The sequence below is a fragment of the Plectropomus leopardus genome, chromosome 20, assembly GCF_008729295.1.
Source record: "Plectropomus leopardus isolate mb chromosome 20, YSFRI_Pleo_2.0, whole genome shotgun sequence".
Lineage (NCBI taxonomy): Eukaryota > Metazoa > Chordata > Actinopteri > Perciformes > Serranidae > Plectropomus > Plectropomus leopardus.
Window position 1 is genome coordinate 10,517,812 of NC_056482.1, and position 288,358 is coordinate 10,806,169.

The 288,358-nt window shown below is 39.6% G+C and overlaps 7 protein-coding genes across 21 annotated transcripts; 4 read left to right on the top strand and 3 right to left on the bottom strand.

The window, feature by feature from the left end:
• The first annotated feature begins 25,187 nt into the window (after positions 1–25,187).
• LOC121960285 (zinc finger and BTB domain-containing protein 7C) lies at positions 25,188–46,332 on the top strand. 2 transcript variants are annotated; one of them, XM_042509941.1, is made up of 4 exons: positions 25,188–25,267; positions 42,489–43,238; positions 43,318–43,991; positions 44,463–46,332. In XM_042509941.1, exons 2-4 carry the CDS (start codon positions 42,516–42,518, stop codon positions 45,076–45,078), a joined length of 2,013 nt encoding a protein of 670 aa, XP_042365875.1. In that variant the 5' UTR covers positions 25,188–25,267; positions 42,489–42,515; the 3' UTR covers positions 45,079–46,332. The 2 variants fall into 2 exon arrangements, with proteins under 2 accessions (XP_042365875.1, XP_042365874.1); XM_042509940.1 differs by lacking the exon at positions 25,188–25,267 and adding an exon at positions 36,013–36,395.
• Positions 46,333–63,058: 16,726 nt separating this feature from the next.
• Positions 63,059–65,347, top strand: LOC121959878 (sphingosine 1-phosphate receptor 3). The gene is made up of 2 exons (XM_042509403.1): positions 63,059–63,203; positions 63,660–65,347. Exon 2 carries the CDS (start codon positions 63,737–63,739, stop codon positions 64,880–64,882), a length of 1,146 nt encoding a protein of 381 aa, XP_042365337.1. The 5' UTR covers positions 63,059–63,203; positions 63,660–63,736; the 3' UTR covers positions 64,883–65,347.
• Positions 65,348–71,017: 5,670 nt separating this feature from the next.
• Positions 71,018–98,634, bottom strand: shc3 (SHC (Src homology 2 domain containing) transforming protein 3). Of its 2 annotated transcripts, none has more exons than XM_042509772.1 (14): positions 98,557–98,634; positions 94,104–94,292; positions 88,860–89,927; positions 83,621–83,691; positions 80,760–80,823; positions 78,330–78,449; positions 76,789–76,842; positions 75,759–75,810; positions 75,545–75,674; positions 75,277–75,430; positions 75,059–75,152; positions 74,764–74,955; positions 72,060–72,385; positions 71,018–71,931 (listed from the first exon to the last, which is right to left on the bottom strand). In XM_042509772.1, exons 3-14 carry the CDS (start codon positions 89,496–89,498, stop codon positions 71,803–71,805), a joined length of 2,025 nt encoding a protein of 674 aa, XP_042365706.1. In that variant the 5' UTR covers positions 89,499–89,927; positions 94,104–94,292; positions 98,557–98,634; the 3' UTR covers positions 71,018–71,802. The 2 variants fall into 2 exon arrangements, with proteins under 2 accessions (XP_042365706.1, XP_042365707.1); XM_042509773.1 differs by having other exon boundaries at positions 94,104–94,314.
• Positions 98,635–100,598: 1,964 nt separating this feature from the next.
• On the bottom strand, positions 100,599–152,147 carry sema4d (sema domain, immunoglobulin domain (Ig), transmembrane domain (TM) and short cytoplasmic domain, (semaphorin) 4D). 4 transcript variants are annotated; one of them, XM_042509033.1, is made up of 21 exons: positions 151,973–152,147; positions 140,711–140,826; positions 131,869–131,927; positions 117,962–118,095; positions 115,120–115,265; positions 114,962–115,024; positions 114,759–114,857; positions 114,574–114,667; positions 114,287–114,403; positions 112,413–112,564; positions 111,509–111,684; positions 111,205–111,361; positions 110,262–110,484; positions 109,101–109,213; positions 108,496–108,668; positions 108,280–108,326; positions 107,245–107,619; positions 104,726–104,944; positions 102,753–102,965; positions 102,502–102,593; positions 100,599–100,995 (listed from the first exon to the last, which is right to left on the bottom strand). In XM_042509033.1, the coding sequence occupies exons 4-21, from the start codon at positions 118,056–118,058 to the stop codon at positions 100,975–100,977; spliced, it is 2,577 nt and encodes an 858-aa protein (XP_042364967.1). In that variant the 5' UTR covers positions 118,059–118,095; positions 131,869–131,927; positions 140,711–140,826; positions 151,973–152,147; the 3' UTR covers positions 100,599–100,974. The 4 variants fall into 4 exon arrangements, with proteins under 4 accessions (XP_042364967.1, XP_042364963.1, XP_042364964.1 ...); XM_042509029.1 differs by lacking the exons at positions 100,599–100,995; positions 102,502–102,593; positions 102,753–102,965; positions 104,726–104,944 and having other exon boundaries at positions 106,058–107,619; XM_042509030.1 differs by lacking the exons at positions 100,599–100,995; positions 102,502–102,593; positions 102,753–102,965; positions 104,726–104,944; positions 151,973–152,147 and adding an exon at positions 145,233–145,401 and having other exon boundaries at positions 106,058–107,619.
• Positions 152,148–157,521: 5,374 nt separating this feature from the next.
• add1 (adducin 1 (alpha)) lies at positions 157,522–194,795 on the top strand. Of its 10 annotated transcripts, none has more exons than XM_042509528.1 (18): positions 157,522–157,643; positions 170,307–170,515; positions 171,875–172,037; positions 172,348–172,499; positions 173,560–173,640; positions 173,860–174,009; positions 174,115–174,258; positions 174,385–174,483; positions 174,790–174,963; positions 175,982–176,332; positions 180,473–180,568; positions 180,699–180,791; positions 184,719–184,875; positions 186,045–186,410; positions 187,284–187,376; positions 190,246–190,261; positions 191,973–192,026; positions 192,592–192,676. In XM_042509528.1, the coding sequence occupies exons 2-17, from the start codon at positions 170,321–170,323 to the stop codon at positions 192,022–192,024; spliced, it is 2,382 nt and encodes a 793-aa protein (XP_042365462.1). In that variant the 5' UTR covers positions 157,522–157,643; positions 170,307–170,320; the 3' UTR covers positions 192,025–192,026; positions 192,592–192,676. The 10 variants fall into 10 exon arrangements, with proteins under 10 accessions (XP_042365462.1, XP_042365465.1, XP_042365466.1 ...); XM_042509531.1 differs by lacking the exon at positions 191,973–192,026 and adding an exon at positions 188,880–188,913 and having other exon boundaries at positions 192,592–192,666; XM_042509532.1 differs by lacking the exon at positions 191,973–192,026 and adding an exon at positions 188,880–188,917 and having other exon boundaries at positions 192,592–192,659.
• Positions 194,796–200,105: 5,310 nt separating this feature from the next.
• On the top strand, positions 200,106–212,619 carry nop14 (NOP14 nucleolar protein homolog (yeast)). The gene is made up of 19 exons (XM_042509135.1): positions 200,106–200,257; positions 200,679–200,861; positions 202,396–202,530; positions 202,764–202,905; positions 203,167–203,312; positions 204,619–204,750; positions 204,853–204,975; positions 205,100–205,231; positions 205,329–205,683; positions 206,531–206,661; positions 206,770–206,855; positions 206,960–207,095; positions 208,178–208,279; positions 208,698–208,851; positions 208,956–209,115; positions 210,842–210,989; positions 211,436–211,554; positions 211,690–211,845; positions 211,934–212,619. Exons 2-19 carry the CDS (start codon positions 200,679–200,681, stop codon positions 212,028–212,030), a joined length of 2,637 nt encoding a protein of 878 aa, XP_042365069.1. The 5' UTR covers positions 200,106–200,257; the 3' UTR covers positions 212,031–212,619.
• Positions 212,620–214,881: 2,262 nt separating this feature from the next.
• LOC121960058 (alpha-synuclein-like) lies at positions 214,882–223,284 on the bottom strand. Its single transcript, XM_042509655.1, has 6 exons — positions 223,011–223,284; positions 222,452–222,611; positions 222,269–222,298; positions 220,720–220,850; positions 215,381–215,452; positions 214,882–215,039 (listed from the first exon to the last, which is right to left on the bottom strand). Exons 2-6 carry the CDS (start codon positions 222,570–222,572, stop codon positions 215,019–215,021), a joined length of 375 nt encoding a protein of 124 aa, XP_042365589.1. The 5' UTR covers positions 222,573–222,611; positions 223,011–223,284; the 3' UTR covers positions 214,882–215,018.
• Positions 223,285–288,358: the final 65,074 nt, after the last annotated feature.

A 288,358-nucleotide genomic window follows, 5' to 3' on the forward strand; every position in this document is an offset into this window, starting at 1 on the left:
ACTGCTAATAGGCAGGGGAAGTGAGGGTGAGATGCTATTTTAGTCCGAGCAGGGATAACTGGCTTGACTGTGAGACAGCCGGAAGCGCAGTAATGGTCAGTGTCTCCTGGGGGTCTGAGGGTGAGGTCAACGCCACAGGGCCGTGCCTCTGCTTCTCAGGCGGGCAGGAAAGGCAGCGGAAGGGGAGGGGAGGAGGGATGAGGACATGGAAAGAGTAAAGGGAAACTAGTGAGTACGTGTAAGAGCTGCTGCTGCTTGAACACACCTGCATGAGGACACTCACAAACAAATCGGTTTCCCCGCTGTAAGGTTTCATCCTACATGACACAGAGGGGAAGCGCTTATGCATCACCATGGCGATAACACCAATCAGATCTTAGTTTCATGTGCACCATGGCAACTGGTGACTGCCAAATCATACAGTCTTAATCAATTACTCCAAATGGGCCTGTGTGTAATGTTATTCAGAGTGGTGGACAGTGGGCAGGACATGCTGTGTGTGTAGCAGATACTGCATCAGACAAAATCAAAGTGCAGTACAGAAAACGTGCCTCGTGCAAGATGCAATATACAAGTCTACAATTTGTTGTCTCTCTTGAGAAAACATAAGTTTTAAATTTGATGAACATAAAAAATGCATTAAACATATTGAGATTATTATGTTCCAGTTACTGTGCGCCCCTCTGCTGACCAGTGGTGGAATGTAACTAAGTACATTTACTCAAGTGCTGTACAGTACTAAGATGAGGTACTGTACATGAGTGTTTTAATCTCTAGCTACTTTTTACTTTAACTCCACTTTTCGGACAATTATATGATAAGATTTGCACACACACCAAATATGGTGAATTGATTTTAAAATTATTGGGCAACTTTTGATAATCTTTAAAGCCATTTACATACCAAGAACAGATTCTATGATTCTATTTTTTTTCAAATTTGAGGATTTGCTGCTTCTCCTTTTAATTATTCTAATGATTTTGATTTATTAAAAAAAATTGCACAGAGCACTTACATATATTTTCTTGATTGTGTTACTTTAAATTCCACTACTGCTGATCATTATTATTATTATTTTTTTAACCATTTTTGGTAATTCCAATTTTCACAAAAATACACAGTCAAAAACAAACACAAAGGAAATTTCTCTGCAGAAATGAATAGCCGGTTTGACTTTTAACACGAGGAATCAACAACGGACTCACAATGCACGCTACATCCCTTCTAATCTAAAGGGGTCATCATGAACATGTTCCCTCTCATCTTTGCTATCAGTATGTGACTCAGACACAAAATGGAAAGGCCCACCTCATGATGGCCTGACACGATCAATCCACAGCACTGACCCAGAAACTTCAGCCCTTTCACATCTATCTACAAAAACGCAACAGATAACAAAACTCGCGCTGGGTACTCTCTTTGTCTCAGATACAGAAGAAACACTTATCTCAGCTTTATGAAAACATTCAAATCTGCAGATGGTTGTTGGACTTCCTTACAAAAGATTTAGCAGCTAATGCATGATAGATAGTACGATACCGTCAGATTTTTTCCTCCTTGTGTTCTCTATTGTTTGAACAACAACAATTATCTATTGCTGTGATACTCAGCTCACAGCCCTTGGGCCAAGTCGGATAGGATGCCGGATGGCCCGCCGACTATTTGCTTATTTACAATGAAAATAAAGTGATTCATAATGGGAATTTTTTTGTACTTTGAATGTAAATAAGGTGCCAGAGTGAAAAGCTGAAAAGCAGAGCCTGGTTATCATATATATTGGAAAATATTTGCCACAAATACTTGAAAATTAAATATAGAAATAAAATATACAAATACCTTTTAAACAAATACAGATACCTTTAAAGTAAATAACCTGAAATATTAGTCAACTTCAAGTAAAAAACTAAAGGAAAAAAGACTTAATTAAGGAGCTTGAAAATAAATGAGCCTGTTAATGTAAACAAAATAACACAAATGAAGTTGTCATTTATTTTATCAAATGATTGGAAGTAATAAGCTAAAGGTAAGATATAAAGCTCTACATTTCGTCATACCCTCCATTTTAAGTATTTAACAAACAGTATGATTTGACATGATTTAGTTTTACGCTATTCCAAAATGGTTGTGTGTGTGTATGAAGGTCTTAGTATGGGTATGTGCGAGCATGCAGTCATGTGTGTCTGCTGATGTGTTTGTGGTATTTAATGGCCAAGGAACAAGTCTGGTGGTCCCAGTGTGGCCTTTTGTGCCGTCGGCCACAGGCTGATGCCCAAGGAAGGGAGCTGATTAGAGCTTGTTTGCACCACACAACACAGCAGCTGTGACCAGAGCAGGCACAGAGGAGACGTGTGTACCAGTAAGACATATGGACTAACTGGTACACAGTCATGTAAATCACACCTAAGAACTTTTTACCAAATAAAGCTGTCACCATTCTCTGATTGATTACAAGATACCCGAAGTCTTCATCCTGTCACTCATATATCTAAATGGGTAGAGGAGGGACACAATATATAATATTGTATTTGTCAGAGAAATCAGTCAAATGTATCAGTAACATATGCACAGTATGGCTGGGTGACATGGCTTTAAACTAATATCACAATTTTTTTTAAGGCTATATCGTGATACACAATATATATCTTGATATTTTTTAATCTTGTTTAAACTACTGTAAACTACTAAAATACAAAATTATTAAATTAACTACAATAACAAATAAAGTAGCTACTACCATAAAATAACGTTACATAACGTACTGTTTTAATAAAGTTTAATAATATAAAATACTGTTAGAATGTTAAATCAAGTAAAGTATAAAGTTATATAAAGTTCTGTTATAGCTCTGCAAAAGCCCTGCTTTTTGTGTGTGTGTCTGTTGGAGGCAGAGAGCCCTGGGAGAGAAAGGGAAAAATGTATACTTGATGTTCGAAATAAATTCACTTTATACATCGTTTGTGGAACAAGCCATCGTCCCTTAGTTCTGTGTCTGACTTTTCATACCTAAACCATGTCCAAACGACAGAAGCGGCCCCTCTTTTGGGTAGGGGCTCCTCCTTGTTTTGAGTAGGCTTTTCTGTGTCAGTGTTTTGTGCTGAATCTCCACATTCAGTATCGCTTTCCAGCTCCTCCATGTTTGTTTGTTTTGGTGCTGTGCCTTGTGCAGACGCCCCCTCAGATGACTTAAACGAGATAAATGATATAGCATAATATGAAATGATAAATTCATTTTTTATCTTCAGATAATATATTTCATCACATCGCATAGCCCTACTCTCTGGTGAAAATTCAAGTACCTCAAAGTTATACCTTACTACAGTACCTCCTGTGTCATTAAGCCCTCCCCGCAACTCAGTCTCCAGGCTCCATCTCTCCCATTACTATGCTGTCAAACATGGACACTGTCCTTTGGGTGCCTCTTCTTGTAGCCGATTTCAGCTCATTGTTTCAAATCACAAAACTTTCCCAACATTCATACTGCTGTAGTAACAGTAAATAAACCAAGTTGTCCTCTTCAATATTGCAATTTTTTTTTTTTGACTTCATTATGACAGAGTTGCACATGCCAGCTTCAGTTTTCCCATGTACTTGTTTTCTTTGTCTCCAGTTCATTTTTCACCTCTGGCTTTAGCCCATCAGCTGTATACACTGGCCACAGCTCTTTCCCATGATGCCCCTTCCTTCCTGCCTTCCTTCGTACTTTCCTTTGTCCTGAGTTTTTTCCTCTCCTTCTTTCTCCTCATACAAGCACACACATACAAAGATCCAATCCAAACTCCTCCATATGCAGTATACCACCGCTTTTCTCACATTACACTTCAATCATCATCCCTGTCCGTTACAGGTGATTTCATTTTCAAATGACACTCAGGGTGCAATCACACCTATTGATGTTATGTAACCTGCTAATTTTTGTTCCTTGCATTTCCGCTTTTGTCTCCTATTTTTCACTCACCAAAACATTGGAAGGATTTAATGGGATTTTCATGTTCACTTCTAGTATTATTTGACTGTTTTCATGAAATTACATTACATGCACTGCTACAAGTAGCTACATGCTAACAGCAGGAAAACATGTAATCTTTGTTCAGTATTGTTAAATTTGCCATGATTTCAAATCATATTCCTGCTTAAACATGTTCAGTTGTGAAGATGGTTGGTTTAGGAGCTTTTATTGGTGATTTTTCCCGGTATCAGCTGCCACTATACTCCCTTAGAGGCCAGTCAAATTGAGATGTGTCACTAACAATGTGTTGTCAGCAAAGCCATTGTTTCCCTATAGTATAGCACACCTGTCGGACGCTCCTCCCTTGCTGCTGTGCAATGCGTTTTTATGGCGTTTTTTGGCCGTGAATAAAAGTTGAAATATTTTCAACTTTTCCACACAAGGCACAAAGGTGCACCACTCGTCAATGTCACTTTTGGTCATGCGCACATAATATGTTCACGCAGCCCGTCTCCAAGCTGTTTTTCCAGATGCGTTTCCAAGGCATTTTTGGAGCGGTTGCGCTTGGTGCATTGTGTCTCGGTGTAAAGGATGTAAACATGTTCTTGTAGAAACCCAAAATACAAGTATGAACCTGAAAATGACCATACCAGGTCCCTATTAACGGTATCCTGTACATTGTTGAAGCTTTTTTACCCTGTTCCTACAATCAAAGGTCAGGCTCAATTACAAAACATGGAGAGCTCCTGAACTCTGTTTCTCTGTTTGAAGAATCATCTCTGTAAACACTGAGCCTGCCTGCTGAGTGCGAGTTTTGTGATTAGCAAGAGTACCATCTGTCGAACTGCCAAGCTACCTTACTCTCAGCAGATGACGTCTGTGATCGAGGGCTGACATCTTCAGGCACCTCAGTCAATGATTGAACGCTTGTTTGAGACCTATGATGGATCTGTCCAGAGCATGCTGGAGAAGATCTGCCTCCCTGTGACCTTGAACAGTGAAAGATGATCATTTTGGTAACCTCTAACCCTGATGCGTAGTTGAGGTTTCACTTCACTCTGCTTTATCGGAGCATAAGCATTACTTTTTCCGTAACCCTTTAGATGCTATTTCAACTAATTTTACTACGGCCCCCTGTGAAATCTACACCTACACTTCTTGTAATAAGCTGCTGAATGCTAAAACTGAATTCCTACTTAATAAAGTTTAAAAAAAAAAATACTGCATGATTTAATTGTGCTTTTCAAACACCATCAATCACGTAAACCTCAAGGTTAAATATGATCTACTCTAACGAACTGTAATCACATGTCCTCTCTCTCATAAAATCATCATGTAAAACTGATAACAAGCCCAGAAGGTGAGTAAACTGTTGAGTGTTCAAGAAACACAACAACCACCTGCGATGCAGTTTCCTTTCCACCTCCCCCAGTTCACACACGTCTTGCAACTTCCTTCTGTATATGTGAAAACGAGGGCGATCGATCGAGCTGGAGCTGAGTGCAGGGAGATGTTGATGGTGTGCAGCTGGGCCCTGAGCGAGTTGTTGATAGGTCGTCAGGTCACACACCCACCCACTCCTCATTTCCCATACTGCACTGCTGACATGGTAAAGCTCAAACCAGTGGTAGGCGTTGCTTTTTAAGGTGAGGTTTGGGGTTAAGACTTATCTTCATTATCTGCAACTTACTGGTTTCACTTTTGTATTTATATGTATGTGTTTTTGCTGTTGCTGGGCTTCACATTTGCACATTTGTCAGCACCACCTGGGTCCTGAGAAAGTGGGGTAGGAATACAAATCTTATATGGCTGTGTGTGTTTGTGGGCATACATTTAAAAATAAATCTGCTTTGCATATTTTGCATACAACTTTGCAGTTCCTGTAATGTCTTCACTGTGTAATAGAAACATGCTATGTGCTGAAAAGTCGGGTCTACCAGTTATTTAAAGCATATATGCTATACAGTGTATGAGCCATGAGTTTATCATCACCTGAACATGTTCTTTGATGAATAAAGAATTTAAACAGTCATGAGAAAAAGTTTGAAATTGTGCCTTTCTTTTACTTGTTTTGCCCCCCTCTCTTAACGTGTAGGGTGATGTACCACTGGTTGTAAGTCAAAGTACATTTTATGCTACTTCAGTATTTGCATTTTATGCTACTTCATACTTCTATCCCACTACATTTCAAAGGAAGTGTTGCATTTTTTACTCCGTTACATATATAGAGCAGCTATTGTTACTTTTAAGATTTACTTCTAAAAAAAAAAGTGACATTTTTTTAAGCAACATTTCGATTCAGTTCATCATTTTAATCTTTGTGTTAACTTCTGTGTTTCTTTTCGCATTGGAAGCTTAAAAAAAGACAGTTTTTTGCCTCTCCCTGCACTGTATATCACTATTTTCTTTGTCATTTTGTATATTTTAAATTCTGCAAAAAATTAAAAAATATAAATATAATTTGTTAATTATTAAAATGCTGGTTCCCAAACTCCTTGTTTGTTTGTTTTTAGTTTGTTACAAAAGCAGAATCAAGTTGTGGCCCTTTTTTTATGATTTAGTTGCCTTTGAGTTGTTAGCAAAAGAGACATTTCACCCCAAATCTCTCACATTGTTTCATTTAAATAACTGTTTGAGGCCCAAACAGGTGAAACTGTTTATATTGAACAAAAAAGCAACATGGATTTGCGTAGGACTTTGTTTTTTTCTTCTTTCCAACCACATTAATCATCTCACATCGCCTCAGATTCAGCTTTTGATTCTTTACAGGGCCCGAACCACGAGGCTGGAAGCCACTGAACTAAAAAAATGATGCTCAGCAAAAGTTCAGTCAGACTCTCTTTAAGTTCTCATTCTTTAAAAAATCTCTCTGCCTCACTCTCTGGCTTCTACACTATCAGCTGACTGAATTAAGCCAAGCAGATTTTGCCACGAATTCAATCATATTGTGCTGTCGAACTTTTAAACTGTTCTCTCTGCTGCTGTCATATGAGGCTGATATTTGGAATGAACAGACCGGACCCTCCTCCATCCCATTCACCTCCACGTGCAGCATATCCAGAGCCCAGTCCTGCAGCATATCATCTTCATCAACTCTTCTAACCTTAACCACCAGTTTTTGGCCTTCATTGGGAGGAATATTTCTGATCTAACCATGTCACCTTAAACCCCTAAATAAAATGGGGTCTCATTACCAAAGACTTTTCACGATTCATCTTCATTGCGTGCCATGTAATAAATTTCAGTTTGTTCACGCGTAAATGAAGTCTCTCTCAACAATATAATAATATATATGAGTACTTTACTACTTACACTTTAACTACATTTGGCTGCAAATACATCTGGAATTTTACTTTTGAATGCAGTACTTTAACTTGTAATGGACTACTTTTATTTAAAGTACTTCCTCTACAAATACACATTCTGTACTTAAATCAGTGATGCAGGACAGGGGAGTATGCAAAACAAAATGAAGATATAAAACTGCTTCCTTGCTTTGAACAAAGTCTGCTTATTAATATTAACATTTATTCTGCATTTTGAAGCATATCCTACATATTTTTTAAAAAACAGCACACACTCTTTAATACAGTTCTGTAGTTGTGCCAAAACCTTCTGCACTTTGGTAGTGGGACAACATTTTCCAGTTCACTAACTGCAAAGCACAAAACCATTAGACACCATTTAAACCTTTAATCGGCCTCAGTGTGTGCACGTGTGTGTAAATGTGAGAGTGTGTGTGTGTGTGTGCAGGTAGAAGGGTAGCGAAGCCTATTTTTAAATGACGAAAATTGCTTTAAGGGCACACAACAAAATTGGCACCCACCGCTATACCCACAATTGTTCTTGCCATATCTAAAAAAGAGCCAATTTTGTCAATTTTGTTTGGCAGCTTCAGGAGGACGAGCTGCGACTTCACGGACATTTATTATAAAGCTGATGGGATGTGTTGAAGCTGCGTCAGCAGATCGAGTTCGGGGAGTCTCAGAGAAAATGTTTGCAACTCTTAAGCTCCTCTTTTCGTCAATGAAAGGCTGATCGTGATAATACCGTGTGACTTCTGGTTAACTAATCCCTGATAAACAGAGCACAAACACTGAGTTGCTTTTGAGTATGAGCTGTTGTTGTGTGAGTCAACTCCTCTGTTCTTGTGGATGACTTTTTCTTTTTCATCGCTGAGTCATCTTTTTTCGTACAAATGGCTGATGGATTATTTATACAGTAATTGAATGAACACAAGAAACGGGAGCGGATGCTAAATGTAAATTTTATGGAGTTTGTGTCTTGAAAATACTTTGTACACCAAATAAGAAGATAGATCCTGTAACGGCGACTGTACGTCTGCAGACACATGCACTTGCCAAACCTTTACCCCGTCCATTTCTATTGTCTGACCCCCCCTCTCACATCATCTCAGTAAAAGCGAGCATGTTTATGTTGACATGAGTAGACCCTTAAATGGATGCTTCATCTATATGTGAAAATAATTCTTCCTACGCTGAGAGAGACCATGTACAGGGACAGGCTGTGTCAAAAGTGCAAAAGTTTGAAATAGTAAGCAAAAGACTTGCCAACGGTGAGAGATTGCATAAAAATGAACACACTGAAAGAGGTGGGTAGAGGGTAGCAACTGAGAAAAATAGAGACAGATGGAGGGAAGGAGAAGGAAAGATGTAGAGATGGGAGTAAATTTAAAAAGAGATAGATGGATGGATGGATGGATGGATGGATGGATGGATGGGGGAGGGAGGGAGGGAGAGAGCAGTAGAGAGAAGCACAAAGAGAAAAAGAGAGAGGGATGAGGATGAAGTGTGAGTTTGGCTCAGTGAGAGCAGCTGTATAGAGGACACTGTGGGTGGAAGTGGTAGAGTCGTGGGTGAGCTCAGAGTTTAACTGCCAACCCTCCCTGGTTTCACAAACTGTCCGTCACACACACACACACACACTTGCGTGCACACACACACGCACACACACACACACGCACACACACAGCCATTCACATACATACATGATTGCTTGCACATACATACACACTTGCATGAAGAGTTTTAGCTTGGCAACCTGGAAAACTTTCCATCTCGCTTAGTGTATGCTAGACACGAGAGGAATCTATCCCTGTAATGAGTAGTATGCTTTCTGTGTCACCCCGCTCGTACTGGCTGTTACATCGGTGGAGACAAGTGCGTTATAACTACAGCTATGGCGATGTTGGCGCATGAAAATGAGAGAAAGGCTGCTTGTTTTGTTTGATGTTTTTGAGCAGTTTGTAGACAGTACATGACTCCGGCGGGAGGGCGTGGGTGAGTTGGGGGTTAGCTCAGCTTCTGCCCATTTGCGCCGATGTGAGCAGTCAATTGTAGGTTGCATTTTCTTGCAGAGACTTCCACTATGATAAATAATGAGAGCAGCCGATCCTGAAATAGAGTACCCCCCCTCCCTTGTCCCTGTGGTCCGCTCTTGTGAAGCTCCCGTCCAGCCGTGACTTTTCCAAGCGATCCCCTCCCTGCTGCCTCCTCCGTTTTGGTTAGCATGCCGGCTAAATCTGTAGCCATGCGTCTGTAATTAGGCTTCGCCTTTGCTGGATTGAGTGCTACACACTGGCAGCTGGCAGGCCAGGGCAACTGCACACACACATGCATACACACGCACAGTGACACGCATGAACACATACACACAGTTTATCTCATGTAAAATAAGTGGATAGAGGGTACGCCAGGACAGCGCTGTCTGACAGTTGGTGCAGGTTGGAGTGCTGTTGTTAAAGTGCAAAAGGAGCTAATCATCATCTATCCTCCTCTTCATCATCACAATACATCTTAATGCAGCAATTGCCTCCTCTTTTGATCCCTTTCCTCTTTCAACCTTTTATTTCTCCTCTTACCTCATCCCCACCTCCTCATCCTCCCTCTCCCTGTGACCACCTGCCTGCCATCATTTTTCCCTCCCCAAATTCTTTCTCTCATTCCCACTTCTCCTCTACTCACCTCTTCCCCTGCTCAACCCATCCCATCCCAGTGCTGTTGAGTGTAGAGTGGGCAGGTTGACCTGGCAACACTAAAAACCACAGTAGTTATGAGAGCTTTTTACTTCCAGCTATATATATATTTTATCAAAAAAAAAAAAAAAAAGAAAGAAAGAACGAAGCGTGTGATGTTACCTCAGCCCTGTTGCCGCCCAGTGAGGGGGCTCCAGCAAAAGGCAGCACGCACATGCAAAAGCACATGCTCATACACAGCAACACAAACACCTGCAGGTGTGCAAGTCAAACAACGTTCCCATGTTGCACACAAACTATTGCTTGTTTATCAACTGTTAGTCCCGCTTAATGCAGCACTTAAACCAGTCATACAATAAACACAGGCTTCCACAGAAAATGATAGTGACCACACACTGTCAGAGGAAAGTCTAAATGGGGATTTTTAAGATACAATAAAAAATACATTATACTTTTGGCATGAGGTCATTTTATTTTTGATGCTTTAACCCTTTGAAACCTGGATTGACATCAGTTTTCTTGTACTGTTTCAGATGCCTTTTACAAGTTATTTAACCCTTTGAAACCTGAGCAAATTGGTATGATTTCTTTGGGGGAAAAAAAGGGAAAAAAGGCAATGACCAACTTGGCAGGAAATAGCCCACAAATTTCTTGTAATCAGAAAAAGATGACAAGAAAGTTGCAACAAATGTAATGGATACAAAAAGAGTGGGGTGAGGAAGGATATCAAAAACTAAGGAAATATGTCCTGAAACTATATTTACAATTACTATAATTTTATACTTAAATTACGTTATAGAAAAAAAGTATACATTTAAAAAATAATGGTCATTTTAAGCACTTTTTTTTCTTTATCTTTGTTTTTTACTTTTCTCTTTTTGCTCATTTTTTTGCTGAGGGATTTTTTTTTAACTTCATAAATCATTTCTTGCTAATTTTTGAGCCACGTCTTGTCACTGATCAAAGAACCAAAATGTTTTCAGATGAAGGTCCAGGAAGTAAAATGGGGGGCTGTGGTCAAATGTGTATCGATTTAGTGGTCCTTGACACGGACAAGATTGAGAATCATTGCTTTAAGCAACCTTGTTTTAGGAGAAAAATCAATCTTCTGTTGCCACAGCAAGAAAACAAATAAGGTCCCTTTTCCACTGCACAAAAAACCCCACTAACACCTGCTTACATCTGAGTTTTCACTCTAGAATCAAATGATTCTCCAGTGGTCACTGGTTTTATCAGCTCCAGCTCTGATTGACTTCTGCAGTCAGTGATGAAAATATAACACCCAGGTTAATGTGTTTATTTTAGTCCCTTTGTTGGTGTGATGCAATGATGGGCCACCAGAAGTTTGAAAGAGAGGCTAAATAAGAAAGAGATATAAAAAAAAGAAGTAACCATGTAACATTTTCACTGGCCTCCGTGCTGCTTTACTGTTTACTTACCTGCTCTCCTGTCTGTCCGTGGTGTCAAACATGACACAAGTAAAAAAATAAAAAATAAAACTTGAACATGAATCCTATAGTGTAGATAGCTCTAGTCTACTGGCAAGGGGAAAAGAGCCTATTTTCTATTTTTAGCAGGTGTTCCTGGGATACCACAAAATACCGTCCGTCTCCACCCAAGCAGCGCTCAAACATCGTTTAAAATGCAGTCTGCTCCAAGTTTAAAAGAGAGACTGAATAAGCAAGCAAAAAAAACCAGGAGTCACCACTGTATCATTTTCACTGCATCCACTGTTTATCAATCAGCAGAGCTGTGTACATGGCTCTAGTCTATGGGAAACGAGTCTATTGGCTATTTATAGTGGTTTAAAAACTCCAATACAATGCTCTTATTTTAGTGGAAAGACTAGAGTGACTATTGTGACAACAGGTCTCACTTTGGCAGTGGTTGTCTTCTCAACTGTATTTGAAAACTATAGAATTTTGATCTTAATCATTATTAACAAGCAAAATCTTTTTAAATTAAATATAAATAAAAAAGTGAAATCTAATAAAATGGGGGTCAGTGATCATCTATTCAGACGTCCTTGCCACCAAAAAAGGTTGAGAACTGCAGCATTAGGCAACCTAATATTTAGAGACAAAACAATCTTTTGATCTAACTCTCAGCAAGAAAATAAATAAATAGTCTCAAATGTTGAACTATTTCTTTTACTACCAGCCTTCACTCTCAGCGTAACTAATTCATATAATCCAAATGTTGAAAGTAGAACGAATTGTTTTCATGTGTGGATTCCCACATTTGACGATCTGATGACAAACCGAAGCACTGTATCACCCTATAAAAGTCAAGTATCTTTCTCAATCAAACTACCATGAAGATGTTTAAATAAAACATTTCCTGTCCTTTCAGCAGTGTGTGTTTTTCCTTCTCACTAGCATGGCTTGACACCCGTAACTTGTGCTTTTGCGGCCTGTAACTGCCTGCTTGTTTCTGACCAGGGCCTCTGATTCCCTGTTGAGATGAAAGCCATCGAGGCCAGTCATTTGTGTCAGCGTGTGGTTTTATCAACCCTGCCAGGACGCTTCCCGAGCTCCTCTGGTCCCTGTAGTCACATGCCCCACCAGTGGCATGGCTATTTTAGCTGCTCTGAACTGCAAAACCCACAATCCTCTACTGACCAGCACCCTCTCCTCTCTGCTGGCCATAATGATTATGTGGATATTGATAGACCAGGGGGATTATTATCATTCACTGAATATACTTTTATATGGTCCCGCATGTGTCTGGCTCAATCTGGAAAACAGTAAACAAGCAATCACGAAGAAGCGCTGTATCCCACTCTGTCTGACTTTCTCCATTTTTTTTGTTTATGTTCCCCTGGGACCTGAGGTTGCCCTACAGTATGTACATTCACTGTATTTTAGCTGAAGAATGTGAGGCTGCACTGTAACACCCTATCATATTCACCAAAAACGTGCAAAACAATAATCCAAATAAACAATATGAGGGACAGTTCTGGGAAAAGCAGAACATTTATAGTAAAAAATGGTAAGATACATTTATGCAGAAACAAAAAAAAATAACGAGTTTTGTTTTCTGTTTGTCATCCTCTCAGTTTAGAATAATAAGTTAATAAAATCAGCCACCCAAACTGGCTGTTGCATGGATCTGAGGTCAACAACATGCACTTTTGTTTGGAGAGCAAAACATCACTTTTTTTAGTCTAAAAAAACATTTTTAATACAGCCACTCTTGGCTGTAGTTGTTTGGCCAGTGGTTAATTAGACAGCTATGAGTTGGGATCTGACCTCTGATGAACCAGTAGTGTATGCTGCATAATTTGAAAATATCCTTCTATATCCTTTCAATTCCATGTGATCTGGTATGTTACAACTCCATGTTGAAACTGGACCAAATGTGTCAGTTGGATTTGCGCCATCTCAATGAAAAAATAGTTTTATTTTACTGGGAATTACACTATTTAAAAAAAAAAAAAAAAAAAAAAATATTTACTTAGTGTAAAGAGTTTTTGAGCGGTATGGAAAAGTCTCAAGCACTCGTTACACCAAGTAAATTGTCTGTTTGGTGAAGATTGAAATATCTATAGTATTAATGTCTATCAGTATTGGATGGCCTGCCATTATCTCAGAAAATGCAAAAAAAAAAAAAAAAAAAAAGCAAAACAAAGATAAAGCAGGCAGATTTTAGTGACATTATGCTATAGGGATGTTACATACAGTATACAGGATGACAGGCAGGCAGACGGGCGCAGATGTAATAGAGGCTAAAAATCAAAAAGCAACATTTCAACTTTGACAAACTGGCAGGCAATGAGTGGATATGGGTGGGTTATATACGGCAGGGCTTACAGTGGAAAGTAAAACAGGTGAGCATGTAGAGGAGTCAGGTGACTGGAGCAGGTAGAAAAGACTCAGGGTATCTGGTGGACAGGTAGAGAATGCCAAGAAACTGGTTTGGGGACAAGGGACAGTGGTTGGAGGGACAGAGAAGCAGAATATGAAGCCATAAAATTGTAACAGATATTTAGAGTTCCCAGATGATGTATCCTAATGACTTTGGTGATCCCCTGATGGTGTGTCTAGAAGCATCATAAGGTTCACATTTGGGGTTTTAAGTGAATGGATAAATGGATAGTCATGAAGGGCAAATTGTAAAAACTGTGGTGATCGCTTAAGTTCCCGTTCTGGCATTGATTAAAGCCATAAAACTCATCTTTGTTCATCAAATTACTTATCATGTAGAAGTTTTTCCATCAAATCCTGCTTTAAAAAGACTTAGATGTAACTCTACACCTTTGCCTCATTTCTATGCCCAAATCTATGAATATGCAAATTACTCCCTGCCTCTGTCTTCACCAGCTGCTTGCCAACAGCTCAAGCATCCATGCTCACCTTCGACTCTGCTCGTTGCTCCCTACAACTTTAGAAACAAAACAATATTAGAAAACATAAGTCTTCGGCTTGACTTTTTTTTATCAAACAGCTACTGTAATGATGTGTTGCTAATGTTAGATAAACTTGTTTCCGATCGCCAGTTCTGACAAGTGAAAGAGAAACTTTGCATGCAGAAAAGCCAATACACAATCACACCTGGCTTCTCCTCTGCTACACCTTGTTTCACAAGTTAACGGGATTGGTTCCTACGGGCTGCGACGTAACAAACCCTTGCTGTCTAAATCTGTGTTTTTGAGACCGTCATTGGTACACTGCAGTTCCACAGCAGAAATGTCCAGCCATGGCGCTTATGTCACTCATGATATGTCTTGTAGCATAAAAAAACCACCATATAGGCATGTTAACAAGGTAAATATGTGTTTTCATTGGTGAGGTCTTTAAAGTTTAATATGGGACCATCAACAAAATTTCACTTTGTCCAATGTTTTGCTTTAATATCGGCAAATTGGCTTTATATTTAGTTTTAATTAGCAAATATTAAAATGCTAACATTTTAACCCAAGATGGTATATGTTATGCCTGCAAAAGATTTGCACATTAACAGTGCAAACAAGACTGCTAATTTAAGCATTTAGTTCAAAGCCCTGCTGCACTTAAAGTACAGCTTCAAAGAGCTGCTAGCATGGCTGTAGACTCTTATACTGCCTCCTCATTAGACACAGCAACAGACTACGAGTCATTTTCAACAGAAGCCGATAACAAAAAGACACAAACTGATGCTGGACACTTGTCACTGCTATTGGGCAGTAAGAGCTATAAAGCAAAGTAAATTTTGGTTTCTGGCTGTGGTATTGTTGTATTTAGCTTAGTTAGCTGACGCTTTGCTAGCTTTCTGTGTACTGCATACTTTTTTTGTTTCTCTGTTTTTTTTAAGATGATGTTTAGTCAAGGTGCTTTGTGAAAAGTAGCAGACACACACACAAGGCCATGACAACGTAACTACATTAACAAGTGCTTGAGCAAAACTTCAGCAGTCACTCAGCAATCATGTAGCTAGTCACGTTGCTGCGTTCTTAGTGGCAGTGTGAACACAGCAAAAGTCGAGTTTTAAAAAAAATGGATGATGCATAAAAGCTGAGCTTGTAGTTCACACATAAAATATTCAATTGCACTGCTTTTTTTTTCTTTTTTCTGCTATCAATTTCTTTCAAGTCTGACACTTAAGCACTGGACTGATATGAGACAATTGGAAGAAGGCAGAGTTGTTGCAATTAGCTTTCCCTTTCATTTTCAAAAGTTGTTGTCTCATCTACAGTACACCAGGGGGTGTATCTGCTGAGACTCACAGATGGATGCTGTTTCTGTTTAAGGGCCCTACTGAGAAAACCACAACAGACGAATGGCGGGTACCAAGACCTGCTGTAAACAGACACCTTAACCTTTAAAGCCGTCTCTTTCTCTGTGGAGAGGAATGAATCCTACACCACATCCTGTCAACCCCGTATCATCACGGCCTTGATGAGACTGCTGCAAAAACACCTCGCAATAAGCAGAGCAGAAATGTGAGCCAGCAAGTGGATCGAAACCTGGAAAAGATGCTACATGAAACCCCACTTTCTCTTTTTTCATTCATTGAAAGCAAAGTGGACGAGCGTGGAGTCATGTTCACATTTCCTGCTGATTAAAAGTCTTTTCAGCGAAACAGCCACACGCTGCCTGTCCCTCAGTGATGGCGTTATTGCCCACCCAAAGCTCTCCCACCTCCTCTCTCAGTGGGTCATCTGGGCCCAGGGTGTGTGGGATGTTGCTGTATGTTGAGGGAGAGGGAAACTGTGTGAAAACTGTGTAGGAGAGGCTAAGAAAAACATTACGGCCTGGCAGCAATGTTGTAGGGAGTGGAGGACGAGAAGGAGATCAGGGGGAAGCAAGGGAAGGGAAGGGGAGGAGAAGGGGAGTGGAGTGCATGGGTATGGGTTTATATGGGTATGACAGAGGAGAAGGTAGGAGTGTATGTTTGTGTGTGGCATGTGTGTGTAGGGGGGTGGCGGCTGAGGTAATATCGCTGGGAGTGTGGTTAGATCATATTCCTTTCCCTGTCTTCTCATGCTGTGGGTGGGGCTTTGTGGTGGGGCCGGCTGGAAGAGAGGGAGGGGATGGAGAAAGGGAGAGGAAGAGAGGTGGGGGAAGTAGGAATGGATATGGTGAAAGACGGGTGGAGGGGGCTGAGAGACAGGCAGTGCCAACGGTTCTCACAAAAGCAGCACCAGCGTTACGCCCCTGAAGTGGCAAGACTGGTTCACACAAGCTCTTCACCACCTTCCCCTCTGCCATTCACTTTCTTTTTCCCATTTGTTCTCTAATTGGATGTTACAGTTTAACACAAGCTGAATAATGTAGACTGACAGAAAAATCGGACAATTATATGAAACAGAATGAAGCTAGTTTCAAGTCGGCAGAAATCACTCCTATTACTCTGTCTCTCAAACTGTGGCAACACTTAATTCAATATACCGTATTCTAGTACAGGTACTTCAGTACATGCTTTGAACTTGGAAGATGATTTTAGCCAAGCTACTGTAGTAACGCGGTGAGTCGGTCCATCACTTTGATCCAGATAGAAATATCTCAGCAACTATTAGATGGACGCTGTGATATTAGGTAAAAATGTTCATGGTTCCACAGTAATGAATTCAAAACACTCCGGTGATCATCTAACTTTTCGTCGAGTGTCACCTTGAGGTGCACATTGGTCATTTTAGGTGAAATGTTATGACGACTGTTGTATGGATTATCACAACAATTGAGAAAGCTGTTTATCTTTCCCTAAGATTGAATTGTGAAGCAAAGTCCCTGCCCTTAGGGTGGACCAGCATTGGACCTTGTTTAGGAAAAAATATGTCCAGTAGATTATGGAGACAGACAAATAATTTCTGATCTCGTTTTAACTGTGCCATGAAAGTGCATACTGTTAGCATTTAGCTTACAGCATCACAGAGCTGCTAGCATCACTGTAGACTCTTAAGCTCCATTTACACATGCACTGCAACAATTATCTGGACATGCGGAGGAGCTCTTTGTTAGAACACAAATGTTCAAATCAGCTGGATTGGACTAACACTGCTGTTACCGTGCCAGCTCCCTGGTACAATCCTGTGTAATGTCCAATTGATCCCTTTTGTGAATTGAACTGAATCCCAGCCAGAACCATCAGACAAACTCAAGCAGCCGCAGTTTATGTTGACATGACAAACTGGCTACATGACCTAGGTGTAGTCTGCGTCATGTTCTGCCTCCAGCACGCTACATTTGTGAGAAATTAACTCTGAAAAATCTCCAGACCTGATTCTATGGACATTATCCAGAGTTCATATGAGAAAACTGCTTTGTTGTGTGTATACTCTGCTAATATTGATTAAAGGGGCAAGGCATCTCATAAATAAGATCATTTAATGCAAATTCTTCCATATCTAAATGTCTAAGCTTCTATGTTGAAGTGAGCCTGCAGTAAATACTGCTGTATTCTCTTGTGAAATATATCTGCATTTGATACATTTGGTGTGCTTGGCAGGATATATGCAATCATTGTGTGGAGGGTTGCCAGTCTAGTGTCAGATTTTATTTGAAGGCTTTGGTACAGCAAATGGTAATCCGCAATAAATATAGACCTAAAGGAATTCTGTGACTCTCGGTCCATGAGCTGAAAGACAAAGAAGCCACAAATCCAGCATTTCACTGCCGTTAATTTTGTTAATTTATTGTAGACTTAGTCTTTGTTCTTGGGGCTCTTTGATTTAGACCCTGTCAGAAATTAAACAAATAGAAATGTTACGGGAGCTGATACAGTCCTTGTAAATTGCACATGAACAGCGTCTGTGGCCAGGGTTGTGATAAGAATATAATCTAAAGGAAGGAACTGCCCCAATTTTCCACAAATAGTTCTACAATGATGCAGAGACAGAAAAACTACTACCTGGCTCACACCTTGTGGTCTGTTAGTCAATGGTTGGCCAATGACTTAGTCAGACCAAATTTTCATTGGTCAGACAATTGTTGGTTTTACTTTACCACATTTTTTCCAAGCCAAAAAACCCTGGCCCAGTTTTGAAAGCACCCAGATGTAAGCACTTGAGAGTGTCTGGGGGGTGCAGAGTTTCTGTTAGAGCAGAGATGCTTTGGGTGCATCTAATGGCTATAAAGAATATCTGCAGAGGTTAAAATGCCGGCACAAGGTAGAGTACTTGTTCTCGCCCTAGGTGTATTTTTTATTTTATTTAACCTTTTACCCAGGTTTGTCCCATTGAGATCCACAATCTCTTTTACAAGGGAGGCCTGGCCAAGAATAGCAGCAACACAAGAGTTTCAACAACAAAAAAATTTCACATAAAAGCACACAGAGATGAGTAACATAAAAATCATTAGATAAAACAATTGCTCACAGACAACCTGGACTCAGTAGATTTCAGCATGGGTTTAAATCCATTCAAGGTCACTAAGCTTGAAACTTAAAATCATTTTACAGATTATTCAATACTGTGGACACGACAGGCACAACAAGACAGGCAAGTCGAGATTATAATTTTCATATCTCATATTCAAAAGGGAATTTTACCAAGATTTGCTTTGTAAATAAAAACATACCAGCAACTAAGGTGTCGAGTTTGCATTCTGGAATAAATAAATAAATAATTCTCTTCCTGAAAAGGAATCCCTAATTAGTGTCATCATACAGTGAATAATTTCTAACGTTTGCAGTAACAGCAAAGAGTAATCTTTGTTAACAGATTAACTTTCTACTAACTGCTGACAGCTAACTGAGCAGAAGCAAGTTCACAGCAAAAACATCAACTTCAAAATAAAAACACCAGTGGTTCCACTTTGATTTATTAAGTTATAAAAAAGACTTCATTTAAATTTATTATAACAGTACTTTATTTGACTTTATTATAATTGTAGTTTATTTTTGTATTTTAGCAGTCCAGAGTACTTTCAAGGAGATTTCAAATATCCCTATACATATTTATAGTGTGTCGCGACTAACCTCAAAATATTGGAATATCATTTTTAAGCCATATTGCCCAGTGAGTTTGAGTTATGCCTGAATATTGTGTGGAGGGTAGCAGGTAGTAAATATTGCCATAGAAAACAAAGCAGAGTTTGAGGAGTGTCTGTAGTGCTCTAGAAACACAATGTTCACTTGTGTTTTTTCTTTTGTTTGTGTTGCCACATTTAGTGCCATGAACCTTTTCTCCCAAAATATTCTTGTTTCCTTTGGCAAAACATAAGGTGAAGAATCTGTGCAACTTGCTGCAACTTTCTGCTGGTCAAAGAAGGTCAGTCCAACATAGACTGTGTTTGGACAAAGTTCTCTAGTTGAGCTTTTCAACTCTGTCTTTCATCTTTACCTTTCTCTTTCTCTGTCTTCACCTCTTTCTTTCAAGTAATCTTGGCTTCTTCCCCACTTCTGTTTCGGTAAGGCATGTTAAACTGGTTCTATGATTACTACAGTGGCTCATTTATTACATCTATGGGAAGGTTTCTTGATGACATGTTTTGAATAGCTGAATAATGGTTTGCTCGCCCCCAAACTAACACATACCTTTTTTAACCAGTCGTCACGAACACTCACACCCTTGGGTGTGCGCTCAGGTCTGTCTGTGTGTGTGTCCACCATCTGCTGATACCACAAACAATTAAGACTTGAAAATGTGTTTGCTGATCTAGTTTGAAATTTTAGCACAGTCTCAAGACAATGGAAGCCTACTATAGTATCATATATCAAAATAAAGTAAATCCAGGTAAGCTGATTACCATGTAAAAAAACCCAACAATTTCTGCTCATCTCCCAGAGGGTTAGGGGGACAAACTGTAATGTCAAGAGGGACTTGAGTGTCCAAAATCTGGCAGGAAAAAGCCTGAAAATTGGATGACTACTGAGGATTATTTATTTTGTACACTCCCCCAGGGGCGTGGTAGTGCAGGGAAAAGTGGGACTGATTACCCAGGGCCCCAATGAGAGAGAAGTCCTCAAAAAGCCTGGCATTAAAAGTCTGTTTTTAGTTTGCAGTTTTTTTTATTTCTAAGTAATTACTGCCATAACAAAATTAAAATAGTCTGAATAAACCAGTACAAAGACAAGTACCAGAATGTGGTACTACACCCCTGTACCCCCCTCACTCAGACAGTGAGTGAAAAAAGACAAGAATTTGGTAGATGTTTGTGGCACCAGGCCACATATATTTGAACCTTTGGAAGCAAAAAGTGATACGGATAATGTTGGAGATGTTGCAAACTGACACCTCCCACACACACCTACACACCTCTGACCCATGGTGCTGCCTCTAGTCGTAGTTAGCTTGATGGACCAAATTTTTACTCTTTACAGGGAGAGAGAAAGGTTGACATATGCTGCATGTAGAAGAGCGATAGAAGAAAAATGGGAAATATCTTTTTAATTCCATGGGACCTTTCAAATAACTACAGAAGTTAGATTTGGTCATGGTTTGTGGTAGTGGTGCCCTGCATGTCTCTGTTGAGCTGTTGCTTTGTGCATTTTTGTATTCTTTTGAATCTGAATTATAATTATGCCGCCATCAATCAGTTGTGTGAATTAAAGATGTGTGCTGTTTGCAACTTCATAGCAATTACTATACATTAATTAAAAAAAGTAACACTATTGCCAAATGGTGCATCGTTCTTTTTAAAATGTACTTAATATTTCAGTTCACCCTCATTATCAATAAAGTTACACAGTTTTAGTATCATATGTGTCCGTTTGTTTTTTGACCAGTTTCGGTCCTGTCTGTTTACATATTTAGCACATTATTTATATTTTTCGTTATGGCATTTATAGTAACAAACTGTGAATTATGCTATTTAACACAATAACCCTTTGGATGGATGCCAGAAGAAATTCTGACATTTCTGACCCAAGACAAGAACTTCACCAATTTTCTTAAACAACACAAATATAAAAACATTTTTTTTTACTGCTTTTAATCTAGAAGCCTCTTTAGCTTACCTTTAACATGTCTCTGTCAAAGCACAGCACTGACTGACCACCACGTTATGATTGTTCATGTCACTACATCTACTGTTTTTTTAAGACTGTGTGGGGAGATGAGCCTACACTACAGCATAACACATTTCACAACACAACAAAAACTATTCATAAAACAGATTTCATCACCCAAAACATGGCCCGTATGCAGAAACAGGTCTATCTGACAGATTTTCTGGATGGGATGGTCACACCCACTCCACAGGTGGCAGAATGAAAGCGACAGAAGCCTGTGGGTGTAACTTAGAGTTGCTGCTTTGTGTACTGTCAGCCGTTTTCTTTGTTGAATTCAAAGGGGGTTGTCTTGTACACTGGACCCCAGATTCATGTACAAAAAAAAAAATGGTTAGCAGACAAACTCAGACACAAAGTTAAAAACACTGGTTCTGGTTGGTTTTTAGGTAATATTTATGCGAGCCGTTGAGAAAACCTGTTTATACAAAAACTAAATTTGCACAAGATTATTCCCTTTTAATTTAGCAAGGAATTCAAGAATCTTAAAGTCTGCCTTTGCTCTGCTGCACTGCCCTTGATGTGTCTCCTCTCGCTTAAATTTCTGAGAAGTCCCAGTAATTAACAGGGTGGTAAACCTTGCCAACGGATTTATTCTAATGACTACGAACCACCCCATCATGTTGTACTAAGCAGGTACAGTATGGGAGGGAGTTCAGGACGATCTTAAAGATTCATTGTTGAACTTTGTGTGAACTTTATTGTGATATAAACCTCAAGTGCAAAGGCCTTGTATAATCTTATAGATTTTTCCTTCTGGGGTACTCCTATGAAAATAATGTAGTTTATTTAAAAATGTATTATTTCATAGAATATAAAAACAGAATACTAACCGTACAGCTGCCATTTTTAGACAAAACAAAAAAACTTCAACATCTTGTATCTGTAAGTTTAATTTGAAGCTTCAGCCAGCTGCCGGTTATCTTAGCTCAGCATAAAGACTAGAAACAGAGGGAAACATTAAAATTAAACAAAAAAAGGTAATAATAGTACGTTTTAGAGGTGCTTATAAGCAGACACCCCCCCCCCCCCCCTCTCCCCCCTGTTTTTATCGCTCTTTAACTATACAGTTTCTACACTTTCTGCACTCCCCAGAATGTCAAACTCTTCCTTTTAGTCTTGAGTCTTTTTGAGTATTCATGTACTTTCATTAACTGATACATTTTCTTCCAGTAATACCTTGTGTGTTACAATTAAATTGCTTTGGTCTGGCTTTACACTGTAGAATGTCAACGATCCTTTTCTAACCCTAACAACGTATTTTGTCGCCTAAACCTAACCATCGGCACCTTCTTCACACATAAGCTGACTCTCACAATCTAATGCAGAACCCTTCAGCATTAAGATACACCAAACTTTTCTGCGTCAAAATACAATGCAAAAGGCTGTTCCCAGCATCAGCGTTATAATAACTGCTCAAGTGTCAAAATATGACGAATAGGAGTGAGAATGAGTTGCAGTTTGAGAATCTGTGCAACAATGTGATTTCTCGCAGGTGAGAACTGTACATTTGGTTTACCAATGCACAATCTCAAGTTACTTTTCCTGAATTAAATTGACTTTGCCGTCAGATATTCAGATTTCAGACCCCCTGACAAAAAACTAGCTGCACAGACAGAAAAGCACAATGTTGAGTGAGGAGACACTGCATGGGATAGTACATGAATTTAGATACTGCAAAAGACAAATCTAGAAAAGAGGGCAGGGCTATTGTAATCTTAATTTACATTGGTATGTGCCAAGGTCTAAATATAGCTGGTTCAAACCCTGATCTATCTGCTCATGGCTTGGGACACTTGTAATTACCTATCCTGAGACTCAAAGCTAAGGGTTAAGTTGAGGTTTGTAGTACAAACCCATCAAATGAATTCTTGTATTGTGTCCTGTATTTTACGAGAAAGCTCTGTGTGATTCCTCAATGGCAAAGAGGCACTTATATTTTCCCTCCTCCTCTAAAGCCAAATCACAACCTACAAACAACATAAAACTGACAGTACCACCAGCCTCAGATGTAGGTACTACTAATAGCGCTAATTAAATAATACTGAATCAAACAAACATATGTCAAGTGAGGTTGCATGACATTAATAACAACCATACTATCGAATTAAGCCAAAATGTTTTTTCCTAACCAAACCACGGACTTTTGGGCCTAAACCTAAAAATGAAGGCTTTAAGTCCATTTTGCATATATTTATTTTTTGAAAAGAGACTGTATGCATGTAATGAGCAGAAACTATATTGACCATGGGAAAACAGAAGTGTAATTTGAAAAGACAATGCATGTAACGAGCGTAAATTGGCACACTGTCCCTGAACGTCCAAAACTGACGCGGCAGGGGACCTTGCAAGCCACATTTTGATGTGTAGATCTACGGACAAAGCGGCAGTATTTGATGAGTTGGGATGAGAACACATTGGTATTTAGCAGTGTATTCACTGTACATTTGGCCTCTTGTCTACACGGAAACAGAGTTTCTGGTCACTAAAGCTGAGATTTCTCAAAATTATTTTTAAGTTACAGATTTTTCAAATCTCTGGTTTCTTTGTAGCCTATACATGTAAAGCTTTCAAGATTTGAGCATGACTTGAATCTCTGAGTGAGCTACTTCAACCGTATACCAGAAGGGAACCAACAGAAATGACATCTCAAGTCGCTGTTTTGAAAAGGTATCGTTAACCTGCAGACTTTACTACCTGTGTGACGAAGGGAGACTGTGAAAGACAGCAAACGCCAGTGAGCTATTGGAGTCATTTTTGCATTATAGTGTGTACAGAAATATTTGGTAAAGCAATGGTTGTGTGGACAGAATACACCAACACTTAATGTACTAACATTGCTAAAGAATAGAATAGATATTTTCACCATTATGTATTGCACTATTGGCAAAATTTCACAAATCCCAGCCTCTTCTCAGAGAATCACTAGACCCTACGGTGTCTGCTGCTCTTGTTTCACCTGACACTTTCAGCAGGATTTACATCACTGATTACACCCGCTTATTATATTCCCATTACGCTGCATTATAGGCTTCAGATCAGCACAATGGGTCTTACGTTTTGCCAGGTACGAGCTGGTACAGTGAAGCACACACCCAAATACACTCAGATACTGTCACCAACTCTCTATCACACAAACCTTTCTCTCTACTCTTTTCATTTCTCCCCTGATATGTCTTTTGTTCGATACCTGATATGAACCCCTCTAGCTCCTGTTTGGCACAGGCAAAGACCCACCCACTGGTACAATACTGCATTATACTACAACAACCTCTTCCCCAATTTTTTTCCAGCACTATGTTTGAAATCTCAGCTGCACATCAGTTTGGCTGTTTTATTACCACTCTCAGTGCTTCCAGATCTTGCTACTGGCTTGGCCTCTACTCGAGCTCTGCAGCCTCATCTCTGGCTCCAGACCTTCAGGCCCTGGTCAGGCCTACCAGCAACCCTCCACCCTCTCTGTCCTCCAGCCCTAGCACCATAGCTCAGCTCTGCCTATCCCCAGCCATAACCATACTGTGCAGTCCAAGCTTGCAAGCACGTTTTTAGGCTTGGCCCAGTGAGTGTGAGTGCGTGTCACTCCCCTCCCCTAAGCACAGGTGGACTTGTAGGGAACGCTGCCAAATACTTTTGGTTTAGGGGGAGGGAGGGGTGTTGGCTGAGGCTGGTGGGTGTAGCAGTTTTTTGTTTTGTTGCGTTTCTTAGATAACCGTTTCGTGGAACGGTACCTTTTCACTCCCCCAAATCACAGACACACCTTCAGAGCAAATTTGAGTCTCTATCTTGCCCGCTCTCACTTTCTTTCACAAGTCTGCCTGGCTCTGAGACAGTGTTGAGCTTCCTGACAGGGACTGAGTGCGCGAGAGAGGAACTGAAATCAAAACTTCTTCTCTTACAAGGTCAGTAACATCTTGCTGTCTCTTTCCCCCTCTTCTTCTTTATGCTTCCTCATACAGAACTACTAGTTCATATGCTGGTATCCTAAAAAAGTCATAATGAAAGGTGCACATTGTCTATATGTTGTGGCAAAATTTCAAAGCATGCAAGAGCTGTCTGCTACCCACTGAGCACCAGAATCAGACTGAAGGATGGCTGACCTTTTGTAGAATCAGGTTCCCCCGTGTTCCCATTTTAAGTTGCAAACAGCTCCACACCTCAAACTTTCTATAATAGGACATACGGTAAGAAAAGGGATGTCCAGCTTTTCTCAGCGCTGTACACAAAATTTCCTGCGTGTGTGGCTTGCAACAGATGTGCTCACAATGAAATCCTCCCCCTTCACATAACAGCCAGACACTGAGGAGGAAGCAAGTGAAAGCATGACAAAGCTGGAACAGATTGAAAGACTGATATCATTTTTTAGTTTTACTTGCAATTACAGCAGCAGCTGGTAAAACAACATGATTTACCGTGCATGATTTAGATCTGTATATGATAATTTGTCTCGTCACCGTTGCAATTCTGTCATCAAGAAGCTGCCTGAGTACTTGAAAGATATGTAATACATGTCACATCTCTTAACTGACACAGCAGTGATAACAGGATGACATCTCTCTGGGAAGCTAAATTCACTTTAACTTCATTCATCAGTTAGCGACTAATTTTCACATCAGATTCGGCTTCTCTCTGTGACACATGAGGGGGCAGAGGTGTGACATACAAGATTATTACCCTCCCCCATCAAATAGCATTAGTACCTGTTAACCTTTAAGAGTGATATTAAAGGAAAATTGTTCCAAGGGCGTAGTTTTGTTTCAGCATCGGAAGAGGACACATATGAAACTGGGGGTTTGGGGTCCTTCTCCAGGACATTTTGTGCGCCAAACACTTAAATTCCTTCATTCTGGTGAATCTTTATGCATCAAGTTATGGAGGAAATGTCCTTAACTTTGTAAATAAAAATAAAATACCTCTGCTATTTTCATGCTTTTATTGGGGGGACAAAAGCACATGTTCTAAATATTAAGGGGGGTATGTCCCCTGTGCCCCCCGTTGAAATCTACCCATATGCATTGTTCCATCTTTGAATCTATGATCTATAATAAATGATTATCAGAATTATCAGAATTTGCTCTATGACCAATATTTTTTCCTGTTATTGAGAATGACACTGCCTTGGGGGTTTAGTGGTTAATTTCAGAGAAACTGGTGATGACTACACATTTGAAATTTTATGTTAAGCAACTGCAGCTATTCACCTACCATTTCATTTAGCGGTTATGGTCTAAAACAGGCAAAAATTGAATTAACACAACTTTAGGGCAAGTGAATCACATTACTGATGAGCTGTTCATATGGGTACTTCAAACAAGTAATGGCTAAATCATGAAAAACTAGAAGAGAAAATGTGGTTTACTTGAAGCAAATTCTACATATTCTACACATTCTGTATAGTGGTGAGGTAATTTTTTAAAAAAGTAAGCGGCACTTTCATTTAAAAAATATTTAAAAGCAGATAAACTTTTATACTAAAAGCAGATAAACAGACATGCTTCAGTCTGAAACCTTTATCAGCACTGATCATTAATGAAAAAAAAACACAAGCATAACCTACAGAGCTCTCTTCCTGTCACAGTGGCAGTTAGATGGGGATAAAGTTTAGTAGACACTACCACACCTACTCTTGTCACACACCCTGACTGCAGCCCTCCAATGCCTCTATCTCTCTCAAGGATTAACTCAATTGAACCTGATCCTTGCAACAGGGCCTCTCTTACATCTGTGTGTTTAACAAACATTACCCAAGGCACATTTCATTCATGTTTGTACAGTCTCGTACTGCACACGTAAGCTTATATTCAATAAAAAGGATCTGAGCTTGTATTAGTACAAAAACACATCCCATAGTGTGTAAATATGTGTGTGAGAGTGCACAAGTACTTGATTGATAAACTTCAGTGTCCTGGATGAACGTCTTAAGTGAATGAGGACGCGGCTTTGTGATTGCAAAGCAATGCAATGTGTTCATTATGAGACTGACAGAGTGAGTGAGTCCACACGCCTTCTTTCCACCTGACAGCATGTGGGCATGCCTGTGTAAATGCTGTTACACGGGGGACACACAATCTGATTTTAACCTCCCATGACACAGATGTCATCCCGTCACAGTTGTCTTTTAAATCAAACTCTGACAGCTAAGACAGAATACAATCAAAGCCAACAACATCCAATTAGCTCACCTCCAAGGACCCCTTAAGTTCAGGTTAATGTACGCATGTGAGTTTGTATGTACACAATGGCCGAGGAGCTGTTTGTGTGTGCATGTGTGCGTGTCCGCCCTCCTCCGTAGGATCGAGGTCCAGGTTTTGTTGTGTGTGGAGTTGGGCTGGGTGAGTAAGCCGCCCCTCACAGATGAATAGAGGATGGGAGGAGGCTTGAAGAGGCTGCCGTGGGTGGGAGGCCCGAGCCCTGCCAAAAAAGCTCCTTCTGTGGGATTTGTGTACTTTTGCGTTCCTCACGAAACACAGCGCCTGGCTCAAACGACAAAGCAGCCAGGGAGGCAGGCACTCGCACTCCCAGAGGTCGGCTCGATCGCACCCTCTCCGCTTTTCAAGCTATATTCTTTCTTTCCGTTTACAATTTCTCCATTTCCACGATTCTCTTATTATTTTCTCCTTCTGCCACCGCTGCTGCTTTCAATTACTTTTCAGTAGTTTTCTTTAATACAATGATGGATTACATTCACATACTTTAACAGCAACGTCACCTGGAGCACCACCGTGCCCCAGAGTAACTCTTTGGCAACTTAGGAGAAACTGCAGCATGAAATTTGTTCATATTAATCTTGATTTGCATACAAATCCCTAGCTGGCCCTTTAGAATGAAGCAGTAGAGGCAGTTGCTTATAAGGCCCCCTGGCCTCTAAGGATCCCCTAGGAAATATATATATATTTTAAATGAACAGGACATAATAATGAAATAAAACTTCATCTTCCTAAACAAAAACTGCCATTTTGGCCTAAAAAAAGATATAATAATGGGCTCAAAATCAAGGCGAAATCAACAATTTAGAAAGGCTAATTAAATTTAATCAAATAATTAATTAAATTCATGTCCCCTACGAAATGACCACTGCCATGATTTTGGGGTAAAAAAATAAGATAATAATTATAATAAAAACAACATTTTGCTGTAGTATTAAAAAGTTACAACTGGAATAAATATCTTGACTTATAACTTAACTTATAATTTAAAAAATGAAATATCGATGTGCTTATCTGTTTAATTGCAACACACCGGCAGCTGTTGAGCCACAATAACTTTTAATTTTTCATTTAGATTTTGTCTCATGAATTCTTTATAATACTATAGTACCTGTAGTAGTAATAACTATTAGCATTATCTGCAGTAAATCATATTGGAAATGTCTCTTGCAGGGTTGTTGTATTCCCCAGTAGGGTCAAAGTCATCAGAGAAATGTTTGTCATACTTTTCTTCATCTGAAATGTCAGTGGCTGCCACAGTTTGTATTGTGCTTGTGCAATGAGGCATTTTACATACAAATTGTGGGTGTTTCCTGAATGTTACCTAGATAATAGAAAGTAGGCCCCTGTAACCACTGGCAACCCACCTAGCCTCAGCAGAGTGACAAGTGCAAAGAGACATCATTTTCAGCATGACAAAATTATAACTTGTTAAATTAGAAAATTAAAGCTGTACTTTGTAGAAATAGATCTGCAGGAAATAGAGTTGAATGTCATTCAGCATCGGGGTGTTGGATGAAGAAAAGAAGAAAGGATAAAAAAAAAAGAGCACGATTTCATAATGTCTAAAAGAAAGATCTGGGTTGAATAAGTGGGTCCACCCACCTGTGTGTGAGAGGCAGCGAGAGAGAAAGCGGGGCTGGATGGCAGTTTTAGAGACATGAGTGTGTGGGTTAGGCTAGCTGGCCTGCTTATGCTATCTAATCACTGGGAGAGAAAGGAGAGCAGCATGGCTTGATCCACCCACCCACCCCAGACAAACAGCAGTTAGCCTGCTAAGTACTATATGTGGTCGCCTGCAGCTCTGGGCCGTACATGGGGGAACAGAGATAAAATGTGACAGACTCTGCAGGTAACAGACATTCACCACAATTATGTCTCATTCTGTGCCGGGGAGAAAGAGAGATGTGTCAATCTGGAAGCTACTATGGATCACGACTGCATGTGAGAGTGTGTGTGAGTGTGTCGCTGTTGAACAAGTTGGCCATACTCCAGCGGGTAAAACTAATGAGAGTTCATTGGCTGATTTTTTTAAACCAAATTAGCCAAATTTGTTTTAACCTAAGGCTGAAAATAAGTAATGGATTCACTCGTGAAACTCCAGTCAGGTAACAAAAACATTCATGTATGTCCAAATATTCTTTGTCTTGGATTATTAGCAGCCCTATTAGCATGAATTACGCTCGGGTGATTTCTCCTCTTTTGTCGGTTTTGTCAGATACAGATTAGTTACCTGTGTGATACCTGAGTGGGTGGGACGGGTCCAAAAATAGCTGACCTACGCATCACGCCTGTGGTTGAATGTAGTCCACACACCTCGTACATGTGTGTGCGAGTGTATGTATGTGTGTCATGACAGGCATCTGTCTCCCCTGCCCTGCAGCCTGACTGGTTTTAATTAGGAGGTGCCAGAGTGCCCGAGGGCTCTCCTGCTGACACACACACACATACACATACGCGCACACACACAAACACGCATACACACACACACACTACCTGAGGGCAGACAGAGGCTGTCCCGCCAAGGCTGGCCTCCTTCTCGTTATCACCATAAGGAGTTGTCCTCATTCACCCCACGACCCTCCCAACACGCACACAAATATTCACACCAAGCAGATCAAATGAACACAACACAATACTGAAATGCATTCAGAGGCAGCGTGTTGGGAGCTTTGACTCCTTGTACGTTTAGGTGGAAGCTTTCAGATCCAGAATACATTCCCATATAATAAAAGTGGCCTCAGACGTAAAGAGTAATCATATTTGCCTTCGACAAACATCGCCGCAGACACTCAAGTTATCCTCGCACACAGCAGTGAGTTCATACAACGCCACCTGTGAAACACTGTGACTCTGCCTACTTCAGCACTCACAGCCCTAAATATGCAGCTTGTGTACTTTGCCTCCCTTCTGGCAAAGCTTCCGACACTGATTAGGATGTTTGAAAAGAAGACAAAACAAGAGAAAGTTAAAGAACGAACAGACAGGTCAGCAGAAAGGAAACGCCCTCACCTCACTCACCCGAATGGCATGCTCCGAGGTGAGTTCTAATGACCTGACAGATAGGTGTGTGTCTCAGTGACTGAGCAGGGCAGAGCGTACAGTAGGTTTGCACACACGCCTGCCTCCCTTTGTGTTGAAGCAACATTGCGTCTGTGCGTCTGACTCCGTCCTTGGACTGGAGACAGGGGGTGTAGAACTGTGAGGTTGCTGTGATGCTCTATCTCTGGACTGTGGGGGGATGACTGCCTCCCTTTCCTGCTTCTCTCCCACACCAGGCCACACCTGGCCTCTGACACACCAGGGTAAAGGGCAAGAGTCAGGTTTTCTGCAGTTATTAATCCAGGGAAGGTCTGATAAGTACTTCTCTGAAATCTTTTTCCACGTTTTTTGCTGTGTACACATTGGCACATAATTTTGAGCATGTTTTGAACCGCTCTCTCACGTTCTTTTTAAATTCTGAACACAACTACTTCTGCCATTTTTGATGTGTACAAATGACTGGAACAATATGAATTCCTTCCAAGAGAGACTGTGTGAAAATGTGGGCTGTTATCCCAACAAGTCCTCCAAATTAAACAACAAAATACTCGATTTGTCCACCAAAACACTGCTGAAAAATACATCAGTTTATGAAGTGACAATGCCATCGTTAAGGTTTGGTTAGTTTTAATTGCAAAACCGACATAGTTAGGGTTAACCCTTTGAAAGCTGGATCAACATCACTTTTCTCGTGCTGCGTTCCCTTTTCTCAAGTATTAAAACATTTAAACTCTGAGCATATTGGTACGATTTTTTTACAGAACATGGGAAAAATGGCAATGAGCAACTTGGTAAGAAATGTCCCTCAAATTGCAAGAAATAAGTAGATTTAGAAAACTATTTAAAAAAGAAAAAAAAAGCTTGGGAAAAAAGTCTGCAGAACTTTAATATTAACAATTATCATATTGTATCATCATTATGTATTTTAAATTATTTTACATAATTAATATTATTTTCAAGCATCTTGTTAGGGTTGTTTCTTTCTGTTTTTACTTTACATTTTTGTTGTTTGTTTGGAGGGGTGTTTTGTGTGTGTGTGTGATTTATTTTGTACTTTTTACAAATGGTCGTTTCTTTTCGACTTGCACCTTGTTTTCCCATTGTTTTGAAAGAAGTCAAGCCAATTTGCCCAGGTTTTAAAGAGTTAAAGGATAATCATGTTCATGTTTTTGAAAAAACAACACTTACTGTCACTTAAAAACAGGAAACAAACAGCTATCTACCATGTTCAAGTCTATGTGTTGTTACTCCATCTACCAACTCCGACCTCCAACCTATGCAGACTTTCTCACTTTATAGCAAGTCACCTGGCTTCCTCCTTTGCTCCTGACAGACAAGAGCCATAATTACTACAGCCGCTAAAGGGCTTTGTCACCTGAACGTAAATATATGTCTCTTGGAGCACTTCCTAAAACCACTGTTTTTCCTTTTGTGTGGAAACTCTGCAATATATTTGGAACATACAGTATTGTTCATTAAGTAAAAGAAGTTGTGTAGGCGATGCTGTGACAGTTACGTACAAAAACAGCATTAGGGGTGAATGCTGTGGAGCTAACAAGCCCCCTTAATTCACATGATTAAACCTTGGGTAGGCAGTGCAATTTTGGCATCATTGGGCAAAAACCACATAATAAACTTTGAGCATATTGTGATTCAAGTGGTTTCAAAGAACACTAAACTTCTGCACCTCCGCTCAGCTCTGTTTTTAAAAATCTAGCCCCAGACAAGAGACTTTGGCCAATTGCAAGTCATTTTCACAGAGAGCAGCTGTGAATCAAGTCAATCACTGCTTGTGAACTGAGGTCAAACTGTCAAACCAAGCAGCGCTGATCAAATACGAATCAAAATTCTCTCACTGCATTGTTTTTTTGTCTACAAATGTTTTCAGAAACATATTTTACTGTACTGTTTAGCTGTAAAATGGGAAAATGTGTGCGTGCCTCGACCGCCTTGTAAAAAATAGTTCCAAGAGACCAAGCACTGCATACCATTTTTTACAAACATCTATGGCGAGAAACAGGCAACACAAGTAGCAGAATCTTGATTCATATTTGATCAGTGCTGCCTACTTGATTGACAGCTGTGTTACAGATTTCCTCGGCTCTGATTGGTTGTTTTTGTGATTCTTGTAAATGCCATTATCGTCACTATGAGACAGAGGACCATTATCTGCTTGTTGTACTACACTGAGGATATAGCGACAATTTTTTAAAAAAAATGTTTGTCAAATTTCCTTAAAAAGTTGCATACTGTAGCTTAAACTAACTATGTCATCCACAGTTTTTAGCTAGAGACTATCTTGTGATGGGATCACTTCAGCTCGCGGTACAGTGAACCACAAATTAAAACAAATGTGGGCCAGAGGCGTAAGGTGGGGGGGCCAGTGGCCCATTCCTTAATTCATACACCCTACTTCAAGCCGCCTTGCTCAGACCAAACCCACCGTCAAACTCAACTTTCAGTGTGATCTTAACTACAAACCTGTAAAGTTCTGTGGTTGCATCCTGCACAGTTATAAAGCTATCACACTTAAAATATCTGTCCACAGATAGACAGCTGCAATGGACTTTTGGTGTGAAAACAATACCAGCCATCTGGGTGTTGTCGCTGCTGGTTATGAACGTTTTTTGGTTCTCTCAACTTTAAGCTACTAACTGTCTTCGGATCCGACACTGAAGCTTTCTAGACTAAGTAATGAAGAGGAAACCTTTTTTTTTTGTTTTTTTGTTTTAATAGATCAGTATTCAGGGCTATTAGGGCTTCACCTACCCGGACCTGAATTCATAATAATGACAAGCCTGTAGTGAATTTTGCTGCTACAATACAGTGGGAGGTATTCTGGTGAGCTCTTGGTTTAATTAGAGAAATCTTGCCGCCTGTGATATTGTACAGCATCAAAGTCCATGATATCGACTTTATATAATGACGCTTCACACCCCATCCTCCCTCCAAAGTGCCAATCTGGTGCCCTGGTACGTGTATCCTGCTGGGCGCAGCAGGTGGCAGTAAACAGGTACGTGAAGACGCCAGACAGAAAGACAGACAGAAAAAACAGATGACTCTTACTCAGCCCCTTGAGTCCTCATGTTTTGTGAGTGTTAGCACTCAGACTGAGCGACAAGACTCACCACGTCTTGGTGTAGCCCAACAGTCACAAAGAACAGAAGGGGGGGAATTAATATTTGGCCTGATGGTTATACTACAGAAACATAAGACACAGAAGCACCAAGATCAGTCTTATCCCTAATTAGACAATAATATAATTGGTTTCATTCTGGTATTATATAACTGTTGCAATTATTACACATCACATCTGCCTTTTAGCCATGCTATACTGTGTGCACATTGCACTAGGTCAGAAAACTTTTATGAGCACCCCCCACCTGGAAAAATAAGATGCAGAGCACATCAGTGTATTTTACACACTGCATGTCTGCACCATAAGCCCATGGCCTATCGTAGCTTGCAGCACCACATCCTGCAGTTTTACAGAGTTCAGAACAAAGCAGTTCACACAGGTACCACTTACAGAGCGCTGCTATGACGGCAGCGGAGTATTTAGAATAGATAGCCGATCTCATGAGATGGCAAATGTTGTTTTTCTGGCCGTCTGGCTGGCCTGCTAGCAGTTAGTGGCTAACCCCGTTTATATATACTAGATGCCAATGTGAGTTGGCCTCCGCTCTCACCCTGTACAAAACAGTGTAAACCACCAGGGCATGGGCTGTGGTTTGCTTTAGTCCATGTTTTCCCCAAAGGGGAAGTGGGCATAGCAGTCTGATGTACACTCTGATGTCTACTTGTTTGTGGAGGTTAACTGGACACAATTTGACTGCTTTCACGGTCTGATTGTCGGTTTTGATTTATGGATGGTAAGAAAGATTTTGGTAGGTTTGAAGGTCCAGTAACCACTGAGATAACAATGGTTGACTGCATGTACTACCTTTATAAACAACATAACAAAACCTGCTTGGATTTGTTCTAAATTGTATGTTAGGCTATTAAATTTAGTTTTATTATCTGTACAACTGTTTGTTTTTAGGTTCGCAGCAGTCATCTTTAAGTGCAAAATATATCACTGAGGAGCTGCAGCCTTCCTGCAGCAAGCAAACTTCATTTAAAAAAAAACCCCATAACAATTAAGTATTCAGAGGGTGTGGTTTAATGATGTCACACAGGAAAGCTCGATGGTTGTTTCGGATCCTGTGAATGTGCTATGTCATAACATTTGGCCTGCCTGTGAAAGCAAAGGAAACACTCTTTCTCCCTTTTTCTTTCTCTCTTTCTGTTTCTCCCTGTGTCACACCCACACATATACTTTGACACAACCTGAGGAAGTTTGTGCATTTACATTTTGTTGCCATGAACTCATCACAGCAAACTCTCTTCACATTTTCAGGATGTTTAATACGTCCCCAAACTCCTGCTAAACAGGTGTCTTCGTCTATACTAAAGTCTACACAGAGTGGCTTATTTCTACACCTCTTCTGCATAAACTTCCTCCTCCTCCAGATAGAGGTGGTGCTGGTGTGCTCACCAACTGTTACCCTGCTTCAGCAGCTTTCTGACTCAAAACAAGACTAACGTTGGCCTTCTGCTCTCCTCAACCTGGTTTTTGAAACCTTGGCTTAGAAAAAAAACAAAAAAGGATATGGTCTGCACACTGCTTGTGGTATTTTTCAGCGTCTGTGGTTCAGTTCTGTCTCAGATATTGTCAGCTTTTAAGTAATATTTCTTTTCATATTACCACCCATTGAATGAATCGTTCAGTTTTATGGCGCTCTGAGGCTGTTAAGTGTCTTACGTGTGTTTTCAGTAATTAGTCTGTTGTGATTGTACGTTTATGGTTATAGTTGCCCGTCTTTAACCCTACAAAAACTGAACGCATGTACGGAGGTCTCAAAAAGCTTGTTAAATGTTTGTTTCATGATAGAGTTTTAAAAAAATGAGTAGCATGACTCCATTTTAAATAGGTGTAAAACTGAAACTAACCGGCTTAAAGTTGTGTTTCTGCTTCTGTTTGACTACTTTAAGTCCTGTCCATCTCCTCATCTCAGCTTCAGACTAACCAACGGAGGTGCACAAAATAGTTCTCCAACTTTTCCCTCCCTTTCTCCTTTCCTTTTTTTACCCTCCCTCTGTCTCCCCAAACAACCCCTTCAAGTTCCTTTGCCCCGGTCCCTTTATACCAAAAATCCACTCTAACACAACTAAAAATTCATTTTGTCTGACCTAAATCAGAGGGTGTCTGCGCCATGGGCTTATTACACAGTGCGCTTAAACTTGTGTTGTGGAGGAGGATGGGGTATTATTATCTTCCAGCTACCCACCCTGCTATAAAAACTAGTGGTGCGACATCTCCACAGCGCAGTGCTGCTGCCCTCCCTCCCTTCCTCTCACTCTCTCGCTCGTCCTACATGAGCCACACACAACAGTGCGCCTGACTCTTAACTCCACACTAGCCACTCTGCTACACAGACAGACCCAAGAATCACACTCTGCTCTCCTCTGTTGCACTGCTTTTGCTTCTCTCCATTGGATATTCCTCCTCGGGTGTTTTTTTATTTATTTATTTTTGTGAATGGGCATCCGTGGCCGGTGTGAGGAGCTTGTGAATGGACTGACTTTGCGCGGCTGACTGATTGACAGACTGGCAAAGAGAGAGGCAGCTGTGTTTCAATTAGAGAGGGCAATGCTGAGAGGTCAAGCGAGGAGCAACAGAGCCTCTTAGTAGTCTGGAAATACAAAGACACGTGAGGGGAATCAAGAAACTGAAGGCACGGTAGGTGACGGGCGCTGAAAGCTGTGGAATGCTGGGGAACGTATCAAGACATGTGTGAACTGATGTGGAAGCCAGAGTTTTGGAGCATGCACATGGGTGTGTGTCTGTGCGCATATGTCCATGATAATTTGTCACATTGTTTCAGTGTGTGCGTGCGTGTGTGTGTGTGTGTGTGTGTGTGTGTGTGTGTGTGAACAAGCTCGCACTTGTCATGTTACACTGAGCCCATGTGCAGCACTTATTTCCCTATTTAAAGAGTGTTTATTTGAGTGTTGTAGCCCTGCTGCACTAGATCATAAAGGCCTGACAAGGTGCAAACAGGTCAATAAAGTCACTTAATGATTCATGTAATTATTTAGGCTGTAGTGTAAATATTGTTGCCGTAAAATTCTGGAAATAGCATGTGCGTTTATAGCATAACAGCACGTCTTGGAAATGTCAAACATAGTAGTTTAAGTGGGCTTAAGTATGTGTTTTGTCTCCAGCAGTAATTACAGATTGCACTGTTAGATATTCCATATCTATGCGACATTCTCCGTTAAATCCAAAATAAACACTCAGGTAATTCATAAAGATAAAGGGGATGTTTGTGAGTGGGGACAAAATAAAAACATGTTATGGATTTGAGGCTGAGCTGAAAATGACTGTTTACGACAGGCTTGTTGTCAGCCAGCTTATAGACCTCTTACCTCATGTAGTTACAAAATGCCATGACCAGTATAGCCTTTAAATTGTTTATCAGTTGTTGCTTTTAATTCACGGTTTTAGTTCGTTTGTACTCACCAAATACTCGCAGAAACATAAAAACGATTGCATTGTACAATTAGGTATAAGTGGGGGATAAAATAGAGAAAATTAGTCTGCATATCAAAATGTAAATTCAGGGTATACTTTATTTATTGTGTCAGATAATGAAGCATTTATTAAGTCGCTCTAGAAGAGAAACTGTAGTTAGACACCTGCTCAACAAGCTCACTAACTGTGACAGGAAACTCATTACAGATCAATGTCATACCAATTATAGGCTTGCTTAATCACATACTGTTACTCTGGTTATATCTAATTAGCTGCAATCTGTTTTTCACCTGCACCTGTCATAGAGTAATAAAGGCTTTGAATTCTTATGAATCTTCTTTTGTTTTTTAATTTTCAACATGTTATAATGGGATCCATGGATACATTTTTGAATATAAAAAAAAAACAAATAAAGGGCACATTTTTAACCAAGGCTAAATTATAAAAAGATACTATTCTGGCTTTAAAAAGTAGATGTTTTTTATATCGCACCGTCTCACTTGCAGTAGTGGAGTATAAGCTCCTTCTGTTCATTTAGGGGTCTTTATTCAGACCAAACAGAGACGTAGAAACGCATAAGGTCATTTAAATTTTAAAAATAATCTGTCCGTTAGATGGCAAATAGTCTAATAACAACATTCTTTATCACTGAACTGATATTCAGCAGCGAACAATAAACTTTTGTTTACTTTGGGAGTGAGAGAGATAATGGTGTGTAGCTGTGGGCCCCCCTGAAGGCTCAAGAGATGACACTTAGTGCGAACTGGCTCTTTCAGGAGCCGAGCAAGTTAAATTGGCCTCCACAAAAACCAGATTCAGAGTTGCCTTCAAATATGTAATTATTTTAGACTTCAAATAAAAACAAATTAATAGTAATCAAAGGCATAAGACTGATGATTATTTGTTTGAGTAATTGGCATGAAAAGTAAATCATAATAAGGAATTTAATGATACATTCATTGAAACATTTTAAAATGAATTTCTGTTGTTTTTAGTGAGGTTTATGCTGCTGAAATTGGGGAAATATGCTGAACTGGAAGGCCTATTTTCTACCAAAATGTTAATATTATTTAATATAAATCAGCCTATACTTACATTAATAATGTGTTTGGCGGCACTCAATTTCCCAACACTATTTGTTTTTAAAACTGTGTAAGTGTGAAATGAATGTGCCCCAAACTTCACATAAAAAAAAGTTTCAAGCCTCAACTTTAAGCAAAACTTGTGCGGTTAAATGCTCGACTATGGCCCTGACATTTCATCATTATTGCAAAGGTAAATACCCAACCCATTTAGTATAACTGGCATTATATACTGTTCACCTCCTCAAGCTGACAGCAATTAATTTAAAAACTCCCCCTATGCGACCTATAGGCTCCAGACGATTGTCATTTAAAACGCCAACCAAGGAAGAGTCTCCTCTAGGAACAGGTACACTGGTGTTTTACTGGTGATAATGGACTAGCCTACACAGTAGGTCAAATGAATGCCTTCTCCTAATAAGGGAGTGAATTTTGGCTGTCAATATTATAAATTATTGGCTGTGCAATTGTCCATCTGTGACAGTTGTTTAGCAGGTGTTTGCTATGGGCAGTTGGTGACAGGGGTAAACTTTGGCTGCCGGTGATTTAGCATGTGGGTCAGGTGGATGCACTGGCCTGACAGGGATAAACTAGGCTTTGGGTGTTGTAGCTTACAGGCCAAATGAGTGTCTGCCTGTGACAAGGGTTGAGATAGACATTAGCTGCTGATTTGTGGCCTGAGCGGTCAGGGCTGGGGACAAGTTAGCCGCTCTACTCAGGGCATAATGATGATACAGCTGCAACAGGGGCAGCAAGAGGAGGAGGAGGAGGAGGAGGAAGAGGAGAATTATTAGGAGGAGGAGGTGGTGGTGGTCAGAGCCCGGAAAGCAGATGAAGTTCTTGGGAGAAAGACGACGCTGAATGGAGGTGACACATAATTTGGGGTGGGAGTGCTGAGTTGAAAGTGTTAGTGACTAAGTGAGGCATGAGAGGAGACGTGGCCGATACAGGCGGGCAGGAAAGAGAGACAGACAGAAAGCCAAGACCGTCCATTAGAGGTCAGTTTAATAATTTAGCCAATACTGAGTATGAATAGTTTTCACGCATGGAGCTGAAATTCCTGTTAAGTAAATTAATTCAGTGATGTATGTGTGATAAACAGAAATAGGGGAGGATTGCTACAAAACGTTCACTATTTATTTATTCCAAAATTTGTGTCACCTCATAATGGCAGGTTGCTGTAACGAGTCAGTTTTATCAATAAAGAAAAAGTTGTCCTTCCATGACTTTGCTGGATGATGGATGAAGAGCCAAATGACTTAAACAGTAATTATCAGAGCCCTTTCACGAGGCGTCCCCACCCTGGCTGCCCTGATGGGTGGAGGGGGGTGTGGGCGTGAGTGGGGGTGTAAAGGGTTAAGGCTGTTTGGCTGATGAAATGTCGCTCCAGGACCTTGTGGTGGGAAAGCTGTGCCCTCCTCCCCTCCCTGTCTATGTGGCACATCCTCCTTAGATCCTCTCAACATTGTAATTAGGGGCCGGCCGCTAAGAGCTAGCGCTAGCTGGTGGCAGGCAAACAGTGGGAACGGAGGGGAGTGGTGCTCGCCGGGGCACCAGGCGAACAAACAGCAACAGCAGCACGTGTCTCATAGTTCCAGGAGTGGGTGGGATGGATCGAGAGCAAACGAATGACAGTGGATTCGCCAAGCCCTCCCAGTCTGACTCTTTCTCTCCCTCTTATCCACTCGGTGTTGTTCCAAGCTCTGCACTATTGTTTGCCTTGGCAGGCTGTTACAGGGAGGGGCCCCTCCGCTGGTGTTTGTGCAACCTGTTAGGGAACTTTTAGGGCCATCTGATCTCTCCCTTAACTCTCTCACTGGAGATTCTCTCACCTTCTTCTCATTACTTTTATGGATGTTGTACACATGGTGCAAAATATAATAGAAAAGGGATATCGCTCTGTCTTTGTAGAGGCAACACAACAGAATGAGTTTAAGAAGTTTTAACGGGGTGTGTGTTACCTGAGTTTACAGTACGTGCACTACACTGTAGTGTTTGCATGAAATGTAATATAGATCTCTTTCCCTTTCTATTAAATATATCAATTCATTCGCTGGCAACTTTCTCCGTCTCTCTTTTGTTCCAGCTTTCCCATTGGGGTGGTTCGAGGTAGCTCTGTGTTATAGGTCTATCCTATACCATCACTCCCTCTATAGACATTTTAATTATGACCACACTGTATCAATGGCATGAACATAGCTACAGTTACCTAGCAACAAGATCGACAAGAATAAACTACATGTAAGATTGGTATCCAAGTTGTATACCTGCAGGTGAACTAAGGGATTTTCTTTTTTTTTCTTCTCTCTTTTTTTTTTTTTTTTACTCCTCCTCTGGTGTGATCCCCTGCAGCACAAAAGTAAGACACTCTGTTTTTGCGTGTGTGTGTGTGTGTGTGTGTGTGTTTAAATCGTGTGGCTTCCGTGCTGGCCCATTTAGAGCCAGTCAACAATGCAGCTGTGGTGAGCGGGCCCGCTTCAAAGTATTTATCTACACATGCCTCCGGTGACCACCAAGTGTGGACAGCTAAGTTTAAGCTCTATTCATAGATGCGAATGAATGAGCAGTCTGCCAGAGGAAGTTTTATCACTGTGACTGTAAACAACAGCACAGTGAATCAACAGGTAGGAACTCAGGCGGCAGTGGGATGGAGGTTTTAAGAAAAGTGAGGAGAGATCTGTGTGTGCATTGAGATCTTAGTCAGCATGCAGCAAATCAAATGAGCGTGTAGGGGATAGAGTGCGCAAGTAAGCATTTTGACAGGATACAGTATCTAGAGTACAATCTGACCTCTTTTGTCGTTCTCTTCATTTCTCACCACATCCAAAACACACTGGTATTGTTCGAATGAAGGTATCAGCTCGCCTCATGCTCGTATCTGGTAGAGACAGACAAGAAGGATGGACACATTATCACACAAATTCTCACGCACTCAACACTAAGTGTCAAAAAAAAATTATTTAGAGAAATGTCAACCCTGTTGTTGAGAGTCTTATCAAGATGATGGGCTTCCCTAACTCACTCAACACATGAAATCGTGATAGCACGTTCAAGAATAAATATTATCCGATGTGATGTTTGCTCGAAATGAGACATGCTGTATTTACCACTTGTTGCTTTTGCTGCACAGATGGCACACAAACAAGCATGCCTACGGTGTATTTTAATAAAGCTAGACTGTCACTCATTGTTGTTAACAATATCAGCTTCAGTTAGGAGCCTGAATATATATATCAGCGCTCTGTGAAAATCTTTCATCTCATGAATAGAGCCTGTGTGTGTGCGCTCGCTGCTATTGCGCTCTCTAAATTAATGTTTTAAAATAATGAACCCTTTCGTTATTTGCTTTTACATGCCCTTATCACCTTCCTGTTTGCACTTCCTTCTCAGCAGAATCCCTGCTGCTTCGCCCTTGTGATAACTCAAATGTTTATGATATTGAAGGAGAACTGTCATTCACTGCTTGGTCCCATTATGAAAATTATTGCGACTAATCCTCAAACACCAACAGGAAATCATGTTGAAATAAATCATTGTATTTTCAGATTTTTTAAAAAAGTCTTTCATTCACATGGAACAAAAAATATTCAATTTGTGGCACATTAAGAAATATTTTTTGCTCGTTTCCCAAGTCGTGTCTCTACTATGTAATCTTAACCCACATGTTGCCCTTGTGGAATATCTCCTTGTAAATTAGCCAGTCAAGCTTTATTTATTCAGCAGGTCTCATTGAGGTCAAAGTCTCTTTTACAAAAGAGACCTGACACTTACTTGTTAGACATGAACAAATCTTTAGAAGCTTTACTGTCAAGTATTACGTATATTATTATTATTTCATGTCTTCTTTCATAATAGCATTGCCATATCTTTTTGTGTGATGCACCAAATTGCTTCTATGGATTAGAAAATAGAGTTTCAACTCTGTAAACATGTTAAAAGTCTTCTTTATCGTGTGGCAGACTGAATTATTTTTTCTATCCAGACGGACCACAGAATCTCGAAAATTCTTAAAATATCTTCAAAACTGTTAGAACTGTTAAATGACCTTGCAGATTTTTGAAAGATATCCAGGAGCTTATGACATTTCAGAAAAATTGAGAGAATTACTGAAGGCTTTTGGAAGCAAAATGTTGGTCCGACATCATTATGTGTTTTTCACTTTGACTTTCTTGAGCAAGTATCACTAAACAGTTCGCTGTTATTGCTTCCTCTATAGACAAGCAGCAACGACAGAGAGAGGAGAATGGTTCATCACAGACAAGAGGATCTGATCGGGATCCCCTTCCCGAATCACAGCAGTGATGTCCTCTGCAGCCTCAACGAGCAGCGTCGTGACGGCCTGCTCTGCGATGTCATCCTCATCGTCCGCGACCAGGAGTACCGCACCCACCGCTCCGTCCTGGCCGCCTGCAGCCAGTACTTCAAGAAGCTCTTCACAGTGGCCACAGGTAACGGTGGGGATCATCATCACACAGCGGCCGTGTACGAAATCGACTTTGTGGCTCCAGAGTCACTCACGGCGATACTTGAGTTCGCCTACACTTCAACTCTGACTGTGACGGCGTCCAACGTTAAAGAGATCCTGAACGCAGCTCAGATGCTGGAGATTCCCTGCATCATAAATGTTTGCCTGGAGATAATGGACAGCGGGGGCGGAGGCGGCGGAGGTGGAGGAGAGAGAGGGGAGGAGGGAGAAGAGGAAGAGGAGGATGCGGAGGAAGACGAGGAGGAGGAGGAGGAAGAGGAAGATGAAGAGGAGGACGAGGGGTCACGGAAGGACGAGCAGGAGGACGAGGAGGACAATGTCAGCGAGAGGTCGCTGCAGTCGTCGGAGAGCAGGGGGGAGCAGACACCTCCGGGGACGGAGGACTCGCCGCCTCCTAGCACCTCCACGTACCACCAGCAGTTTGACCTGCACAGAGAGTCGTCGCAGTCACAGTCTCCGGACACCATGAGAGGAAAACAGGTAGCTTACTGGATCTTGTGTTTTCATTGCGATAATATAATAAAGTTCAAAACGCTGATGATGCTGTCTTGTGTTGCAGGAGAGTATGGAGAGTCGGGTTTTGAAGGATTTCTCCATCGAGTCTCTCCTCCAGGAGGGGCTGTACCCCCGCATGTCAACACTGGACAGGAGGACCAACTTCTCTCCTCTCCTCCCCGGCTTCTACCCCTCCATGTGGGCCACCGAGTTCCCGTCCTTCCCCAAGCAGCTCCTGGACCCCAGCCACCACCAGCATCCCCACGCCGGAGCCTCGCCGCAAACCAGGCTCCCCCACTCCTTCCCTGCCTCTGCACCGCTCGAGGCCTCCAGGCCCCTCGATCTAGCTGTGAAAAGAGAGATCATAAAGGAGGAGATGAAAGAGGAAATCCCGCTCAGTCTGCTCCACGGCAACTTCCTCAAGGAGTTTGTCAACTCGGGGTTGAGCAGCACTATGAACGCTGGGTCGGTTCCATCAGAAGGTCACGCTCTAGCTCCAATAAAGGATGAAGCTGACTTCCGGTCGTACCTGAGCTTTCTAAGCTCTGCATCCCACTTGGGGTCGCTGTTCCCTCCCTGGCAGCTGGAGGAGGAGAGGAAGATGAAGCCCAAAGCATCGCAGCAGTGTCCGATCTGCAACAAGGTCATCCAAGGAGCAGGGAAATTGCCACGACACATGAGGACACACACGGGAGAGAAACCGTACATGTGCACAATCTGTGAAGTCCGATTCACCAGGTATGTTGAGCAGCACCTCTTAACACCTCATCATCGCTTCAGTTCGAGTGTTTTCTTACTAATAAGCCACATAGAGAACTTGAGATCTTCCTTTTCCTGTGACTTCAAAGCACCAGGTTACGTAAAACAGTTGGGTTAACGGAAAAGTACCCCATGCTCTTTTGTCTGAGGTTAATCTGTTTTCACCAAATCTGAATATCAAACAGCTTTTAGTGGAAAGCCCCCTCCACTGGTTTCTTTGCATCAGTGATAGCTCACTCACCAACATCCTCCTGTTTTGGCATACATGTATTTTCCAACTGTGTTTTACTGAGCTTTACTGTTGTCAGTGAAGGCAAATCATCTTTACTGGCTTTTAAACACACTTGTAACAAGATCTAAAAGGGCAGAGAAATGCAGTGTGGTAATTTATGTTAACCTTTCCACCCACGACACACTGTATGAAAACATGTGGTTTTGCTTTTTTCTCAGACAAGATAAACTCAAGATCCACATGAGGAAGCACACAGGTGAGCGCCCCTACATCTGCCTCCACTGCAACTCAAAGTTTGTCCACAACTACGACCTGAAGAACCACCTGCGTATCCACACGGGAGTCCGTCCATACCAGTGCGAGCACTGCTACAAAAGCTTCACACGGTCCGACCACCTACATCGACACATCAAGAGGCAGAGCTGCCGCATCTCCCGCCCCCGGCGAGGACGGAAACCAGCTGCTTGGCGGTCCACAACCACCAGCAACTTCCTGTGCCCCCCCACTGCTGCCACCAACCGGTTTGAGGAGAACGGGTTAAGCCCTGCGTACCAGGGAGTCAAGAGTCACGGACTAGGGGAGATGCTCAGCAACAGGGGTCTGGGATTTAAGAGCGGGGATGGTGTGGGAAGGGAGAGCAGGGAGGAACGGCAAGCAGAGGGGAAGCACGTCGCAGAGGAGGAGAAGGCAGGAGCAGGGAGGCAGAGGGGAGTGTTTGCTTTTGCTCTGGCTGGAGAAGAAGTGCTTACCCACTCTCCATTTTATGCTGCGACCTCTGACCCCTGGACCATGAGACTGGAGCGTGCTCCACCCATCCCTGAGCCGGCCAAATGAGCCGCGGTCTGTAGAAGTAAAAAGGACAAGAAAGAAAGTCTCTTTAATCTCTGTGTCTGTTCTGCTCCAGGAATCTAAAGCACCTTTTTAAAAAAAATGAAAGTGAGATCAATGAACCGTTTGAAGCCTGCTGATGTGGCAGTGGGAGTCTAATTAAATAATTTCACAGATGTCATGTTGAATAATTGTTTACAAATATTTTGATAGCATTTAAAAAGAGGCAAACAGTTTGACACTGCTAAAGAGGAAAACAAATCTGAATGCTGTTATATATATTATTTGCATTATTTATCTGCAAGGTTGTCAAAAATGCTATCAATTCAAAAACTACATAATTCCTCTGAAGCAAGATGGGATGAGGCTTTTATACTGACAAGTATTTATATGCAAGAAAATATAAATCTATGAACTGACACCTTTTGTTACAATGTTGAATTAGTGACTATGATGAATGTAAAACAAATGATAAAGGAAAATGGTTTTTAAAACATTTCAGTCTCACAAGGAGAAATGGAGTTGAAAATAAGTAGTAAAATTGAAATAATTTCATAAACAAGCCTTTATCCAAACAAGGGCCATTTTTATTTTGCATCGTTGAGTTTAAGTGTTTCAGAGGACCAGTGCTTTCAAATCTAACATTACAAATTGTTTATTATAGCAGGGCATAGTCTGGCACACGTCCTGTAAGTATGTCCAATCCTTACGTGGTTATCTAATGATATCCCAAAACAAAGGGAACCCACTTGAAGTTAAACAAATCAGGACATTTGATAATGTGTTATTATCCTTTCACTGCCTTGTTCTGATTTAAGCTCCTCGTCTGCACTATTGTACATAGACTTTTTGGCCATGGTGGTGTTAATTACGGTTGCATTGCTGTAAAAAAAAATAAAAATAAATATATATTGATCTTAAAAGGCATCCATCCAAAGATGTGTACTTTGATATTTCACAGACTTGAATAAGACTTTGTTTTAATGTTTATGAATATGTGTCTTCAGAGGATGTATATTTCTGACTAATCAAACTGCCGCTTCAGCAAAACAGTATGCTTGTGTTTTCTCTGCTGCAACAAATCAAGAGGGTTTCAGCCCCACTTTTCATATAATGTTCATCTCTGATTTGTGTATAAAGAAGTTCGAAAATGATTTGAATTGAAATGGGAAAGTATTTTCTTGCTATTTATGCATATTTAAATGAATGAGCCTTGGCTATATTTTGCAAATCTGTTTTATAAAGACACTAAATGTTGAACTTTGCTCTTCTTTGGGAGTTTTACTTTCAGAAAATTACCAAGTTATGTGTGTCAGTGTGTGTGCGCGTGTGTTTGTGTGTTTAGTGTTATCTTCATATCTTCGCAAAGACCAATTTGAGATTTGAAATTGACAATGAGGACATTTTTTTGGAAATTGAGGACATTTTGGTCAGACTTAAGGTTGAGGGTTGGTGTCAAGTATGTAATTGTGATGATTCGGGTTAGAGAAAGGAAAGACGATGTCAGTAAGGATCGTGACAATGGGATAAAATAGATTAGATTTATATAATAGAATTATATTATAATCAATTGTAACAGTTTTCTTATTTTTCTCTATTTCAGTTTGGGTAAATAACCCTATAGTAATATAAATAACACCAAAACCATGACAAAAAACCCAGAAGAACCCCAAAGATCTTTTTCACAACAGACATTTTGATGTGACATAGAAGAGAAAAACACAGGTGAAACTGATTTTGTTAATGATGACTCAGTTTCATAAAGTTGGATAGCGACAGTGAGCCAGCATGCACAACACCTGCAACCTGGAAAAAACTAATCTAAATGGAATGCAGTAAGTCATCGGTTACGCCTGTCCTTTTTCTACTATGACGAGTCAAAATGTCTGCCTACAAAAAGCTCTCCTGTCTCCGATTTAACCGGTGGCCCAACTGTTTTCTACTCGTGAGTACTGAGTAAAGTTTACACAGTCGAATCTATATTTAAACTAAATTAGATCAAATTTAACCCATTCATTTTTGGTGTTCAAACTTTTTTTTTTACACTTTATAATATAATAATATTTGACTGTCGTCCTCTCCTGATTTTAAAGGCTGCATTACAGTAAATGGATGTAATTTTCTGAACTTATACAAGCCGGTTTCAGCTCTTTTATTTGCCTTTATCCACTTAGTCATTATATCCACATGATGATTGATTATCAAAAATCTTGTTGTGTAAATATATTTTGAAAGCAACAACAGCCAACCCTGCAATATCTTCACAATATTGATATCAAGGTATTTGATCAAAAATATTGTGATAGATAACTTTCTCCATATAGTCCAGCACAATGGTCAATGGTTGCCGGACCTAGCATATTCAGCAAGCCCCCGAGGCAAGCTTCCCTTGGCCCCAATCTACACCCCACAAAATATTATTATTATTATTAATTATTAACCTTAATGAGAGATCAACACATATAAACTTAGCTAACAATCAATGATAATAAATAACAAACAATATGAGAACACAATATGCGAAAATTTGCAAATTTTGTCCTCTTGTTTTTGCACGCCGCCCGGAAGGCTTTTTTTCTTTTTCCTTTTTTTATACTGTAATGCTCTCTACATACACTCCAAATCACCGTTTCCAATATGTTCAATTTCTTGGTAACAAAAAAATAGAAAAAAAATAAAATTATATATTTTCGCTGCCTATGTCGCCTGTAAGAAGATCCACCACTGCCCTTGATAAATTAACCAGAACATCATACTATTTGCTTTTCTTTTTTTTCTAGGGACATATTTTTTGTCTTGGCTCACATAAACCTGACAGTTGTTAATATGTATTTATTTATTTCAATGTTTACTTTTATAGGAACAACTATATAGTATTGACCGATGCCACACACCACAGTGTTTCTATCACTGCGTGGGTCTTTAAATACGCACATCTGTGTGGAAAATACACACAAAACATCACTACAGTAAATTATTATAAAACCCAGCACTACTGACTGTAGTGCTGGGTTTTATTCATGATTACATGACTGATCCTTCTTTAAACAGTGTCAAAGTGTGTAGAAAATGATCTAATTGGAATTATGGTGCCTGCCTTAGGACTACGGATGAAATATGCCGCTTATTCTGGCATATTTACATTGATGCCTACTGCTGATATGCTGATTAATATGCACTGTTCTGTCTCAATAAACGGAATAAATCAAATTAAACTAAAATTCTTGGTCCATTTTAATCTGCGGGTGAAGACTTCCACATATTTATCCCTTGAGCAGACAAAAGTGTCCGAAAAGGACACCTTACAGCTCCCCATGAACGCCAGAAACCCTGAGAAGTAAGTCTATGATCAGCCTAGAATTAGCAGATGTAGCAGAATTAACATATCTAATTTTTAATGACCGTGGAAATGGTAGGATCTTATTGGCTTCCTATCCTGCATTTTAATTGCATGAAAGTATATCGTCTTAAGAGACGTGACTGTAAAGGAAGTAACACAACAATTTAATAATGGGTTAGAAATAACTTTTATGTTACTATAAACAGGGAAATAAAATTAGTTCATGGCTTTGCTTAAGTGGGTACACTACCCGCCATGCTGTTCACACCCACACAAATAAAAGAAGTAATCTCCTCAGCTGGAGGCTAATAGGTAGGTATTACAGTATTTACAGTGCTGTTCGGCCCCACGACAGCTGCTGAGGTCAACTCTGCTGTTGTGTCGTAAAAAGTACGTATGGAATGCATACTTGTCATTAATACCGAATAAGACATAGTGTCACAGTATTTTTTTGGTGAGGAGGGACATACAGAAGGATAGACAGACAGGACGCTAAATGTGTCACACACATTATATAAAATACAACTAGGATAGGAAGGATATTAGAACTAGGGTAAAAAAAAATCAATAGTGCATCATATGTATATAATATTTCAATAATACAGTGGGGTGGTTTTTAAGAGGTTGTATTAATGGACCAATACATAATTTAAGAATACTGATGTTGACACTGCTGAGGCTCATTCAGTCTCCTCTGATCAAACTGACCTTGTGGCTGTGACATTTTATAGCCGTATCTATCAAATCTTTATAGTCAGACTCTTCGCTGTGCTGCAGCTTTGTTATTGTCTAAATGTATTTGTCCTCTAAGCGAACGATCACCCCAAAGCGGGTTGAAGAGCTTTTTTTCCCCACCGTTTGATTACAACTCTCGACTTGTTTTCATGACTTAAAGTGATAATTTCACTGGCTCTTCTTCACACAGTGCTCGTCTGTTTCTTTACCCTGACCTCTAGTGGTAAATAAGTGGTACTGCAACCAACCCTGTAACTATTTCTAATAATCAAACAATATCCAAACCTTTATGTTTGTTTCAATATTCATTGTGACATTCAAAATTAGATTAAATATCTTAGATTGATTTTGAAGTGACACAAATATCTGACTATGAGATTAACAGCACATTAAAAAAAAAACTCCTGTGGGGACTTTTTCACCATTTTAAATGTTTTTTTCCACCCAGTGGCTCATTAAAATGATTAAATTTCACAAGCTGTTTGTAATGTTCTTTCCACCCTGATATGACTTTTCCCCTCCGGAGGGCGCTAAAGATTTAAGTTTGACTCCCACACAGTGGAAAGAATGAAGTTGACTTCAGACCCTGACAGTGAAAAAGTCTGAGTGTGGAAATAATGTCAAGGGTAATTAATCCTTCAAAAGTAGCATCATAATGAGTTATAAAAATATGTTTTTCAGTGAGATATGTATTTCTTTCTTTTCTCAAAATTCTGGAAAAAATAGTACAAAGATAATTGAGGTCCTAAAATAAATCACTGTTGCTAGAGGCTTTTTGTAGGACATTTATATATACAGGGCAAACCACAGCCTCTGATGTGGGGCAGAGATGGTCTGCAGCAGCTGCCTCTTGATGGTTTCACTTGTTTCTCGGCACAGAGTTTATTGATGTGATGAGTGGTTGCTGTGATAAACTTTTGCACCTGCAGTAATGGAGTGAGCAGTGACTCATGAAATATTACAGGAAGCAATAGTTTAGCAGACAACTTGTGGACCGCGGGCCAGACAGGCTGCTGGGTGGCTCACTGACCTTTTTCTAATTCGCAGTGAAAATAAACTGATTCACAATAGGTAATATTAGTGGGTAATAATCTAAATAAGGTGTTAAAGTGCATTTTTAAAAAGTATCAAAATAGAGCTTGTTCATAGACAAAAAAAGAAAAAGGGCCCAACCCTCCGACAGAGGTCTGGGCTAATTATTACATATTATTTATTTTAAATTGTTTTTCTTATTAACTGGTCCCTGGCCTCCTGTCGTTCTACAAAATCCAGTCCTGGGCAAAGCAAGATGAGTATCCCTGGCTTGAAAGAAAAGTTCCACTATGTTTTAAAAGAAACAGAATTTCTTTACGTGACATTTTGTTGCCGGCCATCGTTTACATTTAACTTTGAAAAGTGTTGTTTTAAATAGGTCTGAATGTATATTTGTGAGGACTTTTTGCAGTGTGATGTTATTTGGTTAGTGTTACTTCACTTAAACTTGTATAACTAACACAAGGTACAGTAAACGCTTCAATAAACTACTGACTTAAATGCCTAAATTGTAAGTTTCGGTTCCTCTCTGGCTGCCTAGGACTTTTATTTTTGTCAGCTTCTAAGTAAGACCGCAAACATTTTAATATACAGTTCACAAAAAACTTAACATTTAGTTACTCACCAAAGTGCACTGTGTGCATCCTCGAAACGTGTTAAACGTGTCAAATGCATTTTCTCCTACGTAAAATTTGCAAAGCTGATTTTCTGAACACTTTGATTATTTGAAATCTTTCACTGTTTGCATTCATGTTGCCTGGCTTGCAGTCTTCCTCTTCACTGCCTTTGCTGGCACATTCATGTTTCTTATTAAGGCGGTGCGTTACTGCCACCTGTAGATTAGGTGTCCTTGTGCATGTGTGCAAGACAAAGTGGGGAGCCACTCGTAGAAAAACTGCATTAGTAGGGGTTTAAATCACAGGTTTCATCACAATACGATTTGAGAAAGATTCTTGGAACAACGATACGATATTTTCTATCACAAAGTCACAATATGATTTTGATTTGATTCAATAAGGAGACTGTGATCAATATGAGACAATATTAGTAAATAACCTCATTTTCTTTTTCTAAGCTGCTTGCAAATGTTTGCCTGGCTGATACAAAAGGCCACTGGGTCACTAGCACAGTTTAAATATTTAGGAAGGAGGAGTGCTTGGACAGAAATGGTGTCACAAATATGACAATTTAAAGTGTTATATTAAAGATGATAATAGGTATCAATGTTTTTACTGTGCATTGATGATATCGCAGTGTTTAATTTATATATTGAAACAGATCAATGTGCCACTACATCCCTACTCAACAGTGTTACTGTGTCTGTGTGTTACCTTTCATAATTAATGCTAAAAATGCAAAAAGAAGTCTACTGAAATCCTAATTCTTGTGTACTTGATCCATTAAGGTTTTAGAATAATTCTCATTCAGTTCCATAAAAGTTATCTCATAAAATATCTCCCATTACTGTAAAAATGGTTCTTTTCCCATTATAACATGTCAAAATCAACGTCTAAATCTCATTACATATTTCTGTCTCTCCTCCACTGCACTAAAAAAATAAATAAATATGAAACTACCAAATGATCATTACATAACTGCTGTGGAATAATAAAGTCTTATTTGACCTAATTTATGAACTCAGCCACTACACCTTGCTGTAATTAAACATGCAATTCACTCAGCTAAACTGTTGTTATCGGACCAAAAAAAAAAAAAAAAAAAAAAGGCCTTTCATTGAACTGTGTCTGGTGGTCCCAGTTAGCCCGCACAGTAACTGTGAGTCAAGGACAGACAGTTAGCTGTGGAAAATCTACACCCAGAAGACAAAGTATAAAATGCGTGTGCACACATGACTTCCTGAACCCCAGCCCTCCTGAGGTGTGACTTCCTGACCCATTTACCTTCAGTCCTGCCTGGGTTCCTCTCTCTGTTTCTACGATGTCACCACCCTGATGATCCTCTAATTTTGATACACACCACAGTCTTTGCTTTGTCTGGTTGTGTGTGTTTGTGTGTGTGTGTGTGTGTGTGTGTGTGTCTGTATATGCATTATACTTGTACACACAAAGCACTTCTAATGGGACATCCTCTGAGGAAGCCATCTGACAATGTGGCAACACAATGCAGCTACAAGTTAGACCAGGGGGACTGTTTGCGGTAACACGGTCTGATGTTCTCGGTGGGGTTTCTGAGTGGCCGATGAGGAAACACCTTCAAAACAAAGGGCCTTGGAAAAGCAACAGTCCGTCTGTGACAAGATCTCAAACACCGCGAACAATGTGAATGACATAACATATGACATAGAAAGCAGCTTACAGTCATCTACATCAGCAGCTCCAAATTTACTGAGAGCTTTTACATATTTAATAAATGTTAAATTAGTGAATTAGTTTAAAAAATAATTCATGCAAGTGTTATATAGAATGCTTTGGCGGAAGTAACAGATCAGGTTCTCTTGAGGGCACAAGTATATTTAAACTTCCTGTCTCTAGTTGCTTTTTGACCTGCACAGCAAGCTTCACGCTTCATGACATCAGAGCCATTTCTCTGTAAGACCTTTCTTATCACATTTCGAGAAGTTAACTGCAGGTAGGCTACTGCATCTTCCTCAGCTGGAGACAGTCTGTCAGCTGCTCGCTCAGTCTTTTTGTTCGTCGGCACCAGACAATCACTCTGACTCCCAGACAATCCCTCTACAGTCATCAATGGCAGACTGAAGTAGAGAGTGTGTGAGAGTGTGTGTGTGTGTGTGTGTGTGTGTTTTTTGTGAGGGCTAGAGTCAGGAAGGCACCAGTCATATGGCCTCTAATGAAATATGTATACAGTTTGGGGGGAGGGATACACAGTTGGTAGGTTAAGTCTCAAGTGAACATGTCAAAATCGTTACAAATCATTCAGCACGAACGACACAATACAGAGACATCTGCAAGGAAATATAACAGTAAAGTGAATGTCTCCATGAGGAATCTGCTTTCGTAGTTTATTCATATCTATTTTTAAAAATGAAGGGACGGAGCCGTAATAACTGACAGTATGGCATGAGGTATTGTTCTCTTCCAGGGAACAAGGCTTAATTTTACAGCATGGCTAAAATTGGATTTTTCAGTGTAAACAATTGGACACTAAGATCCTCCTCAAGATTAACTTCTTGCTGGAAAGAACACTTTTATATTTTTTATTCATGCTAATTTATAAATTTACTCCACTACATTTCAGAGGCGATATTGTACTTTTTACACTACATTTATCTGACAGCTATAGGTACTTTACAAATTAAGATTTTTGTTTGATAAACATAAAGAGTTTATAAAATATGACATTTTGTTATAAATTAGTTTATACAAATGCAGCTGCAACAATTAGGTGATTAATCAGTCGATTCACGGAAAGTGAATTACCAACTGTTGTGGTAAACATTTTACTTTCTATTTTTTCAAGGATTTTGAGTTTTGGGTGGCGTTTTTTTTTTTTTTATTTAGTTTATAATTTTGAGGGGTTTTTACTGTCTCGTTTTTCCTTCTATTTTAAAAAAAAATTTGAGTTATGGGGTGTTTTTTCTAGTTTTTTTTTTTAATTAAGTTTGAGTTTTGAGTGTTTTTTTTCCTGTTTCTCTTTAATTTTGAATTTTGGGGAGTTCATTTAATTCTTCATAATTTTTTTTTGTTTTGGGGTGTTTTTTCCTATTAATTTCTAATAATTCTGATTCTTCTGCATTGAGTACTTTTACTTTTATTATTTTTAAGTACATTTTCCTGGTTTTACTTACTTTTACTTAAGTGCCATTTTCAATGCAGGACTTTCGGGTGGTATTAGTACTTAAGTTAAGGACCTGCATACTTCCTCCACCACTGCCTACCAGTTGGACTAACTTTGGAAAATACTGTAATCACTAAATTGTACTTTTTTATTTATTTGTGATGTCTAAGTTAGTTGTGTGATGTGTTTAAAAAGATAAAAGAAAGCATTTTGTAATGTGGATTGGCACATATTTCTCTCTTCACGTTAGTGCAGCACCTGTGGCTAGAAAAACCAACCAAACTGACAGTTTTTGTGCATACCTACTATCCCATTTTCTCTACAAGAGGGAATTCATTTTCCCCAAATATTAAGGTTCCAGTAATCTTAAGTACAAAAGTTAAAAAATCCTTTCATGAGGTGACTTCTAGCTCACCTAGTAGGCTGGATCCTTTGCAGCGGCCCAGATTCGATTCCATCCCATCATCCTTTGCCTCAACACTTCAAGTCTCTCCAACATTTCCTGCCATTCTCCAGCGGACCTGTCAAAAAAGGGCAAAGTTACCAAATAAAATTGTCTTTCAAAACAACAACTTGATTATTAGGAGGGGGGCTTTCATCACTTATGAACATCACGAGTCAGCCTCTGCATCAGGACCACCTGCTTTGTGTTTATACCTTGTTTTCAAAAGGTGCTGTTTTTTATATGTCAGGAGCAACAATAGAGCCAACTTGATGCTCAACTCAACTGCTTTAAAATCTGCAGATATGTGAGGTACATATCATGGCATGCATGCATCTGGCATGTGCATCCATCACCTGGATGCATAGCGGGAGTTTGTAGTCTAGCCTAATGTAGATCTACATTTAATCAGGCATGCTATAATGGCTTCCTGTACACTTACTATGCATCTTAATAATAGCTAGCTAAAGAGCAGCTGTATTGATTCCATCAACAGGAAGCAAATGGATGACAAAGATTCTTTATCTTTCTTGTGAAGATTCAGCCTAAATCATACTCATATGGTTCATTTTTAATAAAATATATATGGTAATCGGAGTTCAACTGTGTCACATGATATGTAAAAATGAAAAAAATGAATAAATTGCATAATGTTGTACCAACACCTACAATGCTGTTGCAACACCTCTGTGTTCAGTGGACACAAATGGAGATACAGGACATTGATCCCAAAGAAAATCTACTTTAGATAATCTTATTATATAAAACTAATGTTGTCTGACTTTTGCAGATAAGCAATATGTATGTGTTAAATGGGGCTTTTGTCTGGTTTGAAATATGCTCTATGGCTACAGCATTTAGACATAGTTGAAAAGCGAAACGTAGGGATGACAGAAACATCGATCTGTAGTGCATTTTAAGGCGAGTAAACAATTTTATGCACTTTCACAGTGTTTGCTCATCTTCAGTGTAAGAAGTATTGAAATACTGGTTTTGGTTGGTGTATTATATATTTTATATATAATTATATAAAAGCTTTTGTTGTATGAAATGGTGAACTGTTCAAACCCTGAGCTTTTTTTGTAATTTAATTATATATCACTGATTTTGAGCTTTTTTAAGCTGATTTAAACATCATTTTCCCAATGGTTATACTGTGGCGATGACACCTACAGACAACATTAGCTTTTTAGTGGGTTAAACTAACAATAGAGTTTTCTCAAAGGAAAAACTGCAGAGGAGTTTAAGTTAAAGTGCAGGTGTAGGTTTACCACCTACTGCCACGAATTTAGATGATGAGGTTAAAGTGGAGCTGCTTGAATCATTCCCAAAACTGTGAAAATAGAACCAGGTTTATAAAAAAAAAAACTTTTCCTTTACAGATTTTGTTTATGTATTACACATGGGATTGTGTTTGGTTTAGGTGATGTAATAGGTGACAAGAAGAGACAAGTTGGGGTGAATAGCACCTGAATGAAAGATCAATAAGTATGTTACATGTAAGACAGTGATTTTTTGGGGTTGCATATGAAATTTGCCCTCCGCTCTTGTGTACCAGAGTAACAGTCATCCATTCAGCGGTAAGTCAGGCAATGACCAATGACGGATGGACATCAATACAACAAGCTCTGAGTACTGCAGACTTAATGGGCCTGAGAGAGAAAAGCCCGACCTCGTGATAAATGGACTATCGCTGCACACTCTCATTAACTCTCTGGAAGGCCAATGCAATTGCACTCAACAAAAAGGAAACAGTTTTGCTCACTACGTATTACAGTTGTAGCGTAGTAGCCTGACTGACAACTTATCAGGGTAAAAAATTAAGCTTCAACGTAAAGTCTAGACAGTGTTCAAATAAATACCAGGAGCTGCCTTTGCAATATGAAGCACCAGCGGCACTCATACGGAGGAAACGTTTCACTCGGCGGGAGGCTCTGAAGACGACCAGAAGAATGGCCATATCTCTCGATGGAGCCGAAGAAGCAGAACACCGTACAGCCACAGGCAGACGAGAACCACGAAGTGCACAGCCAAAACTCAGAGGTAGAGCGGCTGTGGCTCAGAGGTAGAGCGGGTTGTCCTCTAATCGGAAGGTCAACAGTTTGATGCCCGGCTCTTCTGGGAAACATGTCAAAGTATCCTTGGGCAATATACTGAACCCCAAATTGCTCCCGATGCCGCATCATTGGAATGTGAGTGAATGTGAATGACTATTGAGTAGCAGGTGGCACCTTGTACGGTAGCCTCGGCCAACAGTGTGTGAATGACTGCGACAAAATAGTGTGAAAGCACCTTGAGTGGTCAATAAGACTAGAAAAGCGCTGTACAAGTACAGTCCATTTACCATTCAAGGCTGTAAGATTTACCAGGGCAGAGACAGGCAGGAGACGTGGTCAGAGGCAAGCCGAGTCAAAACAAGGAAAACAGTCCGAGAGTGAGTGCTGGAAGGTCAGGCATGGAAGTGAAGACAATCTGGAAAACTGTAAGTGGAGTGAGGCTTCTTAAATATTGGCTTGATCGGAGATGAGGAGCAGCCGGGAGCACCAGGTGGAGGTGATGAGGCTGATGAAGGGGAGTGGCCGGGTGGAGTAAGTGGAAAAAATCCCACGGCAGCAGGAGAGAGGCAGAGCAGGCTGTGACAGCTGGTGTATTCTAGCGATTGAGTTGTAAGATGTGTTCACTTCTGATACTTTTTTTTTTATACTGAGGAGGCCAACATGTGTTAGGCCTCAAGCTGATTGTTGTAACACCTGTTGTACGTAGTATAAATGCCACTCCTGAGACGGCAGGTCTTATATTGATGAATGGTCTTTGCTGAAACGTTGATCCTTACAAATTGAAACAAATGTATCAGGTCTATGAGTGTGCGGCTTTCCATTTCTTTAAAAAAACAAAAATGTGTGTGTGAGTGGGGGGTGAGGAGTGTCAAACAATTATCTAGTTATTTACACCAACAGCTGCCTTCACGATAATTACATAAAGATTTATAGGTGCATTATTACAAAACAGAAAGCAAAAAAAAATAATGCCAGTGACCCCTTATTCATACATTCTTATTAGATGGTGGTACCAGAAGAAAGAATCATTTCAAAATGATACCACAGTAATAATCTAAAGCTTACATGTTGATTTTGGTTTGGATGGTACTATATTGAAATGTCTGTTTTTTTGTGGCCGTGTGCATGTATGAGGAGGTGAGAAAAATGTTATGTGTGCTAATATGCAGCAGAGCAGGCAGTAACCTCGGCTGGGAAGCATGCAATTGCATGTACGAGCAGTCTGTTCTCCAGCAGGCTCAGAGGATACTGACTGACCCATCACATATCCTGCACTTAGAATATGAGCTCTTGCCCTCTGGCAGACGATACAGAGTTCCCCACTGTAAACTTAACCGATTTAAAAATTAATTCGTTCCGACCTCCATTAAACTTTTAAATAGTGCTGTTTGAGGCTGTAGGGAGTGTGCAATATTTCCATGGGTTTTTACCACAGGATATGTGCAATATGTGCGATGTGCAATATGTGTTATGTATCTGTATGTGCAATATCCTGTGAGGTACAATGTTGACTATGTGCAATTCATTATGTTTGTTTTATCACACTGTGGAGGCATGTTGTGCGCAGCATACGAGTCCAAAACAAATTTCCCCATGGGGACAATAAAGTATATCGTATCGTATCGTAATTATCACGGAAGCCCTCGAAATGAGTCTACTACAGAGAAACTGTGGCTTCTGAGATTTTTTTCCATGTTCAGTGTTAAGTGATTTCAGTCCATTAAATCTATCCTCATTCGTTGATGTCAGCCAGTTTGAAACTGGATAGCCACTGTAGTATTATTAGAGTCAGACCCGCTGGCAGAGCTGAAATAAAACCATCCGATTAATCTCTCCGCTGGATACAAAATGGAAAATTAAAAGCTCGGCTCTTAATGGTGAAAGAACCAGAGGTAAAAGCACTAAATATCTCTTCAGCAGAAGGAAGTGACAGAACTAAAGACCTATTTCAGTTTGTGTGGCCTTCTAAAGTTGGCAGATCCTAGACTAAACTGTGCCACAGCTGAAATTATGCCTCAGTAACGTCTCCGAGGCCTTGTTCTGTTAAGTTGCATGCAAGAGACCGCCGTGCCTAGAAATACTGCCGCCACAAAGCCACAGGGCAGGAGGGGACTGTCCGCCTCAGATTTGTAGCCCAGACTCTCGGGGTGTGTTTTTGCCTCAAAATGGCGGGGGTGAAATTAAAGGCAGGGTTTACATGTAATTGCACATGGATGTGCCCACTGCCCACGGCTTTGACCCCAGCTCCTGCACTCTAATGAAGGGTTGAGAGATTGAACAAGGCAAACCCTGGCAAAGTAATGGCTGCAGTGATGCCGGCCAAATAGATTCTGTTATATGCTTATAGCGCTAAAGCACAGGGCCCTTATCATTACTCTATCCGGCCACTCTCATTTAACCATTAGTTCCCTGCTTTGAATGAGACGCTATTATGCTACCACATAAACTGCATTAAAATCAATAATAAATGATCTTAGGATACTTTATACATGTCAGCATTTGTGAGCGTGCACAGATTTTATATTGCATTATGATTAATAATGAATGTCCTGATATGTTCATGCTCTGAGTCAAGAAAAGTTAGTTAAATGTTTTTTATCTACGAACAGCAAGCAGATCCCGTGCAAATCTCTTTAAATGAAAAATATATATATATATCATCTTTAATATCTACTCTATTATTTTCATTTTTAACATCAATGAATTTCCATTAGTGGAAGTAACTACGTACACTTACTCATGTGCTGTACTTGTTATTTTGAGGTACTTGTACTTAACTGAGTATTTACATGTCGTGCTACTTTATGCTTTTCCTCAATACATTTCAGGGGCAAATATGGTATTTTTTTTACTACTTGACAGCTGTACATATTACTTACTTTGCACGCTGAGATTTCACTGACAAAACGTGATTGGCCTTTAAAATATGATACAATACTACAGAATAAAAATATCCACCGGCAAATAAAGTAGCACTGGTCAAAGCTGCGACATTAAACTTCTGTTGATGCATAAATGTAAAAGTAATAACAATTAAATAATGTGATTTATAACAGTGATGGGAGCAAGTCATTGTTTTGCAAGTCTCAAGTAGGACCAAGTCTCAAGTCTTTGCACCCAAGTCCCAAGTCAAGACAGGGAAATCTCAAATTAAGTCCCAAGTCACGTCCCAAGACACAAGTCATAAACTTTGATTCCTAAACAAGTCACAGTGTGCTCTTCACCAAATGTCATTACCACTATTAAGCAATACCACAATGACTTTTATATTTCTGTCCTGTCTTGCTTGTGTTGTGACTTATCTCATATTGGAAATAACTCCCTTTAAATATTGTATGTTGCCTCATGTTCTATGACTACATAAAGATTAATTTTACATACTTTATTTGATTTATTTAAATAAAGTTAACGTAAATTAATTAATTTATTTAATTAATTTAAATGTATTTAATTTAAGAAATGAAGGGAAATGTATTGATTTGTGGCTTGGGGGAACGCAGTAAGTAATTTCAAGTCAAAAGGTATAAGTCTAAGTGAAGTCTCGAGTCATTAGTGTTGAAGTCCAAGTCAAGTTTCAAATGTCTAATGATTTTCATCAGTCAAGCCTAAAGTCATCAAATCTGTGCCTTGAGTCTGACATGACTCCTAGTCATGTGACTCAAGTCATCTGATATATAATAATATACAACTGATGGGGGGCATTCTTGGGAAATTTTGCTGATAAAAGTTCTGTACTTTTATCACATTTTTAATCCAGGACTTCTACTTGTAACTGAATACTTTTACAGTGCGGTATTTGCTAAATTCACTTAAATAAAGTATGTGAATATTTCCAACCAGTCAACGTCACACAGAAACTGTATGCTGTATAAGGTCCAGCGCAGGCTGTAGTTAAGCAGTGGAAACTTTCCCTGAGGAATGGTTTTACCAGCTGTGAGGCTCTAAGGGAAGGAAGGCTTTATTGTACAGTATTTTCAAATAAGGGGTTGCAGCTTGTAGGTTTATACTTAAATAATATAGCATTATAATAGCAGGAAATCACACATGGGGCTGCGTTGATGATTTAGGGGGGACAGGGAGATCCTGATGCTGGAAAATGGCAGCTATAGACAGCTTTAATTACTGTCCTGCTGACAAAGATGACAGGAAATTCAGCCCGGCTCAAACCATAGAAGTGGTTGCCCTAAAAAGTAGTGAGGGTGGTCCTGCAAAAGTGAAAACCCTCCACCCATGCTCCTCTTCAGTAGTCTATGAATACACATAGACATAGACTGACTCTAACCACATATTATGGGTTTGTACTTACTGATGGTTTCACGTTTGGCTCAAAGTTTATGTAAATGCAGATGCGAGCCCCACATCACTGTAGTTTGCTGAAAAACCCAAGGTTTTTCCAACCATGTTCCCGGTCTGTTAATCCAGCTGCCTTTACGTAGCCCCACTCTGTGATTGGTCCCAGATTTGCTGCGGGTCTAGAGTAACTATTTGGCTTTTCACTGAGATTTTCCCATTGCTGCTGGCGCAGTGCGACCTGCAGGAAACGACTGAGAACTGTGACTGTAACAATGCAAATGGACAAATGCCAGACCACAGCTGTTTGTTCAACCACACAAAACATTCCTCTGGGTTAATAACCACAGACACTGGAAGAGATCTACTATTTAATGATTTGGTCTGTGACACAGTACAATATGTGCTTAGTTTGGGGAAAATTGCAAGCAGCAAAATGTGTGGCAAAGTATAAAGTAAAGCAATACGTTTCTCAGCAATTGAGTCATAGTCACATAAATCCAGTGCATGATGCTCATGACTCAGTTATTCTTGGTGAAATTTCAGGATTTTGTTTGAAAATAAAGTTTATTGTTTTAGCCACATTTGGGGCATTGTATGTTTAGTTTTAGTCAGGGAAGTCTTACCATCTCCACAGTGTAGATTCCACATCGTCACATCTATTTCAAAGAGTCATCATCTGTCTTTCTGCCTCCCAGACTCTCCGAGTCCCTCTCCTTGCTGCCAGCCCTGCCCATCCTTCCTGGATATGAGGTCACGACAGAAGGACCAGAACAAAGGATGGGCTGCCGTCATCTTAACTTAAACTCTTACAGCATACCGTATGCTTGCTCTTTCTCTTTTTTTGTCCACGTCAAGTACAGAAGGGAAAATCAACTACTACTGTATAGTCTAAAGGGTTTTATAGAGGTTTATGAGGCTTAAAGTAAATCTACAGAGACAAAGATTTTGTTGCAATGTTGAAATTTGTTGGAATGTTGTGCATAATATTACTGTGCATTTAATTTTGTTACTGGTGAATAAGTCTTGGTTTAAGTCTCACTCTCTGTTGATGTGTCTTTTTTATTGTTTATTTGTTTATAATTAATTCTTTTTTGTTTGATTTCAGATCACTTTATTCTTGGTATATATTTTCTGAAGTTTATCTTGTGCTCCAATTCAATTATGTTTCTTACCCTCAGAAAATTGACGGTATTTCTTTCACAAACATGATGGAAAAAAACAATGTGCAATTTAGTGGGAACTCTTCCACAAATTGGAAGAAATAAGTAGATTAAGGAAATGATTTTAAGAAAGCTGGGGGGAAGTGACTAAGGAAAGAAGACAAAAAAGCAGGAAAAAATACATAATTGTAGCTAACATAAATATTACTACTATTTTTTTCTTTAAATGTATTTATTTGTGTATTTATTACCTATTTTCAGGTAATGGTCTGGTACTTTTTTTTACTAGTTTCTTACTTGTTTGGGTCAACTTCTGTTGCTCATTGCCTTCTTCCGGTGATTTTGAAAGAAATCAAGACAATTTGCTCACATTTCAAAGGGTTAATGTAAGCTAGTTAGCTAAATATTTTTTATTTACAATCAAACATGAAGACTAGCCATCTAAAATAATTTAAGACAGCTAGCTAGCTTGAATTAATTTAAGACAGGTATCTAAATATTTAAAATAAATTAAGTAGTCAAGCTAGGTGACAAGAGTAGTTTAATATAACTTGTCGGTTTGGATTAATTTAAAATAGGTTGCTAACTATTTAGAATAATTAAAAAGTCAAGCGAGCAAACAAGCTAACATTACAATGTCAGATCTAGCCAGCCCTGCTTTAGTTTATTAAGCTAGTTAGCTTAACGCGCATTAAACCTTCAAGCTATCGTTAGCTAGCTGACTATTTTAAATCGTTGTCATTTACAAACTCAAAAGACTGTTAAGCAAAGTCGCAAAAGTAACATAAAATAACAAGTTTTGAACTCATATATGCTAAACCTGCAGAGATACAGCAGGTTAAAAGCCCGAACAGATAATAAATGCTAACAAAGCGAATTGTTTGCTAGTTATCTGCAGGAAACAACGTAAAAGGTAATTAAATTAATAAAGAAATGATACTTATAGGACTGTGTAACATATTCCAGAGGGACTTTAAAACACGACTGGGACAATATTTGTGCAGCGTATCTTAAAAACAGTGAGGGTTTCCACATACCTCCTGCTTCAGGGGCTGGACTGACCCCTCAGCCGTCTCTGCTGCTCCCTGCCCGGGCAGGAGGAGGGAGGAGGAGGGGGAGTGACTTCCAGCCAACCGTCGCCGACAACTGCGGAGTTGAGAGCCCAGGAAAAGATGAGGAGCTGCTCTCTCCCACTGAGCCGAGGGACACGGGATTAAAGTTCAACATTAAACCGAGGAAACACGGAGAGTCGGATAATCAGCAATGAAATGTATGCGTTTAACTTTCAACTGAACCCGGACTGCGACCACCACGCGGTGAGTTAAGTTTGAACTGTCGTTTGGGGGAAACTAGACTGCTCAGTCGACATTAATTACATTTATTTGACTGTTAAGTTAAATCGATGATATCTTTAGTATATGATTGTGCTAAATGTAAAGCATGTTTAATATTAATTAAAACTGGGGTAAAGGTTAATTTAAACTTTTAAAGGAGCCCCTGGTAGTTTGGGCAGGGGTCCAAGGTTCCTATGTAAACAAACAAACAGCATCATGGTGTATGTTAAGGTGTGGACTGTATGTTTTTAAACGTCTCCTGCAGGTATTTGCTGGTCATAAATAAGTTTCCACAAGATGAAGAAGACTTGATTATTCTTTTAAAATCCACCAGATAAAGACATTTATTACTGTATTTACTTGATAATTGCAATAAATTGAACTATATATCAGCTGCTTTCTGTGGAAATGCTCACATTCATCACATCTTTCCCACAGTTGACCACGTTGGATCTGCTGACACTGGACTCCTTGCTCTCTTCTGACATCCAGTGTCAGCAGCCGACGCTTTGAAGATGATCAATCCTCAGATATACCTCCACTATAACTACACAGGGAAGCTGGACCACCGGCCCAGCGTTGGAGCGAGCCCTGGCACTGTGGACACCAAAACCGTGGTGTTTCTCATCATATGTAGCTTCATCGTCCTGGAGAACCTCACCGTTCTGGTGGCCATATGGAGAAACCACAGGTTCCACAACCGCATGTACTTCTTCATTGGCAACCTGGCTCTGTGCGACATGCTGGCAGGAGTGGCGTACCTGGTCAATCTGCTCCTGTCAGGAGAGAAGACGCTACAGCTCTCACCTGCTCTCTGGTTCGTCAGAGAGGGAAGCATGTTTGTAGCTCTCGGTGCCTCCATTTTCAGTCTCCTGGCTATTGCGATAGAGCGACACCTGACTATGATCAAAATGAGGCCTTATGATGCCAACAAGAACTACAGAGTGTTTCTGCTCATAGGGACCTGCTGGCTGATCGCCATATCTCTTGGAGCTTTGCCTATTCTGGGCTGGAACTGCCTGGACAACCTCCCCGACTGCTCCACAGTCCTGCCACTCTACACCAAGAAATATGTAGCTTTCTGTATCACAGTTTTCATGGTTTTGCTCTTAGCCATGTCAGTCCTTTACGCCCGCATCTACATCCTGGTTAAGTCCAGCAGCCGAAAGGTGAGCAAGCACAGAAACTCTGAGCATGCAATGTCCCTGCTGCGCACCGTCATCATTGTAGTTGGTGTCTTCATCGCCTGCTGGACACCCATCTTCGTCCTGCTCCTGGTGGATGTGGCATGTCAGCAGCGCTGCCCCATCCTTTACAAGGCTGACTGGTTCATTGGACTGGCTGTGCTTAACTCAGCCATGAACCCAATCATTTACACTCTGGCCAGTCGCGAGATGAGACGGGCTTTTCTGGGTCTTGTGTGCGGCGTTTGCTTTAGGGGGAAGGCTTCTGTGGCCGGCAGCGCTAACAGGCAGTCTCTGGAGCCCAGCCGCAGCCGGAGCAAGTCGTGGAGCAGCCAGAACAACCCCAATCAGAACCAGCAGAGCTCCAGGCAGGCGGAGTTGGAGAAGGGGCAGGAGACGGACAAGGCTCATGGTGGAGTCTCAGTGGTGGCAGGAGGGGCTGCTCATGCAGTCATTGAGAGTGGCAGAAAAGACTGAATGAATAGAGCAAGATATTTACAAGAGAAAGGTGAGCACTGGTGGACTGAGGAGACCACCCACCTTGGTGCCTCAATGTTCAGAAAAAAAAAAAAACCCTGAAAAAGTGCTGTTTTGGATGCCCCTAAAACAGGGTAAAGTCCTTCGGATGTCCATGATAAAGTGTCCTCCAAGGTTAAAATTGAGAAAACATGATGCAGTGCCATATAGGCTGCCATATATCCTAGAAAACTGCACGCTGGTGTCCCACCTTATGCAGCTGGTGCCCTTGTTATTTTTTTTCCGCCCCTGCCCGTCAAACAGCACGAGTCCACCTCTGGAGGCGAGGGTGGTCCTAATATTTAAGCGCTTGTGCAGTGTTCAGAATTGGTGACAAAAAGGAATTTAGTTTGTGATTTATTCAGAATGAAGGGTTTCTTTGACTGCAGGTCAGTGGTTTCCCCTTTGTGCTTTATATTGATATAAGTGCATTAAAATGCCCGCTCGTGGCATTACACTGATACATTTACGAGGGCAATTTGTTCAACAACACAATCAATATCACCTCTTTGTGAAGTACAGGTCATATTTCAGCAGCATCCAGTGAGAACCTCGTATCTCCAGATTTGGTTATTTTACAGTTAACTAAACTTTTTATTGGTTTTGGATTATCTGAAAAAAGAGCTGGAAACTGGAAACAGTTTTTCATAGCTCATGCAAAGTGGATGTTTTGGAGGTATGTAGTTTTTCCAGGACACTCATCATTTGCGAATGAATGGTGCTCAAAACCTTAACAGAAAAAAAAAACATATTTACATCCATGGTTACAGACGTGACCATCCAATACAAACAAGAAGTTAAAACTCACCTGAATGAAATAAAGTGCAATTATAGTGCGGCAAAATAATGTAATGAAGAATGATTGTAGACCATTATTAGTGTAGTGACAAACAATGCAACTTATTTATTATTCTATGCAGTCTATTCTGTAATTTTGTATTTACTCAGTATTACTACAGTATCCTGTGCAGTTACTGTAATAAAAACTGCACAAGTTGTATATAGATTTTGTAAATAAGATAAAGGCATGCTGAGGAGTCTGCTACTCCTTCCATTATATCAGCAGCATCATGTTCAAACTGCATCTGTTCTCACTGTGCAAACAATAAAAGGAGCTGATGCATTTCATTCAGCATCAGTTTTAAATACCAGGGCTCCACCTGCTGATCAATAATGGTAGTACACGCAGAACACGCTTCATGTTCAGCGCAGCTTTGCTTAAGTGAGTTTTTGTCTGACTTATCTGATTATTCCAGACATTAAAAAGTTAACAACTTAAAAAAAGTTAACAACTTAAAAAAAGTTAACAACTTAAAAAAAACTGAAGGAAAAGGCATGTGAATGCAGCATGTGAAATACAAATAGTTTACTACATGCAGCTATTAAAATTATGCAAAATATTAGCTTTGATGCAATAAAGTTAAAAAAAAAAATAAAGACTAAACAAGGATGATTCACCCTGATCGCCTCATGCTGCAGTTTCTTCCTCATTCCTTTGGGAGAAAAACTTAAAATTTGATTTACCCAAGTAGGGCTGGGTAATAAATCAATGTTACATCAATATTGTGATATGAGTCAAGATATTGACTTACATTTTAAATATCTAAATATCCTAAGTGCTATCTTTTCCTGGTTTTAAAGACTGCATTACAGTCCCATGATGTCATTTTCTGAATTTACCAGACTGTTCTTGCTTTTGTATTAGTCATTATATCCCTATATTTATCAAAAATCTTATTGTGTAAATAGTTTGTTAAATCTTCAACAGTCAATCTTTCAATATTGTCGCAATATTGATATTAAGGCAGGTGGTCAAAAAAGTTATGAAATCTGATTTTCTCTATATCGCCCAGCCTTGCATAACTGTATATTTTTTTTTTTTCACATATTTGTTGTGGCATCAAGCAGGTAGTTTTCATTTTGCATGTCCAGATTTAGAGATATTTTCCTGGAAGTTTTCTGCAGCCACCACAGTATAATAAAAGTGAATAGGTTTTTGTTTGCGGATCTCACAGCATTGAAAAATAACTTTGCAGTACTAAATAAATGTATAATCGACTGCAACATCTTGCACAAAAGAAATCCCTATAAAAAACCTGGGACAGTGTGTCTTGTAGATTATCTAGTATAACAAGGACAATGTTTATGGAAAGTTTTTTTTAGGATGTTGTTAGCAATGCTTTCAGTACAAAAAATGAAATTCTATACACCTCCATTGTATTCAGATGAAGGCGAAAGTTACAGAAACAGGTATCTCAGAATCTGGGCTAAAGTAAACCATAACTATCTGTATGCCAAGATATCACGAGGAAGTGAGAAAATGCGATGACAATTTGGCTTAATGCTGCTGCTCATCATAAACTGAAATATGTTATAGCACATACGACTGAGCTTCTACACGTTCACGGTTTTATTGCCAGCAGTCATACAGAATAATGATAAACCCATACAACCAAAAGATTAAATCTGTAAACATCATTTGGACTTCTTTGTTTTTATTTCCTTTTCTTCTTTTTTTTTACCTATACCTGTTCCAAAATAGTGAGTTTCTGTGTGATTCCCTCCAACAAAGATCTTTATTTAGAATCTGGAAATGATACATTTATAATATATAATAGAGAGGGAGGGAGGGAGAGAGAGAAACAGATAGAGAGAGAAAACAGTAGTCTCAAGCAGCAACACGCAGCAGGGCAAAACACAACCTCTAGTGAACAGGCATGCCCCATTGAAGATCAGCTATTGCACTTTGAAGAGAGAGAGAAAGAGAAATAAAAATACCATTTGTACAAATAAAAGGCACATTTTCATCAACAGAAATCTGGAAAGAAGCCATGTTCTTTTTGTGTCCCAGCGTGTTTGGTTGTATAATTTCTTTATGCCACACAGCTAATCAATCATGTTATCAGAGAGATTCAAGTATGGGGTTGTTTTAGCTTCATATATATATATGGCAAAACACAAATATATATGTATATATATATATATATATATATATATATATATATATATATATATATATGTTCATTTTGTACCCAAATGGTAACCCTTTATTTTAAGGGGTGTGCAACAGAGCCCCAAGTCTTTGTTTATGACTGAGTGTCATTTGGCTAATCATATCATACACATTGCTTGAGATGTTTTTGTTATTCATTAACCAAGACAACAATTCCTATCATAAACTTGCCATAGCAGGCCTCTTTATCAGACTTAAAGAAAGTACCTGTTCATTAAATTCTCATGCAGTAGGTTTTGACATTGGCTGTCAAAAGACCATTTTAACTGGTCTTATTATTTTCCTTGACCCCTAATATAATGGTACATGGATTTTTTTTATGAAGATGTCATTAAGTTGTATTACACTGTGAAATTATTTGAAAATAATTCCCTTGAATGCAACTACAGGATTTTAATTTGCCATTAAAGGTTCAGTCTGTAGGATTTAGTGGCATCTAGTGGTGAGGTTGCAGAATTGAAACTTTTCCTGTGTGCCAATCATGTAGAACTATGGCTGCTGATGCGAAAAGGCAGTAACGTAAGCGTTCCTATTTAGAGCCATTGTTTTATTTGTCCGTTCTGGGCTACTGTAGAAATATGGCAGACATCATGGGAGAAGATCTGCTCTAAATTTAGATATAAACGGCTCATTCAACGGTTCTCATTTTCAGGTAATTATAAACTCATGAAAACATAGTATTATCTTTAAGTTTTGCATATATTTCCCTATAAATCCTACACACTGGACCTTTACGTCATCAGGCTTAATCATCAGACTAAGAGAAACGACTAGTTTACGTGTAAACGTATATAATCTTCATATGTGGTTGGTTTTGACTTTGGCTGTCATGAGACTATTATAGTTGCATCATGAATAATTTCACTTGACCTAAACTACAGTGGTACAATTTGGACTCGTCATCAAAGCTCCAGTGTGTAGGATTTAGTGGCATCTAGCAGATCGTCAGTGGCCGATGCAAAAATGCAAATAGCCCTATCTAAAGCCAGCGTTTGATTCGTATGTTCTGAGCTACTGTAGAAACAACATGGTGGACTCTGTGGAAGAGGACCCACTCTGTGTGTAGATATAAAAGACTCATTCTAAGGTAACAATTTTGCCAATTTTTTGCCAATATATCCCCCCAAATCCTGCACACTGGCCCCTTAAGTGGTATTACACTGTCACATTATTTTAACTGTCATCAATCACTTCCTTGACCTCAACCACAGTGGTACAATTTGGACTTTTTTTGATGATGTCATTACAGATGTTGTTTCTTCTCAAACAGACAGTTCCAGCATATTCTCAGATGTAAAAATGACACTTGGTGACATTTTAATGACCAAGTCCAAGTTGCACCACTGTAATTGAGGTCAAGGAAAATATTCATTGCACTGGTATAAGAGCATTTGACAGTGTAATGACACTTTATGACATTTTAAGAACTAGTTCAAATTGTAATCGTTTCTTTAAGTTTGGTTAATAAGCCTGCTGTGGCATGTTTATGATGAGTTTTTTTCTTGGTTCAAGGTGATGGTTGAATTACCAACCCAAATCTTTAGTATTTGATGACCTGTGAATGTGACTCAGCTATCAACTTTTTCCAGTGCTATATACTGCACCTTTACTGTCAACCTGTCAAATCAAAGAAACTGACAAGTTATGTTGTCTCAAAGTCAAGTTGTCATTACAAGGACATCACAATGTCAACCTTGCATTAAATATGACATAACTCACGAATGACACAGCAGTCATTAATATTAATAAAGACTCCTTCATGTTAATATGTCTTATGCACCCGCCTTTAAATAAAGTGTAACCTACAAATTTGCTCTTTACAAATAGTCAAAAGAATCCTGTGAGTGCTTTTTAAAAAAAAAAACAATAAAATAAAATTAGCGCACTATTCCTTCTCCCAAGATATTAGATTTGATGAAATTATATCACAAAGAACTGGACTAAAAGTTAATGGTGTCAAAAAATAAAACCCCTCTTGATTCTTTGTGCCCTTTTTTTTTTCACCTTTCTGTTAAAAGTTGCAATATGTTCTTCCTAACATGCACTCTGCTTAAAGGAACACAAGGAATCAAGGGAAGCCTCATTCTTTTCAACCAAAATGAATCCGGTGGTGGATATTTTTCCCCCCATTACGACTCTTTGCTAAAATATGTGTGGTCGTGAGATGCATGTACTGTACACTCCCTCTTGCAGCAAAATACAGGCACGTTATATTACATTGCATCTGTCTTGTCAAACTCATTGAACACATGCTGATTTTGGTTCAACTGAAGTGGTCCAGTGCATATCAAATACAATGCCCCATTCATTTGGTATCCATCAGAGTACTGACAATAGTAAGGATGAGAGCATTTTTAAAAGTCCGTTGCTGTTGTTTACTATTTCTGTTAGCCATTTCAAAGGTTTGATCCTCGCTCTACAAAAACAGTCTGTATAACACTAAATACAGTTGACTGTTCTGAGGAATGATTGTGTACAGTGGACTGCAAAATGCAAATTAACTCTGACCTGTCGAGCAATAACGTATGTTCCTCTTGAAGCAATACACAGTCCTTTGCTACTAATAAGTGATAACACAAGAGAATTGAAGTTCAGTGACGGGTGAACAAGTATTTCTGTGACGACATCTAGTGGCAATACAGTGGTCTTGCCATGAGATATCCACACACTGAGAAATACATTTAACATCAATACGTGATCCAATATTAAACATTCTGTGTTGAGTGCACACCGTGTGTTTTGTCTAATTCAGTCTCTTCGGTAAAAAGTGTAAAATGACGTTTAAACACAGTTTGTTTTGGTACGACTGACACAGATGATCTAACTGATCTAGCTTTCCGATTGTGCTATTCATTTGTGGTTGTTCAAATAATAATAGCTTTTAAATGTTCACCAAAGGAGAAAATAAAAGCTAATTAAGAATGTGAGAATATCGACTGCATGACTCAAGCCCCAAAACTAATCATTGACTACACACCTAAAAGAAGAATCCAGAGAAAACCAATTCAGAAATAATCACTGGTTGAAAAGCATAAATATTTTTTTTTTTTTTTTACAGTGTCAGCATACACAAGCACCTCTTTCAAATAAAGGGGTATCAAGGTCTACGAACAATGTCCACGAGAACGGTTGATTTTAAGTCATGCGACTGCAGTGACACAAGAAAATACTTCATAAAAAAGTTTATCTTTAAAGCCATTGACAGCACTATGAAGGATGTCTGTTTGCACCCCAACACTTTGTGATACTGCAAAGCAAAACACATTCAGGTCTAATTCCCAATAAAAGCAGATTTCAATATAGTGACTAATTGAGTGAGCTGTCACGCTATTGGTGAGATTAAAGGACGTTTTTTTTTCCTAAAGTAATTCATTATAAACAGCATTTGTCGTCCAAACTGTTTTTGTTTCATCAACCTCTTAGCCAACGGTTCCTGTAGAAATGTAGTTGTGCTTGACAGACAAAACTAAAATTTCAGGTTTTTTATTCTAAAATACTCTTGTTAACACCTCTTTGAGGTTTGATTTGCACTTCATCTAAACTACAAGAACAATTGTCTCTTTTTTTTATCTTTTAAAACACCAAATCAAGATATTATGTCCAAATGTTCCTATGTCTTCTCAAAAATATAGCATTTCAGTCATCACAACAAAATAATAACAGTTCTATAAATATTTTTTTTTCTTTAAATCTTAAACAAATCTTGCATCTTCCAGTGCTTCCAGTTAAGTAACCATGGGCCAATTTCCAAAAACACCGTCAGCGCATAGAGCCGTCGAGCATCTTCTCTTCCTGTTTCATCTTCAAGTTTCAGGATGGTAGGAGAGACTTTCCAGAGCTTCCTATTTCCCATCAGGCATTGCAAGCATCACTGTTTCCTTCCAACGGGCTGTAGGAGACACAGTTCACTTCCAGCTGACACAATCGGCAGATTGTTGTCACGGTGATGGCCAATAAGATGGCTAATGCTGTCAAATATATGATCTTTTGTCCGTACCTTTGAAAAAGAGAAGATGTTAAACATCAGTTGCGGCCTCATTCCTTCTCACTTACACTCACAAATCAATGATTTATATCTACACTGTCTCCCTCAAACACTCTATGTGTCCTTTAAACCCGTCTTACCGTGCCCTCAGGGTCCACCAGCAGTAGATGTTTGGCAAGTCCATTGTGCATGCCCGTCAGTACGTAGGACCCTGGGTTTGTAGTGCTCTTACGAACCAGGAAGTCCCCATCTTCTCTCAGCAGTTTTTCAGCATCACGGCGGCTCATTTTGCCATGGTACCACGTCTGGCCCTCCAGCTCCTCCTGTGCCCGGAAGGCCACCGCGCGCACAAGGAGAGGACTTGAGTTGTCCACCGACGCTGCCTTGTGAAGACCAGAGACGTGGGACTGGGCTTGCCCCTGGGACAGTGGATGGGACTGCGACTGAATGGCATCCTCAAAGGGCTCTGGTACAGGTGAGCAGTGCCAAAATGATGAATTAAGAGAGGAAGGATATCTGTAATGCAGTTTGTATTTGGCACCCTACAGCTGTCAAGACTTGTAAACTATATAATCCATAAAATAAGCTGTGGTATGTATGAAAGGCTTAACACGTCTCACGGGAACACAGAGTCATGAGTGTAATTATGAATAATTGTATGAATGTATGACTCATCCACGGCCATGCTCAGGTACTTTGAGTCTTTCACTGTCTGCATGCAGGCATGTGACAAGGCTCCAGGGTGTCTGAAGGTTTAGATACTGCAAGATCAGCACCTTGTAGACCTTTAGACTAAAATGATAGACACATCTGTATGTCGGGTGAAATGCGCTGTTTAAGGCTGAATGATTCTTCCGTTACTTTGATCTGTTGGTGTGTCTTTGTCCACGTTCGTGCTGTACCAAGAACTCCTCGGCTCCGATTAGATTGTCATTAAACCGATATATCCATATAAGATCAACTGTGGCTCATCATATTTATTTTATTATTCATCAACATGAAGGCTGGCCAAGAGCACGAGTTTTTTTCTACATCCTCATTGCTTTATCTTGAAAGTAATATTTTTATTTCTCATAAAGGTTAAAAGATTGTTATTGAATAATTAGTGTTACCCTTCTTCTAGGGCTGCTCAATTATGGCAAAAATAAAAATACTGATTACTCCTGATTATCAATTGTTTGTGATTTACATTGACATCACTATTATTTATTAAAAAAAAAATATATATATATATATATATATATATGCACGCCCTAAAACCCTAACCCAAACCCAGTGGGGCGAAGTGTTCTTAGTTATACTCCTGACAGAAATGGAAGCATTTTACATCTTTGGTTAATAAAATCCATCAAAATGCATGAGAGCTGTGTGGTAAAATGAGTGTTTCTGGAGACTGTGGAGGGGGGCAGCAGCCCAATGTATTTTAGCCGCATAAAATTAGGACCACTTTAACACCCATATGCTAAATTTAGACTATTTTCACCACTTTACCTCGCTGTTAAACAGCCCTTTACAACAGGAAACTGACACTATTACTTTCTGCTTTCCTTTAAACCACCAGACTCCACTGACAGGAAGTCATTTCACTCCACAGAACACAGTGAGGCTCTGGTCTTCCACTGCAGGTTAGTTTGTGGTTCTGTATGACCGAGTTGTTTCGTTTTTCTCGTCTGTCTTTCCAAACTGTGAGTGCTGAAAACACAAAATTCTCAAAGAAGTCACAAATGCCAATCGCCCCGTGCCAGCACAGTGCTGCTGGACAGGACAGGACATGAGTGGGAATGAAATATAATTGGGGGTGTGGGGGGCAGATCCGCTGGGTAAGGGTGTGCTTGTGGGAGCACCGTTGACATATGCATGCTCCTGAAACACCAACGAGAGTTTGCTGCGTCTGCATGCCAGTGTTGGCTTACCCAGAAGCCTCCCCCACATACGTTTACCGCTGATATCAGGACGTTGTTGTCGCTGATGCGTAGTGCCCCCCCTCTGGCTCCCTCCTGAATAACACCGTTCGCTCTGTCAGCACCGTTGCCGTTGTTTAGTATTGTTAATGGAGTTAGCCCCGTTAGATGTTAGCCGAGGGCTCAGCCACCACCGTATTTAAAACCGTGTGCAGACAACTTATTCACTCTAAATTTAACGTAGAGCCTTTGTGAAGTGACCCATGCCAAAAACATCCGCCTACTCATATATTGCGGAGTGCAAGTGTAGTCGAATTCTCTCGGCACCGCAGTCGTCTTTTCCTAAGTCCTTATTAATTCTCCTTCACATCTGTCCTAGACCCCACCGAGGTCAGAGATGTCAAGTATTAAAGAAAATACACAGGACGCAGCTCTGGAGTTTGTTAGTAGAGGGACAAAGTAAAATGTAACCTACAGTAGGTGGCCAATGACGCCTGAACCAAGATTTCACATTACAACAGTTCACTTTTGAATTGAATAGTTCACTGCACACATGAAATTTGTGTCATGGATTCCTCACACATGGTTACACACATCCTTCTGTAACTGGTCTTTTATGTATAATAATAGCAAAACTAAAGGTGGAAGTTGAGAGGAGGAAGAATAAAAGCTGCACACTGGCATTAACACTGTCCTCCTTTTGTCTTCATGCTGATAGGGTGTTATTATAATGCCACAGTGAAGTCACTTAGAAACAAAAAGCTAGGAAACCTCTGCAATTAAGAACCCTGATGAGAAAGCCATGACAATTTTATTCTAAGAAGTGGGGCAAAGATCCTGTTGAGATACTTGTTCTTGTCTCAACAGGTGAGTCTAATTTAATGAGTCCAAATCACATGACTGACCGAAACTGAAACTTCAGCACAGACCAACTAAGACTTACTCATGTCAAACAGGTCCTTCTGCGGGCTCTCTTTGGCTGCGGCTGCCATGCCTTTTGTCACGTTGTCCGCCTCTGCCTGGAGTGCTGCAAGCACCTGGGCGTCAATCTGCTGAGTGTTCACATACGCCGGCATCTCGCCTGTTCTCGGTGCCTGACCTTTGCTCTCAGGCAGACTGCTTATATCAAATGATCCTAAAGTGGACAATTGGAGAAACAATCACAGTTATTGTGCTGAATTGATTAAATTCTACAAAATGTAAGCATGTCTTGTGTGGGAAAGTATGTATTTTCTCACCCTGTTGTATGAATATGGGCTTTTTCTCATCTCCCCAGTTTTCTCCACAGTGCCGTCCTTGGTAATATGTCTGATCTACTGAAGCTGGGCCCATCTGATGACGAACAGATACACAGTTATCAGTCGGGAGATCGTGAGTTCATAGATTTAAGCAGATTTAATTATGTCCAAATGTGAACAAACATTCATGACATTAATTCAGGTAAACTGGGTCGCACCTGGCCTCCATCTGATGCTGCGTTCTGATTGGTCAGCCGAGTGTCGATGAAGCCTCCAGGGGGTGGCATCTTGCCGGGGATGTTGTTATAGTAAGGATGTTCTGCTGACTCCTCCTCTTCCTCTGTCCATGGTAACTCCTCCATGTTTAACACCCTGAAGAAAAACATGGTTTGATCATTACACTTAGTACCGCCTGTGTGTGTGTGTGTGTGTGTGTGTGTGTGTCCATGAATATGTACTTTAGTGAGTAGTCCATGAGCTCCTCACCTGTCATGTGTGGAGGACAGTTTGCTTGAGGGACACTGCAGGTACTGCTGGAAGCGAAGGTCAAAAGCCTGGCCGATGGAGCTGATGACGTCTTGGGCCAGCCCGTCAGAGCACTCCAGGATGTGACATGCTGACGAGGGCCAGAGCGACACATCTTAATGAGCACGTTAAGATATGAGACCCTTTACACAGTATTAAAGAAATGAACACATACCTCTTCTGTTAACAGGGTCCTTTGCTACATAGGCAACAAAATCTGTTGTGTCCTAAAAACAAAAAAAGACATTTTATAACTATTATAATTATGTTTAACTACTTAATACCATCATACTACAACCTCTATTTTCCGGTTAAGACATCATCACATACACATACATATACATCACATCACATTATCACATATTGGTTATTAAAGCTGGAGTGCAGCACAAATAAATTGTTATATTCAAGCCCTTGCAAAACAAGTTAAAAAAATGCTGATTAGGCCTATTACCATCCGCAAAAACGGTCTGTATTTAACAGTATACCAGAATTGTGGTGTCTGTGGAAATCTTCCCATGACTGCACACCAGGACGAGATGCGTTTTCTGTCAAGCAGCAGTGAGAAGTAAGACAGCAGCTATGGCCGAAAATCCCAAGAGATGTCTGAGAAAAGTTTCTGGAGTGAATGCTACAGATAAAGAAACTTTGGGTTTACAGGAAAGTTTGAAGTCAAAATATTTTCACGGGGAGACTTTAAGAAACCACTCTTGGGGGCGATGAGACAAGCTCACCTGCAGGCACTGGTCACGAGCACGCGTGGACAGAGTTTGTGTATTTACTCCAGCTTTAATATCAGTGATCGGAAATGAAATTTGTGTTTTCGAAACAACGAATAACTTACAAACCATTTAATTTTATTTGAATATTTGATGATTTACAATTTTGTCATGTTTAAGTGGGGATAAAAATCTTTTGGGACAACCGGGTGAACAATGTACTGCAAATTAGACTATATTTACTTTGCATGTTGCAAAGTATCTGCAACATGCTTCTCCACATTGTAAATAAATGTACAACATGTAAATGTATTCTAAAAAATCACAATAAGAAAACATGGCAATGATACCTTTAACAGATTACAGTATCCCCCTCGGACAAAAGTATATGTATTTCAATTGTATCGGTAAAACAGATTATTGTGAAGTGATGTGTTTTAATAATCATAAAACGCAGTTAATTTGACAGGCCATTGGGTTACTTACGGGATCTCCACCCGATGCAAAGGAGATGGACTGCATGTGATGGTTGGCTATGATCTGTCAATAAAAAAATAATACAGTAAGTGTGAGTTAGTAAATACCTCTTTATACACACAAATAGATCACCATGAAGCAGCCATATTGGAAGTAGTCACCTCTTAGATTTACATGAGAAGATTAATACCTTTATAACTTTTTTTTGTTGAGCTATAAATTCAGAGATTAGGACCACAGAAAGAGATTGGGCGAGTTGGATTTGGCGCTTTGAAAACAGCTTTTCTAAGAGCTTCTCTGTATTATCATCATATGATACTCAAGAAATCAGAAGTGGTCTCTTGTCTTGTTTGAGTTTCTATGTGAAGGATTTGAGTTTATTTTTTACTATGACACCATCTGCTGGCAGTGCCAAGAAGAAATGCACACTGTGACCGCTGACCAGCCCTGCCACAAAGAAAACGAGTTTATTACCCATATAACTGGCTAAATTTAGTGACATACAGAGGGGAAGTTAAGTTGCCAACCTCCTCTGGTTATTCTAGCAACATCTGGAGAGGTTATGTGTTCATACTTCTGTTCATACGTCTTCCTCTTTGAACTCTTTGAACCCTGAGGAAATCGGTTTTATTTATTTAAAAAACATGGGGATAAGGCAAAAATGAAAAGTTATGAAAAAAAAAATAAAAAAAAGAAAAGAAAAAGGAAAATGTCATAAACAAGTGGTGGAAAAAATAAATAAATAAAAATAAAAATTATTATATATTCATTTTTTATTATATATTTCTTGTAACATTATTTGAAATATAAAACAGTTTGCTGGATATTTTTTAATGCACTTTTCTAAAAATCCTCTGCTCTTTTAAATAAATCATTTTTATGCAATTTTCTTGTCAACTTTATTACTATTTTTTTAACTTGTGGGACATCTCTTAGCAAGTTGATAATTGCCTTTTTCACCCATGTTTTAGAAATAATTCAAAGCAGTTTTCTCAGGTTTCAAATGGTCAAACAGCTGCTGAAAGGTGTCTGAATGCAGCACAAGCAAACTGATGTTGATCCAGGTTTCAAAGGGTTAACTGTTCTTTTATAACATAAAACCTCCTGAAACAAACATCCTTAAATCTATATATAATTGTTTTGGGGTTGTTGTTTTTTTTTAAATCTTGTCACTTTAGCAACAGCTAAAAATAGGATCTCCGCTGTCGCATCGACCTAAATTTGGGAACAAATGTCCTCTGATCACTTTTTTCATCTTTTTCAGTTATGGAGATTCATTTTTGACACTTGATACACATCCTGTATGTGAGGCAAATATTCTTCAAAACACAGGGTCCACTTACTTAGCTACTCACTGAGCTTTTTTCCTGACTCAGTGTTGCAGAGCAGTAGCAAATACACACAGTATATGCGGCTGATGGGAAGTTTTTAAAGACTTCCCTAATACAATGTTGCTTTTGCTTAAACATAGAATCATCAGTAGCATCATTTATCTTCATGGCACGTGACTCACAGAATCACATCATTGTTTACAAAGGTTGCACACTGACCTGTTTGCAGTCAGGGGTCATCAGGTTGAGGCTACTGGTGGAGATATTAAGGTTTATGGACATGCCGGCAAACTGCAGGTTGCTCTTCCCCAGGATACTGGACAGAGCTTTGGACGGTGGCTGAGAGGATCAGAGGAGGACACAGACAAACACAAAAAAAATAAAGCATCAAAGTTTGTTTTAAACAATTAAACAGTGTGTATTATAGAAGCAATTCTATCATTTTAAATTCTTGGGAAAAGCCAGTCAATGTCAGGCCATCAGTGAGCGTCTGTCACACAGTTTTTGCTGTGTGCCCCAGTGGCACCAGGCGGCCATTGTTGGCTGTTTTTCGGCCGATTCAACATGTTAAATCATCATTGGAGCCAGCAAAGGACTTCGGTGAGAGAAATCCCACTGACTGGGAGTTCAGCTCATTGCACAAGAAGAGAAACGGATGTGAGGAAAGCAAACAAATGAAAGAAATGTCAGTTTAAAGCCATTGAGCTCTTTGACAGAAACTTTTTGTAATTGTTTGTGTTGTTGTTTGCAAGCACACAGGAAATATAATTTGTTCCTTCAACATTGGGTTGTGTTGTTAAGGTGCTAACTGGCTAACTGTTGGTCATCTGGTTTCCCTTTTTGAAAGATGAACACAGACTCCGACTGCCTGCTGGGATGGAAGGTTATTTCCTTTTTCCTATCACACAGGAGCAGAATGTAAATGCTAGTTGGTCGTTGGCTGTCGTCTCTTTGGTGTGTTTAAGCTCAACTTCTGGCAGCAACACAGGCGACGTGAGGCGACAACAGTCAGCCTTTGTTGCCACTAGTTCTTTGTTTAGGTGTGTCTGGGCCTTTCGATGAGAAGATTGGTACCACTCTCATATCTCTACAGTGAATTTGAAGCAGTCGTTTAGCAGACAAAGCTGCATAAAGCCTGGAGACAGGGGAAAAAGTAAGGGAACAAAGCCTACCACAAGCACCTCTAAAGCTCACTAATGGAGGTTATATCTCCAAACTAATTCTGGTGCAGTGCACTGGGGTCTCCATTGGCTTCTGACCAAGAAATAGTCCAGCACAGGTTAAACAAATAAAATACAATGTGTTAATTACTGAGGCTTAGAGGCACTGATTAGAAACTTAGTTACCTTTGGAAGGAGCCAGACTAATTGTTTTCCCCGTTTCCACGTTTTATGCTAAAATAAAATAACTTGCTGCTAGCTGTAGCTCATATTTACAGACTATCTGTGAACAACGGACTAAACACACCACGTCAAAATGGCAAAATATTGTTTTAACCCTTTGAGACTTGAGCGGATTGGCTTGATTTCTTTAAAAAATATGGGGCAATGAGCAGACAGTGAGCAAGAAATGTTTAAAAAAAATTAGACCTTTATATATGTGTGTGTGTGTGTGTGTGTGTGTGTGTGTGTGTGTGTGTTCTTTCTATAACAGTTGGTTGCTCATTGCCTTTTCCCCTTGTTTTCAAAAGAAATAAAACCAGTTTTCTTAGGTCCCAGAGATTTAAATGCTTATAAAAGTCATCTGAACACAGCACAACAAAACCGATGTCCATCCAGGTTCTAGAGGGTTAAAGAGTATTATCCATGAATGTGTCATTTCACCACCGGTAAATGAACACAGAGGAAACATTTTTTTATTGGGCCATGCAAATTTCATCTAATAATAAGCGACTGTGAAGTGTTCGATACTTAAAATACTGTTGTGAGTGGCGATTTTGACAAAGAGATGAGGCACAGAGGCCAGATAAATTTAGCTGAAACCCATTCAAAATTCTCAGTAGGAAGCTGATGTCACCACAGTGCGTTTGTCACACAGCCAAAATAACATTATCTTATATCTTACATTTATTCTGGGAGAAAAATACAGTCTGCGCTGATTTTGTGTTATATACTCTTCCCTGACATTTGAACAAGCTCCAGAGAGCAGAGTAATGCTTCATTTCACACCCCACATTAAGACAGTCTTCTCACACACTGTGGACACACACAATGTACATGCACACACATGCACACAAGCACACACACACACACACTAGCTCAGCCTCCTGATCACAGATATTGTGCACTACATGAGTCACTAAGCACTGTGCGCGGTGTGCAATGCATCGTGGGCTGGAGCTACGCCCACGCACATACAGTCCCATACCTCTTCATCTCTCTTCCCTCTCCTCGGCCTCTCTCTCTCTCTTCTCCAAGTACAAGATCTCTTTTTCCTCATCATTTCTTTCTCTTTTCACATGAAGGAAGGATGAGAGAAACTTAAAGAGGCGATGCTATATATAGAGCGTGGAAGGGTAAATGAATATCTAATGCTGTTTCCTCTTTTTCTCTCTACTGTACCTTTCAGTAACATTCATTTTCTCTGCTCTCTCAGTGTGGGCATCACTCCATCACCCTCCCTCTGCCCCCTCTCTGTCCATCCATGTACCTTTCTCTTCCGCAGAGCTCCTTTGGTCCCTGGAACGGCCTCACACACCAGGCTGATGGCTTCCCTAGAGGGAGGGCAAGAGGAGGGTGAAGCCAAGATGGTCACCATAGACAGACACAGAGTCATAATTATTCTGGCATTAAATTGACGCTGTAAAGAAATTAATTTTGTTATCTTAGAATAGAAAAAGACTAGAGGATTTGGGCGGCTGTACATAGGAACGGAAAAACTCTCAGCTAAATGCATCATAATGCATAAATGCTAATGACAATGCTAACCTACTGATGTTTAGCAGATATAGAGTGGTGCAGGAATAATGCCTAAAATGTGGAAATTAGCTAGCTTTTTGGCACCCTTGTCTCCCTCATCTCAAAGTCAATGCAGTGTTTGAATGGTTTTTTGGTTAGATGCCTGAAATAAGGTCTGTGGTTAACTTAAGCTCAAGTGATATTCACATTAGGCTTGGGCGGTATCACGGTAAAATTGTATACCAGGGTATTTAGCAATCCCGAAGGTAAGTTATTTTAATACCATCATGAATACAGGCGTTTCTCTTTCTATTAAACTCATTTTATGTAGTGCAAAGCTCTACCCCTGGAACAGGCAGCTGAGCTAAAAGGTACTGCAACACCTCTTAGTAGACTGATAAGTTACAGGACTGTAAACAGCCGACGATCAGAGTGAAGGTGGTGGGGAATTACAGCATTTTTTTTTTTTTTTTAAGATTTTTGGGGGGGCTTTTTCACCTTTATTTGATAGGACAGAGTACACTTGTGAAAGGGGGAGAGAAATGAGACGACATGCAGCAAAGGACCAAAGCTAGAGACGAACCCGCGACCGCTGCGGTGAGGACTCAGCCTCTGTACATGGGGTGCCTTACATCTAACGTGGTGAATTAAAGATTTATTTCGACCAAACCAAACCAAGTAAAAGTGTGCCTGACAATTAAAATGGTGTTTTTCATTGGGCATTGCAATCCCATAAAATAATAATTTTCATTACAAGTTTAAGCCAATAGTATTATTTGTGTCAGCTAGCAAGGGTTGCAATGTCTAATCCACCTTATCATGCACATCTTGAGTTTCATTATTTAATGATTTTCTTTATTTAATGCCATATGTGTTTGATTTATGAATGCATCGATTTATTTGCTGGTGCAGCGATTGTTTTAATTATGTTTCTATTAACATATGGAGGAGGAAAAATGACTTATCTGTAAAAAATAAATAAATAAATACAAAAAAATGGGGGAAAGACAAAAAAAAGTACTAAAAAAATACAAGAAAGATTGTATTTACAATGAGCCTGAACTCTACAAGTTGTTACACATAAAATGAAATCACCTTGGCCAAGAGAGACCCGAGCCAAGATTCAATATGCAGTGCGGAGTGTTTTATACGGTGCCGTGGGGAATATTACAAATGCGCTGCAACTCTTGAAACCATGCAACTGCATCTGGTACACAGCGCTACTCGCACACACATCACACTGTGGAATTTAAAACTGTCTTTAAGATGTGAAGTGAACCATTTGATCTGCAGCGGCCGTCACTGTGCCATCACTTTTGTGTAGAAGACAACAATGTGTGGATTAAACAGTGGCTACAGATAGAGCTGCTTTGATGCATAAAAGTCAAATTCCCCTCTGAGACAAGGTGAATATCAGTTTCATGACAGAAACAGGAATGTTTATTTCTGAATCCTCTCTACACAGATAAATCACACACAGCAGTAGGTTCATTTTGAAAAGGACTAATAATTCTCTATTAATAGCAATAGCATGACACATAACATTTTCTCTATCTCTTTATTAGAAGGAAACAGAAACACACAGTCAGAGAAAGAGAGCACACTGCTGTGTGGCCTTGCAAGCCAACGTTGGTCTGGACTGACTTCAGGAAGTCAACCATAAAAGTGGACATGACACAAACCGATTCACTGCTGGCCTTTGCCTCACTGCACACTGGTCAATGATTTCAAACATGGAGTCACAGAAAATTCCATGTAAACTAACTTTGATAACAGGCACCTTAAAATACATGCACTATTAAAATCCTTTCACATTTTAAAATATATTGTAGAAAAGGTTGATTGCAGATCTCATGTTAATACTGAGAACTAATTTTCTGCTTGGAATTATAAGTGTTTATCTGCAAAGGCACAGCACAGAGCAGTGATTTTCTTGAATAATAATTGAAGATTTTCACTGCTCAATTTGACATCGTAAGACCTTTTTTGCGAGTCATTAGTAGGCTTGTTTCCATCCACCTCGTTTTATGTGCATTTTCAATTTGTATTTAGAAAAACCTGAAAAAAAAATTTAAAAAATTGAGAAAAATCTCAAAAATACTGTCCAGTTTTTACGCTTGAAGGGGGGTTTGAAAAGTTGGTGTATTAATATATATGTCAATGTGACTTTCTTCTGCCAATATCTTAGCTAGTTTGTTGCATATATTAATATACTTTTAGTCCTTCCTTTTAGTAACTCCCTTTTGTGCTCTTTTTGTGTTTTAAATTGATTATTTTGGAGTTGCATACTTTTATTTTGTATTTTATGTTCTATGTTGCCTGTAACTTATGCTGCTCACTGTTTTGGCTTTTGGTTCAAAAATCGTATGTTTAAGACGTATAATTAACCTTTTCCTTTCATGATTTTTCAGTAAAGCTTAAATTCCGATTATAAGAAACAATTTTAAATAGCTGAGAATCACATTGAGTCTTTATTGTTAAAAAAATATACACCATTTATATGTGTGTATAAACAAAATAATATAATAATAATATAATAACTGATTTACTGGGATTTTTTTAAAAGGAATTTCAGTGACTACTGAAAGGTCAAAATACCAAGTGTGGACATACCTTGTAATTTGTGATCTTGTGGTGAAATCCAGGGATCTCATTGACCGAAGGACTTCTATACAGCCCAGATACTAGAAAGAAAAGCAAAAACATCAAGTTAGATACACAACTAGCACATTCTCTTGTACTGAAAAACACGACTTGTTTGCATTGCCAACACAAATTTTCAAAACCCGAATAACTGCAGTCCTTCAGTGTATACCACATCACTACAGCATAAACTTTACATTTAGAAACATTTAACATATCACATTTTACTCAACCTATACAGTTATGCTCTAAGTGTTTTTGAACACTAGTGGCACTGTGGAGCAGCGTTTTTGTGAGCGAGTCCCTGATTGTTTTTTGCATTTTGTGCACATGCACACAGGACAAATGACAAGTGTGCAGTGGCGCAATTTCCCACCACCAGTTTCAGGCTAATCCACTTATTGAGCGTCTTTGGCAGTAAAGCATCAAGATACTTGTACCAAGAAAAAGGGACAAGGAAGAAGGTCGCTAACACGGCAAAACAATGGATGTAAACAATGCAGGACTAAGAATACTTTTGAAACATCAGCTTTGCTAAGTGTTTTATGAGGAAGGAAAAGCATTCAACACGACTGTTTGGCCCCAATGACATACACAGTGCATTTTCATTAGAGGAGTTAAATGTTTCTGTTTATGATTAAACTCCTCAGGGTAAATTTAAGTTTCAAATAGACACATTACCTATTGCTAATTTTGTTAATTTTCTTGTTTTCCTATGATAACAAAGGCATGACCTGTCTTACTCTGCCTCGGATTGGCTCACCCTGACATTCTTACCATTACCAATTTCACTCCTCTTCCCTGAAACTTCTCCAACCAACAAGGATAACAAGTACTAGTCAGTCAGAAGGAGAGCAGGGTGGGCCATGCCTTTGCTGTCTTAGGAACATACATTTGATTACCCAATACCCAGCTGTCCAATAAAGAAAACTGTGTGTCTGAAGAAAAAAAGTAAAATGTGTCTTGTGCTAAAAGCCGATCCACACTGACAGTTACAGTGTTGTCTTCCACTGTGTTTAAATCTGTAGTTGGTAATTTATATAAAATATCTTTGTTACATTGAAACTGATACAATATCCCAACAGTAGAACATGAAGCAAATAAGAAAAAAATCATATTTCTCTGACTCTACATAGTGCTTCTGATGGCATTTGCTAGATTCAGAAACATGTTTTAGTGCACTGTTTAGCTGTAAAATGAGAATGTTTGTTCCAGCCTCCATGCTGAAAACAGGTGGAGCTGAAACAAAACACCGCCACCTTCTGGAGAAAATATTCTCATTTTACAGCTCAATAGTACTCTAAAACATGTTTCTGAAAACATTTTAAGTTTAGAAATAGGCAATGCTTGTTTCATATTTGATCAGCGCTGACCTTTTTGACCGAAGTTTACAAGCTGTGATAGACATGACTGACAGCTGTGTGAGACTCTGCTCTGATTGGTTCTCTCTGAGGATACCGTGTAGTTGTAGAGACACTTTATACAACTATGACAAAGAAGTGTTATTTATAAAAGTTACAAACTCAGCTGGAATTTAAAGCCTGCACAAAACACACTGAGTACATATTCTTGTATTGCACATTACACTGATCTTATAAATGGATAATATAAGGAATGTGACTGAGTACTAAATAAGTTATTTTGGTTATCGTCCTTTAATCCCACCTTCAAAAAATGTAAATAAGAGAGACCTAAACCTATCTTTAATCAGCAAATGTTTATTACGGTTTTCTACTTTCTAGTTTCAAAAAAAAAAAAAAAAATCCAGCAGGAGTTAAAAAGCCAAAGTCTGACAAAAAAAGTTGATGCAAAGTTGGAATTTAAAAAATGAAGTGATCTGGCCTAAGTGTGTTACTGTGCCACATGAGGTGACTGTAGTCCTCCCATCCCATAAAACAATCTTCAGTAGCAGCCACCTCTCACATTACAACACCCCCTTTGATTAATATTGCACAGACTGAGAACATTTTGTGCTGACGAGTTCCTATTCTTATCAGAATCACATTCATAATCTGGCTGTAAACAAAACAGACATCCAGACACACTATTGTTTCTATTTCCACTCCTTTTTCAGAAACAACTAAGTTATATTAGAATCATAACTTTCACATTATGAGGCCCCCTCTCTCTAGTGAGCATTTTGCAAGCACCAGCAAACAAATACCATTTTTGTGAACATGACATTGGCACATTTTTAATGTTATCTATTTTCAGAACAGTGAGTTTGAAGTGCACAATTCAGCACGGCCAAAAATATATCAAACGGTTCTAAAATTGGTAGACAGCTATTCTGAGCATAATGTTTTTTCTCTCATGCTGTACAACAAACAAGTACACAGTAAAACCTAACTTCAAATTAATTATGAAAATCAACAGGAGGCCGGCTCTGAAGAGCCCATAAATGATCCAAGTGAATAACACAACCTCTAAGTGATCACACGTCCCGTCACACACAAAGGGAAAACTACACATACATACTCACAACTATTTTTTTTTAACAGTGAAAGACCTGAAACATCAAGTCATATAAGAAAATGGCTACAGTTACTGGAGTTATTATGTTGTCTTCATAACTTAGAATAGTTGCTTTATTTCCAAAGGGTTCCTACAGCTTAAAGTTAGATTTAAGGCTCTTTTAAATGCCATTCAGAAAGAAAATTTAAGACCAATTTTATAATAAACCATATTGAAGAAAAGAAAAGAAAAACATATACCGACAATTATTACTCAGGGTTACTAACAATTTTGCGAAAATGGTCATTGTAACATAAAATATGACTTTTTTTGTGGTGACATGAGGGTTGGTGGTTCCACTATCCTGATCTGTGTGACTAACGGTAAATTATTGGGGAGGAGGGGAATCAATTGTTTAAGAATTTTACAATTCAAAGTCATAAAAAAAAATCCTACTTCTTATGTCTTAGTATTATGAATGCTTTAAAAAAAAAGATGAATTTAATTTCATGTTAATTAATGCCTTTTAAGACTTTTAATATCTGCAGGAACCCTGTTCCCAATATAAAGATATAAAAAGATGTCACAAAACTTGCTGTTGCTCCATAATGAGTCCAGTTGTTACTTTAGAAACATTATACAGTCCAGTTGTGTGCAATGTAGACAGCATATGTCAGGTCAGGAGTGTAAAACACTGAAATTAAATAAATGAGTTAAATCAAGAAGGTTGATGAATGAGCATTAATAAATGTTTAATAACGTGAAAAAATGAACCAACTATGGATGATGGATTATAACATGGGCAGTAAATTATTAGAATATACAAACCCCCTGCAAAATAGGATGGTGATTGCCATAATTAAAGCAGCTTTAATCAAAATTTTTATGCTAACAACGGATCACACAACTACTGTATCTGTGAAAAGGACTTGCTCAAATCTGCAGTTCCCCTCAGCCTTTACTGAGCTTTAGTGCATGGATAGATCACTGAACAAGTCTTCTGGGCCCAGCACAGGGGCCCGAAGTGTAACCTAAAAAAGTGTCACTAAAATTAACAGGAAGAGACAAAAAGTCCACAAAGAGATGCTAAACGGACACAAAATAACTACAAAAAGGAATAAAATAAAGACAAATAAGAGACATAAAATGACCACAAAGGGAAAAAACAACCAAAAACACACTAAATGACCTCAAAGAGACAAAAATGACCAAAAAAGAAACAAAATGCAATCAAAGAGACACAAAATTATGACAAAGAGACACAGAATGGCCTCAAAGAGACACAAAATGGCTACATAGAGACAAATAACACCAAAAAAGAAACAAAAAGTCAAAGCAACACAAAACGATTACAAAGTGACCTCAGAGACACACAAAATGGCCACATACAAAATTACCACAAAATCACAAAAAGATGCTTAACAACTACAAAGTGATGCTAAACAACAACATAAAAAGAGGCAAAACCACAGTGTCTGTTCGTCTTTCCCCCCTGCAGGAGAGGTGGTGGAGTCTTTGCACAGCTGTCCTCAGGGGCCTACTGTCTAATAATCCACCCATGCTTCATTGTTGTGTTTTTTTTTTTTGCTGATTTTATCTATTTGTTCTTGGCTTTTTTTGAATAAACACATAGCTACCATGGGCTAAAAGTGTGAGAGTAAACAGTGTCACTGTCAATCAATGTCCCTTTAGAGTAATGGTGCATGATGCGCGAGGAGTGACCACATGACGCTAATTAAAAGTGCTGTGAGCATAACACCACGTTGAACTCAATACACACAGGACCTCAAACCACAGTGAGAGCAGGGGGTGGGGGAGCACGGACCAGACCCATTTCCCCTCTCGCAGTGTGGATGCTTTCAGCAGCATTGACTGGACAAATAAGCGCTCCCGTCCTTAATGCAGTTAATGGCATGTCACGCTGGTCACAGATACTGTAGGCTTTGTTCAGCCAAGTTGTAGTAGGTGTCATATGATGACAATCACACTGTGTTACTTGATTTGGGATGTAACATATTTCATCTTCAGAACGCTCATCCTAATTAAATGTTGCTATTTGTTTAATGCGTACACTTGCCTGCTTCGTTATGGTGTCAGTGAAAATGGTTTGCTCCATTTTTCCATTCACTTTACACCTTGAAGAGCCAGAGCTCAGCATCATCGCTCCTCATGCTAGTGACTCATTGCCAGCATGATGACATTCACAGCTCTCGTAGTTGTGCGCCAACTTGTGCCCCTTTAAATGATGTATGCCACTGAACATTAACAACAGTGCGTCGATTTTTTTGTCCTATTCTACCATTTCACCAATTGCGAGCTAACACAGTGGTAGCGCTCATAGAGATGTACAATGTACAGAAATAACATATCACCATGGTTACAGAAGCATAACGCCGTGGCTCCACATACACAAGACGGACTGTATGAATTGAAATGTTTACACAACGCTGATAATTGCTTTGTTTTCTGTTTTCCCGTCACAGGTTTTTCCTCTGATTTTCCCCAATGTTGACCCTCTCTATTTCCTGAATTATTCAACGTCTATTTTCTGGTCGCTGCTCCTTCACTCAGCTTTCTGCTGTAGCCAGCCTACATACACCCACTCAAGGGCATGTTGTGATGTGCCAATGAAACTACATTATCTCTCCTTTATCCCCCCTCCTTGCAGGTAGCTGAGCTTGAGTCATTGAAAGAAAAGAGAGAATGGGTAAAGATTGGAAAAAGAGAGAGAGTACAAAAAAATGAGACCACCAACCTTCACAATGTATGTCACTCCTGGTCCAGAGATCTTCTCGCTCGAGTGTAGCCATCCTCTGGAGGGTTTGCTCACCAGTCCACCACCTCCACCTGGATTCCAGTCCTCTCCTCCGGGCTGGAGATCATCCAGCCTGCTCTTTTTGCTCATGCTGACGGCTGGCTCCAGCTGCGAGCAGGGGGTTGAATGGGAGGCCGAGCTGCACAGAGAGCCGCCCACACCAGAGGCTGCTGCCGCTGCTGCTGTCGCCGCGCTGGGGCTCGGGCCACTGGAGCTGCCTGAGCCCGATCCCCCACCCCCCTGCAGCTTAGACACAGCCAGGTCCTTGACAGCCGAGGGCAGACCCTTGATGCCCAGCAAGCTGCCTGAGTTGCTGAATTTCAGGCTGGACACCTTGTTGATGAGGGTGCAGAGGGTGGTGCCTCCATCTTCCAGGTGGTCAGAGCCGTGGCTGGTGGGGGTGCTGGAAGCAGTGGTGGTGGAGGAGGGCTGGACCTCGGTCGGGGGTGTGTAAGATGTCTCGGCTGCAGACTGGGGGGTGGCCGAGACCTTGGGGTTCATGGAAAGGCCGTGGAGAAGCTCATCGACGGATGTTACTGACTCATTCCTGAAGCGGTTGTATTTGGTACGGTGAAGCATACCCTTCTCTCTCTTGCTCTCTCCCCACTCTCCACCAACCGACACGCACAGCCTGCCTCTTTCACAAGTGTGCTGGCAGACGTGGCTGAGCCGTGCTGATTACCCTCTCCTGTAACATAGCAGCAGCGGTACAGGCAGCAAACGCCTTTTAGCAACCACAGGCCACCTGACTGTAATTTTCTCTATTGAGGTTACAGTGGTGGTTGTGTTGAGCTGCTGCTGCTGTCGCCAAAGTCCAATCTGCTCTCAGTAAAATCCAGAGCTGCAATCCAATCCGTCAGAGCGAAATATACAGACACAATCCATGGAAACACAGCATTGAGGCAGAGGAAGAAGAGGATGGAGAGGAAAAAGGTCTCTTATAGGCTGCAAGTGTTGTGGTGCAGTTTGTTTGGTTTCCAGTGGTGATACTGCTGTTGCTGCTGATTTCTAGCTTCAAAAATCCAAAAAGTAAGAGAACAGAGAAAGGTCTATGTTGTCGATGATCACGGATACTGCGAGGGAAGAGCAAATACTCTCTGCTGACTGCTGCCTGCCTGCCTGCCTGCCGGCTCAGTGCTAAAGCATGACTCACTGATCTGAGAAAACCTTCTCAACAAAAGGCTTGCTGAACACTGCAAATCACTTCCTGTCGGAGGGAGAAAAAAACCTCCCACTTACAGCACACTGGAACCAATCAATTTTTAAATTCCCCAGTCTGATATTTATTTTCTGTAATTCTTATTTGTTTAATATGAGAAAAGGAAATGAAGAATGAGAGGCATCTTGATTATTGGGGTCAGTGACATAATTATTTGGATCATTTGCTTGAATTTATACAATTAATATCTTATTTAAGGGATGAACCGCTTAAAGTTGTGATAAAAGGATGACTAACGCAATAAACTAATCGCAGAAATGATAATAAATAAGCAATGAAAACTAGCATCCATTTAACAAACAGCAAACAATCAGAGTGCCTGCTAAAATATTCCTTAACAAAACAATACAGATGTCTTGGATTCAAGAATAAAATCTCTGTTAAAATGTTTCATAAAGGTGTCATTTTCCCAGCATGAGGTAAAAAAAAAAATCATTGAAAGCAACTGTACAGTAAAATTTTAGCATGACTGGAAATACGCAACATCATTAATATATTGTCCATGTTAATTTATAATAGCTGCAGAATAAGGGCAGACATCACTCCTCGTTCTCAATTTTATACTTTCAAAAACCTGCGACTACGTAATACACTTAATGTCTCTGCACAAAATATGAACAATCAGGCATTCATGCAAAAATTCATATTTTTCTTCCATTAAAATGCTTTGAAACCACTTGTCTAATGTGTAGCACTAATTTTCTATCAGTATTCTGCAACAAAGGAATAAAAAATTCAGTTCCCAAACAAGGCAGCAGACACAATCTCACAGCTTGTCTAAAATACCCAGCACTTGGTCCAGGCTGAATTACATGAATGACACAACTAAAAAAACAAAACACAGTCTGAACGACATGTTTCTCAGGCAGATGAGTCAATGAAACAACCAAAAGGATAACAGAAAAAAGCCCATGGGTCTCCTTAAAACCAGCAGCAATGAAGCATCTTTGTCTCCCTGGTAGCGGAAAGCACACAGCCAGACACCATTCATGTAAAATGTCCTCAGGAGCATCTAGCAAAGCCGAAAGACTGACACTCATTCATAAGCAGCTTCCGCTCTCACTCTGCTGCAGATTTCGCACTGCAGTCCCTCCCAACATCTCTCTTTCCTGCCTGGCAAATATAGAAAAAAAAAAAAAAAAAAAGACAGCACGTCTGCTTTCTCTCCTCAGAAAAAAAAGGCAAACACAAAAGCAGGGAAGAAAGACAGGCCTTCGCAAATCAAAAAAGGAGGCAAAAAGACAAAGGAGGATAAGAGCAGAGGACAAAAAGCATGCAATATTTAGTCTTTCATGTGAATGAAATAGCAGCCTGGCATACCAATGTTTCTGTGAATGGAAGCAAGGCCTTTCTGCCTCTGCAAGGCAATCCCTTGGGATGGCATGGTCTTATCCAATGAGGAGCCGGCTGGATGACTCATTCAGGGGAGGCTTGCAGAATAGTGGAAGAGACCATTCCAGACGCAGGTGTACATTTTGTTTTCTCCCGACTACCCTTTTAAATTATACGTACATCACCAGATATGAGATGTTCGCATGATTTAATAAGATGATGTTCTGTTCACAAAATAAGAAACAAATAAAAATAACCAGAAAATAAATGAGAAGTAAAAATGCCACCCCCCCCCGTGATTTTGATTGCCACCGTTATCAGCATTTTTTTTTCACATTCATGTGAACAGTTACCACCTACACATTTAATTAGCAATTGACTGTTTATATGTATGAGGGCAGATAAATGCACTAGAACAACAAATGTATTTTGGGTTTACAAATTTGTCTTTTGAAAATACATAATAAGCATCCTATTTTATTTTATCATTAAAAAATGATCCTGAAAGCTCATATTGAATATGCTTTCGTTGTCAATTTTAATCATATTCACAAAGACTTTTGTAATATTATCACCCTCCAAAACAAATTTTTATTAATGTTTTTCTTTTCTTTTACTTCCTGCTGGCAGAAATAATTATCATTTGAAAGTAGGGTTGCAAATCCTAAGCACTTTCCTTAATCGATTATTAGTGAAATTAATGATTGATTAATTGAGCACTCATTATTTGAAAGAAAAAGTACAAACTTTGCCCAATTAAAACAATACCAAATGTGTTTTTTTCTTCTATCAAATCTCACAGCAACATATTGCACATACTTTGACAGCATTGCATAGATTATCAATTGATCGATTAAAATTCACACGTTCAATTAACTTCTTAAAAACCAATGAATCGATTGTTGATTAATTCTTATCATCCCTTCTTGATACTCTGGTTAAAGCAACAGTATTTGTCACCTACTTCAATGTTTTTATTAGTCATATCTATTTTTATATTAGACCTTCCTTGCCAAGAGAAACGAAAAATAACGCCATATTGCTAAAACCAAAAATAATGCATGATAGTATAATAAGCTGTGTTCAGTGCAAGTTGAGTCAGTACGATATGGAAGCTCAGGAGTGCCAGTATTGTAGTGAAATCATTTTAATCAAATTCATTTTTGCTGGTATTAATTTTCAGTTTGACTTTTTGGAATATCACTACTGCCAAAACTACAATAATTGCTACACTGTAAAATAATTTTCGTTAATCCTGCTAAATAATACTACATCACCGGGCTCATCCAAGTATGCTTTTCTACAGTAAGTACAAGGTTTTGAGAGTGATATAACAGTCACTTTGATATCAGGCTGTTCTATAATACCAGGGCCGACCTCTCCTTCTTTGGCTTTAGCCTAAGTCTTTTAGCATTTTTTATAAACTACCAACCAAAACACAGTGCTAACACTTATTAGCTATAGCTGAAATAAGGTGTCACAATGGATGATTGCAGACTACAAATATGAAGCCCATTTTTGTCAACCTCTATCTGAAATTAAATCCTTATTGCTATTTATTTATTTATTTTTTAGATTATTTTTTTGGCATTTTTGCCTTTATCAGATAGGACAGAATGATAGCGTGAAAGGGGGAGAGAGAGGGGATGACATGCAGCAAAGGGCTGTGAGCTGGAATCGAACCCGCGGCCGCTGCTGCAAGGATATTGCCTTCTTTTATGGGGCGCCTGCTTTATCCACTGAGCCACCAAACACCCAATTGTTTCAATTTTTGAGCTGTAAATTTGTGTGGTGAGATTAAACGGCAGACGGACTTAGCAACAGCAACTACGGCCGGAGAGGCTTTGAGCGTCAGGATAAATCCTGCTGACTTTTCCACTAGCGTCACCAGGAGGCCAACATTTCTGTCTTTTAATGAGATACCTTAGCATCAATGAGATTGGAAAGCCATGAAAAATTCTTTTGGGTATGACCAAATAAATGCAAAAGTACAAAATGATAAACATGATAAACAGAACGCCTGCTAAACATCGGCATGTCAGCACCGTCACTGTGAGCACGTTAGAGTGCTGATGTTAGCGTATCGCTCTTTAGTCTCACAGAGGCACCTGCACGGCTGCAGACATAAGGATTAGCTGTGCTTTCCGCAAGGATGGTCGCAGGGCGATGAACAAACACAGAGACATAACGAGGAAATGTTTGAGGGAAAAGTTTCTCCTCACAGCAAAACGATTATCCCCAAATCTATAAGGCGCAGTGTATCAAAAACCCACGTCTACAAACGGTTCTCCACCCATCCACACCCCTGTAGTTAGAAAATCTTGGAAATTCACCGACAGGCGAAAAACTCACCACAGAGGACCCTGCACATTGTCATGTCTGATGGTGTGACGTTACTTTGGCCACATAGACACTCATGACCATCGCAGATGCATCACGCATAAATCAAGAATTAGTCTTGTTACTTACTAATATTAACACATGATACCTAAAACCTCTTTGTTTTACTACGCTATTACATGATTACCTCAATGTGGAAGTGAGAAAACTGTGCTTAATACACCTGAAGAAGGCGCAAACCTGTGGCTGAAATGGACCTTGAGTACTGTGCAGACAAAAAAAGCTTTACTCACTTTGTAGGCCCTCCCATCATTTTGATGCCACTGTGTGGAGAAACAAAAGGGGGCTCAGTTGAAAAGAGAAGGCGGGAATATCAAGAGTATCTGCCGCTGGAGGGAAAGGTGATGGCTGGTCACTGGGGACGTTTCCTGTGCAGCATGGACCATAGTGTGGAGCTGCTTGTAGTGTATGATGGTGTCCATCTGTGGACAGGTTACAGAGCATCTAATAAATAATAAATAGGACTATATAAATATAAAGTATGTATAAAATATAAACAGGATTATCGTCTACCAAAAAGATTCTTCTAAACAGCAACCCACAGGTAAGTGACTTTCAAAATAAGAGCACCGACAACTTAAATATGAATCTGTCTTCCGCTTATTACATATATCATGGATATTGACTAAGAGCTTTGACAAAATATACATGCAAGTCATCCAGATAATCCTAAACCCATTCACAGCATTTCATAGATGTAATAATAACTACTTGTGGTAAGTAAGAACAGATGGTCCATGGAAGTTGAACATGTGATTTAATATCAGTTTTCTTTCTCATTTTTCGGACATACATTAAAAGTGAATGAGGAAAGAGAGACAGAGGAAAAGAGCATCCATTGGCGAGGAAAGCAGCAGACACTTCTCCACTTGACTACTGTTGCCAGGTTACCAAAAACATTCAAAAAAAGCAAGGGTTATTTTCAGACTAGCTAGAAGCAAAATAACCAATGTTACAGAAAGGGCAGACACAGGCAACTGGTAAAATGTGACCATTTTTAATTATTTTAATTATTTTTAAATGCATTATTCGCCAATAGCAATGAAAGGGTTAGTAGCACTGGAGAATTACATCATGATTTAAGTGCCTAATGTTTGACAAGTCTTTCAACATTCACGTTATTGCAGCATTTGATTTATTTGCCTAGTCAACCCCTTACCAAAGTGTTCCCATACCCAAGAAATATTTTACTTCTACATCTGCAGCACCCTTATTCTGTCTGTAGTAACCAGTGCCAAACCAAACCTGGAGTGTGTATTTTTGCAGAAATTGTGACATCAAAGTGAAGCTGACCTTTGACCTTTTCAATTAAAAAAATGTCATCCCTTAAACTTATCATATCAGGCATCTGTGTAAAATTTTGTCATAAAAACAAAACAAAAAAAAAAACAATAGCCATATTTACAACATATTTCATTCTTGAGTCCATGGGGCCACATTTGAGGAAACTCCCTCGAGGTCATCTTGACATATCCTCACAAGGATGAGATGGATGCAAGGTAACAGAGACCTTTGACCTCCAAAATCGAATCGCTTCATTATTGATTTCAAGTAGATGTTTGTGCCAAATTTGGAAGAAAAAAAATCTCTTAAAGGTGTCCTTGAGATATGGTATTCACAAGGTCAAAAATCTTATCAGTTCATCATTGAAACCAAGTGCACGTTTGTGTTAAATTTTGAAGAAATGAGAGACATCCGTATAAGTGTCAATGACCGGCCAACATTTCCGTCTTTAAGAGGCTGTACCAGACGGAGTTTTAAAGCTTGTGTGATGATGATATCATTGAAGATAGAAGACCTGACGAATCCAGTGGAACCAAACATCATGTTAGCTTCTCAGGACAGGGGGTAAATAACGCTCTAAAGCTGGGTTACATTTTGGCAGTGGAAAAATGGCATGGCCATTTCACAGGGGCCCCTTGACCTCTGACCACAGGATATCTGAATGAAAATGCGTTCTACGGGTACCCGTGAGTCTCCCCTTTACAGACACACCCACTTTCTGCTCGTCACATGCATTTTTTTGCTGCTTGATTCCTAATCAAGACAATCTGGTAAGAATTGCTTTACCTTTTCAATATGGACTTCACAACTGTTTTGTAATGCAAAATAGTAGAATTGAAAACATGCTATTGAAAAAATGTGATTAATCGCAATTAACTAAAAATTCTACCATTACGATTTTTTAAAAATGTATCTTTTGGCAGCTCTGATTAAAATAAGCCTTCAGAAAAAATGAAACCACAAATGATTAACAGTTAAGTGCAAGCTAAGTTCTGATAAAATAATGTTGTGAAAAAACATATCTGTCCATTGCACCTGTTTGCTGTAAACTCATTTGCTTTATTGCTCTAACACTGCAGCGATCGAACACGGCCATCGACTTGTTTTACTGCAGGTTACATCCTGTTAACTTTTTTATTAGAAGTTATGCAATGACGGCAACAAACAAGTTGACCCAACATTTATTCATTTACTCATTACATATTATGTGGGCCAGGGACAACCCGATATTTGATGAAAATATATGTAAAAGTTACACAACATTTGGTTACCATTATGTTCCCACTGAATGGAACTGAGTGTCCTTTTCTTGCCCTACATCCATGACCTAATATGAGCCTGTTTGTGACCACATTTTAATAACATTAATGCCTGTGGTTATACAATTGTGTGTCATGTTTCTTAAAGGCTCAATGAAACACTATCAAATGAATAGCAAAGGGAAACAATATTGATAGCCTACTTGAAGCGAGCCGAGTGATGTAAGAATTTCCTGTGTGGACAATGTGTAGCCTTGAGAGCTCATTTTCATAATCATTTCCGGGGCATCATTTGAGCTTGCTGTGAATGGTTCATTAAAAAAGCGACAGAGGAAGCAGACGCACAAGAGGATCATATAATACACATCTAGTGTATTCATGTATGTGTAAGTGTCAGCTCTATAGACACAGTAACACTCTCCAGTCCTCATCAACTAACCAAATACTACTTATTGAAAAATGCACCAAATTACTAATTGCAGTTTTAATTTGATCTATTTAAGGAAACAGGAAACCTAATGAGTTTATTTTAACTGTAATTATAACACAGCACCCACCCGCTGAATACAGGAAGGGGTAAAGAAAGTCTTTGCAAAACAGGTATGGTTAAAAAAGTTATTATTTGATTCTCAATTTCTAATGTGATATTGGGCAGGGGGTCTGCAGGTTTTAGGCATATAAATTTAATGCCTTTTAAGACCTTTTCGAGTTTATTTTTAGCCAAATGGACAGATAATATTTTTATTAAAACATTGTAGGTAAGTAAATGTTAATATTTTATATGTTGTCCTGGGCAGGTTTTATGTAGGAATATGTTATTATTATATGTTATTAAGTCAAATTAATCTACATTTTGCAGCAGATACGTGCAAGTATAAAGTAAAATATTAGGGACAGTGGTAGGTAAAAATGTGGATTTTCACGCAATGGAGCTTAACTCATTTTGACAAAAAAAAGGAAAATTGAAATTAGATCAAATTTTGTGGCAATTAAGACCTCACAAATTTAAGACTATTTACTGACTTTTAAGGCCTACAATGTACACAGCTGAAAAAAAGTCGATATTTACGAGTAATATTTTAATAGGTTTATTACACACTGTGACTAGGGGACCAAGATGATTTTGGAGATGATTGTATTACCCTCAGAAACCAAAGACTCACAAGAGGGTTTTAAAGGCATGTTTTCTTTGAAAATCTCCAAAATCACACAATTTATAATTGCCAAAAATAGGGTGAAATATGGTTAAATAGTCACACCATAGACACCCCCCTACTCTGATAAGTACAGTACAGTACAGTCCCTTTTGGAAAATACTTTATAAAATAAGTCTTTAAACTGTGAGACTGTACATTGATATGACGTTTATATCACTACGTTATAAAGACTAACAAAATAAATAAAAAGTAATAAATAAATAGAAAATGTTACAAAAACAATATGTTACTCAGCTGCTAGTTTATGTAAAAATGAGTTGATGAGATTCTGGTCACATGACCTAAGAGCTTTTGTACAATTTAAAGTAGCTTAACCCCTTTGAAACCTGGGCAAAATAGCCTAATGTCTTTCAAAAACATGGGAAGAAAGCAATGAGCAACGAAAGAAGAAATGAAAGAATTAGTGTGAAATTTGTACAAAGTATGAGAAAATTGCCTGAAAAATTGTTCAAAAAAAATATAAGAGGAGCCTAAAAACTGAATAGTTTGCAGCACTGACTTCTACTAATTTCTTGTAATTTCGGAAACATGTATTACCTAGTTGCTTATTGTTTTTTTTCCTTCTCCATGTTACTGAATGAAATCGCACCAATTCGCTCAGGATTCAAAGGTTTGGGGACATCTGAAAGAGGTCAAACTGATGTCACTCCACATGTTAAATGGTTAATAAACTGATATTTAGTTCTTACTTTTTTTCTAGACTTTCTCTGAAAATATGTCTGGCGACCAAAGATATTACTGAGGGGTACAGTGACACTATGAGCCAGTAACATGTCAACTAACTTGCTGCACACATGGAAGCTAGCCGCCTGTTAGCCAATACAGTCTACATTAGCCTGCATTAGCCGACTTCATCCGTGAAGCCTTTCCTTTAGTAAAACAACGACATAATATTTTTAACACTTCTGGTAAAGCATGAATCTCACCTTTGAGTCGCTTAGGAGTGTTTTCAGGCACGGAGTGGGGTTTTTTGTGGTCCCTCATGTGGCCGTTGCTGAAAAAAAAACAAACAAACAAACACTCAGTACAACTGCAGTGTGTTTCCCGCCCTCAGGGTGCAGTAATGAGCACTTTACCATTATGGCTTAGCACACCACAATGAGTAGAAGAAGCCGTCACACCAGAAATGGTTTGTATGCTTTATCGGACGTGTTTTCAGGTTTTCAGTCGGCACGTTTCGGGTTTACAAAAGAAAAGATTTAGAGGATGAATTTCGGTTTGACAAATGTAGGTCCGGTTAACCGCCTCACCTCCGTTAAAGAGCGATGCACATCCGCTGGAACAAACCTGGACTGCTGAAAAGATCAATTTGGCCCTTTAATGAACCCTTTAATTTCTTTCAAAAACATGGGAGCAATTTGACAAGAAATGACCCATCAATTAGCAACAAATTAATGATTGCCTGTCTGATTGAAGGCTTGTCTAGATACCTTGAGTCATGACCTATTTGATCAACAAAGAACTATTTTCATGTTTGTTTGATTTTTTTCCTTTTCTGCTTGTGCTCCTTTGCTTGGTCACACGAGGGCGCTATGGCTCCAGTTGTGGTAGATGGAGCCATGAGAAATAAAGCATTGTAGTGCAATGTTGAGCTACATAAATCTCCCCTATAAACATTTTTTCCTCAGCTGATTTTGTTTGTTTTTGTCATATATTAAATGTCTTATACTGAACATAAGATTGAGCCTTTTCTGATTATCCCTCGTTGTATTAAATGAATATAATAAATGAATATGAATGAATGTAAATAGAATATTAAACAGCCGTTTGTCTATAAGTCTCTGAGGCATGAGCATCAGATAAGGTTCACAACTTACATCCAGAAAGGAAATAAATTTTCAATTAAAGACATTATTGTTTCCCCCGCAAATGTCAAAACTGGCTTTCAAGGAGAAATGAGTGGTTGAGGTCAGTTAATAATTCAGATGGTAGAAAGTGTTCCTGTGGAAAAGGCTGTCAACGTACCACTCTAGTTTTGACCCCACCAGAGTAATAACCTGTTAATAAATGGCTGAAACAAGTCTATGAATATTTAATCCATCCTCTGATATAAAAAGTGATAAACATGCTTCATTTCAACCTTTGAAACCTGAGCACTTTGGTTTCATTTCTTTCAAAAACAAAGGAAGAAGGCAATGGGCAATGACTGAAAAAATACTCCAAAAAAAAAGGTTAAAAAAAAATTAAATTTAAAAAAAGCAAACATAGAAATTACCTGGAAAAATCATTTAAAAAATAAAGTAGTTTTAAAACATAATATTAATCATTATGATCATATTTTTTACAAGCTTTTTTTCTTTTTTTCTCCTATAGCTTTTTAAAAACAATCGACTAAATCTACTGATTTCATCTTGTGTAACAACTTTTGTTACCAAATTTCTCACTACCTTTCCCCATGTTTTTAAAAAAAATCACACAAATTTGCTTGAGGTTCAAAGGTTTAAGTACTTGTGAAAGACATCTGAAATCAGCACAAGGAAACTGATATTGCTCCAGGTTCAATGGGTTAATCAACAGATAAAACGAACTCCATTTATTTGTGCATCAAAGGCAAAAAAAGATAATAACAGTTTTAATAAAAAGTAACTGCAGACAGAAAGCAGTAAGGTACAGACTGCAACAGTTCTACCTGTGCCAACGATGGCATTTTGGTTTCCGGGGTATTTTACTTCTTGTGATATAATCTTGTTTATTGTTGAACATTGGGGGTATATTGTGGTGGAAGAGAACTCTACCTCCCACAGAAACCTACTCCATTTCTGCATGTGAAATCCTGTGTATATGATCGGACTCTCTGGAGGGAAACAAATGCCCGATGAGTAATGAGGATAATGTCAAGTAAAATGTCAAACTGCTTTGAGGGACTGTACTGAGGCGTTGGAAGACGGTGCAAACATCTGAGACGTTTGTCAAATAAACCAAACAGGAAACAGATGTTGCATCACTTGCAAATACAGATCAGCGCTCCTCATATAACATCAGTTTTATTGTTCCATACAAGCACTGCTTTCAGGATGGTCATTTTCATCAGTAAAAATAGAAATAAATGCATATTTGGAGGAAGGGCAGCCCCACACGTCCTCAGACCAATGACCTTCATGTCCTCGTCAGTTTTGGCAGGAGCCCCAACACCGTCATCACAGCCAGGTGAGCCCCCCCTGCAGAAGGCAGGTGCTGTGTATTCTTTGCTGCATGCTCCATCAAACGCCTCCTTAAGAAGTGACACCGAGACATCGTCTTCAATCTGTTTATGATAGTTTCAGTGTCGAAAGGTGTGGGCTGACGACCATGTTTACAACCAGATTCAGCCAACACGAGTGAAGCTCATGACGTCTTCACAGAGCTCAGTGGCCATCACAGCTTTCCTGCAGAGGGAAAAACAGAGCTGTACTGTACAAGCAGACGAGAAAGGAGGCCTAATATATTCAAGGTTTGATCTATAATGAACTAAAAACTTACTAAGTGCACAAAAGCAATGAGAAACTAGTGTACTTCTTACATCGGCGTCTGTGGCCACATCTCAGATTTTACTTCTAATTCGAATTATTATGATGGTATGCAGACAGAATAACAGGATTAAGTTTAAGGGACAGTTTACCCCAAAATAAAAAAGTGTTGGCGATATCGACCGTAGATGTCTGTCTATAATGGAACTATAGGTGGCACTGGGCTCATGTTGCTCAAAAAATATAACACAAAAAAACGTAATAGCATTGTTTCTCTCCAGAAATCATGACCTGGTTACTCAAGATTGTCCACAGACCTTGTTGCGAGCAGTTTCATGTAGGAACTATTTTATTTCTACAGAAAATGAAAATCTACCGTAGTTTGATAGATCTAATGACTCTCTCCCAATAAGAAATCTAATACTTCAGTAAAATAAGTCAAGACATTAGTAATCTTTAGTTATCTGTAACACAATTAGCTGAATGTGGTTAATAGATCATGTTGAACGAAAAATGTGGTAAAATGTCATGAAATTAACACAAAAAAAAAAAAAGCTGCAGGAGCAGGTAGTATTTTAGTTTTAAAAAAGTGTGTTTTACTTTTCTCAAACCTTGTCAAACTCTTTATTCAGACTGTGGGAAACACTGTAAATAATCATTTGCTAAACTCTAAACAATGTATTATACTGAACATCAATCAGCTTGCTTAAATTTTATGTGCCTATTTTTTTACCCCAATAAACCTGGATTTTCAGGGTGGTTCTAATAGCCAATAAAAGCCAATTATGGCCAAAAACACATTGTGTGGCATCACCCTGACCTTGACCTTTGACCACCAGATTCTAATCAGTTCATTCTTGAGTCCAAGTGAACATTTGTGCCAAATTTGAGAAAACCTCTTCACTGCAACATTCCGATATTTCATTCAAACGCAAGGTCACAGTGACCTCGACTATGATCAGCTCATCCATGCGTCTACTTAAACATTTGTGCCAAATTTGAAGTAATTCCCTCATGGTGTTCAGTAGATATCTGGTTCACAAGAATGAGACAAACAAGGTCACAATGACATTAAACATTGACCTATGACCACCAAGATCTCATCAGTTCATCCTTAAGTCCAAGAGGATGCTTGTTTTAAAGAAATTCTCTGAAGGTGTTTTGGAGATAGCGCGTTAACAAGAATGGGACGGATGTATGGATGGACGGAAGCACAACCCGAAATGTGATGCCTCTGGCCACACCTGTTGCTGGCACAGAGGCATAAAAACTCAAAGTGGCAGAGTGCATTCAAATCACTCGCCTAAGGCCAAACATACAGAGCGTGTTAAAACTGGTTCACATGATGTAAGTCGACTCGGGCAACTGCACAGTAACTATTATGAGGTTTCCAGAAAACACTCGCATGCACGAACCCAGACCTACCCAGGCCTTTTCCCATCTTTTTAGCAGCTGCTCGTGCTCTGTGAGCGCACTTCTCCATTGGTTCAAATCCCTGGATGGAATGCTCTCCTCATCTGTCAAATAATGACATCTTTTATGGAAATAATTGCATCACTGACAACTAATCCCATGCACTATAAACATGCATTACTCACAATACATCTCACTTTTTGGAGATATAATAGCACTGGACATTTTCACACCCATACCGCACACGCATCACGTCCTGATACCTCCAATAGTGAGGTGAAGGTCCACCTCAGATATTGCATTTCCTGTGCTGGCCTCAGCAACACAGTGGTAACGGGCGTCCTTGATTAGCGGCCCCTCTCGGAGCCAGCTGCTCACTAGAACCTCCCTCTGACCCAGCGGCCGGCGGTACTCCATTATGGGGGTGTCCAGACTGTGCCCATTTATTAGCCAGTGAATGTGGACATCACTGGGACCTGAGGGACAGAAAAGGGCTTCATGTTGACCCCCCTGATGGTAACATATAGGTACTGTACATGGAATGGGAATACTTGCCTTTGGAAGGTCCGTTTGTGGAGTTTAAGTATTCGAATGAGTACTAGAGGTGTGACTGAATACACATGCAGTGTAAAAGTATGCATAAAGCCTAAAGACAGGAAGGTCTCAAATTCCAAGTCAATCTGACAAATACCGAATAAAGTCCCAAGTCCTAAACTTTGAGTTGAGTCCTAAACAAGTCGTTATTCCCTCTTCATCAAATGTTGTGATTTTAACAGAGTAATAATATATAAAATGTACAAAAATCACAAATGCTTTTTAAATTTTTTAAAAACAAGTTTGTTAGAACAAGTGCAAAGTAACTTATTCATAAAAAACAGTAGTCCTGACATTGCATTTTCATAGCATGGGTCATGATAAAGTTGAATTTCAAGTATTTTTTTTATTATGTCAAGACCATAGACTGTGGAAAAATAATGGACTGTGTGATGTTACCCATTAATTTGTGGTCTTTCTTTTAATGCCTCAAGTTTGGCATTTCATCAGTCACCATCTTGGTGTTTTGAGCCTCAAGTGATCATATTTAGACGAGAAACTGGAGCTGTGGATGAGCAAGGACTGAATCTATCCGAGAAACTGATGACACAATCTGCAAATAGCCTGTCATTTAGGTAGCCCTGCCCTTTAATACGTGCACCTTTCACCCTTGATAAAATGTAAACAGGTGAGTTATATAAATTTCACACCCCAATAGTTGTCATGAATGTTGAAATTAGCTAGAGACCAAATTAATTTTCTGTATTAAGCTGTAAACATTTTATGTCTGTTGTAGATTTGGGCATTTTCCCATCAGTGTCTATGGGGGATTGACTCGCTTATAGAACCAGCATCTAGTGGCCATTAGAGAAATTGCAGTTTTTGGCACTTTGTGTCGTTTACATTTTTCAGTCAGAGGTTCCAACTTGGTCGAATCTAAAGCAATCAAATCTGTGAGTCAAGTCAGACTAGAGTCCCAGGTCATGTGATTCAAATTCACACCTCTGGTATATGCAACAGGATCATAATCTTTTGTCCGTTATCCTCACCAATAAGGATTAAAACAATAGCTTAAAGAACTTGATGACTGAAGTTGAACATTTAAAAAAACAAACCAGGGTTGAAAACATTTGACAAGATTTATTTAGCCTCCCTACCAAGAGCAATAGTCCCAAAACGTCCCCTAAATTTATGTACATCTTCAAATGGTATTTTTCCATATATACAGATATATTTACACTTGTTTACAGGCACAAAAAATGATCCAGATAAAATTTTGAGATGTAAGACATTTGAGCCTACAGTAACACCCTGGATAAAAAGGACCCACTTCGAAATTTTACACGTTTCACGTCAGACCGCTGTTACATAATACTACACACAAAACTGTACTTAACATAGAATTGAGAACTGTGAGATCAGTAAGAGGTTGACAGTTTGATACTGAATCTTATCTTTTGAAACAGTCACTCATTAAGGTATCTTACAAGACACCTAAAAACTGAGACAGCTGTCCACGAGTCAGACACTTTGAAGCAAAGCAGGCTTGTTTTAAACAAATCCAGAAACACACACACTCACAGTTAGTTAATGTGTGGGAAGTGTTAACATGCAACATGCAGAAAGGAGAGAGAATGAGCTGGGTTAAAAAGCGAAAGGAACAGATTTCCAGTTCGGGAGCTGAGACGCAGACAGCACTCACCCAAGGCCAGGCAGAAGAGCAGGAAGGCCTCCTGGGCGTGAACCCCCCAGGCCTGGTCCTTCAGCAGGGGAGGCAACAGTCTCACCTCTGCCTCCCGCGCCTCCACACTGTGGGGCTTGGTGGAGGAAGAGGTGGAAGGAGAGGAGGAAGAGGAGGAAGGGAGGGCAGAGGGAGTTCCAGAGGAGGACAGGGAGGATGAAGTGTCGACAGGAGAAGAGGCTGTGAGGAAAGGAGTGATGGGAGAAGAGTATTGAAGAAAATAGGAAACAAGCGGCGACATGCAACACAGACAAAAGGAACTAATGAGCTAGGATCTAAAAAAATAAACCTGCTGCAATAAATAAAATTTTAAAAAATGAGGATGATCACTTACACAAGAGACAAAATGATATTACACCAAATGTGACTCATCTTAAATAATAATACTCTAAAACTGAATTTAAAAAAAAGATTGTTTCCAGAGCTGTTTTAGAAAAAGAACTGATGATTGAATTTATCAAGCATCATGTCATACTGAACATGTATTTAACAGACGACATAAAGGAAGATGACTAGTAAAGGTTAATACACAGGACCGTCAGAGTTGTATCCACGCAGGAATGTTGACTTCACAGGAAGGAAAATAAAATACAGAGAAACTCAACGTTGTCAATTGAAGACGACTCAAAAATGATTTATTACAGCATTTTTCTATCATGCGAGTCGTCGCTTGTCCGCTTGTTTTCCTGACCTTCAAACCCCACATCGCCGCCTCACTGGGTAAGATTAAGGCCCACATACCAGGTGCTGCAGATGGCAACACTGCACAACAAAGCTAGGCTATAACGTACTGAGCAAATCTTCCCTGAGAAATTACTGTAATGTTGAAGCATTTACCCATGTCCAATAGAGAACCCCAGTAATGAGTCCTAAAACCTGGCGATGAGTTAGCATGTCAGCACCTCTGGTTGCTTCTTCTAAAAGTCGATGGGTTTTTTGAATGGGTTTTTGGTTAGAAGCCTTAATTGAGGTTTGTGGTTCACACAAGATGAAGAGACTTTCACGTTTTGTTCAGTAGATTTCCCACTGTGGACTTCGAAGCTTTTACATGTCTTAAAAAAGGTGGTTGCTAACAAGTGGCTGAATGAGACTACAGAACGTCATCGCGCTGAACACAACTGTACAGCCTCACAGCGGTGGCAATGCGACCGTAATGTAATTTGATTTAGCCTAGCATTAGCTTTTTACTTCTGGGGACTGCATTTAGGCTTTTAAAAAAATCCTGAAAGTGGTTTTATTGGTGAAGATTATCTTGCTGAACAAAACATGTAAATATCATAAACGTTTACCACAGAGCTTATTTTCTGCAATGATCCAAAATCCAATGGAAAAATCCCATGGGCTTTTTAAAAGAGAGAACCAGGGTGACATTAGCTCCCGGGTTAGCGTCATCCCTGGGGCACTCTGTAGCCTACACGTTGCTTTGAAATAAAATGCAAAAGCTTCAAGAGATTATTATTATTCACCCAGGCTGTACAAAAAACACATGACTCCAATTTGGAAAACATCAAGGTAACTTACCAATTTGGTAAACAATGTTTCCAATTTGGAATTTAAGAAATAGCTTTTCTTGCTGGACTAAGCTGAGAGGGTGCAGCTTCTGTCAAGACGTTTTTTGCTTTATCATCATGAGCCCTAAATCAGACAGCAGGAGATAAATCTTCACAGGCGAGTGGGACGCCTGATTTAAGCTTTGTGACGATTAAACTTCATGTACACTGAACATACTTTCATATAGAGAAAACCACTTTGAGTCATGGGAAAATGAAGCAAGAGCGTGACCCCCTGTAAAACAGTCTCTACGCTGAGAGAGAGAAACCAAAGCAGATCAGAGGCGTCTGGCTAGCAGTAAGGCTCATCTGCATCTGCAAACTGAATGGGCTGAGATTCACAGTCCACATCAAAAGGTTTCTCCTGGGACGGGCTGTCGCCTCCAAAAGTGTGAGACGGGATCCCACCGTTGCCACACTCCGGCTCAGTCTCGTACCCTGTGTCGCGGAGTGCCCGCAGGTTTTGAGTGGTTTGGCTTCCGTTCTGCGTCGGTTGCTCCGTCATGTTAATTTTATCAGTTGCAGATGCTTCCATTAGACCTGCTTCACAAGCCAGATACTCGGGCTGATGGGTGCTCTTGTGACTGCCCAACAGAGCGGCTCGCAGCCGCAGGCAGGGAGCGGGAAGGTACTGCATGTAGCAGTTGTACGCCAGCGCGGCCAGGAAGAGGAGGAAAAACAGGAGGAAGAGGGAGAGGAGGGCGGTGCTGTTGTTGTGCTGCAGGTACTCGGCCGCTGGGTCCCGGCTGGCTGGGCGGGGGGCGTTGGAGCTCGGGGTGAGGCGCTGCTTTGGTTGGAACTTGATTGTGCTGCTGGGCGGCGGGGTTAGTGATGAGTCAGTTTGGGGTGGGGAGGTGAATTGGACTGTGGCTGTGAAGCTGGGAGGGGCGAGGGCCGAAGTTAGTAGGGCTCTGTCTGTCTTACCATTACCTTCAGCTGCGTGTGTGCTAGATGTCTCCTGGCTGCCGAGGGTGGTGGTCGCGTGGTGGCCCGCCTGCTGAGGGGCTCTGGGCGGCAGATCCAGAGTCAGGATGTATCCAGCCAGGAGGCGGCTGAAGTTCTTCCCCGCAGCGGGAGCCCATTCCACGGACCAGCACTCATAGTGACCTTGATCCTCTGGAGCCACGCTGTAAATAAGGAGGGCGTTTTCGCCTATGAGGTGGAAGCGGGAGGCCTCAGTGAGAGCGGAGCCATTGTATTTCCACATCACCTGGGCTAGGTTGGAGTGTACCAGGCACGGCAGCTCAGCAGAGCTCCCTGGTTTCACTGTCACACGCTGATAGTCCTTCAGAGACAGACCTGATGCTACGAGGCAAAACAGAGAGGAAAAAATGACTTTGGGGCAGTTTAAGTTTGGCCTAAGAGGTTGATTGTAACCTACTGTGAACATGTCCAGCTGAGGATAATGGTAAACATGGCTAACAATGGTTTTTGTGGTTATCGTGTGTATCACATTGTGTTTTGTGCTGTCAGGTGTGTGTCTACTGTCCTTTGTTGTGTGGACCATCTGCTTTTCATGTGCTCTGTACTGTAACTGCATGTATTGCGTCAGTCTGGTAATTGCCTGACTACAGATGGAAATTAACATCTTGCTAAATTTGGTACAACCATCTATATAAACTATAAACTAAACCACATTAAATAAACTAAACAATTAAAAATTGGCAATAGTGACAGACTCAATTTTTTTTTTTTAATACGAGCATGAATTCTTGAGTAATGGACAAAAAAATGTTTTGTGAGGTCGAAGTGACCTTGACCTTTGGACACCGGGATCCAATCAGCTTATTATTGAACGCTGAACATTTGTGGCTTACATTCACAGAGGTATAAAAGAACTATGATATTTTCTTTCTGAAACACACCATAATTAGTGTCTAGTAAGCACTGATAATGCTCATAATTTGCTCTCACTGTCCATGCCTTAAAGCTTCTTTGTTATTTCGTGAGAATGTTGCACCCTACCTGAAGGACACTTGTCTGCGTCGCCATTCAGGTTCTGGATTAGCTTCCTGAAAAAACAAACAAGAGTTATTTTCATGGCAATCTAAAATCTGCACACACACTCTGTACTGATACTGAGAGAGTAAAGCCGGTCAAACCGGATGGACTATCAGTAAAGATGTTTCGTGGTGGCTCTGCAATTATGCACGAGTGGAGAAAGGCTTAATGGGGAGTTACCTAAGACGTTGGCTGGGAGCATCAAAGATATTGACACAGGCAGCAGTGTGAGGGTCCCAGGCACAGTACGGGTCTCTCGCCAGGATGCAGTCAGCGCAGGACAGATACCGGCCACAGAAGGCGGTGGGAGACTGAACTACGCCCGAGTCTGAACCAGCATACAGGGAGCGTGTCTGTGGAAGCACAGGGTCGATCACATAAACGTGCCAAAGCAGGAGAAGCAGCAACCTCCACACAACCAAAAAACACACACAGCGGAGATAAACCTGCAGTCTCATCTGATTGGGAAAAATGCTGGTTTTGCTTTTTCACAGTCACGCCATCTTCTTGGTAACTTCCTATCTTGAGTGAGCACATCAGATAAATATGCAAACACGCACCTCTCTGTAAAATGCCACCCCATTCAACAGCACGGCAAACTACAACCTCTTTTAAACAGTTTAAACAAAAGTTGAACATTTGCATCTATTTGCAGCTGAGTGTAATGTACCAACACATAGCTCACTGTGTAGGCGCAATATCTATCTGCTGAGCTCAACACGCATTTTCGAACTGAGCAGCTGTCTCTTTGTACGGGTTTTAACCTTTACAGAAAAGTCACCGACCTCAGATGACAGCAGCAGGTTCTTGATGGACTCAGACTTCTTCAGGAGCTGGACCTCCTCCACAATATGCACTTCTCCTTCATACACCACTGACTTGTGCAGGACTCCCTTATCTGAGAGGTGAGAATGCGAATGAAACATTGATCATTCAGCCAGAAATTACCTTTGGTATCAGCTTTCCTTGTTTGTTTAAGCACATTATTCTCTATCTATGCGAGCTGTCACTGATTAGTGTTGTGAACAAACCCTCGACTGCCAGGTGATAGATGGTCTGTTGCAGCAGCTCTCTCTTCACTTACCTTCTTTTTCATGCTTTTTGGACGTCACTCAATGTATCACAAGTGCTTTATGCAGGCTTATTTGCTCTAAATCTATCTATTTATTTATTTATTTGTATCATTTTGTAGACACAGTGTCTATTTTTTTCATCCCATATTTAGTTCAGTTTTATTTTATTGTACATTTATCTGTACTATTGCTGTCCTTGTACTGTGGCAACGACTAAATTTGGGGATAAGGGCTGAAGATCAACAAGATTTCTTATATCCATGTTTTTGTGCTGATACGTGGCTTTTTAAAAAGTTTACAAGTATTTTGAACTGGAAAATAAATACTTGCAGCCTCTAAATTTTTTTAGAGTTTGGCAACTTTTAACATTTGGGTTTAAATATTTACAGAACCTTTACATATTTTCTACGTTGTTATATTATTAAAAAAAAAACATTTTATAGAAGCTGTGCCGCAGGCAACTCTTTTCTTAAAGCAGAGTAATTTATTTGTATACATCAACAAGTACTGAATAAAATAAATATTATACTGCATCAGCAATGACTTCGATTAGCATCAGTGGTTAATAAAGTTTATAAAGACAACCTTATTTATGACAGTATCAATTTCCATTTTTTTTTTAATAAAGTTAAAGACATCCTTTACTTCACATATTGTCAAATAGACTAATGGACTAAAAATAGTAATTAAAGAAATGAATAAAAAACTAGCAATTTAGAGTAACTACAAGAAAAATTACTGAATAAGTTCTTATAATGATGTATGGTTGATACAATTTTCAGATTATTTAGATGTTCCAGGGACTGCTTTAAAATCTATTTGGAAAACTTTTAAAAGAGAGATGAGTTGGATTGATAAAGGACGTGTTGTTACCTGTTCCAGTGAAGATGACATCATAAATGTTCCTATCGAGCGCACGGACCCGCTCCACAACGATCTGAGTGTAGTTGACATCTTTGGTGATGAGGCGAGGCCCGTTGCCGATGGGCAGGACGGGGTCCTCCAGCAGGGGGTGGTCCTTAACAAACTGGAGGGTCTTGTCTGGCAGGTGGAGGGAGCTGCTGATGTTCTGCTGTCGCATCAGGTTGTTGATACACTAAAGGTAGACGGGAAACATTAAATATTTTTCACAGGGTTCCCACACAATTTTTACAGATCAATTTTCAAACCCTTTCCATGACTTGTCCATAATATTTTACCCCATTTCCAGGACATTACTGAAGTAGTTTAAAATAGGTAGGCCTATATTTCAATACAGCTATTCAAGTTCAAAGTTTGTATGCATTCATTTCTTGTTAAACAAATGCTGGTCTCCAACACCAGCTTATGTTAGCAATCCATCAGTAGTAAAAGTCAGCAGCATCATTTGTGCCTAAAATCTTAGTGTGAGAGCTGTGATTAACCAGCTCCACGTCAGCTTTTTAGCATCTTCCTGTTACCCTTTCCGCTGTGACAACATGTTTTATTTCCCCCAAAAGGTATTGCGGCTTTGGGGATGACTTGAAACCATTCTGGTTTATATGTACCAAGTGATACTAGTGACGTTTCAATGGTCAGTGAGTGCAGCATTAAATTGTAAATTAGTGATACAAGGAACCTACTTCCCTTAACATTAGAAATGTTTGGGGATTTTTATGACAATATTCAAACAAAAGCCAAAACAATGTATTTTTTAAACCTTTTCCAAAACATACTGTAATTCCAAACCATCTTTCAGGCCTGGAAAACCAGGCCTGGAATTTCATGACCATATGAAACCTGACTGGATGACACAAAGTTTGTACACAAAACTGAGCTCAGTGTTAAAGGTGCTTACTGCTCCAGGACGTGGAGAAGGAGTCATGCCGTTGTATCGGACCCACTTGGTGTGTGACTGCTCCACTGTGGCCTTCTGCATGTACTTGCCCTTGGAGAAGACCTCTTCTACAGCTGTCATGTTGTAAGCGCACACTGCTGACAAGCCCACGTTACCCCTGGGGGACGAGGGGAATGATGGGAAATGGGAGAGGTGGGGGAGGGAAGACGAGTGAATCTACGGACCCGTGTTATAATGAAATATCTCCCTTCTTTTCTTTTCTGACCCCCACTGATCCCCATCTCGAGATCTTCAAGTCACTCACCACTGGGAGGTGAAGACCCCGTAGATGACTGTGTCCCTCCAGTCCGCCCCCTTCAGGATGAAGACATCATGAACTACATTGAAAACAAAGTTGAGCTCAGGCATGGAGCACACCAGTTTGGCTTTTAGGAAGGACGTCCATTTCTTCTGCAGAGTGCGCTGCCCGCCGAGATCACCCTGTGGACGAGAGCTTTATCAGCACATTGTGGGGAGAGGCAGAGAAAGAGGCCGAAGGAAAAGAAATGAGAAGAGGGAATGACAGACATATGAGGGTCAAGTCGCCTTCATTCTAAGCCGTAAGTTGTGCCAGTTTTTTCTTTTTTTTGTCCTGCCAATTTTAACGTCCCCCTAAAAAGACGCTACAATTAAACATCAGTTTGACAAGACAGTGAAACACAGTACTCTTTGTACTGTAATTAAGATGTAAACACAACTGACAGCCACCGTAATTTTGTGGATTTTTTTTAAAGCAATGCAAATGATTAAATATTGATATTTATGGTTATATGCAATAACCCATCCCTTTAATGATACTTTTGAACTTTTTTTAAATCAGTTTGTATTTTCTAAGCTCATCAATTACGCTGATAAAAGGAGACGTGAAAAAGAATGTATGGTGAGTTTGTGCGAAATAAGCTTGTCCTAACGAGTGGTTTCACTGATGTTTCATCATTGATACGTTTCATTAATCAAATTTTAGTCATCATAACTCACTGAACAACTGATGTTGATCTGTATAATGATATGAGCTTAGCTTAGATCAGGAAAGGTGATACGAGTTAATGTTCGGAGTGGGAAAGAGGGATCTACACGGAGAAAGGCGTGCACACACGCAGACAGCAGGTGGATGAGAGCTGAGGAAGGATGCTGCTGGTATGTACAGATGGTATGTGACGTGTTCTGACCTTACAGACGCGCGCCACCCTGGGGATGAGCAGCTTGCCAAAGAATTCATACTCCACTGACACCTCGGTGAAGAAGTAGTAGATTTTATCGTCCTCGCCATCCGCTCTGTTTCTCCCTTCACTGATCACGTCGGCGAAAACAAAACTGGGCTCTGCGACGAAAGCAAAGAGGAGGAGAGAGGAAGGAGAGGAAGATGAGGATGACTGATCTGCTCTTGTAAAGGGGGCTAATACACGTCATTCAACAGAAATCTTAAGAAACTTATTTGAACTAAATCTACAGACACCAGGGGTGACCTAATCACATTTTCTTTATCCGAATCCATTAATCACTGGTACAGAGTCAGATCAGACACATACAATTACCCAAATGTTGATTAAATAAATATCTGGCACACTGAAATGAGAGCTGTAGACTACTTAATCTGACAGAACTCGTGAGCCACATGATCCAATTACCGGAGGTCCGAAGGTTCAGAAATATTAAGTGTATAAGCTTCAAATATTTATGTGATATGAAAGAAAGTTTAACTGGAGAATTTGACTCCTGAAACTGATGTGGCCCTAGAAGATGATGTATCAGAGGTTATACAGTGGTGTTACGCACTTGACTATCTTTGACCTCATAAACAATTTAAACAATTTCATTTTGGCCTGATTTTAAGTTACTCATAGAGTTCACATGAATTAGTGAGAGCTAATATGACCTGCCGTCTGCAGCGTTTTGCCATTTCAATTGGTGAAAATGACCATCAGTGCCAAATAAAAATGAGGAGCTGCTAACTGAATGTTTGTATTCTGCTCTTTGCTATCAAGACGGCCCAAGGACTCCTAACAGTTTTGTTAGCATCAGAGAGAATTTGCGTTTTTTGTAAACCTCTGTGTCTGTTATCAGAGTCACTCATCATGGTGCAAACTAATATTTTTACATTTACACACTGTAGTTTTACTTGTGTATGTGAATAAAATGCTAACACAGTAGGATGCCTTCAAGGAAGGCAGCACTACAGCACCATCAGACTGATGTGGACAATCACAGTTCAGTCTGTACTTCAGCACTGCTTCCAACCACAGCAACAGCCGCCCCAGCCCCATCATAAAATAATTCTCCTCCTCCTAATCTGAGACAGCATGGTAACCAGTTTTAAAATGTTTTCACTTTCTTCTGCAATTTTATTGCAAAAAATGGCAGTAAACATTGCAAAATGCATCTCAAATTTCTAGGAAAGAAGCCACGAAATCAGGCATTTCAGGCCACGACATTCTGAAAAACAGCCCGTGAAATCCTGGAGGGACTGTACTGTAAAGAGAGGACTGGATTTTGATTGTATTGCTTAGGTATCGACAAAGTGCTGTGCAAAGTGCAACCTCTTGAATATATTTATTAGTAGTATGTTATGTACACAAAGTGTTGGGTAGTATATTGTGAAGGGACCCTTTTTAACTGTTAAACCACTTAACAGACCGCTCGCTTGCTGCTGTTTGTTAGAGAACATTCAGGAACAGAGAAAGGACGAGAGATTGTAACTGTTACATTGTGGCAAACTTAAACATTTCAAGCATCAGTGATTTGACTGTCAAAATGAAGACCTCACTGTCCTCTGAAAGAGCCTGGTACCAGAGCGAACCGTTAGCAAATGATGTGTATTTTCAAGCAATGCCAGGGGACACAACTATGTCATGGCAGGTGTGTTGCTCAGGACCAAGGAAGCGCAGTGTCGAGTGTGAAGTTGATATGAATGAGTGGTTCTTTAGAAAGCTGCAAGCAACGATACCACAGGCCAAGCAATTCCTCTCAGGCACATGGCGAACAGGCACAGCACTAATGTACATTATTTCAAGATGTTCACTTGTCACATGTTGTCCCAACTCACCATTGAGCCACGATGTGGAGTACTCTGTCCGCAGCAGGGACTGGGAGGGAGAGTATCTGGAAATAATGGGTTCACTGCCTAAGAAGTTATAAGCTGTCCCTGAGTAAAGTGCTCCATCTGATAGAAAAACAGGGAATAAAACAAAAATAAAAGCAATTTATTGTCCAGCGAGTCCATTTTGCCTCAAAAACAAGAGATTATTGGGGATTATACATTTAGCATTTTACTGCAGGGCTGAAAACCAAAAGAGCTCTTTGTGAAATGACATTAAACTGGCCTCCACTCACCAACCATGACAGTAGTAAAGCTTTGTGAGGGGTCAAAGGAGCACTTCCCCCGCCCGTCTTCAGGTCGACCGGTCAACGAGAAGTCAGCGAGGTTCTGAAAGAGGAGTTCAGTTTCAGTTAAAGGTTGCCGTGATGACTGGCGAGCCTGAGGACATGTTTATTTGTGGGATTGAGCGCTGACCCACCAAGTAGTCACACTGAGGTTGAAAGGCGTGCGTGCCGCAGACATACAGCCGCTCATCGTCTACGACTTGGAGCACTCGAATGTAGTTAAGACAATCCCTCTGGAACACGACAATCAATGAGTTAAAACAAATAGACATTTTATTAGAAAGAGAGACCATATGTGTTATGTTGGATGAAATAACATTTACATTATTGAACTAACCTCTTTTGATTTGCCTTTTTGCGTGCACATCACCATGGGATTTTCTGCAACTGTCCACTGAACCTTAAAATGAAAGAAAAAGATGAAAAAAATAACTTAAATTTTACAAAAATATTTACCGTCACAAATTTTTGGCCACAATATCTGCATTTTGGTACCTTATTGTTTTTGACTGTCACATTCTTCTTGCTGAGCTCAAAGATGGCTTCTCTGGCTCCCACATACAGCGCATCTCTTTTCTCACTCAGCAACAACGTGGAGTAATTGAAGATGTCAGGTTCCGAAAACTCCATCAGGTCCAAGTCTGAGCACAAAGACATTGGAGCACATCGCTTTAACATCCAGAGCGACCGTCAACTAAACATGCCCGGTTTCACTTATCAACCTGTGTATTCAGCAGTATTGAGTTTAATTTAAAGCTGCTGGTCAATATTTTTACTTTAACAATACATCAAATGACTTTTGTAAAGTGAAAGGTGTCGCTCATCGTGACAAACTTACAGGTGATTATCACCTAACTCTCCAGATCCCCTAAAGGCTTCAGAGCATTTCAAGGTCTTTCAGCTTATCCATCAGCACAATGGATGTATAAAGAGAACTGGATACAGCATTGGAGCCCCGTTCACTTCTATGACAGTTGCTCAGTGCCAAAATCTGTTCAACGGTCTGGGTATAAAATTACTCAGATCTTCCGCATCCATTGTTGCAGTGGAGACTTTTGCCAGCCGAGCTGGTTAACTTACGCTACCTTAAAGGGATAAACTCATTTAATCATGCGTCTCTTATAGACTATCGAACATTATCAGTCCAAATGAGTTGAATTCTGATAGTCAACCGAGTCATTTCATGAGGGTTCTGATGCTCAAAAAACGTATCCACTGATTTACACGTCTCTTTCACCATGTAAGTTTTCGAAAAAAAAAGGCTTTTTGGGCCACACAGCATCATATTACAGACCCAGAAGTTGTTAATCCAATGTTTGGCCAGAATTTCAAATTGACTTCAAAGTCTGTTGCTGTTAAGTACCAGCAGACAATCACCAACTCATTTTGATGAATCAGTTTGAGTAATTAAAAAACATAAAAAATAAAAATCTCTGATTCCAGGTTCTCAAATGTCTTTATTTCTGGTTTCCTTACTCCTCTTTCAGAGTAAACTAAATATATTTGGGTTGTGGACAAAACAAGACATATGAAGATGTCATCTTGCGCTTTGGGAAACACTGATGGACATGTTTCACAATTTTTTGAAATTTTATAGTCCAAAAAACGAATGGGTTAACCGAGAAAATAATTGATAATAATTGACATTAAAATAATCGTTAGTTGCAGCCCAATTAACTAGTTGGTGAAGACAGCGGAGTCATATTTTTCTCAGGAGTTGGTGGAAACCAAAACAGAGCTAAAAGGAGGGTGGTTAATGAACGTACAATAATCAGTAGGCCAGAAACTAACTAGTCCACATGACTGCTTATGTTGCCATTTATCTACCTGATGTTTATAGGCACTATTTTGCTAACAAATTCAGCATAACAACTTCAGAAGTCGATGAAATGGAGATAAAGTAACCAAAAACACAACTCTGATTACTGATGAGTTTCTCAGACAGATGTTTGAGACGCATCTTCCTGCTTCTCTGAGTGAGACACGTTTCGTCTCTCTTGTTATACTGAGTGTTGTGATTGATGGTAAACCCAGTGGAGCCTTGTGTCCGGGCTGGCTTTGGTTGTGCCAGGTGCAAGTGGGTTCGGGTTGCAGGTTCCTGGACATAAACACCACAATGATGAAAGCAAACACCGTCACTGACTGACTGAAACAGTGACTGTGCTGCAGTGAGGGGAGCGGAGAAACCGAGCTGTGCTGGTTCTCACACAGTTACGTGAGCTATTTATGTAAACGGCAACATGCAAAGAGAACTTCCTCCTGACGCCTGAACGCTAACTTGAGACGAGTGGTTAAACTGAGGTTAACCTGACATGCATTTAAGATAGAAGGTGTCACTGAGCTTTCTATCAGTGAACTTTGAGGTGAAAGAGAGTTTAGATATATCTCATAGATTGATCTTAACAATGTGCGAAGGCTCAGCTCTCCGTGCAATGATGGGTGAGAAACTGAACTTCACATTAGTGTCTCTTGTATCTTGTTTTAAGGTTGTGTAATCTTATGAATACAAACTCAGACTAACAAGTATGACATCCCAAACTGAGGGCCTGCAGATTTTAAAGGACTCAAGTTTCAATTTAAATCAGCATGGGGGTTTTAAAAGAACATTTACCAGAAATAAGTTAAATTTCTGAGGATGGGATTTACTATAAAAGGGACACACAAGTACATAAACAAAAACAAAACAAAAAAAACCTTTAATATAACCCATTTACAAAATAGTTGATTAGTTGATACATTTATAAATTAATTGATTTACCAGAGCCAAAACTGATGTCTTTATTGAATACTATGTATTTTCTGTATTACTATTGGTGATAATGGGCTTTCTCATGATATTTACTATTATCAGCAAATGTTAAGTATTATTGATTGATTGGTGGACAGCTGACAAGTGGACAGACAGAAAAAAGTGATATTTACACACACTGAAAAGCATGGAGCAAAATAAATTGTCAAAAACTTGATGACTTGGTTTACACATTTGAAAAGGAGCGAGACGAAGAACAAACGTATTAAATCCCACCCTTTTTCCATAAATCATTGATTTATAATTAACCAGCTTTCTTTCTGTTCTAAACCGATACTCTATCTTAACTTCTCTAAATATAATATGTCTTACCTTTTATCTCTGTCTTACCAAAAAATCTAATGTTATTACTGATAATATATCCTTGTGTAAGATACAAATCCATTATTTATATTTTTTATTAATAAAAAATACAAATTCATTCATTCCTATCACAAAAACCTCTTTTTTTTCAAACACTCTGTAATATTACATTTTGATTTATTTATTCATACTGTATAATGTATATTTATAACCATGAAGGCTTACCTTGGTGTCTCCAGGAGGTTCGGGGCACAGCGTGGGGTCCCTGGGTGGAGACCTCTAGGAGCAGCCCCAGAAACACTCCCAGCACGCCAAATCCCATATTAGACTCTGGTAACTTCGGAACGGTGAAGTTTCCTCTGGAAGACAAAAAGTAAAAGCATTACAGTGAAGCGTGATGCACCCAAAAGAAAAAAAATGTTTTTGCAAGGTTGTAGAAATGAGCAGGTTCCTCACAGTCTGATGTTATCATGCAGCACAGACGCTGAAAGGGCACAAGCATCAAATCCACTTCCCTCATACTGAAAGCTGGCAGGACTGATTCATCCTCTTTTGAATCGCTTAGGAGGTTAGCAAAGCACGTCACACGCACTTGAAAAAAATCAATAAAAAGAGGAAATTTTGAAAAGAAACTGCACAACTCTAATTACAGCACGTGTGAAATTCATCTTTTCGCATAAAAAAAAATACTGCACTTGATCTTACGTGAAAACATGAGAACTATTTTTAAAAAGTTCTGACACTGTGGGACACTAATACTGCAATGATCAGGTACTGGAAAGAGAATTAATCAATATGTTGCTTCAGTCATTTTTCAAGCAAAAATACAAGCCATTTACTGGTTCTTGCTTTTCTTTTACTTAATAAAGCAATCCATGAATTATCATTGTGTTTAAGACTGTTGGTTAGATAAAACAAGATATTTGAACCTGAGATGCTTTTTTAAATTATCTTTGACACTTTCAATCAATTAAATCATGAAAAACATCTGCAGATTAATTGATGATGAAAATGTTAGCTGCAGTCATATGTGACACTTCTGTATGTTGTTGTAAAATATCAGAAAATCAAAAGTGCTTTATTAAAATTTTACTGTTTGTGTAATTTGCTGTACTGGTTTTATTGTGAATATGGCCAAAACTAATGGCAATTTATCTAAAGTGCATTTTTATTTTAATGTATCTATTAATTTTCCAGAGAGTCCTCCATATATGGATGCACATGTTGCCACGATTTGTTATTTTCATGTTTGTTTGCTGAACTGTGATTACTTTTTGTTCTCCCCTTTCTATTTCCTGACTATGTTTTGCATTGATAAACTGAATCAGCAAACGATCTTGTCACTGACTCTATGAGATAAATGCAGAGATATAAAAAGTATAGTATTTCCTCCTGAGACGCAGTGGAGTACAAAGTAGCAGGAAATGGAAATACGCTACAGAGTGTACACAGTAGTCAGCTGCAAAAAAATCACCTACAAATCAGGAACTAATGCTCCCCGTGTCATTTCTCCTTCATGTTCATGAATCAGCAGTCATATTGTTTAACACACCACAAAAAAAGGAAGTGAACTCTTGCTACAGTTCAAAAAAACTGACATGTGCAATTTTCATAGTTTGATTCCACTTCACATCTAAAGGGTCTATAACCAAACGAGTGGAACTTGGGAGCAGATAAATAGCGAAGCAGGAAAACAGATGGATGTGAAGTATGATCTGAATGAAGGATCGGACGCGGGGGGGGGGGGGGGGGGGTGGGGGGTTGAGGAGGAAAGAGAGGGAGGGCTGCGGCACATGATGAGGTCCTGACAACTGAAAAACTCACTAACACACGGTTGGCCTGACACTGGCATACAAATGAACGCATGTGTTTGAACTATTAACAGTGTAGATATTGTGGCACGTGTTCCTTGCAATTTCAGTCCATTGTTTGCATGTGCATTGCGCAACAACGTAACACCTTCGGCTTAAGAAAATCCCCCTTTTTGTGAAAACATTACTCTGCGCTGCACTATTGTTGTCACACAGTGATAGGCGTATCCGTTTGCCTCAGGTGATGATGACGACTACGATGACAGCATTCCTGGTAGCGATCAGCTCTTATCACATGCGGGTGTCCTTTGCAATTTATCCAATTTGTGAAGCATCGTGATGTCTCTGCCTTTTAACAGCTCTCTCCTGGTACATTCACCTCAGGATGGGCCTGATAAGGACTCCATTAGGCCGCTCTGTGCCATTTGTGTTAAACTTATCCAGACCTACCTCAGGAGGTGCATCGTATGCAATAAAGCCTCAAGTTGTCTTGTTTTTACCCCTTGGCGCTTGGTTTTAACATGCAAGTCACTGCAGATCCTACTGATTAAAAAATCTATTATGTATTCTCAAACACTGAGAAGTATTATATTTAATAATTAACTCTTTAACACCTGAACCGACATCAGTTTTCTTCTGTTGCATTCACATGCCATTTACTAGCTGAAACCTAAGGTAAACTATTTTTTTTCCTTTCAAGAACATAGTGAGCTAATAATAACTTGGCAAAAAAGTCCCCAAGATGCCCTGCAAAAAAAATCAGTAAATGGTGACAAGGAAATAATCTGAAAATTGGCTGGAAAGAAAGAAAAATCCACACATTTCTTGGTAAATTTTGGGGGCTTTTTTTGTTTTTTGTTTTTTCTTCCTATATTTTTGAAAGAAATCAAGCCACTTTGCTGAGGTTTCAGAGGGTTAATATTGGTGAATAGCCTCAATCAGTTATGTTATAAAATCAAAAAGCATTTTATTTTGAAATTGATGTCCCTAATACAGTCGATTAAGTTATTTATTCTTATCATAAGATATTTTTGTGCTTTTAGTCACTAATTTTTATCTAAAATGATCATATCCTTTGGCTTAACAAACCGCATTTCAAGTCGCCTGTTGTAGTCCAGCAGGAAAGCTAGAGGGGTGGGGGGTGCTCATGCTTTAAAGCTTAAGTAAAATATCAAAATAAATCTCTAAATCTGTTCCCAATCCCGCTTGTAATAAATGAAATGCTTGCCAAATTCGCTGCACTGCAGGGCGCATGCAAAATAATCTTGTGGTCAGTTTTCATGAGCAAACTAAACTGATTCTGACATGGACGGAAGAGCGATTACCTCCTTTCACGCTGTCAATATTATCAACGCTGAAATGGTATTAACTGGGAAAGTGATTAACTGACATAATTCAATCGTAAGGCTCAAGTGCTTCCTGTCTCTTGATCCGATCATGTGAGAGGAGGACGTGTCAGCACGACTGCAGCTTTGTAGCCTTGACTTTTCTCCTGTTTAACACACATGATGCTGGCTTCCATGGAGAGGACTCTGAGGGCCGATGTTGTGGTAATAGACAGAAGACAGGTGTGTCTGGCTGGTGACTGCATGCAGGAAGTAAAACGATCTGGCGCAGAGCAGGTTATTCTGGTTTCTACGACGTGCTCGAAAGAAGTACCCGCAGCACACCTCTGCAAAATGGGTGGGCCGGTCACGCGAAGAAGGGGATAAAAAGGTTATCAGATGTCTTGTAAGACGAGGACTGAGATAAGAAACTTTTCTCTCACAGGAACCAACAGGCAGCGTCACCATACCGTGACCCGGTTATATAGATTTAATTAGCAGCATTCAGGCTACTGAAAAGAGCTGTGTTTACTTAAAGTGGCTAAAGTACGACCCAGTGAATAAAGATGACATAGATGACTTTACAAGGAAAACGTGAAGTGTTTTTTCGGGATTCCTGCAGCTTACGGCCAGCGAGATTTAAGACTTTTTAAGACTGCCACTTGGAGTTTAATTGAAGACCAATTTTAGAGAGGTCAATATTGAAGGAAAAAATGGACTGGCATTAATTAGTGAAGTTTAGGCAGAATTTTATTTTTTCAAATATTTATTGCAACATAAAACAGGACTCTTTGGTGATGTTAATGCAAGAGGCATTCAGTAAATTATTATTATTATGATATATTTTTTTTGTTAAGTTACACATTACTTTGAGCTTTTGCAATGCAACGTCAGAAAAAAAAAGAACTTCGGAAACCCCGCTTTTTTTTACTTTTTTTTTTTTTTAGCTCATTTGACCTCATTTTAGATTTTCTAACCAAAATTACACTACAAATGATGCGCCTACAGAACAAATAAATCATTGTCAACCACTTTTTAATGACCTAGTAGCACCATTGTGGCTCATTCCACTCAAATATAGGTTAGTAATCAGTTACGCAGCTGAGGGGGAGATAGATCGTGTGGCACAGCACGTTCAGACAATCAATGGGGGCCACCACAGCGAGAGAAAAAAAGAGAGAGAACGATAATTGATTATTGATGTGGTTGTAAATAAGAATAAATTACCCCTGAGGTATGACCCGACTAACATTGGGATTGTCGGGGGCTGTTTGAGAAGGTTTCCACTGACTAAATCTGGCAAAGATGGAATTCCACCCCGGCCTCAGCCCGAGCCATGGACTCCACTCTGCTAAAGAGGGGGTCAAACACACAAGGACCTATTGTTTACTGAAGATGAGGGGAGCCCCCACTCCACTCCACCCCCCATCACATCCACATCATCACTGCAGAGTACTCAACAATGAACAGAGAGAGAGAGAGAAAGGCATCACTTCTCCCTCTCATCCAGTTCTCTTACAGTCTTGCCAATCTAAATGCCAGGACAGCTTAGCCCTGAGCCAGGCCACTGTTTCAAAGATCACACAAGCCCAGGAGATCTGAACCCGAAAAGATGATCCCCAAACTGTCTCGGCGGTAGAAACTGTTAAACAGAGACGGCGAGGAAGAAAGGGAGTGACCTAGGCACAGAGCGAATGGACGAGATAACAATACTCGATCCGGGATGAAAACCCCGAACAGACATTTCTTTCTGTTTTTTGGCCTCTAATTTCATTCCTCAAGCTGCGTGCTGCATAAATAAAACCCCCAAACTAGACTCATCCCTCTCTCTGTGCACTCCTGAAGCCCTCTATCAATCTCGCCACTCTGAACCCCATTAAGGGCAAAGCTTAAAAAAAGCTTCAAACCCCTTTGAGAGTCAGTGTTACAGTAGCAGAAAGAGCAAACTGGCAGCTACCCTCTGCTGCTGAGAGATTTAGAGGAGTGGCCACACTGGCCTGGGATATTTAAGACGGTTACCATGCTGGCAGGTCTCTTTGAGCCCTTTGTGTTCCTCTCTCAGCTCCTTTGGCCGAGCAGGGAGGTTGACACCTGCTTGGGGCCTTGGGGTTCCCAGCACCGTGCAGTTAACTGGGCACAGGCTTTGGCAGGCTGCCCACTGAGGACAGGGGACAGAGAGAGGAGGGGGGGACTGGAGCTCGGCCTATCTATGCACATAAACTGTGAGTGTTTTAGTGTGTATGCAAGAGAGAGTAATCTGGAAAGTGAATTTTATGTTTTATCCAACACAAACAAATGATCAGGGGTGTGCCAACTACTGAATCCTGATGAGGCCAGTCATCATGATAAATCACTGCATAACCAGATTTAACCGCTGGGTGTGGGGTTTGCAGCTATTCACTTTTTGATTATTGTTTTTTGCCTTTGGCACACGCTATCAGCTATTTATGCATGACCACAATGACTGCTGGATTACCAACGCAGCCCACAACAGCAACACTCCCCACTAACTAGTCATTCTGTGTAAAAACTGTAGCATAATTTAAAGCAAAAGAACATTTGTTTGCAGAGCAGTGTCCTTGCAAAGGACAAACTGATAAAAAAGATACAGAGTGGCGTCTTCACAGCAAACAATCTTTGTTTAAAGGCCAACATGCATATGCAGAATTGCTTAAAAAGAGGAAAACCCAAATGAAAAACACTTCCCTCTGGAAAGTGAAGATAAAATGCTAAGGTTGAATTGAAATGCAGAATGAAAAACCAATTGCGAGAACTGCGGCGAAAACAAATCCGCTCCATTATGCAGCACATCAAAAGCATTTGATTTCAAGCAGGTGTTGGAAATAGCTGACAGTTTACATTTATGCTGAGTTGTATTAACTGTAAATGGGGGAGCCACGGTGGAAAATATACAACTGGATTTTCTGGAATATTCTGAAAATGTTTAGCAGCGATCAGTATGTGTTGTAACAGTCAAGCAGCTTGTTAGCAGAGGAGGCAGGGTCAGCTCTGAATGTGTATCTCACTAGTGCCGCAGTGCTGGTTGCTCTCTGCTTGTTAGATAGGTTTTCAAATTTTACATTCCAACCTAAAGTAAGCAATGGCAGAATCACTGGATTTTAGAACGATGACAAATTTGTACTTATTTTGTATAGCCATGTTAATGCTGATAACAGATCTGTTCAATGAGGTCACTGATACCAATCCGTTTTAGCAGATCTGAGCATCCATGATTCACGCTCTGCTCACACGCAGAGTTGGTGCATGTTGATACAGCAAACATCTCAACGGTTAATCGGTGAACACGTCCACTGACCATTTGTACTGTAAGTGTGTCAACATGGAAATTTGCGTTGTACCTATAAGTACCTTGAGGCTGTATTTGCACTTATGCATTTAGGCCATACTTATGGCAGCTTGAAGCATAGGCTCTGTATCTACACTGCAGGCTATGTCAAAGTGCAATCACTTTCTCTAAAATGTAACTGCACGCAGGCACTGCTGTGGCTATGAATGCGACATGTGGTGACTGCAGAAAGTGTGATTGGTCAGGGCGAAAGATTGTTGAAAATGAAGCACAAAAGGACCTATAGCATATATGCATTTAGTATTGCAGTCGTGCTGATTATGGGAGAAATCTGACACTGAACTGGAAATCAAAACCTACCATTAAACTCCTGTTAACCCAAATCCAAATCCAATGTCTGCAAAAAGTCATAATGTTAACATCCACACTTAACATCTGTAAAATTCTGACTTTGATAGACATTAAAAGTCAGTGTAAAGTGATAATTAAAATGTGTTCTGAGTTTGTCACATCACAGAAAAATTAAACACCTTACCAAATTTTGAATGACCAAAAAAATCGCCAAGTATGTAAAGGAAGGTTTCAAAATCATGAAAAAATGCAAAGTATTCTCTGATCTGAAACGCTGGGGGCGTGTCTGCTGGAGGAGCAGAGGCCACGCCCAATCGTGGGACTATGCTTCTCATTTTTATACTGCTGCATTGTCAGGGGCGGGGTTATGCTAAGTATAGCACCAGTGTGTCATCAAGCTATGATTTTAGGCCCGCCCAAAAAATGATAAAACTGGAAAATGGTGAAAAAACAGTCACCTGTCTAACTCAGTTTCAGTTTCATTTATGATGTGTTTTGAAGCAAATCTCTGAATTCACTTGATACGGACTTTAAATATCGTCAGCCCGATTTTAATTACAAACAAAATTTCAACATCTGTTCCACATATGAGTCCAATGTCTAGCTGGAGTCATATTGACATCTGGTACCAGCTAGGCTATGTTTAGCATAAATCTGGCTTATGTGGTGACTGGCAACCAGCTATATTGATGGACCGGCTTCTTTCAAATAAATGGAGGGCCTAAATTAGTCAACCATCAATCATTTCATTTTGCAGATGGCCATTGTCATCTATTAAAACACTAAAAAAAGAAAGGGATTATAAAAAAAACTCTGCACAAGTGAAGCTGTATCAATTAAACAGGTAGTATCTGACTCACAGATAACCCAATTCCCTGATGAAATAGGAGGATGACTTGTTACATAAGACCACATAGCTGCTTCACCACTTGCCCCCTCATTTCCGATGCAGAGGATGCAGAAAAGAAGCTGCACATCCTGTGAGCAGAGAGTATGTTAAGGATACAGAGTGTGATGGAGGGTGATGTGAGGGAGTTGGACATTCAGCGCCTGCCAACAACTTCAACCCCTCACTTCTTTCCCCCACTGGCCCTCTTTTCCATGTACTCATCATCAGCATCAATGCACAGAGATGCTCTTCTTCCTTTTGCTGCAGTGCGCCAAGAGGCTGCTACTCATTTTGTTTTTCTGCTCCGTCTGCTGCTATAATACTAACTGGGCCTAACCACGCACAAACAAACTGTGTAATGGGAAATGATCTTTGAGGACTTCAGTTTGTGGAAAGAATGTCTCTTTTGGCAGTTCAGTAGGACATTTCCATGCTGTGCTGCATGCTAAACTTTACTCTGTGATGAAAGTAACCTCTGCTGTTGTAAAGTTGCTGCTTTGCACCTCCATGTTAAGTCTGTAACTAATATCAAGTCAGCACTCAGGAGGAGAAATTGTTCTTTTTTGTGACAACAGCTGTTTCTTAGGATGACTTCATATAAGGTATGAAGGATTTGTGCCATGCAGAAATTGCAGAAAAGGGCGCCACAGACAGACACTGCTGCCCCACGGACCATCAGTGGAGTAACAAGTGGCAGCTCTGCACAGAGGTGTCAGCCTTCTGCTGGAGCTCAGACTGAAGGTCGAGAGTGGCAGCAAAGCCAGGTCTGGGTCTGTCTCAGAGGGCTGTGCTTCCCTTTGATACAGAGGCATAGGTATTGAGACTGTTTCATAACTGGTTAAAACTCCTTGTAGTCCACTCCAGTGTTTTACTACAGTTGATGTTTACGCCTTATGCGTACCGCACCACAGTACACAATGAACCGAAGGTGCGATAAATAGGATTAGACTGTATTAGTTTTAGCTAAGTGTACCTAATAAGTGTGCATTTCCCATATTTTCTCAGTTGTATGACTGCTGACTTAATCAGGGCCATATGTACAGTACCCACCCAGCTGTGGGAATGCTGATAACACGAAACTGACAGCTTATTTCTAATGAGGGTGCTTTTCTAACGGTTTTTTAACACCTTTAAAAATGTGTATCTAAAGGTCTGTTTTGCAGTAGCTAAAATAAAAGAACGCTTCAGTGTCTAAAAGTACTGTCACTGCTTCTTCCTCTGACCGCGCTGAGGCTTGCTCTTAAATCCTCCAGGGGTATAGAGGGTTATTCGGAGTCGAACCTGTATGGGAAAGTGAGTGAGAGAAACAGAGAGAGAGAGAGAGCCTTCCCATGAAACAAAATCCTGACACCACAGAGGATGACACACTGATGGGGACAGATGTCTGCTCCAATGTCATTTGCAGATTAATGGAGTTTGGCTATAGATGTGGCAGAGACTCGAGCACGCTCACATGTGTACACGATAATGCCAACTGCAGGCATCAAATCCCTCTTATGAGACCAGACAGGGACCCAGAGCCCATCTTAAAATACTGCCAGCTGCAGCAGAGTTTGGGTTGTGTTTCCCCCACAGGCTGATGAGAAATTTCTGACATTTCCAGTATTGACAACCAAGGCTTTACTGTCTCTCAGTATGGGGTAAGCTACTGGTATTACAGCTCCAGCAGACTGATAACTTCAATCTGATGATCAAGGCTACAGTCTGTCTCCAGTCTTTGTGCCACCCACAGAGGCAACATCTTAAAAGACTAATCCATCGATTTGAAATTGCACTTCCGTAACTAAACAAAATTCCTCAAGTACTGTACTTTAGTACAGATTTTAGGTACTTTTTTGAGTATTTTGTTTTCATGCCACTTTACACTTCGCTGCGGCAAAGATACAGTCTTGGGGCGAACGCTACACCAGGTGAGCTACTGGCTCCCTCATTAGCAACTATTTCGCTTACTAAATAAATTTTTCATGCAAAAAAGCAAATACATTTTATGGTTCCAGATTCCTAAATGTGAGTATTTGACGATTTATAATTGCAGAACTACAATAAAAATAGTATTTATTTGCAGTCTGAAAGGAAATAGTTTAAACCAGTGAACCTCAACAAAACTGTAACAATAAAATCCTGCTTTTACATTAATACATAAGTCATAAGCTACATGATAAATACATTCAAATCTAAGAAAATAATAGTATAACAATAACAGGGCACATTTTTACAATCATATTTCCATAGTTAGAAACATTTTCAGTAAAGGATTTTTTCTTGTAATACAGATTTTTTCTGAGTGGTATTAGTAATTTTACAAAAGTAAGGGATCTGAATACTTTCATCGCCACTGCCTGTAACATTGTGGGACTCTCAATGGACATTTTAAAAGAAAAAGATTACATTCAATGCAGCAGAACCAGAGATACTGTTTTATATATTCTGGACATTCTTGTTTTGGTCAAAACTGTGACTACATTATCCACAATGCAACTCAAGTAATGACTGCTTGACCTGAAGCGCTCTCAGTCGACTGAGGGGTCTCCAAGTGATGATTTGAATCTCCGACTTTGAAGTGGCAGCCCTATACTGATGCATAATATCAGTGGTGTTTCCCCTTTTAAAGCAGCAATATCTGCTTAATTTCTCCAATTGTCTGGATAAATCAACACGCAACAGTTCAACCTGCAGCTGCGGTCCACATACAAACCATCAGGAATTCACTGAAGATAGACATCAGCCTTCAGTTGTGAAGTGCAAAGCCACCGTGTCAAAGCCAAATCATGTTAACATAAAGTCATCTGGAAGCCGGCGAACAGCTGAATAACCTCCACTGCACAGCTGACTGCTGCTCATACAGAGAAAAAAAAATCATCTAAAAACTGCAACAGCTGATGCAGCAATCATCATGCATTATCCATGGTGAGCTCGCTGGATGACAGATGGCAGTTTTTTAAAAAGCCAGATCATGGATTAACATCATGATCTACTACATGCTTAACATTAATTCGCAGCTACATATAAAGCTAAACGATGACGAGGAGCACATGACACTGACGGCTGGAAACTGGTACAGAAAATAAATTAGGTATAATATAGGTAAACCATCAATGACAACGCCGATGTCTAAACTGAGGAAAAGAGCTTGTGTGAAGCCAACACTACACAGGGGATGTTAAATGGAAACCCTCCTATATAATTACTAGTTGTAGGGCCCCTGCTGAGCTAGCATGTCGACCTAAAGTGGCCACAGCAAAGGCAAATGAGGGGTCAGGTCCAGTAAAGGGTATATTTAGTCTGGCGATGGCAAGCTTTTTAAAAACAACACGCCCTTTTCCTGAGTCACGTGGCTCTGGAAGATCTGAAAAACTTCCCTATAAAACACACAGGCAAGTGAAGTGAGCTAACTAGAGGAACAAGGGTTGCTGTGTGGTGTTCCCCATCCAAGTGCCGAATGTCTTTTTGTAGTCTGACATGAAAACATAATCACCATGCGCATTTTCTTTTAATTAAAAAGGGGAAAGAAAGTGGAGGAGTTTTACTACTGACATCTGCACTGGCAAAAATAACAAAGGAAGTTTGAGGTTCACGTCGAAAAGACGCTTCTTATGCATTTACACATCTGAAAATTGCCCATGAAAACATCATTTTGATGAATGCAGCTCTAAGTAATGTCCTGAAGCCAATCAAGGCAACAAATCTTGCACAAAGAGCCTTTTCTGTCTGTCAGTACAAGAATAACGTCTTTGCTGTAAAATAGCTAAATTAAAAACAATACACACATGATGGTAAATGCATAACGAAAATATTTCATGGACGAGGACGACTTTAAGATATGAAACTTAGCTGGAGAGTAAAAAGGTGATACTGCTCCAGTTTTTGCCACTTTTCTTGTGGTGCGTACAGCCACAGCTCACAGTACAGTCATAAACCTTTCACTTGATGTCGTTTCCTTGAGGCTACTGTGATGCCAGCCAGGCCTTGGGGCGTATAATGTGGGACTATTTTGGGAAGCTGCGAAAGCCCAGCTGAAGGTCTTGTGGTCCCCAGCTGAAGGCCTTGCGGTCCAATGTTGGTGAATGGTAGTCACATTGGTGGTATTTTTTTTTTTTTTTTAACAGCAATAGCTACAGGCAGGTGACTTCAGCTGGGAATAAATCTCTCAATCTGGGTTTCAAATCAACTGACATAAAATAAAAATATCTAAATATGTTGACTTTCAATGCAAACATTTACTGTTTTTTTGTACAATGGTGAAAGAATGAGATAAGCAAACAAAAAAAAAATCTTAACTGACAGTTACTAGGCTTTCCCACCAGTCAGTCGACATCTGAAGGGGCTGTAAACATCACCAAAATCCCTGCTATATTTTCCTCCTCTTCTTTCTGCCTTTAAGGAGGCATCCTTTCTCCTCTGCTTTTCTCTCAGCAGGCCCTGATTTCATGGTGGTAATTTTGGCCCAGCAGAGACAAAAACCTCCTTTGGAGTGCTGTGTGAAAACTCACCCCATCACCCACAGGCTGCAACAACACTAACAGTGTGTCCGCCTGAACTTGGCATACCAGGAGATAAAACACTAATTTCACCGTTTCCTTCACAGCACAGAGAGGGACGAACGGCACAAAGCCAAGCCTGAAACTTCAAATAACACTTATCACACTGTTTTTCTCGTGATCTGGCCGGCAGATTTAGGGCACACTTCCGTCCTCGTGGTAATGACAATAATTGAAGGCATTTAAGAAAATAGGGTCACTTAAAATTCAAGCAGCTAAAAAAGCAAAATATCTCGGAAAATATCAGTAAATCTTGGAGTAATTTAGAGAAAATGCATGGGCAACACTGATTACTGTTGCTTCCTATGTCATATCAAGTTTGGCACGGCACATGCAGTTTACAGCTCAAAATTCAAAGTAATTTTAGAAGTAAGAGGTCCTTAATTTCGGACTGAAGTAATTGATTTTGTTGGCTGAAATGATGACCGTCGGTAGCATTTTTTATTGGCTGTAGCTAGCTAGCCGACTATCATTAACTCTGTGTTTTAGTTACCAAGCGTTCCTACTGATTTGTTTAAAAATGTATGGCTATGTACATGCTCTCATATAAAAAAGTCTGAGGCTAAAGATGCATATAATGCAGTGTAGAGTTAGCACAGACTGTATATAAAGACGGATGTCATAACAACTCCCAAAAAGTGAAGCCAAAACATCTCAATCGCCTGGTGGCCGGCTGCAGTATGGACCAAAAACCCCACCGCCTCCACGTTACAGGATGGAACATGGGCCAAACAAAAAAAAAAAAAATCAAAGTACTCTAGTGCCAAATGAAGCCACAAGCGCAGGATGGCAGCAGCTGTGGAGAAGCATTGTCCAACTTTACATACAGTCTATGGGAGACAGTTAGGCCTCATATTATAGTTCAGTATAATGACTGAATGCAATTAAAAAATATATTTTGTTGTTGTAAAACCCGGTTTTTGGCACTTACTGCAAAAAAACATGCACTTTTATCTCACCTTAGGAGACTTTTTTGAGAAAAAAGGCTTTTGGGGTGAGGATTAACCAATTTGCCATACTGTTCAGCAAACGTAAGGCTATCTTGGGGAACAAGTTCTTTAGTTGCTGTCGTGTTAAGTTCTCCAAACCAAATAAAGAACAGAAAAGAGCTGCTAACGTTACTTCAACTTCCACGTGGTGAATGTGTTGCTCCTGAACCAGGCTTTTTGTAACATAATCTGTAACCCAACATGATGAGGTAGTTGACTAAAGATATTCTCCTTGCCACTGAAAATAACCTTAGATTACCACTCACTAGCTGGAAATGCTAACATAGTAGACACTATTTAAAATGCTCTCACTGTATTTTGAAAGGCAGTAAAAAGAAACCACCACACAAACTCTTGGGTTTAGAGCCCCTGCCACACTGCTTCAGCATTTAGAGAAATTCAAAGCTGGACAGGCCTGCCGTGCTTAGTTACAATTGCATGACAGCGACTGGACAACTGTCTGCGGGAGGGGTTTAGTGAACGGTCAACTGCAAAACAAAGCTTGTTGTCCAAAACAAGCCAATGGAAAAAAGGCGGCATCATTACATACAAATAAGACACACAGACCACCAGCTTGCTTCAAAGCAGGTATAAAACAACAGGATCATAACTTAAAGAGGGAAGGAAATCTCACGGTGGGGACAAACAACAAATTGATTGGTAAAAAGGAAAAAGTATCATTGGAAAGGTTTTTCCCCACAAGCACCAAAGCCAAGCAGAATCAAATCAAAGGTGGATTGCCCAGGTGTGGTCATGCGGGGGGAACAAATAAAGGAGTAAAGCCCTGTGGTAGTTACAGAGGGGAGGGGGAGCTGAAGAAGCATGCAGCATTCGTGTTGAAGCATGCGGGCCCGAGAGCAGCTCAGTGTCGGACTGCACAGCAACAAAGGGAGGAGGGAGGGAGAGGAGTAGAGTTTCTGACCTGTGGCTCCTTACAAGATGCGACGCTCTTCCTCTGGAGAGAATTATAAAATCCTCAAGCTAGGGAGGGGGGGAGAAGACAGAAAGATCAGACAAGACAGTCATGAAGTGTGTGCGTGTGTGCCTACAAGAGGGGGGAAGCAGTGTGTTTATGTGTGGTTAGTTGTCTAGACCACGGTTAGACAGATATAATGATGAATCAATGAAAACACATGTTGCACAATAAAAAAACACTTACAGAAACACACAGGAACATTTATCCAAACATATACACACACATTAGGTAGAAAAGCATTCTGGGAAGAGCATAACAATTACATAGTGACTTAAATATCACCCGACCACTAAGCCGGTGATATCGTATGATGTCCGTCAGGATCCTGTGCTAACTTTTTATAACCAAGGACAAATGAATGGTGAGAAGCCAAATCATAAACGTTATCTTGTGCTAATACGATCAGAGGAACCTGAGGACTCTTGACTGCTGTATTCATTTCCTCTTCCACTTCTTTGTCCACGGCAGACGACTGTCTGATCACCATTTTTACAGTCTAGGATTTGAGCAGCCACGTCTGTGGATCAACCAGATATAAATAAAGTGAAGGCACCCTCCCTTCAACACCGTTCAATCTGCTCTATGTGGGTTAATCCCATGAGAGGTCAGCCAGGGCCAAGCCCTAAAATCTGAACAACTTTTATTCTGAGAACATGCTGCACAATTTAGAAGATTATCGGTTCGATAGTGAAATACGGTTAAATGTTGCATTTTGTATTGGCTAAAACAAATTTTCACACATTTCTTACTTTGATCAAGTGAGTTTTTATGTTTTGAAACTTTTATCTTTTCCACTGTAGGTCCTACTAGTCATTAAGTTTGTCTTTAAACCCCCGAAAATTTTACTTGCAAAAGTATTTCTATTAAGTCTGTATCTAAAAAAAAATCCATAAATTAATTAATCTGCAGTTTGTTTTTATTTTGTGAATTATTACTATTATTTTATTTTTATTTTTTGCCTTTATTGATAGGACAGATTTACTGTGAACAGCCAGTGTAGGTGACCAATCTGTCCGCCCTGCCCCGCCAGTCCCTTGTGGCTACAGTTTGATTGGTTGTCTTGATGTGAGCACCGTTTAAATTTTTCAAATTGTCATGCCCTCTCGTCACGCTGCCAGCTGGGTCTGCATTGCAGGTATTCCAGCATACTTTGTGCAGTGAATCACTTGCCTCCAGTACACAATGAGAGCGAATTTTGGTTGTCTGTAGTCACATATGGTGGGCATGCACTGCAAGATAGACAGTAAGAGTGGAAGAGAGAGATTACCGTTTTTGTCAATAGAATGTGATTTGAAGAGAGCATAGATAAGTTTCCCTTTCCAACCAATTCCCTGTTAGAAAGGGCTGTCTGAGCATATAACTAGATAAACAAGACTTGGATTATGCTGCACGAGTTGAGTGAGAGTAAATCAACGATTAATTAATTGATGTTTTGGTACAGTTTTGCTGTTGTTAATTGTGGACCCCAATGGCTTCAATTCATAAAGAAATTTTCTCTGTTTTAGGATGCTTCGTTCACTGTGAAGGCATATAAGAAAAACAACTTTTTCCAAATGATTTCAATGCAACACAGGGTAAGTATATTAGTCATTTACCCTGTGTTGCATTGAAATGAGGAGGAAATTAGTCATATTATATTCTTCTAATCTGTTGATGGCACAAGTTGAAATGTTAGGGTTCACCAGTTGACCAGCTGACATCGCCATCATTTAAGCCATACAACAAGATTGGATAGAAACATCCCTAGATATTATCTACTATGATTATAACATTCAAAAACTCATCTTATCTGCATCATTACTGTGGGACTGTTACTAAAAAAGCTTTCACTTGAAAACTGTGTTTTCATGTTCGACCACATTGCTCATTGAGAGAAGAGGTTTTCAGGGCGTTTTAAATTTTTTATACAGCATCAGCACTGGAGCTGTGCATCCCTAATGAATCAAGATGAGAACAAAGACTTCAGGGAATAATCTGCATCAGCAGTAACCGAACGGTCAGCTGGAAAATTCTTTCTTTTTGGTGCACGAAAACAAGATTTTATAAGTCAAAGGGAGCGTCAAGTAGAAATCTTCTTATTGCCATTGTGACAGATGGTTGAGCCTCCATTCACAAAAACTTTCCAGTCTGTTCCCTCAGACTGCTTCCTTGAGCAAAATGAAAACCTTTACAACAAGGCTGAATACATTCTCCCTGCACAAGTACACAAGCTTTATTCCCACAGTCCAATACAATCCAACTCAGTCTGAGGGCAAAACATGAGCTTACATATTTACTTTTCCTTGACTATAGTTCACTTTGGGACTCATGGTTAATTTGTATTGGTACTTTTAACAGGAAATCAATGACTTTGTATCTCTACACCCTTAAAAACACTTAATCTTTAAATAATGAAGATAACAAAAGTCAGTAGAATAAAAAAAAAAAAAAAGCAGACTAAAGATGTCACAATGGATGTTGCTGACAAAGCAACAAATACTACCAGGAGACAAATCTTCCAGACAACTGAATCCAGGTCACCCAAATGAACCCAAATATGCAGCCTCATTAGCATTTGCTTGGTGGGGTAAATCTACTGTAATGCACCCCCTCCCCTCCAGCACCGCTCTACTGTATAAAAGAATAATCAGATTATGGTAAGCAGAGATGATACACACCAGACTACGAACACAGACAGTTCACTTACAACGGATCATATTTACATTATCTGCCATCTTCCTCTGGTTTCACATGTATAAATGACCACAGCATCCTGCAGTCACTTGTGGTTTGGAATATTTATCCGTATTAAGATTGCTTATTGCATTAATGTCAACAAATATTGATTTTAACTGACTGTAATTAATAGCATGTTACTACTGATCAGTTTCATTGTTACTATCAGTTTCGGGATGGTTACTCAAGGTCAAGTGCCATGCCTGATGGTTGCAGTGTGTGGCCACTTTAAGCACAAAACATCCCCCTGTGTTTTTCTATCTTCCTCCAGACTCTCCCATTCTCCTGTCACTTTGTTACTGAAAGACAAAAAAAAACATGTATGCAAGCAAGCACAAATACAAGACGAAGCAGTGAGTCCCTGCCTCTCGCCCTCCTCTGACCGCATCAATGGAGCACCGGGAGAAGATGACAGTTGTGTAAGATTGATGAGCTGTAGGCCAAAGGGTGCATCCCCCTCGACATCCTTAGGAAGCACTTTGACTTGGCTTCCCTCGGCTCCCACAAAACCCTGTGACAGCTGATACAGACTTTTTACTATGCACCCACGAATCCCAGTGACACTGGTGACACCACGCCTTCACATGTCTCAATTCAGAACGTCCTGAGTGGGTGTCGAGCTCGGGTGCAAGCCCAGCCGTGCCCCCCAAAACCACGCCCTTGGTGACACAGCGGTCTGGAGAGGGCACGGAGAGGAAGTGTGAATGTCAGGGGTCTGGGTTTTTTTAATTGATGAGTGGACTTGAATGAGGAAAGAGCAAAGCTGGCCTTTTGAAGACTCTTGAAGCCAGAACAAATTTATTAAAAGGCCCTACTTCAGAAACCCAGCCTATGGTAAACATACTGACAGGACGGATGATTGAGCTTGCTTAACCGTGACAACTGATTTTTCACTCCGAGCCTATAATTTGCACTTTTGTTTTTTTGGGGGGGCTAATCTCAAAGATTAGTTTACATTTCTGCTTTTATTTGAGAGATGACAGTGACGACACAGACAGGGGGGAGAGAGACGGGTATGACATGAAACAAAGATCTAAAGGCGGGAGTCAGTGGGACGGGGTGTTGCGGTTATGTGGCATGGGCTGAAAACCTCTCAGCTACTAGTGCTCATCTTTTTTTATGTTCTTAAAGTCGGGGTGTCCCGATTGGATCGGACAGATCGGTATCAGGCCCGATCAATGCATTTTTTAACTGATGATTATTTTGTTATTATTATTATTGGTTATTTTGAGCATGTACCCCGCCCGATCCTTTGTTTACATCCGCTGTCACACAAGTGTTGTGCACGCAGAGCACGATTTGCAGCAGATATTCAGGTTTTATTGTAATACTCCATTATATAGAAACTGATTTTTTTCCTTGCTGCAATGCCACTTCAAGTGGAATTGAATTTTTTTCTGTTGATTTTTTAGTAAATTAGTTACTGTAATGCTGTAATAAGTGGAACTGCAGATAATTCGTTGTGACTGAGAATGTTTCAGTTCAGCTACAACACTACTGTGAAGTGGAACTGTGATTATATTATCATTATTATAATAACGGCCATATTAAATTTATAGTGTTCTGAACTTTTATTACAATGCTACACCGAGTGGATTTGAGAGCTATTTCTAAAGACACTTTACTCTGTTTACTTTGTTATTTTGTTGAAAAAAACAAATGCTGCACTAAGTTAAATTGTGATCATTCTGTCTTCAGTGTCGTTACTATCAAGAGTGCAACTTTTGATCAAACACTTTAATGGGTTTCTAACCAGAATACATGTTGCAGTTTTGTTTAAGTGACAGTTTAAAAAAATGCTTTTAACCAGCTTCTGATGGTGGTTTTGAATCCTTCGTCCCCTGAGACTGAGATCAATACACACACACGCACACACAAAGCAAACAGATATACAGTAGACTGGGAAAAGGCCTCCCATCTCTATGTCAGTGTGGTCATATATCAAATGAAATGACTCTAATTGGGATCAGGGGCAAAAAAAAACTTGATCGGGACAACCCTAGTTGTTGCTGCATGGTGATGCAGTTCAGACCAAAGACCTTTTTTTTTTTTTTAAAAAAAAAAAGACTGTTTAGGTACTTAGTGGACAGTAGGGAAAAATCAATAATCAATCTAAAATAAACCGTCCGCAGACTGAACTGCACAAGTAAGAGCAGTCTTTTTTACATGTACTCCTGACAAATCCTACAATTCTGTCTTCAGTGTCGTTACTATCAAGAGTGCAACTTTTGATCAGACACTTTAATGGGTTTCTAACCAGAATACATGTTGCAGTTTTGTTTAAGTGACAGTTTAAAAAAATGCTTTTAACCAGCTTCTGATGGTGGTTTTGAATCCTTCGTCCCCTGAGACTGAGATCAATACACACACACAAAGCAAACAGATATACAGTAGACTGGGAAAAGGCCTCCCATCTCTATGTCAGTGTGGTCATTCCAGTAAAAGCCCCCTACACACACACACACACACACACACACACACACACACACACACACACACACACACACACACACACACACACACACACACACACACACACACACACACACACACACACACACACACACACACACACACACACACACACACACACACACACACACACACACCCCCCAACACACACACACACACACACACACACACACACACACTGTGCAGCCACCCTTACTATCTATCTATAAACATCCCAAGTCTCTGACAGGGCTGTCAGCATGCTCCACCACAGGTGGGGGAGGGAAGGAAGACGAGAGGGACAGAGGAAGAGAGAGAAAACAGGGTTTGCTATGAGAGAGGATATTCAAGCGTGCAAATTCATACAGCGGTTGAAAAGAGAGGACAAAGAGAAGAGCGAGGAGAGATGAGTAGGAGGATTCTCCGTATGGAAAACAAGAATGGAGCCGTTACATAAAGAAACATGAGTATGGTTTGAGGGCTTATGGAACATCACATCTTTCTTTCCTATTTGTGTTTTCCCCCAGTGAACAGAGGCACGCACAGCTTACACTTGCAAATGTGTTTAACAAAATAACATGTTTTTCATTTGACAAGTGACTGCATTCCCTTTGTGCATTTAAGATATTGTCTTTCTGTCCTACTTTCATACATGATGCAACATGGTGAACCCTGCTGCAAACCGTTTTGAAAGAAGCAAAATAACACAACAACTGGGTGAAATTCCAGTTCATCCAAATCCTGGATGGAGGGTGCATGGACTCTGTACTTTCACACACAAATACACACACAAAGCAGTGTGTTGAAGAGGATTAGTGCGGGCTTGAATTTCAACAGAAAGAATCCCTGTCTACAAGCACTACGGAGCAAATCTGGCTTTAGAAACTTTCCTCATCCCAGTGCATCCTGGTACAATAGGAGGTTGAACTTAAAATCCCGCAATTGAAACATGTTCATTTTTTTGGAGATGCGAGGGCACATTTGCAGCTGGATTATCAGCTCCTTCATCAAAAGCAACATCTGCACTGATAACAGCAATGGTGGACAAAGTATTCAATTCAAACATTGAAAATGTTACTTAAGTAAAAGTAAGCATAATCCGGAACAAGTATGAAAGCTAAAAGTATCCAGTACAGAGAAATAAGAAAAACACCTCAAAAATAGAAATTTGTTAAAAGAAAGAAAATAACATCCAAAACCTCAAAATTATATTGAAAATTGTTGAAAAAACAATACCCCCTCCCGCCAAACAAAAGATAAAAAATAGGAAAAACACACCCAAAACCTAAAAATCTTTAAACCTTAAAAATAAAAAAAGTTTTTCAAAATTTAAAAATTTAAAATGACTTAAATGCTTGTCAGAATAGTTGCCAATTAATTTTCTGACAATCAGGTAATTGATTAATCAACTGCTTATTTCAGCTGTACTTGTATAAAGTGTGGTAATTTCATTTATTTTTAACAAAACATATTTTATGAACTCTTGCATTTTTTATGCAAAAATCTTTATTGTAAACTATCTAAAGCTGTCAGATAAATGGAGTAAGTAAAGAGTAAAAAGTAAGTAAAAAGTTCAATATTCACTCTGAGATGTAGTGGAGTAAAAGTATAAAGTTGCATGAAAAGAAAATACTCAAATTAAGTACAATTACCTCAAACTTGTGCTTACAGTACTTGAATAAATGTACTCACTTGCATTCCACCACTGGATAACAGAAAAAAAAACTCCCAGTGTCACAATTGTGAGTGCAAACCATTTCATTTGTTTTAGATGCGTCTGCAGGCTGGCGTGTATCTGGGAACCCCAGTTGGAATGCACATATCTACAGGAATGTCCACTGATATCCCGCTATGTGTAAATGTTTGCTCATGAGTGAGCTAGAGAAAAGAAATTAGAGGCATTTACGTGTATTTGTGTGTGTGTGTGTGTGTGTGTGTGTGTGTGTGTGAAAAAGAGAGAAAATAAGTAGCCGTCTTCTTCAGCCTTTGTATGAATCTTAAGTAGCTCCATGTTGAGGGAGGCTTTGTTCACCGTCACCGTCGGGGGGCACGTCCTCCAACTTTTCCCCTCACTTCCTTTTGGCGTAACATTTATCATTCTTCCCCTAGGAACAATCATCCTACAACATGGACTAGCATCTAGCGCACAATAAACCGCCACCCCCACCCCTTTTTGCCCCTTTCTGGTTGCCCGGATACCTTTCATCCGACCGGACAGCTTGTCAACAACATCATCACTTACTTACCCAGCCTTCACTTCACTTCGCCTTGCTCCAGCAGAGCCTTATTAAAAAAAAATACTGCTGTGTCTTGTTTGCAAAATAAAGCTTCCAAGAACATCTTTTTCTTGCTTGCCTTTTATGCTGCATCCAAAACACTTAAAAATTTCCAAAGCCTAAATGTCTGGCTCTGCAAAAATGGCAAAGCATGCTCTTAAGGGAATGTCTTAAGTGGTACAACCTTCTAATTTGCAAGAGAAATTCCCCACTGGGCAAATATAGCATTATCCGGCTCTACTAACCAACTAAGATATTTTATAGTGACATTATTGTACTGGTGTTAGCCGGGGGGAGCTACCCTGAGGCCTGTTGCCTAGGAAATCTGAGTGACTCACCACATTTCCCCCGTTGTCTCTTTCTCTCAAAAGGGTAAACAGGTGCATTAGTAATAAGTGGAAAGATGCCGGAAGTTGACTAAGTGCTTACAAACACTGAATCACATCAACCTCATCCTTTACTGTATGCACGCCTCTTCCGGCACATGCATCCATCATCACCACGATTCATCAAACGATTCATCAAAGTTTTCTGAAAACAACCTGTTTCTTTTGTTTTGTTGCCGGCTGAACTTTTTTTTTTTTTTTTTTTTTTTAAACTGCCCCTTTCATTTGCTGTAACTCAAGCACATAATAGGCCTGGCCTTGTTGGGCCTTTGCCGTGTGTTTTGCGGCTATCCCTTTCAGCTGACTGGCCCACACCACTTATTCCGCTTATTATGAATGCTGACAGCGGATTATTTTGCTTACTGCACCCAAATTCTCCGTACTCTCTATGTAGATCAAATCCAACAAACACCGGCGTGAGAGACAAAAGCAAAGTTTACAAAGGAGACAAAGAGAGAAAAGAGATAGGGAGCTCAGAGAACGGGTCCAAAATGAAAAGAGGGAAGAAGAAACCACGAAAAAGGGAAAAAGGGGGCGAACATAGAAGGAGCAAAGGAAGAGGTAGAACAGCGAAGGCTCTAAACCCTTTAAACGACAGTGTTTTGTCAGTGAAATAAAGACCAACTAACAGCAGCAACATACCAGCACAGTGAACGAGAATGCAAATCAGCCCTGATGCAAATGTCATACGTCTTCGGGGGCAAAACAGACTGTCTTTATACCAACCCCCCAACACAACACACTTCTCTCTGTGCTGCCAGAACCCCCCGATTCTCCTCCACTCCTGCGCTGAAAACACACTCACACAAACACTTCCAGGAGACAATCTTGTGCAGAGCGAGAGAAGTGTAATCACAAGAGACAACATCATCATCTTACTTCACACTACACAAAAGGGACACAGAGTACAGTGGGATCTTTACACAAACCACACTTTTGAGAAAAAGATAAACCACTTACTTGTCTGTCATGGCGTCGGCTAGCGAATACTGATTCATTAAAACTCCTTTTCACTTTTCTTCACACAGTTGGAAATGGTTGAGGGAGAGGCCCGGGGCAAATGACACAACACCAGTCTACAAGAGAGGGGCAAAAAAAACCCCATTAGTTTCAAGAAAATCATTCATCATTAACACCTACAGTAGGCAGACAAGAACAGATGATGTGATTTTACAAAGGGGCCACGCTATAGGGCCACTACGAAGTCCCTTCCTTATCGCTTTTGGATTTTCACACAAACAAACAACAGAGGCATCACACAGTGTGTGCTTCAAAACACTATGTTTGCATTGACGCGAAAGAGGTGTGATGGCCGTGACACAACAGCACCTGCCTCCAGTGGGACACATGACAAATGCGTCAGCAGCACTTTTCTAAAAAATAATGATGTTATAACATGGCAATAGCAATCATTTACCACCTTATTGTTTCCCCAATTTGTGGACATTTTCCTCCACTGTTCCTCTTGTTCGAGTTAGCTGCAAACTGCTGCTACCTGCTTTTTATATCTTCCTGCATTGGGTTGAACACATAACACATCGTCAAAGTGTCACATCTGTCCCATCCTGCTGGTTTCCTCTGCTGCCAGCTTAAAGGCAAGACAACTCTCACCCTATTTTGCAATTGTACCTCTGATAATAAATAATATCATAATAAACATCTTTAACTTGATAGGGACATTATTTAAGGCTTTATTTTCAAATCCTCCCATCTGATAAGTACAAACCAAATGTTTGCCATTTTTGCCTTGCAGATGAATGAAACAATGAATCAATTATACAAAATAGCCAATTAATCTTCTGTCAATTGACCTACAACTGTGTATGAACAGTTATCAATACAAAAAAATTATAAAGCAGGTTGATAAATGATCATAACAAGTATAATAGCAGTGTAACAGTAATAGTATAATATGCTCCAAATTAGTAAAAGTGTTTCTAATAGTGATTTATCTCCAAGTTTATGTCTTCTTATCATTTATTATGTATATTATTTTGGTCTTTAAGTATGTAAGTCAAGTAGCTAGATGATTCAGTGCCCTCTGATGAGAAACAAATACTTAATAAAACACACTCTTTGAGCAGATCACTTCTATCATGATGGCTGCTGCATACAATCCCCTGAACAGGCCATCGTCCAGGCTGCTGGGACTACAGCTAACTTTGCAGACACGCTTCACTTGCTCACAATTAGCCTAGCAAGCCCTGGTCTCTTCAACTTTCTGGGGGATACTGTTACCATAGTTACCAAGGCAGCCACCCAGCCAGCTAGCTTAGCATAAATAGAGTGCACCAAGAAATCCTCTGGGCAGCCAGCAGACAGTATGATCACAGATGAAGAATGCATTGTGTGTCTGGGAGGCAATGATGACAATTTTGGATCAGTGCAGCTAGTTTATCTCCAGCGTCAAAGCTTGCATAACCCATAAATCATCACTAATAAAAAGAACATTAAAGAGGATGTCATATCTATAAACACACCTAAGATAATGATGCATATTTGAGAATGCACATAAATCAGCAGCTGGTCCCTGCCAGCATTCAGATTTTGAAATTTTAATGAGGTGATGAGCTGAGGCGCATCCTGTGCCCTGCTGGCTGATGAGCAACCTCCAAAACCTGGTATTAGCTCTTCAGTTTATCTGCCTTTAAGAGATTACGATAGTAGCAAGTTAGATTCATAGATTATACCCGTTTATGTGTTAACGCTCTGGTATTACACAGATTGTGACCTGCCAGAGTGGGATTTATGCTCCATAAGAAGATAAAGGTTAGATACCAATTCACAGACAGTCGGGTCCACAGAATAGACCTGAGGCAGAAAAGGAAAGCTTTTTAAATCATGTTTTACCTCAAAAATATGTCTATTTCAGTTAATAATCCACTGATTAACCAAAGACGACTTAATGGTTTTATGGCTGCCAGCTACAACTGGAGGGAGACAGCAGAGTGAGGGTAAACCCCACCCAATCCTATCAGCCCCAAAGCCAGACAGACAGCCACCAGCCTCAGAGACAGCCAGCGGCAGGCTGTCTGTGAGGGGATCTTGGCTCAATAGTGCCTCCTTCACCCTGCTTTCCTTTCAACTTTTCCATATATCACTCCTGAACTCTGAACTGCAAGACCTCTCTTCTAGTCTACCTGTCAGTCTGTCTCTCTTATGTTCCCATCTAATGGCAGCTCATTGAATTTGTGTCCATGTGTCTGTCTCCAGTGCAGAAATGGGCATTAGCTGTATACACCCAAGTAATCTCTGCTAATCAATTCAATTCCATTTCCTCTCATCTCTCAGCCATTGCATTTATGGGAAATGTTTTTTAAGGAGGAAAAGACTCCAATGTTGCTTTGGAGACATTTGGACACACTGGTGTGAAACTGAATGATTTTGGGGTGATTCTTGGGTTAATTGTTTGTTGTGTTTCCAAAAGAATGCTATAGATGAAATGTCGTGGCATTTCAGCACAACAACTCCATTTCCAAATGACATTTCCATACATTACCGCACTGTTGAAATATGCAGGAGTCCATGCTTTTGCACAATGTGGCAATCCACCCAAGTATGAGTATGAAAAAATGTCCCATGCTCACCCATGCATGCTGTCTTGATGATGTATGCAGTGCTTTCCTGCTTTCCTTTCCAGGAGTTCCTTACCCAAAGCCCAAAATTAAACTCTTGCCTTCTCACGCAAACAATGATGCTGCCGTTCAACAAAATACTGAATGCAGTGAGCAACAGCCAAACTGTGTTGCAAGAAATCTGCAGCTAGTAGTTTAAAAATAAGCCACGTGAATGACAACAGAGAGAATGGTTTCCAGGTGTGCATGGTTGAGATAGAGATGTACCCAGAGGCAAAAGAACAGTACTATTTGATTTGCAGCAATAGCACTTGAAAAGACATGATTGCTAGATTTGATCTATCTGAGCCCAACTCTTACAAACAATTAAATCAAGCATCCTAATCAAAGTGTTTCAATGCCCAGTTATAGAAACATGTGGCATGGTAAAGGAAAATCTAAAATGTCCAAGTTAAGAGGACAGTGCCACTCCTTCCTCTCTCAAGGGGGATTTATGAACCCCTGACAACTGCCAGCCAAAGACAGACAAACTGTTTCCACAGCTAAAGCTGGGCAGCCACTGTGAGATTTTATTGTTCTTTTAACTCACATGACACATTTAACAGCAGCCTTTCTGGCAGCAAGAACAGGTGACATTTATGCTCACATTGTACGGATCAATTGATGTTTGACGACTTGGCTGATCACACTAACACAGCATAATAATGCAATATTTTCTGTGGCAATACTGTATCAACCAGATGCTAAGTATACATTTTTTGTTCATATAAATTATTAATATTGTATATATAGATTAAACTTTAGTAGTCTACTGAAATAAAATCAAATGCTTTGTTGGTTACTGAGATACATTTTGCTGCAATAAAAATAATTGTCTCTTTTGTAAACTTTCCTTCGGTATCATAATTTTAAGTTGAGGAAAGCATAATAAATTGCAATATATCACATTACTTAGCATGTCAGAATATGTTTTAAAAGCAATGATATGGTATTGTTACTAAAGTATCATGATAACATTATATTGTCAGGCCTCAATTTCAATTAAGTTTATTTAAACAAGATGGCTGTATCCTCAGTGTTGACAAAAAGAGAGAAACGCAGTGTTACTTTGTGCAATTCCATCAGAAAAAAAAGCAGAGCTACAGATGTCTGGAGGATGCAGATATTACTGTCTCAATTCAGTTAAATAACACAGCAGTCTCAAGACTGTAGTTTGATCAACAACATGTAAAATACTACTACAGTTAAAAATATTAAAATGCGCTCAATGCTGTTTAGAACGGATCTCTTGAGCTGCAGCCATGAGGGATATCGGACTGTGGATCTGCTCATCACACCAAGAGACAGCAGACCAGAATTTCTGACATGCCAGAAACCCATCTGATAGTTAATCAGGCATTGCAACTGCTTGCCAAACAACAGAAATTGACAAGAATCTGGCAGAAATGTGGCCCTACTCTAAAATTGGTTCGAGCTGACCAATGCAGGGCTAAAATTGGGCTGCATCCATACAGTGTGTGCACAGCTTCACTGTAAACAAAACAGTAGACAACAGTGAGGGTAATGCAAACTGCTCTCTTCTCTTCTTTAACATTTCAAATGTAAAATCAGAAAAGTGAAGAAAAAAATCAGAAAATCTAGGAGAAATGTTTGGGTATTTGCTTACTGCAGAGTCCCACTCACTGCATCATGAAAACATGCCACCCATCACTGAATTATTTACCTTCCAAACCCGATTTGAGTAAAAATAGCATGCCCTGCACCCGAGACCTTCTCCACTGCACATAGTAAGCATAAAAACATATCTGGTTGCTATGGCAGAGGAAAGAGGTGTTGACATTGTGAGACGCCTGCAGTCGACACACTCGCAGGCGTCCTCACAAGCTGTTTTGCGACGTGAATCTTACCATAATCTGAGTGGCAGCGATCCTGCAGGTTGACAGAGAAGAACGCTGAAAGAGAGGCTCTTCCAACCCGCCCTTAGTCACACTGTTATTACTGGGAGAGTCTGCAATGGTTTGCATGACAGATGCAAAAGAAAATAGAATATGATCATCCAGCACGAGCAGTCTGTCACCTCCTCCCTTTCTCTACTCCCCGGTCATGCTCCTTCTCTGCTGTCACTCCCTCCTTTGGTCTCTCTCTGCCTCTCTCTATCTTGCACGATTTAAAAAAAAGAGCACAAGAGGCTGCAAAGGGTGGAGAGACAGTGCTTGCATTAAAGGGCTGTTTCACTCTGTCAGTGGCAGACTGTCTCTGTCTGAGCCTGTAACAAAAACACACAGGTTTCCACTGTCACAGCAGTCAAGCGCCGCTCGCCAGAGGAGAGCGACAGTGCAGAGATCGCGCCTCTGGAAAGCGTCAATGCACACAATTGCTGAGGAGGGGGAGGGGGAATTTGGGGTGGTGGGTGAGGGGAAGGAAGACAGGGGGAGGGGGCTGAGGTTAGAGTAGTGTGCATCTGCATCTGTGAGGCTGTGTCTATTGTTGTGGGGACTTTTTTTGTGAATGGGGAGTGCAGATCCAGCTGCTTCCCTCTCTCAGCACTGTATTTAGCCCTGGGTGATATACACTCAGTTGCCAGTTTATCAGAGACACCTAGCCAGAACACACTTGTACAGTCTAATAGAGTTTCAACACAAGTTTCAACATTCGAACTGTAGCGGGTATGATTTATTTAATGGATACTGCATCACTTGGTAGGTGTTGCCTAATGAACTTGCAACTCAGACACACACTCAGTTTAACAGTTTGCATCCTCCGGCAGTGAATCGTTGATGCTGGAATCAATGTTTTCACTAAGCAAACACTGAACAAATCAAACAATAAATGACAACAAGCTGATAACAGTGAACGTGATTAAAATCTGCTGACTGCAAATCAAGTGTCTGTATGCAAAACTATCACATATAAACAAATGCTGCTCAAAAGTTGCACAAAGACAGTGAGCACCCTCTCCATAGAGCTGCGTCACACAGTGATATGCTCCACAGTAACAGAATGTACTGTATGTAGTCCAGCTCTCTGCTCCATTCCCTTCCAGTTCCCTGCTCTCAGCAACACAACGCTTTCAAAACATCAAGTAGGCTGTCAATAGTGCTGCAGCAACGCATCAGTAAGCTTCCTGCACTCTCAGCAAAAGAGTCATGGCTCTGGATGCAGCATCTTGGGAATGTTCAAAGAGTTCCTGAGCAGTTTTCATTCATGCAACTGACACTAATGCTAAAACTGCTACAAACAATTACAGCGCCTGAGCTTTGCAGGGTGTGTACTGTTCTTTACCTTTGTCACCTAACACGCTACACAAAGCCAAACAGGAAACCAAGCTTAGCGTTTAGAGTTTTTCTTTCTATCGGCTGATTTAAAACCAATGTTCAATCATGAGACAATTTTGCTGAGACATCTCTGGAATGCAGCAAAGCATTATGCATGGCCAGTAACACATGGGCGCACACATAAAGCGTCTACATATGCCACTGTCTGCGGCAGATATGAAGCCAGATGCCTCTCTGTTTGCCAATAGGAAATTATTCCAGCCTGAGGGGTGTTGGGGTACTATAAGGGTGTGGCAGGGGAGGTTTGTGTGTGTGTTTGAAAAGGAGGTGGGGGTTGCCCCAGATGTCTGTTTCTTGGAGCCGACACAGCACACCTCAACATCAGAGCACTGCAGACTGGCCCCTGACCTCTGCCCTTTAGCTCCTGCAGGACCAAAACAATGAGGCTGCTGCAAGTCATACATCAAACTCACCTACCTTTTTTCCTACAAAAGGACACTATTGCTGTCATGTGCATCTTTTCAGCATGCAGTGTGTACCCTTTTGAATTAAAGAGACACTTCAACCCAAAATCAGAAATCCATATTTTTCCTCATACCTGCAGTGCTATTTACCAATCTAAATTATTGTTGTGTGAATTGCCAAGTGTCGCTCATTAAGATGTCTGGCACTCGGCTTGTGGTGCTCGAAGGGACAAAAAAATGCATTCGAAAAATTCAACGGCAATTCCTGAAATAATGACGCAGTTACTCAAGATAATCCACAGACCTTGTTGTCCACCATCCACATCACTGTTCAGAAGGAAGCTTGCATCCACTCATGGAAGAGAGGCTCCTGACAGCAAGAGATGTGAGCATTATCAGGGTCCTCCATGGCTGAGCTGCACGTTTCATTGGTGCTAAGTGAGTTAGCAGTACATGCACGCTTCCTTCTGTGCAGTTATATGGTCGACGAAAGTAGTTTGGTAGAAAGAAAATAGTTCTTATCACAAACTGCTCACAACAAGGTCTGAGGATAATCTTGAGTAACTGGGTCATGATTTCTGGAAAGGGACATTGCTGTTGAGTTTTTTAGAAGTATTCTTTGGCCCTTTGAGCACCACAAGTTGGGTGCAATCTTACACTGGACAGAAAGCAGACATCTCTGCGGCTGATATCTCCAACATTCAGCAACTCACACAATATCGATCCAGATCAATAAGCGCCATTACAGTTAAGAAGAAAAATATGTATTTTTAATTTAGACATGAACAGTCCCTATCAAGCGATTCTAGTTTTCTGACTCAACCGTAAGCAGATTCCTTTTAATTGAATTGCAAATGAGCATGAGGGAACAATAACGGGGTCGTGTGTGTCTGTGTCAAAGACATAGCACCTTTTACAGTGACCTCCACAGCAGGAGGTGAAGGGCTACTGCCTGGACCATTTGCAGGTATTTCAGCCTTTTCTACCAGAGGAGACTGGCTGACGACCAAACCCAGCAGACGGGCTGAGAAGAAAGCCTCTGAGGGCTCATGAATGGTCACCCCCGAAATCCATTAAGACTTTATTCAATTACTTGACAGTCGCTCACTGTAGGCATGTGAAGAAACGTGACGTCCCTTAAAAGTCTCTTTTGAGGTGGTCGAATAATTGCATTTGGACCTGAAGAGTAACACCCAAGCGCAGTAAGTGTGCTTAATGTGAGCTCCTATATGTAACGTTGGATGCCCTCCAGTAAGAACGGATTTCAATGCTCCCAACTTTTTTTTTTTTTGAGAAATTTGACAAACAGCCAGGGCTTGGTCTGAGACCCAAACAAGGCATCCAAGTAAATAACCCCTGACATCCAAAACAAGCGCCATTTCTGCACAAAGTTCAAGTTTATAACAAAGCTCTCATTCAGACACGCAGTTCCCAACTAAATTTCCCATTTCCCACCCATCTTAAATTGATTATTGATTTAAAAAAGTGGACTCTACAGAGGGGTTTGCTTACGTGTGGTTATCATTAACAAGCAGAAGCGTTCTGTGTAATTTCATTTAGTGTGAATCCTGTGCTTCCAATAAACGTGGGAGAAAGACAAAAAGAAACTTAAAGATAGTTCTACAGTAAAAGAATTTAAATAAATCAAACACAGACACGTGTTAAAAATAGACTAATTTGCTTTTCTGAAATGGGAAGTCCCCGGAAAGCAACATGTGTGCAAAGATTTCCTCTCATAAAAAGCAGGTAAGGGAAAGTCTCCAAAAAGAAAGGCTATTTTCAAGACTGTGCACAGGAGAGAAAACAGAATGGGGAAAAGATTTACATCTATTTTGGCACAAAATAATCAATCCAACATACTGTATTTAGCCTTCTTCCCAGTGGCAATCCCCAATCATGCAAGAGCCAATGACAGCCTCACAACGTAAACACAACCTCTAACCTGAGGGGAAAGTCAGTGTGACAGACAGAAATGCCTGAGCCTCTCAGCGGCACGCAGCCACTGGTTTAATGATTTGTCTGCTGCTGGTGAATGATCACACAGCAATATCCTGTTCTGGCTAACTCTGCGGGCCCCCCTAAGGGTCTGGCTGACATGATTCTGGCTTGCCCGGGTGCCACTGATGCGCCAGCCAGCCCATCATATTGACAAGATCCGGGTGGCTGCCCCCATGCCTGATGCGACCCAGCCGAGGACCTGTGGAATCAAAGTCGATGAGGCAGAAGAATTACTTATTGAGGCCAGGAGGGAAGGGATGTCATAGCCTGTGCATTTCGGTGGGACGCTGAGCGGGAGAGGAGGGGCGGCTAATGTCGCTAACGAAGCAGTGGAAAACAGATTTAGAAAACACAACAGCTGTATTTAAAGGGAAACTAAATAGCTGGCATGTTAAAAAAAATTCCACAGTGCTTATGCGATGCAAGCCTGTATATAATGTGAGCGGTGTTTCTTTACTCTTAAGTGAGGAGCCTTCATTCCCTCAATCATATGAGCAGCTCATATGACTCCGACTCTGATATATGGGCTCATAATGAGCCTATATATCATGTTAAAGAGCATGTGGGAAAGACATCTCTGCAAGTTTACAGAGTTTTCTGTTTATTAGGAATAGGGCTGAAACTAATGATTATTCTCATTAGAAATACATTTGTAGATTATTCTATCAATAAACGATATCAATCACAATTTTCTGAAGCCCAAAGTGATGTATTTAAATAGCTTTTTTATGTCTTAACCACAGTCCTAAACCCCAAAATACTCAGTTTATTACTAAAAGCAAAAATCCTCACATTTGAGGAGCTGTAATTGTCAAACCTTTGCCAATTTATCTTGAAAAATTGCTTAAGCAAATAATTGATTCAGAGCTGAAACAATAAGGCGAAGAAAAAAATACTCCCACATGATCATCTGTATATCAATTACTCACCCCGTTACGTTGGATTCATGAAGAAAATTTTCCGAAAACAGAAAATTCACAATGAATTGAAGTCATAGGGGGTCTCGTTAAACTACAATAAAACTATATAAAAGCGTTGTTCTACAAACTCTCAAACAAATTATGCAACATAATCCAATCGTATGCTCAGTGCTTCCCAAACACATGCTTTTACGCTAAAATCCTAGTATTTAAGACTGAACTAAGAGTATAACTTACCTATGCTCTCTTTGAAGCCAGGCTCCATTGACAAAAACATTCATTTTACCTCGATGAACACAGGACCTGCTCGTCTATCACTGCCTGGTTCCATTCATTCGTGTTATTGAATGACTTTGGTGAATCCGAACTAACACTTAAAAAAATAAACATCATTTACATAGCTTTGCTGTGGTCAAACAATTTATCCAAAGATTTTCCCGTTTTTGGATTCTTCATGGAGGCATGCCAGAGAAACACTTATTCTTCACGAATTCAACGTCACACTGGGCGAGTATTCAAATGGTCATGGAGGGGGTGAAGTATTCCTTTAAATAATTAAATCATTAACTTAAATTTTCTATACATATTTGTTTTCTAAGCAGAAATGCACTGGCTACAGGTTCTGGAATGTGAATATGTGACAGTGAATTGAATATCTTTGGGTTTTCAGCAGCTTTTTGGAGAAAATATAAAAGTGTCAAGAATCATAATGGCATTTGGCTCTATTTTTGGACTTATTAGAGACTAAACATTTCATTGATTGAGAAAGTAATCAGCAGATTGATTGAAAATGAAAAGAATTCTGAACTGAAGTTTACTGTGAAGGAATATAAAATGGAAAAACAGCCACACATTTGAGAAGCTTGAGTCACCAAACGTCCAGCATTTTTGCTTCAGATTAATTCACTGTTGATTAACTAATTAATCCACTTTTTTTCATCTCTAAGCAATACACACAAGTACTGTGTATCTCCTCCAGTCTGCTAAAAGCTTGAACTTCATTTTAGGGTTGAAGAAGGTCAGGAGGCGAACCACAGTGATGATGGTGTAGTTTGAATTATACTGCATGAAGCCAGGACAATCACACAGAGACGCAGGACCTCGGTTAGCCAGGCCAGAGGGCAAATGGTGAGACAGAGAGCAGCTCCATAACCTCTTATTACTCTCTCCGGTCCACACAGCTCCACAGCAGCTAAGACTAAACGTGCATGCAGGTGAAAGGTTTATGATCATCCACTGATGAGCCCCAGCTGCACTGGACTGCCCTCCTGTCCAGGCACAACATGCACAACATACCCTCCAGCCTGCTACAAAACACATCTTGAGACCCAGCAGTGCATGCTGCAGTGGTTAATTTCGTTTGATGGCAGCTGGATGCTCCGACCACTGTTCATATAAACTGTGGCAACATGTTTTTTTGCTCCAGTGCTATCAATAAAAAGTCTTTTGTTGTTGTAATGAAAGAGCACCCTTGATTTATGCATGCCAAGGGGAGAAACCCCTGAATGACCTCTGAGTGCCAGAATGGCATTTCGAAAGTGCAAGGGGAGTTTAATCTTTAAAAAGATTTGTGTGAGCACGGCTGCTGAACACGTAATATTATATTCAGGAGGTATTTTGCGCTTCAAGGACAGTGACAGCGACTGCGTGCACTCTTGGCGTAACAAGTCGTCCGTTAACATCTTATTTTTTTTTCTCCGCACTTTGAAGCGTCGCGGGAAAGTGATTTAAAAGTTTTCGGCGCTGTCTAAAAAGCAGAGTAAAGAGTGTTAAAACGATGTATTTTTCTTCGTTTGTGTCTCGGTGGGGGGGTTTGGGCTACAGTGCAACAAGTGCAGCTGAGCCTGGAGTCCGCGACAGCACGCATGAGCACGAGCAGCGGGGCACGAGCTGAAATAACTTAGCAATTTGAAACAGGAAAGTCCCGACGCTACTTAGCTAGCACTGACTCAACTGTGCACTGCAGTAAAAAAACTATGTTGTTACTCACCGTGGGGAAGTTTTCCTCTTTGAGCCGGTGTGAACGGAGATGAGGGTCGGTGCAGCAGCAGCGTGACAAAGTTTGGTTGGTCTCTGTCTCTCTCTCAGCTCAGCATGGCGGCTGGGGCCAGAGACTGGATTCAAACCTCTCCGGGCTGTGATATCAACAGACAGGGGGAGGGTGCCGGGTGCACAGGGAGGCGGTGGCGAGAGAGCCAGCGGTGAGAGTAGTATTTATACGTGATGTAAAAAAAACAAACTCTGTTACTCTTTAGGAATATTTTTTCTAGTAATGTTTGTCATTGTGAATATTATTATCTTATTTAGATATATATTTCTTTCCATTTATTCATGTATTATATATGTCTGTATTTTTTTTAGTATTTATTGCTGGTTTTACACATTTTTATTTATTTTCCCCGCAGCATTGGTTTATTTTCGTTGTTGTTGTTATTAGTATAATTATTATAATCATCATTATTAATGATAATTTAAATTTACACTTGTTTTTACTGTTTTTACACATTTCTATTTTATTTCTACAGTTGTTATCAGTTATTTTTTTCTTGCTACATTGGTTTATCTGTTATAACAATATAATAATAATAATTATTATTATTATTATTTGTTTTTTATTTTTTATATATAAAAAAACTAGAAAACTTTTTTTTTTAATACAAGTAGCCTACCTCAAAATTGTTCTTCTGACTTGGACCTACTTTATTTTCTACACCCACTATAGCCAGTGGTGAAACACAACTATAGTACTTTATTCATGTACTTAAGTAGGCTACAGTTTTTGAAGTACTTTATTTAAGTGATTTGTTAAATACTACTTAAATTATACTGCTGCTACATCCCAGTGGTAGGCTATATTTTGTGCCTTTCAGTTATCTGTTACTTTATGAATTTAGCTTATTAAACAAAGAGTGAAATCTCTCTCTCTTTTAAATTAATGAAGATATTTTTAAAGTGATTGATGTTCTTTTACTATGTTAAGTTATTGATTATTTCTATTAATGGATGAAAAGTGGACATTTCCTATAGGCCTACTGCAGTGAAGGAGAGTAACATTAGTAACATAGTACATTTACCAAATTACTTCACATAGGTACAATTTTTAGGTATTTATACTTTATTTGCATGTTATGCTGCTCTATTTCAGGGTTACTGGTTACATTGCATATTAAAAACTTAAAGGTTGATGCATTATTGTATAAAACTTGCCAACACAATAGAAGCAGTAGGTTAAAAAAATTAGCTCTAAAACCTCAAGCTACAACCCTGAAACAGCATTTATATGTTAATGCATCAGTAGTTATAGTCCAATAATATGAACCATAATGATAGCCTATAACTTATGCCCTTTCACTTTTTTAAATTTTAAAGCAGTGCTTTTTAAAGGCCTCTCTTTCACTGGTATGCAGCCTAATTTGGGTGGAGAATAATAATCCCTTTTATTCTAATTCACTCATTCAAACCCAACAAATTTCCAGAAATATGAGCAAGGACATGACCTCAGTGTTCTCTGTTGTAGCTGGCTACAGCCCTGGTAAAGAATCAGTTACCTTAAACCTTTGGCTTAGGAGACTCAGTAGGTGGGGCCAGTGGGTTTGAAAGGTCACTGTTGGAGGTCAAAGGTTATACAACATTTTCCTATAGGAGAAGTGAATCAAAAACACAGTGGAGGAAAGACAGGCTGACCCTTGTCTCATTGTGCAGGGCAGAGGAGGAGGGAGAGGGGCTTTCCATGGCACTGCAGGCCGAATACAATACCATCTTTGACTAAAAGACAGATTGCTGCTGGTGGCAGATAGAACAGCGTCGCAGTCTACCTCTGTGGCTGCTTTGTGGCCTCGCTGAATGACAAATGTTGAGAAATTTACCTGCTCAGTTGAGCTGCAGTAAGCCTATAATGCCCTTTTTCTTCGCCATATCCTTAAGTATGTCAATACTCCTAGGCATCATCCGCTGTACTACAAATTGTTTATTTTCATATCAGCCCCTGGTGATTTGAGAGCTTAGGGTTTGAAGGCTGGCTGGAGTTAAAAGGGGACGGTAAGTGCTGCCTGAAATGAATACGTAAAGCAGCTGGGTTTATCTTCACTCACTCTGTGACATGTGCTGCTAAGAGAAAACAGGTGACCGAGGAATGTGTGCTGAAACCCAAACGTAATACTGGTGCTCAAATGATTTGTCGCCACTTAGACAGATCTGCATTTTCAAAGATATGTATTTACGTACTTATGTCTAAATGTAGATCTTTCTTGTATTTTATTTCCCTCGTTTCATATTTTTTGACAAGACACACAGCTTCAGCTTGTTGGTTGTTAATTTTACTTCCACTCTGCAAGAACTGCATATTAATGCTTAACTTGTAGATGTTAAAGAGGAACTGACAGACACAAAGACACCACACAGTGAAGCTCATTTTAATGCTGCTTTAGATAAGAATATTACACAAATGACCAAAATGTAAATGTAACAGGAACAGAGAGTCTCACACACACACACACACACACACACACACACACACACACACACACACAATAGAAAAGAAAGCAATACGTGTAGACTTACAGTGTAAGTACATGATCTTCATGCCTGAGTTCTTCAGACACACCAGTTGGATATATTTAGAGTCTCTAGCTGGTGTATCCATGCTACAAGGCAGACCACAATTATTCACAACACTGAAGGGGCTGGCGCTGGTCTGAGATCAGTCAAGAGGGGAGCGCTTGTGTGTCGACTGGTACGAGACAAGATCAACACCACAGGGGTCAGAGGTCAGGGCCACTCATATTAAAAGACAGTAAATTCAGTAGTTTTGAATGGAAAGTGATCCCCTATATGACTTTCATGACAAGATCCTGCAAAGCTCACTTTTTAAAAATACACCCAATATGTATTTCTGAAGGAACGAGGTCTCACAGCTATAAGACATACACCTAAAAATGGTGCAATGATCAGTGATTACATTAAATATTTACAGAAATGTCTTCCTTGTTGCCACGCTATGAAGTCAGACATTTGCTCAACTTTTGGTTTAGTTATATTATGTTTTTCAGACACCTGTTAGTTGATAAACTGTCTTAAATCCCACTGAAGAGAAATAATTCATATGGGACAAACTTAGGGAAATGTTTGGTGTAGGCTACCTTCTCATTTAAGTAAATGCAATGGACTATTTTTATACTTAAGGTTAATAATTAGCCCGCATATTTCCCGAAGCCAATAATAGTGTAATATATAAACTCTGGTTAGGTTAGGAAATATTACTTTTACCACAAAGCACTACAGGTTGCTACAGGTTGAATACACCAATGTGGCGCTGCAACACCATCTAGTGACAAATATTGAAAGTGTCATCCTTATGTTGAAATGAAGCGTTGCCCTGCACAGACACACGGTGTGTTGCACGTACACAGGTCCTGTAGGTGTCCTTATTTGCTGCTTTAGTTTCAGCCCTACGGAATATGATCCCTGTGCTTCAGCAGCATATTTTTAGATTGTTACATCAGACAACATAGAAGATTTGTTAGATTGTTTTTTTTTCCTTGCAATTATTTATGTAACCCTTTAAAAACCTGGATCAACAAGTCTTCTTGTGCTGCATTCAGATGCCTTTCACAAGCTATTTGACCTTTGAAAACCTGAGCACAATGGTTTGATTTTCTTTAAAAACATGCAGAAAAAAACAATGACCAATTTTGAAAGAAATGTCTCCAAAAAATAGGGAAATATGTCCACAAAACTAAAATTGAATATGTACAGTGGATAGATTTATCTATTTTTTAAAGATCACTTTCTTCATTTATTATTTATTTATTATTATTATTATTATTATTATTATTATTATTATCATTATTGTTGTTGTTGTTGTTATAACTGTTATTATTTAACTTTTTTTGCTCTTGCTTTCTGGTAATTTTCTTGGAACTTTTTGTTTTACTAATTTATTGCAAATTTTGGGGTCCTGTTAAGTTGCTCAATGCCTTCTCCCCATGTTTCTGAAAGAACCCAATTGTTCAGGTTCCTAAGCAATGTACTAAAAACAGAGTTAGCTGCCTTCCTTTTCTTAAACCTTATTATTGTGGTGCCATATTGTTGCTTTACTTGATTTTAAAAAAAAGGTCAAAAATCTGGTTTGAAGTCCACACATAAATATACTCGTAAATATGGAGTTTTCCTAACAATAAAATTATATTCAACAAACAACAACAAATAAATAAATAAGTAAATATTGTTATTATTTTCCCCTCAATCTCTCAAAACATGTCTTTATCCTGAAATTGCATTGTTTCCCTAAATTTCCTGGATTTGGGAGATTGTGCTAGAGGAGATTGTCTTCACCGGAAATTCGTTTTACATCACCAATAAATTAATAAACTGTGCACCCTGGTGGCAGTGAAATGTAACTGAACCCAGGATGGTTTTAAAATCTAACCTGGCTGGAGCTAGAAACCTCTGTTGCAAAAAAAAAAACCCTCACATCTCACAGCCTCGAATCTGTATTTGTAATTTTGCAGCAAATAACAATAAGGTGAAGCTATATTTAGTTACAGAGATGTAAAAAGAAAATTGTGGACTTAATTATTATATATCCCCCTGCTCTTTGACTGTGCAGAGGATTTTGCTAAAATACATTGAAAATAGTGCTTATTATTTTAAAACAGGCATCTAGCCCATCTGAGAAAAAAAAAATACTCAGTTCACGTCAGTAGACTCTTGATTATGTTGTGTTCATAGAATATATAGACAAACATGCATAGTTATGGAATGAAGCAGAACATAACCACAGTGCCAGATTACCAAAAACTGTCCCAAAAAAAGTGTAAACGTTGTAAACAGTATCCTCAAATTTTGGTTTAGCCAGCTCATGTGTGCAAGATAAACTGGGGTCTGAATTGGGGTCTATTTTTCTGTGATATCAAATGGTACAAAAAATGTATTAGCCATTGTTTGGCTTTATTTGTTTCAAAAGCATAGGTAGATCTAAGTAATTTAAGAAGAAATCACCCCAAAACAATAATTTATTTTTAAAAAAAAACAAACAAACTGGAAATTGATATATCTCTTTGGTTGAATTGCCTCTGGAAACATGATAAATGACCCCTATTTATTTATCTATAAGAGATTACAAATAAAAATGTCAGCATCCAGTGATTCTATCTTTACCAAATGGTTTGTATTTCAAAAGCTCGTTGTATGCTTTTTTAATGTGGATTTTTAATCTCAAAAGTTACTGAATTTATTCAACAAATGAAAGTGTGGACTAAAACTAACAATATTTCCCTCGGAAATACAGTGCGGTAGAGGTATGAAGTGTGAGGTATGAATCTACAAATCTGAAATAGTGTCCCCTTATCGGCTTCATGACTTTAGCATTAGCAGTAAAATAAAAACAATGGACGTATGCCCCTTTCTGCAGGGCGGGCAAACAACTCGTGCTCCAACCGCTCGCTCTGATACTATCACGTGCCTCTGGGTGTCCAATCGCGAGCCGCAGATTAAGCAGTTTGCCGCACCCAGTGGAGACTGGGCGGAGCGACGCGGGGACGACCAGCGCAGAGAGATAAACCCACTGTGAGAGCTCCAGGGTCGGGGATAAAGATAGTGAAACCCGCCGTCCTGCTTTCACCGAGCACTGACATATACTTCATCATTTCATCAAAGAGAGGGTAAGATAATAATTGTTTGCGTGTCAGCAGTTTATCTAAAACACGACCCGTGTGTGTGTGTGTGTGGGTTTGTAATGTTTGTCCCACAGTGTTGGTGTGTTTCAGTGTCGCGAGCTCTCACTGTTTTGCTAATGTGTTGCTCGGTGCAGTCTGCAGAGAGGCGGCTGCTTTGCACGTCCTCACAACGACTTTCTGCGTTTTTACTGTGATTAATTTGACTCGTTTGAGGCCGGACAGTTTTCTGTGCTGAACAGTAACAGCCCAGGGGTACATACTTTGTGTCCGGTGTGTGTAAGGTTAGCCCGCTTCACGAGCAGGCCTGTGGTTGCATTATTTTGCATTTCACATGCGCATAGTTACCGTAGCTATTTAATATGAGCTGCTTACTGTAGGTCGATATGTCTCCTCATGTAGTGTGTGTCCAGTCTGGGTGTGTTTTAAAGCAGGAGGCTTTACTCAGTAGTGTGGTGATGAAGCAGTTTCCTGTTATACAGATGGTACAGTGTCCTGCATAATTAAACATAATGTGGATATTACATTTTTAATTGATAGCACACTACTTCTCATTCTGTCTTTTCACTTTTAGAGAAACACTATGCCCAAATGCCTCAGATTAAATATTTTATTAATCCTAATGGGGAATTGTGTTGCTATAGTTGACAAAAATACATTGAATAAAAAACACAGACACCAGAAATTATAACTACAGAAAGAAGGAAATCTTGAATAATGTTCTTAACTCCAGCATGCAGAGGGCTATACAAGCCCAGTGCATGGTAGTACACTGTATATTAGTTGTATAATAAAGCTATATTATGATAGCATATATCAAGAAGTGAATTTCATCATCAACTTGGTAATTGTCCAAATATTTGCTGCTTCACAAGCTCCTCAGATGTCAGAATTTGCTGCTTTATTTAATGGGTGTGGAGGGAAACAAAACACATACAGAAAAGTATCCTGGTACTATTGTGTGGTAATGTTGTATCGATACACAGGCGCCAAGTACAGATTTTTTTTGTTTTATGAATGATAAATATTACAAATATAAATTAAATTTGTGGTAGCCTACTACAATATTAAAACTAATTGCTGTTTCATATAGTTTGCTCCAATAAAAATGACTTAAGTGAGAAAAAAAAACAGACTGAAAATGTTGTCTTATTATATGAAATAAATAAGTTTTCTTTTGGGGACATAATTTGCAGTTGAAAACACAATATATGTTATTGCAATTCTCAGTGTAGTGTGACATGTTTAAAATCGCATTAATATTGTATCATGACTTAAGTATTGTGATAATAGCGTATTGTGGGACCTCTGGTGATTCCCCACCAATGAAATAGTGAATTGGATTACATCCAGGTGTAAGGATGTTGGTCTGACAAAACAATGACACCCTGGGCTCTGGGAACTTGTGATGTCTATTTTTTCTGACATTTTATATTTTTACTTATAGAGATAAATCGGCTGATTCAAGAAATAATTGACAGATTGATAAATAGTGAAAACAACTGTTTTTGCGGCCCAAAGTGGAGCATTGAGAAGTGCCAGTAACCTTAGCCTTGTGTGACAATTAGCTGTTTGTTTTTAGATGAAAACTGGAGAAGACAACCACGAAGATATTACTGTGTCTGGCTTCTTTCTAAAGTCTGCTGTGAAGTCCCTTCCCCCTCATACAGTATGAGGATTAGCAAAGCCAAAACGTCAAGATAAATTGTCTGTGAGTGTGTGTGAGTGTGTGTGTGTGTGTGTGTGTGTGTGTGTGTGTGTGTGTGTGTTAAGGGACGGTAACTCCCTGGATTCGGTAATTCTGTTAGAATGAGTGAAACTCCCAAAGGAGGGAGCTAAGCTCTGTCAGTCTGGCTCCATATTGCCACCCTTAACACACACACACACACACACACACACACTCTACTCTACACACGTGCATGCACACACTCACTCTAGATACACAGTGTTTGTTTTACTCCCACTCCCCACGCCCACACCCTTGACTGCAGTGCAGCTGAAAATGTGTTCCTCATTTCAAGTCCATTCTCTCTATTTCACTCTTTCCTTCCTTCCTCTCCATATGTGATCACTTAGCAGGAGGTTTTTTTGTGTTAGAGACGTGAAAGCAGTCACTATGAACTTTCATTCACATCACAGAGGTCACTACAGATCACATCAGTAAATGTATCTATGTTTGGGTCGAATATTTAGCTGAGAGAAGGCTGCATATGAGCACACATGGTGGTTCAGGCCAGAGTGTGAGACAAGGGGAAACTGTACAGGGAGGGGGGATGTTGTTTTGAGTGAGCAATCTTCCACTGCTCAGTCCCATATGACATGCGACAGGCGATAAACCCTGAGCCGCTGTACTCACACTCTAACACAACACAGTGTCTGGCCTGGCCTTGGCAGTCTGCAGCAGATAATACGTTTCTCATGCCGGCAGTCTCACTGATGGGGAAGCTTTACAGTGCATTTCATTCTCAGGACAGGAGCTATTTACTTGACTAAAATGATATTTGGATGTTTCTCTTGGTTCAAATTGATCTGATGATTGTCCCGTTACATTATACCTGGCTCTTTAGCTAGCTGCTAAATGCTCCACTATGTTCACTAGCTAGTTGCTAACTGTTAGTCTGCAGATTAGTGCTGAGCAGGTCGAGCACAGTGGGTTTTTTTGAGCTATTTCTCTGAAAACAGCTGCCTGCCGTTGCCAAAAACGACGCTATGAAAGCAGCAAGAGTGATAGTAGAGAATAGTGTTGCAATATTTTGCATGGCAATATTGTATTCATACATTTTGTTGTTTTTTAGATAAATTGATATTGTAAATATAAATTAAACTTTTTTTTGGTGGGGGGGGTCAATTGGAATAATAATATTACATATTATTTATAAGGGCCTTTCTCAACACTCAAGGCCACTTTACAGAGATTAAAAACAAACACAATAAAACAACAGATAAAAGCTAGAAAGAAGGTAATAAATTGCCACATATGTTATCATAATGCTCAGTAATAATAATAATATAATATAATAATATTGTACCGTAACCTCAGTATCGTGATAATATCGTATTGTGGGGCCTGTGGTGATTCCCACCCTTAGTGAAGTTGTGCACAACTGAGTACATCTAAAGATCATTATTTCATTAAATAAAAAAGCTTTTGGAGACATTTTAACATTTTAATGAATCACTGTGCTAAGGATGGTCTCCTCTTTGAAGTCAGATGGACTGCTATAGAGATTAAACTGAACTGTCTTCCACACACTCGCTGTATTATGTTAAGTCTTTATCCATTTTCTATGTAATTACATCACACAATGCATTTTCCAGGTATTTGTGCTTTGTGCTAGAGGCATGAAAATTTAAAGGGGCCATGAATTATAGGCAATTTTTTTAACAATGACACATGAATATGACAATGTGAAAGGGGTTACTTGTACTGATGAGCCTTCAGAAAATGATCGCCAGTCTGCAGCTACCTTCAGCTTTATGGAGCTTTGCTGTGAGTGTCAGAACCACTCCCAGGAATCTTTGCATGTAAATTATGAATTACAAATCGATACATTGCTTTTAGGAATAAATACAGTATCAGTTCTTACCCCTCCATCAACATATCTCCTTTGTACCAGATGGGAAAGGTAAAATTTTGACCAGCATTTCTCATGATATTACCACATCAGATCTGATTACAGCTTTCCTTTCTTCCTCTGTTGCCATTTAAGTATTTCCTCATCTACGCCTTTTACCTTGGTAAGATCACACAGATAGATGCCACTTTTTTGAGCTGAAACATGCACACAAGATATTAAATTGCCTTTTTTTTTTGCATGCAGTAGGCTATGGTATGATATTCATACTGGGAAAAATACTGTCACAAGTTGAAGCAGAGTATCATAAGTAATGTTGCCGAAGAACCCTTTTTGCCCTTTTACCCTTATGTTTTTATAAGCAATGAGGTCAGTAATATGCTTGTGTATTGTCTCCTCATGTTATTAAACACTGTTAATTTGGTTTGTTTGCTGTCAGCTCATGTTGTCCATAATTCTGTGACTTCCCTGTTTATGTCAATTACTTGTGTGGTGCACAAGACCAAACATGGAGCAATGCTAAATGGCACCAAACGCATTCCTACCGGTCATAGTAGTTAGAGTGTGTACACATATACGGGTACACGCACACACACTGAAGAGCAGTTGCAAGTGGATTCTTCGTCCCCAGTAATGACAGGCATCCAGCTCAGAGATATAAAGAGCCTTGTCCGAGTGCTTCTCTCAAATGTCTGCATACTGCTAGATACAGCAACTGCATGCACACACACACACACACACACACACACACACACTAAAAACTGTTACAGCCAGACTTTGAGGCCATCTTTCTTTTTCACACTATACTGATCTTTTCACTGCCGATCGCTTGATTGGCACATTTTTGGAACAAGCTAAATAGATCTTTATTTCAGAGCGCTTAGTCATGCTGAAAAGATATTTTTTTTAGTGCAAGCTTCCGTCGCTCAAAAGAGAATTATGATAAAGTTGAAATATGCACAATGTACATCCAGAGCTTTTAAAGTTGACAAAAGCCAGCCACAGTGGGAGCGCAGAGAGCTGGGTGCTTCTCTACATTTAATATCTTTACCTTTTTTTTTTCTCCTCCGCCCATCGTAGCAGCCTCTGTGGAGAATGGAAACATCTGTAGTGAGTGGTGTCATTGCAATTCAAAACATCAGTTTAGTGTGTTTTATTGAAAGGAAATTCAGTTGCTTATTTAATGCAACAGGTTCCTGTTTGTTTTCCTGTTCCAGTGCATAGATTGACTTGGTAGGCTCATCGCACGCTATGGGGGTTTAAGAGGAGCTTTTTGCCTGACAAAGTTGACTTTATGCTGTTTGTTCATTCTGACAGTACACGCCAGAAAATGCTCCATCATCCAGGCAATATTGGATTTGTGTTATTTTTGCTTTTTTTTCCCAGTGTGGTGATATGTTAGGTATTAAATTCACTGCATTGATCAAAACAGACGTACCTGTGTGGCTGCTAGTTATGCCACTAGCATGGCTTGGAGGCAATGTCGGTCAGTCCACCCCTTTGGTCTTAGACTGAAATATCTCAACAACTTTTTGGTAGGATGGCATTGTGTACCATACTTGTCATGTGGCACTGGTACATTTTTATTTTTAATTTACCATATACTTTTAATTTATTAAAAGTATAAGTCAAACTAAGACGGTGAACATGGGTAAAACATTGTACCTGCTTAATATCAGCATGTTTATCATTTTAATGTTGTGCATATTAGCATGCTGATGGCACACTGGCAAGAAAAAAAAATAGCTCGACTTGAAGAATCTCAGTTGACTAAGGGATCTCAGACTGATGATTCAAATCTCCGACTTTCAGGGGGCAGCCGTAGGATATGCATACATTCAGTTTACTCAAAATAACAAAAAGGATGAGCTCCCTAATGGAAACATCGTCACTCACAAGGCGGCTGTTTCTAGTTAAGCCAATAGTTTTTCATGAATGCAGCCTTTGATCAAAGTAAAGACATTTAACCAGCTGTCCATGGCCACTAAACAGGCCACTTCAGTGAGCACATATTGTATAGCTAAGGTTTTGTAGTGTCCTCTGGAAAATATTATAAAAGGCCAAGTATTTCCATCCTTACGCCGCTGTTTCTTTTGCCTCCGTAGCATTAGCAAGTCAAAATGCTTGATTGTTACATGACAAATCAAAATGTCTCCTCTGATTTCTCACACAAAGGCAGATGGCATATACTGTACTGTATAAATGCGATGCTTGATTCATCGTCACATTTTCCTGTTGCTTGGAGACGACAAAACCCTTGGATGCATCCTGTCCAAGGGTTTTCCATATCCACAGTGAATATGGAGGCAGAAATAGCAGCTTTTGATGTGCATGAGTCGTTACGTGATCTGTGTTGTCAGTGGCCCACGGTACACATGCAAGTGTCAGTGTCGTAAACCCTTTCAGGCACTCTGTAGCAGCATCCAGAAGGCAAGTTATTTCGAACTTAATCTTGTCAAATATAAGAGAAAGTGTGGTTCTTGCAACCAGGCGGAGCTGGGAAGTTGCAGGTTTCTCTGGCTACAGCTTTTACAGCTATTTCTCATTTTTATATATGCTGGAGTTAACTCAGTCATATTGTCTACTGTATGCATCAGACAAAAATGGTTTTTAGGAAGTTGGGTTTCAGCTCTAATCCATGATTGCAATATGCAACTCTGTCACTCCTGGGATCGTAGTGGTATGAGACTTTTATGGTACGATAATCATCTTAGAAAATATTGCGGTATCATGGAATAACATGGTTATTATTATTATTGTCAGTCACAGTGACCCTCAAAGGATTAGTTTTGGTTAAATAAATGTATTATCATTATAATGACTTTTTAAAAAAAAATGAAAGTATGTTTAAAAAGTCTCCCTTAACTTTATAACTGAAATAAAGGTGAGATTTTCCCCTCTTTTTTTTTTCAATACAGTAATTAAGCAAGTGTGCACGGTATGATATTCATCATCTTTCATATCACGGTATACCCTAAAACTGGTACATTGCTGTAACCATAGTCACCCCACATTTGCCTTTGTCATTTTGCTGCTTTGGCTAAGTGCTTATGCCCTTTTTGTCCAAACCTGCAGCAGAGTGCCAGGATGCTTACCGTCAGGGCTGCCATAAATTCACCAACATTTGCAGGGTGGTGCGTGAGTTGCAGCTTTAGGCACAAACATGGTTCCACTCAGTGAGGACAGGATACTTTCCAATACAGATTCTTTAATGGGTGCGGTTACGGAAGCCAGGGTGAATCTGCCTTAAGGGAGATGTGCGAGCACAAGATACTTTATTTGTACCAATACTGCATTTATTTATGTTCATTTTCTTTTGTTAAGAAGGTCCAGGTCAAGAGATGAGCAATTTCTGGTTGTCCTGACTGTCATACTAATGTCCCAATGTAGCATGGCAGGGACTCCACCCTTCACTGATGCAAAATGACAGGTGCTTCTGATACACAGTGACACTCCCAAAGTTTTTGGTTAAAATTTAAAAGACAGTAAAACATCTTAGTTTCCCCGCACGTCACTGCCATTCCATGTTTTGATTGTATATATTCTTATATTCTTGTTCTCTCTATATATCAGTTGTACATTGTGCAATTTACACATATTTCTAACTCTTTTACACACCGTACACACAGCACATTATATATTTATAATTTTAAAGGTTTACATACTAGTGCTAATTGTTTCTTATTATTACTGTATTTCTATTTTATATTTTAGATTTAACATTATTACACATTTAAGACAAGGCACATCATACATAATTGTTGGCACATTGTAATTTTATTTTATTTATGTTACTGTTTTTGCGCCTTGTTTTTTAATCATACTTGGCACCTTGTCTTTTTTATTGTCTAACATTTTAATATCTTAATATTTTTATATTTGTAATTTTTTTTTTTTACTATTGTATTCTTCCCTTCACTGCTCATACTTCGTCGTACCTCATAGCTGCTGTAATATTGTGAATTTCCCCACTGCGGTATTAAGTATTATCTAATCTTATCTTATACATAATTGCAATTTCTAATATTGACATATTAGTGCTATTTGTTTTTATTATCACTGTGTCTATATTTTATATTTTTACATACATGGTGATGGAATTAATTTTTACTTTCTTTCTATGCTTGGCATCAGAGCAACTGTAACAAAGCTCAATAAAGTATTTGTGATTCTGATGTGAAGCAGGTCATGCGATTCCTATGAGATAATTTGTATCCCTGGGGACTCGCATGATTTCATTTTATGAATTAGTTCAATACATAAAGATAAAGAAATTAATCTCCTACTTGACTTCATCTTCATCTAAAACAAATGCCACTATTAATTCAGTGCATGCAGCATCATATAAGTCCCTGAATAAGACACTGAGTCCTTGACATGTTTTGAGTCTAATGTGAAATGAGTAACACATTAGTTTGAAGGTGTGTGCCTTACGACACTGACTGGCTTGCAGCATGATGTTGGCCTACAGCTGTTCTTACATAACTGCAATCTCTTAAAGGCTGTCCCGTGTTTCCATGGTAATGTGTTTGGTTTCCATAGTGATTGCACTCTTAACAGAAGTGGAGGCTAGCTGAGCCCCTGCACCGACATATCTGAGGAGAGATAAGAAGTAGGGGGTCTGGCGAGGCGGGGGCGCCTGTGACAACGTCATATATAGATAGAGAAAGCTTTCAGTATCTATAACTGTTGTTGTTGCTACACTGTCCACAAGAAGTAAACAACTTGAGGATCTGGACGTTTGTTTAAGCATTAAAGATACTCCAGAGATGTTCAAGCTGGAATTGTTTCTAGTGTTGCACAGCTGGAGTGAATCAGTTAACATTTGTGGTAAGACAGAGTGCAGCATAAAATGACTCAAACAAATACGCCATGAGATGACCGTGGAAGTGACCTTTTTTACCTCCAATATTAATATTTGTTGATGGCACGTAATCCCCTTAAACCTCACCTTGCTTTGTTTACTCTGAGATTAAGGTGATTACACTGACAGAGCGCAGAAAACAAGAGAATATTCAAAGGCTACAGAGGTGATATCTGTATATTTCTTGCTCCTGCTGCTCTTCCTCTATCTTTCTCCGTGGTGCAGTTTTAGTCATACGTACGGTTCATTCATCCTGTATTTGCAGGTGTTAGCAGATTTTGTGGTTGTGTGCACTGCAGCGTTGGACTGATGTATCATATTACACAATTCCCGCAGTGCTTTAGTGCGCACAGATGGGCCATTGTGAGCAAGACTGGTAATAATATCAGGCCTAATTTCTGATTTTAGTGCTAAAAATAGATTTCTGAACAAGCATTTTCTCCTCTCTGAGCAAAAAAAGCTGCAGCATGAATGTTTAATCCTTTTATCGTTTTTGTCACTTTTTTTTAGTTGTCTTACTATCAGCAGACAGTTTTGATTCCTGTCGTTGCAGCTAGTAATAAACACCAACATGAACTGAATGCAGCATGAACAAGTCAGAGCAAAGTGAATGAGATCAGACTGCAGTCTAGAAGCATCAAGACTGTCCTCCTATAAACCAGGCTGACATGGGCCAGCCTCAGAAGAGCTGCAGGGACTGCAGTATTGTCACGTATTTCTCTATGTTGTGTTACACAGGCCGACTCTGCTTGCATCTAAACATATCTGTTTATTCAGTGTGACATTTAAGGATATTTTTTAAAGTTTTCATTAGCGTCAAACTGTTGTTGTTAATTTTCCACCATCTAACCAATCTGAGCTGATTTTTTTTTTGCAGTGCATGGTGATACATTTGTGTTAATAACAGGACAGGGACTCCCGCCTTCTCCCTAATGAGAGTATTTGGCACCAGCGCTAATTGCTGATGTCCTTTTTCTTCTGTCAATAACTGATGTTCTGAATCACATGAGTGAGACAGAACAACAAGAGTTTCCATCCTGATTGTTTGCAGAGACAGTATGCAGCTTGCGATTGTCAAGTTCTGTCTCGCTTAATTTACAATTTTAGTCGGTAGTTATGATTAAAGGAAAACAGCAGAGAGGAGACACCGAAGAGAAGAATGTGAGAGGATTCGGTTTCGTGAAATCGGGGGTGAATGTCGTTTCAAAGACGTGGGTCCCAACAGCCTCTCCTTTGAACAAAGTTTGGAGTTTCTTCACACGTGGAAAGCGTAAGGATTTGCAGAGTATTTTAAATATTTGTCTTAAATTAAAACTTGATTGATACACTTGATACATTTTAAATTTAGACCAAATGAGATTTTAACACTCGTGTTGTCCTTGGGGTCATTCTGACCCCAAATGAAATGTTCAAAATATGTTTTTTATACTTATGTAGACAAGCTCAAAACAAAGGGAAAATGTGTGGTAATAGGTTGGACTGAAGTAAAACTAAAATTGAATTGATTGATAATTTATACAACATGCTTTAAATAACAGTCAAACAAGGGCGGGGTCAGAATGACCCCAGAGGACAAAAGGTGTATGGTAATCGGGAGGACATTGGGAGGAAGACTAAAATCTCAATTTCATTTTAAAGAAAATCAGCATGTTAATTTGCAGTTACAAAACACAGCTGATAACCAAACCAAAGAATCAAGAGAGCTAAATCCAGTTAAACCCAGTTAGCCCGGGAGATAGCCACAGCTAGCCTTGGCTAAAGCTAATTTGCTTACTTTTCCTCCCAAGCTGTTCCTTGTAATTGAAATTATGTTAAATTAACATCCTGGTACTATAGTTTGTTGTAAATTGAAATAGGCCTATTGCATAAATAAGATGGTTGTTCAATCTGGTTTTGGCTAATAAAAACAGCTAAACCAGTCCTGCCAAGCGATAACTAGCCTACCTTAGCAGAGCAGCATTAAGTATCCAGCAGCAGCACCATCTGGAGAGGCAAACCAGGCAAATGTTTTGGGCCCCTGAAATTTTTTAGGAAAAGGGGCCACAGATGGCCACTCAGACGGTCAATTTTTGGATCCTCACTGGATATCGTTAGTTGGAGCAGTCAGCTAGCTACCTGTAAGTGTCACACATACCTTAGGTGTAACTTAAATCATAAATAACTTTTTTGCATATTTATTTGAAGATAACAATTAACAGTAGATTGCAGCAAGAGGACATTTTTTAATAGTGCATTTTGCTGCATATTTCCATTTTTACCAAAGGCAGAGGGCAGTTTTTTAAGTGTTATCTGTGGTCTGTCTGTTTTTTTTGTTGTTGTGAAATAATTGGTCCAAGAAGACATAAAATTAAGGCACCGCACCCTGTCAATCTGTTACAAAGTATACCCAGTCAGCTTTAAACTTGTATTTTTTTTTCAATTGTGTTATGTTGTGATAGTTTGATTTCCCTACATTAATGTGTTTATGAGGTGAAAATGGACAAAGCATTGTTGCCCTAGAATTAGCCAAACAGCTTGAAAACACAAAAACGCTTGATTGGAGCAGGTGACCTGAGATGTGTGAAAAATGTTGTGTTTGATGTCGTGGAAAATCTCAGAACACCAATAAAAGCATTCAGAAACAGGGAGACGGTTCCTGCCAGCTCTCAGTGTGATGCTGGATGCTTTTGGTTTGGTCTGCAGTTGTCATGGTAGTTTTGGCTGAACATTCGTATTGATGCCGACTAATGGGCTGCATCACCCCCCTCCGCCCTCCCCCATTACCCATGCATGCTTGCACACACACATTTCCCTGTGCTCACAAGTCGGCCTGTGTCCTTCAGAGTTGGGGCTTGAGTAGTCAGAGCTGTGATCGACAGGCAGAGACTATTTCCAGCCAGCTGGATGGACGTGGATCTATAGGAAATCTGTCTCGCTCTCCTCTTTATGTCTCTGTTCCCTGATGTTTTTTCAAACTGAATGCTAAAATACCTTCTGGCTATATTTCCAGTTTTTGTTTTATTTTCCTTAGCCCAGCCTTGACAGCTGAGTGGTGTTGTGATTCCAGGAAACACATTGTGAAAATCAATGAAAACAAATCTCAGCTGGGAAGAGTGGTCACATGGTCATGACAGGAAGTAGGGGAGAGTGTGGTTTGTGTGATTGGATTTCTGGTCTAATGGCTGGTGGTGATACTCACTTCTTCATTTCAATAGGGAAACTTTCTCTCTATCAGCATCTTATTGATGTATAATTTTTTTTATTATTATTAATGAAATGTGTGGACTTCCTCTGTGTATTCAAGAAACAAGCCCATTTTTTTTTACAGAAAGTTTAATGTAGAAAGTTGGTCAGCGCTTCATTTTAAAATCCTGATAAATATGATGTTTTATGTAGTATTGACTTGAAGTATTTTACACTGGATATCATGTTTTACACAGATGCATGACTGATCAGCCTTTTAGCTTTCTTACACACAAAATCTGATCATAAAACATACGAAATTAGGGCTGTACTCGACTCAGAATTATGCAAATTGAACCGGATTTGGCAGTTCAATATGAGTATTCGATGATTTGTTTTGTTTTCCGAATTTTTTAAGTTTTTAACAGGCTCCACATGTGATGACAGCATTGATGTAATATAGTAAACATCCTAAGTGCAGTCATTACGGTTGGTAAATGTGCAACAACATTTTTTTGCTGATACCAGATATCAAACAAAAGCCATATACTGTATCGTATTAAGTTGCTGTGAGCTGTAAATTCACCACATCTAAGTACTACTTCATGTATGCAGCTCCCTGTACCAAACAGTAGGGTGAAAGTTGAGAGCACTCACTCCGCAGCAAAAACAGAACGTCCTCAGAAGCACACTACACAGCATGCTGAGTAGCAAAAACAAATGAAAAACAACTGCTTGACTTGCTGCGATCTCAGTCGACTGAGGGGTTTCCGGCTGATGATTCAAATCTCCAACTTTCAAGGGGCAGCCTTAAACAAAATACCTAAAAAATATACTGTATACAAGCTCACATCAAACATAGTACACCAGTGATGGCATAATATAAAACCTGGTATTCATCCAGCTGTTACAATCCCACCCAACAGACATTATGTTTTGATTTCAGACACTTATTGAAAAATGGGTGTGTGGGGAAGTAATGTTATCTTTTTGTCTTTAACTGACAGAAAAACTTAAAAATAAAGTTATCTCTTATCACTCCCTCTACAGGAGGCCAGCCCAGAATGAACGGCGACTCAGGTGCCGGCGTGGTGACGGCCCCCCCTCCCACCACAGCCCCCCACAAGGAGCGGTACTTCGACCGGGTGGATGAGAGCAGCCCCGAGTACCAGAGGGAGAGAAACATGGCACCGGACCTGCGACAGGATTTCAACATGATGGAGCAGAGGAAGAGGGTCTCCATGATACTACAGAGCCCGGTCAGTGGGACCGAAACATTAAATAAAGTCAGATTCAGTAGCATCCACTACAGTACAGTGTGTGCACTACATTCACTACATCAACTGACAAAATACTGCAGTCACACGCTGCATGTTAAAATGTGAATAGGCTTTTTTAGTGTAAAGGCAGCAGCCTTCTCATCATCACATGATGGATCCAGTTTATTCGCTGTCACCAGTGTTTTGGCTGAATGCTCAGCACAGAGAAAAGCACTGTTTTAAAGGCCTATTGTAAGTATGAAAAGCACCGATATATTCAATGCCTGACAAAAGGCCCAGAGCGGTGCTGATATGAGCTTTTCATTTTTTTCTTTAGGTCAGTGCTGAGAGAGACACCAAGCTGTTACTTTTTTATGACCTTTCTGTGTTTCAACCATATGTACTGTTGAATAATAGTAGTAATTTTTATCTAGTATCTTTTAAAAACAGAGTTTACAAGGTGCAAACAAAGCAAAGCAGAAGCATGAAACCCTGAGGGCATTATATCCATAGAAGCCAAACAGTAATGCCATATTAAGGCAAAACAAAAACTGAGATGAGATATATGGAAAACTGAGCACAATGAGATAACACAATACCAATGCTGCTACTACTACTACTACTACTACAATAATGACAATAAATAATAATAATAATAATAATAATAAATAATGATAATAATAATAATGATAATAAATGCAGAATAAAAAGCTGCATTTCCCTCAGTTTATTTTCACCCAGCAAAAGAATATTGAGGTCAAATCTAACACTACTGTTAAATAACAGAAACACCTGTCAGCATAACTCAATACACTTCAAAAGCACCACAAACTCCATCCTCCAAAACAACCACACAGCTGAATCAACACCTCTCAAAAACAGTTTCAACAGTCTGTAACCTCCATGAGGGTTTAGCGAGGTGTACCTAATAAACTGGAGGTTCCAGTGTATGTTTGGCTAATGTGTGTACTTATGTGGTTATACCTGCCTCTCTGCAAAAATGCCATGTGTCTGTTAAAAGGCTATACATTCATGTTATTTAAAGCATCCTTTGCATATTTAGCTTTCTCAGGTACGTTTTAAGACTTGGCGAGTTTATTTTATAACATGTTAAAACACTGCAATGTGAGTTTATAGTAAATAGGGTAAAAATGTAACACTAATGTTGTTAAAAGCTTGCACACATAGTGTCAGTGTATTTAATTTCCTGGATAAGGCTCCAGAAGTAGCCTCCTAAAATCTTGAACAAGTGTTCTCTGTGCATCCTTTACCTGTTTTTGGTGTTATCGTGTTCTTTTTTTCCCTTTTTTATTCATTTTTTTATGTGTCTGTTTTTGTGTGTGCACTGATGATCTGCAGGCATTCTGCGATGAGCTGGAGACAATGATCCAGGATCAGCTGAAGAAGGGGAAGACGCCCACAAGCCTGCTGGCTCTGCAGCAGATCGCAGACTTCATGACCACCAGCATGCCCTCCATGTATCCCGCTGCACCACAGGGAGGCATGGCGGCGCTCAACATGAGTAAGCAGAGAAGAGAATGAGTGTGTGTGACTTTTTGACCTCAGTGCTGCGATGTTTGCGTGCTCACAATGAGTAATGCAGCGTATGCCAGAGTTAATTTCTGAACAAAGAGTCCAGTTAGATTCCAGTCGGCAGACCTTATTTAATTGTTTTTATCTGTAAAGAAGATCTGTTTCTTTCCTGCTCGCCAGGAATCGTGAACGGTTTTTATCAAAACTTGCCCTTGTAGTGTCTCATTTTCCATCCTATTATTATTGTTCAACATATTTCATGTAAGAGAGCGCTGTCTGACATCATCTCTTCATCTCAGGTTTGGGCATGGTGACTCCAGTGAACGATCTGCGTGGCTCAGATTCTATTTCTTATGACAAGGGCGAGAAACTGCTCCGCTGCAAGCTGGCTGCCTTTTATCGGCTCGCTGACCTGTTTGGCTGGTCTGAGCTCATCTACAACCACCTCACAGTAAGACAGGCTTCTTTTTTCATAACATAACCGACCATGTTGACTGAATTTAGCATCCAGCAGTTTGGTATTTTTATTTTTTCTACTAAAGCAGAGGTTTTTTAAACTGTGAGGTGTCCCTCTCCAGCAGGGGGACAGGAGAGTTGGAGAGGAGGGAGAGACACGAGGCAAGGATGGGACAAATCGTTGTAGTTGTTCTAAAAATAACATTAAGTAGTAGATTCAGAACACTTGTAATCAAAACCAGAGTGTATTGAGACCAAGACCAAGACTTTTACGAGTTGAGATCACTTAAAGACAAAGACCAAATCTGTTCAAGTCCCACACTGCACGACACACTAAGGATAAAATGTGGAACATGCAAATCATAGGCACTCCTCAAATTGATCTGAAAAATCAACATTCCCAGAAGAATACCCTCAAAGAACAAATGAAGATTCCTCTTCATTCACCTCAACTTAACCAATCTTTATGCAACACTCCTTTTTGCACAGGCAATTTAGCGATATCCCCACAGTTTTGGTCTTGACTGGTCATGAAAAAATTCCACGTCCTCATTGTCTGAGATAGAGGCAATACCAAGTAACTGTAATCAAGCCTGAGACTGAGTGGCGGTGCTGAGATCAGCCTTGAAACTAAGATCGATCTCTTGTACAACACTGCTTGTAATGGTGCCATTTTCCAGAATGCAAATAAATATAGGCTGAGAAAGACGCCTCAAGTTATAGCTCACAGCTAATTCACTAACTAACTGACTCAACAGCATCATTATACCTCCTATTTACATCACCCAGTACTTGCAGTTGCCTCTGTCTGAGGGGGTGCCCACAGTGTCAGACTTTAAAAAATCCCTGCCCGAAAGTGACACATGGTAAACAACCTCACACTGCACTGTATAATTACATCATTGACATGTATAATGGTATGTGGGATTTAACTATGTGTGTATCTTATATGTAAGTTCAGAATATATCCTTAGAGGGTATGCTTTGGTGTTTGTGAGTGAAAGGAAGAGTTAAGTAGCCCTGTAATCTAATGTCTCTGTCTGCTGATTCTTTAGGTCAGGGTGAACTCTGATCAGGAGCGCTTCCTAATTGTCCCTTTTGGGCTCCTGTACAGTGAAGTCACCGCCTCCAGTCTGGTGAGAATCTGTGCTGATCTCTGTTACAGCTGCATGCCTTTTTGTCTGTTTTCGATCAGTGAATGAAACCGTTTTCCTTTTTTCTCTCTCAATGATTACACTTGTCATGTGATAAAATAAGAAGAAATATAATTATCTCTCTGACTGCTTAATATTCAAAGCTTAAGTCATTAATATTGCTGCTTTGAGTAACCCCTTGTTGTCTGGCCTGCTCTCCAGGTGAAGATAAACTTTCAAGGTGAGATAGTTGACCGGGGCAGCACCAACCTCGGGGTCAACCAGGCTGGCTTCACTCTCCACTCCGCCATCTACGCTGCACGACCAGATGTCAAGTGTATCATACACGTACACACACCTGCAGGTGCTGCGGTAAGGACCAGCATGCACACAGTAATTAAACCCCATACAAAAACAGACATTGACATATTATCGTGTTACGTCATGTGTTGTGTGGGCTCGTTTGTTTGGTTGCAGGTGTCGGCAATGAAATGCGGGCTGTTGCCGATCTCACCCGAGGCGCTGTCACTGGGGGAGGTGGGCTATCACGACTATCATGGCATACTGGTGGATGAGGAAGAGAGTTCTCTGATACAGAGAAACCTCGGGCCTAACAGCAAGGTAACAGCAGAGCAATTTGACATTTAATGCCATTTTATGAATTCGATTTTCTGAAAGTTTTTTTAGCACGTAGAAGCAACAAGAATGTGCTTTTCTCCTATTTTGTTTATTTTTCCTCTCTCCTAGGTGCTCATCCTGAGGAATCATGGCTTGGTGTCTGTAGGCGAAACAGTGGAGGAAGCTTTCTATTACATCCACAATCTGGTCACTGCCTGTGAAATCCAGGTAGGACACACACGGAGCTCTGCAGGATATTTCTTCTTAAGTATCACGTGAAAATAGTAACTTACACATGGATATTTATTTATGTCAAAGTATTGAACCATGTGTTTTACTTTTGGTTGTTATATTTGGCACCACAGTTGTCTGCATTTTTCATAACAATTGTCTTTGTCCCTTGTCTCTCCACATTTTTATATATGTTCATTTTCTTCATGTTGATGTCCGTGTGTCCTCATGTCCACATTTTGTTTTCTTTCTGGATTCTGGATTGGTCTGTTTTTTTTTGTTTGTCGGCCCATTTTCATTCAGGTGCGAACACTGGCCAGCGCTGGAGGGCCAGATAATCTGGTGATGCTGGACCCAACAAAATACAAGTTACGCCCGCGGGTCCCGGAGCCAGTCGGCGACGGGTCCTCTGCACACCCCAAGTGGCAAGTCGGGGAGCAGGAGTTTGAGGCTCTCATGAGAATGCTCGACAACTTGGTAAGTACAAAGAAAAAAAAGTACAAACTTTTGCAGGGGAGTGGGAGGTTAATATTACCTCTACTCTCTGATGAGTTGAGACAACTAATCCAAACATTCTTCCAAATTACTGGATTTTTCCCAACAAGTACAAAGGTCGAGTACGAAGACTTGTTATCCTCCGTCTCTATGCAAAGAATGTGTGGCTCTTCCCTTTTTTCGTTGAGACCCGAAGCCTCAACTTGCATTGTTTTGCCATGAAATTAATATCATGGAATATATCCCTTTCATCTCCTACTGTAGTCATTGCAGTCTTCTTCTTGAAGCTGTATTGCCTGACACAGAAACTAACTAACACTAACTAATCTCAAACTGCAGCACCTGGCTAAAATGAATCAGCGGACGCGTGTTTCTTTTTGTCAAGCTTGTCTGACCTTGCAACAGCGGCTTAGGTTGGCAGGACTTGTAGGCGTGTGGTAATGATACACAAAACTCAGAAAGTCACAAAACTGACCCAGTAATATCAGTTACACAGTAATCTAGCTAAAATCATCTGACATCAGCCACCATAAGCTGCTGGTCACACCAGAACAAGCTCTGAATGTATTGAATTGTGATGTATTGCCTATAAATTCAATGTTGGGCTTGAGAGAATAATGTGTTATTTCTGCTTTGAAAACATATGCAAGAGTCAAACAAAAGATCTGTGCACTGTACCTAAAGCTCCCTGTAAATTTTTAATTTTGCAACGTTTTTGTCATTCTTCAAAAATGCCTTATGAAGATCTCTGATCGAAACGTTGCAAAATTTAAATTTACTAAGAGCTTTTAATACAGGGTGTAGATCTTTTGTTTGATTCTTGCCTTGGTTTGATTTACTGATCCTGCACCTGTAGAAGTCATTTGGATGTGCGTGCCTTCCAACTTGCTTGCTTTCAAAACATAGTCATATTTACATAGTCTGGATTTAGACATTGATAGGTAGCTACTGTACTGACCATCTGCTAACCTCTGGTTTTGTTTGTCTTTCTGTCTCTCAGGGCTACAGGACGGGCTACCCTTACCGCTGCCCGGCATTGCGAGACAAAGCTAAAAAGTACAGTGACGTGGAGATCGCTCCCTCCGCCCATGGTGGTTACTCATACGGGGAGGACAGCGACTCAGGTGCTCGCTCCCCGCTGAAACAGAGCTTCCAGCGCGGCCAGCGCGACAAGACCCGCTGGCTCAATGCCGGCACCCGGCCCGACGAGCCCTACGAGGATGGGCCCGACGGCAGCAGCCCCAAGTCGAAGCCTAAGGTGTGGACGAACATAACACACGATCACGTCAAACCCTTGCTGCAGTCTCTCTCGTCTGGTGTCTGCGTGCCAAGCTGTATAACCAACTGCTTGGTCTGTGCCTACCTTATTGTTCATAGTAAAGATTTTACAGCTACCTTGTTGGTGGAAACGGGCAGCTGGTCGGCATCCTGAGTCTGGGGACAGTGAGGAGTGAAAGTATAGCGCAATACTGAAACTGGAAGTCACTATAATCCATCTTTTCACTACTTTTGAGCTGTTTTTAGGCTCACTCGTACTGTAATTTCAGATGTCCTATTAACCCACCTTTCCAAAGCAGTTAACTCTGTTCTGTTAATTACATTGTAGCACAGCTGTGAGTATTTGTTGACCCTCTTGCTCTTTTTTCCCTCCTGGTCTCCTAATGCTTGGTGATGCCGTGCCAGCTGCCCAAAGCATGCCCCACTGCATGTGTAGTAGTGAAATGCATTGTTGGTGTTGATGTTTTTCCCAGAGGAGCGAGCAGCAGGGGTGTGGCATGACTCCTCAAGTGCGCAGGTGAATGTGGCAAGACACGGTGACGTTGCTGCTAACCACACTTTTGCTCACCGCTCCCGTGGTACACATTCTTAGTTTGTCTTTGCATCTTGAAGTTAGCTTTTTGTAACTTTTTGCTCAAACATGATTCAGTGAAAAAATGATAGAGAAAGTGCAAGTAAAGTGAGATCTGATATCAACCAAAAATGTCTGTGAGTTTGCTCTGTGGGCTGCTCACACGGCATATTTATAAGATTTATATAAACAAATGAGGGAGGTGGCATGTCTATAACAATAATGCCAGATACATTATAAGTATTCAAAAACAATAATAAAAAAAAGCTAAATTTCCTTGACAAAAGAGTTATGCAGCCTGCTTTTCTAATTTTTAATTTCCTCAAATACCTTCAACTGCTTCCAGTTGTACTTTTCTGTTTCCTTTTCTGGTTTCAGTTTATTCTGAAAATGATTTTGACCTCAAGGCCTGCATGAGTGGATTTGTTTGAAAGAAGAAAAAAAAACAACAGAGGAAAAAGCAATGAAATTTGACCTGACTTTTGAATCAATTATCTCCTGTTGGGAAAGTAGGAAATGTTGTGTTGTGAGACTCTCTCTCAGTGAGTATATCGCGTTTACATGTTCATCTCATACTCAACCAACCCCAACCCAGCTACTTCCATCCAGAAACCCTCCCTCATCTAGCCCCTGGTTTGGCAGCTAACCAGCCAAGCTTAAAGTCAACACAGGAATGAAGTCATGAGCTTACGCTTTCCACCGCGAATTACATGCCTAGTTTAAAAAAGGTTCAACAATATTTTGCATGAAAGCTGAAGATTTAATTTGTATATTCACCTGCTGCTCATTCAGTTTGGCGCAACAAATGGATATAGACTTTTTTTCTTCCAATCATGCTGAGCATTACCAGGTTCACTAAAACATTGTGTGAAATAGATGGGGTATTTTTCACATTAAAAGGAAAATGTCAATACAGAAAAAAAGGTTTCATCCAGTGCAGGAAAGATACACTCTTGTCTTAGTTTATAGCGTTGTGGCTTTTTTTTGGTCCCAACGTGGGCGAGTGTCCTCGGGTGTGTTTCTCTCTTATCTCTGTCATCCTTGTTGTTGTGTATCAGCCTGGGAAATGACTTTGGTGATGCCAGCTCACCCCTCACTGCCACTCTCGCTTCGTAAGCCAGCCTCATCATCTGTCACCCTCCCACTCACCCCTCACTTCTCCCTCCCTCACCCCTTTTACCTTTTTTTGTTTTTTTCTCATTCTGTGATGTTTTCAGTTGATCTTCAGTGTGATACTTCTGTTTGTTTTTGATTCTTATCGTACATCAATGATGATGACAAATGGTTTTCAGTTGTGCAGATACACTGTTAGGTTTTAGTCACTGCATCTTACTATATGCCTTAAACTGTCATCATGCGTGAGGTCTTTTCTATCAGTTTCTGACAGCAACACCAACACTGAGCATATCAGAAGTATTAGAGGAATACTTCACTCCCCAAATGACTGTTACAATTACTTACTCACCCTTTGTTACTCTGAATTTGTGAAAAAAACATTTTTCTATCTTGCCTCCTCTGTGAACGAAGATTTCAAAAACAAGGAAAGCTTTTGATGCATTTAAGTCATAAAGGTCTGCATTAAACGACAGCAAAACTATATCAAAACGTCTGTTTTTAAACTCTCAGACAACTTGTGCTGTATAATCCAAGCCTCATTTATCTAGTCTTTGTTCAGGTCTTCCCAAATATATGCATTTTCACCAGAACCTTAGTACCAAAAAACAGATGTGAAGGTGATGTCTGCGCTCTCATCAAAGCCAGACTCAGAATCAGAATCTGGTTCTAATGCCAAGTACATTTACATATACAAGGAATTTGACTTGGTGTTTTGGTGCAAAGCAATTAACATAAAGGGAGAATAAAATAGTGTAAGAGATAAAAATATAGAAGCAATTTAAAAATATAAAATTAAAAAATGGAATATAAAGAACACAAAATGTATGTACAAAAGGTGAAGGAAGTACAGTTGTGCAGAAGTTGGATTTATAGTGCAAATATCTACAGTCTAAATAAATAAGTTAACAGACAGTTAACATGTAAAGAAATACAGTCCAGTGTGCATTAATGTAATGCATAAAAACTTATTTAGCCTAACATTAATGTAATATTTTCAGACTCTGGGGCCGGGTGAGAGCCTGTGTCATGTAGGCGGCGGGGGGGAGGCCTGTTGTTTTGGTTATGATGTTGACAGCAGCAGGGAAAACAGTAATTTTAGTCCACTGAACACGAGAGCGGCTGGTTGCCTTGATCAGTTATTGTGTGACTTTGGTGTTATAAAGGGTTAGTTTGGAGCCACCAAAGTCACACAATAACTCAAAGAATATAACTGATCGAGGCAGCGGTGAACCAGCAGCTCCTGTGTTCAATAATGTAAAACTATTGTTTTTGTGGATGGGGTCTGGCTCTGGGGAGAGCATTGATAAATTTCACTTCGAGTTTCCTGTTTGGGAAGTCCTTGCCCATCCACTAGATAAATGAGACTTGGATTATACTGCATAAGTTGTGTTAGTATTTGTTAACAGATTTTTTTTTTTACATGGATGTCTATGACTTCAATTCATCGGCACTTCTCTCCGTTTTTGGATTCTTCATTCACCATGGAGGCATGCGAGAAAAACGAAGATTTCTTACTTAATTCAACTCAACATAGAATGAGTAATTGATATACAAATGGTTATATGGGGGCCAAGTATTCCTTTAAGTCAAAATGGTTGTCTAACCATCAGAAAGATTTTAAAGTGGTGTTCCTCTCTGGCTCCTTAAATCTGCCATACAAGATTTACCTCTCAGCATCTCAAACAAATCATGAACCACAACTATTTCTCATATGTAAAATACACTCATAAAACATTTTGCATCTCCTATACGTACATCTTAACCATCTGTTATTTGACTGTCAAAATGTCAACTGTGATTTCACTTCACACCTCCAGCAGCCTTGTGCAGGTTCAAGTCGGAGTTCTTAGAGTTTTAGCATTGACTTCCCTGGATAAAATAAAAAAAACTTAATTATAGAATACCACCATTAGATAATATGTGTAAAATTAGATGCAACATATACAGATATTAAATCAGATTGGAATGATTTTTTGAAATTGCACATATGTCTTTGTGAGCATCCCGCCTGTCGTTTTCTAGCACGTCTTGACAATTTTCTTCATTTTTTTTGATATTGCAGCTCTATGCAGCATTTAAATCACACAAAAATGGGATCAGTCATGCATCAGCACAGCCCCAATATGCTCATTTAGATAATTTAGTTCCTGCTCCAGTCTCAACCGCACTGCACAAATCAAACATGTTGGATTGAGTGTAGTCATCACCCCTCATTACTGGTGAAATACTGTATAATCTAATATCATGGGCTGATCAGTAAGCATCACAGAGGTAACGCAGGTAATGATGTAAAACAGTCCTCAGTTAAATCTATGAAAGTAAAAATTAATCTCATCATCATTGGTTCACTTTTTACATTCAAACCTTTTTAAAGCCATCCAACGTTGTCCATTTCATTTCCGCATGATTCTTGTATTGTGAAGCCTGCATAGTATTTTGTCTAAATCTATTTTTGTGCTTTGCTTCTCATGTCATTTAGTATGTCTGGTCTTTTTTTTTTTTAACAATTTTATGTGGTGTTTACAGTGGACAAAGGAAGACGGACTCCGCCAGGCTGCCGTAGCCAATCAGTTCATCCCACTGAACACCAACCCAAAAGAAGTGCTGGAAATGAGGAATAAGGTATCATAGTGTTCTCCTTTTGCTGCTTTTGCTTTAGCGAAACAAAAACTATCTAAGGCTCTTGACAGGCATGGGTGCACTTTGTATTTATCACTCTTTTCTGACTTCAAATGTTGATGTTTGTTTGTAGATCCGCGAGCAGAACCTGCAGGACATAAAGACAGCAGGGCCTCAGTCACAGGTTCTGTGTGCCGGCACTGTGGGGGAACGCACCTTTAACCAGGTCAGTGTGTGAACGCTGTGCATTAAAGACCTCGCTGCTGCAGCCATCCTGACCTGGATATGAATTTGTGTCTCAGACTGATGAAATATTTAAGAGTTTATGTAGTTTGGTCTCTTTAACCAGTTTAAATGCATTTATATATAGTTAAAAAAAAAAAATCATAATATATTCTGTCCAGGTCTGGAGTCATCCCTTAAACCAAAATGCTGCAAAGTGTGAATATGGTGCGTGAAGTTCTTCTCCGCTTCATTTTTAAAATCTGACACCAGTTTCTGAAGGAGTAACTTCACTAATAACAGAGAGTAAATCTGTCCTCCATGTTGTGTCCCAGATCATGGGGTGACTTTATAACTGTCACATTATTTTTTGACCACAGAGATTTTCAATCTGGCAGGTGAGTAGTGTTTGGGAGAGGTAACCTCACTCTGCTCTCCAAACCTGCCAGCTCAGGTTGTGTCCATATTCATACAGTGTTTTTTTTTTTTTTTTATTTAGTCTTTTTGTTTTCAGTAGTTCAGAGTCGAGGTTGTTCTCTGTCTCAGTACATGCAGACTGGTTTGCAAGTGTTTCTTTGGTTCATTTTGGTCTCTTGAGACGTTTAACAAAATCCCCACTACAGTCTAGAGCTTTGATTCTCTGCCTGAACACTATTGGGCCTGACCCGACCCGCCGGATTTGGGTCGGGCTATAATTTGTCCACATTCCCTCGGGGCTACAATAGGGCTCGTTTCTAGCTAATTTCCCCGGTTTAGAGCGCTCTATTTACATATGAAGTTTCACTTTTACTGTGTTTTGCGTTCTGCTGCTTCGAGAGTGTGGTGCACTGAACCAAACTGTACATTCCAACAGCGCCCTAACTTGATGCGCGGTCCACATTGTGCCATAGTGCGCCGTTGTGCTTGGAGTGTCTATTTACAAAGTGTATCACAAATGTCTATTACCGCACTGAAAAGACCAGTTGACTTTAGATTGAAACAAAGGATTTAACATAAATATAAATGTTTTTTTTTTTTTTTTTTTACAGTGGAAATTCCTTTTTTTTTTAAAATCAAACTCGGGCATAAAACGGCCTTGGTTCAGGCTTGAAGAGAAACTATGCGAGTTTCTCTTCAATGAAAACTATGCGTTCATGTAGGGTCGCACCTAATTTTTTTAGGCCTGATCAAAGCTCTACTACAGTCTAACATACTTTGATTTCTTAGCATGCACTCTTTATCCTCTTTTTAAGAAGTAAAAATGGAAATAGCTTACAGTTTTACTTCAGTTTGCATGGTTTGCCCGAACCTTTGATGGGCAATTCTTAGCTCATTATTTAATTGAACTCAAACACCAGGAGGAGCCGGACATGGGCAAATTAAAAACTAATTATTTGTGCATTAACCAAGTTTTAGAGGTACCTAAAACTTACCCCAGCATGCCAGTAATAAGCCCTTGATGTGCTGTTTTGTTAAGACTAAAATCGTATGAACCGCACATTGGATGTGTGGATCGTTTGTCCCCACAGTGCATGAGCTTGGCTACTTTTGTACCATCACTGCTATGCTTCTCACAGCTCTCTCCAGAGCCGTCTCTCTCTGCACGCGTTTCCAGTGTTTACCTGTGTCTGTATTGTATGTGGGTATGTGGGTATGCAGAGGTGGAAAGTAACTAATCAAAAACAATTAACTGTGCTTTTACCAAGATTTCACACAGCTTTTATATGAAGAAAAAGAATGCAACTACTTAAAAAAAACCCCACAGAAGCAGCCTCAGATGTGCTTGAGGATTACTTGCATCACAATATTTGTACTCGAGTGAGATATTGCAGCACTCTTTCCACCTTTGCGTGCGTGTGAAAGGTGGTGTGTTTCTGAATGTTTGCACACATTCACGCCTGCCTGACAGACTGCTGATTTGAATGTGCTGGTGTTTAAGAGCTGCGTTGTGCTCCCCCCTCACTGGGTTTACTATTGCAGGATGCCCCTCTGTCTGACTGTACAGACACTATTGATGGCCTCGATGTGTCCGAGGGGTCCTATAGTCCTGCTAAATCAATTAGAAAGGTACTTACTGCTCCAGTCACAAATACTATTCACCTGTACTTCACATCATCCTCCAGTCATTCCTCCGAGCCTGCAGATAGGCACCTGATATCTGGGCTTGTGTAGACGAAGAATGAGGCCATTTTCTCTTGTTTTATTTGTATGGTCATGTGACCTGGTCTTTTCTGCATGTTTATGCAATATAGAGCCCAACTCTGGATACATTATATATATATTTTTGCCAGCTACAGAGGGATCCTTGAGGTGGAAGATTGATGTATATTTTGATTTGTGAGTTTGTCTAAAAGAGAGGTTTTCACTGTTGTTTCGAAACATATTGTTACAAGTGAAGTGTTGGTGGGCAGAAGGGAGAGGGCAGGTATACTACATGCAGGCATTGTAGGAATTTTAAAAAAAAATCTTTTTTTGTACACGATGTAATAATGTCCTAAAAATGTAAGAAAACTTGCCTTCAGCTTGATCAAAAATGTAATAAAACCCAATAATGTAAAAAACTTGAATAATAATGTCAGAAAATACATGTGCTGACTGATATTGTAATAACATTAAAAAGTATTTGTACGTTTATTTTAAGTGAAATCACATAATCTAACTGTAATGCAAATCACATATTAAAGCTGTATTGGTGTTACGACAGGTGGCTTAGTTAATGATAAATTGTATACATTCACAGAGTAAAATCAAAATCCTCTCTATCAAACTTCCTGCTTGTTGTTTCCCTCCTGGAACAATAACAACAAAAAAAAAGTTTGGTTATACTGCTTGAATGAATTAATTTATATAAGACATTTGTTGGTGTTTATTAGGTTTATATTTGCATGTTAAAACTCTCCTTTACCCATGCAGAAATTTCATAAGATCAGACGAGGCAAACGAGACACCTCATTCAAGAAGAATCATCGTTCACTCTAATGAGAAAGAACATTTCATAGAGATTGAATAGACTGTTTCTTATGGTTCGATGGCGTAATGTTAGCATCCATCGCAGCTTTGTCGTCTCCTGATGGTGTCTAATCTGAGATCCACTCTGGTCTAATGGACAATACTTATACAATCAGCATGGGTATGGGTGGAGTTCTTCTTTTTGTTAGTTTAATGCATCTTTGCCAGATAACAGTGTACCACTTGCAATCTGTTGTAATTTTCAAATTCTGCATAAAGCCTAGAGTTTACATTTCGAAACATGATATCAGTGTTAGGTGTTTGCGTTTTCAGCAGGCTCAGATTATTGTAACAGTATCAACATTTTTGTATACTTGCGTGCTTTACATTTCCGAGAAAATAAGCACATCTTTTTGACATTATTACATCATCTGTTACAACTATAAGAAACAGTAAAAATGTAATTACAATATCAGTCAGAACATTTTATTACAGGATTGAGTTTAATAACATTTTCAGGAAATGACTACATTATTGGATGCTGTAGTCCTTTTAAGAGTGAGTGAAGTATAACCTGTTAAAACTTTTTTTTTTTTAAACAAAAGTAGTTTAGTTTACAGCAGTTATGGTTTTACTGCTTCACATTAACTACTTCCTGTTTGCTTGGCGATTTGCTGTTGGCTTGAACTTTTTCTCAGATCTGTCGGCGCTCGGCTTTTATGCATCAGTGTTTTAATGACATGTGCTTCCTGTATTTTGAAATGGCCTATCAGTTCCGAGACATACATTTATTCACATAGGGCTGATAATTCTGCTCACGCTGCATAATAGTTATGTGTGTAAACTGCCTCTAATCTAATAATCCAGTTCAACTGAGTGAGTTTTCTTCAAGCATTCTAGTTTTAAACACATTAAATCCTTCCATGTGTAACCTGCAGTAACTGTAGTCTGTCTTTTACTAGAGGTCTCATCTCTCTCTGTCTTCCTTCTGTGTGTCCTGAAGGGGGAGCTGGTGACCGCATCCAAGGCCATCATCGAAAAGGAATACCAGCCCAAGGTCATCGTCAGCAAGCAGGGTCCCAACCCCTTCACCAAACTCACCGACCAGGAGCTGGAGGAGTACCGCAAGGAGGTGGAGCAGAAACAGAAAGGGCCTGAAGGTAAAGCTGATGAATGGAGAAGATGAAATAGTTCTTGGTATAATATGAGAAAAAAAAACACTTTTTCCATACACACTCTACACTTGTATTCTGTAATAGATCAGTTTATATTCACAACTGGTGAAATGTGCCATTCTTGTCAGCTCTCCTAGAATTTGCCAGCAATTTATGGTGTTTCTAACAAGTTTTAGGAATAACCATCAACCACTGCACACGCGCTGTCAAATTGGGGTAAAACATTTTTTCTTCTTGAGTTATTTGATTATATTCTGCAATGATCTGATAATAACACATGTACATAATGACTTGTGTAGGAAGCATTTATGTCAATGCAGATAGGAGTTCATATAAAATTGCATTACATGAACAGGGAAGTGTGTTTTCCAACTGACAGCTCCATCTTTCTTTGTCTGTTTCTCGACCTCCCTCAAGAAAAGTGACTTAGATAAATCATCACAGACAGTATAGATACAGGCAAGAGCTGAGTCGAGATCTACTGCAGCTATTTTAACCCTTTAAAACCTGAACGGACATACGTTTTTATTACGCTGCATTCAGACACCTTTCACAAGTATTTAAACCTTTAAAACCTGAGCAAAGAGGTTTAATTCTTTTCAAAAACATGGGAAAGACAATTAGTAAATTGCAAGGAACTGGTAAAAGGTGACAAGAAATAAACCAAAAAGTTAATCTGAAAAAAGAGAGAGAGAAATATTCAAAATTTATTTAAAAAAAGGTGAAAAATTTCCAGAAACAAACTATTATTTCATTATTATTATTATAATTTCTTAGAATTACATATAACAAATATGTCACACAATATAGATTAAAAAATGTTCACATGTAATTTCCTTTATTTTTCCTTTTTCTTTTCTTTCTTTTTTTTTTTTTTTACTTTTTTGGGTAATTTTTTTCTGACTTTTCATTAATTTTACTTTTTGTTTTTGCAAATGTTGGGAACATTTCTTGCTAAGATACTTATTGCATTCCTCTCATGTTTTTGAAAGAAATTAAACTGATTTGATACGGTTTCAAAGGGTTAAAGAGGCTCATAATGAAATTCTAACATTTTTTCAGGGGTACTTTTACCTCCCTGCAGAATCATGCATAAACCTAATGAACTTCAGCTTGGTGATGTTATGTCTCCACACACACACACGACTTCACAGTGCAGGGACGAGATGATAGTAGGGGGAAATCAGCCTCCAGCATACCCTGTCCTCAGCCTGAAACACTACCGGGGGGTCAAGCCTCTGTCTCCACACCTCAACTGTCTACAACTGACTCACCAAACGTAGAGAGAGCTCCACCTACAACTCCCACACTCGCCACACCAGCCTCCGAGCCGGGCTCTTCCTTCCTCTCCAGCGAGGCTGAGCCAGCTCAGGGCGGCGCAGACTCTACAGATGATGTTTTTTCAACCGCAGAAGAGGTTTTTTCAGCTCCAGATTCCCCGCACAAGGAGTTCCACTGCGCTGTGCTGCGAGCCCTCAGCAAGGAGTCATCAGTGGTAGCTAAGGCGGATCAGGCTCCAGGTACAGCAGATGAAGCGGACTCGCGCCTTAAATCCGGCCTTCCGCTTCCCTCCTCCCCTTGCTCAGCCCTGGTCCGTCTCACTACACACCGCTACACTGGGCGTGTGGGGATCCCTGCCTGCTGTGTCCTCTCCTTTTATTCTGGGGGTTTGGAGTCTGCTGCCGTTATTTTACCAAGCATCCTCCCTACCCATAGTTCAATCTTGGAAGCCTTTGCTTGATTATTTTGTCCCTCCATCCCCTCACTCTGATGTCTTGTCCAAACTAGGCATCAGAGTTCTGGCAGATCAGATTTGATTGGACGAGGAGCTGAGTAGAGAGGATGTGAGGAGTTAAAGCGAGCTCATTTTGAGATTTAAAGCCGTCCCCTCGCTTTGAGGGCGCTCTTGCCGCAAAAGTGCTTCTGCAGTGGAGTGTTGTGCTTAACATTTTGAGGAAGCCGTGTCTGTGCTCAGTCATCCAATCAGAGCTTCCCGTTTGTGGACATGAATAATGGTGTCCTCCTTCTCTTCCTGCTAACCTGTCCTGGATATATCTCTGTTTGGTCTCCCTCCTGTGCCTCTGATTTCCAATAAAAACTAATGGTAGTTTTGATTTGTTTGGCTCTTTGGAAAGGTTGATTTGTTTATTGATTTATTTTTTCAACTGAGAATTGTTTGAAAATGTTTGCAGTGTTCTCCTGATTCAGGCTTCCTCCCCAGTTTGGTTCTCTGTGTTTTCCTCCCTTTTCTTTGTGTTGCGATGTTTGTTGTTGAGGGCTCAATACAAATTATAGCCCACGAATAACATAAGTGCTCGTTTATTTAGTGATTTCATGATTTATATTCCTCATTTAATTGTCATTTCTTAATGTTTTGTTACATTTTCATTCAGACCTGGAGCAGCTAGCAGAGCCTGAGGAGGAGGAGCCCAAAAGCCAGAAACCCACCACTACGCCACCCAGCACCCCAGTCAGAGCAGAGGAAGGTAGGTTGGTCTGACATACTCCACATATCTGCAGCGGCCTGAGTCAGCATGGGTTTTTTTTGTTTTCCTCTTGCTGGGTTTTGGGGCTTTTCGAGGGTCTACAGAGGAAATGCGGAGCCTCCTGCCCGTCCACCTGCCTGTCTGTCTTGGGGTCTGTTCATGTTGTGGTCTTTAATAATTAATACTACTACAGGTGCTGTGCTGTTTTTGCTGTAATAACAGGCCAAGAGGTCTTGATGATTTAATCAGGTTTATGCTATGAGAGATAAGAAATTCCAGGCTTTAATTCAAAGTCTCCAGACTGAGCGGTAGCCTTCAGGCTGAAAAGTGAAACCCAACACAAAAGTAAACAAAACTGCAGTTCTTTGAATGGCCACTTGAGACTGGTTCCAAAAGTGAGTCAGTCACCACTGAGCTCCAAGTTAAAAAACCCAACTTTACAGCAGAAATAAACATGTTTACAGCCTGGTACAAAAACCTTTTTTGTCTCCATAGCTAGTTTCCTTTATGACAGTTGTTCAGGGGATGAATTTTATATAAATCTCCTGTTTACATTTTATTAAGGCATTAATTCATGCATAATTAAGGGAATAGCTGCTTTGAGTGACAGACTGTCTGTGAGGTGTCACCACAGTATATGAGTCAGATAAATCCCTCGCTCCTCCACAGTCTAGATATGGTCACTTCTAGCTCCAAAAAAGCCAAGACTGCGACAGCCTAAAAGGACACCCAGCTGTGACAAGACATCAATATGATGTCAGAAAGACGTTGGACTCTGACTGTAGACAGACATTCAATTTTGCTTCAAATGAAAATAGGGTCTAAAGATGCTATAATTTCACATTGTGTGAACGTTAATATTCTGACATTTTGCAGATGTATGGTATCCCAGGTATGAGATTTGTAGTCTATGCGTCATACGTAGTATCAGGAAATACTTTGCAAAGACACTGACCTATTGCATAGAAAAGATGAGGTATAATTTAAAAAAAATAGCATTTATTGATGGACCCCAGTGCAGACATCTTAGTCTATTTTTATTTTTTTATTTTTTCTCCCTCTTGGTCTTTATTACTATTGGATTACACCTCTGTGAACAGTATCATCCACGATGATACCAGAACTGGCTCTAAAAGTTAGGACGGTAAAGTTTTAATCTTCATTTGAAAAATAATTGGCATCTTAAATGAGTCAACATGAGGGAGGAAGGAGATGAATAGTTTTGATCGCAGGTGTAATCTAATACCTGAAATTTTGTTCTATAACATATGTCTCTATGTACAGTATCTCCTTTACCCCTTCACTTCCATTCTCCATCTTTTTGGAGTCTAATAAGAATGGTTCCCAACCATTCTTTTTAAGATTTTCTTCTGGTGTTTTTTTTTTCTCTCTATTTCACATTTTAATTTATTTTTTAATTTAACTCTGTGCCTGTGGTTTGATCTGCATAGACATTTGTTTCTACTTGTGCTTTTTCTTCTTTGTGGCTGCGTTTACAATCAGGAGATGGAAATACAAAAGAGTACCTGTTGCCATAGTAAGTACGTACTGTTCCACCTCCTCACCCCCCCTCTAAGTACCCGTCATCTTCCATAGCTTTTGTTTGATCATTTACCCGTTTTTCTTTGCATGGCTTCACTAGCAGAGCTGTTCTGTGGTCTGAACTAACCCGTCTCTCCGGGGTTTGAGACTGTTCAGTTGGTTTTAACTTGAACTCCTCTGAGTCTCTTTCTTGGGGCTGATGGGGGTTATTTCAGAGCTCCTCCCTTTGTTGTGATTCACTGTCTCCAGTCTCTGTTCAAAATAAATACATCGTGGCAAGAAATTACAAGAAGTAAGTAGTTATCTTAATACATTTTCCTTAGAATCTGATTACAAATTCAGATCTGTAATAACATTATCAAAGGGTAACTTTTGTATTTTTCAAACTAGAACTTATTTTTCCATGTTTTTGTGTCGTAGTGACTAATGGAGACAACCATTTTTAGAAATTGGGCAAGACGGCTGCAACTGGCAGCAACAAATCAGGCTGTAATGTAACCACTCGGGGCAACTGTACATCGTCCTTTAACATCCACTAAATGTGCTTGTTTTTGCAACTGACAAGCTCAGATTGTTGCTGTAAGTGTCTGACAACATTATGGGAATGATCCTTTGTAAAGAGACCTTTTTGTTAAAGAGTAAGATCCTTTTTCTTTGACCAAAGTCACCATCGCAAAACCCACCAGACACTATTTAAGGAAACACTAATTTTACACTAAAATTACTGTTTTTTTAAACTGAGTCTGGTGGGTTTGGCAATAGCAATTTCATGGTGTTTTTCGGTCAAACAAGGATCTCACTCTTAACAAAAATGCTCTATCTCTGTAGGAATCCTTTCCATAATGCTGTCCAACACTTAGAATAATAATCTGAGCCTGTCAGTGGCAAAAAAGCACTTTAAGCGCATGTAAATGGACGGTGGCACAAATGCCCCAGGTAGTCACATTGCTGCCCATTTTGCCGCAGTCAGCTGCAGTACTGGACCAGATTCAAACATTGCTGTTCCCATCAGTCACTTAAACACAAAAATAGGAATGTAGGGTCCAGATTGAAAAATACCGAAGTTACCCTTTAATGTCCCATTTGACCATACGATAGTGACCTGGTCTAAACAAAGGTGGAGGATGTTTCTGAAGTAAACCTCGCAGCTCACAAAACCTTTTATGTTGGATAACCTCTCTTTTCTTCCTCACTGTCAAATTAACCAACCTCTCTTGCACATATGCACATTTTATCAGTGTGATACGAGACTGTATGTATTTGTGTTTCATTGAAAAAAAATCAGGTAATGTTCTGAAAATGTGTTGAATGTTTTTTTGTCTTGCAGACGAGTCCTTTACCAGGTACATCAGTGCTTTATCTGGGTGTGGCTTTCAACCAACCTTGCTGCTGTCAGCTTTGCTGAGACTTGCTTTCGGTTTAGCTTGTAACGGTCGAGGTCAGATGCTTTGGCTGTGTGGTGTTTCGTCTCCATTTTATCTGTCTGTGTGTTCGGCCCTGTCTCTGTTGTGACAGATACGAGAGATGTCAAATCAAGACTGGTGTGTGTAGTGCCTTCTCAGGTCTTGACAAAGGGTTTTTTTCTGGCTGGTCTCTATAGCATGTGAGCAATATTAAAAAATGATCCAAGCTGTAGTTGTCTTGCACCTGACTGCTCTGTGTGAGCTTGTAGCTGAGCTTGAGTCAGTGCTTTGGATGCTGTTTGGGCCTCTGATCCACAGAAGATCTCATGGAGCAGAGCTTCTGGGTCCAGCACTTGTTGCTTCTTCACTCTTTTTGCTGGGAGTATTTTCAGAGGTCGACACAGGCTTTTCTAGTACCTACCAGGTGATGAGTGCATGATTGCAGACAGAATTGGACAAAAGCAATGTCTCCAACACTCCCACATGGGGGACCAAGCATGTCTCCATGAAAAGAACCCAATATTACGCAAGAATATACCGAATACAACACATCGAATGTTCAAAAGTACAATATACCTTTGGCTGTGCGTGCCCTCCACCTGGTTTGTTCCTTAGTTTCAGCTAGGCAGCTATCACTGTTAGCCCAATAAAAAATCCCATCTCCACCTGACGTTTAATGTCTCACGTTGAGTGAAAATACTAATAATCTGCAAAAATGCATTTTGCTAAACAAGCCCCAGTTTATGTGGAGGCTGTTTTGCCCTGATATTATAGCACAGTATGACAAGGTCAATGTAATTTCAGACTGTTATTTCATTTTAACACAACCCTCTTTAGCTGCTTAAATACTTGGACAAACACAATGGCTAGATATGTGCTTTATTGATATATTTTTAAGCATTTTAAAAATACAAAATCAGAATTTGGTAATTGATAACTCATTTTAAGAACCATTTTTTGATAAATAGACTGCAGGGCTGAACTTTTTTTGTCATCACAGTGTCAAATTCTGCAATAAACACATTGTAAATAACTGTGATATTGCACTCATGGATATTTTGAATGAGTAGTATTAGTAGAAAACTGCACTATAAAATGTAACTATCATCTTTTTTTATTGGTCCTTTTTGTTGACTTCAGTGAAAGAGTTTTGGAAATAATGTACTTATCTTTTTTTTTTTTACTTTTTTTACAGGCAATTTGAACTGCCTTGTACTGAAAGCAGCAGAAAAGCAGAATTGAGTACTAGTACTAGTACTAGTATTGAGTACTAGTATCTGTATCTAGTATCTTATAATTTACATTAAGTAATATTATTGTAGTGATATTCAAAATGATCACTTATTGCATATTTCTCATATCTTGCAATGCTTTATTGTGATTTTGAAAGTTAGATCAGTGAAAACAGGACCTACACTTGTAGCGCTCATTACACAGTCAAAAGGGAACAACAGGTAGTTTCTGTACTCCCAGCAACTGGATTACTCAAAGCCTAATTTAAACATATTTCTCTTTTAATGCTGCACCGGTTTTGAATTAACTTAATTTGATCCTCTCACCCGTCTTGTTATGTAACCCCACGTGTGGTTATGTTATTAAAACGCAATATTTTCTGTGTTGTAGACTTTTATTTTTGTTTGTTTGTACACAGGGTGCAAATGAGCCCTGGAACTGCACTCATTAAGATTTCCCTCTTTAAATGAAGGTAAAACAAAAATGCTGTACCGAGTGAGTACCAGCTCAGGCCTTCCAAAAGAAGAAAATGAAAGAAATCTGAGAAAAATATTAAATTCTGATTGATGAGAGCAAAGTCTTGTTTTTAGTTGCTTATTCCTAAAGGTAACAGGTAAAGATAATGAGTCCTGGAATGGGGCTTTTCTGTTAAATAATTTAAGAGTGATAGTGAGTCTTGGTTTGGCTTTTGATTTGAAAGGAAAGGTGTCAGTTTTCTTAGTTTTATTAACGTGTTTGTGATTTTGATGGGAATGTTGCCTTTGGAAGTTGTAGGCTTTGTGTTCTTTATGTCACTTAAAATCAGCAGTGTCTTTAACTGATTTAACAGACATAAATCTTATAGACGCCATAAGCTAAAGAGGCCAAGTGGACTCATGCAGTGACAAATGAATGCTTTTTAAAGTAGAAAAATGTGGATTTAACAGCTTATCCAGTGGTCGATTTGCAGTAGCCTCAGTGGCGTGTAAGCTCAGCAGCGCAGATCCATCACTTTGTCCTCTGAGATCAATAACTCTCTCTCACTCCCCTCCTACCAGAGTCCCTGCCTGAGCAAACGTACAAGGATGAGAGCGACGCAGCCACCCTGAGACAGACCCTTCCAGATCTAACACCTGACGACCCCTCCGATGCCCCAGCACTTCCTGCAGAAGATTCCGCCCCTGCTACCGCAGACGCCGCCGAGGCCGCAGAGGGCGAGGAACCCGCTGATGCTGGCGACCAGGAGGGAGAAGAGTCTCCCAGTAAATCCCCCTCCAAAAAGAAAAAGAAGTTCCGCACTCCCTCCTTCCTAAAGAAAAACAAAAAAAAGACAGAGTCGTAGATGGGAGAATGTTGGATCGGTCCTCAAGGCTGGCCTCTGCCTCTTTTCTTCTTCTGTCTTCTATCATCGCACCCTTCGAGCAAGCCACAGTAACACACTGTTATGCTTTTTTTTGTTGTTTTGATATCATTTGTCGCTGGCTTATTAACCTCTTTTTCCTCGTTAGTGTGTGCCAATTTTGTATACAGTGTAAAAATGATTGCATAAGGGTTTTTAACTATTAGAGGCTTTTTAGTTGTGAGTGAGTGATGCATTCTGTCTTGTCAACTCCATCTGGCCTTTGATGCATGTCTATTACTTACAGGCCCACACATAATGTGAGGTTTTAGGGTTTTATTGCCCTCTTTTTTTCCCTTTTTTTTTTTTAAAGAAGTATTACTAAACTGTTGTAACCACTAGAATGTATTGGGATTGTATCAAAATATGTCAAAGTGTCTTTAAAAAACAGTGAATGCAGATAGAGAAGCTTGAGCTCTCATTTAACTGGTGGTAAATTTGGACAGTGAGAACTACAAATTGTATAATTTTTCTTCTGATGCTGTGCAGCCATATAATATTAGCAGGGCAGGAGATCTATATCTGGGAAATTTAAAAGCAGTCATACAAAGTCCATAATAATGTCTCCATAATCAAATATTTTGATTAAATCATCCACAAACAAAATCAAATTTGCTGAGTTTTAAAAAAAAAAAAAAACACTCAAGATTGGCCCACGAGCATTTAACACAGCCTTAACTCACAGGTATTTTGTATTGCGGTTTAGATCTTTTTATGATGTGCAAGTTTGGTTTAATATTCCTCAAATCACATTCATCCACAGTGCTGCAAACCTGCAGATGATTGCGTTTTTACTCTGTGAGCGTGGTTCACAACCAAGTGTGAGTCATCCCGGGCAATGTCAGTAAGCATCATTGTTTATTGCAAGGGTTGATGATAATATATTAGCTGCAAGTCTTTACTATGAAGGAATGTGTAAAAACAAATTCTCGGTTCACATGTATCATTTATTCTAATAATTTGAGCCTGGCTTTGTTTTGCGTTTGTAAAAAAAAAAAAAAAAAGTCCAAACCAGATAGAAAAGCTACATATTATGTGTGCAGATTTCTTTTTTTGTTTTGTTGCTTTTTCTCACAAAGTAGATTGAGCCATGATTGCTTGCTGTGAGAGAGCACTGTGACCCTCCTCTTTTATAAAGCACTGACTGGGAACTGGTACCAGATGTTCGATCATAAACATAGATATACTTATACTATGTAAATCTGCATGATCAATCATATTTGAAACCCTCAACCTGGACTTTAAAACTCCACTCTGAACAATTACTTTTTATTGAAAACCTGTGTTTCCAGTTGCGGTAAAGCCACACGCTACACTGGAGAAACATTTTATTTTACTGATGTGTAATGAGCTGTGCTTAAAGGTTGCAGGGCATTAATATCTCCATGCATTGCTTCCTAACTTTTGTTTATTCATCCTGTTTTAGTGACAGGTTCGTTCATCACCTAACTCATAATGACGGGAAGCTTAACCTAATCCGAGACGCTTATTAAACCTTTGGTCATGACAGATTATGTATCTACAACATTGCATACAAGCTGAGAATGTCTAACTTGTTAAGGACTGCATGTGTAGAGTGCTTAGAGCGTGTACTGTCCTTTAAATGACTGTAATTACCCTGTTTTATTTTCAGTTATATTTTATTTTAGCTTTAGTGTGCTGATAACGATACTAAAGTCCTTGTAGTCATGGTTTTCATTTAAGTCATCTTTTTTAAATCTCACGGCTCCGCTGATTTGTATTCTCTGTCTGAACTACTTCCAATTTAAATGTGTCTCATCATTATACCATATACAGACTTCACCTCTCTTTTCTCATGGTTCTGCCTCTTTTACAGTCATAAATAAAAAAACACTACCTTGGGAATCACCAGTGTGATTGCAGTCATTTGTGTTAAATCGGTGCAAATAATGTAGAAATATACTGATAGCAGTCTCCTTTATCAGTGCTCAGTGCTCAGTTTCAACGAAACATTAAAACCACCGACAGGTGTAGCTGTGAAATGTTCTGCTGGGAAACCTTCAGTCCTGACATTCATGTTGACGCCACTTGACACACAACCCATCCAGACGTCGCTGCAGACCAAGTAGATAATAAATATGCATCAAGAATGTAAAAAAAGAAAAGAAAAAAAGAGTACAATTATTTGGTTTTATGGTAAACAGTTTATTAGCTGATTAAGTATTACCAGCAATGTGTATACATACAGGGATAGTTTTTGCATCTTACAATGTGTAAATGTCCCTCATTAGCAATAATACATGCAAAACTATCAGTAGTAGAAAGCAGACAGATCACAGAAGAGAACAATGAAACCAACAAACAACATAAGAGCAAAAATATAAAGGACAGAAAAAATAAACAAGGATTACAATAAATCAAAAATTGGGCATAATGTACAATATTTGTTTCCATATATTTGGTATGCTGTAGCTGCTTTTCAGGGCCTGAACTTAAGCTAAATGCTCACATCAGCATGTTTATATGCCAACAATGATAATGCAAGCATGTTCGCCTTTAAAAAAAAACAACTTTAAGCAGCATCTCCTGTATGAAATTTGCTTTACATATTATGTGTATTATTAATGACCATCTGGCCAGGCTGGGTCACCTCTACAGGTGTACAGGACTCAAATACGGACTTTTTCAGTGGGCACAGATGAAATATGGACATTGATGATGGATGTAATCAGTAAACTGGACACAGCTGCTGAAAAGGTATGGAGATCTTTTACTTGAGTAAAAATAGCAGTGTAGAAATACTCTGTTACAAGAAATAGTCACGCAAACATCAAAATATACTTAAAACACAAAAAGTAACAGTACTCATTATGCAAAATGGTCTGTTTCACAATTGTGTATTACATTGTTGGATTATAATTATGATGCGTTTGAGCTTCTGCATTATTTCTATGTTGCAGTTGGTACAAATGGGGCTCATTTTAACTACTTAATATACTACTCCTTAGCTTAAAGTAGTAAATGTAACATTTTACTTAACTAAAAGTGCATACATATTATCAGCAAAACTACTCAAAATGAAAAGTACTAATAAAAATTGGGTCCTTTAAAAAAATGTCCATAGGCCTATTCTGTGTTCTTGGATTATTAATGCTGATTCATCACGATGTAATTTGTAATTCAGTGTTGCAAGCCAATCAACATCTTTATGTATTGTTGGGTTGTTTGATCTTTTGAACCTTTATTTTAAATGAGCTGCGTAAAATGTTTATATGCTAAGTAAATGGGAACAGTCAAAGAAATGTAGTGAGGTAAAATGTACAGTATGTTCCTTATAAATGTAGTAAAGTACAAATACACAGTAGCAGAAATGGAAAAACTTTTTACTGTTATTGATGGAGCTTTCCCTGTGATCTTCTCTCAGTAATAGATTCTACACTCTATCGTGTAGCTTTGTGCGTGTTTACTTTTCCTCATATTATGACTACTATTATAAGAACTATTCATTGTATTAGTAGTAGTATTCAGGATACTGTGATCACTCAGTCACAGCTCATAGCTAACCTGACTGGAGACATTTACTGTCAAATGCTGTTTTTGTCTCCATCAGGGTGCTTCCTTCTACACAAATGCTGCTCCTTCTCATCTTAACTTTAACCAGGAATCTAGTTTGCTGCTCCCTTCTCCCTATAAAGTGTCTCAAAAATCAGCTGCTTATCATATGTGTCATGTAAACTTCAGAGTCACACAGGGGACATTCTTCAGACAAACAGTCCACGCTCAGGGCAGTGATTGCTGATTTAATGAACGCACCCAAACCCTCCACCCTCCAACTCCTGGTGTCCCTGCTACTCCAGGACTAACACTGGACAGGATGGTCCCATCACCCCATAGTTTAAGCAGCACTGTCAGCAGAGGTCTCTTCCTTTCCAAAACAAATGGACCAGGAGATATAAACACTAAATAAAGCTGCTTCATGTTAAAATAAAAGTCTGTGTTTTAACGACGCTGCATTGCATAGAGGCTGCTTACTACAGTAAACGATGCAAACACACAACTGGCCGATCTTAGAAGCAGTGATTGGTTTGTCTGTTCTGGGCGACTTTAGAAACGTGGTGGTGCAACGTGTTTGAACTCGGTGGATGAGGACCAGCTCATTATGTAGATATAAATGACTTAATCTAAGATAACAAAACAAATCCAATTTTCAGATGTTTATACACTAAAGAAACAAATGTATTATAAAATATTCAATTTCTGCCAATATGTCTCCCTAAATCCCTACACAAGTCTTTAACCACTTAGTCAATTAGGCAACTTTTTTTTTTATAACTGATTAATTGCATTTTGAAAAAAAAAAAAAAAAAAAAAGCCCACAATTCACTGATTTCTGCTGTTCAAATGTGAATATTTGTTGGCTTACTGCGATGTCAAACTGAATATTTTGGGGTGTTGAACTGTTTCAACAACTCAGCTCTACCTTCCAGCATGGCAGCACGTCTCTAAACACATAGCAGCAGAATAGTGCTAGTTGATTTTAACGCTGTGTGTTTACATACAGTGATGGAGTTTTGTTGTGTGCCGGCTAACCCAAATCCAGCTTCGCATTTGCCGGCCCTCCAGTTCACAACACTTCCCTCACACACGCTGGTAATTCAACAGACGACTATACAGTGATTTTCTCAACATCTCTGCAGAAATTCACCTTCTTGGGTTTCTTCTTCTTGTTTTTCTTGTCTGCTCGTCTTCTTCGCTTCTTTATTTAAGAAGAACTAAGATGATGAGGTGCTGGAGATACAGTAGCCGACTTGAGACTCGTCTTCAGTCTTCACTATTGGTCCAACTGATGCAAGGGACGCATTGACAGCTCTCCCTTTCAGAACTATGATATTAACATACAGTGATTACAAAAACTATGCAATGTAAAGTACTGTGCAAAAAAAGGTCTGAGGCCACCTTAAGCTCTGTCATTTTAGCAAGGTTATTATGATCATATGTTTATTTCTCATTAGTTTCTTTCCTAAAATACAACCAGAAAATACAGAAAATGTGTATATAGCAGTAAAAATTGTAAATATAGATATAGAATAAAGCACCTTCAACAGACTAAATTTGCTAGGATTTGGTGTGACCTCCCTTTCCACTTAGCACTCTCTGGAGCAGACAACATGAGATTTACAGCATTAATCGTCGGTGTATTTACACCAGGTTGCATTCACGTCAAAATCTCATCATTAATTCTTTGAACAACCTTTTGTAATAGTTGTACAATTCCATGTTTCACACTAAATACTGACTTCAGTCTGAAAACGCCATTTTGTTCTGACTTTTTTTGGTGTTTAATGCATTGCACTTGCATTATCATTATATTTAATAAGAGACTGAGAAATAAATATACATATTGTCATTACAACTTTGATAAAATAACAAATCAATGGTGGCCTAACACTTTTGCACATTACCCTGCACAAACAAGAACGAATAAGATTTTTTTGAAGTCTACCAAATTGGAGAAATTGCACATTTGTTAAGGATAAAATAGATTTAGCTGATGTTAAATCAATACATGTATTACCATCCTCTAGTAGGCCACGCAGGAAGGCTCTCTCTTCTGTGAGGAGTGCCACCTTTTCCTGCAAGTGTCTGATCTGCTGGTCCTTCAGCTCTATGGTGTGTTTGGCTTTTTGCAGAGCCCCTGTCATGTTGGGTGCAGCTGTAATAAGCCAAGAAGCAAACTAATCAACACTGTTCAAGTAACACATAAACAATGTATAATGCAAAAAGTGGGGAAAATAGTTGTAGTAAAGTTATACTGTGTACGCAATGTTTTTTGGGTGTTTTTTTTTTTAGCATGCATGAACCAAATTCTGCCGCCACTGGCTCATGCTCTTACCCTTTGCAACTGATTTCTTATGATTATCATTCGCTCGCAGATATTTCCCCAGACTGGTGGGATGCATCAACTCAATGTGTCGTTTCAGATTGGTTAGCGATGTGGCTGATGTTCGGACTTGTTTTTTCATGGTCGGCGCGCACAGTTTGCATGAAAATGTGAGATTTTTTCCGTTGTAATCTGCACCGATTTGTTCATAAAAGTCCTTCAAATATCCATATGAACTGGCTTCAGCGGTATCCATTGTTTGAGTTGCGTTTCCGGAGTTGCTATTAGCATTAGCCATGCTGCTTGTGTTGTTTCTGCATGTTGGATGCTGTAAATCTCGGGGTGCCGTGAGCTGCTGTCGCGAGAGTTAATAACGCTCATGATGTTTATGTTTATTTTTAGGGACTGTACTTTGCTTTGCAAATATTATTTTGATATAAGGGTGGAATTTTTATTTTCATTTTTATTTTTAGGGACTGTACTTTATTTATCAGGGGAGAGAGTGTCTGGGATGTGGTTTTATTTTATTTTATTTAAATGATGTAAAGTTGGAATATAATTGACTACACACCTTTTTGTTTTTATATTTATTTTCAGGGACTGTACTTTAGCAGGGGAGAAGCTGTCTGGGTGTGATTTTATTTCTTTTAAAGATGGAAAGTTGGAATATAACTGACTACATTTAATTTCTGTTTTTAATCTTTCAGTTTAAATTAAATTACACAACTGACAATGTGAGGCCTCCATTTTTCTAGCATCATAGCTAAAAGTCATTAGATCAAAGTTATTAGGTTACAGTTCATCATCTGGGGTCACAGCAAACTGTTAAGATGTTGCGATAAATATATATATATATATATATATAAAAAGGTCAGGGATTACCTAAATCCCCAAAGAATAGTTTACATTGTCTGCAAATCATATATGCCAATCCACCAAGGAGACAAGGAAACTCTGACCTACTGACAACACAAGAGAAATAGTCAGAGGTCACCGAAGTCAGAATGTACCATTTAGGGACCTTGACAACCTGCTGTATATTTAATGGCAAACCATCTGATATTTGTTGCGATATTTGCATAGTTGCATGCATCACAAAAACAAATCCAAACACAATAACAGACACACAAAAAACAGTTACTGCAGGAACTATAATTAAAACTATAGTCCCATGTATTGTGCTGTCGATTATTGTAAACTACTCTACACCAGATTTTCGTGTAATCCGTGCTCTTATTTTGAAGGATGACCGCTAGAGGCGCTGTAGGTAAAAAAAAATCACACCGGAAGTAGCTCTCGCTATCTTCCTTGTTTTGACCTTTGACCTCAGACTTGTGCACGCTGGAAATGGCAAGCTAGTGAAACAACGTGGATAGTCAAATATTAAAGTGTTATGTATTAAAGTCGGAGTTGTCAGAGCTTTGGTGTCCCATGTTTTCTTTTGCCTGGATTTAATAACTCGACTTCTCACCACGGCTGAAAGGTAAATATGGCGTCTGCGCGATAATATCAGTTTGTTTACAAACTGTCGACGGCTCATACTGAAGCTACTTTGCTTGAAAGTAGCTCCATTTTTTTGCAATTTGTCAAAATGTTGTCGTTTTGATATTTTTTGCTTTCGTGACTACATAACTGTCACACATGTACAGTTTTTTGACCTAAAAAAGTCTTCAAGCTAACTGTTAGCTAATGTTAGCCCGAGTAAACTGAGACGAAACTTAGCCGGTGCACGATTACAGCAACACACATTGAAAAAAATAACACGTTATTCAGTGCCCATATAACTCATGTAGTGTACTGAATAAGAGTGTTGGTATAATTCAGTCTTCAGGTGGAGGTAGGCTGATGAGCAGACTCTGTAATGTCAGTGATGTTAGCTCACTCAGCTCACCTCTGTGTTTCAGATGGGAAAAGTACCCAAAAAGAGGAGCCTCGCCGACAAGGTCCGCAAAACCAAGACCTCCACTGAGATCAAAAACAACCCTTTTGAGGTGAAAATCAACAGGAAGAAGTTTGAAATTCTCGGGAGAAAATCCAAGCATGATGTGGGTCTGCCTGGTGTGTCTCGATCCAAAGCCATTAATAAGGTAAGAGGAAATCCCACGTTGTTTGTCCTACACAAGCATTTACACAGCCAGAACAGTTGTGCCACCTCTAATTGCTAAAGTCATTAAATGAGTAAACATATTTACTGTAACTCTTTAACCTTAGTGCACTTATAATCTACCTCATGTTCTCCTCTTAGGTGATGTGAAAGGGTAATAATGGATGTTTTTCACCACTATCTGTTTTAATACATTCACAATCTCAGATGTTAATTCAAAATTACTGGTCTTGACAATATCATAATACTGTTCAATTAACTTACTTGCCAAGTCTGTGAAATCAAGAATTAATCAATACACAGATGCACATTAAATTAGACAAATAGATATGGATTAATATACTGTATGTTATATAATTTATTTTATAAAATGACCAATCTTATATATTAGGGAAAATAAAGCATGGCTTTGTTTAATTCTTAGTTTCTTGCTTGAAACACTATATGCATGTTCAAACTTTCATCTTTTGCTGATATAATTATTCTACACATAGCTCCAGTTTTATGGAATGATCCGGTCAGTGCTGTGAAATCAACTTTATTTATTAAATTATTTATTGCAGCTTGTGATTATTTAATGTACTCTCAATAAACTATCAAGCAACATTTTTTTTTTAGTTAGCACATTATTGGTTAGGGCTGCTGAATTAATGGAAATGTTATAGAAAAGGCAACATGGCCCAGTGCAATATTCAAATCACCAGAGAAGCAATTTTTAGATAAATGTAATTTTTGTCACAACATGCTATTATGAATGAAGCATAGTGGTGCTATAGAGAAGTCTCGGCCTGCAAATAATATTCCAGATATAAAGGGAACTCACTCGTTTCTTGCAAGCAAAAATCATATTGCCATCTTTTGATATTGTTTTGTTGTTATTTTAACAAATTTTAAATAATCGAAAAATGTCTTAAATTCTTCTTAAGTCTTAAATCCAAGACTGGCATGCTCTTATTTTTTAGTAGTACCTCCTATCTTGGCTAGTCAGAAGATACTTATAGCCTTAGGAAGCTTTTATGAAAATGACTCCTGGCTGTCCGACCAAACTAGCCAAACACTCAGGGAACTGCAGCTGCAAATAGAATCCATAAAAGGGGAAAATGTCAGTGTAAATCTGGACAACACAGCAGAATAAAGAAAACAAAGGCAGACTCTGAATAAAACATTAAAGATTCTGCCATCCGATGAAACAAAAAATAAACTCTTCAGCTGTGGCACTGTATCTGGCAGCCGTGGGTCACAGCTCATTATCCATTTCTCACTATCTGTGCTGTGAAGCCTGGTGCTCACAGCGTCATGCTGGGAGAGGGATTTTCTGCAGGAGAGACTGAGAGCTTTGTAAGGACAGAGAGTATCACGGACAGAAAGTCAAAGTGGAATAAAAGTGTTGTTGCACTTGAAGGGAACACATTTGTAAAGAGTCAATGTTTTGTAGCATGTTGGGAGCTTTATGTGTGTTTGTCTGAGGGGAGGAGTGGATGGGAATCATATTTTTTGGGGGATTTTTCAACCTGTAGAGAAAAGAAACCCTCCTGAAGGAATACAAGCAGAAGGGCAAGTCCAGCAAATTCATTGACAGACGCTTTGGAGAGTATGACACCAAGATGGCACCGGAAGACAAAATCCTGAAGAGGTTCGCAATGGAGAGACAGGTCAGTGATGTAATGACTTGTGCAAGGGAACGACAAACACCAGGTCCTGGCAGGTTACTTTTCAACTGAATAAAGTTGGCTTTCAGACATATATGAAAATATTCAGACATCACAACATCACAAAATACTCAGTTTGTCCGTACTTTGACTTACTTCTGTAGCTTCTGAAAATTTACGTTGATTATTTGTTACTTATAACATAAAACAGCTATTTTCACAACTTTATCGTCCAGCGCGTCTACGATAAGAAGGATGTATACAACCTGAACGAGGAGGAAGAGCTGACTCACTACGGCCAGTCGCTGGCTGAGATGGAGAAATTCAATGATATTGTGAATAGTGATGATGAATCAGAAGAGAAAGGCCTTTTGTCAGGTGGGTATGGCTGCTGTGCAAACACCAGATAAACAGAGCTTTGGATGTTTGTAAGGAATCTTATAAATCTTCAGCATCACATCATTTTTGTGGATTCCTATATATTTACAGAAATCCATGTGATAATTAGAAAAAAACATGAACGTGATGGCTTTTTAGGTGGGGATCTATCACTCCCAGCCCACAACTGGATTTTATAAGTCATGTTACAGATGATATTGCTGATACATAAAAGTGACACTCTTTCTCTCTCTCATCTAGCTGAGCTGACGGCCTCTCACTTTGGAGGAGGAGGAGGTCTCCTCCGAAAGAAAACACCAGGGGAGCAGCAGGAGGAAGGAAACCAGAGGGCCAAGACCAGACAGGAGCTGATTGAAGAGCTCATCCAGAAGTCCAAGCAGGAGAAGGTGAGCCGGTAACACAGTCCTGTTGATTAACTGACCTTCTCATCCTGTTTGCTCTTTGAAACCCGAGCACGGGAAGAAGGCAACAAAGAAGAAATGACCCCAAAATTAGCAAGAAATTAGTAAGATGAGCAAGAGAGAAATTAGTATAAAAAAAAAAAGGAAAGAAAAAGAAAATTTATTTAATAATTTATGGAACATTTCATATAAACATTTCATATAAAGTCGCTCATTGCCTTTTTCCCAAGTGACCCGCACTCTCACCATATGGTATCATTATTAGTCAATAAAGGAAAAGTCTGATGATAATCAAGATTTTTGTTGTTGTGAACAAATCCCATACAAAGCAAAATCAACATTTACCTCACTAACTCGTATTGCCTGTGTAGCTAATGCCTTATGTGGCTTCGGCTGGGTGTTCACATAGTGTGTGTTTTTTATGCGCCAGCATCTTTTCAGTGGTTCCCAATTAGAAGGGAAAAAGCGCCACACCCAGCCCCCTTTTTTTTAGTGCTCTGCCTTATTTGTGGCAGCTCTGAGCACTTCCAGTTTTATCTCTGAACTTTCTCTCCGAAGAAAGACACTGGTGTCGTCACTGTCACTCCTTTAGCTGTATATGTCAGTCAGTTGTAAGACTGTTGTTAGCTGTGTGGTCATCCCTCTGTTAACATAGCATTACGTTGCCACCAAACTAATGTTAATGTCAAGATATTGTTGTCAAAGCAACAAAGGGATGAAGCACTCCCCAGCACCCTGCTAGCACTTTTTTTCCAGAGAAAAATGCTGTGGACACAAGGCCTTATACCCCTGTGTCATTGGTGTCCAAAAACTTTTTAAAAAACCAGCAATGTTTAACCACCGATTCAGTTAAAAAACAGCACCACTGATTTTATTGGATGACTTGTTCCTTTGCTACGGAGCACAGCCGTAGTAATTTCTTTTGGGTCAATCCCACATGCACCGCCCTGCTGCTATTAACTCACTAGTGCACCACATGAACTGAAAATAGTCCCCAACAAAAATACTGTTTACTCCTATTTAAGTAGCTTCAGTTGACTAAAAACAGCGCCCACCTATTTATGAAAATAATTTAGCATTTTCAAAAAAAGGAGGTGTTCATTTGTGACCCATTTTTAAGGATTTGCGTCCTCATAGGAACCAATGGACTGACTTCCACAGACAGGCTGTGGTCAGAAAGTACTGACACGTCATTTTACAGGCGTTTTCGACAGTAACACCAGTATAAAACATGACCGGTCTTATGCGTTAAGGATGCTGGCATTTTACTGAATTTTCTGTACGTTTTCAGCGTGAACGGCAGGTGCAGAAAGAGGAGGCTCAGGAGCTGACAGAGAAGCTGGATCAGGAGTGGAAGAGCATCCAAGCTCTGATGGTGAAAAAGATTCCCAAAGGTGAACGCCCTGAGGAGGAGAAGCCCAAGGTAGGGTTACGTTGCACCGATCCTTGACCAAAATGATGTTACTCCCCTGTGTGCTTTCATTGATCAGTGGCAGAACCTGATATTTCTTCAACTTTGTTCCAGCCGGAAAAGTACGACATGATGGTCAAAGAGCTCGGCTTCGAGATGAGGGCTCAGCCCTCGGAGAAGCTCAAAACCCCAGAGGAGCTCGCCCGGGAGGAAAGGGAGAAGCTGCAGAAACTAGAGGTACGTTCACAGCACACAGCGGCTGTTGAACTCCTTTATCTCAATGCAATCAACTTCCTGTCATCGTCTCATATTTTAATGTTCTGTGTGACAGTAGCTTTTTCGTGCTCTGTTTTTTCTCTAGGCTGATCGTCTGAGGAGGATGATGGGAGAAGAAGTCGGCGAGAGTTCACAGACTCAGATCCACATGTCCGCTGATGATCTCAATGATGGCTTCATACTGGATAAGGACGACAAGAAGACCCTGTCTTATCAGGTATGACACAAAGCACTAAGAATGATGTGTTCATGAGAAGACTGGTTTCTGAAATTATTAACACAGAATGTCTTAAATTTGCATTTCTTTTGTCCAGGATGGAAAATGGAACCTTAAAGAGGAGTCTGAGGAAGAAGAGGATGAAGATGAAGAAGAGGGAGAGAGTGGTGCGGAGGAGGAATCAGAGGCAGAGGAGGGAGATGGAGATGGAGATGAAGAGGAGGAGGATGAGGATGAGGAGGAGGAGGAGGAGGAGGAGGAGGAGGAGGATGGGGGCAGCAGTAAAGAAGAAGACGGTCACTCGGACCTGGAGTCAGAGCAAGAAAGCGATCACGAGGAGAACAAACAGGAGGATGAAGAGACCGGTGCCAAAGCAAACAAAAGTCTGAGCAAAGAGGAACTGAAGGCCCAGCAGGAGGCAGCTAAATCAGAGCTCCCGTACACGTTTACCGGTAACTACACACAGACATTAATGTACACAACTACGCTCAGGACCCATGTCATCAAAATCTATTAGTTTGACACAGATCTTAAAAAGAAAGAAAAAATCTTTTTTTTTTATACATTTTTTTATTCGTAAATGTTGGCATACAAAAAATACGGGGTATGTACGGGGTATGTACTTCAATTAACATTTCCTTTATATATTTATTATATATATATATATATATATATATATATGAACAACTTAACCACCCACACACCTAGAACATGTAGGACACTTGCCTAGAAGAGCCGAAAGAAAATATTTAAATTTTTTACAAAAACACACACACACACACACACACACACACACACACACACACACACACACACACACATATTTATACTGTTAAGTATCTCTGTATGCATACCTGCCTGTGTCAACCTACAAGGTGTGCATATTAATTATAATGCACATATGTAAAAGGCATATATCTATGAGAGTCTTTAGCATAAGGAGTGGCATGTTGGCATGTGAGGAGAAACAGCATCTAAATTAACCACGGACATAAATACAAACATTGAGATGAGAAAACAAATACAGAATAGAAATTAAAAATAAATACTAAATAAATGGAATAAATAATAATAATCTAAACAGTATGATTATTAGTTAGACAATATGTGGCTTGCATGGACCAATATCCTGCTTTAGAAACGACTGTTAGGTGGTATCAGTCAGAGCTTTAATACTTTTGTTTTTATGTAAGTTTCTTAACTTGCCTTGTCTGTTGGAGTTGACTTTAGTTTATCTTCTGAAACAGGCATTGCTGAGATCACTGTCGTCACTATTCTGTGTGTTTCCTCCTCTCATAGCTCCAGAGAGCTACAGCGATCTGAAAAATTTGCTCCGTGGCCACACCCCTGACAACCAGCGCCTAATCGTGGCCAGGACTCAGAAAAGCAACCATGCCAGTTTAGCTGTTGGCAATAAACTCAAACTGCAGGTACAACATGGAGCAGGCTATTCTGTAAAAGAGTGTTTGTCTCTGTAGGCCCTTTTTGGTTGTCTTCAGTGCTGTATGAACTCACAGTGTTCTCTCTGTTTGTGTCAGAAACTGTTTGGCTTTCTCTTGGAGTACATCGGAGAACTGGCCACCAGGAGTCCGCCTGAACTCACCACCATAGATAAACTCATACCGTGAGTTCATGAAGTTTCTCAAGTTTTGCCGCCAATTCAAATATCAAGTCCTCAAAACGTGATGTGATCATTCCTGAACTGTGCTTTCTTTTCTCTGTCTGTAGAGAGTTGTACACTATGTGTCAGATGTTTCCAGAAGCAGCCTGCAAGGTCATGCAGAGCATCCTCGGAGATGCTGGTCACAGCACGGAGGAGGCGCTTGAGGTCAAAGGACATGTTGCCTTCCCAGCACTAGACATGGTATGGATTATCAGCTGTGAATGCTGGGAACATGTTGAATGTTGGCAAAATGAAGTTAAAAGACATATATATAAATAAAAAACTTTAGATAATGTTGTATTTACAACATTAAGATACTTGAATCACACATCGACCTTTGGTCAATGTGTGATTCAAGTGTCTTCTGAGGACAGTATTAAATGTTATTAAAAGAACAGATTTAAGTTCTGATTTTTATTATTATTATTTTTTAATTTATTCAGATTTTTTTCAGCAAATATACACACACATCCCACCCCTCCCAGCCACACAAAAAGTAATCAGAGAAAAAAATAGATAAATAAATAAATAATATTAATAATAAAAAAATGAAATCATAATAATAATAAAACGTTTTTTTTAAAAACTAAAAGGAAAGAGGTAATTATAGATTATTCTGTGAAAATGTAATTACTTTTATTGTTGTTAGAAATGGAACCAACCACTTAATCGCCACAATCATTTCATTTTATTAAATTTATTCAGCTTTTAACGTCTTTTTGTCAAAATGATTCAAGCCTTTCTGTGTCAGATTTGTGTCAGACTTTTTATGTTAAAAAATCTTTAAACCCACCACTGAACCTAAAATTTTCCTTTTACTTTATGCTTGCGCTTTCCTGTTGGCAAAATGTAGATTAACCTAACGCACTCTATAGTCCTACATAAAAGCTATATCTGCAAAAGACCAAATATATTCTTCCTATCTTCATACTTACTTTCTATGGTTAAATAAGACAAATATAGTTTGGCGGAAATTAGGTACAATTATCGTGAAAATGTCTTAAAAACCATTAAATTAAAGTGTCTGATATCAGCACACACTATGATACACATAAAAATACATATGTACACACAAAGATATTTAGATACCCATCTATCTCAATATATATATTTTAATATAGAAATGTATACATTCTTAAAGTGACTTTTCTTAAACTAAAAAAATACAGAGAAGGCGAAATGAGGCCCTTGTTCTCGGTCTCAGATGGCGATATTTATTTTTCATTCTCTCCTCTGTGTATTACAAATGCAGCTACAGTATGTTTGTTTTTGTGTGTTTCAAGCTCATCTACCTGAAGGTGACAGCCCTGCTCTTTCCCACATCGGACTTCAGACACCCGGTTACGACTCCAGCGCTGCTTTACATCAGCCAGGCTCTCACCAAGGTACGCAGTCTTCAGTGTGTTTGTTTTTTATCTGCTTCGTTATGGCTGTCTTTGTACTGTTACTCACTGCTCTTTCCTCTAATGGGGTTTCGGCATCTCTCATTCTGTTTGAATCCAGCCTCCTCCTCTCATCAGTCTTTTTTCTGTGGATTTTCTCCAGATGAGACAAGGCGTTTTATATTTACACCTCAAGCGTTTTCAATTATTCATTTCACGTTTTGCAGGTTGCTGTATGAAATTTCACTGTTGTTTTTCTCTTGAGCTGCAGCTTAAACACGTTTTTATTTGGTGTTTACATGGCAGTTATGTTACAGTGAATTTCTACCCAAAAAAGTCGAACGTCAGTGGAGTAATAGTTTTCAGCGCTAACACCGTGATCTTACCTGTGTATGTTTTTGTCTATTATTTGTATGCCCAGTGTCCAGTGAGGTCATTACAGGACGTGACATCAGGTTTAGTGCTGTGCTCGCTGGCAGTGGAGTATGTCTCTTTTTCAAAGCGCTTCCTGCCTGAACTCATCAACTTCCTGGCTGGAATGCTGCATCTGGCCGTGCAGGACAAGACCTCTCTAGGTAGCCACACACTTATTTTTTAACAGCGCATTTCCACAGGCGTGTATCGGTGCCATCAGCTGTAAGAAGACGCAGATCTGACAGACTTTGACATTGTGTTGCAGATTACACTGTAGTGCTGCCATTTAGGCCGTCGGGGAAGTGCAGTGATCTGCTGGTGTTGTCAGACGCGGAGTCCTGCAAGAGCTGGAGCAAGAAAAGTCTCCCACTGTCTGCGACCCAACACCTGGAGCTCAAAGATGACCTCGACAGAGATCACCATAGGTAAGAGGGGAAAGCAATAAGTCTGGAGGGGAAGAAGCTGGTCAAACTATAGATGCATTCAGTGCTGTTTCAATTAGTTGGCATACAATTCTATTAATATCTCATCTATTTTACAATTGGCTGCTACAATATAGTAAAACAGCTCTGTGAGCAGTCAGCAAGGAGCGACAACTTTTGGCCGTAAGTAACCAAATTTGAAAAATAAGGACTTGCTGCTTAAGCTCAAAGTTAACACATTTTGCACATAACTCCCCATAAAACCATCACTTATCATTATACAAAATAAACTAAGTAAGCTAACCGCAATGTTGAACATTTCCTTTTGTTTTGAACTGCGACGCATCAATGCTAGTTCTTAGTCTTACCTTGAAACAGAACCAGCTGATTTTTTCTTTATTTATTTTTTTTTAGATTATTTTTGGGGCATTTTTTAGCCTTTATTGGACAGGACAGAGTACTAGCGTGAAAGGGGGACAAGAGGTGGCGACATGCAGCAAAGGGCCGTGAGCCGGAATTGGCCTAATCGGAGCTGAGTATGTAACAACACCATGTAATAACAGGCGCCGACACTTGCTTGGAGACAATTATAGGCCCAGTAGAAAGAGAGGGAGGGAGATGAAGTGTGAGAAAACGTGTTGTCTTCACACGGCTTCTCATGTTCAGTTTGGACAACAATACGACCACCAAAAATGAAACGGCCAGACAAGGAAGTAAGATTTGGGTAGTAAGATGAATAACCTTCAATTGTGTGGGGAAAAAACAGACAAGCTCATTTGTTCTTTAAGAAAGTATAAACAGAATAACCCAGATATAGAGATCTCCTCTTCAAACAAGTGGATTACAACATGTTGTGAAAAATGAGTCATGTGATGCAGTGCTGATGAGGAACTCATGTGTAATGAGGGTATTCATTAATGTACAAATATGTAAGATAAGCCATCATACTGTGTTTACCTGTATGGTTCTGAGCTGATAGATCCACTCGTGTGATTCTGATGAGTCGCCAGTGTGGTTTTCACACAGCAGCTGGTGTGTGGGCACAAAGCAAAGCTCGCAAACAGGCTGCAGCGGACCATGATCGCGCACAGTTTGTGAGAATATACATTTCTATTTGTACTCAGCTAAAATGAATATTCATAACATGCGATAACCACCTTTGAGTCTGAGTGGTTTATGTTGGAGAGACATTAATCCCATATATTGGCTATATTTGTCAAAGAAAAATAAATAAACCTGTGAGTCACAAAGTAAAAACTCCAAATGAATCATTTATGTGTCTGATATCAGTTACGAAGATTAGACTTTCAAAATCAATGTGGTTTTTTTTTTTCAATAATCACTAATTTATTCAGTGTTTCCTTTGGAAACAGCAGTTATACAGTTTAATTCTTATGTCTCAGACTGCTACAACCCTAAATACCTACTCAGTAAAGTATCTTTAAAGGGACGGTTCACTCCCAAATCAAAAACACGTTTTTCTTCTTAACTGTGGTGCTTTATTATTTCAGCATGAGTTGCCAAATGTTGGAAATATCGGCCATAGAGATGTCTGCCATCTCTCAACAACAACAACAACAACCTAAAAGCTATGTCTTTTTCCAGAAATTATGACCCAATTACTCAAGATTATCCACAGAATTTGTTGTGAGCAGTTTCATGTAGGAGCTATTTTATTATGCAACAGTTAAATGGAGATGATCACGTACGTTCATGCATCTCTCCGCAGATTGATGTGTCTGTCTACTTGCCTTGACCTGGTGAAGAGATGCTGCCAGCTCTACAAAGACCTCGTGTCCTTTACACACATCTTCCAACCAATCAGAACGCTGCTTTCCAAACATCTTTCAGCCCAAACATTACCAGAGCATTTACAGGTTTGTTTGTTTTTTTTTTTTGTATGATATTTATAATTTTCTCTCTTATCGCAATTGGTCAGGTTGTATTTTTTTATTTTTTATTTTCCTTAATTTTTACTAAGATTTTTTTTAGAACTATTACTGTCGCTCTATTTTATGTTATTTTTCTATTTTTTGTTTGTATTTTTTTTTTATGTATTATTAGAAGTAGTACTAGCAGTATTATAGTTATCAGTATGAGTGTTACTATAGCTACAATTATAGCTATTATTTTTATTTTTTAATTAAGTCATTTTTTTTACTTAAAAGTCATCAATAGAGGTATTTATTGATGTATATTTACTTGGCATTGAAATGTCCACACTACCACTGATTACTGTGTGCCATAAAAATGTCAATAAACAAGTGAAACAATTTTTGCTGTTGCTGTTGCTGTTGAAACAAGGTTTGCTGTTTTGTTGCAGGAGCTTTGCAGTGAGATCCTGGAGACCATCAGCAGTGCTCCTGTGACTCACAGCCGACTGGTTTTAGAGAAGAAGAAGCCGATTCCTCTAAAGCTGCTCACACCCAAGATTGTAGAAGTGTAAGTGGTAATCTAATGGGTACACAAGTTTGTCGAAATGAATCGCCACGTCAAAAAGCCAAGAGAAACCGCGCATATGTGCTGTAAACGCATCTGTTTTAAATATCTAAGTATATTTTTTTTAATATTTGTCAGGCTGGACTATGGAAAGAAGCGTGGCAGCACCCGAGAGGAGAGAGAGAAGGAGAGATTGAAGCACAAGTACAAGAAGGAGTTCAAAGGAGCTCTGAGGGAGATCAGAAAGGACACGCGCTTCCTGGCCAGAGAGAAGCTCACTGAGGTCATGAACAGGTATGGATAACACACAGTGTCCGTGAGGAGTAAACCGAAACGTTTCCGTGAAAAAGCCTCTCACTTTGGTATTCATTCTGTGTTTCAGAGATGCAGAGAGGAAGAGGAAAGTGAGGGAACTCTTTGGCAGTTTGGCCACACAGGAGGGAGAGTGGAAGGCCCTGAAGAGGAGGAAGAGGAAGTGAAGTACAAAATCTCAGTTTTTATCACTTCTCTCTGTCATGTTTCCCCTGTCAAATGGACATCTCCCATCCGGATGTGGATAACAGCCTGTACGAGGCTAAAATGTCAAACTGGGAACTGTTTTGTACTTGTTTTTTTTTAACACAAGATGGATAAAACTTCCTTGTCGCAACACACATTTTATACTATTTGACACATAGCTGTCAGTAATACACGCCAAGTTGTCAAATATTATGATGTAGGCGTCTGATAGGACGGTCAGATACTGTTGGAAGTGTCAGTCGACACAGCAGTGAATACTTGGTTTGCATTTTCCTTTTTTTCCCACCAAAATCACTATATTTTGCTAAAATACAGAAAAACAATAAATGAAAGTATCACTCTGTTCCCTCGCTCTCTATCAACAGTATATTTGTGTTTCCAGTCACATTCAGTAAAGTAAGATTCTTGGTTATTCCCACTATGACAAAAAAGTCAAATATTTTTATTCAAATGCTCTGATAAAGGGGGGTTGGTACAAAGGACCCTCTAAGGTCGGAGCTATGTATGGCTAAAAAAATAAAATCTGAATGCAAAAATGCAAAACACAAACATCATGTTGTTGTCACTGTACCTGTCTGCATGGATCAATGATGAAAAATAACGAGTCACTGGCTACTTGAGTGTGTGTGTGTGTGTGTGTGTGTGTGTGTGTGTGTGGGGGGGGGGTGTTTCAGGGAAACAGCAGGTGACAGGTGTGCACGATAACAAGTGCTACGGTGCAAGTCCAGCACTCTCTGCAGGATTCATTGGTCAGAAATGGAAGTGAAAAGTAGAGAATGAAATGACTCACTCTGTTTTGCTGGGCGCGCTGATCTTTATGTAAACCGTTGGTGAGATTCACAAAGGCTGCGTTTACATCCGCAAGAAACGTGGTTTCAAACTTGTTTATTTTACAACAAGTGGAAAAAAAGTAGTGCAGCTGGAGATTGATGTGCAGTGAGCACAGCCTGTGGTAAGATGCTGGGCGAGTAAAAATGGGACGTCGGTCTTGGTTTTAATGAAGCAGAACTGTCTTTTGAAGAAAAGATGCTGGAGGAGTTGTTTGCAAGGACAGACCTTCAGTGCATGTCCGTCTCTTCTTTCTCTCTTAAGCACACATTACAGAGGCTGCTGCTGGACAGCTGGGTACAGCTCATACCGTCATCAAGGTCAACATTTTTTGTCGTGATAACACACTGGTTGGTCGAGTGACGACAAGCGGGGGGTTATTTCTGCCTTTAAAGCGAATGCTCTGATGAAAATAAACAGTACATTTAATCAGAAGTCCTTACATTGCTAAGATTATGGACTGATATTTAAATAGAACAGCAATGTGTTTGTGGTAGTTTTGCATCTGTTTGTTGTCATTTTGTGTCTGTTTTAGGTAATTTTGGTATTTTTTTTGTCTCTCTGTGGTCATTTTGTGCAGTGGTTATTCTATGTACTTTTATGTCTTGGTCTTTTTGGGCTCCTTTAGATAATTTCGTCTCTTTGAGAAAATGTTGCAACTTTTTGTTTGTTTTGTGTGTCTCTTATTGTGATTATTTTGTGTCTCTTTGCAATTCCTTTGTGGTCTTTTTGTGTCTGAGGTTATCTGTTGTAGTTTTTGGTTGTTTTGTGTCTCAGTGATCTTTTTGTTTTGTGTAATTTTGTGTCTTTTTTGGTTGTTTTGTGTCACTTTGTGGTCCTTTTGTGTCCTTTTGCAGTTGCTTTTTGGTCCTTCAGGAAACTTTGCTTCTCTTAGTGCTTTTTTGTAGTTACGTTGTGTTCCTCTGAGGTAATTTTGTATCTTTTTAGTCTTTCTGTGTCTCTTTGCAGTAATTTTGTGTCACTTTGTGGTCTTTCTGTATCTCTTTTCTTGTGTAATTTTTGGTCATTTTGTGTCTCATTGTGGCTATTTTGTCTCTTTGCACCTCCTTTGCATCTCTTTGTTGTCTTTTTGTGTCTCTTTGTGAAATTTTTATTTTCTTCCTGGACGGTTTGTGTAACTGTGAGGGACATTTTGCATTATTGTTCTTGGTTGTCTTTTTTCCTACTTTCCTATGAGATATTAGTAATAATAAGATGGATGAAATCTCCAAGACATACAGCTGAGTTCAGGCATCACAATCATACATTGTCCTAATTTACACTCACAATTAATAATTGGATATAAGTAACATATACTAAGTTAAAGCAAGCTGTTTTCAACATGTCAGCATACAGATAAATGAACAAGACTCTTGCAATAAGTCACTTAGTTTCACATATTTTTATTCAACACTTAACTTCAAATAAATTCATATCACAGCAGTTAAGCTGAGTAGTTTTACATGCTCTTGGTTTTCAAAAGTCCATTCAGTATGAGATATATTTGTTATAACAGTGAGAACCTAAAAAATACAATATGAATGCACAAATAGCTCAGCACTTTATAGTCCATCGCGATAAACAGTGACAGTATACAGACCAAAATAGAGAATATTGTTACGCTTCCATTTCAAACAGATCACTGTAAATTGTTCATTTATATAGAGACACTTAGGTGCTTGAAGTGGTATATTTCCATGTTTGAGTTATTGACATAGCCACACACTTGATGTACATACAAACACACACACACACACACACACACCACACACACACATACACAGTGACATTTACTCGCTGTAAATGACAGCTGGTAACTTTCAGGACTGATGTGTAAAAGGCACACACACACACACACACACACTCACGCACACACATACACATACACATACACATACACACACGACATCTCTCCGTCTCTACAACATTTACACATTTACTGCTGTACAGACATACTTAACAACACAAACAGGAACACACACACACACACACAACCACACAGACGTTTGGAACAGACTCCATATAGGACCATAACGAGGCACAACGGGACTTGGCAGAGCAACATGGAATGTTTCGGTCATCGATCATCGATCGTTCATCTTTGATTGTAAAGATTTCGATCAGTTTTCATCAGTGTCATCCTGAGAGAGAAGAGGAAAAGGAATTTATTGTCCTTGAATGAATCACCCTATAGCATTATAATATTACATCTTGGGAACTGCGTAAACCAGTTGAGGTGATGTTAATACACCTGTTAAAGGGAAAGTTCATCCTAAAATTAAAAAACCCAAAACATTTTATCTCTCACCTGTAGTGCTGTTTACTTTTTGGTGTGAGCTGCAGAGTGTTAGGAATTTCAGCTGTCGCGATGTCTGCTTTTTCTCTAATATAATGGAACTAGATGGCACTCGGCTTGTGATGCTCAAAGCGCCAAAAAATATTATTGTCTGCAGGTTTCATGTAAACTAGTAGAGTCTCTTACCTCTGTGGCATCAGCGGGGTCAGTATCAATCGGTGACTCTGCCATTTCCTGTACTGCTAAGGCTTCATCACCCTGGAAAAGACAAAAAGGAAAACATGTTTTTTTTTTTTTTTATATGATCCAGTATGATATATACACGATCTTGTTTAATGTAAAATTAGACAACAGAATAAAGGAGGAGGGCTGTTGCAGGGGGAGAAGTGGAAAATATTATTATTAAAGCTCAAAGGCCCCTATCCAGAGCCAGCATTTGATTTGTCAGCTCTGGGCTACCGAGACAACACACGGTGGACTCAATGGAAGAGAAACCGCTTTCTAAGTAGATATTAATGGCTTATTCAATGTAAGCAAAAAAAAAAAAAAAACAACAATTTTTATTTTCAGGTGATTATAAACTAAATAAAACAATGTTACGAACGCTGGATCTTTCATAAGGAAAATAATCTGCAGATTAATCGATAATGCAAACAATCATTAGTTGTGGCTCAGAGACACAAATGCACCTCCAGGCTATTAGAAAAAACATCTGCACTTTCTATCATTATGCCATAATTTATTCAAAATTATATAACACAAGTTGTGTGTACACAACCCCCCCCGCACACGCACACACACACACACACACACACACACACACACACACACACTCTTGCTTTTTCCATTTATACATTAAAAGGCACTTGCAAACATTCCCCAACAATCATTGTGATTTGTGGTCATTTTGAGGGTGTGGGCTGCTGAGAAAGAGACGAGGCTTGAAGCGCTAATGAAAAAGGGGAGGTGGGGGCGTGTGACGCGTCTCCTGTCTAAAAAAGGATGCTTTGATTACACCGTGCCATTGAACTGACCTTCCTTAATGGGGAGCGGTCACAGTGTGTCTGACGTGCTCACCGGCGGCTGACATAACCTTAACCTACTTATTGCACCTTCTCCTCCTGCTGTTGCATTTAACACCACCCGTCAAGCCTCCATCTGTTCCCCCAGTGGAGCCGGAGAGATGTGTGCTCGTGTAGATGCACACATACACATAGTTGGACTGCTAACAAACACCACCTTGTTTGTTTTTTTAGTTTTTAAACTCTGGTCAGATTTTGGCAAAAAAGTTAAAGATTTGTATTAAATATCTGAGTCAACCATCTCCCAGAGCAGAATGAAAGTAACACCACACCTTCAGTCTGCATTGTTTTATTGCATCCTGGGGACATGAATTACAGCGGCCTGTTTTATTGCATGTTGCTGGAAGGATCCCAGCAATAAGACGTGTTTGTTGAGACCATTTTCTATTTCCTGTCGTGTCTCCTCCTCAGCTCTACCTACCACTCTCTGTCTCTTTGTCTCCTTCTACCTTTCAGGCTTTTGTTGTCCCTTGATATGAGTCACCCCCTCCAGCTGATGGATTGGTCAAACAACTAGATGAAGAGATTAATCAGACCCCCACTGTCCTGTTTTTGTGTGTCTGAGTGTGTGCGTGTCAGAAACAGGAGACAATCTTTGATGATGCCAGCTCAACTTGGCATCAATTTTTAAATGAAATCAATATTAATGTTTAGTGGCTGGGCCGCCTGGGAGTGATGCTGCTGTCTGCATGTCAATCTCTCACTGGGAATACCAGGATTTCTTTCTATAAAAGTGATTGAAATCTGTCTGTTTATTCCTCTGTCAGTCAGTCCATCATCTCTCCATCAGTCAGTCCACCCTGTGTGTGTTTGTCCATCTGTTTGTCTGTGCCGCCTGCCAGTTTGGCTCGTCAGGGTTCCTCATAAAGAGGCTGATCACATACCAACCAGGTGGAGCGCCATCAGTGTTTTATCCTTCGGGGTGATTCTAGCTGCTTTAATAACGCAACTGCTAACAAGCATGAAATAATCTGGTTGGATGTTTGTGAGGGGGATACCACAAGTGTCTTTTATCATGAAAACAAATGCAAATGTCAGTAATGAAGGATGAAAGCAGAAAAAAAAAAACCAATTTGATAGCTTTGGTGAAAGAACTGTTTGTCCAGGTTGTTGCCACAGGCAGAAAAATAACAATAATTTCTCTGGAATCTTATCTTTTTTACATGGTATTTCTCACTAATCACTGCCAATTAAAGTGGAGCAAAGAAATGTGTGTGTGTGTGTGCGCGTGATGTTATCTCTTGGTGTCTAAATTGTGTTTTACGCTAATTAAGGGACAGGAGATCGAGCATCACAACAAACAAGTGTTGGCGTTGCCCGGGGAAATGTTTGATTGGCTTATCATTTCCTGCAACGTTATGAGAGAGGAGGGTAATTACAGGCAAATTTAGTCATCCCTTCAGAATTACATTCAATTTTACCAGTTTGTTAATCCAGATATTAACCACGGGGAAGTGTAACTGCTGTGGTTGGACAACAGAAGAAGAACAGTGATAGCAGTGTAAAAAAACAGAGTATGAACATGAGGGCCATCTGTTGCTCTTGTAGAGTTTGTCTCTACTTAAGAAAGAGTTTCTGAGTTAGTAGGAGAAGGTGTCAAATAAAAATTAAAAATGTAGGTTGGAGATCTTGTGCATGTTAAGGATCTTTGCACAGAGGCCATGATAACAATCTGTGTCATGAAAAACCCTCTAAAGATATGACCTTGTTTTACTTTTGTTTGCTTCTCTTTATTGCAGCAGTTTTTTTTTTTGTCTTTAATTTTGTCAAAATAAAAGTTGTCTGCTACTGTCATGTTTTATTGGCACAGACAAATGTGCATGTTCACCTATTTGTAAATGTAAAAATCCTTAGATCCTTAGAGATGGTCTAAATTCCCCAAGAATCCCTATTTGTTTGTAATTTTTTTTTTAAAAATCTAATTTATTTAATTCAATATTTTAATTATGTTTTCTGTAAATAAATAAGAATATGGTGGAAAAATACCAAATCCTTTATTTATTTATTTTTGTTGGTCTAAAAGGACACATAAATTAATGTCTTGACCACATATATGAATTCTCACATGTGAAAAACAACATAGTGACACAGTTAACCCAGTCAGACAGGTCATGTTCATTTCCTGTGTTGTTATTTCCTGTTTTATTTTGTAGTACTTACCCTTGTCTCAGTCTTCCAGATCCTGCTCCTTGTGTCTCACCCCACCCTAACTGTCCTCAGCTGCATCTTGTTAACCCTGTTTGTCTGTGTGTATAAAGTCGGTGTGTGTTCTCACACACGGTTTCAGTTTGTTGTGTGTTCCCTGGTGTTGTCTTGTCCTTGCGTTCTTTATCTAGTAAGTCTCGTTGTGTGTGACCTTTTTGATCTTTTGTCTCAGGTCTGCACCTTGTTTGGATTTGTTTGCCTGAACTTTTGATTACCTGTGCGCTGACCTGAACTGTCATTAAACCTACCTGCCTCATCATATCTGCCCCTGTGTGAGCTGAGCATTTTGAGTGCACCATTCTGTACTGCACTGGTTGTGTTGCATCTGGGTGAATTTATCACATATGAAACAATGGTGCACAATTGAATTACATGTGAAATGAATGTTTTCACATGTGCCGTCTCATATGTCATATGTAAAAAAAAAAATTATATCTTACATCATGTGATTTTTATCAGTGAAATGTCTAAAAACCGCCTGTGCCATTATTTATATTTTTTACATTTGAAAAGGCACTCCACTGTGTTTTTTAATTTTTAATTTTATTTAAAGAAAAAACATTTTCTGTAAGGCTATATACACAATATTTTGTCTACTAATTCTCATTGCTAAAGCCCCAAATTCCCAGAAAAAAACAAAATGACCTTGGTGTCCTTAATGACAGTTACGGCCCTGACTGTGTCAAAAATGTGTATTGAACAGCTATCAAAGTCCTTGCAGGAGATGAGAGGGCAAAAAAAAAAAAAAAACAGACTGGAGAGAAGGGACAGGAAAATCATTTTTCATATTTGACTCCTGTCACAGCACTAAAATGTTTGCTACAGTAAACTGCCTTCACCACCTCCTCCTCCTCCTCTGGACAAACGATGGCCAGACTGACAAGATGAACAATGCAGGAAAGCTAACAGTACATAACGGCTTTCATTTCAGAAAAGAAAGACTCACGACAGATATGAGAAGTCATGATGAACGACACAAGGTCAGGAGGCCATTTTGACACCATGGAGAGTTATAACTGGCAACGGCTGTCATGAAATGGAGGGATGCTGTGCTGTCAACTAGTTTCTAGAGGTATGTCATTGTACACCAATGTGTCTGCAGAGGGTTTGCATTTGTTAAGAGAGGTGATTTAAATTAAAGTGGCACCAAAATTTGAATTTTTCTCAGTTTTTATTGACGTAATTTGAAGATATAAAGCCATTCAAGTTATTGTTGGTACTTTCAATATATATTTCAAAGTGGGTAGAGCTGTTTTTGGAAACTTTTCTACATTCAAGCCCTTGGGTGGGTGGTAACAATGGCAGTGGTTGACTAAAGGTTGCTTGGAGACATGCTGTGAAATGGCGTGCTCTCTTCTGACGAGAACATGTTTTAGTCCATTAAGGCACATCCTAAGTGCCATTAGCAATTAAAATATGTCTGACCTTTTCACAACATCGACATGGTGACCCTAAAAAGGCCATAAGCCAAGACACAATGATCTTTTAATAAAATTGTTAGAAATATTACAAGTGTTTCTGGGGTTTCTGCGTCTTTACAGCATCCAGCATTGGAAATAATAATAACTAACAGCCCTGTAGTTGGTTAGCTGCCCATGTGGTTGTGGAGATGCGATGTAATTAACAATTTAAATAGTTTTATTTTTCATTTCGCGCTTGACTTTTGCAGATCTTAATACATCTATAATGGAATTAATCTGCAGATGCTCCGGTTCAAAATGAGACCAAACGTTTCTTTGAATGTCTGTTTTTGTGCCACGCTGAAGGCCAAAATGTGACCTTCAACAGAGGCTTTTTGTTTTTAGCCTTGCTGTTTGCCAAGAATGCCTTTTGCTTTATGCTTTTGCTATGTGATTTTGTTGAGGACTTGCAGCCCTTACCTGCCGGTTAAAAGGACTGAGGAGTCAGCAGTCAATGTAAAAAACAAAAAACAAAACCATCCATACACCAGGTTTTTTAACAATTATGAATCACCACACCCCAAGACGTCCGTGAGCAGAAAGTCATAAATGTGCACACAAAATATTAGGCTGATCAGTCCAGTAGTTTGTGAGATTGGCTGTGGACAGAGACACTCACTCACACACAAACGCACACACACGACCAAGTGCATGATTCCCTCCAGGCTTACACCTGGCAGAGATAGGCCTAATGATACCTATACTGATTTCCAAAAAGTAAAACTAAAAAACTAAATAAAAAATAATTTCAACTTTATATGTGAAGTATTTTGCTTACTTGTTTGGCTGGGTCCCTCTTGACCAATCCAGTGGCAGCGGCAATGTTGCCTGCACCCTCCACGGTTTTGTGGGCCACAGCGGTAACCCCGGTAACGACGGCTCCACCCACCTGAGACACTCCAGACACAGCTGTAAAGAGGAAACAAGTGGAAAGCCATCTGAGGAGGGTGTATCTCTATAGCGCCTTAATACCTGTGAGGATAAGCATGTAGGAAAATAAACATGACACACATCTCACGATACTGGATTTCGAAGCTTCCACAGAGATTGTAAGGAAATGTAATTTGAGTGGAGCTGCCTGTTAATCTCATTTGTTGGTGATAAACGCGGACAAGAAATAAAAATTATTATGACTATGGCTGTATTACTATTACTTTTAGATAACTGTTACTATTACATATAAGATTAGCCTAATGAAGGTGCTAAAATCACCAATCAAATCATTCTTTAAAACCTGTATGGAATCAACATCTGTGTAAAGGGACAACTGGCAGGACGATACCACAGATGAGATGGGTGTGACCTTACGACCCCATATTATGCATGCTCCACACCCCTGGGAGATTTGAAAAGCAGCTAATAGCAGTTAGCAGCTAATTCAAAGAATAACAGCAGCCCAAAATGTCAGCAAATTGGGAAAACAATGAGGTCAGGCAGGTCCTTATTTATCAGAGCATACCGATGTGTATGTCAGAGACAGACGTTTTTGCTTCTGCGATGCCATCATGCTACTTAAAATCACACCCCCGAGCACCATGATGACACCACTATTTGGTTCTGTGCAAAAAAAAAAGAAAAAAAGCCAAGGTGGCATAAAGAAGGTACTTTCAATCAGCCCCAAAGCGCCATCTATGAAAAGGGCTTATCTTTTATTGAACTGTTCACATACAACCAGTGACATGGGGTCAAAAGTAGAAATTGCATTGTTTAAAGGACCAACAAGCTAGAAACGTCTGAAACCAATGCTCTTCACTGTATGACGATTGTATTACACATAATAATTAATCACAACCAAGCTTCACTTTGCTATAAGGCATCATATCCGCCTGTGTGGACCTCCTGAAAGCCGATTATTAGATCATGGGTCTAATGGCCACTCGGGAGAATAAAAAAGATATCCTCCCTCATTTAGTGGCTTTTATAAGACATTCTGTCTAATCCCAGTTTCCAAAACACCCACTTTACTTGCAGCTATGATATGACAACACGGCCATTTCCCTGGTTGCCTTTTACCAGGAAGTCTCCCTTGGCTTCACTACTCGTTATGTATGAGAAATGGCAAGGCCTGGCGCGTGGGGAGTTAGGCATGTTAGGCAGGTTGTGCTGTGAGTAAGGTAGTGAAATATGACACTTACTAACCTGCATCTCTCTTTCTGAACACCTGAGGATTCAGGGAGATTACCTTCTTTGCTTTTATGTCAAAGATTGCGTAAAAAAAAGGGCTGAATTTACAAAATGTGTAAATCTTTAGAATATTGTTATTTTTTTCTTTTTTGGCCAAGAAAAGAAAGAAACAGATGCACTTTAGCCTGAATTGACAGTGTTACCTGTTGTGACTCCATCCTTTGTTTTGGTGCCTGAAAAGAGCAGGGGAAGCTTGATTAGTCAAAAATATGAATAGTTGAGCGCAATAATAATAATAAGAAGAACAAGAATAATGAAAGCTTTCTTTTTCTTTTTTTTAGTAACATCACCATCATCAATCAAATTAGATCTCAGTAGCTACCCACCGACAAACATAACCCCATCTTTCGTCATCTCAGCTGCTCCAGTCACTCCCTGCTTGGTTTTCTCCGCCGCCAACGCGACCCCATCCTTGGCTTTGGAGAAACCCTTTATTAAAACGTCCATGGCTGCTTGATTGGCTCCCAAATTAACACGCACACACAGCTGTGAGGATGTCAAAACAGGCGCAATTAAAGGCACTCCCGAAATAAAGCGCTCGGTATCAAAAGACAAAAAAACCAAAAAAAAAAAAAAAAATGCCACCGCCCTATTTATCCCTCTAACTGAGCTGTCAGTGCAATATCACCGTGTGAAATGTCTGAGCAGTTGATAAAAGCGTCCCTGCTTTAATGAAAATCCCACCTGTAGGAACTGGTTTCAACCCAACAGAGAAACCATGAATGGATTTATTTAAATAAATAAATAAAGACAGAAAACGGTTCTTTTATATTGCTATGCCATAGAGAGAAAAAAAAATTAATGCTGCCGATATTCTTAAATGAAGGATTAAAAAAATATATTTGTAGGAAAAAGAGAAATGAAAATAACTGTGAATTTACGCACCTGTTCGCTTCAACTTCCTTTAAACCGAGAATTTGGTGCGTCTTCCTGGAGCAGCAGAGATCCACCCCAATAGGCAGTAAAACCGGTTTATTGTCTCCAAACTACAACTACTCTCAAAGACGACGTGTGTGTAAGAGTCCTCCCAGCAGACAGACGGACACAGACAGAGAGACAGACAGGCGCTCCACAGGTTTGACAGACGCCTTCTACGCCTCGGTGACGGAGACAGAGCGATTAAACCCCGCGTGATGCTGATGCGAGAGAAGAGATGCTCCGCTGTCTGTTCGTCCGTCTATAAAACACACACACACACACACACACACACACACACACACACACACACACAAAGATTACGTAGCTCTTTCTGTACGTGGGTAGCCCACAGCGTGTAGGTGCAGTAGGCTCTCTTAAATCATCAGCCGGATGAACGCATCTGCAGCCGAACTACCTATTAGTGGCAGTATAGATTGTAATTATGCAAGATCACGTTACTGGGCTACTCACTGTTCCCGCGTGTGAGTAAGATGTTAACTCCAGCTGCACAGAGGAATCTTTTGCATTGTGAATTGAAGGCCATTTTAAAATTTGCGCGCAATATAAATCTGTGTTTACAATCATTCAGGTCACTCTGAGGTGTATTTACAACAGTCTATAAGTGCAATGAAGTGTGATACTTTAATGCACTTTTTTTTAACCCTTTCAAACCAAAACAAATTGGTTTGGAATCTTTCAAAAACATGAGGGGAATGAAAAAAAGCAACCTAACAAAACATGACCCAAAAATTTGCAAAACAATTTGTAAAAGAGTTACCAAAAAAAAATATCTGAATAGAAGAAAAACAAGTTGAAAAAAGAAAGACAATGACTTCATAAAGTGCTTGAAAAAAAAGATATTTAGTTTTGTTTTTTTTAAGTAATATGGATATTTTTCACTTTTGGGGAAACTATTTTTTTACAGACATTTTTTTTAAGTAATTTGCTTTTCACCTTTTGCAATTTGTGGCATGTTTCTTGCTTATTTGTTCATTGCCTTTCCCCCCATATTTTCAAAAGAAATCAAACCATTTTACTTAGGTTGCAAAGGGTCAAATAGTCTGTGAAAGTTATCTGAACACAGCAGAAGACGTCAATCCAGGTGTCAAAGGTACAAATAAAGGGTTTATAAATTGCAACTAATGGCCTAACTAGTGGCACTCACATTATTATATAAGTGCCGGTGTTTGGTTTGTCCATTCTTGGCTGCTGTAGAAACATGGTGGTGCAATACGGTGGACTCCATGGACAAGGACCCCCTCCCTATGGAGATATAAATAGCTCATTCATAGCCATTTATATCTCATATCTCCCATCATATAGGTGATTATACTAAAGAATACATATATGATATTCAGTTACTGCCAAAGGATCGCAGAAAATCTGAGCCCTTTATTGACATCTTATTAAAACTTATTAATGCAGATTTAATGTTTAAAAGTCTTTATTAATTACGTTTAAAGATTATCACATTCTATATAGACTATTAATAAAACCATTAATTACAACTTATAGGCCTTTATAAAGGGTGCATTTTCAGATATTGGCGCCCACAGTAAACCATGGAATTTAGGACATGATGGTAAAACTGTACTTGGCTCCTTGGACCTACATTTGGTTCCCTAAGTGGTTGCCTGTGCTCCCTATTGGATGATCTGCCACTGCTTGGCTATGGTTTTCTTTATTTGAATGATGTATGAATCAAGTTTTTATCATATTTTCCTTTCTTATGACCTTTTCTACTCGGTCATCCGTCTCATTTTTACGTCTGCCTTCCTACTGTATGTTCATCAGTTCCTGCCTATTCAGGGTAATTTGGTTGTCAGTGGTGTGCAACACGACTCTAACCATCCACAGCATATGTAAACAGCAGCAAAGTAACAAAGCACACATTTATGAAAATTCATTGACAGTGGGGGTGGAAAAATGGACAAGGCAAATACACATTCAGCATGCTTTGCATAATGCAGTAAAATCATACAGACAATAACACAGCATTAAGTATTTTAGCGATTTGTCCTCAGACAAATCTGAGCCATGTACACAACATACACAGATAAATAGCAAATATACTTCCCTCGCCATGATTATACTCCCCTTTACATGTTTCTAGCCTTTAATAACAATGCACCATTGTAACCATTCATTTTCTAGAATAAATATCATTGTCAAACATCTGCAATTTGTGTAGCCAGTTTACACTTCACATTAAATTTTTTACTACTACAATAAAACTGATATTTAAACATGCAGTCTTTGACATTTCTGGAGGTGGAGGACATAGAAATAGCTTGCTTTTTATGCATGCAATTTCAAATCACTTGCTGAAAACATGCCTCTGAGTCTTATAACATAACATGACATCTGTTGTGGTTTTACTTTGAAGAAAACGGAGCGATAAAAGGAGCAGAAGCTACGTGATTATATTTAACAGAAAACCACAGGAGACGAATTGTGGACAGAGAATGGGGAAATATGTAAGAAAGCAGAAAACAGGATCAGAGAACATATTTTCTGCGAGTTACAGATGTACGAAACACCACATAAATAACAGTACAAAAGGGTTAAGCTTATACAAGACAAGCTGTGACATAATCACAGCCTTGGCCGGACCACCACCGAGAATCACTGCAGCACTTTAGTTGACTGCCAGTACAATGAGTTTGCTTTGAGAGCAAGAGACAGAATTGTCCTTCTTTTTCCACAAATTGAAATATAGTTTATTCTGTAATCTAGTTAGTTACACTATTCTGTACTGACACCTCAATACAGAACATCCAGAGACTTTCACTCTCTTTACACCCAATGCCAAAGTCTCAACATTCGTCACTTTCCACAATATCTATGCACACCAGATTAACTCTAGTTAAAGTTTAAGTTAGCTTTAGGCTATTTCACGGGTACTGGGCTGGTGGAGCAGGCACTGGAGAAGGATGCTATTGTGAAACCATGTATTCACACTGTTAGTTGCCTTCTTCACTCCTTTCAAATTCTGGGTCGTGTCACAGGTTTCAGTTTCAACCTTGCGCCGGTGTACAGTTGCATAGTTTTGAATAGTGCTGCATTTGCGTCACTGTGGATGCACCTAATGACATCATTTTGTATGCATTTCTATATATAGTTTTTAATAATACAGAAAAATCATGTTTTAACTCCACCAGACGGCTACATACAGTAGACACAAGGAACTTGGAAGTTTTGAAAAGGCTGCAGTCAACTTGCCAAAAGCTTTTTGGCCACTCTGTTGGTGTGGCTTTAGGGATGACAGTGTTAGTTGGTCCACCACTTTGTCCAGATGGAAATGTTGCAACAAATTGATGGAGTCCACAGAAATTCTTGGTGCTCAGAGGAGTCGTAATGACTCATCAGTTTGGTATACTTTATAACCTTACAGTCACTAGTGCGGCATAGACTCCAAAACTCTTTGAATTACTGCCAATTATTGATTCAAAACCATCAACAGTGCACTTTAATAACCCGGCTTGTCATGTGTAGAATCTCTTAAAGGTGAAGTGTGTAAGATTTAGGAGGGGTTTGTGGCATGTAGTGGTGAATTGCAGATTGCAAACAGCTGAAACTTCTCCCAGATAGAATTTCTTCAGTGTTCATTGTACAAGAGGTGTTTATCAGGAGCTGAATCACAGAATAAAGCAGTATCACGTTACAAATCATGTATTTCAGACACAGTTTGGGATATCGCTGCAGGCAGCTCATCCAACACTTGCTAATGTGTGGTCACCTATTTTCTCAGATAACTTGAGATACAGATGTTGAGGATGTTTTTACCCGGAGCCAGATTATCAGCAGAGGTGTCTTCCTCTCCAAAACAAATGGACATGGTGATACAAACCAGTAAAAACACTGAATAAAGCAGTTTCATGTTACAAATCAGTGGAACTCCAGCGATGCTCATTGTAGTTAGGATTCCCACCACAGTGGCTGATGACAAAATGCCAAAACACAACTTCAAACAAAAACTTTCTGAGGTAACAAAAACACAACAATTCTTATTTTCAGGATATTATACACTTAAGAAACGAACTTATTACATTATATTTCGTTTCTGACAATATACAACCTAAATTCTACACACTTGACCTTTAAACTCTTTAGATTATAGCCATCAAAAACCACCACTTTAGCATTATTATCTTTCTGGTGAGAAATCCTATTAGTTGTAAATTAAGCTTTTATTTGTTGCCAGCCTTTAATAATTACTTCCTGTTGCATTTCACTGTCTTTAGAGCACATTATTTGGGTGGGCTATCTTTCCTTTATTGGATAAATGGTAGTAGAGATGCAAACAGGGAACAATGGGGGAGACACTTTTAACCCTCTGGTCAAGAGAGCCAATTTCTAACATTTTGATGCAAAATGTTAACAGCCATTTCCCTGATTAATGCTGAGTGGTTAGCTGATAAGGCTTTCTATAGTGCTATTATGTCAGGACGCTGTATCACTGTGGCAAACACCAATGAAGTGTATTAGGTGTGTTTGAGGAAGGCTGGGTTCTCAGAATAGAGTGGCTCACCAGAAAAATGAATGAACTGAAAAGGAAATGCTGCCCACTGAGTGCTGAGTGGTGCTGAAACAAATCCATAACCTATATCTAAGAGGCATGAATGAAAAAGATGAAAGATTTATTATATGAGAATTTAAAGGAGAGTTTCTGGAAACAATGGAAAAAGTCTTTGTCTATTAAACCCAATAACTTAAGGCAGCTTGATAGTTTCCCCATTACAGTCTGGACGTTCTGGAGTTGGTATTTCCTTCTTGAGAAACCAGATGGCCTTGATGCTTTCCCGTCACTACAGTTCTGTATGTTTCCAGTAATGTCTTCTCTCTTCTTAGACCCCAGTCTCTGCCAAAGTCTGCTGCTATGTCTTCTGCTTGTGAATCATCATCCACTATGAATATCCACAGCAAATTTCATGGCAATGTGGCCAGTAGCTGCCAGTATTTTATGGACAAACAGGTAGGTTTAAATGTATGAGTGATACCATCTATCTTTTGGATTAAAACCTACACAGCCCCACCTGGTGGCAGCAAAAAAAAGTGTAAAATTTAGGGACGGTTTGTTATTTATGAGAGGGGCGGGGGGTTGTGCAAAACAGGGGAGGCATTTCAAATGATTTTTTAAAGCACTGGGGAGAGAGTTATGATTCATGATTTGGCTTAGGGAATGACATTCATTCAGTATGTTTCTATTTAATATACCCTCAGAACCCCCAAGCCTGCAAGTGGGGTGAAAAGCATGTTTCTCTAAAAATCTCCAAAGTCACACACTTTATTAACCCCCTCCCTCCGCTGAGCTGGCCCAATTCTAGACCATATTTTAAAATAACTCTTAAATATATGAAGAATGCATAAAAACCTGAAAATGGTTAACAAATGTACTGCATACCCATATTATGAATGTTTATTTTTTTTTGTCATAGACACAGATTGTGTTTACTCTTTCATCGAAAGAGTTTTCCCTTTTCAACCTTGAATAACTGAAATCTAAACTAGACGTCTGAAGATAAATACAAGTATACATTTCTCTTATAACATCTCTTCAAGATTAAATTGCTCAGTAGGCCTATTCCGGAAAGTCCAGTCCCTTAGAAATTATGATAATGGATTAATGTATAAAATTACATAAAACATGATTATTGTTGTTATTTGTCATTATTTTACAATTTAAGGCCTTTGTCTGGATAAAATGGTTTACAAACAATGTTTTCAATAACCTTGACTCTATAATAATAACTTGGATAGCTCCACGCGCAAGTGTCCCGAGTCAAGTGTGGGAAAACATCAGTGCGCATGCTCAGATAACCAGCTTGTCGCCACACTGCAACCTGATCGGAAGTAGTACGGTCGTTGTTTGCTCGTAGTTGGCACAACTTAATATTTGTTAACAAGATAGTAAGTGCGTCAACATAAATAATGTGCAATTTTCTTCTGCAACACGCATGTTTGAGTCTGACTTTTGAAATAAAAAAAACTTTGCATTAAACATGTCGAGGCTAAACCAAAGCACCGTGAAAAAAAGCGCTGTCGCTTTGCGTTGCCGTGTGTTATTCGGAGGGCATGGTACCTGGCGAAGAACAGTGTTGAAGACCCCATGTATGTTTTTGGGAGGATTAACAAACATGAAGCAGCAGAACAACGCGATAAAACTGCGGAATGGAGCAGTTTACCAACAAACAGGAGAACAGGTATGTGCCCAGTTGCATGGTCTGTGTTAAGCTGTGTGGGAAATGTGAAACATTATGTCAAATGTGTAATTGTGTAATATTTCTAGTGCTGCACCTTTCCAGAGTAACTTTACATTTTACCCCCCAAAATGCCATGCAGTCTGTTTGATAGCTACTATGCATTCATGGAGAACCGTTTTTTTTTAACTTCACTCAAAGGCTACAGACAATAGGATACTTATATATATTTTTTTCTTTTATTTAATAGTATACTAGATGTAGAAACTCTAATAAACTTGTAAAGCACAAGCAAATTCAACACACTCATAAATACAATTTCTGGGCTACTTAATACTGTAAATGCAGCTGCGCTGATTTTTTTCCCAAACCATACAGATAATCCATGTTGGGCTTTGCTGTAGTGAACAGAAATTTAAATGCAGAACTTTTGTTTTTGCTCCATTTTCTAATGGTATAAGTCAAGCTTATTATACTTTTCTTATGCAGTCAGTATATTTCTCTTAAATCTTGGTTGTAAATATGTTAAAATATCAGTGTCAGTGAGCTCTTCTCCGTCTCCATGATAATTCATCCACCTGACAGGTGTAGCTTATTGAGATGCTGATTAAACAGCATCTTTAGCACACAGGTGTGCCTTGGGCTGATCAAAATTGTCCTTTTTCACTGCAAACATTTTCAATTTGTCATAGTAAGAGATTCACAGGTGAAAATGATAATGATCCACCTGTGCTTTTCCCACTAAGACATAATATCTGCTGTGAAAAGGGTCTACAAAAGACCACTCTTAAGTGTGCAGTTTTATATTGAAAAAAAGAAAGACATTCATTAGGATTTAATATATGTAGCACTGCAGAAAGGCATTTTTTGGTCACAGATACCCCAAACAGTCAGTATCTAGTGTGACCACCATTTGCCTCATACAATTTGACACATCAGCTGCAGTCGAAAAGTACAAATAATCCTTCTTTCCTTACCACTTTTCCTTAACCTCTACAGAAAATGTCACAAGGTCAAGGAAAGATGTAAAAGAGAATTCATAAGGACTTAGGAAAATACAAATGTGGTGTTTAGAGAATCCAACTGTACTCATTGAGTTGATCAGGTTGTTGATTGTGGCCTGCGTGTTGGCCTACTCCTCTTCTATGGGCATTTCTCACAGCAGAAATATTGACTTGTCATTGTAGGAAAAGCACCGGTGTTGCCAACAATAGCTCTGTTGTATTCAATGCTTCAGTGAGAGAAACAGCAAGCAAGTGTACACGTTACCTAATGTACCATACCTCATATTTCAGATACAGTATGCAAAAAATACCAGGTTATTCTACTACAGCCGGTCATATTTTGCAGTTTGTAAGGCAGCATGATTTTCTGGCTCTTCTGACCCACAATCCTCTATACAGCAGCAGATACATCACATCTTGACAGCTGATTGACAGCTGACAGAAGCTGCAATGATGTATGACAGTGCATTCAAGTTACTGATGACCAGTCGTATGGTAATGTTAAGAATATGAAACATTTAAGTGAACAAAATAATAATCACAGAAATGATCAACAACAAAAAATGAAAGTAATAATTTCATACATATAAAATGTTAAAATCCTCAATGTATACTGTTATAACTTCTAAAGTAAACATTTCAAAATAAAAACAGCAGTTCTTTGGGTCGATTTTTGTCTCTGCTGAGCTTGGCAAATGGCAGTTTGTTTTATCTCCATGGTAATGGGTATATGAGAAAGAGAGTCAAAGTTCAGGGCAGTATTATGAAGAAAGAGAACGTCCCGATTGTGTGCATATTGCACGCAACAGTATATATTATGTAAGGTCAGCTGCAGAACCTACTAAAATTAAAAAGAAAAAGTATGCAGTTTGGAACACACCAGTAGATCCTAAAATTAAAGCAGCCAAGTGGAATTCAGCCATTGTTAATTTCATTATTTACACATATGCTTTTCCTACTTTACGGTCAAAGGTGAAACAAAAAGGCCAGTGGCTGTGTGAAGGTGCTGGGTATTGGCAGGAATTGAAACATGCTGTCACACATAATGATCCAGAGCATCCCAAACATGCTCAGTAGGTGACATGTCTGGTAAGCATGCAGGTCATGCAAGAACCGGGATGTTTTCAGCCTCCAGGAATTGTGTATAGATCCTTGCAGAGTGGGGCCGTGCATTATCATGCTGCAATAATAGTTGTGGCGGCGGATAAATGACAGTGGGTTTCAGGACCTTGTCACAGTATCTTTGTGCATTCAACTTGCCATCAATAAGATGCTCGTGTGTTCGTTGTCCATAGTTTATTCCAGCCCATATCATAACCCTGCCGTCATAATGGGGCACTGTGTTCACAACGTTGGCATTGGCAAACCGCTCGCCCACATGAAGCCTTACTTGCAGTCTGCCATCTGTCTTGTTCAGTGAAAACCTGGATTCATCTGTGAAGAGAGTACTTTTCCAAAGTGCCAGACGCCATCACAGGTGAGCAGTTAAGTCGGTAACAGTGATCTGCTGCCAGGTCAAGACCCTGCTGAGAAAGTCCAGCATGCTGATGAGCTTCAATAAGACAGTTTCTGACAGTTTTGGAAGAATTTATTTAGTAGGGAAACCAATTGTTGCATCAACTGTAATGGTGGCTGGTGTTAGACCATTTTGCATGTGAAGTTACTGGATGAGCAGGTCCTGTGCTGGTGTGGTTGCATGTGGTCTGTGGCTGCGAGGCCATTTGAATGTACTTCCAAATTCATGAAAATGACATTGAAGATGGTTTATGGTAGTGAAATGAACATTAACTTCACAGGCAACAGCCCTGGTGGCATGCTCCCTCAAAAGTTGCATCTCTGTCATGGTGCTGTGTGCTAAAACTGCACATTTTTTTGTTACTATCGGAAGGCACACCTGTGTAGTTATAATGCTGGTTAGTAAGCATGTTGATATACCACAACTGTCATGTGGATGGATTATCTTGGTAAAGGGGAAGCTCCCACAAACACAGATTTAAAAAAAAATCAATGTATCTATTGACTGCATAAAAAGTCAAAGATCTTTAACTTAAATTTGTGAAAAATCGAAGCAAAAACCAAAGTGTTGTGTTCAAATTTTTGTTCAGTATACAAAGCTGCAGTCAAATATGATGAACTATGATGATAGCAGTGGTTACAGTGTCTCTCTTTGTACTTTAAACCCTACAACATGGTCATTCATTTAAAATAGTTTTGGATCAGATGGTCAGATTAACAAGTTTATCATAATGATCTTCACCACAGCTGATTCGACAGGTAAATTCAGTCAAACTATGGAAAACTGTCACAGACCATAGATGTACTGCACGTACACTGTGGTGCACTTTATAAACAGGGCTATTTTAACTATGCAAAGCATTTATTGATTTGCTGTTTGTAGCTTGGCGTGTTGCAGCGTTCCTGATAGTTTTTGCATTTAAACTAACACTGGGTAAACACACAGAGAATATTCAAGTAACACAACTAAACAATGAAACCTGAGGCAAACAATAACTATCAGAGAGAAATGTTTCAATCTGTTAAATAGGCGGATGAATGTCCATTTGTCACCACTGTTATCTAAGCACCATCTCTGATTTGTATGATCCAATGCTTTTTCAAATGCTCTCAGTATCACAGGGCCGAGTCCAGCTTCACTGTGCTGTCAATCACATGCATAGAGAGAAAAGCCATTATGGCCCCATGTCGTTAATCAGTAGCTGCAGGGGACAAGCAGGCTCATTACTGTGTGTGCTGGTGAGCCCCAGGCTCAGTACGATGCAGCGGCAGGCAGCCAGCGGTCCACAGTCTCAATTAAAGGACCTGATGGATTCACACTAATAGCCACAAGCTTGTAGTTTGTAACCTTTCTTCAGATTAATGCATGTAGAACTCATGTAATCTTTGCTTCTTCTGGATGAGTGTTCAAATCATACATGAAGGACATTTTATACTGGCCATTTCTGTGTTTGTGTTTATATCATTGTAATCTCTCTAAATAGATTCTGCAAATTTATGCAGAATTGTTAATATTCTCATCAGAGCGATTGCTGATGGGCTCCACGATTGATATTGTTGTTACTGGTGGTACTGGGGGAGAGAGTTCACTCTGTTGATTTAAAAAACAAAAAAATATATATGTTTAAAGGAACAGTGTGTAGGATTTAGTGTCATTTAGTGGTGAGGATTGCAGATTGCAAACAGCTGAAACTTCTCCCATGTACGTGAACTCCCAGATAGGATTATTTCAGTGTTCATTTTTGAGGTTTTTACCAGGAGCTGAATTATCCACAGAGGTTTCTTCCTCTCCAAAACAAAAAGACCAGGTGATGAACGGATGAAAAACACTGAATCACACTGTGAAACGTCATAAATCAGTGTTTTCTGACACTGTTTGTCTCATTGCAGAGGGGCTGCAAACTACGGTGGCCAACACGAAAACGTGAATGGCCTTATCTAAAACCGGTGTTTGGTTTGTCCATTTTTGACTGCTGTCGAAACATGGCGGTGCAACAGGATGAACTCCATGGACAAGGCCCCTCTCCCTATCTAGATGTAAATGGCTCATTTGAAGGTAAGGAAAACATGGCAATTCTTATTTTCAATTAATTAAACACGAAAGAAAAAATACTTAAATTCCATTTCTTCCAATATATCTCCCTAAATCCTGCACACTGGACCTTTAAATCTTGTGACACGGCATGAAATTTAGTTATAAAATACTATTTTTTAAATGTTATATTCTGTTAAAGTGGTTTCTGTTGGCTGTCAGCTTGTAATTTGACCAACTGTACAAACAAAAGAACAGAAAGGAGATAATAACAGCCAGACATAGTCGTTACTTTTAAAGGTTTTAATGGTTTTACTTTTAAGTAGGGCTGTCAAACGAGTCATAGTAAAATTGCAATTAATTGCAGAACTTTAATAATTAATCCCAAATAATCACATTCTTAATCCAATGTTTTTAATTTAATTTTATTTAATTTAAAAAACAGTTATGGGTCCATATTGACAGGGTAAAGCAATTTTTACCAGATTGTCTTGATTAGCAAACAAAAAACTGGCATGAAGTGGGCATGTCTGTTAAGGGGAGACTAATGAGTACCCACAGAACCCATATTTATTCAGATGTCTTGAGGTCAAAGGTCAAGGGACCCCTGTGAAATAGCCCTGCTGCTTTTCCATCACCAAAATTTAGCCTAACTTTGAAGCATAATTTAGTCCCCTCCCCGAGAAGCATGACATGAATTCCTTAGGTCTTCTAGTTAAAATGAAACCAATGTCAGCCAAATAATGCAGTTAAAAAAAAAACAACAAATGTGTTATGTACGGACCCTAATCACATCGCAATTTACGCGCTAATGCTGACAGCCGTACTTTTTATCGAACAATTTGAGCTATTTATCTTAGCTATTTATTTCAACCCTTCATTTATTCCTTCTAGCTTTCTATTTCCAATGCTTATCTATAACTTTTAGCTTGTTTCTCTCCTCTGCTTGCTTGCTTTTCACACACTCTTAGTTGCCTCAAGGTGTTTTGGTGTTATAGCTGACTCAATTCGTGGACATATTTTAAATCAAATTTTCCCTGGGCGAACAACCAAGGACCTCTGGCTGGGAATCGTTGATCTAAATTATTCAGCCAGACAGTCAGATCTTAACTTTGGGCTCACCTAACTGGTATTTGCTTCCTTGGAATGATGCATTAACTGTCAGATATTAAGCATAAACGGTGGCTTTCTCTGAGGGTAATAACTCAGTCCACATGACTCTTATCTGTTACTGATCATGAAAATACTCTCTAACAGATCTGCCACTGAGCTCACAGTTGGCAGAAAGAGTTTATTTAGCTGAGCGTACAATGACTTTTACTGTCTCGTTTCAGAAAGCACTCCATTCTGCAGATCACACGTGTTACATTTTGCATTAATGAGTGTCATTACTCACTGATACTGATATATTTTTCCATTTTTAGGTCAGATAGGGCAGGGGTGCCAGTAAAGCAATCTAATTCATCTCGCTGTCAGCTGGACCACAGATCGTTACGGTAAGCTCATTTTCTCCAACGTGTTCTATAACCATAAATCATTTTAGTGACAAAAAATGATTGGTTTGTTGCTCTAATCATTGACCAGTGGTCCAAGAGACACCAAAGTACTACATCGCTCCTCATATTCACTGGACAGCTTAGAGGTATGTCATGTGAATGTAGTTTGTTTCATCAGCCATGTCAATCAATAATGAGCAATCCATAATAATATGCTGTTAGTTCGAGTCACGACAAGCACTCTTTCAACATAAACTAAAAGCCTAATTATTTGCTTTAGATTCATTCAAAAGAAAAAAAAGATTGCAAACAGCAGAAAGTGACTCATTTGTTTGTTTATTGTGTCTCTCTTTGCAAATCTTTCTAAATGACCACCCTCAGTGAACCATTGAGATGGATAACATAACATTAGTCATAGAAATTGCATCTCAAAATCTTTTTTTTTGGGGGGTGCAAAATTCAGAATGACTTGTTTTGTTGAAGTTGCTTTAAAGAAGGCTTTGCCATCCTTTGTACGTACATAATACAGTTTGCAGATTTAGGTATTGAAATCTTCAGTTACACATTGCTATCAGTACATTGCAGTGTGTGCATGAAGAGGGAGACAGTCTGTTCCTGCAAAGTAACCAATGAAGCATAAAGAATCTTTTATGGATAAAGACACATCAAAACCCCAGTATGACTGTGCAGCTTTGCCCTGCTGTCACCAGTGGTCACACAGTAATTGGTGTATCTTTTTCTATGTGTGTGTGTGTGTGGGTGTGGGTGGGTGGGTGTGTGTGTGTGGGTTGGTGGGTGTGTGGGTGAGGGTGCATGGAGATTCGAATCAGATTGGTGCAGAAGAAATAAAAGCAGTGAACTTCACAGTGAATCTTTGGATCTCAGTCAGTACATCTTTAATGAGGCCAGACTTGAAAAATAATCAAAGTTTTCAAGTTTCAAAATCATTGTGACTGAGAGACTAACATAAAAAAATATACTTATGATAAAATAAAACATGAAAAACCTATCTTGATTAAAGTAAGAAATAATGAGGAATAATAATGATTTAATTTCATGCATGTAGCATCAAACTACCAAGATCATGTATTGCATTATTATTCATAGCATATGCAGGCGTTAAAATGTGTCATGATTTGAATTTATTCCATGTGGTGTAGTGCCGCCTGCTGTTTCATGTATGCAACAGCTTAGTGAACCCATTGACCTGGATGAGAGAAAAACCAGAGATATTAAAATCTATCAATCATTCAGATACTAAAAGATGTAACTCTGACTGCATCTAAATGGCTTCAGGAGTCACATTGTCAGATTTATGATGGTTTTGTGGAGGTAAAGAAAGCCTTAAGAGTATATTTCAGATCGGAGCTTTTCCAAAGATGTCTAAAAATCGATGGACGTGCTCGTCATTCCTGTATCTCTGTTTTCTCTGGCTCAAATGAGCGTTCGCTCTGTAGATGAATCAACACGATGAACATTGGGGTGATGAATCCTTCAAATATTTATTTTTTTCTGATGAAATCTCTTGGAGGTTTAGACTGCCAAAAGGAAAAAAAACCCAACAGCTGCTCAGAAAATATTTTCTGTGGCTTGTAATATAGAGCTTAGGAGTCTATAACGCAAAATCTGAGCTCCTGTGACACAACAACCAATCACAACCATATCACTAGACTCAAACTTTGAGAATTTGAGGGAGTACTTAAACAGAAACACTATGCTACATATGCATTTTCCTGCATAGTTGAGTCTCTATCTACTGCCAAATTATGCTTTTCCTCTCAATTTTTCTCAGTAAAATCTCCTATATTTTTTCATGTATTATTTCCATCTATCCCAATAATGGTTCACAGATTCTTACTCCCACTACATTTGCCTGGACATTGTCCATGCTTTGAGTCATCAGACGCTTTGCAGACCGCGGAGGAGACATGACTGTTGGTTAGTTAGTCATTCTTTGGGCGTTGGCAGGAGTTTCAATCTGAAAGTGGGTGCAGCAGAGAGAGGTGAAAAGGTGATCACCTGTATTGTGTCTTTTCCATTATTTAAGTCAAAGGCATCAAGAGTATGTAATTTTGACCGCTATGAAAGGGACGACTGCTGATTCGTTCTGCCGTTTATTCTGCATTATTTAATTTTGCTGCTTGACAGCAACTTTACTCAGATATTTTACAGCAAAGATTTTCACACATTGCCTCAAAACCCTTAAAGTATAATTTATTTCACCTTTTCTTTCTCTATTATGCCTTTGTGCTCTCCCCTCCATTCCACTGTTGAGTTTTTTTCCACTATACCTATATAAATGTACCAATAGAAAGTAGTAAATATATTTTATTGGGAGCATACAGACAAATTACACTGTAAAGTCAGCTGTATTAAAAGTTAAGTGTTGCCATTTGTCCATGTCTGAGTCAAGAGTCTTGGGATAGATTGTTTACAGACAGAAAAACCCTCATTGAAATTTTGAGCTATAGATAAAATCGCCCTTTATAGCGGGATATTTTAAATGAAGTGTCTGAAGTAGACTGGTATGTCCTCATATATTTTCTATGACTCATACTGGATACAATAGTTGGTTTGGCAAATTTCACCATCTATATGATTGTTTCTAGGGAGTGACCCCAGAGACTATGACTAAGATAATTACACTGGCAGGGTGCTACCCAGAGATCAACCCTTATCTTACGCAATACTTCACATCACATGCTTTTTTTTTCCTCTCTCCCACCCATCCGTGGATTCTGGTTTCACTAGTGAAAATCTCATGCAGTTATTTTTTGATGCCGATGGCATGGCTTTACCAGCATTTGTTACAGTTCTTAGGCATTAGTCCTGATGTTTCCCAACTGGATCCTTTTTTCAGTCTCACAGATTTTGTTGGCTTTATACTGTAATTGTAGGATTGTTTTGCTTTTATAGCTTTGATCCAGATGGCAATCTGTCAGTGTCTTTTACACGTGTACAACATTTATTTTATCATGCATTACTTTCCTTGTTTCATGCTATGACACACTGCTTGCACTGTAAAATTGTCACTAGATGGCGCCAAGAGATACTGAAAAAACAGACACACGTGTCACATATCTGAGTAGTGTTACAGTGACTGCAGACTTTCTGGTTTACTTCAGCACATATTTGTGATAATTGTTTGATTTTCAATTATATTTGATCAATATAACTGATATTATTATGCAGAGAATTGATGATGATAGATGCAACAGCAGAATACATTCTGACTGCAAAAACCTACATCTATATCGATGCATTAAACTGTGAGGTAAAGGTTGTAGAAAGGATGCTTTGAAAATGACACTAATAAAAAAGAAAATATTCAAGATATGAGAGTGAGGGTATGATGTCATAAAAAATGTGATATTTCTTTAAGAGATCTTGTGAGACATGAGTGAATTATGCAGCTGCGATATCGTCCTGACACAACAGATTGTTGTCCACAATCGTCCTGGGATTGTTAGCTGTCTGGGCAGATGGTGTCTGAGCCTGCTGTAGCTGGCCTGAGAAATGGAGGAAGGCAAATATAATGCATATGTTAAGAGGGAGAAATTACGTGATGTGATGATATGAATGTAAGATTTAGTAGAGAGAGAAAAGTTGAAGCAATATGATGAACACATAATTCTCCAGAATCTAGAGGGGAGTAAAGACGGAAGTTTTTTTTTCAAGTGAGGTTCTTTACTTGGCAATCATGAGTGTGTTTTACTGGTAAACTAGAAAGTGACTCAGAGAATGCAGACCTCTCCCAAGGCCAAATGCCCTATCTTGCAATGTTAATGAAAGTGAAAAATAATTCCCCTATCTGCACCACGACTCACACCACTCTGAAATTTAGTAGGTTCGTCTTTGATGCATGCTACACCCATCCACCAAGTTTTGTGAGAATTCAGCCAGTAGCTGTTTTTGCAAGCCTGATAAGAAAATGGTAAACAAACCAACTGACAAACTGAACTGAACTGAAAACACAACCTTCTTGAAGTTTATAATAATATTAGTAGTGATGAAAAAATTTAAAATAAAGAGGCTAATAGGGAAAACTCCACAGGAACTAAAAAGATCAATCATTCAGGCTGTTTTGTCTGAATTGCTCTACATTTAGGAAACTAAAATTCAAATTACATTCAGCATGCTTGTTTGCCACCATGGCATCACCCAATTTCTCCAATAGCTGTTACATAACACAACATTTAGAAAAAACATCAGCAGTATTGTGCCCACTAAGATGACAGTTGGTAAAATGAATAAAAATCTTGGTATCCAGGTAACTCCCTGATGGGAAGTGAGAGTTTGATTGGGATTCATGATAAAGCTTTGCCACGAAACTATGTTTAGCTCTCTCTCAGTCAGGACTTTCATAGTACATCTGATAAGACTCTTTCAGGGATTGGATCAAATGTGTGGCACATGCTGGTAGCAATTTAGTGAATCTGTTCAGATCCAAAAACAAGGACCTACAAAACCTCTGGGTGACTCATCTGAAAACCCACCTGGAAAAACAAGGCCTGCTGAAGGTCAGATTGAAGTGGTAACTGAAACTCACAGTCAGTTTCAGTCTAACCTGATGTGCTGTGACTCTTGGGCATGAAAACACAACACTTTTCCGCAGAGTGCCACCACAAGGTTGATGCGTTAGTGAAATATCTTGGTTGGATTGCCATGAAACTTGGAATAGATATTTGTGGCACCCAGAGAATGACTTAAATGATCCCCTGACCTTTCCTCTACCACCACCAGAAGAACAGCTATTTTTTTAAAAATATGTTAACATCTACTAGACATTATTGTTTCAGAATAAAATGGATGGATTGCATTGAAAATTGGTATGCACATGTTCCGTATGGTGATTTATATTCACTATTGAGATCCTTTGACTTTTCATTCAGCACAAGCAGCAATCTCCAGGCCTGAAAAATGAAGGCATTGTGTAATCGCCAAAAACTGCAGTCCCTCAAATGGCCTCTTGAGGCTGATCCCGAAGCGAGACAAACCTCGTACACCCGCATGTTAAAATGCCCAACTTTACAGCAGAAATAAATATGTTTACAGCCTGTTTAAAAAATGGAAGGGTGGAGGAGGGGTGAATTTTAAAATAACTCACCCTTTTAAACTTCATTGAGACTTACTCATTATTAGGGAGGGCTCAGCCTGCAGATAGTGTCCTTGGGCAATTCAGTCAGATCCCCATGTTCTCTCCAGCTCCACCCTCTCGTCCAAATATGGTACTTCTGGCTTTGGAAAAAAAAAGATGGCGACAGCCAAAATGCCAAACTTTAGAACAGAAGTCCACAAACCAGCTGGTGACATCATGGCTAAATTCATTATATTTTACAGTCTATGATCCAGTACCATCATGAGACACTCTGAAAACGATAATGTATGTAAGATATTTAAGAAATAAAGATAAAGAAATGCCCACACTATTTACTATAATATTTATGCTTAATAGCCTCTTTGCCTGGGCCCCCAAAAATCTAAGATCACCACTAGGAAACACCTCCCTTTTTCTCCAGTAACTTACATAAATTGAACTGAGGAAAACACAACTTTCCCTCAAATAAGCCTTTGGTAAACAAAGCCACTCCACTAAAAAGACAGCCTGTGCTAAGTCTCAAGAGGCTCCGGCACAATCTGGATGCTCAGTGATTAATTATCCATATGTATTAACTGCCTGCATGGCTGATAAGAGGACACAGCAAACTGTCGTGACTGTCCAATATTTTTCTTTTCTCGGTCCATAATGACAGGTTCAAAGGGAAGTCGGGGAGTTTCAGAGGGAAGAGGACCAGCTTGATGGATGGTTGACTGTACAGTATATACAGCTGGGATCACACTGCTCTTGTTTGGGGGAGCCCAGCAACTTGGATCGAGAGGACAACCTCAAAGACTTAATTAGTTAAGGATGTCCTCCTCAAAAACATTTCCATTAAAGAGAGAGGACAAAGAAAAAGAGGATAGTAGTTGAAGATATCAAGTTCAAGTAACTGTTAGGGGATGATACTTTGAAAATATTTTTGAAATTTCTGAAATCCAAAGCATGTGAGGTTCCCATCGACTTTAGGTATGTGAGGGGGAAAATAGTTTTTCCTGGGTTGACCAATTGAATTAAGTACATTCATCAGATGTTCATTAACCGCCATGGCAACCTTTTGCAGGTCGTTTATCTTAATTTTTCGATTTCTTGCTGTGAAATCGACAAGACGCGCGGTTACAGTTACAGTTGGAGTTACGAGTGAAGCCAAATGAAAGCCTTTTAAGCATGTTTGGCCTGCCGTCACACACACAAAAAGACACGCACACACGCATTTTCCTGAGGAATTGGATCTGTGTAGTGCTAGAGGAAGGCCTACATGGTCCTGTGCCATGGATTTGTGGTTTCCAATACAAATCTCTGGCAGGGAAAGAGGCATTTTCACTTTGGCCTGCTGCTACACAGCATCAGTCACTGTTTCATAACAACATGCCTCACTTGTTTTCTCAACATTACCCGGCAACAGTGAGACCAGGACCTAAGGAGAGATGTATCTAACTCACAGTCTGTGCGATGTAAAAGCATTAAAAACACCGCAGGAGCAGTTATTTAATTTAAACCGTGAAGCTCTAATTTACAATGTTAATTGTTCAACATCTCTGAGTTTTGAATAGAGAATGTTGCCAAAAACGCCTTTAGGTTATCACAATATGCAGAACATCTGCCTCGGCCCCAGATGTATACATTTACGTCGAGAGATGAGGTGCTACAACCGCTGACACCCAATTCATGATATCATGTAAAGTGTGTGTGCGTGTTAGTGTTGCTGTTGGAGAGGATCCAGGCTTGCAGATGGCCCTGGTTTGTGTTTGCACTGAACGGCTGCAAGCCTCTCGCCTCCCTAGTGACCATGGCAAACCATGTGCGCACACACACATACACACAGTCAGGACCACGGACACAGGGTCAGGTCAGAAAACTCCTATGTCTTGAAACGTATTCAGGTGCTGCTCTGATGCTGCAAATGGTTCATTTACAGATCTGATGCAGTCTCTCTGGATAATTAAGGTGATAAGACATGCAAATTTTAATAATAATTTCAGTTTTTATTTGCAAACTATAAATTCATGTTGGCACGCTGTTTATATCTACAGTACAAATACAGTGTAATGTTTTGTGTCAGAGAAAACCCACAGTGTTATCAGCTGTGACGTCTTCCAGGTTTGTCCCTGTCCATGTATAAAAACCATGTTCTATTTCTATCTCAAGTATTAATGGATGGTAACACGTAAAAGCAGGTACAGTAGGTGTACCTGCTCTCACCTGTACACATTCGCTGGCTGACAGCCACTACTATAGCAACAACAATAACAACACGCCAGGAAAGCCTTTTGGACTTCCTGGGAGATCCTCTGGTATGCAGAGGTCCGAGCCAATGTTTGTCTCAGGAATGTTGCCTGGGCGACCGGAGGCCTTGAAGGGGGAAACCCCTTATCTGCTGACGTTGTCATTCAACCGTTGTCACGGTTCAAAGGCCTGTTAGGTAGAGACGAAAAAAAAAGAAAAAAGACACACAGACACACACCTTAAAGGTTGGTCTAAATACAGTATGTGTGTCACCATGGAGATACTGTTTGGGTGGAGCGTGCGCTCCACAGGGCATGAATGGTTGCTGCTTTGAGAGAGAGAAAAGAGAGAAAGGGCGTCCCTTGGCTTTGAGTCAGAACTGGTAGTCTTACACTTTCAAGCAGGAACTCCAAAGACGTATGAATGAGCTGAAGACCATAGGCCTGTTTATGTTACTGAAAGACAGGGAGGGTTGGATTTTCAGACGAAGAATGTGATTGCGACACAGTTTTCTCTTCGCTGTGTTGTTTGGTGCTTTGTGACTCTGTTAATGACTTCAGATCTGACCTATTTTTTTAAAATGGAGATTTGGTGTATGATGCAGAGGAATAAATATCAGCTTTTATAGACTTACAAGAAATACTTCACAGAATATGGCCATCTAGAATGCTATAAATCGTCTTTATGATACAAAAAAAAAAAAAAAAATGCACACATTGTTTTGCATGTGTCTATTTTTTCTTCCTTCTACCGGTCTATAGAAACATCTGTAGCAACAATATTTTATCTTTATGGACAGTATGCTTTGCATGCTACCATGGCAGTAAAATAACACATTTTTATTGTAAAATAGACCATATCACAATGTTTGTTGTTAAAGGTAGAAAACCCTCATGTCAAGAACATGGTCTCAAATGGCTCTGAGCAAACGCTGCCTCTATTAGTTAGTTTTTAGCAATCTAAAAAAGGCTCTCTTTACCTTGCCATCAGATAAGCTTTTCCCACAGGGAACTCAAGTTATTATGAAAAAGCCACCAGACTCCATTGACAAAAACAGGAACTTTACTTAGCAAAACACACAGTTGCTGGTCAACCACAGTCTCTTTTTAAGGTAAAACAGAGCAGATATTTAAAATATAGCATACACTAAAGCCTCATTCGCACTGCACGAACACTCGCAAACTTTTGGCTTTTCAATGCAATGGCAATGCATACAGTCGGCAAATGACTCTGCAGTAGTCCGAGGTATTTTTTGCCTTGATGGAAACACAACACCCAATGACACGGTGCCACTAATTACTGTCCGTGTACCCCTAAGCTGCGCCAAAACATAATTCCAAATTAGTCTGCACCAAATTTAAAAGAAAGACAGAATAAATAAGAGCTATACAAAGAGATTTCATAGTCCAAGCTGCTTACTTACCTTTTTTCTGGTCCAAAACAAAACCACACACACACTCACACAAAAGTCACACTATTCTGCTGCAGGCTAAAATGCGTTTTGCTGCTGTCCCGTCCACAGCAGTACACTGTTTAGCTTCCTTGCCTGTATGTTTGGTTTGTCAAAGATAATCGCAAAGCAACAAAGTGCAGATAATAAGCTCAGCAGAAATGTCCAATAAGTTGGACCACCGTGTTTAACTATATATATAAAATTTTTCCAGTTATAGCTGAAAATGACAACAAAAAAGTTTGCCAGTTTTCTAGCTGGAAGAGTTGTTAGCACGACTTCACAGTGATTCAGTCTATAAAGGCATTTACAGTGAGAACGAAATACTTAAGAGAAAAGAGGGTGATGAGAAAATGGAAAAGCTTCATGGCTAGATCTCAAAATATGTGAAATGTCTTTATTCAAACATGACAGCTAACACAGATTGTCACTGCTCTGGTGGTGCTTCAGTTGGTCCTGATCAGAAGTGTCTGTGTCCTCGGATGGCCATGTTGACTTGCATGGATCACAAATTGGAAGATTTTTCCTTGCGTTGAAAGCAATCCTGTTCAGCTGGTGGGAATTCTCAAACATGCTTATTCATTTGGCGTGATTCTCTACATCTGACAAATTTCAGGTTGGGAATTTCCAGACAAGAGTGAACTAAGGACACATTTTTGATCAGAGGACAAAGGGGCCGTAGTTACATTACTGCGCCTTGGATAAGGAACAAAACAGTTTGCACTTGAGCGTGCTGATTCATGCACATGTAATCCAACCCAAAACAATACTTTTTGATGTATTTATCCCACAATACCATCAGAGAAGTTTGGTTCTGCCGTAACTAAAATATGTCTTTTTGTCCAGAGATCGGCTGTCAACACAGGGGCAGAAAGACTGGGGAGTGCGCTGATGCGCTGTAAAGCATCCCTCCGTTTTCCATTGTCTTACAAAATAATAAAAAATCTTTAATGCTTGTGTTTCACCCTGTAACATCATCTTACCTCCTCCTACGTGCCAAATGGAGCATTAGACAGGAATCAAACACCACTATGTGTTCACTAAAAAACGCTTTCCCTGCCAGGATTAATAATTTAATGCTCTGTTCTCAAATTGAATCAATTGTTTTATCAACTGGAGTCAGTCAGACTCGGTGAGTGAACTTACATCAGCCTGCAGTACTTGTATTTGCTGTTTGGCTACAACTCCTGTTTTTAATTTTTACTGTCAAAACGAGCATATTTCTGCGATCAGTGCATCAAAAATGAAATCCTGCTCCATCCAGTGTGTTTGGCATGGTGTTTCAATATGTCGTGCTTCTTGGAGCTCTTCTTAACATGTCTTTTATTCTTGAATTCTTGATCCCCATCGGCTGCCACAAAGTGGTTGGTAAGCCTCACATGGTCTAAATAAAAACTGTAACAATAAAAACACAAAATTACAAAAAAAAAAAAAAACAAGACAAGGCAATAGAAGTCAAATATAAAGATTAAGAATAGAAGTGAAATGACTTTACGTATGAAGACAATAGCTCATAATGAAATAAAAACTAAAATCAACATCAATGTGAGATTCATCAGTTTCTAAAGGAGCTCTATGAAGAACATAGCTTTGCTGCACTGCCTAAAAGCCTAACTCCTAACTCCCTCTAATGTATAAATAGAGCTGTATCGCATTCCTCAATTTGTCTGCTAAATTGTTTTTACACAAATTTGGTGTGGCACTGTCCAAAATCCGAATCTAAAGTTAAATATTTCAGTGCACTCGAGGCAAATTACAGGGCTTAAAAAACTGAGTTTTGCAAACACACTGTGGATTACGGAGGTTCTGGACTTCCGGTTGACTCTCATATACACACAGAGCTATGTGGAGACGAGGCGTAAAACCCTGCAGAACACCACACTGACACAGACAGAGCAGCGGATTAACACAGCTGCAGGGGTGAGACATTTTGCAGTGTGTATCCTGAGTCATCTTGCTCTGAACATACATTTCTATGTTTCTTTACTGATCTTTGATTTGCATGCAGCAGTTATGTCGGTTGAACTGCGATTGTCTTTCTTGATTTATATTGGCTTTTCCGATTGGACTCTCTTATTTGTAAAACAAATACATTGTTGTTTGTTTCTGCATTCTTTCCCCCAAAGAGATGTGTAAACATTCACTTATGAATAATTAGTGATGATGAACCTAAGCTAAGCTAAACCATTGATCAATATTACACCGTGTCTTCCTAAGGAGTCCTCAGGAAGATACCCTGTTGCACAGCCAAATACATCAAGTGACCTTTCCTTTGATAAACAACATTTAAGGATGCAAAGGCACCTAATCAATTTGGATAATGTTAATATATGCGTTGAAATATTGATTAGGGATGATCCACCACCTATGAGGAGAAGCTCGTTAAAAAACATAATCCCCTGAGCATCCAGCCAGCAGAAAAAGATCAGACGGGGGTGTTTATGCTGAGGTTGACCTGCTGAATTAAAGATCAACAAAAATCAAATGTACCCTTAAATGAGCATCAATGATTTATGCCTAAGTCCTACATTCAAAAACAAGTATTTGTTTAATATATTTATTTTTAAATGAACCGTGGCAATGTTTGTGTATTTGACAGCTGAAAACTTTGAGCTTTTCCTCCTTTTTTTTTCGTAAACCCGGTGACTCACATAGTCTGATGTATCAGTTACACAGCTTTTCTACAGCTGACAAAAACTATCAAGATTATTTTCAGGTTGGGAAAATGAGCAAATAACAGCTGGAAGAAAATACATTTGATATTTTAATGCCCTGATGAAGACGTATGCAGATAAAAACTCAGAGGACTAGCACCTTAAAGGCAGCAGTAAACAGTTTGCTCCCTGGATAGTAATGTTGTGAACAGCTTTTAGTGCTTGTTTAGCTGAGGAAACAGCAGCACATCATGACGTTGCCTGCAGTGCAACATGAATAGCAAGGTGTGCTGTAAAAGATGTCCTTTGCAATTTATTGAAAGGGAATTCTGTCCAAACAGGTTAAGCTGGTTCCTCAAAGCAGCGATCGACGATGAAGCCTGGGAACACAAGCGTAAATTCTTTTCTATAACCATGCCCACGCCCATGTATGCAGCCGTTGTTTCTATTAAGACACATAAAGTGACACACACGCAATTTCACGTGCGTGCGTGTGTTTGTTTGGTGCTCAGTTTTCCATGATGACAGTGAGGGAATCCTGTAGTGCAGCTCTGAGGACAAACCTTACATAATGTTTATCTCTTAATGCTGCTGCTGGTGCCAGGGCATTGTTAGCTTCACTTAGCATAAAGGCTGGAAGCAGGGGGACACAGTTAGGCTGGCTCTCTCCAAAGTTCAAAAAATACCACTAAATAACATTTTATAACTTGTCTTTTTGTAATTTGCATGCCCAAGAGCTGTGATTGGATGTTTCTTGCTGAAACCTAACTTGAGAGGTGTAGCTACCTTCTCCCCCAAAGTTTTTACGTATAAAGGTTTGTTACCATAGACTTTATATAAAGATGGATAACACATCTTCACTTTCTCCCATCTACCTAAGAACTACCTAAAATGACAGAAACCATCTTTTTAACATTAAACATTTTTCGACGTGTACTTTTTTGTTTTGTCCATGTACCATATGCTAACATTGGGGGGTGGGGGGTTCCTAACCAGTGCTGCAGCCAGCCACTGGGAGGCGATAATGATGTTTTGGTATCACTTTTGGGGAGCTGTCATATCTTCACCTTTAATTTATATGACAATTCAACCTGTTTCCTCTCAAGCTGTAGATGACCTCCAACTTTGAGTCTCGTGACATTCACAATGGGAAAAATCAATTTGGCTTTTCCTACTTGACGACTCTAGCCTACTTAACACACAGACAAGAGCAACAACCTTCTCATGTAATTCGGAAATGAAAGTCAAAATGTCTGACCATTTCTTTAAAGGAGCACTCCAGGAGCCATGTTTTTTATAAGATAAGGAGCTTTCACAGATAGATTTAAAAAAAAATGTATGTTTACCAAGGCCAAGCCGAGATACTCAGGTGATATCAGTTGTATAAGCTTTTAACGCTGTGAATATCAATCAACTGTTTTCACAGGCTTAGTAGTTTCCCCATGACGAGTTGATTAAATTTGACATGTAAAATGAAGGACTGTCCCTTTAACATTGACTGAGTTGAAGTTCAGCTTCACTTGACCTGACTTTGCCTCTGTAATGACCCCACTCATGTTCTCTGTGTACTTCTAGTGTTACAGCACTGAGCTAACATTATGGCGGATGCTCTGCTGGCCTCAGGTCACAGATGGCTGACAATTACAACTCTCATTGTGTTTCCTACAGTTTTTTTGTACAGCATCTCCCCCCATGGCCTTCTCCTTTCTGTCCCAGCTTCTCAGCCGCCTTCTCCCCCCTTAATCAAAGCAGAGTAAGATTTAGAGAGGAGGTAAACACTCTGGTTTTATGATTGGGCCCCTTCTTACGGCGTGGCCTATGTAATTGAAAAGCCCTTGGTGACTATTTTAAGACACTAGTGGGAACAGAGTCCCGTGTGTGTACTATGGCTGGGAATGGGGCTCTCTCTTTTTCTCTTGCGTTCACTGATTGCTAAACAAGTATGGTGTCTTTGGCTTATTCTCTTCTATGATTACCGTATTGTACTGAATATACAGAAATTCAAACAAAAGCTTAAAACAAATACCTGCTGTCTCACCAGGGCAGTAATCTGTCACTTGTGTGACAAAATAACGCTGGTGAATTTCACAATTGAGAGAGGGAGAAAAAACCCTGCATTGTCACAACTGGCTGTGTGTTTTTGAGCAGGTTTTTTACTCAGACCATCTGTTCTTCACACCGCTCCACAATCCCCGACCGCCAACATCCCACAAACCAAAATTAACGTTGTTTCGCTGTGAGTAAAACGTTTAAACAAACAGAAATATCAGCAGTCAGCGTCTTCTCTCTGCCCCTGAGTCGGCCATAATAGACTCTTTGTTCAGCTGAAATTATAAAGTCTTATTTTGGACGTTGTATGCATGTGTAGACTGGTGCCTTGTGCGTCATGATGATAAATGCTTTGTACCTTAGATCTTAAGTTAGAACTTATGTAAAAAGAGAAACATGTTCTCATATAAGTCACAAACTAACTTCATCACACTTAAACACACTCTTATAAAGAAAGAAAGACCAAGTGAGGACATCCTTTGACAAAACTAATTACATCGCCAAATTACTCTTCAGTAAGGTGAAGTGGGGTTAGTCTAACCACATGTAGTGACAGATTTATGAATCGCACCAGCTTCTTCACCTCAAGTGCCCTGAACTCATCACATTAGATAATGAAGGAGGGGAAATCGGATTGTAGATGCTGCACACGTCAGCCAACTTTAGACATACGTATTCCCATGTTACTAAAAATAGGACTGGCGTCATTTGTCTGCCTGAAACATTGTGAATCACACAGACAAGAAGCACCTGCTGGTGAAACTTTTCCCCATTTTTTTAAAATAATAAACAAGACAAATAGTCTACAGCTATTTTAGTGTCTCTGCAAGGTTATAATTTGACACAGTGGTGCTTTGAGCTAAGTGCTAATGTCAGAAAGCTAATATGCTCCCCATGAAAATGTTAAAATGCTGAGGGCAAGCAGGCGTGATAATTGACATAATCACTGTCTGCAGTTCCTTGAAGGGCCACTTGAGACTGGCTCCAGTGTTAAAATGCCAAACTCTACAGCAGAAATGAACATGAATACAGCCTGGGACAAAAAACAGCTCTGGAGTCTTATGCTAATTTCCTTTTAATTTCATGACGGTGTACGGCTGTGAATTTTAATTTAAACATTTACATTTTATTAAAGAAGGCCCTATTATGCTCATTTTCGGGATCATATTTATATTTTGTGGGTCTACTAGAAGGCCTAAAGTTACACATATTTAAGAGTAGGGACCTCTTTGAGTGGCAGGCTGTGTGCAGATAGTGTCTTCGTCTAGGCCGAAATACTGATCTTGAGGCTTCAAAATGGCGGTCCATAAACTAGTGGGTGACTTCACATTAATTGCGTCCATTATTTTATACAGTCTGTGCACTAAACAAAAAAATAGGTTAAGTTAGTAGGTTTAAAGGTATTTCAAAACAAAAATGAAAAATGAACCAAATTCATATTTTGACCTGATGATGGCGCTATATGGAAAGTAAAGGGGCCATTAAAGTGTTTCAAATTCAACCTAAGGGGAAGCCAAAGTCACCAAAGTAATTGGGTATCCTTCTGTGGGAATGATGAACGTGAAAAATTTTGAGCCAGTCCATCTGGTATATAATGAGTTATTTCTAAGGTAAAGTGACTCTTAAAAAAAAAGTGAAAAATGACTTAAGTCATTAGGATTCATCCTCTGGACACAATGAATACCCAATTTCATAGTAGTCAATCAAGAGGGTGAAGGACAGACCAAAATGATAATGTGAAATGGTACAAAAATCCCTACCAAGCTCCCAAATGTATCAAAACAAGACGTGATCTATTTTTCCCCTACACCACATTAGTAACTTTGGTTTATATTCAAAGTTCAAGACAATTCACTTTTAAAATATGTTGCAGTAGGTTGATAGAGAAACCAAGAACTTGCCTACAAAATGCACAGTCACATGGAAAAAACCCTCTGTGGTACTTGTGGTATAAAGATTTTTTTTATATATACAAATATAGTCCCATAAAGTCATTTAAGTAACATGAAGGCACAGTCCCCCAACTCCAGCAAATAGGCCTATTACCACATGAAAGACATTATAGCCTAACATGCCTTAAGTCCCGGCTTCACAGAGTGTAAGGCTGTTCCAGACAGAAGCTGTGCTTATCAGCGTCTCATCATATACTGCTATGTCTTAATGCTTGTTGACCAGGAAAAACACAGTGAAGAAGTTAACAGCAGCAATGCTAAAAGTGCACAAATGTATTATTATTTATGGAAAAGGGCAATAAATAAATGTGCAGCAGGTTGAAGAATTGCTCTATTACCAAGCAATAATGCTATTATCAAGTATAAATAATGCACTCCATCAGAAGATGAAAATAGATTAGAGTGGGTATGAAGTGAGTTTGCAATCAACCTCTGTAGAATCAATCAATACACATTACGCATGCAACAGCAGTCAAATCAAACTGTATAACATTAGTGGACACAAAAAGTACATAGGGTTTCCAGGAATATGTAATTCAATAGTGCTTACGCTGTGGTCCACTAATACTTTAATGCAATTTAGGGCTGAGAGTGCTCAGGTTTCATTTCACCCAATCACGACAGATTTTATACACTGATGTTCATGTAGAGTTTGAATTTGGAAAACTTTGGTATGAGAATTTATGCCTTTGACCAACTGCAAACTGTCTGGACCGTGGTAACCTTTTAGGGAACAGAGAGAAGTGAACGCTTGCAATCATGTGGGAATTCTTCCCACCTCTACCATTCTTCCCATGACGTGAACGCAGCACTGGAGCTTGGGCCAGGAGGTGGTTTGCTTGACTTCGCATAAAGACTGGAAAAAGGAAACATGTACTGCAAGGAATCCTCCTTAAAACTCTTCAGTATCTTGTCGTTTTTACAATTCTGTTTGAGCTTTAGAAAGATACATAGGTGTATTTTTGAGCTTTGGAGATAGCCAAGCCAGCTGTTGGCCTGTTTTCAGTCTTAATACTAAGCCATGTTAAGCCTCCCAGCTCCATATGCACAGATATCTTTTGATGTAATTCTTGGCAAGAAAGAGAATTTCCCAAAACATCAAACTATTCCTTTACTAATCTGGTTGTCTGTTGACACGATGAAAACCTCCTGGCACCTCTGCACAAACGAGACAATGCTTGGTCAGTGGTTCACAGTATCAAACCTACCCAGTATTCCAAATGAATAAAACAGCAAACCTAAATGTGCCAGTGAGAACCGTGCAAAGGAGCTCTGCTACGAGACAGAGCAAGTGTGTTTCCAGATTTCAAAGTTAGCCACAATCATTACATTTGATTCCAGAAAAAGATCAAAGAGAGTCGAAGGGAACCCGCACACTGCAGGAAAAGCTCCGCACCAGAGGTCTACAAAAATAGATGCTTTTTTTTTTTTTTACGCTTCAACCGTGCTCAAAACTTAGTGCACATTTCCATTAATGGATCCCCCACAGGGCACTATATCATCCACAATAAAAAAAAGATTGGGTGCCAGAGATTATGCCACATTTGTTACATGCAGTAAGTGACAAACAAAATTAGAGAATGACTTGTTTTATGGGTGTCCGCTGTGGCAACAACCAGCATCGCCACACTGTCTCTACACAATAAAACAGTGGGAGTAAGTTAATTGACAGAGGCTCTGGTCCCATTCATTGTGACTAAAACACGGATACACCAAATTTCCATATAAGGCCAACAATGTTTATGTAGCTTGTGCAGCCATTCAAATAAGCATCTGGATGGCACATTATTCATCTAGGTGCCCTCTGATTCTTCAGATAATGTATATATCTGTGTATCCATAGCAATGACCCAATTTAGCAAAAATAGACCTATATGTTTCTCTTAACATTTAAATCTGTATGTTGTAAATAAAATGGCACTTTTAGCTCCTGCATTTTGCTTTTAACTTTTAAATTGCCTCTTACATTTTAAAGACAAGAATCCATCATGACTGTTAACGAAAACTCGTTGTGGGATATTTAATTATTACTTTTGCACTCAGGACTGGAACTAAACAATGTTTCATGTGCATTGGTGTGTTTACTCGTGTGCCCAAAGGCATCTATTTTAGAGATAATGACAGCAGGAGTATGAGAAGTTGAGTCGTGGGGTGGACAATTGATCTGTAGATCCAATCACTGCTGATCAGATCGATGGATGATAGAGCAAAGCAAACCTTTAGACCCTGCACAATGACTGGCTAAGTTTCACTCTCACTGTGCCTGACATTCAGCTGCTCAGTCTGTGCCCAGAGTACAGTCTGGGTGCCCATTGCAATGAATAATCAATGGTACATACTGTATATTCCAATAGCGCTCCTGTTGACCAGTCCTGCTCCAAAAATATTAAATCAATACGTAGGAGCCAATGTTTTAATCGTGACAGTATGTCGCAAATACACAAATGTTTGGAAATCCTGAATAATATAATCAGATAACACACAAACTACAAAGAATTTTGTTCAGTTACCTCAATAAAGCTTTTTTTGTAATTTTGAAGCTGAGTATCTTAAATACTGAAAATGTAAAATGACAATAAATGGCAACCATATTTTCAGTTTTGGCAACCAGAAGCTAATGCCTGAGTTTGAGCCTGGCACCTAAAAGTTAGTGTTGAGCCCTGGTTAAGAAGCTAATATTGTCAAAGAACGGTTTTCTAGGAACAGGTAGGACATGTTAGTGCTGTTAATTGTTTCAAAATTTTAAGAAATACACCTCTTAGCTTTCTTTACGAGAGTTACTTTAAAGTTTGCCACGAAATAGTCCCACACAATTGTTTTTTTTTTTTTTAACTTGGATTAAACAGATTAGATATAATATGGTTATTAGTGTGCTTTTGCCAGTAGGCAGATTTTTTCCATGTTTTTACAAAACCATAGGCTGCATAAAAATGGACATAGCTACTGAGACATCACCCATTGGTTTGTGGACTGTGGTTTTGAAGCCTCGAGTTGGGTTTTTTGGCTGTTGCCATATTGTTTTTTTTTTTTTTGGTGCCAGAAGTCACTGTATTTGGAGGAGAGGGCGGAGCTGTAGATGAGTGAGGGGTGGATCTGACTCACAGACTGTAGCGCAGCCCGCAGACATCCTGTTATTCAAGAGACCCGGCCCTTAAATATGCATAACTTGGGGCCTTGATAAAATGTAGATGGGTGAATTTAAAAACAATCACCCCAGTTGTCGAGGATGTTGAAATTAGCTATAGAGATCAAAACATTTTTTTTAATTCCATGCTGTGAACATGTTAATTTCTGATGCAAAGTTGGGCATTTTTATATTGGAGTCTATGAGGATTGACTCTGTTTTGGAGCCAGCCTCAAGTGGCCATTCAAAGAACTGCAGTTTTTGGCACTTTCATGCTTCATTTGCAGCCGCGGAGGTTGTTGCTTAGACTAAACCAGGCCAGCTCTTTCACCATGCTGTCTCATCTAAAAAGAAAGAATAAAAAACGCGTATTTATGAAAATGATCTATCCTTTGAGCTGTGTTGCTTAAGATATGTGCTATAGCAAGAACAAAAAAGTGCCTTTAAACAAAAACTGCAAGCAAGCACTCTTTTACACGGGCGCTCTGCAAGAATTACTGCTGAAGAGTATACCGTGATCCCTATTCTACAGGCTCTTCATTATAGTTAGCTTAAATTAACAGCCACTTCAATAACAATAAAGCAACAGTAGGCAAGCTAATGAAACACTGAGCTGTTTCCAGCGTGCGACTCTGACCCAGACTTCACTCACACCCACCAGCATACTTTCCCCTTAGATCAGCAAACAAGCAAACTGCAAAGCCTTTTATTATTCATAAAACAAGATAATATAAGCTGTCACTGGCATCACAGACAACAGTGTGGAGGGTTTTTTTTTTTAAATGTGCATTACACTCTCATAAAATCCCCACTTTTAATTCAATACAGCATGTCTAGACTATATTTTTATTATCATTATTGCCAGTAGCTAATTAGGATTTTATTGTGTAACTCAATTGGGGTTTTGGTGCGCCTTTGTTTTCCTAAGTTTTTGTCATTCCTTGTGTCTCTGGGGGAATGCCAGTGGACCAGTTAGTCAGCCACCCACTCAGATTCGGAGTTGATGGAGGAACCACAAGGAACCAGGAACCGTCTGCATGTCTCCTCGAGCGTCACACTGAAATCGAAAAAGATGAACTTTGCTGTGTATTAGACGCACTGAAAAAAAACTCTGCAGCAGAGATGTTTACCAGCTGATATGACAGGACAGCGTCACGTTGGAGTTTTAAAACATGCAGGCATGCGCACTGTAGATTGTACCTACTTTGTTTAATTCACTTGCCTTTGTTGCAGTCAGTTTTTACTCAGACCTGCAAAAACTTCAGTTTATCCTGACTGGCAACCAGCATCTTCTGTTCAGTGCAGCTATTCCTCTTTGCCCTCAGGCATGCTGAGACTTTTCATCCATTAATTTATCTGCATCTCCCCACACGATTCAGTTGTCTTGCATAATAAAATGCATGTTGTCGATAATTAAAACCTGCTAATGGTAGCTAATTTCCTCTTCACTGTAGCTAATGCTCTTCCCCTCTAGTGATAGATGGGTAAATAGAGCAGATTTCTGCTGTAGCTGCACATTGCATGAAAGACTTTGATTTAATGTTTTTAATGAATTGAGGTTGCTGTTGCTCAGTGTAGATATTTAAAATCCTCAGCTGAAATACTGCTTATAATATATGAATCATTAACACGATATACAGTAAAGCGGAAAGGCCTTTGCTGCTAATCTGCGCTGAAATATAGGCCTGCTTATTCATGCACTTATAAAGAAAAAAAGTGAAATGCAGCTTAATTTTTTAAGAAAGGTCCGTCTTTCAAATGTCTCTCTTCAAATCTCTTCTTTCCCTGATGTGAATGAAACCTCGTTTTATGAGCTCATGTGCTTGAATGTATGTAAGCATGCCTACATAGATGATGCCACTCTGTGAATGACAGGTAGTAGGTGGGGAAGGCTTCAGGAGGGTAGAGGCTGGGGAGAAAAGAAGAGTGAGAGTCTCGCAGATACAAAGAAAGAGAGGGAAAACTGAAACCGAAAGCAGCCCACAAGCTATATATAGGACAGATGTGGTGCCGGTGATGCTCCTTATAATAGAGGTGGTGGTTGGTGTCAAGTTACGCCCCCCCCCTCCCGCTCTCTCTTTCTTGCTCTCTCCCTCTCTTTGGAGACTTTGGTCCTGGCCTACCGCTCTTTATTTACCCCCTTAGACCTCACATTTACAGTGCAATTACCCCTGAGGACGTCATCAGCTCGCTCTCCACTCCACAGCTGTTGGTGGTGGCGCCCAAAAGAGAGAGAGATGGATAGGGGTGGGGGTGGGGGCAGAGGTGTAGACTGAAGATGTCACCCTTCATGTGCTTCCTCTGAATTCGATAGTTTGAGGATATCTTTATTATACCCGGAGGGTAATTAGTTTTAAAACCAGCAGTAAATACATAACCATCAGATAAAAAACAAATACAATACAAAGATCACACTGAGGTATTTAAAAGGCTAATGGCAGCAGAGAAAAATGAGTTCTTAAGTCATGAGGCTGTTTGCCTCCTGATCGCTGAGAAGTAAACAACAGGTGTCAAATATGAGATGCCCAGGGCGATAATCTAAGAAGGGATTAGCTAAAATAGCATACAGTAGATTGAGTGACACAACAAGAAACTTGAAGCATTGTTTGGGATGAATGTGATGCCAAGCTAGCCCTCTGGCGCATACACATTGACTTTTACATCTCGTGTCTGTTGGTTAATTTGTCTGTTTCTTCTGGGAAGTGAAGCACCCGCACACGCTCTCTTTTCTCTGTAAATGGATGCATGACAGTCTATTAAGACTACAGTAAACTCCACATATCTCATCATTATCTACTATTGAGATAATTAAATTAGCTTTAAAATATGCCCCCAGCTACAAGTAAATATTAATATCATTTTTTATTTCACACAGCTCTCTAACAGGGCTCTGCAGGTTTAACCGCTCATCCATGCAGTTGGAATTTACATAATACATGCTCAGCCTGCTAACCCATTAAAAGGAGCTTCACTGACCACAGCCTCTGCCTCAGACCCATGTTCGTTTTAATGCATAACCTGTGGGTGCTAGAAGCTTCCCATGGTGATCTATAGGGATCCTACATAAAAGTGAGTTGTTTTTTTTTTACAGTTTTTTGTCGGTTAAAGACGATACTGATATTTTGCCCATCTAAGAGCTGATTACTGACTTGTTGGACAGAGGCATTTAATTAAGTCCTTTGCTTTGTCATTCATAAAATGACAGCAAATTTGCGTTATGATGCAGCTGACTCTACTTCAGTCAAGTAGGCTGCAATAACTTAACTGTTACGACTGATAAACATGAACACATGATATGTGTGGCCTCAGTTGGTTTTGTTGACAAACTGCTGTCCTAACCCTCGCAAGGATGATGACAATAAAGAGCTTCCTGGAGACGGTATCTGACACTTTGTACCAGCTTCTTCAGGTGGCTGGACTCTACTATCTTGCAGGTGAAGATGTTGGACGTGAAAGTCCTGTGATGGTCTTGTTACACAGGGTCTGGGGTTGTGAGACCGGTTGTATGTACTGTCAAATGAACAGAAATGATATTAGAGACGGTTTATGGCAGTGAAATTAATGTGAAGTTCATGAGTAACAGTTCTGGTGACATAACTGCAGTCAGCACGCAATGGCACGTTCCTTCAAAACTTGCGACATCTGTGGCATTGTGTTGTGTGGTAAAACTGCATATTTTAGAGTGGCCTTTTACTGTGGCCATCACAAGGCACATTTGTGTTGTAATGATGCTGTTTAATCAGTATCTTGAAATGCCATGTGGTGGATGGATAATCTTGGAAAAAGAGAAGTGCTCACAAATCACACATGTATTTATTGAGAGCATATATGTATTAGAAATGCATTACAAAATGTACTAGATCTTAAACTTGAACCTATTAAAGCAGGGACCAAAAAAAAGGTTCAGTATATTTAAAAATAAAATTACGTTATGTTGTTGACTGTGTTTTGTCGCCGATAAATCCACGTAATTGTAAATCAAGCTCTATGAGCACTGTCAGAGCCCTCTGACTCTGTTACTGTGCTACTGCTGAGCTTGACATTTCTAAATATGGACTAAATATTTCTAAATATATTTACGAGGATGAGAGGTTAATCCCATAGAGCTCTGATACAGAAAAAAAATATGCTGATCTTGTCGAGCACATCCACTTGTGGAGAGGTCTTGGAAAAGATCTCTGGTTTTCATTTTTGGCTCCTTCTCTTCTTTTGCTCTCATATATCTGTCTGTCTGTGTCTCTTTCTAACACACACACACACACACACACACACACACATACACATACACACACACACACACACACACACACACACACACACACACACACAGAGCCACGCAGCTGCATGCCAAGCAGTAATCTGATGGGCATAGCTGTACCCAGATGGTTTGATTCATATTCCTGCTGTTAGTTGCTGATGTTAAACAGGTGCTACCTGACCTTCATTCCACTGCTGCACTGCCTGCCTTTGCTCCGCCATATTTTCTCTCTTAAAAAAATCACACTGTATTATGTATCTTTCCAGCCCTGCTATTTTTTTACTGACAGTGATGACAGCGATGAAGTTCTTTAATTACTTGATTGCAAATTGACTTTTAGTGACATACTGACGCCTTTTTATTTTGCCAATATTTTAATCAGAAGCCAATCACTGTTTTGTATAAACTCGGCCTGAAGCCACCGTCTCTCAGACTGCATTTTGGTGCCTACAGTTATTATGTTCTGTTAATGAGAGCTTCTTTCCACTGTAGTAAACAGTACAGTTTTAAATGTGTCATTGTAGCTGTAAATGTTGATCAAAACCGCTGGCAATGCCAAATTTAGCAGGGTTGCAGAGTGCATGCATATCAAGGCGTGTGCCCATCTTGCCTAATGAGCCATGGTGTGATGATTGTTTGTCTTTTCCTCTAAGGGAAAGCATTGATTAGGCAAATATTTTGACTGGAAACAAATCTGATTATAATTCAAAGACCATGCATTTCAGACTTATTTGTTTTCTCTAATTTCCCACGTGTTTCTGCCTGAGTTCTTTACGTTCTTCAAGTGATACAAATGAACATGTAGCCTTATCTAACCGGTGCCGATATGATTCAAAGCTGCAGCACTAAAAACAGCCACCACATTTAATTACTGGGCTTGCGGGAAAGCTGATACCCTCTATTTATTTGGCCAAACGTTACAGTTCCGGTTGGGACAGATGAAACAGGCTCCTGCCATCAGACCCCTCTTTGGTGATGTTCTGCGAAGTGTTTAATTATGTCACAAATTTATGTTCTGAGAAAGTGGATTATTCAGATTGAGTCTGTTTCCCAGGCCTGAGTCAACATTCAGTGCAACCTTCCCTACATTTGTGCATGCAAACTGGTTCAAATAGACCTCTGGTGTTTCCCTCATGCTCGCGCAGAGGAGATCATGTCGGACTGCTTTAAACTGCTCTTTGAAGTGTTTTCAAAATGTTCAAGTTGACAAAGATTGAAAAAGTCCTTCCTGTTTTGTTCAGACACAGTCCTAACAAACCACTTTGGTTTCCAAAGGCCACTAATCTCACCTCAGGGCCTAAAACAGCCTTAGTTATATTTCTCTCCGCTGAATGGCGAGATGAACAAAGAGAAAAGCGTAAGGTGGTAACCCAAGCTTTGGGCCGGTGTCGCTGGATAGCGTGCTGACTGTGAGAGGCCTAGATTGCATCCTGTGTTTCCCGTGGCTTGGAGAAAAGAGTGGATTCTCCTTGGTGGTGTCTGATGTCACTGGATCCAAAAGGTGCTCTGGTTACCTGTGTATCCTTATGGTGGAAGCTGGGTAACAGAGCTTTTTTTTTTAAATATAAATTTTGCTACAATAAAATCCTCATGACATGTTTCCTGCATAAAATAGTCAAATCAAAGCGCCCTGAAACAACTTGACTTTTTTTGTGAGTGGCAGAATTTATTTTGCAAGCAAAATAACTGGAAGTCAAATATTTTATCATAAAAAATATATCTTTATTACCATTCTTTAGGAGTTCCCTGCTATTTTGGAGCACTTGGCAGTCATCCTGCTAGTCATCCTATACTTGTCTTTAGGAAGGCCAGGATAAGGTGACCAGAGAGGATGTTCTGGGATAAAGTGACACAAAGCAGCAGGTGTGGGAAGAAATGGCTCAGTCTATTCTGCCCAAACTCTGGCATTTCCCAAGGTAACCATCAATAGCTTAGATTTCAAACCGTCTACTTGACCTGTGTTTGCATTGACATTGTGTATGTGTGTGAGAGAGAGAGGAGAAAGGGAAATGGGGGGAGGTAAAGGTTGCAGAATATGATTATGGAGTAACAGGCATGACACCTCTGACTGAGGACACTGTCATTGTAACTTCCTGAATGGTAACAGAAGACATCCATATTTTTGGGGGAAGTTTTTCATAGATAAATCCAGACGCAAAGGATGTCAGCTTCTTAGTTAACCCAAAATAAAAACATAGTTTTCCTCTTACCTGTAGTGCTATTTGTCAGTCTAGATTGTTTTTGTGTGTGTTGGAGATTTCCACTGTACAGACGTCTGCCTTCTTTCCAGTTTTATGGAACTAGATGGCACTTCCTGGTTACTCAAGATAATCAACACACCTTGTTATGAGCAGTTTTATGTAGACGTCATTTTCTTTTTCCCGAAATACACTCGCCAACCACATCACCATGCAGATAGAAGCGTGCATGAGTAGATGCATGGTTCCTTCTGCACAGTGATACAGATATCACCAACTCTCTGCAACTTACACCAAACACTAAATAGCAATAAATAGCATTACAGATAAGTGTAAACTTCAGGTTTCTATGAATATATATATTTATAATGAATATAAAATTCTTAAATATTTTCAAATTTATAATATATATAGTTTTTATTTTAGGGTAAACTGTCCCTTTAGGAAGCAATGTCCTGCCACTGGGCCAGCCATTACAAACTGATGCTTTGCAGCCAAACGTTGTTCAGATCTACACAACTTTAAGTATGCAAAGGTTAAAAAAAAAGCACATCAGCAGCTATAAAGCTCAGTAATATACATGTTATGTCATTTGGTAAATACATACAAAAAAATATGCAAAAACATGAATTTATGTGTGCAGCACTATTTCTTGCCTGAGCCAGCACCTTTACAGAGCCAAGCTAGCCGTCTCCATTACAAGTCTTTGTGCTAAGCTAAGCGAACCGTCTCCTGGCGTGATATTTAATGTACAGATATGAGAGACGTATTGCTCTTCTCTGCAAAAATACAAGTGGGTGTATCTCGAAAAAATTATAAATTATTCTTTGAAGGAGAAACAAAAGGAGTAAAGGGTATGTTGAGGGTTTTTATGTGCCTGTCCTGTGTTTAATCCTCTTTTTTACAGAAGTATTCAGGTATGGCTGTACTATGACAGACAAAGCACAAAGCAGATAAAACATGTGTGAGCTTGTATACTGTAGAAGTAGTCTGACAGTCATTATCTGGCTCATATTTCACTTAATATAGCTCTCTTTACAGTGTATTAGCAGCTTGTGGTTTGAGGATACATACGTTCATGAGGCTTTGAAGGGCAGAAACATTCTCATCTCTGATGTGTGTGAGGCTGTTTGGTTCAGCTCGTACCCCCTCTGGCCTGTAATTAGTAGAAATCTGGTAGAGTCCTCACTACAAAACACAGGGTCGTTCATTCGCTGAAAGAAATCGGCTCCCATTTCTCACACTGCTAATGAACCGTACCTCATATTGGTATAGAAGAAGAAGTGGAGTGGAACGTGAGGAGCCTAAAACAGGCAGATGACTTGTCATACACAAGAACTCAAACCTTGATAATACATAGCAGCTTCATCTTTAGCCCCACCGCAGTGCATGCTGAAGACACTCCAGAGAGAAAAGCAAATATGCTTACTCAGTTTCCCTGGATTCCCTCTGAAGTGTTTTTGCTGTTTGCTGCCAAACGAACAGCATGATTTTGTCATTATTTCTTATCCTTGTTTTCCCCTCCTTCGTTTTTTTGACGCAGTTTATGGCAGCTGAAACCCTGGTTGCTGTGATATGCTGCTTTGTTTATGTGTCATCTAACCTTGCCTAAGTAAATGCATCATCCCTATGCGTTCAGTGAACCTCATGAGAAAAGCCTTGTAAATGTCCCAGAAGGTGAACTGACATTGAAGAAAGAGTTTATACGAGGGTTAAGTACGTATGGTACGTGGAGGAGAGGAAAAGTGAGGCAAGCGCAAGAGCGAGAGAGAGTTTGGATGCAAAATGTCACAAACATCTGTTCCTCGGTGATGCAATTGCATCAGGCATGCAGCTCGATGTAGCAGGAGCTTTACGGTTTTATGAAATTGACCAAACCCTTCACCTTGAGATTGCATACAGCGGTCAAGTATGGACATGTTGTATGCAGAACCTGAAAAAGGAGTCACACCTTTTTAAAATCTTGCATGAATCATCAACAACACAGAAGCGTGCTGCCTTTACACACCCTTTCCGTTGCACCGAGGAAAGCCCTTTGTGTAATCTTATTGATATAAAGCGCTCTGCTATGCGTTTACACGTACAAAACAACACATCTACATCTACGTCACATGGCGTGATGCCCAGTAATTCCAGATCCTCACTCCTGCCCTGATGACAAAAAGAAGACTCCCCACGCCTTGATCTCGCCTGAGTCAGCAGAGCAGGATGGTGCCCTGCAGATTTAGTCCAGTGTTTGTGTGAGCGGGGCAGAGCAGACATAGAAGGGGGGTTGGAGACATAATTTCATACACAAGAAACACAAGAGCTGAGATATAGCTTAGGCAACTTTAATAACACAGTGCGTGAGAGGGAGAAAAAAGGTATTTAAGAGGTAATTACATAATCGTAGGAAAGCATGGGGTTCAGTCCTGTTGTACTGCAAGACAATAGACGTGACCTCAACTGTCTTCCATGTATTTAAAGGGGAAACAGACGTTTTTTGCTGAACTTGTCATTATGAAGTAAATGTTGATTGCACAATGTAACAGCTATAGAATAATGGCACCATCAGAGTTAACGTTGGTTCCCTCAACGCCTTGCTTACACTGTGCAGTTGTTTTTGTTACAGTGGCATCAACAATAATGCATGTGCTCCTCAGATGGTTCCATTTTAGAAGTCTTTCTTTCGACTTTGGTATGTTCATGAGCTATTAAGGCCCTGGCACCCAAAGCCAACAGTCTGACCGTCAGCGAGCTGTGTCCCACACTGTTTGCCCATGTTGGCCCTCGTTTGCTTTTTTCAATACAATTCAGCATGTTAAATCTGTGTCAGACGCAGCCGAGAAATCACTCTGATTGGCAGTTCAGCTCAGTGGGTGCAAAGACTTGTTACATAAGGTAAGATTATTGAGCTCTTTAGAGACAGTTTGTGATTGTTTGTGTTATTGTTTGCTGGCATACATACAGTAAATATGCTTTGTTCTTTCAACATCGGGTTGTGTTGTTAATGTACTAACTTATGAATGATGAATACAGACTATAGAGTTATTTCCTCTCACACGGGCACAGAAAATATGTGACAGTTGGCCATTGGCTGTGGTCTTTGTGGCGTGTTCAGGTGCAACTTTCTGGCCAATTCATAGGCGACTTAAGGCGACCCAACAATCAGCCTCCGTCATCACTAGTTCTTTGATATCAGTTTGGTGTGTCAGGGCCTTAACTTGTAATGTTGGAACAAAATGGACACTACAAAAAGGATGTGTTGTAGTTTATTCCTCAAAGCATTTAAACAATAAGTTAATAAGAGTTGGAAGCTTTATGTTACTGAGTAATTATGTGCTTGACTTGTTAGTTCTTCAGTTTCCACTTTAAGAATAAAACATAATGGGCTTTGTCATGCTAAGCAGAACTATGACATCAAACTGTGGGGTATCATGAAATAGTACCCACTTTTTCATAGTTTTGGCAGAAGGAAGAGGTTTTAATGTGTCCACGATAAATAGCATGGCAACATCACCCACCACAGACACTAATAGTGCTGAGTTTGATTAAATACTCCTGGTTAAATATCAGATGAATAGCAGCACTTCAAATTTATATGTCATATAACAAAAGACCTTGTCTCTGACATAAGTGCTTGGATCTCACTGCACTTTTCTCCCTTCGTGGAGGTTGGAAACATTGACACTATCATAATTTTATTACAGTATTTATTGCACCCGCTGAGACATACATTACACGACGCCTGTGTTTTAGAGGCCGAGTTTGTTACTCTGGCTGCTTTAAACAGCTGCTCGGCCTCTCACGAGCAACACGAGGCTGATTGATTTCATGGGATGTTTCAAAGCATCGTTTGGAGATATGAAATTTTATATCAGCTGTATGCTGGAATAGCTTATGGAAAATGGCTTTGCAGGCTGTGTTATTGGGTTCATGGCTAATTTATGGACATATTGAGTACCTAACGCTTCAGCTGCTCTCTGTGTTTGTTGACGGATTTCTGGATACTGTCGAGTCATTCAGTAAAGATTGTTTGTTTACACAGTGAGACAGCGTTCAAAACTGAAATAATCTGCGCATAAATTGCTGAAAAGATACTTTTACAAGCTGTAAGCAGCTACAGAGACAAGTTCATCACTTCCTATTTTACAAGGTGAGATTGGCCCAAATACAACACTGAGATGTAATAATATTAAAGCCTTGTTATTAAAGCATGCTCAGCTTATGTTTCTGAAACTTATCACTGAAACATGCGTGTAACACTACATTCACATTACAGGGCTTAATTCTCATTTACAATTTTTTCTCAGGTTTGATCTTTCGGCAGTCTCGTTCTTTTGGTTGGCAGCTACTGACTTCAGAATACTCTCATGTTGTTTAATGCTACCCATTGGCCAGTGATCATATACCGTATGTATCAGTTTTAGGACCACGTGTGAAAGTGGCCAAGATCTAATCGGAGAAAAAACAGATTTCTGTTTTTTCTTCAGAAAAAAAAATCATCTGTATTACATAAGAGGCAAAAAACAAACAAACAAAAAAATTAAGATTTGAGCCAAATTAGCTTGCAATGTAAACATAGACAATGTCACTTAAGTTGTCAGTATCAATGCATTTATATTGAATTATCTTTGCCTATTAGAAATAGTTTGACATTTTTGGAAATTCTTGCCATAATTATACAAAAACCACAAAAAGTGTATAGACAACTGTTTGCTGTTTCATTGAGGGTTAGGCTACGTCTTGGCTGAGAATGGTGACTTCCTGTAGTCTCTGCTGTGGCCTTACATCTTCACAGTGTCAACCAGAGTCCAGGAAGTCCCTGCATCCAGCCAACATCTTTGACCAGAATCAGTTTAGCTCTTTCCTCCTGCTTCCAGTCTTCATGCTAAGCTGAGCCAACTGTAGCTGAGATCAGAGTTGTATCAATCTTATCACCTAACTCTTGGCACAAAGCTGCGTACAGCTGCGTTATAGTGCGTTATGAACTATTTACTAAAGGTTTGTTTACATCTTATAAATGCTAAATAATGGGAAAAAATGTGAATAGCATTTTAAAAACCATTTACTCTCTGTCACTTTTTAATTTGATTCAATCATTTGTCACAAGTTGTTCCTTGATTAGATTTTTGCTTACAGAAACCTCCATTACTGACAGCAAGCTGATGTTTCACTTATCTGCTGCGTAGTTATGATGTAAATAACATTGCAGTTGAACTTAAACATTTAGCACAGAGATATGAAGAACACTTAATTTCATCCTCATGTTCATAAACACAGTATCCGAGAGTATCAGAGTTAAGAAGGTGTTTTTGTCAGATTACAACACATGCACCGAATAGTTATTTCAATTATCTGCAAATGTTTGGGATGTACTGGAGTCGGACCACATCCCTAACCTGATCTGTCACTTGGCTACATATTTTTTTGTTTTATATCACGTTGCTCCTCTGTAATGTATCCAACAGTCTGAGGTCAGAGCTGTTTGTTAGTCCGCAGAGAAAGAGAGAGAGATGATTGTGAACAAGAGAAGAGAGAGAAGCAGATGCTCCCTCAGGAGGAGGGTTGAGCTGCCCACCTCCTCGGTCCCTCCTTCCCCACTTTTAATTCTAACAGCATATGGACACTAAAGAAAGACCACAGGACAGGACACACGCTGGAGAGGACAAACATAGAGAGAGCGAGGGGAAAGGAAACAAAGAGAAAAAGAAAAAGACAAGAACACTGGTGGAGGCGAGGAGAAAGAAAGAGAGGGAGGAAAAAAGTGGTGAAAAACAGAGAAAGAGGTGTGAGAGGGACCGCATGTTTTAAATAAATGTGTTTTCTTTTCTGAAATTAGAGCTGGAATGAGACCGAACGATGGAAAATAGCGAGCATAGTATTGCGCACAAGGCAGCAGGCAGCACGCCTGCTGAGGCAGGGTGCGGTGAGGATATCCTTGACTTAGTTTGCACCCTTTTCTGGCCTGAGCCTAATCACTGTCAAACTGCAGGAAGTCTCTGAGGCTTATCAGTTAATAAAACTTTGACTGACCGATGGGACATTTAGTTTACAATTACAGTTTTGTTCTAGTGTAGTTAAAATTTGTGAACAAACTTTATTGATTTAGATATCCTGAATCATTGTGTGTTATGCAACTTTTTCCTCCAGAAAAATATGATTTATAAAGACAGATGACATATCTGAAAGTGATTTCTTATGACATAACAGAATTGACCACAGTTCAGATGAATTACACAGACTTTCAGTCCACCCAACATGTGTTTGGCTCAGAGGTTTGAAAGGTATTGGACAATATTTATTACATGTACTGTATAACTGGTGCCTGTGCAAGTCATTTCTCATGTGTAACTTCCTAACTGTTTGTATCACCTCTCAGAGCCTGTTTAGACCTGCAATTAGCGTGTGTTTCGGTGGTCTGAATGCAAGTTGAAATTCAAGACAGATCCCCATTCATACCTGTGTCATTCGTCTCCAGCTGACCACTTGTGTTCAGATTTCATTACCTCCACACACACAGTTATTACATCCTCACTTTTGCTAGCTGCTTCATAGCATGCTTGCTGCTCATGTTAGCAGTTGTGTAGGTACAGCTAGAGATATCGCTGTCAGCAGATTTAACATGTCTGCTTCCATAAAAGCGAAACGATAGATGGCCATGCAACACTCATCCAACTCGACATAAAGTAGTTACGCACTGTCACCAAAACAACCACCACATCCTGCACTGATGATGTTATCCATGTCTGAGATGCATCAGGATGGCTCTAGCATTAATACTACAAAATATATGTGGTCATTTGTGTCCCAGACCACCTCAGCAAGTGTTTTGAGTGATCAGATTGAGAATGCGTCTTGGGGATCATTTTTACCTGTATTTAGTGCTATCCAGTTGTGAGCAGATCACCTGAGATGCATGTTGATGCCAGGTCTGAACAGGGTGTTAATTTCACCTGGTTTACAAAATGGACATACAAGTGTGACTGCAACATCTGCAGCAGCTGGAGATACTGTGTGTGTTCACAAATGAATTCCCAAATAACTCTGTAACTGCCTGTAAAGCATATCATATGAAAATAATGGCTGATGCTCCTGTGGGAAGTCACCTGTTGTTTTGTGAACTGCTGTTTTGAAGCCTCAAGTTTTGCATTTTGGCATCTTGGATTTTGTGAGCCAGAAGTGAACATATTTAAACTAGAGGATTGTGCTGGGAAAGAGTAAAGGGTGAATCTGACTGAGAGCCCAAGGAGAGGCATCACACACAGCCTGTCATTCAAAGCTGCAACACCCTTAATTATGCATAACTTTAACCCTCAAGAGCATTTAAAGGGATAACTTCTACCCTTTTCTCACCAAAATTTGCGCATGTACGCAGGTTTTTCAAACATGGGAAAACATGCTAAAAATAACTGACTCCTTTCCCGTAGCCAGTAGACCAGACCTCTGCAGCAGAGGAGTATAACTTTTTGTAAGTGTGTCTTTTTTTTTTTCTTTGGTGTGTCATGTTCGGTGTTATGCACAGCCGGGATACCAAATATTAGTAAGTGGCATTGAGGCCAGTGAAAATGTTAGTGTATACATCTTTTGTATATCTCTTTCTTGTTCAGTCTGTCTTTCAAACATGATACCGAATGAATCGTAACAGTATTCAAGCACTGCTCGGACAGAGGCGGACGGTATTTTCTGGTAACCTGTCAGCCTTGCATTTTGCCGGTGATGGGGACAAAATTAGCGCGGCTATCTGCGTGTTGTATTTCTGTCACTGGCTATGGAAGGCGATTAGAAGTGTAGCTTATAAATATCCATGATTTCTGCAAACAGTCATTTGACCCAGGAGTAAATGTCAAAATTTTTTGCTTCCATACAGTTGTCATGAATGTTGAAATTGGCTCTAGAGACCAAAGCAGTTTTTGTACCAGGCTATAAACATATTTACTTCTGCTGTGAAGTCAGTGATTTAAACGTGGTCTGGATTAAATCACGTTTTGAAACAGCTTCAAGTGGCCATTAAAGGAACTGCAGTTTTTCGTACTTATGCGTTAGCTTCATTTCTCATCCCAGAAGGTTGCTGCTTGCCTCTTAGTCACATAAATAAGGATATATTACATATGATATAACACTTTTTTGTCAATAAGAAGCTGGAGTCATTGCTTTTCACTATTGATGGAGCTTTCTCACTGTCTTCAGTCCTTATGCAAATCTAGGCAAACACATCCTGGTAGTATCGCTCTGACCTGCAGGCATTAAAGTGTTATTGATATTCTTGACTGAACAAGACAGAAAACATTTCTATCTAATGTTCCTCTCTATCCTAAATTTCTCACCGCTATGCTTAATGAAACATCCATCGTCATAAAAGAATAGCAACACAAAAGTAGACCTCTGTGTCATGGTTGATGTGAGGTCACTCTCTGAGTGAAATACTCCAGTGTGTCGCCCCGATGGTCAGCCTCAGTTTGCTTACCAAACTCTGCAGGAAGTCTGGAGTCATAAAATCCAGCTTAAGGTTATTTAATTTAATCACAATAATCAATAAATGTTTATTATCTGGCAGGGGAATAAAAAAGAATATATACAGTACATATATTTTTATGACCAGGACGTAATGAAAAGCATATTACAGCTTAAAGACATATGTTTGTTTTCCTCGCTCCATGGCACCGTGTAAAAATGTTGCTCTCTCTGTAACTCTCTTGGTCCATCTCCCTTTTCTTTCAGGCAGCAAAAAACATTTGTACACACACAGACACACACATTCTTCTGGTGGTTTCTTAAAGTAACATATTTTTCTTATCAGCCTGTTAGCGAGTGTTTTGTCAAGTGTGTTAACATAGTCTTGAAAACACAGCAGCATGGTGCTGCATCTTACTGATGGTTTGCTCTAATTTCAAGTTGTGTGGTCATTTCACATGTTGAAGTCTGGCATTCGGGGAATTTTTAGCATTGGAATTTATGGATCATTTTGCAGTTACTACTTTCTTTTTTTAGACTGAATCAGGAGAAATTTGTTGAGTGTGCAACAGTATCAAGACCAAATGAGTTGTGCCAGTTAGATTTTGCTACTTTAAGACCCCTTCAGTAAGATGGAAAGGTCTTCTCAGGACACCGATGTCAAAAGCAAATCATACATCAAAATCTGAATGATCTGGATTCAATCCTTAAGCCCCTGAAATCCTGAGTCCTTTCAGTCAGCCTCTTGTAATGAGCGATGAGATGACTAACAAATAATACGCTGCCAGAATTCGAACAGTCCTCATTATTTCAATGAAGATATTTCCCCATTTCCACATTTCTGGTTTTATTTGTGCTCATCTCGCTGGTTTGAAGGGAGCTCAGATAGAAAACGGGGATGTCACATACTTCCACGCACCAATCGGGATTTAGCGATATTTAAATCAAAACGTCATGACAGTTGTCACGTTCTTGGCTCATATAAGAAGGCAACTGTCAAATAAATCTGATCAAACCAAACCCTCGCACTTATCATGAGGCAGATTAGCTTTTTTTTTACACAGCTGTGACTGGAGCCATTTTGTTTTCCGTTTGTCGATCTGTCCATTTGTTCCTGTGTCCATTAATTTGCCATGAGGGAATTTCATTATATGTGGCACAAAGGTGCACTTTAACTCAGCGATGAACTAATTAGGTTATGGTCGTAAAAGGTCTCTGTGACACAGTTTTTGGCTGTATTTGGTTTTAGATTCTCTACATTAATTAGAACTAAATTTCACCCAAACATTTTATTGGATGAAATGATGACATTTTATATCTAAAAGGTCAGAGGTCAGCCTTCTTCAAGTCCTCTTTTATATTCGTCGGAACCACACTTTTAATAATGCACTGAATTGCTTTTGTGAAATTTCATTCAACTCTAACTTGAATGGTTAGCGGAGGTATACAACCATGAGGAGTAATTCTATTTTTTTTTTTAATATAACTTTAAATGTTACGTATTTAACCATGTCAGTTTAATGTTACAAATAAGTACTTTTTCACTGGCTTTAAAGGTCCCCAAAACTACTTTCTCATTCAGCATCTCATTACAACCAATGGAGTCCTGCATGAACACACAGTTTTGTGTATGAGCTGTTTTGAATGTGCTCTCCTCACTGGTTTAAAGTGGGAGTGACTCAGTAGGAAAACTATAATGTCATGTATTTCCATGCACCAATGAGGATGTTGCAATTATGGATTTAAAATCTGATGACAGTTGATGGGTTGTTGCCAACTGTCAGTCAGACTGAATGAAACCACAGCCACACAGTCCTGATGAAGCAGCTTCATTTTTGAGCTTTAAACTCTTACTGAATAATACAGAATATTAACTTTAAATGCTGCATATTTAGTTATGAATATTTTAGATAAATGCTTTCGTCATATGTGCGTGTTTTTAAAGGTGAAAGGGCTCTCTCAATCAGGACTTTTGCAGTTGCTCATTACACCCCAGATGTTGCCTCATGTGGTACTGGTGAGCTCATTTCATTGGCCAAATGACAAATCAAGCTCCTTCTCACTCACAAAGAAACAGTATCTGAAGCGATTGCCTTGGTCAGTGCGAGTATTATTTGTCAGATGAGACTTTTTAACCTCTGAACTTGGCGAGCAATATCATAAGAGGAGCATGCACTCATTTCACAAGAGGTATGGCTCCTCTGAGCTGCCTCAAGGTGACGCATGGAGCCAAGAATGTGCTGATTTCAGATGTGGCGAATGGCAACCATGATGATTGTCAAATCGTTACAGTGTTGTTATTGAAACCATGTTTCACTCAGCAGGAGAGACTCGAACCATTTTTGAGAAGGCCAGTGAACCACAGCAAACGTAACAGTAAATAATTAGCAGATCTGAGAGCTGATTTAAAAGCGTGTGATGAGTCAGATCAACACTTGGATCAGGCAGCAGTGGCATATGATCATACGATGATTGATTCCTCGGATGATTGGCTGTTGCAATTTGAACTTTTAATCAGTGTTTTGGATTGAATCACGGCATTTAACACTGTAAACAACCTTTTATTCAGTGTGGGATGATATTTTCTGCAATCATGTTTTCTGTTGAAAGACTAGTGTTGGTCCGACACGTCTCCTGAGAAATCCAATGAAATAAAATCTCACCCACAAGGAAAGCTCTGTGACTTCGACATCTTTAATAGTTATAGACAATAAAGGATTGAGCAATATAAATGAAAATGACGCTGCACATTAAAACAATGCGACTGCGAAACCCAACTGAGACTTTATATTGGCTTACAATTATATTTGTGCTGTCTGGAGTTTGGTATTTACCCAGGATTAATAGTAGGAGTTTGTCAAATTCCTGTGGTTAAGGCCCCCAGGGAAAATTATTGTTTGCAAATGCTAATTCATTTAGCAAGTAAAAGACATTAGTGTACTGCTTTAGATGGAGCGGATTGCTCTGAAATTATTGCAGTTTATTAGAAATTAGGAATGTTCCCCTCAAAAGGCAATCAATCATTTTCACAATCTTATTGGACAGCTTATTTTATAAAAGTCATAATGAATCTTTGTTATATCAACATTTTGCAGGGTTTCAAAGGATTCCTCGGGGAACGGTCTGACTGGCCACCATCAATCTTTTTGTGTCGAGGGGGAAAAATTGGAGGTGGTTAGCACATTATATCATTATAGTAATCATAACTTCACTTCGGCAGAGTGTTTGTGGGTAAACTCAGTGATCCTATAAAAGTGTTTTCAATAGCAATCCTAAACACATTGTGAGATAATGCTGACTTACAGTGTTGCCCAATCTATTATGTTCTGCTATTATTAATTCTGCTATAATTACTGTTATATCTCACAGTGCATCTACAGCGAACTGCTGCCGCTTAGTATTACCAAATATAATGTGTAAATGTCAATTCAACAAGTAAACGTAAATATGACAACACCGACTTCCATATTATCTTGATTTGCACATGTTTATGCATGCAGTATGTAGTTGTGAGTATGTGCATCTGTGTTTGTGTTTAGTCTATAGCTTGTTTAGGCGCGGCAGGCTAATGAAATGGTCTGATCTCATTGTGAGCCTCCGCCATCAGTGCTTGAAACATGTGTTTACTCAAGCATTGAGCTGCTTTTCTTCTCTGGCCTGAATCCATCTAATCATCTTCGACTTAATACCATTCTGGGTTTGTGTCACTGCGTTTTCATGATAGATAGCAACAAAAGATTTTCCCAGAAAAGTGGAGGAAACAGCAACAATAAAGACATGCATCCATATCACAAAATATACTTATATCGTGTGTGAGGGTCCGTTAACACATATCATGAATTACAGCAGCATTTATTGTCAGCACATCAATGTGTTTTTTTTAATTCCACTATTGAAACATTCATACTACTTTCATATCATTTTTTCTATATTTGGCCTAATTAAAAATACATTAAGTTTACAAAATGTCAGTGTTAACCATATTTAGCCATTGCCAATTAACTCCTAATGTCTTAATAGATGACATTTTGGACATACTTGGGGGAAGTCAGTGTCCTGTGTCAGTGCTAATCCTTTTCCAGCTAACTGAACTGACTGAACACCAAAAAGGATTACAGCTTCTGCTCATCCAGACTAGGTATCTAGGTTTCCTTTTAGGATGATTAAATCAACAAGACAAAGGCTGTGTTTGGAATTTCATAGTAACACGCAACCTACCACATACTGCCTTCTGCATACTCAGTCTATATGTATTGCATACTGCCAACAAAATAAAAAATTAAGTACGCCATTACCAACAGACTTTTTCCACACTGAAGTGTGCTCAAGCAACATGACTGTATCACATGACCTCCTAAACAGTTGTTATTTAAATAAACTGACCACATATGGGTAATATAGTCACTTTCTCATATGAAAAAATGTGAAAACTCAATAAAGTGCCACATTAACAGCTTTTTGCCTGACTCAGAATCTGGCTGGCTGCTGTGCCCTATGAAAAGACGCAGTGCATTATGGGGCACTTCAGTCCGTCAAGTCCGCTTACATCTCCTACTCAGAAATTCCTGTTAATGTAGTTTACATGTGGGCATTTCTTATATACACAAATTCATATACTATGCCATGTGATTGAATGATTTTACGTCATGCTATGTATTTTTTACACAGCAATTTTCTTTCTTTTTTGTTTTTAAGGTAATGTTTTCGCCATTTTCAGGCTTTATTGATAGTGTCAGGCTGTTATGAAAGGGGAGAATCTGCAGAAAAGGACCCTGGGCCAGACTCTAACTCAGGCCGCTGCTATAATAACTTAACCTTCAACCAGTGAGCTACCAAGACGCCTGCGTGCTAACATTTGTTATTTAGCACTAAACAAAAAGTACAGCTGAGGTTGATGAGTTTTGTGGATACTTTATCATAAAACAAAGTATTGGACTAAGTGAATCTTTGATATGATGATGCATTTGTTGCAGTTCATCCTGAGGGGAACATGACAGTTTACCAAATATTGTGACAATCCTTCTAAAAGACATTTTGATCAAAAAGCCCAACTTGATTGTGGCTCTGGATGAAAGGTCAGCGGTCACCAAAGCCACGAGTCTCTATCCTCTGTGAAACGTGTGTCTGTAAAACAACATGTCATGACAATCCATCCAATAGTTGTTAAGTTATTTAAGTCTTGACAAAAGAAATTGTGATTGAGCAGTATAAAGTTTAAAGTGAGATCACAAACCCGGGGTTTGAAAATGAGGACATTCAGTAATGACGTGTACATGATTCAACAAAGTAAATTCAACTGTTAAATTCAGATCGCATGTTGTTGACATAAATCAAAAATTAGATAGTGTTATGCTTGAGAGAAGGATTATGGTTTGGCCTGTGACACATTTTGGTTCAGATTGTGGTTAAAATTGAGAAACTGAAGTTAGGATATGGTTTTGATAATTTTTAAGATAGAAGAGTTTCCTAAAAAGTGAAACTCTCACAGTAGAAAACTCCTTGGAATGAGGTGGGAATTTAAGCTCAGGTCACCAGAGTTTAAGGCCATATCCACCCATACGCCAGCCTGACCACAACACCCTCACTTTCCACCACGTTAGTTCGATGTGAAAACCGCTGGCTGTTTCCTTCACATAATCCCTATGTGGTGGGAAAAATACCTCTGTCACTTTTCATGAGCATGAATATATTTGCATTTTAGAACTTTTCATGAACATTTTGTGAGATTTTTGATGGATACCAGTGAAACTGCATGCATAAAGACATTTATTGATGAGCGATTTTGAGTATGGAAACTTTTTGACTTAAGGCTATGATTGTAAAATTAAACCGTCTTTCCCAACTTTTCTTTTCAGTCTCTCTCTCTGTTCCAAACACCACTGACAAAGTCCCTAATTAGAGCCAGATATAAGCTGCCAAATTCTTCTCAATGGTTAGCTGAGTGCTGATGTCAGAGAAGCAGCGGAGGTGAAAGTTGAAGCCAATGATTCAGTTTGCCTGTTGGACTATGAAAAGTTAATAGGATAATATGGCTTTAACTCTTCCTGCTTGTTTGTTTTTGACAGTCTGCTGTACTTTGTGTGGAGTTTAAAAAGTCATTGTAAATCTACACAGCTATTCATTCATTTAGATTCATTGTTTTTAACAGAAACTTAATAAAAATCCAATTAAGGTTTAGCCTTTTAGTGTTAAAAGACTTAAAGCCCAACTGGAATCAATCAACCTGAAACAATCCCATGTATCTTACTGGGTTTACATTGTGGACTCGCCAAGATAAAACATTTAGACTTTTACAACCTTCAGTTTCAATACTGAATTTTTACAGTGGCCATTTTATCAGCATCTTTAAATATGATTTAATGGTTTGTTTATAATTATATTTCACATCTAGAAAGGAAAGATGTTTAAAGCTTCTATGAGCCTGATGACTTAAATACTGCAACGTGTCATCTTACAACCGTTCGTAATACCTTACAAAAATGCACATACGGTTCCCATGATATCTAACACATAAGCGCCCCATGAATGGCCTTGTCACATTACATCCTTAATGAAAAGTTGAGTTACATGGATTAGGTTTAGGAAAAGATATATGGTTGGGTATTGTCATGTTATATACTTAACGTAAAGTTACATACCTAACGTAAAATTAGGTTAGTTTTAAGCAAGTTAAGTTATGTAGGTTGGGTTTAGGAAGAGAAACATTTGTAGGCATTGTCATGTTATGCACTTAATATGTACTTACTGTAAAGTTACATAAAGTTCACTTTGTTTCACACAGTCCCGAACGCCAGTCTGTGTCGTTTGGGGTTTGACGAATCCACCACCCCCACCTGCCTCCTTACACAGACATTGGATCTGTATACTACTTCCTTCTTTACTCTCTTCGGGGCACTGGTCACGTGATTGCAGCTTTTCCAATTTTGTAGGTTGTACATGAATTACTGGCGAATGATTACTTTTGTTTTACACATATTCTGGTGCATGTACTTTTTGTAGATATACGCACAGAGCATGAAAACAGCCTGAAAACGGCAAGATCAAGAAGAAACAGAAAAAAAGACAAAGAGAGTTTTTCATACAGTTTTAACTGATAAGCCCTCGTATAAACACAGTGTTATATGAAAGCTCATCAGAGTTCTATTAGTGTCTCCTTTTGGCCACACATGGTTTAGATTTTGCAGAGGTCAGGAGTCATCATACATCTTAATCAGCCAATAATAAGTATCAGCATGAACTCTCACCTCCATCATCTTTCGCCTGTTGCTCTAGACAGAGAGACTGAATCTCAAAAGTCTTTCTCATTGAATTATGTTCTATTGAAGTTACACATTTGCGCCATCGTCCTCAAGTCTGTTTTCTTTACCTTCCTAATCTAAAATGCATTTTATAACTATAATGCTCTCTCCATGAGTATTTTCCTGAGCGGATAAAAAGAAAAACAAAGCAACAGAAGATTTTATTTTCAGTTCTTTGCCAGATTTCTATGATAAGGTCAAAAATAGTGGCTTGCAGAAAATATATATATGGACAGGATGATGCACAAGTGACATGGAAAGGACAGAGCAAACATGACACCCTCAGGAGAGATAAGCCCGACAGACCCCCCAGACGTCTGTGTGTTCAGCAAATGTGATTAGGGGTCAATTAGGGGAGGAACATTTTGACACATGTCTTATATTTGGAGTGAGAAGAATAAGTTAGAAGCAGTGCAGAGGAAGGTGAAGATTGTATGGTTGATAGTCAATACATGGCTGATGTAAGAGAGGCCATAAAGTACTGATGTACATTTAAGTTTGTGGTTAATGTCAGCCTCAATTTTTAACTAAAATCTCTCCTCTTGGACTGTATCTGTTTTTTTGAGAGCCTGACTTGTGTTTAATACATTAAAGTTTTGCAGTCAACAATTTTCCACTCTCTTATTGTTTGGAGCAAAGTTATCTTAGCAATTATGATCCATTGCAGGACCAGGCTTTAATTCTGTTTGGGAATCAGTCCACAACATAGCACATTCTGGTGAGAAAGTACACTTACAAGACTGACATAACCTCACAGTTCTGCATGCGTACATAAACACAGTAATATGTCGAGGTTTCCTACGTCACCGGAGAGTTCTGTGAAACCGCTAGAGCGGAGCTGGAAGTCTTGTTTTGGTAAACACTCCTCTAGAAACCACCCCGATCAGAATGTGGCCTGGCGGCTGCTGCCAGAATTAATATGCGGTTAATGACATGGTTTGGCCAGCTGCCCTGCGCTATTGATCCAATGTGGATTCTTCCAGTCCACTTTATTACCCTAATGTAAAACATTCATCACTGATGATTTCTGCTGTCCAACTCCACTGAAAACTGTACAGTAAATGCAGTATTTTCTCTTTGGCAGCTGCAGCTTTCTCTCGCAGAAACTGCATATTTGAGATCATCAAATTTACATCAGATTTACATACTTTTGTCTTCTACACCCTTAAGTAGGTTAAAGGCCACTACTCACGTTATACAGTAAGATATGACATACAACATCAAGTAACACATTTTCTTTTTAGGTTTTTGTTTAGTGAAAAGGCAGTTTAAAACAAACATAATAAAAGGCAGTTCATGTCTCACATTATGCGCCTGGCTAAAGAGTATTTTGCTTTAGTGGATGTAAACTATACGTGACAACATCTGGAGGTGATCTATGCTGCATGATGTTAGCACTAACGCCTGACAGCCAGCGGGATGGAGAGAGGGTCCCTCAAAAGCAGCGCAGGCTGCTCTGAATGAAGCAATTAATCCAGCTGTAGAGATAATTTACAGGGTGAAAAGAGTTGTGATGTTGTCACAGGCTCATCCGTCCGTCTCCGTCTCTATGCCTGTCTCTCATTCCCTGTCTCTCTGTCCCTGGGATGGGCTCCAGGTGTGTTGTAACAGTGTGGTTGTTTCCAGGGCATATACTGCACAGGCGCCAGAGTGCTGTGGTTCTTCACGATGAGTTTTCATTAACAGTTGGTTTGGATGAGCCGTAGACACTTCCAGTGACACTCACTGAGTAACACAGTGTCAGTCTACTGTCATTAAAGTCCCCCAGAAATGAAAAATACATTTTCCTAGTTTTAACCCTGTGTCCCTGAGTAATAGATTATTTATCTCTTATTATATGCCAAATGTATAAATCAGTATCAGAATATTTTAACATTAAAATCCCTGTCTTTTCTCTTTTTAGGTAAAACAGTTTCAAATCTTTGAAGATTCAACCTGCCCACAGGGGACCTTTACAAAATTTCATCCAATCAAAAAGACGTTGGGCAGCTAGTTAGCCCCACCAGTCATATTCCCGTATTGTGCTAAACTCTAAGCCCGCCCACTTTTTAGCAGTCCATTAAAATGTGATTGATTTAAATTCTGGTCACTGATTGACATGGACATGATTTGATCGTAGACTGCTCTCATTGGCAGAGACAAGCTGTAGCATTTGAGATGATTACTTCACTCATGACAGATTGCTAAGATACTAGAAGACCAAAAATATGGAAAAGAAGGCTCTCCAAACTCAGGCTAAATGATATGGTAATATTTTTGATGATTAAATCAAGCCTTTGATTACCACCCCTCCATCAGGGCTAATGATGTGTTCCATTTATCTCAGACGTCGGAAGTCGGAGTTAGGAACGACATCACACCTGAGTTGACCACATTCCAGTACAAGTTAGAAATTCAAGGTGTTGTTAACAATCCCACTTCCAGGCAGATTCACCATCATTAGCAATACTAGTTAATAACAACCAACCGCTGTATTTTGCACTTGCAAACAACATGGCAACATTTTTCAAACACAGAAGTTGGACAGTACTGTGTGAGTCACTGTTCAAATGAGATGCAAACAAGACAGAAATGCTAATAAACATTATATTACTGCAGCTTTCACTGCTGTTAAAGCACAGAGAAGCCATTTTGGATTTTAAGTTTGGAGTTGGTGAGATTCTTCCAACTTTCAAAGTCGGGACATCCAACTTTATGGGGCTTTCCAGGTGATATTTTGGACTGGGAACTGCAAAACACGCTATAAAATCATAGCTGCTAATGACATCAAATATAGCATGTGTGCTTTGTCAAGTAAGTACACATGGGAAATGTAGTTCACAACATATGCTTCACTAAGTGCACTGTCGTGTTTCAATGTCATTTTATGAAAACCGTAATGCCCAGCTGTTCCTTATATTCGTGACAAATTCTTAAAGATCCACGCCTTCAGTAGGAACAAATAGGTTTGGAGCAGAGAGGTAGGGCGGTAGTGAAGTTGGAACATCTTGAGAGGCAGCAGGAATTGTTGGTTTTAGTCTTTTCATGGGATTTTTTGAAAACAAAAATAAAGACTATCACCACCCTTCTCTGTTGTCTTTTTCTGCTCTTCATTTTTGGCACTTGTAGCCCATCTTTGTAACTGTAATAACGCACTCTCGTCAATAGTGAAAATTACCACATTTATCACAGAATATTTCAAAATAGAAATGCCAAGTCGTTCAAATCCACTCTTTTTTAATTTCCTTCCTTTTGGCCCCCATATCCCCACATTTTCCTACATTCACCTATTCAATCCCCTTGTTGCACCTGTTGTCACATTTTTGCACCACCTTTCCTGTCTCATCCCACCATGTGTTGCCTCGCCTTACCCTGCTTTAACATCCCTGTCCCATCCCATCCTGTCCTGTCACGCCTCGCCTTTCCCTGTCATCCCATCCCATCCTGTCCTGTCCAGTCCCTTCCATGCCATCTTATTCTTTCCCTCAGACTATTGCCTCTCCTCCCGGGTGTCTATCTGTCCTCTCCTCTCCCCTCATCCCTGCCTCTCTCAAACATTTCTCTCTCCACTTTCCTCTTTAATAAGTGCTGTCACTGTAATATTTACCTTGCAGTTGAAATATTGACAAACACCAAGTGAATCTGCCCAGAAAGCCCTTTTATAAACTGTACGAAGTAGCCAAAGAAAGCCAAGCTCCGTCTGGCTCAGATTGTTTGAATTAGAGCAATTGCGTCTTTTAGCCTCCCCTCTGCTCCCTCTGCGCGCGCACACGCACGCACGCATGCACACACACACACGCACGCACGCACGCATGCACGCACACACACACACACACACACACACACACACACACGCACGCACGCACGCATGCACACACACACACACACACGCACACACACATGCATACACACACTGACATGTGCAAAGGGTGAAGGAATTGTTACAATCCAGCTGCCTCCCATTCGAGGCTTGTCCACCACTGCCAAGGGATGATGATGCTGATGATGAAGTTGGACTGGACAACATGCCAGCATTGGTCCCATGATGACATCACAGACTGATGTCATGTAGCCGGGCGTGGCAATTGGACAGGCAGCTGAGAGGGGTTATGTGTTTGTGTGTGTGTGTGTGCGTGTGTATGTGCACATGTTAGGGCAGGGTGAAAGTATGCAGTATCCTCTGGGGCTCTCTGCAGTCAGTCAGAGTTTTGGATGCACACTCACTATTGCGTTTGTACTGGAGGAGGAGAAGATTGAGGAAGAGAATTAGAGAGGGAAGGTGGAAGAGCAGGAGGAAAAGAAGAGGAAAGAAGTAAAGCAGGAAGGAAAAGGGTAAAAATCAGTGATGTACAGTAAAGACGGAAAAGGTGACAAATAAAAGAGTCAACAGCCATGTTAGTGGCTCTGTGAAACTGTGCTTGGCTCAGTGCTGCTTTGAGCTAAATGCTTATTAAATGCTTATCCCCCCCCAGCCCCCAATAAAAACATGAAAGAAGCAGTTGACCTTAATTTCGCCAAAATTAAGACATAATTTGATGCAGAAAATAAACAATTTTTTGCCTATAAATTCACCAGAATGCAGGAAATTCAGTGTTTGGTGCTCAAAATTTACTAGGACTGCATTTGACATGTGCCCATAATGCACTACAATTTGTACGCAACCCATTTAATCATGTACTTTGTAGACATTATTTATTAGCTGTTGCCTCTTATCCTGGTATAGGGTCACAGGAGGCTGAAGCCTATCCCAGTTAACATTTGGTGCGAGGTTGGGTACACCCTGGAGAGGTCACCAGACTATCACAGTGCTGACGCACAGAGACAGACAACCATTCATGTTAACATTCACATCTATAGGGATTTTAGAGTAACCAATTAACCTAATATGTATGTCTCTGTCTAATTCATAGATAAGCCATCAGGAAGGCTGCATTCACATTACTGATGCACGAGCCAAGTGAACAAGTCAAACAGCTCAGGACTTTCCCCCAGGAGACTGCTATTTGGAACCATGTGAAACAAAATTACACCATTTTAAGGTATGCTGTCATTATGTCTCTTTTCCTAAACCTAACCAAAGTAACTTTACGTTAAGTGCATAACTGTACGTTAAGTATCTAATGTCATTCGTGGGGTGCTAATTTGTTGGATATCTTACGATTTTGTTTTTACCTCAATGATGAGTCTCTCTACAATGTCATCTGCCATGTTAAATGTGATGCCCTGTGAACTGGGACTGATTTTGATGGGCCCTCAGTATTTCTATTGTTCATCAGATTGCTCTGCAAGTGCTCAAAGTGATACCGCTTGCCACTGTTTTAATAATTGTGGTGTTGTTATCGTTCTTGGGGTAGATGGCCCCTAAGAATAGAAAGTAATAGAGCATGAAATAGAAATATACCACTAAAGACATCCCTCTGGAACAATCAGTAAAGTTGAGAGTAATTAAACTGCAAGTGAAAAGTCCATCCTGCTGTGAGGTATGCAGGTCACTGGAAACCTTTGAACAAGTTGAAGTCACTGATTCAGCTCAGAGGGAATCCAGAGCACCACATACCTGTGATAGCGTGTTTAATCTAATCTACTGGAGTCTCCCAATGGGGACACCAGAGGTACAGGCTTTCCTTAAAGCATGTTTTTTCTGCTCTTGAGAGGTAAACCTGGTGTCATTTGCTGGACTTTGGTTGGCCTCCTTGTGGCAGTAAATTGCACCACAAACCTCCCACGCAGTCCACAAGGAGATAAGAGCATATCAGCAATTGTGGTTGTTCATAATTTGGTGTTGTCACAACAGTGAAAGAGACACACAGTTACACCACACTGACAGCATAGGAAGTAAAAAAATAATTATCATAGGAATGAGTAGGCTCTGTGGAAAAAGTAACAGTAGACATCCAGGTAGGCAAACTTGTTTCCTCAAAATAGAGGAAAGGACAATGAGTCTTTATCAGATAGCAGGTCGGCGATGAGTCATGTGTGGGTGAAAGTAGGCCAGTCTGAGAATGAGAGACACAGGTATTCAGGTATGGGATGTAACCACGGAGTTCCTTCACAGACCAGGACCTCACCCATGAATTTATGGCAGAACATGTATGGGTACCTGTGTGTATGATCATTCGCAAACAGTATGAAGTTGGCACACTTGGAGGACTAGATCAATAAAGTCATTTCCAACTAATTTCTATAAATAGCAGAAATCAGATATGCACGCAGAAGATAAGAGGACATTGAGATACCGGTTAGTCCAGGAAACATTTATTTACCATTGGTCTGCTGGTTTCATCTGATAGACACAACTTTGCTTTGTTAGCCCTGTTTTCAATGGAAGTGGTGAAATGGTGCAAAACCATTGTTCCGACAGTCCAAATTCTGAACAACAATTCAGGTTCCCAGTGGTGTTTGAGCCTCTGATCTGTGTTATTTTCACTGGCTTACAGCATTTCTTTACAGTGCTAGTGCCACAAATTCTTCATGTTTTTACCAGCATTTTTAAGCCACTGATCCCGGGTGTGTTTATTGACCCTTTGTGGTGTTTCTCAGTGGCATTTGTTGCCACCAAACAAGGGATTTTAAGTCATCTTTTTTCTTTCCATTACCAAATGTTTTTTGTGCCCAAACCTAACCACACAAAAAGCATTGTTGACATATGTAACGCATCTGCGATTAACAGAAACCTACAATGTGAACAATTTCTTACTGCTGATTAGGTTGTCTAACTGCAGGGATTGTGTGCTTTGTGGAGAAACTGGACTTCCGAGCAATGGGCGTTTGTTTTTGGGATGGCAGGTTGTCAGACAAGTGGGATTTAGGTCCATTGGGACATTTTTTGGAGTAATGGCAGTAGGCAGTCCCTGCTGAGACTAGCTACCAATGGCAAAACTGAAACAATGCCATTTTATTAGTACTTGAAAAAAGCTGAAGTTTAAATACCAGAGAAATATTCTCTGGGCTGAGAGGAAGCCGAGGCTAACTTACTCACTGTGTGTTTGGTGGCTGGGAATTTCACCATTTTGACACTGGGAAAACTAGATCATTTTTTGATGTCCTTGACACATTTTTTTATTGAATTGAACTGATCTTCATTTCTTTCTTTGAGTAGACAAAAAGAAACATTTAAGATATTTTAATATAATAAAATAGAATAGAATGTCTTTATTGTCATTGTACATGAACAACGGAATTGGATGCATTCCCATCAAGTGCAAAACAGTAAAGTGCAAGCATCAGTAAACCTGAATAAATAAATGAATGAAATATCTTAATTTTTTGGTCCAACAAGTCACAAAATAATGTTGTGTTGGTGTTAATGTCTTAAAAAAGATTAAAGCAATGACCAAAAGGATAGAAAGTGAACCAATGGCGTTATAGTTTGATTATAGATATAAAGATGTGTGTGTTTGTGTGTTTGCACACATTTATAATGGGAATGTGGTGGCATTTTGTGGAAGGTATAAATATATATTTTATATCTTAATATCTACAGCTGCAGAGCTGAGAGTACCACGGCTGTGTGTTACATAATTTAGGGTTTGTTTTGCTGCTATGACGCAACTTCAAATATGGCCTCACAAACCCAAGAGGTTAGTTTATAGACATGTAATTTACTTTTATAAGCCCAGCTTTAGTAGTTGGGAGTCAAAGATGAAGCAAGAAAAATAACTGCCAATGTTTGCATGGCTCACTTGAGCAATGCTCCTCTGCAGGACGATAAAAGATTATATGAGAAAATATGGACACAGCTCTTTAATGTCTGTCTGTCTGTCTGTAGTTGGGTCAGGGTTAGAATTTATTCTTGAGATGAGAGGTACAGCATTGGCTAACACGGAAACTGATACGTTACGGTAAACATACAGATTTACTGATACGGTGCAGTTTGCAAGTATTTGGACAGCGATATGGCTTTCATTGTTTTGGCTCTACTCCAGTATTATGGATATGAATGGAAACAATGACTGTGAGGTTAAAGTGCAGAATTATAGTGTAAAGGGTCTTCATTGGTGCACATTATAGAAGTATTTATACACACCCAGTTGAGGGGTAATATTTTTGAAAAAGGCTATAATTTCAACACAGTCTATCTAATGTGGATGTAATCTCCTTTAAATTTGAAGCTAAAAGTCAGAACTTTAATGACCTAATTGCAGTCTTTTGGAGGTTTTGAACTGACATGTAATACAGTGCCCTCCACCACAATCAAAAAACAACATGACCGAGTTAATGCTGTTGTAGAGCGCTTGATTAGGGGGGATGCCAACCACAGGTAGGACTCTGATTGTTTAAGATTAAGAAAAACAAGAACTAATTTGGGTGAAACTGTTGACTGTGGGGGTGAGGGGGTTTTTGAAGTAGACGGTTTCTAGTAAACGGTTAAAGGAAAAACACGAGCTATGGATTTGAAGCATGCTTCAAGTATATGCTTGGAATATATCATTTCAAGGTTGTTGTTGGTATAAGCAAGGATATATTTATTTTGCAACAGTCGACTCATATCAAAATGAAATCACTCTTTTACAATCATGACATATAACCTGCTTTGAAAGTTTAATAGGAGAACAAGTACAGCATCTGTGATGCTAAAAGGAAAAAGTTTCACATTTATATGCTATCTTACCTACAGTTAAGACAATTGATACCACTCTCATGCTTATGCACTAAATATGAGGCTACCGCCAGCAGCTGGCTAACAAAGCTTAGCACAAAGACTTAAAACAGGGATCAGCTATCATGGCTGTGTCCAGTTAAAGGCAACAAAATCTATGTATTCCAGATAGAGCTTGGCTAGTTTTGTCCACTTTTTTCATGTCTTAAGCTAAGCTAACAATCACCTGGCAATCACCTGGCTGTAGCTATCTCACACTTCCTAAGTGCAGACATGAGAAAGGTATTGATCTTTGCATCAAGTATCAACAACATAGCAAATAAGTGTATTTCCCAAAATGTTGAACTTTTCTCTTGAAGGTACACTATTCAGGATTGTTGGTTACTGTTTGTGAACATTCTCGCCAGCAAAAGTAAAAGTAAAATCCAACCCCCAAATGCCTTGTTTGGCTTTTCACCTTGATATATTTGCGTTTTATTGGCATTGTGTCTCTTGGATGCCTGCTACTTATGATGTGGCACCTGGTCACTACCGTTTTATAAAGCCCAAACCTTACCTGAGTGCTGTGGGGGTACACGCCCATAAACGTCCCAAATGCAGAAAAAAAAACAAAAAAACACATAGGCAGAGGGCAACCTCTGCAGAAAAACACCCGCCAAACACTTCCAGTGAGTCATTAAGTAATGATAGAGAGGAATTACTTCTGTATGAGTCTATATGATTTTTTTTTAACTTGGGAAAATCCTATGTGATATATCTTTAAGGAGATTTTAATATACTACCCACACACACGCTGCAGGGCTGGGAGATGACTGTTACACTGAAAGGCGAGGCCCACAGGTAGTGAGGTCTGCAGTGGTTGATCCCCGGCCAGCAGGGTGTGGGTTGACTTCCTCTGCCAGCACGGTGTCAAACCTCTGGCACAGGGCTCCACGTCCTCTGGTGGGTGGAGAGAGTCTGTGTTGTCTGGCGATGAAGTGCCCTGTCATTGCAGATGAATGAAGGAGGGGATAAGAGACCTAGAGTGGACATGAGCAGTGTTTGAGGTGCGTTTGTAAGCATCAATGGGTGTACGCAGAGAGACAGATGTCCAGCATGTATGAAGGGACTTGTGTACATGGGTGTGGGTTTATTCCTTGATCTCGGCTCGAGCTTTCTTGTGTGTATCCCCCCAGCTGACAGGCGCTTCCTGGTGTAGTAATTGTCTTTTTATAGCCATATTGATGTGCCCTTTGGCCCAGGGCAGACAAACAGACACGTACTTTAAGCTCACCTGCTAGTTGGTGAAGAATAAGCTCATTAAATGACACCAAATGAAAGTGAAAGAGAACAGGGCTTTGAGGTGAATTTAGGAATTTCTAAACATTCTAGGGCCCTGAGGCCAATCAGTGAAATAAGTCTGCCTGAAGTGGCAGCAGCCGCTCAAGACGTTACATAACTTTGCTTGATTTTGTTTCTCTTGAACCGCGCTTATCTCAATCGTGGCCCCTGTAGAAGGAGCCCAGCATTGTTACTGAACAGAATAGTAACAAGATTAGACCTGGTGCGGCTTTGTGTGTGTAATAACTCCACCTCTGTGGCATTCATGACACAGGCCTGGGTCTCAGTTAAGAGGGCGAAAGGATAAAATAAAGCAACGGCAGCGCTCTTATCCGACGCTCCCCTCCCTTCTCCTTTCCTTCCTGCGAAATCAGATCTGAGCTCTGGCCTGTCTCTCCACCCGGCCCCCCGAGAGGGAGGCTGTCTGTCCTCAGCGCTTCCTCCCCGGCCTCTCCAACACGGGTGGCGCTGGGGCTGTTGTGTAACTACAGGTTGGAGGCATGATGTTATGAGGTCATCGCCCTGTGACCGACATTATGCCTGCCTACTTCTCTCCAGCCGGGCTCAAGCTCCAGCCTGTTCCTCCCTTCCTGAGTGCATCCTGTGATGTAGTGAAAGTAGGTCTGAGTCTGGGGTTAAGTCATGCTTGGGCTACAGCGGGCACCATACAGGGGTGGAAACAACTCCACTGAGGCTGTTAATATGACATCACTCAACATGATAAATATATCTTAGAGTTGGCTTTCTGACACCGTCTGAAGGAAGATGAAAAATAATGAGAGTTACAAAGTAAGCATTTATTGCAGAGCTATCGTTTTGGGTTGCATTAGATACACAAAATGTAAATGACTGTTAGCTGGGCATTTTTTAGTCACTTAGTTTGTCACCTTAAGTGTCAACATGCTGGGATGTAAGGCCAAACTGCCACTTGGCTGCCTTTTGATTTGTGTGTCTTTGCGAAACCAATAATCCAACCAAGAGTGGCTGTGTCCACCACTTTGAGTCAGACTCACATTTCCTCCTGTGCCACCAGAAGGTTGACGTTTTTTGGTTATTGATGAATATCGACAAATATTTGGTGGATTGTGATTAAATTGGGGCAGATTCCATGTTGCTTTGAAGATGGGTTCTCATTACTCTGGTGGCCTCCTGCAATCACGCATTATCTTAGTTTCTTTAAATGAATCACGATTGCGTTTGGTGATATTAAGTCTAGGATACAGTGACAGTGCTCTTGCAAAATAGTGTCGGAGGTGAACTTATTTTGTTGGAACGTTGAAACATGGGGAGGTGAGCACTGTCATTAAAATGGCTCCATAAAAAGAAAATGTGAGTAAAAACATAAACAGTCGTATGTTACTGTGTGATTCAACTTTTACTGATAAAAAAGAAAAACATAATTTGAGAATTGGTGCCCTAGAGGTGAAGTATGACTGACTTTAGCTCTGGAGGAGCTCAGTGAATCTGATAAAACCCCAGACCATATGCTGGCTGCATGTGGCTCTTGAAGAACATTATTATGATGATATCAGAGAGGCTCATGTAGAGTGGAACGGGTCGGTACATTTGTGAAGTCGACATCACTGGAGCATGCTGCTGCAAGAGTTAAAAGATGTGGTGAATCAATTCTAACTGGTGGTGTCACAAATGGATCAACATCGGGCATAAGATCCTGGGCTTTTCCGAGGTGTGTTCACAAGTTGTTGTGTTCGTTGTAGATCTTTACAGCAATTCACAGAAACAGAAAAAGGGATTAAAAACAGTAACATGCAGTGTTAGTGGAAGGAAAGGCAGGCTTATAGCCACAGTCTACATCCAGTGAGTCAGACCAGTTTATCGCAAATACCTGCAAAACTAAGGACATTCCCATCAGCCTCAGCTGCACTGTATAGCAAAAGTTATCATACTAACACACAGGTGATGGTAAACATTACACCCGCTACATACTGGCATGTTGACATTCCTATTGTGAGCATGTTAGCATGCCGACATTCGCATTTACCTCAAAGTCCACCCTGCCTAAGTAAAACCTCCTAAGTAGGCTTTGTATGTGCGGCTAAGTGCAACATCAGAAAAGCCTTTGATTGAGAGCCTGCTGAAAGTGTGCAGCATCGTCCACATTTGTACGATTACTTCAAAAACACACAAAATATTGAGTGGAGAGAGACCAGTGGGGCCGTGTGATGTAGCCAGGAGGAGACTATGACGTCGGGCTTATTGCCCCACCTTAAAGTTGAACACTTTTGCCTTCAGACGTGGATTTAGGTCTTACCTCTACAAGTCTAGATGAGCAAATATTACATTGTGACGCCTTCCCAAAACTCACCCTTTATCACAGCTTCTGTGCTGTTGGATTGGCGCCTGCATCTCTGACCATATAAAACTGTTTTTGGGCTTATCAATCAAAGCATCAGTGAACTCAAACAGGAA

Coding starts and splice junctions, on each gene's coding strand:
- nop14 (XM_042509135.1), top strand. CDS start 200,679: ATGGGAAAAGTACCCAAAAAGAGGAGCCTCGCCGACAAGGTCCGCAAA. Junction 202,906..203,166: donor AGAGAAAGGCCTTTTGTCAG/GTGGGTATGGCT, acceptor TCTCTCATCTAG/CTGAGCTGACGGCCTCTCAC. Junction 205,684..206,530: donor GCTCCCGTACACGTTTACCG/GTAACTACACAC, acceptor CTCCTCTCATAG/CTCCAGAGAGCTACAGCGAT.
- LOC121959878 (XM_042509403.1), top strand. CDS start 63,737: ATGATCAATCCTCAGATATACCTCCACTATAACTACACAGGGAAGCTG.
- LOC121960285 (XM_042509941.1), top strand. CDS start 42,516: ATGGTTCATCACAGACAAGAGGATCTGATCGGGATCCCCTTCCCGAAT. Junction 43,239..43,317: donor ACACCATGAGAGGAAAACAG/GTAGCTTACTGG, acceptor CTTGTGTTGCAG/GAGAGTATGGAGAGTCGGGT. Junction 43,992..44,462: donor TGTGAAGTCCGATTCACCAG/GTATGTTGAGCA, acceptor CTTTTTTCTCAG/ACAAGATAAACTCAAGATCC.
- add1 (XM_042509526.1), top strand. CDS start 170,321: ATGAACGGCGACTCAGGTGCCGGCGTGGTGACGGCCCCCCCTCCCACC. Junction 180,792..184,718: donor GGGAACGCACCTTTAACCAG/GTCAGTGTGTGA, acceptor TGTGTCCTGAAG/GGGGAGCTGGTGACCGCATC. Junction 186,411..187,283: donor TAAGGCGGATCAGGCTCCAG/GTACAGCAGATG, acceptor ATTTTCATTCAG/ACCTGGAGCAGCTAGCAGAG.
- sema4d (XM_042509029.1), bottom strand. CDS start 118,058: ATGGGATTTGGCGTGCTGGGAGTGTTTCTGGGGCTGCTCCTAGAGGTC. Junction 115,025..115,119: donor TGACAGTCAAAAACAATAAG/GTACCAAAATGC, acceptor TTTCATTTTAAG/GTTCAGTGGACAGTTGCAGA. Junction 108,669..109,100: donor ACCTGCTGCTGTCATCTGAG/GTCGGTGACTTT, acceptor GTGCTTCCACAG/ACACGCTCCCTGTATGCTGG.
- shc3 (XM_042509772.1), bottom strand. CDS start 89,498: ATGCTTCACCGTACCAAATACAACCGCTTCAGGAATGAGTCAGTAACA. Junction 75,811..76,788: donor TTGCATCGGGTGGAGATCCC/GTAAGTAACCCA, acceptor TTTTGTTTTTAG/GACACAACAGATTTTGTTGC. Junction 72,386..74,763: donor GAAGGACCTGTTTGACATGA/GTAAGTCTTAGT, acceptor CACCTGTACCAG/AGCCCTTTGAGGATGCCATT.
- LOC121960058 (XM_042509655.1), bottom strand. CDS start 222,572: ATGGACGTTTTAATAAAGGGTTTCTCCAAAGCCAAGGATGGGGTCGCG. Junction 222,299..222,451: donor AGATGGGGTTATGTTTGTCG/GTGGGTAGCTAC, acceptor TGCTCTTTTCAG/GCACCAAAACAAAGGATGGA. Junction 220,851..222,268: donor AAAGGATGGAGTCACAACAG/GTAACACTGTCA, acceptor TCCTCTTTACAG/CTGTGTCTGGAGTGTCTCAG.